A 287,581-nucleotide genomic window follows, 5' to 3' on the forward strand; every position below is an offset into this window, starting at 1 on the left:
GTGACTGAACTCCCCGCTGGGATTAGGATTTCTGCCCAGTTTCAGAGTGAACAGCCCTCAGCTACACCCTCCTCCAAATCCTCTAACCCAACAAGATCTCAGCACAAACCCGCTTCATTAGAGCAGGAGCCCCAGTCACCCACTCCTGTGCCCCGTGAGAGGAGCAGTAAGGCAGGGCCCTCGGCCGCTCCGCCCCACAGCATCTGGTCTATAGCTGCAGCTTGATTTTTACAATTTTTCTCCCGTGTACAAAACGCTGGCGATCGGGGAGCCATCCTAACAAATATAGTCCTTGTTTCTTCTGACCTCTCTCCTAAGAGACCATGACTGGAGGGTGGAAAGTTCATACCCGGGGGGACATTCCTGGTAGAACCCCAAGAAAACACAGAAAACATGATTTTACCATGTATTTCTTTGTGATAAAATTGTCCTCCCAGGTCTGGCAGTTGGAATACAGCTGTGAAGACTTGTGCCATCTTTAGGGAGAACTCAGCTCTTCCCTACTTTACCAGAAACCAGAGCTCCATCCCCATTCAGTCCCACCATACGGGGTGACGGGGTGTAGGGAACAAAACCTGCCACCCCAGATGTCTTTGGCCTGTGGATTATTCTGAGCTGAAAACAGTCCACACCCACGTCAGCTGCCCCATTATCCTTTAGTCACTCTTCTGCCTCATGTAGCTGGGCTGGGTGCCCCTGCTGCTCTGGCCGCCCTGTCCCCCTGGAAACCTACCCAGCAGAGAGGAAAACAACCGGCTTTTGTGAAAGAGGAGCTTGGCCGGGAGGGGCCGGCTCCGCCTGGACCCTGAGATGCTCCGGCTCCTGGGGAAGCAGGATAGGGACCCTCGCCCTCAGGGGCCAAGTTATTCAAAGGTGCTGGCGCTTTCTCTCTGCAGCTCGTGTCAGAGTCGGGGAGGCACAGCTGCCCTGTCAGGGAGCTGGTGCCTCTGTGCCCACAGCGAGGCCACTGTCCCCGCACACATGGATTTTCTCACGGGGACCCACTTTACACGGCAGGACAGCAGGACTCCCACGTCCCCAAACAGCCCTCAGTGTCTTCCCAAGACCACAGTGGGTCCCGGCCCTGCGCTCTGGGCCAACGCTCTCCTCCGCGGCCCCAGAGAAGGTCCTGGAGAGCGGACGTCGTCCACCTGTGTCCTCAGTGCGTGGACTCCACTGAAACACCGGGCCCCGCTCAGGTGGCCCAGGACACCTCGGGGGTACCTGATCACAGGTGGGAGCGGAGGCCAGAGAAGCCCATCCCCCTGGGCCCTGCCCAGCATCTCCTACACCATGGGGTGCACGGGTTTCGGAGCTGCCTTTGGTCTGGTGAGGGGTCCCCTCCCCAGGCCTGGCACAGAAGACAGCCTGCTTCCCCAGCAAGTCCAAGTGCAGCCACGCGGGTGAATATGGGCTGACCAGGCAGGAGGGGCTGTGACCACAGATGTGCTCAGACCAGACGGCGACCCGGGGCCCAGGGGAGAGCAGAGGCCCGGAGTCCTGGGGAGGCCGTCCAGCTCCTGCCCCTCCCCAGGCGGGGCCCCTGCAGGAGGTGGCTGTACTTCTAGGGCCCGGCCGGTCAACATGAGAGCAGAACCGATGGAAGAGACGCTGCCTCTGTCCCGTGGGCACAGCCAAAGGGGTCTCTGCCTCAGGTGACCCCCTTCCCACACCCGTGGCACAGAGCAGCTCCGGGGTGCCGGCCACGCAGCTCACAGCCCCGGGAAGGAAGGGCTCGGGGCTTCACAACCACAGAAAGTTTTACAGGGAGATTCACCCCAATTCCTGTGCCGAGCCGACTGCACTGTGTGCCGAGAATTCTGAGGCCAGCTCCGGGGATGATGCTAAGCCTACCTTTCACTCTCACAAAGGCTTATTGAGAATTTGCCGTGTAAGGGCTAGAGATTCCGGGTGAACAATTTCAACTCTCTCTTATTAGAGGATAAATATCAGACAAAAATATAGACAAAAGCTATTTGTGGCAACTTTTCCTTTTTTCTTACTGATAGAGACTCTAATTTCATAGGTAGCAATGTGCCCATCTGAAAACTGACACTTCTCAGCCCATGCTGCAGATGGGAGTGGCTGTGAGCCACAGTGCTGGCCAGAGAGGTAGAAGTTGAGTCCTTGCGGGAGTTTCCACGGAATGTCTTCAAGAGGGACTCATCCAGCCGGCAGGCTCCCATTTGCTCTTGGCCCTTATGTCTTCCTGCTGCTCTGAACAGGTAAACAACGGCAGCAGCCCCAGTAGCCACTCTGAGAGCATGAGGACAAGGGCCCTACCACAAGGGTGGCGGAGCAGAAAGGTAGGCCCTGCACTGCCCACCGCCAGATGTCCTGATTTATGAGGGAAAACCAAATTCCTGTCTCTTTGAAGTGACTCTTATTTAGGTTTTCTGCTGTCATAATCCACTCTCACTGGGAAGTCAGCAGGTGGACTCAATCACCAAGGCAACCCAAGAAAACAAATGAATCGGGGAGATGTTCAGGTTGACCTAAGTGCTGTGAAGGACACTGACGAGGAGACGAGGCCCAGTGGCAGGAGGAAGATGCTCCGGACCCAGAGGTCGGAGAAGGTCGAGCTGGGATGTTCGGGGCACACAAGACCTGCCGCACAGGCCGGCTTTCCAGGCAGAGGCCGCGGTACGCCCGGCATTTGAGTCGCAGAAGGCAGCCCGTCCGGCTGGAGGAGGCGGGGCAGGAGGCAGCGTGGACGGACGGCACTGGGGCGCCAGGCTTCCAGATCACAGCGGGGAGCTCAGAGTGGGGCGCTCCCCGGGAGGTTGCTGGACAGAGTTTGGGGCAGATCGGGGGATCTGCCCCAGGTCTCTGCCTTCTGCCCAGGACACTGGGGGCTGCTCTGGGCTGAGCAGGGTGGCCAGCAGCACCCTGCCCCCCCCCCCCCGATGCCCCTGTCGTCCCCAGGCATCGCCCGTGTTCCAAGGTTCAGAACCAGTGCTCTACTGAGGGCAGAGTGGAAGGGGGGGACCGGAAAGGAGGGCATGAGGGCCCCCAGGATGCAGTGGGGACAGGCCACATGCCGGGAAAACCGCTGGCGGACACGCTGGTGGTTGAATGGCCCCCGCGGGCACAAGAAGGACTCTGCCGGCCTGACTTGTGCGCGTACCGGGACAATCGAATGTCCTGGACAAACAGGACCCCAGCTCCACCCCATGGAGGGGCCAGGACCACGGGGAGGGCTATCTGTGAGAGCTGCCGGACAAGACTCAGAGGACAGAGGATGGCACGGTTGGGGAGTGAACTCCCCCGGTGACACTGGTCTTTAATCTGCTGCTGCGGGTGCCGGACAAGGGCCCCAAGAGTGCGAAGCGTCACTTGTGGACTCAGGCCTGGGAAGAGGCCACGGACAGTGGTCCTGTCGCTGGGAAGGGGCAGCTGGGGGCACAGCGGGAGGATCAGGTGCTCCCCGTGGATTGCTCTCAGACTTCCTGGTGGAGACCAGGCAGGCGGGCGATCTGAAGCCTGGGGACGGCTCTGACCTCCAGAGACACTTGCAGGAGACTCCGGGGAGGTTAGACGTATCTCCAGGGACCCTCACCTTCAAACAAGGAAACCCTGTCTTGGCCGACACTGTGCAGGACCAAGGCTCTGTCCAGCGTGTCGGTTTTTCTGCTGCAGGTACCTCAGGACGTAGGGACACTGCACACGGGGGCAGAATCCAGCAAACGCTGCCCCTGGCCTGACGGCCACTCTGTCCGAAGCAGAGTCTCTCATGGCTCCCTGGCCTGGCAGCAGAAATTCCTGCTGACTCCTGCTGGATGTAGGCCTCAGGCTAGGAGAGTGTATGGACCAGAACTTTGGGGGGTGAGATGACAAAGCACCTGGAAAGGACCCAGCCCAGACAGCACAAACCAGCGACGCGGGGATTAATTTTAAGCACCAATTGTTCCAGCTTTTGCCAAACACAAGGAACCCTTCCAAGAGCCCTAGTGCACAGCCTCCCAACAGAAACAACACTGCAGGTCCAGCCAACCCTGGTTGGAAGATTCTAGAAGACCTGAGTGGGACCAAAGCCATCCACTTCCAGTTTATGGACAATTCATATTGCTAACGTTTTCCTGAGCATAAGTAATTACAATAATTCCAGGAAACCAGATTTCCACGAAGGCACTTAGGGCAAATCTGGAGGAAACACCTTTAGTTTTGTAAGATTCACTGACAGTTGCCCTAAAAGATGGAAAAATACAAAAGGTGGAGGGCAAGATCATAAAGGGATAAAGTCTGAGTAGTTGTTACTTGTCCTGATTACAGACAACTGTTCACATGGTTACTTTCCTGTAAAGGACCTGTGCTCCCTTGTGGTTAAAGGTGCGACTAGCCCACGAGGGACCCTAACACAACTGTGATGGGGAAACTTGCAGTCCTGGCTCCTCTGAGTGTGACCGGCACGCCCACCACCTTCTTGAAGACCCCGTCTTGCTGTGAGGGGGGCTCACCCTCCAGGAGGTGGTTTGGGCATGAGCGGCCATGTCCTCATAGCCCACGGGAACAGCCCCAGCGGTGGGCACTGCCCCAGACACCCGATCACCACTCTTCCCTGGGCTGTGAATGGGGGTCCTTGTCTTTCTGGGGGTGAAGCAGCTGATGCGACCCTGGATGCCACCAAGATCCACGTCTTCCGCTGAAAGGTTACAGCAGCCTCGAGAGGGAAGTGGAGATAGGAGCTCACACGGGGGTCCTGCTTCCTTGGGGCTCAGGTGCACCCACGTTACCACGTGCCTCGCCAGCAAAGTTCACATTCTCTCTGGGGGTTGAGCTACGTTTTTGTCACTGGCAACAAGAGTTCTGACGGATCTAAGTTGTAATTCTGGGACTCGGCAATTCATCTTTCGAATTTCAGCTAGAGGGTGTCAGCTCAGCCTTTGAAAACGTTTCCTCGGCGACAGCAAAACTGGGTGTCTGTCTCCAGGGGTGGAAGGAGAGAAGAAATCCACACCTAATGTTGTCTTACTTTATGAGGAAGATGTTCTTTTTCCCGTCTTACATGAAGAGAAAGGGAACCCAGATAGGTCAGGAAACTTGTCAAAAGTCAGGCGGGTGGCACGTAGGTGTCAGGGGAACTCAAAGCACTGGTTTTCCACCCCAGCACGCCGACTCGTACAGTGATCAAGAAGGAAATCAAAGAGATCCCTTCGAGCCCAGAGATGGAAGGGTGGCCCTTACCTCACCCTAACTGCAGCTACAGCAGGAAGACGTCCCCAAGAGCCGTTCTACGACCCCAGGAGGCTGCGGCCATGCCAGCGGGCGGGTGAGTCATATGCGGGAGTAGGATGCAGAAGCAGGCAGCACCTGGGCTCGCACGGGCCCCTCGGGGCCCTGGGGCCTCGTCCAGGGCCAGGAGGGGTGAGGGAGCAGGTCGCAGCGTTAGACCAGCTGAGATATGGCCAGCTCAGCTCTCAGTTCTTCCCACTCGCTGACCTGGGTCCAGCTGCTTCCCTAGACTCCACAGCTGTGGCAAGTCTGCACACCTTTGCTGCTCTGGACATCAGCTTAGGGTCTGGACTCTAGGACAGTGAGACCTGTGCCTGGTTGCCCACTGGGTAGATCTGAATTTAGAGTGGACTAACTATTTTATAGGGTATAGAAAAGAAAATTAGGTTTATATGGCTTTTCCTAGGCCTGAGAATGGTATGTTTAAGAGGAAATAAATAATCGGGGGGCTGTTTTGACTCATTTTTATGAAAACCAGAGAACACCCTGCATGACTTTCCTGGCGTTTCTCTCTTCTCCAGGGTTATGTCTCCACCGCCGAGAGAAAGCAGGGGAGGAAGCCCATTTCCATTGGTTCAACAAAGGGCAGCAAGCCCCACCCACTTTGAGGAGGCTGGTGGCCGAATGGGGACAGAGGCGAAAGGTCACCATCACGCCCTCAGGACGGCGGCTGGTGGCCAGCAGCGAGGCTGCCCTGACCGTGCTGTGGTCACGCAGCAACTGGTAGCCCTGCACCTGCTCCCCGCGCCCCTAGACCCACGCCTCAAACACTGTTCCAGCGACTTCGCTCTCTCACCTGTCTCTTCAGATACGCTATCTGCAAAAATAAGATTATTACAATCAGCCTCCAAGTAAAGATCTTCACCTTGAAGAGCGATGGGGCCATTGCCAATGAGACATGAGGACCAGAATCAGCAATGACCTTTTAAAATTTAATTGTTATTTTATATAGGGGTGTAGTTGATTTACAGTAGGGGTATATAGGGGTGTAGTTTCGGGTATACAGCAAAGTGGTTCAGTTATATATATATGTGTGTATATATATATATATACACATCTCTTCTTTTCCCATATAGGTTATTATGGAATACTGAGTACAGTTCCCTGTGCTATACAGTAGGTCCTTGTTGGGTCTCTACTTTATATATATTTTATATACTATATATTTTATACATAGTAGTGTGTATATGTTAATCCAAGACTTCTGGTTTATCCCTCCCCCAACCTTTCCCCCTTTGGTAACCGTAAGTTTATTCTCTATGTCTGTGAGTCTGTTTTTGTTTTGTAAATGAGTTCATTTGTATCACAGTTTCGAGTCCACATATAAGCGATATCGTATGGTATTTGTCTTGCTCTTCCTGACTTACTTCACTCGGTATGACAATCTCTATATCCATCCATGCTGTTGCGAATGGCATTATTTCATTTTTTAATGGCTGAGTAATATTCTATCGTATGTATGTACCAAGTAAGAATTCAAGGAGATAAAGCTAAGAGGGGGTCACTAAGGAGTCTGTAACGTGGCCAGGACGTAAGAGCTTAACTCAGGAACGATAATGGGTGAGTCCGCAGAGCAGCACAGGCAGACGGGCGCCCCGCTCCCACTGGCACGTTTTTGGAGGTCGGTTGCCAGGGGCTCAGGTGGTCAGCAGTGGGCAGGGGGTACATGGGAATAGCTCACGTAAGGAGGATAAGGACAAGGGCAGACACAAAAGCAGGAAAGGGGCACGGGGCAGGGCGGCAGGATTCAGTCACACGGGAAGGAGGCTGGGGGCTGAGGCTGTGTCCGGGTGTATCCCGGCCTCTGCAAGACCTGCGGTGTCAGCCGTTGGCCTCTCGTTTCAAAATATTCCGAGTCCAATGAGGGAGTTTCTCAATAAAACTCTGTTGCCGGGCTTCTCTGGTGGCGCGGTGGTTGAGAGTCCGCCTGCCGATGCAGGGGACACGGGTTCGTGCCCCGGTCTGGGAAGATCCCACGTGCCGCGGAGCGGCTGGGCCTGTGAGCCATGGCTGCTGAGCCTGCGTGTCTGGAGCCTGTGCTCTGCAAGGGGAGAGGCCACAAGAGTGAGAGGCCCGCGTACCACAAAAAAAAAAAAAAAAAAAAAAAAAAAAAAGACAAAACTCGGTTGCCTTTAAATTCAGGCAGCCTGTGAAATATTTCAGCATCCTCTTCCTTCTTCCTGTTGGCATGAAAACACAAGTCACTGCTTATTGTTATTTTGAGAACTAAATGTGGAACCTGGGGGATCAGTCTTTAAGCTGGACATCTCCAGGAGCACAGCTGTGCCCAAGTGACCAGAAAGAGAACTGCACTCCTATGGCACTCGTGTTAGAGCCTGGTTCTACACTAGGCACTTGATATGAACCCCCCAGCTGTCTGTACAGCAGGAACAGGTGGTGTGAATTAAACTATACACACACACACACACACACGCATACATATGTATGGCCCCGAGCGCAGTGTCTTCATAAGCTAATAAAAGCGTACTTAGGATTGTAGTTCAGCACAAATAAGAAATCATATTTCAAGCATTCAGATTCCCAAAGTTACAGCATTTTGTCCCCTCATGTGAGGAACATTCAGTGAATTAGGCACTTCTAGCAGCATCTTGGGTGAAGCACAGCATGAATCAAAGTGTTAATTCAATGTAGGTGTTCATTTTCTCTAAGTTTGGTGAAATAAGAAAAGTACTGGCCTCAGTGTCAGAAGAAGTGGGTTTGAGCCTTGGGTCCACGATTCCCGACTTCTGTGGGTGCTGGGGGCCACGGGCAGCAGAGGCGAGACCCAGCCCAGCTGAGATGTTCCGCGGACACACGGCCAAGGTGGCACCAGCATCCTGTCCCCTCTCACTTTACTCACTCTGAATCACGATTACAAGAAATGGTGACCGTGGCTATCCTCTGAGTTAATTTCTGGTGCCGTAATTTTTAAAGAACACAAACACCAATGTTTTCCAGGGACTTCCTGTGAGAACAGCTGCAAATTAAGTCATCCAGCAGAGGCTCTGTTTGTGTACCCTGATTTGTTTTGCTCAAAGATAAAACAACAGGAGAATTCGTCTGGGTGCCAGGAAGGATGAAGGTAATGGGAAAAGCATGTAACAATGATGTCATGCAGCTCCGAAATTTAGGGCTTTCAATCGAGGGTTAATAACCATTACAGAGAGATTCGATTTTGATAAAACACGTCAAAAATAACATCTTCCATTATACTTAAGATTATGCTCAATGTTGGAAAAGGAAAGAAAGTTATAATGAAAATCAGAAGGTTCCTACCCCTCTCCTTCCCCAAACCTCCCGGACAGAAAAGCCACACCGGACTCACCGTTCTACCCTTGAACAGTCCCTGCAAGTGACAAAGGGACAGTCCCCTCCCTCCCCAGTAACACCAAAGTGCCCATAAAGAAGCTATTTCTGAAAAACGGGGCTTCCTGGCAGAACCGACTAGACCAGCGTTAGGCTGATGTTCAGAGTTATAATGGGAAAAAAACCTGACTTTGAGACCCCTCTGCTAAGTTAGGGAAACGTCTATGGCAGGAGGTAAAAGGCTGCTGTGGGAGAGGCCACGGAGACCTTCTGGCGGGCCTCCTTCCCCTGGAGACCCTGTCTCTGGAGAAAGAAATCCAGACACTGAAAGAGCAAATAAGACTGAGCTATTTTTCACAAATCCCACAAACATTAAAGTAGGCACCACTAGAGCTTCTGGAACCTTCCAAATTCAAACATGCTACTTCATTGTCATCACCTCCAGGTTTGGGGTCTGAGAGTATTTGTTACCATAAGCATAAAAGAAGGCAAATCCACAATTTGAAGATTTCAAGCATAAGCCTTAACACTCAATACCTGAGTAAGCAAGAACGTGGTCTGCTCAGGGTCTTTGTCAAAGTAGCCTCGTTAAAGAAAACAGGATGGCAGCCCAAAGGGATGCACAATGGGAAGGAGCCTTTTCAGAGGAGCCTACGGGACAGGACAGACACCGGCCGCGGGACAAGCTGGCTTGCAGGGGGCCCCAGGGCTGGGTCAGATCTGGATTCAGCCCCAGGGCTGCCCTCTACTTGCGGGTGGCCTGGTGCAGGTCCCCCGCCTCTGGGCCCATTTCCCCTCTTCTGCAATTACAGGACAACCCATTAGCTGTTCAAGCCGAGGCTCCCAACCGTCCATGGTGGGGATTTGGGAGATGCAAGGCTCTGGTGGCTTTGCGGACAGAGGACTCCACACCCCAATCGCTGACGTGCCCTGTCCTGCTCCCCCATCGCCTGCCTCCGAGGTTCTAGGTTCTCATGGCTACAGCTGCGGAGGGTGATGCGGTGGTAAAACCAGAAAAAAAAAAATACTCAGATGACTTCCTGAAACTCTGTCAGAAAATACTTTTTTTAAAAAAATGCTTTTGGGTCATTCTCTAAGCACAAGGAAGAATCTTTTTGTTTTTTTAAACATCTTTATTGGAGTATAATTGCTTTACAATGGTGTGTTAGTTTCTGCTTTATGACAGTGAATCAGCTATACATATACATGTAAGGAAGAATCTTTTGGCATATCATTTGGCAAACAAAACACAACTATGTATGTCACTGAGCACATCATTTTGCCCACAGGAAACAGGTGTGAATATTTTAAGAAGGCACAAGGAATGTTTCCATACATTCTCCTCATTTTTCCTTTAAATAAGACTTTATTTTTTTAAGGGCAGTTTTAGGCTTACAACAAAATTGAGAGGAAGGTACAGAGAGGTCCCATATATCTCCCTGCTCCCCAACTGTTAAAACTGCTTAATTTTTTAATATCTTTCTAATGACTTCAGATTTTTATTATGAAATAAAATACGCAAAAAATTACCTAAAAGTAAATTGACAGCTTAATAAATTATTGTAAAGAAACTCTCATGAAAACCACCAAGATCAAGAAATTAGGTATTACCATAATTATCTCAGAATCCCTTCATGTGTATCTTTCCAGTTACCGCCTGGTCTCTTCTCATAGGTAATCCCTCTCTTGATTTTTTTAATATCGATCTCTCTCGTCATTTTTTTTTTTGAAGTTTTGAATTTTATTATTATTTTTTTTATACAGCAGGTTCTCATTAGTTCTTTATTTTATACATATTAGCGTATACATGTCAATCCCAATCTCCCAGTTCATCCCACCACCACTACCCTCCCCCGCCCCGCTTTCTACCCTTGGTGTCCACGTTTGTTCTCTACATGCGTCTCTATTTCTGCCCTGCAAACCGGTTCATCTGTACCATTTTTCTCCTCTCATTTTCTAAAGCAAGATACAAACGCTTTTTGTCAACTTTACATCATCCATTTAATTTCAATTGAAATGGCACAGGATGCTCGGCCCTGTGTTGACCTGGGTCAACCTCTGACCAGGAAAGCGCCCCATTTAATTTGTCTTTTGTTGACCAAGGGGTGGAGAGCAGGTGAGCTGCAGGTGGGCCAGGTGAGATGAACCTCTGCACCTCGGGCCCCAGCCTTTGGCAGAGGCGGCCTCCAGCCGAGTGGAATGGACTGTGGACCCTGGGTCCCCTGGGGAGGTGGTCAGGGCACCGTGCCGGCTCAGCATCTGGCCGAAGGGGGACTGCTCTCTCCCACCCCCCAGCTCAGACTGACTGATGGTCCTTCCATGGGCCAGAGGGCCGCCATCCATTGCAGTGTGGTCAGCACGCCAGGTGTGGCCAGCACACAGCACAGGTGCTGGTCTTGGGGGAGGGAGGGGAAGTCCAGGCAGGTCCGGCTCTGGGTCCACAGCCTGGCCTCCACATCCACCTCGTCCAGTCTATCAACCTGCGGCCCACACGCCCTTCTGTAGCCACTCTACCTGGGCACCTGCTCCCCGAGCTCCGGCTCACGGGGATCCTCAAGTACCCAACGCTACATGGAGAAGCTTATTCATGTTACACAAAAACATATGTAACACGACATCTGTCACTCAAAGAAAAGACAGCTGCTCGAGTCCTTCCGTGCAATCCCTCGCCTTCCCCTGTGACCTGGGTGAGCTCCCCAGGAGAGCATCAGAGGGTTCAGGCTCGGCATTGCCTGCAATGAGGCAGGATCGTGAAAGTTCAAGTGTCTCATCACAAATTTTGAAATGATTTGGCAAATTCAAAAACTTCAGTACTGAATTTTCCCCTTTCAATTTCCTTCTTGTGATAACTCCATAAAGAGTCATGATTTTTCCAGCTCCTGCAGACACCCTCACATCCCTTCCAGGTCCCTTCAGGACGGCATCCTCTCTCCTGCCTGGACCCAGGGCACCAGGGGCTGGAAAGCTGTCGCACAGTCACACGTTTCTGGCCACAGAGCCAGAAACCTCGGGGGTAGGGTAGGGGCTGGAGGTTTCTCCTGGGAGCTCGCCCCCAACCTGCCCAAAATTCACAACATGGAGGTCAGCTCTGTCCACAGGACAGCATCCCAGCCACAGGGGAAGACAGCCTCCATTTAATGAATCCCCTTGTTTTCTTCCTTTTTCACATTTTTCTATGAATGGTGGTCCGTGCAGAGACCCTGGGCTCCCCCAGGGACCCACCTCTGGGATCGGCTCATGAAAAGAACACCCATTCTCCGTTTGACAATGTGGCCCATTTATTGGAACTGAAAGGCATCGTTACATAGTGCAAACGTCTCTTTGGTGACGGACTGATTACAATGAACAGAAGAAAGGCACTTGCTCCTGGCAAAGGGTTAGAAAAGTCAGGGAATATGTACATGCAGCTCCCCACGGGGCTGGAGGCGTGTCCATGCCCCTCCCACCACCTCATCAAACGGCCGATTCTGCAGACGTTCCAACTGCAACCGCAGAACTTCTCTGTGAATCACAGTCAGCCTCCCGTCGGGCTAGACAACGCCGTGCTAGGCTGCCTGTCTAAACCCACCCTCTGCATGAAACCACAGATAAACCTCCCGGGCACCTTCAGACACCAAAACACTCCAGAAGGCAGGATTTTATACCTGAGCAACTTACAGAGCCATCAACTTTCAGACAAAGTTATCTGTTTTCTGCTTACAGAGATTGGTTCCAAGATTTGGTTATTTATTCAGTGTGAGTTATTATTTCAAAAGAAGTCCCGTGCCCATGAAACACTGGAGTTTTTACTGATCACTTAGTGATGTGTGAGGACAGACTTCAAGCCGACCGTGTTTAAGCTGCTGCCAAGCTCTCGGGCTGGAATGTTAGCAGGGCAGGCACTGGGGTCTCCTGTGGCCGGGAAGGAGGCCTGTGCTGGGCTGAAACCAGGCTTTCAAACTGCCCACTACCTGCTGGATGCTGGCGGGAGCCCTGCCTCCCGCCCCCCCCCCGCCCCCTGTGATGAGCTCCACACGGGCCACAGGCTTTGGCCCCTCGGACCGAGACGGCCGGGGTCCTCGAGGGTCTCCTGTGGGAAGGGCATGTGGGCGCTGTATCCGTGCCCAGCACAGGACCCGGTTCGCTGTGGACACTCAAGTCTGCGGAACTGAGCAGGATATCCAGGGACACGTTTCTCAGAACACAGACCACTTTGTATTTGGAACAAGACAGGAGGTTTTTGGTCAGTTAAAAAGACAGAGACCATGAGGTATGGAAGTTGCTTTTCACTGAATCCTACGAGAACTTTTGCAGAGTGGAAATGATTTTTCTGATGTATCTAAAACTAAAACATGGGCGAAATTTCATAAAACATCACACGCTGTGAAAATAGAAATGAGGTATAGGGATTGGTTGTTTTTCTTCAATGCACTCACACAACCTGAAGTTAGCAAGTTCCCAACATTCGAACTCCTCCCGTTGGATGAAGACTCTAGAGCACTGTGGCCCTCCCGTGGGCTCTGGTGGGACAGAGCGCGCGCTGGCCGTGGCTAACGCTGGCCGTGGCTAACGCTGGCCGCGCACGTCAGTAGGTACCGTGGTGTGGAGCGGAGGGTTTTCACAGCTGGTCCACACCAGCCAGCGTGCGTGCAAGTTACAGGTGAACGCAGACCTGTTCTAAACGCGGCTGAAAAACCATCCAATCCCGGGTGAAGGAGTCGGGAGCCGCAGGACGGGCTGCTGCTCCAGGCGGCGGGGTCATCCGCCCTGTGGGTCCAGGTGATGCCCTGGGAGCTGCCGAGGGCCGGGGCTGGGGGGATGTGCTCACTGCCCAGACCAGTCACCCAACACGCTCCGCAGCCACTGCTCCGTGTGCCAGAGACTGATTTTCTTTCAAATCCCGTGTCCCTCCTCTGGCGGCTCCACTCTGCAAGCTCCTGGTGCCAGAACCAAGCGGGACTAACTTTCAGTTGAGAAGAAACGGTGATATTAGGTGAAATCAATTTAGGAGCCTAAATGATTTAATTGTGCAATTTAATAGTAGCACCAATTTTTCATTTAGAAAAAATTAAATAAAAACCTGAGAAATCTAACATGAAGTTAGGACACGTGTCTGCTCCGTGGTCTGTTGGCGAACACTCCGGCCTGAGCCCCCTGGGCGAGTTCCGACACGGCTCCGTGCCGTGGCCCCGAGACGTCCCAGCCTCGCTGTCCCCTGTCCCCTGCACTGCCCGTTCCGGCCTCGCTCTCCAGGGGACGAGGGGGAAGCTCAGGGCTCAGAGGCACTCAGGGCTTCTTCCCCACGGAGTCTCCCGGGCAGACAGGACAGCAGGCCCCGCCGACCCTCACGGGTGCTGGACAATCGGCCGGCTGGCAAGTCTCCACGAAGCAGGTGACCTGCCCGTCCTGGAGGAGAGACGGCGCCCGAGCCCGTCAGTCCTGGGGACCCGGCCCCTGCATCTCACCCCACCCCCAGCTCTGACCTCCCACTGGGGACCCCAGGATCACGTCCCTGGGTGTCAACCAGGAGGAGGGCCGGCTAGAGAGGAGCTGGGAGGACAGGGCTGTGCCCAAACCTGACAACCACCAGGGACACCGGACGGACCCCTGCTCCTCCAGGGCCAGGGGACGAAGTCCCCTCCCCATCTGCACCGACCCGCCCGCCGTCCTTCTGTCCTGGCTCCCAACCCCGCCCTGAAACTCCCGCCCAGCCTGGGCAGCGGCCAGGCCCCTCTCCCCAGCAGCCACCACTGCCCCCTCGGTCCACTTGCTCCCGGACCGAGAACAGTGTGGACAGCCCCGCGCTGACCAGGGGCAGTGATGTCCGTGTTGACCTTCAGCAACGGCTCTGGGGGAAGAGCCCTGAGTTCTCAAGGGACGTGGGAGGGGACCCCACAGCCGAGCGCCCTGACGGCCCTGCTGCCTGCCCGGGTCCCCCGCGGCATCCACACTCACGCGGCATTCACAGACGGTGCAGGGATCCCGTTTCCACGTGGCACCGTCCGCGCGCGAGCTGCCGTCTGCATCCACGCACTCGGTGCTGAGCCGAGACTCGAGTTTCTTTATCTGCGGCAAAGCAGAAGCGCTGGTCACTGGGACGCGGCGGGCAGCTTGGGGACCGCGCACCTGCTCCCTCACTTGAAACGATGGCTCACGACGAACGGGGACCGAGGTGAATATTCTAAAGCACTTTCCTGGAACCTCAGATTTACTCGTTAAGCAGCTGGTAGCTGTTTATCCAAAAGCTCCATGACAACAGCCTGACCTCCACCGTGTCTGAGGCCAGAAGTGCATGGACTGTAAATACGGTGAGTAGTCGGTAAAGAAGAGAAGAGAAACCTTAGAAAGAAGCAAAGAGAATGCCGACACAGGACCGGTGATGAGAGCATTCTGCACCAGCTTCACAAAGGAGCTCCGGGCTGTGACCAGCTGCTGACCCCGACGCACACCGGCCCCTGCTTGGGACCACCCTCTTGCTGGGAGGGAGGCGCTGACAGGGTGAGGGGGACTGGAAACCCTGGGGCCTGTGCACCGTGGAGGGCCCAGCAGCCCCGGCCCATTTCCCTCTGGGATACGTGAGAGGAGAGTAAATTTCCACCTCGTTTATTTAGCCCATCGTTCGGGTTTTCCGAGTCTCAACTGACTGATAAACGAGGTGTGGGACGGGCACCGCCGGGCGTGGGGTGGCCAGCCTCTCACCACCCCGTCCTGCATCCCCCGTCTCCGGTCAGCCTGACCCGTCTGTGCAGAGCGACCAGGCCTCTCCGCCGCTCCCTGGGGACTCACTGGGGCCGACTCTCAGGGGTCGGGGCCTGGGCACTCATCCGAGGGTGCAGCCCTACCCTGGGCCCTTAGGACACACTGTGCGGTCAGCTTAGGATCTGCTTGTGTTTTCTGTCTCCAGCTCCAGGCAAAGGGCTTCTTGTCCAGGCCTTGAACCCAGCAGGAGGCCGGCTGGGGTAGGCCCGCCCAGGCCCGCCCTCCCCCCGCCCCCCCAACTGTGGCGAGTCTGTTAGCACCTGAGGCTGTCAACTCTGTCCCCAGACCCCGAGGCGGGAGGAGAAGCTACAGGGCAAGCACAGGGCAGATGCAAAGCAGCCGGCGCACTTCCCCCCGGGGCTGAACGGAAGATACAAACGTCTCCCAAGCCCGTGGACTGAGACCCCCAGAAGCAGGACGTGGCCTGCACCACAGATCCCCCACTCGCAGGCCTGTCTCTGGAAGATTCCACAGCATCAGAAGCCCTTCTCACTAACTCACTTCTGAGATCTGCATGCGTCCCGTTAACCTGAGATCTCACTCTTCACTCCCACTTAGGTGACATCACACTGAGACCCCCGTACAGACATGGCAGGGGCGGGGTGCGGAGGGGAGAGCATTCATTGTCTGCAAACCCTGCAGACCCCCAGGGAAGGGCCCTGGAGTACGGACGTGCCCGTGGCCTTCTGGCATCCAAGGGGACCCGATCTCCATCAAAACCTCCTGATCCCCCCTGGGAGCAGAGGTTTAACAGTCATCCCCGAAGAGGAGGCTTTGGGCAGGGCTTGAGGTTTGAATTCTGTGTGGCCCTGAACCAGAGCCCCTCACAGCCAGTGCTCGGGGGGAACCCGCGCTCCTCACCCAACGCGCCAGTGGGCAGCCCATGGCCGAGGGTCCCCCGGTCCCAGGAAGTCCAAGGGCAGCTCAAGGTGGCCCAGCTGGAGCCAAGCCAAAGAGAAGGGCCGAGGGACAGAAGTGACCTCCCTGGAGGCTCCAGGACCGAGGACCAGGGGCGTGTGGGCAGCATCTTCCTGTCACCATCACGGGAGAAACACACACCGGGCCCAAGGGTGGAGGGGGGCCGGGCAGGCCGGGGAGGTGAGGATGGGGAGCGCCCAACCTGCTTCCTGAGGTCCCTGATGGTCTTCTGCATCTCCAGGACAAACTCCCGGAAGTCGCTGGTCCCTGCTACAGGTGGGTGCTCAAAGGTGGTGGCCGAAGCGTTACTGAGCCTCGTCCCAGGCGTCCCGGCTCTGCTTGGGAGAAGCAAGGGAGACTCAGGACACAGCCAAGGGTGTGCGGCTCCCGGGGCCGAGGGCGGGGCGTGTGGAGTGACTGCATGGGTGCCCTCGAGGCACCCCCACCCACCCACCCAAGGGCCAGCTGGCAGGGTGCACGGTCCAGGGTCCTGGCGGGGCCCGGCCGTACCTTGGCATCTTCCCAGGCCCAGCATCCGTGGCTGGCTCGTCCTCCCGGTAGCTGAATTCAAGGGACCGCCTGCCTCGGAAGTGGTAGGAAAACGCGTTGAACTGCCCCCGGGTTCTGCAGTCTGAGGGCAAAGTGCAGACATGTTAGGGTCTCGACTCCCATGAAGGGGACATTAAGAAGAGCTCGGCAAGTCTCACTGTCCTTCCTGCAGGACACACTGGGCGCTCAGGTCGGCAGGGGTGGAGGCAACGTCCCCACTCCCCTTGCCCTCCCTTCCCCAGGTGAGTGGCCTGGAGCCCCCCAACCCCCAGTGTTCCCCCCTGACGACACCCTCCTCTGGGTGGAGCATGCGCCTGCTGTCCTGCCCACACGGGAGTTGTTGGTACTATTTCAGTAACTTCTACAGTGATCTCAAAAGTGTGTGCATGTGTGTGTCTTCCTCTCCGTGACTCATCAGTCCTCACAGAGAAGCTGAAATTCATAACTTTGGTCAAGAGAAAAAGACACGCATCCTCCCAAGAGCAGCTTCTTAGGTTTCTCACGTGTGCAGGTTTCGTACTTGGATTAAACAAATATACGATTAAGAGATGAAGCTTAAGAAAGTTTGGGTTAAGTGAGTCTTTTATAAACACTGAGGTGTTGATAACAGCTACCGACATTTGGTTCTGACAAACCATAACTCTTTTCTTTCTGCCACTTTTTAGATATGGCTTTTGGACTAAAATAAAAACAGATAAAGCTTATAAAACATTCTTTAAGTTTTGTCAGCTGAGGGCGATGCCTGCTATTTTTAAGAGGAAAAGGATCCAGAAGAAAGGATGTCAGAAATTGCATCAAGTGCCTAAATCTCTGGCCGTCCAGCTGAAGCAGGAAAAGGCTCTGGGCTGTGACACAGAGAACAAAGCCTGGATCCAAGGTTCAGGCTCTCAGAGGACTTCGGGGTTTTGGAGCAAAAAACCAGAAAACCTGTCCTGTTCGTTTCTAAGCAGCTACAGGGGATCTATCTGGTAAAGTTATCAGAAAATGAAGTTTCTGTATCTGAAAAGTAGGACTGGCTTTTCCCAATGATTTTCAAAGAGAACAACTGTCTGCAAACACAAGAATCAAATTCTCTGCCATATGTGTGGAAACCTGTTGTGACCTTAATATACTAGTCAGAATATGTTTTTTAAAAAGTGAAAAAAACAAAACAAGTTCCCAACAGCTATAAAAATGAGAAATTAATGCTTTGGAAACTTGTGCATGTAGTGAGCAAAATTTTAATTTTTATGTGAGTTCTCCTACAACGTTGCAAATCGTATTCATTATATCTATACTTAACACATTACGTATTCCATGTATTAGTTACATACACCATACATATGCACAGAGAGAAGCCACAGACACAGAATCACATCAGACACACTCACTCACACACACACACACAACGTGCATCAACCCAGATTTCAATACTTACTAATGAAAATAACAGCTCATTAAAATTAATTACTAGCGAGAACCTGGCCAGGGCTATTCCTGCGGAAATAATGAGGTGGAAAAGAAAACTCTGGTTTCTACACCTGGTGTCCACGGGCATCGCCGGCCGAAGGCTGAGGGCCGGGGGCCGGGCTCTGGGCCCTCCTTGCCCACCTCACCCGCAGGGGCTGTGTGGCCCATGCTGTTGCCCCAGGCTCGGGGCCCCACTTCCTCACCACAAGAGCGGGGTTACCCAGAATGGGTCCTCAATGTTCCCCCCATTGCAATGTTCCCTGGGTCTCTGATCACAGTTTGAATAAAACCAAAATTATGTTCCAATGAGAACGTGCCGTCGAGGTTAGCGACGACCCGGCTCAGGAATGCCGCGTAGGAGCCGCCTGGACGGCGCATCCAGAAGCAGCCGCGGCAGCAGGACTGGCATTGCCACCTTCCCGGGCTCCCAGGTGCCTGGGTGAGGCCACCGCGCAGCCGCCTGTCCCTCTCCACGTCCTCAGAAGGTGTTTTATAGCACATTTCTCTGCTTACACAAGCTCTTCTGGACATTTAGAACACATAGCACACATTTTTAAAAATTAAATTTGATGTCTGGCAAGCTGTTCGATCTGTTTCTTGTTCCTATTTTATCTGCGGGTACAGACAGGCAGGCTATCAAATGCAGACGTGTGGTAGGTTTTAAAGAAAAACTGGGAGCTAATAACCTCATTAAAGTGTTGCCGTCTGTTTCTTTTACTTCGTAGTTCTCATTACTAACTCCTATCTCTTGGCATTACAAATTCTTCAGAATCATGACTTTAATTATTCTTAGGTTCCACAGTACTGCTCAGTAGGGATACTCCAGAATTTAGCAACCCCCTAGACCTGCCTGGTTCGTTTGTGTTCTCACTGCTGTGCTGATTCTAGCCCGTGCGTTAGCGGGGATTAAGCTTCCACCCAAAGGAGGATGGAGCCCGGTGAGCGGCAGGGCCCCGGAACGCCCACCTTCACAGCAGTCTTGCCACACGCGGAGGTCCAGCCGGGGGATCTCGTCACAGCTGCTGTACCCGTGGGGGAACTCGGCCACTCGGAACACGTCCCTCTGCACACGCGTGATGTTGTCTGAATTGTCGCACACGATCCGGGCCAGCGACGTCTGCTTGATCTGCGTGAGCTGGGCGGGGGTGAAGACCCCCGGGTTCTCATACCACAACCTGCGTTCCCCAGAACGAGAGCAAGCTCAGGGAAAACATGAAGCGCAAAAGCCCCAGGGGGCTGGTTAAAATATTCCTCACACTCAGTTGCGCCAGCGATGAGACTTAAGTGGTTCAATTAGGTTATCACTTAAAAATGGACTCAAAGGTTACTGTGAGCCACTCAAAAAACAAAGACCAAGAAACCTGCACTAAAACCAGCAGGGGCCAGCTCCTCTGATGGACCAGCACAGGCCACTTTCCAGAAACACTGCCTGGCACACGGCCACCTACTGAATTACCTGGCGGCAGGTGCATGTGCGTTTACCTGTCCCCGTCCCGTAAGCGCTTGAACTGCGTGCTCAGCAGACACATCAAGGTAGGCCCCAGACGGCTGCCGGGGACCAGGTCCTCCACCATGAGGGCGGGAAACAGGTCGATGTTGAGCGGGGAGCCGTATAACCTATGAGACCAAACGGAGCCTTAAATTCACTGAGCAGAGCTGTACGTGGTGAACAGCCCAGCAACCAGGGGAAAATAAAACCCTCACGTCTTCTTTATCATTATTTGACGTTATTCAGATCTTCACTGAGTAAAATCTACTTATCTCTTTAAAGCATCTATCCATTATGTTTTAAAGATATGTTCCTATTTCCCGTTTATATACGCATGATAAAAAACACACAGATATATTTATTACATAAAGCTTAGAGAAGCCAAGAAAACACAAGGAAGGAAATTAAAACCACACCTTTCCTGACTGTTTAGAGACAACTTGACATCTTAATGTAAACCCTTCCAGTGTTTTTGTCATAGATACATAAAAAGAATAAGCTACATACAGCTAAAGACACATTTTCAAAACAATACTGGGATTCTACCATATTTTGAAAACATACTTGCTATGAATAAACTACTTACTAAGTAGAAATGGCACAAAAGACTAAGACAGCAAGGTTTGAATGTTCAAGAACAAACTTTTTCATCCAATTCTTCCAATTCCTTAGAAATAAATGCTTACAAGCAAAGAGCTGACAACTTCTATAACATCATTCTTATCTAATCTCTCCTGACACCCTCGGAAGATGATAATGGCTTAGTTTCAGCTGCCATACAAAGTTCCACTGGACCTTTTAAGTGCGTCCTGTAATCGAGACGCCTTTTCCACCTGCTTGGATTAGGGGTGCTGACCGCGGACAGGGGCGTGCTGGGCCGTCCTCAGCGCTCCCCACCTCAGGAGCGGGGTGAGCGCAAAGCTGCCGGAAGGGCGTTCAGTCCGAGGACACGTCACCCTCACTCTCCCAAGTTCAAGGACGTTCACACTGAACTTTATCCAAGTTCGAGGACGTTCACACTGAACTTTAGAAACACAGTCAGGAAGAGCCTTGCGAGTTTGGTTCTCCACCTGCAGGGGCTTTTCCCAAAGGAGACACCCCGTTCCTGGGCAGGGCCCCTTCCGTCTGGCCCCCACCCCCGGGTGATTGGCCACACAGGTGGGCCCCACAGACCCCAGACCGAGGCAGGGCACCCTCCTGCTCACAGCCCCCCAGCACAGGCCACACTCCCCCCTCGTTGTGCACCCAGAAATGGACAGATCTGATCGGATGCCACTAACACAGGTGCGAGCACACGCTCCCTTAAGCCCCGTCTAAAAGCCTCTCTTCCCTGACAGTTTCACTGGCCCACAGCTGGGACCCACTGTCCCGTGTCGTCACTCTGCCCGGGCACCTGTCTCATCCCCACTCGGTGAGTCAGGTCTGACGCAGAAGAGGGTAAACGCGTGACTCTCCTGGGGGTGGGTCATGCTGACTGCCTCCCCAGGGCCCCTGAAACTCGAGGTCCAGGGCCCCCAGCCCCCAGCAGCGCTGAGCTGGAGAGCACAGAGGGCTTGACAGACGCTGGGCAAAGGAAAGAAACACTGGGAAAGTGATCTCGTCACTCTGGACAAGAACAGTGGAGGATATTCAAGCATAAAGAATACAGACAGTCCACACACCCTAGCTGAGCAGCCCGTGCCACGAAGGTCTCTGTACCGGGGGAGCGTGCGTTTATGTACCGGGCAACCTGACACTGTTATGTAAACGAACACCGGATCATCTTAAACTGTAGAGCATGACGTGCACTTATTCACAACTTGCGATAAACTACGAGTAAAAGTCATTTTCTCCGGAAGGCACAGGCCAGGCCCTAAAGAGAACATGCCTGAACCGCGGGGTTAAGCGTGTGACTGAAGCATCAGCAGTTTACCTCCTAGTGAGCAGGAGAGTCCAGAAAATGACCCAAGTGAGCCTTTACAGAAAAGTACTTTTCCTTTTTAAAACCATTCTTTCAAATGGGCAAGAACATACTGTAAGTGCACAGTGACCAGTGGGCTACAGGGAACCCTTGTGGGAAAACTCTAGTGAGTGGTTATTTCCACTAAAGACCCCCCCCAGAGAGACTGGAACAATTAGCGAGAAAAACAGGACTTAAGGAGCCAGGGCAGACTGGACACAAGAGGGGCGGGGGCGGGGGCGTCGTGAGGACCCTGTCTAGTCAGCGATCTGGACGCAGAGATTCTGGGGAGGAGGCAGCTGCTACAGGCAGGAAGCCCCGTCCCGCCAGACCCCGGCCCCTCGTGGCTTGACAGGGCCGGCCTTGGCCTCTGTGGGCCCACGGAGGAGGGGCTTCCCTGGGGTCCCCAGGGGCCCTACCCCGCGCACTGGGCGTCCTCCAATTCCATGCCCCCGGCCCAGCGAGCCCTCTCCCAGGAGCGGGGAGGCTGCTGCCTGTGACCGATGGGGGTGCAGGGGACGTGGCGATGGGCCAGGGTCTGGGGGACAGCGGGCTTAGGGAGAGGACTCCGGACAAAGCCCCACAGCTGGGGGCCTGCCCGTCCTGTGGCGCCAAGGGCTGGCGCTCAGGATCCCGAGGCTGTAGCGGGGTCTCTTCCCCGAAGCGCAGGCGGGCTAGTCCCGTCCTGCCCGACGATCTCATCCCTCCACACCCCTCCCATCAGGCCCTCCGGACAGGGCCCTCATCTCTGAAGTCAAGCCTCAACCTGACCCCTCCCCATCTCCGCGTGCCCCCTGTCCCCGAGGCTGCACAGACAGACACTCAAATCCAGGGACCACAAACCCCTTGGGCTGCACCCACCCAACACCCACCGTTGCAGCTTCTCCCGGATCTCGGGGCTCTTGATCTCGTTCTTCAGGTCCTCGAAGGTGTGGGCGGCCGACAGGTTGCAGTAGACGCGGTAGTCATGGTAGGGCGGGATGCCGTGGTCGCGGCCGCGCTGGATGTTGATGGCGGCCAGGTCCAGCGCTACCGTGTGCGCCATGGAGAAGAGCCGCTCGGTGAGCTCCGTGTTGAGCAGCTGGGACGGCACGCGCATCTTGCCCGGCACGCCGAACAGGCCGCGGAGCAGCGGGTCGATGCCGCCCTCATTCACGATGCGGAACGGGGAGAAGAAGGCCTTGTGCAGCGGCACGTGGCCGTGCGCCACGGGCTGGAAGTTCTCATCCAGCCGCTGCAGCAGTGGGTTGACCAGCGTGTGCCCGAACCGGAAGGCGGCCGTGGCGAAGGCGTTGGAGATGCCGGCGTTGGCGCCCGGATCATAGCCACGGTACTCGCCCAGCATCTTCATGCCCGCCTCGCCCAGCACCTTGGGCAGCCAGTGCCGGTAGGTGATGTGCTGCACCTGCGCCCCGACCACCTTGCGGGCCTCATGGTAGACGGTGTCGCCGTCCCAGTGCGGGTTCAGCGTCAGCAGCTCGGCGGCCACGCGGTTGTGCTCGCGGAACCACAGCGTGTGCATGCTGGTCAGGCCGAGCTGCTCGTTGGCGCGGTGGTCGCCCGCCAGGAAGCAGGGGATGGGGCTCTCGTTCTCGTCGCGCATGCACTCGGTGGGCGGCCCGGCCGCGAAAGGCAGCAGCGGCTTGCCCGAGCGCTGCACGATGCCCTGGCGCAGCAGGCCCCGCTGGCTGGCCAGGTCGCGGATGGCGCGGGCCTCGTGCTCGGAGCTGCCGTAGACGTTGGAGGCGTCAATATAAGAGGTGAGCTGGTTGATCTGCTCGCGGGGGTACACGGAGTTCATGAGCAGCGACGTCATGCCGCTGCCGCACACAGGGCTGGAGCGCACGAAGAACATGCAGCGCGCCCCGCTGCGTGCCCGCGGGTCATCCGGGGGGATGGCCACCGAGAAGCAGGGCGGGTCACTGCTGCACGTGGAGCTGCAGTGCTGCCCGTCGGAGAAGCGGGCCTGGCTCAGGGCCACCACCGTGGAGTCCAGGTCGTGGTCCAGGAACTGGCCCCACTGCATGAGCATGTGGGTGAACTGCTCGTCTGGGGTGATGGCCTCGGTGCCGATGAGGGCCGTGGACACCAGGCGGGGCATGGGCAGTGGGTGACCGTGGTAGTGCCGGCCCGGGTCGATACCACGGGGCGTGTTGAAGCCGTTCTCGTACACGGCCTTGAGCAGGCGCTCGAAGGCGGTCAGCGAGGCGCCCCACATTGGGTGCTGCAGGTTGTTGCAGGTGCCGTCGTGCGTCCGGTACTTCTGGTGAAAGCACATGTCTGAGCAGTTGTTGACACGCCTGTGGGCCGTGCAGCCCGACAGGTTGGCGATCAGGCTCAGGTACTGCGGGGACACGAGGTCGTTGTAGTGGTAACCTGGACAGAAGGTGGAGACACGTCTCAGCAGCCCGGGCACCAGGCAGGCATGAGCGCTGTCCTGCGGGCCCTGCCAGCTGGGCCTGCCGGACCGAGCAGCAGTGCCGGGACCCAGGAGAGAACAAGCAGGGAGGTGAGGAAGCTCCAGCAGGAAAGGCTGGGAAGGACCTGGCACACCAACTCCCACTCCAAGCTCTCCCGGACCGGGCGCCTGGGGCTCCACACGCAGGGCCCGCGCTCCCTACGCTCCCCACACGGCTGCGGGGTGGTCACCACGCATCTCGCTTCTCCCTTCGGGACGGACTCCCATGCACGTTTAAAGAAGACAGGTGGCAGCTCCCCTCTGCAGAGGACAGTGTCCTAAGCACCCACATACAGAAGCAGTAAAGAACCGGAGGTGAAATTTCCCAGGCTGGGGAGAAGCAGTCAGACACACAAGCGCTGGAGGCCTGCACAAGAGAGGAGCTTTGCAGGGACAGGGCACTGGGCTGCCGTCGCCATCTGGCGTCGGGCTCAGACCCGAGAGCCTGGCATCTCTCGCTTCCCCAGAGAGACGGGCGAGGCTGGCACGCCTGCTCTGCCGCAGCTGCCCTGAGAAGGTCCTGAACGGCTGAAGAGCCAGCAAGGAAAACGCTTCCTCCTAAACACCCTCTGGGCGCTAATCCCCCTCCGGCCCTGCAGAGGCTCACGGGCGGGCCCCCTGCCCCCCTGCCGCAGTGGGCAGAGGAGGGGGTGACTTCACCCTCACCGTCTGCGCAGCACCTGCTGGGGCTCCATCAGCGTCCTCTAACAGCCCCAACCTGGACCCACGGCCTCCGAGGGGCTCTCCTTTGTCCAGAGACCCCGATGGTCAGAGCCCGGGGGCCAGGACAGCACGACCACCCGTGCTGAGCACATGTCAGGTCACCACCGGGTCTCCCATCAGACCTGGGGAGCCACAGGCCTGTCCCAGCTCAAGGCAACCGCACGTGACCGCGATCATCACAGACCCCGGGCCCGACCGGCTGGACATCGTCACGGGGAAGGGATCTGCGGGGTGTGGACCCCGCCCGGGTACTGACTCGTTCCGTTCAGGTCCACCATCAGGCCGTGCTGCACGTGCTCCTGAATCAGCTGCAGCGCCCGCTCGAATATCTCCCCGGCCCGGGCCTGCTCCACAGTGTAGGGGTCCCGTGGGTACCGGAACAAGGCCAGCAGGTCATTCGGGGAGCGCGGTCGGCTAGCGGGTGTTTGGGAAGAAAAGGGAAGAACGGAACAGATGACTGAGAACAAAGGTCACTCGCGCCCAAAGGAGAATTATTGCTCTTAAATATTTCTGTGGCTACGTTTCTACAGACACAACATATCGTACCTTACTCATCCCAAGTGGAAGGCAACAAAACAAACGAACAAAACCAAAAGACACTAAAAACAAATAATTAATTACGTCAATAGAAAAAAACACCAATATACTATTTCAGTTCAAATGCAGAAAGAACACTTTGGAATTGCCAGGATGAACAAATGCACAAAGGGCTTATGAAATAGTTTGTTTTTGCCAAATCACTGAGTAACAAGCCAAAATAATGAGTCAAAATTGTTTTTAAATGTTCTATTTGTGAATCATAGTTCAGTTTCTACTTGGAAAGGAGTATCTTTCTGTTATCTTAACCCCCAGCAAAGTTAACACCAACACTGTTTATGATTTTCAAATTAAAACTGTTTTATTCCCATCAAACAGGTGAAAACTGCATAGGAGAATCACCCTCTGAAGCCCCGCCCGCCTCTGCAAATACCTGTCAAATAAGTGCGTCCGCGTGGAGTTTATGGCTCTGTCCACCGTCGCGATTGCTTCAACGATGGACGTGGCTACAAATGGGTCCCCGTTCCTGCTGACATCGGGAACTAGGAAATGCGAGGTCACACATCACCGGAAAACGTGCACACAAGTGAGTCAGAGAATAATGTCTAGACTCTATGTCACTTAGACTGAGGCATACTTTTCTCCATTGTTATTTCTACTTTTCACACCAAACCTTAAATTATTTCATCACAAATTCTACGAGAAGCTGTTTTCAAACTGTATGGAAGTTGCAGACGCTTAATTTTTTAAATCATGGGACACCCCACAGAAGGACAAGGTAGTTGTAACTTAAAACACTGTTCTTCTACCAAAGCATCGCCCAGTAGGGGAGGCGTTGACTCAGGCCCACCGGAGCAGCTGCCCTGCTGGGCGGAGAGTGTGGTGCTTTAACTTCCAGTGGATTCTGTGTGTTCCTCCCATCAAAGGCCGACCTGCCTGGGTGCTGGATCTCAGCCTGCTCACCCTCCGGAGACTCTAGTCTCCCTTCATCCTATCCCCTCAAGGAAGGATCAGACATTCTTACACCCAACATGTGTGCATGTGGGCACGCACACACACACGACATGTGCACACACATACGTGACCATATATGCACACACGTAACTATACATACATGCACATATGTTCACACACACTCAGGCACACTGGGATAAACCTGACACCTATGAAGCTATACTCCCTTTCTACTTTCCTCTTTTCATTCCTTTTTCACTTAATAGTGATATTTTTCTAGAGTTTAGAGTTTGCTAAATAAAATAACCTTGTTCCAACCAATCTTTTACCTTTATTTTTCAAAATGTCTCATGCCAGGTCACCAACAACATGCATTTTAATAAATGGTATCCTTTTCCTTCAAAATACTCAACACTTCTAGAAAATCTGACACAGTTGAAAATGTCCTTATTGAAATGTTGCCTTCACTTGATCTGGGATACACATCCCTCCCTCCTGGAATACACCCCCCTCCAGACTGGGACATATGCCCTTCTGACACTGACCTCAAACAGAGCCCCAATTTACTAATCTTTAGAAGCTAATATTTTTATGCCACGTGTTAGACAAATGGACAGAATAATCTTACATAATTTTATTACCCTAATATTTCATTAGTACCAATGATTTAAACTGACTTTGTTTTTCTTCAAGCAATGATCACAGAAAAATAATCCCAAAACACTTATGTATATGCCTTAAAAAAAAAGGTAATGGAAATTCACTAAAATGTTCAGGGTGGTTATTTTTGGGGAGTGGGATTATGGGTGGGAGATTATTTTTAAACTTTACATATAACTAATTCATGTTAAAGTAACATTATTTTTCAAGTATAAAAATAAACATTAATTGAAAAAAAACCACTGTTTTTAAGTCAGGAGATTCACCGATTTAATTTATAATCACTTCATACTCTAATATAATGGGAAAATAAGGTCACTTAACACTCCCCCCCCTCAAAAAAAAAAAAGGTTTCCAGTTTTGCCTTTACTGTTGTCTGCAGGTGCCCACAGGCTCCAGGCACCATGCAGGGAGTGTGGAGTATGGGGTGTGAGGTGTCGGCATATAAATTAACCACACCCAGGCAGGTCTGAGGCTCACCAGCCCTCGGAGAAGGCAGATTAGGTGATTAAAGTGGAGAAGGCAAAAACGCACATGCAGGTGGAGGATGTTTCCTGCGGGAGGAACTGGGGGATCGTCCAGAGGAGGGGCCTGGGTGTGGAGGCTCTGTTACCCGAGAACTCAGGCTTTCTGTGCTGGGGGGCGGGAGGTGAAAGCGGGGCACAGAGAGAGCTGGAGACAAAGTGCAGGTTTGGGTCGAACTGTAAGACTTTATGCAGGGACATCCCTGGTGGCGCGGTGGTTAAAAGACTCCACACTCCCAATGCAGGGGGCCCGGGTTCAATCCCTCGTCAGGGAACTAGATCCCACATGCATGCTGCAACTGAGAGTTCGCGTGCCGCAACTAAGGAGCCCGCGAGCTGCAACTAAGACCCAGTGCAACTAAATAAATAAATAAAATATTAAAAAAAAAAAGATGTTATGGAAAGCTACAGGCTGTGCATTTTACCCTGTTGGCCCAGAACACATGGAATGTTAGGAAGATGGAGGTGACACCTGGATGGATCAGATGGTGGGGCTGGAGGGGATGCCCTGGGTGAGCTCTGCAGGCCAGCACAGAGCCGGGGTCTGCCTGGCTCTAGGACCACCAACCAGATCCAGGGAAGGGAATGGTCCTTGACTATTTGGGGGTTTAAAATGAAGACTTAATACACGCCAGGACTGCACGAGGCCACACATGCCCAGAACAGAGAGAAAACAGAGTGAAGGGGCCGGGATTCTTTCGCAGCAGTAACTACGTAAGTGCTTTGCCAAACGGTGACAGTAAATTACATGCTGTAGAATTTGAGGGGGTTTGGGTGACCACTAAACCAACCACGAAACCCAGAGTGAGCAAAGATCTCCAAGGGCACGACCACACTGCCTGCAGAGCCTAGAGCAGCAGGAGGAAGGACGGCTGTGCCTCTCTGGGCCCCGCCCACCTCCCTGCAAAGTTGGGATGTGCTGTCTTCTGGTAACGCCCGGACCCCCAAACCCCCTGCTTTCCTCGGTCGCCTCCGACCGCGCGTGGAGCGTCAGTGACGCGAGCTCACCGTTCACACTGAGCACCATGCTGACCGCTGCCTGCCCGATCGTGTTCCGGGCCGAGCACTCGTAGCGGCCGGCGTCCACAGGCCCCACGTCGTGGATGGTCAGGAATCCCTCGGGGCTAATGTGAAATTTCCCACTTTCTGTCACCTGAACCCCATCCTGGAGCAAGGTAAATGGAAGGAACAGTGGGGTCAACCTGAGGAGCAGAGGTATTTTCCCTGGAGAGCGGCACCGTGTGTGAAGGCCTCACTAACGGACCCACCACGGTGGCTGTGCTGAGACCCGCCGGCGCTGGGAGGAACTTGCCCGATGCCAATTCAAGGGGATGAACTTCTCCCACCTGCTTGCGAAAGACCCAGAAAAGCTTAAGACCTCACTCTGTAGGACCTCCCTGGATCTCTGGGGTGCACGTGCCGGGGCGTGGGCACAGAAGGCGACCTTCGTGGGACGTGTACTGGGGTGGATGGTGTGGGAGAAGTCAGGATGCCTGAGCCACCCCCGGCGAGGCCGAGGCTGCAGGGCCCCGAGGACCCGCACTTCCCTCCCGGGGAGCCACTGCATGACCTCCAGGGACAAGTTTCATATTAAAACACTTGCTTATAATGAAACACTGATATTCATTTCTTTACTGGGCTTAATAAGAACAACACAGAGAAATGAAACAACAGGAAACCTTCTCTAGTGATTACGGGACCAAGGATCTAACAAAAGGGTTTTCTTTGCTTTTGTCACCAAGAAGGACTCGTAAAGAAGCATGTCCAAAGTTTGTCTCATTTTCTTTACACCGTGGCTGCCTTCCAGCTACGGGGGGTCTGGAGAAGCAGTGGGCAGGGGCAGCTGCCCCCAGCCACATGCCGCAGCCCTTACCTTGTTCCAGGTGATAGCAGGCTCAGGCTCCCCCTGAGAGCTGCATGGCAGCTGCACGCTGCTGCCCACCTCCACCGTCGTGTCACTGGGGATGCTGGTGAACACCGGGGTGACTGCAAGGCAAGGGACACGGGCTGACACAGTGGAGAACCCGGGAGACGCCTGATTTGTTCCAAAAGCTTCAGGCGAGCAGAGGCTCTGCCTTCGGTCCGGGCAGGCCCAGGGCACGGAGCGCTACCGCTGCAGCTGCCGGAGTGAAGCAGCCGGACGGGACCGAGGGACGGTCCAGGGCTGCCACCCTCCACCTACGTGGCAGGATCTGGTCTGTCCGCACGGCTCCGGTCTGCTCGGGGCGGCCTGGGGCTGCCAAGTCCAAGCACCGCCCCCCCCCCCCAAGAGCTGGTGACGGGAGGAAGCAGGGGACGGGCTGATGACCTCACCCACGGGCCGCCCACTGTCCTGCCTGCTCGGCACCGGAGGGCAGACCCAGAGCCCATCAGCCGGAGCCGACCCAGGTTCCGACCCCCAGGGACCCTCTGCAGGCAGTCCCCCTCCGTGCCCACCCCCCAGGTCATCACCTCTCCTGCCTTCCTCTTCCGGCTCTCAACAGGGACCCGGGGCCAGCAGGAGGCAGAACCTGACGTCCAGGAGGACATGGGGGCCTGTTCCCGGGTCAGCCGGTGCTGCTGGGTCCGGGGCCACCTTGCTCACCCCCAGGGAAGGCAGGGGTGACACAGTGACATAACGTGACCTGTGTCCCACAGGCGGCAGTGTCCTCACAGCCGACACGGGAGAGACGGGCTACGACCACGGCCTCGGATGCGAGTCCGGGGGACGGTCCATCGCAGGGAGCGGTGCAGGACCACTGCCTACCTCGGGGCTGGACTGTCAGGTGCGCGGTGACCCTCTGGGAGCCGATGATGTTGACGGCCTGGCACTCGTACTGGCCCTGGTCGTGCAGGGCAATGCCCGAGATCCGAAGGGTCCCAGATGACAGGACCAGGTGCCGTCTGTCCACCGACAGCTGGCTCCCTGCAAGGTGGGGATGCACTCTCAGTGACAGGGATACGTGGACACGAGCCTGGCCTTAGAGGTGGGAGACGGCAGCCTCAGGGTGAGGCAGAACCCTAACTCAGGGACAAAGGGGTCGCAGAGCTTGTCTTCCCCAGATCTGGCCTGGAGTCACCGTCCCGGCCTTTGTCACACACCTGTGCGTGTGCGACAGTTCAGGGACAAATAGCACACAGACCCTGCCCCCCCCCACCCCCAGACTCTCCAGAGAAGGAGCAAGGGGCAGGGACCAGGGGGTCGAGGGCTAAGTAAGAAAGAGCTAGGGTGGTATGCAGAGTCGGAGACAGGGAGAGGCCGGTCCCAGGCTGGGCATAGAGGGATGGGGGACGGAAAGGGGATGAGGGCTGGGAAGGGGTCGTGTGCTGGGAAGGGGATGGGGCTGGTGCTGTTTAAAGACAAGCAGCTCCCCAAGTAGGGATGAGCCTCTCCTCCCGAAAACATGGAGCTCTCCTCTCATCCAGGTTGCTCCCAGGATCCCTGGAAATGGCCCCTCAGGGGCGGAAGGGATGGTGGTGCCCTTTGGTCCAGGGCTTGTCACCCCGTCGATTCCAGGGCAGACCCTGATGGTCCGCCAACGTTGGCACCTGCCTCTCTGCAGCCTTGCCGGCCAGGCTGCTGTCACCCCCCTGGGGTGACGGGCTGGCCTTCCCCACACTGTGTGCCCAGGAGCTTCCCAGCTAGAGAAATCGGCTGGGGTCCCACCCAAGGAATTAACGTGGTCAAGTCACAACACCTGTTGGGGAACAGCAAGAGAACTCTGGGAATTCAAGCGAGAAAGTCATATATACAGTACATATATTCTACCACCAGTTTCTAGAAAGTTCTATCTGCACACTAGTAAATCTGCTCCACAGGCTAATTCAGTGCACACTGAAGGCGGGACCCAGACTACTCGGGAGGAGATGGGCCTGACATCCAGGTCCTTGGTGCGGACAGGTCTCCTGTCCTGTGTGTGAGGGGGTGGCCCGTGACTGGACGTGCCCGCAGCTCTGGGTCACGTCGGGTTCAGCCAGCGCCGGCCTGCCCGGGGGGTCCGAGTCCCAGGAAGGGAAGGACAGAGGGAGTGGGTCGCCGTCCTGCCCGACAGCTCACCTCCTTTCGTCCAGGCGATGACCGGCTGTGGGTAGCCCTTTGCCTCGCAGTGGAACTCAACTGTCTGACCCTCGATGACGGCTCTGTCCTGGGGCGTCACGGTGAACTGAGGAAGCGCTTCCGGAGGGAAAGACGTTGGAAACGCAACATTTAGGAGACAGCTTTGGGTGAAAACGCCGTTTTGAAGGCACACCGCCCACCCTCAAAGAGTCCTACCAGGACCCCGACTGTGGGTGCAGCATCCCGAGCAGAGGAAGATGCCGGAAAGTGAAAAGGAAGAATACCAAACGCTGGGTGCTTCTCAGCATCACACTGACAAGTGTGCAGAAGACTCTTAATTTAACAGCACTGAGGCTACAACACAGAACACAGGTAATGACCTACTTCAGCTCCTGGAAGGGGCCTGACTTGAAGAGATTCATCCCACTCCTCAACCTAAACTAATATTTGCAAATGGTATAAAATGTCATCTAGCGCAACTGTTCATAGTGACAGGAGTTATTTTATTATTACTGGGTGAAAAAAATTACAGAATAATATATGTAATATAATTCCATTTTTATAAAAGCAACAACCACAATCAAAAAAGGTAAAAGCCAGTGACATGACTGCTTGGTCATACGTGCAAAGAAAGGGCCAGAGGACGGATTAAGGACCAACTTTTAGTGACGTGGCTTCCACTGGGGACAGAGGGGAAGGAAAGAACTCATTCTCTGCATTTCCCGCGTCCATGTTGTCCCAGCGCTTCTTAACCAAAGCCCCGCCTGGCAACTGATTTGAAAACTAATAAACTTATTACAGAGTCAATTAAGGAATTTGGAAACACACAGCATTAAGTCTTAAAACTACACATATTCTCAGACCCTATGTCCAAAAATTGACCCTAAGGAAATTCCAAGATGTGTGTAAGACATACTGATTCCGTACACGCAGGCCTTGGTGAACTGGCATGCGTACCCACATTCGTGTGGGGAGCACAGCCGAAAAATAAAGCTCTGACCACCTAAAGCCTGCACTTGGAAAATAAACATATCACCAAGTCCCCCCGAAGGTCAGATGTGATGGGAGACGATGAAGCCTGGACTGGAAGACCAGGCGGAGCCCACAGAGGGGCTGGCTCGAGGGCAAGCCAGGGAGGCTGCGGGGAGCCGGGGCCTCTGCGTGGATGCTCTCACCTTGGACAATGATGAAAGCCGTGGCGTGGATGCTGTCCACGGTGTTGGAGGCGAAGCAGGTGTACTCGCCACTGTCCTCCTGTTCCACGTTCTGGATGTAGAGGCCGCCGGATGGTGTGATGCTCACCCGAGGGTCAGCGGGCACGGGGGTCCGGTCGCCTCTGGTCCAGGTGATCCTCGGTGGGGGGTGGCCCGTGGCGCTGCACTCCAGGGTCACACTTTCCCCCACCAGCACCTCCGTGTTCTGGGGTTGGATTACAAAAGCAGGGCGAGCTGTCACAGGAAACACAGATTCAGAATTAAAATCCTCCAGTTTAGCAAACGTTTTTGCTTGGGGTTTCTATTTTCATGCTATTCATTCTAGCTATTAAAGTCTAAAATAAGTAAAACAGATACAATACAATTGCACATTTTGTCTCCTTTCTTTTTTCAAGAAATGTGCAGACCACAAAGAGGGTCCGTGGCCTCGGGTCAAACCACCATCAGCAGCCCTAATTGACTGATTCCTTCTTCAAACGTGGATCAAATCTGCAGAAGTCTTACTTTTTTTTAATTCTAAATGTATTATGTCAGTCTTTTCAGTAAACCTTGCTAGCAGTTCTTATTGGTTATAAAACATTGTTTTTAAAGGGTATTTAGAACATATAGAAATAACAAATTTCCCTCATAGAAAGAAAAATACAAATTAATACTCTAATGAGATGGTTATAATTATGATTACAATGAGATAATTTTTCAACTCTAAATCCAGAAAAAAAAATCCATACACTTATTATTGAGCTTGTGTGTTGAGCACGTAAAGAAACAGAACTCTCACACGTGGGTAGCACAAGTTGCCATGGTCCACCTGGACAGAAACATGGCCACATACATCAAACCTAAAAATTCCTTCACCCTTTTATCCAGAAATTACTCTGCTAGGAATGTACCCCACAGATATCTTGTTGGCCAAAAAGTTCGTACGGGGTTTTCCATGTTACAGAAAAACCCAAACGAAATTTGGCCAACCCAATTTTTACTGGCTTGTAAAACAATATATGTACAAAAAGGGTTTTTTATTACTGTGTTGTTTCTTCAGGCTGACATCCTGACCCACAATTTTCCAATCCAAAAAGCTCCAAAAATAAAATATTTTTTCATAACTTCTTTCCTTGATCTCTCTAGCATGCGGCTACTCATAATCTTCATTTATTCCACTTACTGTGAACATTCATTCAGTTTGCTATAGGATCTTATATATTGATTGGGTGGGGCATTATCCAAGATTCTGTGACAGTTCAAGTCAGTAAATGGATTATGTACCATGTGGCCCTTCTGAAAAAAAATCCCCCAATGTCCACATTTCAAACCACCTCTGGCCCAAAGGGTTTTGGATAAAGAGATGGAGACCTGTGACAGCAAAAGATTTGGAATAGACTTCATGTACCCCAAAGGGAACGGGTTAAAGAGATGTTTCACCTGGATAATGGGATTCCATGCCACCACCCATAAAAAGGGCAAGAGTAAGGAAGTCCCTCCTATGTTGAAATGAAAGGTCTCTAACATCCAGTAAGTAAGAAGCAGCTCTGGTCTTGCAGGCAGTGGCAGTATTTTCTAGAAGGAGGTTGGATGGAGGTGGGAATTACGTGGACCAGGGAAGGAGACAGGAAAGAGACTTCTCTACATCTTTTCTCGTTTGTTCATTTTTACTTTTTATTTTAATTTTTAAACTGCTTTATTTTTTCTTCCAGTTTTATTAAGATATAATTGACATACAGCACTGTATAAGTTTAAGGTGTACAGCATAATGATTTGACTTACATCAGTGATTTGAATTACAGTAATCACCAAAATAAGTTTAGTGAATATCCATCACCTCATACAGATACAAAATAAAAGAAAAAGGAAAAATATTTCTTCCTTGTGATGAGAACTCTTCGGATACTTTCGTTTATTTTTAACCCCCACTTATCACATATCTAAGTAACAGTGGGTCACAGAAAACACAGAAGTGACATTTAATGTTAGCATTTCCAGAGGATGGCAAACTGGAGATGTGGAGCCACGTACAGGGACAAGAACCAAAGGCAAAGCCCATCTTGAGGCATTGGCACGGCCCTGCAATTGTACATGTGGCTTGTAGGACCCTTAGGAGATAGAAAGATGAGGACACCCCAGGATGAGAGTCAGACAGAAAACTCTAGGACGGGTACCCAAAGTGTTCCACCATCAGTACGAGAAAGAGAAAGTCAGCTCCTACCCCCCAGTCTCCAGCAGGGAACTCTGCTGAGTAGAAGGGAGAAATAAACCTCATGTCAGCCTTTATCAACCCAAAGCCGGTCATCACATAGGTCTGCTGTCTAATTCACACTACGTTAGGCAGAAGGAAAGTGACCCCAGTGGAAGAACTGAGATGCAGGAAGAAATAAAAAGAACTAGAAGTGATAATTACACGGTACAGCTAGACAAACATTAACAGTACAACATAACAACCTTTTATATGTTAAAAAACAGAACTCAGCCTAGAAACTAAGGTGGGTAGTTATATTTGAGACAAATGTAAAGACAGTAACTGTAACGTTGATAATTTAAGAATGCATTTGAAATTTTTCTAGAATACCCACTTATAGAAAAGAAATAAGGTATATAACTTCCAAACTAGAAGTAGGAAATAGAAGATGAAAAATAATTATTTCAAAACAAGGCAAGAAACATAGAAAAGATTGGATAAATTGTCCAAAATAAGAGGTAGAATTTATAAATCTAAATACATTGCTAACCACAATAAATGTATATGGACTCATTTTTAAAGTCAGTGTGAGTTTTTTTTTAAAAAATCTAGCTCTATGCTTTTACAACAAACACCCAAAATATATTAATATAGAAAAAGGTTCAGAAATAGAGTCACAGACATAAAAAACAAACTTGTGGTTACCAGGGGGGAAGGGAGGGGGAGGGATAAATTAGGACATTGGGACTGACATATGCACACTACTATATATAAAATAGATAACTAATAAGAACCTGCTGTACAGCACAGGGAACTCTTTTCAATACTCTGTAATGACCTATATGGGGAAAAAAAATCTAAAAAAGAGTGGATATATGTATAGGTATAACTGATTCACTTTGCTGTACACCTGAAACTAATACATTGTAAGTCGACTATACTCCAGTAAAAAACAAAAAACAAACAAACAAAAAAACGTAAAAAAGAAAGGTTCAGAGCAAAATGTTGGGAAAAGTATAGCTGACAAACACTAATCAAAAGAAAGTGGGTTGCATCTATATAAAATCAAAATAACCTTAAGGCAAAAAGCATTAATAATCAAAAGTTTAATTCATGAGGAAGATTAAAAACTGCAAACTTATACGCCCCTAATAACAGAGCTTCAAAACAGATAAAGTACATTTAGCCCTTTGTGACTCATGGAGACTTACAAATGGGTCCATTATCATTACCTACATCATGGTGTTGGCAAACTTCTGTAAAGGGCCACAGAGCGTATTTTTTGGGCTTTTCAGGCTGTAAATCTTTGTGTGTGATTATGTTCCAATAAAACTTAATTAATAGACATTGAAATTTGAACTTCATATAATTATCATGTATTCTAAAATATTACTCTTGTATTCTAAAATATTACTCTTAAGTTTTTCAATTACATAAAAATGTAAGACACATTTTTACTTCAAAGATCTTGGAAAAACAGGCAGTGGTCCAGGTCCTAGTCTAGGCTGGCAGGCTGCCACTGGCTGACCCCCTCACTCTGCAGTGACATTCCAGTCACGGATTGTAGGAGACCCTCCACGTGCATTTTAGGGAGCAGTGCCAACATGCACAGACTAGTGTACTAAAGAAGGCTCTCGTTCCCGAGAAAGAAACAAAAATTCAGATCAAAAGGGGTTAGATTTGGAACTCTCAGGCCACAGAGAGATTTTAACATTCCCATCTAGGGATCAATTATCCCGCTAACACAGCAACTTTGCTAAGGAAGTGCACTGTTTATGTTCTATTACTCCCTTTTGTCCTCTGACATATACCTACAGAACTGCACCGCTCTGTTCAATATTTTGTGGGTTTCCCTGTGCCTTACAAATAAAGCACAAGCTCCTTCTGTGACCGGGAGCTCTAACTTATCTGTGGTAGATTCATAGCCGTGTGACTTTGCAAAAATGCTGGACGTCTTGTTCCACTCGGGGAACATGGGATTAAAGGGCTTTGCTGTGGCTGTAATATATGCACTGCACTGCACTTTCCCTTGAAGGGAAATTCAACAGCTGGGAACTCTCATTCATCAGTAAATCTTGACTGTGCCTATGCTGGGATGAACCAAGTGATACGAAGGTCTTGTACTACGAATCTAATCAGAGAAACACACAAACCACTTATCTTGGGATTGAGGGTACTGCAATGCCCTGAACGATGAAGCGTGAGGGAAACACAGACCCTGGCCCACCTACACGAAAATGACACAGGCCCATGGAGGAGGCCGAGCCACCTGTGCTCTTCCAGCGGCCACGGGGGACCAGGACCACCCTGGACTCTTCTCCAAGGGCCAGCGCCTCTTCTGACCAAAGCTCTAAAAGTCAACACTTCGACAAGGGCGGGGTCTGTAACCTGGTGGGACCCACAGGCCAATCAAGGCCACAGCTATGCTGCCTTTGGCTCAAACAATCTTTTCAGTTTAGGTGCCAATATTCTAGACCTGCGAATTCTGCATAAAAATTCAGATTTCTGGCTTCTTTTAAAATAACCAAAGCCCTGAGCACAAGAGAGAGCCCACTACCAACTGGTAACAAGTGAGAAAAGCCCCTGGGACCAGCATGAGCGGGAGGTGTCAGGGGACGGGGGATGTGTCTGCCCAGGTGTCCACGGCCCCTCTGGACTGTGCTCCCAGCAGCGCCTGTCTCCACTGTCTACTCTGAGTGACCGTCCTGGATTAGGGGTTGATGGTGGACCAGGGCAATGGTCGGGGGTCACCTATGACCCTGAGCTGACCCTGCTGCAGCAGCTTAAACGGGAGACCTTGGTGTTTGTCTGTTACCACCAGGTGCAAACAAAGAAGGGAGTGGACTGGGACGAAGGCGGGCTCTAAGTGTCTGAGTGAGCACTCAACGTACCTGGAGACCCGAAGTACCTGAGGGTCACCTCCTGCGTCTTTACCTCTCCGGCCACGTTTTTCGCCATGCACTGGTAGATGCCCTGGTCTGTCTCCCGCGTGTTCTGGATCATCAGGGTCCCATCGTCCAACAAGTTCAAGCGGGAATCTGTCTTCATGCTCAGCTCGTTACTGTAAAGACAGACCTGGCAGGCTCAGTCTCTGAAAGCACAAGGAAACACCTAGTCCCCCGGGGGGGGCTTCTGTCCTGGCGCGGGAACCCCAGCCTGGAGGCATGGAGCACCTGGAGATGTGGGGCCTTAACTTGCCTTCCTGGAACCTTTCCTTCCCAGCAGCCTGACTTACCTGCATTTCTGGGAAAAGTGTTTACGTACTGTGCTTATTTGCATCTGTAATTAACTCACATATTCACTTTTATCATTTACATGTTCAACCTACAAATGTTTCAAAGTGGCCCTCATTCCAAAGGGAAAAAATGAACAGAGTGGAAAAAATTCACAGGAAAACTTTCCCTTCGTTTTTGGCAAATCCATTCGAGACAAAGGGGTAGTAACATTTAAGTTATTAAAAGCGGAAGATTACAAATGTCCCCAGCACACCACCGCCACTGTTTGAGGGATTTTCCAGGACCCCTCTCAGAATCCAGGTGCCCACAGGCTACAGACCCGGCGCGGGAGGCGCTGTCCGGTTCCCCGCCCACCTCCCTCCTGCTGTGCTCCTCCTGCACCAACCGAGCCACCGAAACTGGCATCTCCCGTCCTTCACGAGCACTTCCTGACGGAGGCAACAGACCTCTCAGGCCCCATAAGTGAGGCTCTTCCTGATGTGGCCCAGCTTTCTCCCACAGACACCGTGAGCCCCGGGGGAGGCTGGTCTGCTGCAGAGATGGGCCCCAGGGCGCAGCCCTGCACCAGACGCAGGCCCGGGGCCTTGGGTCTCCCTCTGCCGTGACTGGCTCTGCGATGTTAACTCTTAGTATCAATGTGTTGACTTACAAACGTGGGTGTGACCACTCACAAATGTCGGCGTGCTGGCCTTGAGCGAATCTGTGCTTCTCTGCCCTTTGAACGCACGCTCCCCGAAGGAAGCCCTCCCGTGTTCGCTCTGGAATTTACCTCTTGCCACCCTCAGAGCTGTCCCAGATCCCAAGGCACTGGGGACAGGCCAGCATCTCACGCTCCCCACACAGCTCTGGCCCCGAGCCCGGCGTCAGCTGCGCTAGGTCGACGACAAAGTCAGGCCTAGAACCACTCCACGCCTCCACGGCAGGTGCATCTCAGGTGACCCCCCCAGGCTCGCTGCCCTGTTCTCTGCAAACACTGCTGGACTCAAGAGCTGGTGTCGGGGGCCCATCTCCTCTCAGCGTCGTGACTAATCCCGGCCAGGGGCTCTATGGGGCCACACTGAACCCACAGGAGGGCTTTGCTATTGAGCGCGTGCAGGCTGGGGTGCTCGCATTTACGATAAGCACGGGGGCAACGACGACGACGTGGCCTCACGCGGAGGCTTCCTTCCCAGGACTCGGGTCACAGCGATGCATCAGGTGCTGTCCTTCAGTCCAGATGACCCTCGGTGGTCGGACCCCCGGGCCCCGCAGGGATCTGACTACATCCCCGCCCCCCCCCATACCAAGACGCTTGTGGACAGAAGGAGAGGCCTGGGTTTCTGGAGACAAATCACATGCACAGGAGCAAAGTGCATGCGTTCACCTCACAGGGTCTCCCTGAAGATGCCACCCGCAGGGAGGGCCCTCCCTCACCTCCTCGGGACCCAGGGACCAGACCCCACGGCTGCCGCCAGAGCAGGTGGGTGGGTGGGAGACAGCCCGGTTCCCTCCGGTTCCTCCTCCCGGGCGGGGGTAACTGCCCCTTCCGTGATGACCGGCCTCGCTGACCAGGACCAAGCCCGGCAGAGGGTGGCTCGGGCCGTGCGCCTCACAGAGGCCGGGATGTGCCCGGCGGCGACTTCAAAGTAGGAAGGATGCACGGAAAATGTTCTCTCCTCTTTACTCTCCTTCCAGGGAGAAGGAGGAAGGGTCGGGGCGGGCGGATCGGCCGCGGCTCATGGGGCATCTGGATGGAATGGGACCCGGCGCCCCCGGCGGCCCGTCCAGAGCCACTTACTTGTTTCGGAGCCAGATGATCTCGGGCTTGGGGTTGCCCTCAGCCCTGCAGGTGAAGAAGACGGTGTTGCCCAGGGTGACGTCTGCGTCCTGCGGCTCCGACGTGATCCGCGGCCTTTCTGCACCAAAAAGGAAAGCAGACCCTCCTGGTCTTAAACTGTCACGTGACAAGAACCCAGAGCAAATCCCTTCTGTTCAAGACAAAACCACTCCCACGAGAACGGCAGGGGGGCATCTCCACGGAGAAGACGGTGTTAGAGCCGAATTACGCAGCATTGCCAGCATCTGAGGTCCACCCGCTGAGAACCCTGGCAACCGGGTGGCGCTGAGCCTCTGACAGACAGAGCACCGGGTGACGACCTCAGTGGACGCTCCCCGCGAGACAGCCGGACACTCGTGAGTAACAGTTTTAGGGAATGAAAGGACAGACAACGGCACTTTTCAGCTGAAGCCACCACGAAGGCAGAGGCTGTGCAGGTGCGGCCAGGGGCTCCCAACCCCGGGACCATCTCAGTGTGGGGTTCCCACTGCAGTCCCCCGCGGCCACCCAATCACTGAGCACAGAGAGGCATCCCTCCTGCACTCCAGCTGCTGGGTGACTGTCCTCTCTGTGTCCTCACAGCAGGCTGGACTGGTCACCTACTAACTAGGAAACTCGGAGAACTGACCCCTCTAAGCCCAGATGTATTCACTGACCTGCCATGTGCAAAAAGAAAAAAGCATGCTCACGTGCAAATGCGTGTGCTCCTGTGTGTGTGTACATGCGTACATGTGCCTGCAAGTGTGTGCACAGTGCCTTCACAACATCTGGCATCTTAAACAGGCACAAAAGGCCGTCTGCGTGTCTATTACTGCACAGCGTCAACAGGAAACCCCTCGGACTCACCGCCGTCCACGTTAACCCCCCGAGGCCGCACCGCTCCCGTTTCCACTCCCAGCCGCCCTGCTCGCCACGCCAGTCTGGACACTGCGGCTCCCTCTACTGTAGCCGGAGGACCCCCAGCCCCACCGCTCATCCCTGGAGCCACACTCGCCTACTCGCCATCCTCTCTGACGCGCTGAATTTGGGAACTTGGAGAAAGCTCTGCTTCTCCATTCTGTCTCCAGGAAGAGGCAATGGCGGTGAAGGAGCTGGAGGAAGCACCACCCTCCTGAGTGCCCCCCAGTGACCCCGAGTGACCGGCAGTAACTGAGGACCTTCCAGGGCACTAAGGGCAGAGGCGTCGTCCCCAGGCGTCCCGCAAGGCCCTGGGAGCTCAGAAGGCTCAAGGCACCACTGCCTCGGTCACCCCAGCCTGGCCCCTGTCGACAAGATCGGAGCCGGGCTGGGGTGGGGTTGAGGGAGGAGGGTCCGCTCCTGCCCCAGAAGAGAGGTGGGCAGAACCCAGGCCGACTCAGGAGGGCAGCCCCAAGATGGGCACAGGGAAGTTAGCCTGTCGTGACCCCCGAGCAGGTCCAGAGGGCAGAGGGCAGAGGGAGCATCCTCCCCTGCTCCACCCAGGAAGCCGATCCTAAGGAGACAGTCTTGAGAACGGGGTGCACACAGCACAGCCCTGCTGCCCATCCTGAGGGACCCCTGCCAGCAGAGCAGCCCTGACAAAGACGAGGGCAAGACACGTGGAGGCCACAGGGTGGCCCTGGGACTGAAGTCAGTCACCTGCACACACTAAAGGCAAGGAGTCTGACTGCACAGGGATCGCTCATAAAGTGTTACAAACGGCGACAAGTGAAGTTACATAACTGGGGGGGGGGGTTACTATGAAATGGAGTGACCTTCAAAGTAATTAATTTTGTTTTCAGTATTTGAAAATAATAATGATGCTCTGGAGAACCTAATTTTAGCACCCCCCCCCCCGCAGAAGTGCTAAACTTAAAAGAAAAGCTGGATTCCTTGGGTGTTTATTTATTAGGAAGATTTGTCCTGCGAGATTTGATTTCGCTCCTTTTCTTGTGTTTCTTCATGAGGCACTGCGTACGCGCAAGCAGTGCACAGGTGCAACAAGCCGGACAAACTCGGCCTACGGTCACTCTGCGTGGCCACCACCCAGATCCAGACCCAGGAGGCTGCCAGCTCCCAGCCAGAAACCAACCCCGACCCCGACACCCAGCCCACTATGGGGTCCTGCCGGCCAGGCTGCTGCAGCCTCTAAAGGCAGAGGCCTGGAAGGAGCCACAGAGGTAGTGGTGCATTTCAGGTTGCTATTTTTTTTGCAGGGAAACCTGAAAATTAAACCCAAGTTTATTACCAGATAGTTAGTTTCTTACAGGTACTACAGAGACGGGCTTTGTAAAGCAGGGTCCGGTCAGGCCCCACCCAGACTTGATCTGTGAGATCAGCCAGTGGCAGCTGGAGACAGGGCTGCACACGCCATGCCCTCTGGACACCAACGTGGGCTTGGGCCCCAGGACTCACTCACCACAGTCCAGCTCTTCCGGGGTGATGGCGGCCACCGACCGCCCCTGGATGCGCCTGGGATATTCACAGGTGGCCGCTGCCTGCGCGTTCCCCGACCGGGCGTAGCTCTTCAGCAGGTCCGCCAGCCACAGGATCTCACAGTCACAGTGAAGCGCGTTGGAGTCCAGACGCCTACGAGAAGGAAGCCACAGCCGGTGAGACGTGGGATGCGCAAGGGCTGACCCGAGCCGGGCAGACCCGAACTGACCAGCAGTGATGGGGCCCGCGGACAACAGAATCTGACCCGGTCCTGCCTGACCAGGGGACCCAGCAGAGCTCCACACTTGACAGAAAGAAGAGCCCGAGGGCCCGAACAACGCAAATAAAGGTGGTGAAAGGAGCCAATACTGTATATTTTAGGTTCAAGACCAGGGGACAGATACGTGCCGGATGGGTTCGGGAAGTTTCATGAAAAGCACAAGACAGGAGCCTTCGTAAAATCAGTAATGCAGAAACCCCCACCACCCGGAACTATTCCCGAACTCTCATCACCACTGGCACCGCGTCATCATGGACTACCTCATTTAACCCTTAAATACGCCCTAAAAGACAGTCAGCCCACAGGGCACAAATCTCAGCGGCTGAATTATGCTTAAAGTTCCGGGAGAAAGTGCCCCACGAGGCTGGACACATCCGTCCCAACAAGCGGAACAGGCAGGGTGTCACCTCCTCCCTCGGAAATGACGGCCATTTATGCAGCAAAACACAAGGTAAGGAGTGTCACGGGGGGACGTGGACCAAGAGCGAGGAGGTGGCGGCAGGGCTGGCCCCGTTCAGAGGGATCTCTCGGGATCAGAGCCGAGGGGCCGCCCTCGGGCGTCCACTGAGCTCACACCTGCAGGCCACAGCTCCCCAGGGAGGCGGGCGCGTGATGGCACACCTCCTACTTGCATTTCCCCAGGACGCTGGCTCGGAGCGGGCAGCAGGCAGAACTGGCCCTCTGCCTGGACGGCCAGATCTGATGAGCACGTCCCACGGAATCCACAGGGCTCAACGCAGACATGACAGAACCTCCCCCCCGCTGATCCCTCAGGTCAGCAGGCCGTGGGGGACCCAGAACCTTCCCGGCACGCGCTGACCCCAGAGCCCCTCTGAATAAACGGCAGGACCTCTGTGCTCAGGACGGGCCCCAGGGACAGTGGATGAGCAGGTGTGTGACCCCGGCCAGCGGCCCCTGGGCTGAGCGGCCAGAGCAGGAAGCCCCCGACTGCACGCTCCCCTCTGCCGTCTGGCGGGGAGGGGGAGATTCACTGGGGCTGAGAAACCTAGGGTTTCACAGGCCGAGCAGATGGAGAGGGCAGAGCTAGACCACCAAAAGGCCAGAAAGGAGGCAGAGACGGAGAAGAACCGTTCCAGCCTTCTGTAGACTCAGGTAACCCTCACGTGCCCTGAGCTCATCTTGGCAACTTCTGGCAATTTCTTTCCTACCCTCTCTTATCTACCAAACAGGCGGTGTTTCTCTCACCTGCCACCCTAGAACGTAGTTTTTAGTTTGGCTGCGGATTTCCTTATCTTATAAAGAAAAAAATCGTAAATAGTGAGGAAACTCTGTGTCTTACTTAACTCAAGAGAGAAACAAAGGCCACTCTGGGCCCAGGCCTGGTAATTTGACTTTTCTATCTCTTTCTTAAGCCCAGTTCATTGTACATTCTCAGTAATACCTAACTGAAAAACAATGGCCTTCAAGACCTCGGAGAAAAACACAAAAAAGATGTCAGATAGCTTTCTCCAGAAGCTATTATAAGAAATTACTAAGTGTAAAGATAAATTATTTTTAGAGACCTAAAAATGGACAGAATTCAGTTATGTGCAGGCCTAAATAAAAGGAATGCAATACAGTTGAGATTACTTCTAGGCCAATTTTATTTCCACCAGTACAATATGTAACATGGAATTAAAGATTAATTTGAGGAATTTAAAATTGATTTTTAAAAACGTCTTCCTTGCCTATTAAAGGGTTCATCTGTTGCCACATTCCCTCAAGCCAGCTAGGTCTTGCCCAGCTAGGTCTTGGCCAGCTAGGTCTTGGTTCAGCGTTCTGATGGCTTAATCCACCCTCCCTTCCTAATTCATATCCAGACTGTGATGTACTCTTCTTTGAAATACCCAGTAAAAGGGGTCAGGTAAATGCATGACATGGAGAAATTATTAGTCTTTGCTGAAAAGACAGCATAAAGGGTTAGTATACTCACAATCTTTTCATAGATTCCAAGTGATTAAATGTTCCCGGAACCAAATGTGTAATTCGGTTGTTATGTAAAAACCTGTTGAAAGAGGTGATAAACCACAGCAATTCTTTAAAATACATTCCTAGACATGTAGAAAAGAGTATAAGCAGTCAGATAAATCAGCTTTCAAAGCACATCCCAGTGGCTGCCTTTGTTTAATATAAGTGAATTTGAGAACAATGTTATTTAGTACAGAAAATAACTACATTTTTTTTCTATTTTATCACTATTCCCACTTCTGAACTGGTAGAGAAGAGCACAGATTTCCTACTGAGACGTTTCCCGGTTGTTTGAACAGACAGATGTTCTTTCTGTTACAGGAAATAGACAGAGCCACAAGCTCCAGAACCTGCAGGTAAAGAGGGGCAACCAAGAGGGTAACACTACTTACAGCCTCTCCAGCTTCGGCAAATGCTGAAATGACTCTGGGTCCAAAGTCTCTATCTGATTAAAGTGCAGGTATCTAGAGGCGTTTTTAAAAATGGGAAAAAGAAACAAATTTTAAACAATTTTATACTTTTGAAAGATCTATAGGGTTTTGCTGAAGACATTTGTTCTCTAAGTCATTTCAAATACACACATCAATAGATAACTCTCTAGATCTCCTACATTGTATGGAAAACAAACGAAGTCATCAAATAGGAAGATTAAAGACAACGGAAAACTGGGTGTAGACTTTAAATGATTGACTGGACAATACGACTAAGGGTCAAGCACACCGACCGGGCTTCCTCCCCACCCAGCAAGGAAAGCCAGGGACGCTCAGCTCTCCAAATACGTGGACCTTTCTAGAAAAAAAATCAACATGAACTCATTACACCACACACGCAGGTATGTGAATGCCTTAATTCCAATCTTTTAATTTAAAAACGGATTTAGGAGACTTACACTTCAAGGTGACATTGGGTATATTGCTTTTCAGCTACAGAAACAGCAACTACAGAAATAACAGAAGAACCTGACCCTGAGTTTAAGCGAAATAATGTATTTCCTCAAATGTCCTTTAATTACATAGACCATCCAGAGCTTAAACGTCTTTCCCTTTGAGTCCTTACTTGCCATAAGTTACACATTTTTTCATAAAACTAATGTCTTCTCGTTGTCCTGCATAGCGCCTTTCTCACTTTGAAAATTGGTGGGCTTTTGCCTTAGAAATACACGGAAGCCCCCTCTAACCAGTGCTCCTGCAGAAGCCCCTCCTGACACACAGGGACCTGGCCCGACGCGCCAGGCTGTGTCTTCACGAGATGCTGGGACCAGCAGGGTCACAGCACAAACCCACGCAAAGGAGGGCTCTCTCCACACTCCCTCCACCAGGTACAGCCTTTCACTGACTTTCTGAAATGATGGAACCTCAAGGTCCCTCGCCCTGTCCTGTCGGTGTCCGGCCTGCCCTGGGCCAGCTCGCCGGGAGAACCACCGTGGTGAACACACGGCCGCAGAGCTGCCCACCCTTCTCCACGGGCAGGCAGCCTGGTGGGGGCCGGGTCTGTGCCCACCGCCCTCCCGGCGAGAGTGGGGGCCTGAGGGCAGGAAACGCCCCATCCTGACTATGCAGGACGTACACGTCCAGCGGCCACCGTGGAGCAGCCTGGGGCCGCCCCATCAAGCACAGACACGGGGAGCAGACACGCTCAGCCGCACTATTCCAGAGACTGCGGGCCGGCCGGCTGGGTCCCGGGCGAAGCCGAGGGAAGGAGAGAAGGGAAGACGGCCGGTCCCAACCTGATGCTGTTTAAAAATCCACGTGCCGACAGCCAGGGGGAGGCTGACTGGACGCGGGTGCTGCCTTGAGGGGCTCAGGGTTCACAGACCCCCCAGGGCTGTGGCCATCTCTCCCGATGGTGGAGGAAAACGGGCCGAAGGCAGGAAGGGAGCCCCCAGCGCCGTCCACGGTCCCCGCCCCCTGCCTGCGGCCAGCCTCTCAGGGAACCCGGGTGAGCCCGCTGGACGGGGTGGGTCTAACGCGCAGCCTAAGGAGCCTGTCAGAGCCTCCGGGTTAGAGACCAGAGCTAAGGACACACTTTTGTGCAGCCGGCGGCCCGAGGCTGCAGCCCGTCACCAAGTGCCCTGCTCTGCATCTGCGCCTGTTCCACGAGTCTTCCCCCAGCCCTGGGGCGGGGGTGTCCACACACGGCCGGCTGCTGAGGCTCTGTCCCAATCGATTTTGCTCAAATAAACTCTAAACATTTGCATAAGCCTCCGCTTATCTTTTTAGGCCTGCGAGAGCCGAGATGCTGGGCAGACACGGGGCTCGGGACCAGCCTCCCCTCTGCTCGAGCACATGGCCAGCTCTGGGCATGGGGGGCCCCCGCGAGGATGGGGACCCGAAGCGCTCTGCACGCGGCCGGGGCAGATCTGAGCGTGTTCCTAGGGGAACGCTCCCCTCCCCCTCACAGTGTCTCCCCCAGGGGCGGGGACAGGTCCCAATCTCTCTTCATCCCTAAGTCTCAGCAGCAGAGACCCCTCACCCCCAGCGCCTGATCCTGGGTTTGGAGGCAGCCTGACTTAGGATGCTGTCCCGAATCCCTAGGACCTTGGTCACCAACTCCCACTTGGCGCTCCGTGGATGCCATTCCCCTTCCCTCCTCATTTCTCCCAGACTTTGCCTCTGTTTTCCTCAAAAATAACCCCGCTCACCCCCTCCCAAGGCTCGATGGGCCTCACTTAGTTCCACACTTGACAGCACATGTAAATCCCAGTCCCAGATCCATTAAAACTGAGTCAGATGCAGGAACATGTTCCGGGGACCCTCCCTCCACCTGGGAGTTCTCCAGATATTCCCACGTGTTTCTGTCATGATCTGATCCCTGTGTCATTCTCCCTGAAGCCGAGGGTGCACAGCCCCTCATATACAACTTCTTTCTAAATCCAGTCCACGACGAGCACAGCAGGCTCGGGAAAGTGGCTCTCAGCTGGATAAATAAATGGGTATCTAAAAACAAGAGCCCTGCGTGTGCTTCGGAAGCTCCTGGTTCAGGTGAGGCCTCCCCAGCTCTGCCTCAAGGTCTCTGGAGATGTTTCCATGTCCGGTCAACTGACAAAACATGAACCACATCCTCCGCTGCAGCATCCACGTGAATAAAACTGCCTGACACGCGATGACTCCAGCCCATTGATGGACAGGTGACCGGCCAAGCGAACAAGTCAGAAAATGCCTTTGACCAGGAATTCTACTTAAAATGGGCATGCTGACTTCACAGCAAAGTAGGACTTCATATGCAGCCCAAGAAACAACATCCAGCGTACCCTAACTGGAAACATATGGAAACGTTTATTTTCTCCAAAATAATGACATGATGAATGACGCAAGTAAACCGGATGTGCAGATTCACAAACAGGAAATACTGTACGAGGAAAACAACCTCCTGGTCCCCACTTCTCCCCGAAAGACCTCTACTTGCTCAGATCTGTTTACAAGTCTATCTTGTTAAACTGGAAGCACCATGGGGACAGGGGTCAACCGCTGTTACTGGTCCTTGTCCCAGGAATGCAGGGCACAGGGTGTGGGGTGGCTGCCCAGATGGGCGGGGTCAGAAGGAGGGAGGGACCACGGCTTTGTCATCGGCATGCACACAGCCCTAGGCCCCCGGGGCACAGACATGCATCGTGCAAACAGCAGACTTGGCCTATTTTTCCCTGCAAGAGGCAAAGGGCAGGTGAAATCCAAGACACCGCAGAGCAGAGGAGAGGCACTTACAGTTGCTCTAGAGAGGCAAGTCCCTTAAACGCTTGCCTGTCAATTGACTGGATCTCATTCTTGTACAGATAGCTGAAACAAGAAACACGGGAGGGTTAGCACACGCACGCCAGGCTGCAACTCAGGGCGGAAAGAAGAATTCAGTTGGCACGTGGAGACAGTTTTCAAATTCATGATCGTATTAGGATACAAACAGAATGTTTACACAATAAGTACAGTTCCTCCAAGGAGGCTCCCTTTCCCCTTTCTAAGGAAAACCTCCAACCGGAGATGTTCAGACCACCGCCACGTCTTCAGGAAACTCATAGATTCTTGGAGGACAGCTTATGAGCAGCTGACAAAGCATTTGCTTCAAAGCCTGAAGAAAATAAAATCATTTCCCGAAAAACATGTAAAATGCATTGAATAGAAGCTTCTGTAACTGATACTGCTACAGTTTCAAAATGCCCAGAAATAATCTGGGAAATAGAAATTACAAAGACTAAATTACAAAGACTACATAATCTGTTTTCCACTCAGAATCCCATTCTCCTACAAGAGAAGCAACCAAGGCTGATCAGAAGAACCACCCAATGGGCCCGCTGCCTGTTTCTGCATGGCCTGCATGCTAAGAATGGTTCTTACGTTTCTAAATGGTTAAATATTTCGAAACACGTGAAAATCATGTGAAATTCACATTTCAGTGTCCGAAAATACAGTTTTGTTGGCACACGGCCATGCCGACTCATTTACCGTGGTCTACGGCTGATTTTGTGCCCCATGGAAACACAGACGTATGGTCCTCAAAGCCTCAAGCGCGTACTGCCCCGTCCTTTCCAGAAGAAGCTGGCCAACTCCTGAAGGAACCCATCAAGGGTGAAGACTTTCACACCGAAGTATCCAATTCCACCAGAAACACAAAACCATGTGTGTTGGGTCCACCCATCTGTCCTGGACTTCAGAACACATGTCTACCGCGGCCGTCTGTATCAGACGTGGAGACACCTGCACCAGGCATTTCTCCATCACTGATGTGGGCAGAGGGACGCATCAAAATCCACATCTTTCCTATAGTGTAACTCAGGCAGATCCTTCTCTGCACACTGGATGCTCGGTGGCTGGGTTCTCACCTACCTACCCACTTGATAAACGACACCGCTTTGTCTCAATGCTTGTAACGTCGCCTACTTCATTTCCAGGACATGCGTTTTACTTAATAATATTTGGCGCAGGGCCCAGTCTAACAGGACCTGCTGTGCTGCCTTTAATCGCTGCAATCCTTCCAAGCATTTTCCCTTCTCTCTCTGCGCACATCTGCTGAGGCGACTTCAGTAAGAACTACAAGCCTTAACACAAACCAGCCAGAATTCCCCCTGAAGCTGAGGCCCAGTGCCTGAAAGAGGCCTGGCACAGACATTACTTCTCCAGGCTGTGGGGTCTGAACCCTTGAACTGCCACCTACTGGCTGTGTGTCTTGAATAAGAATTAACATTCTCTGCCTCAGTTTCTCCGTATGTAAGATGGAGTGAATAGCAGTACCTCATAGGATCACTGAAATTCAACAAATATATAGAGAGCTTTGGAATAGGGCCTCACACGTGCACCTCCTGTCCAGATGTGAGTTATTTCTCCTACTGCTAATAACCCTATAGGAAGTAAGTCTGAACAAAGGTTTCTGTGCCTGTTTCTTAAACACAAACAAGCAAAACAAAATATCAACATGGACATCACGTTGCATGCACTTCAAGAAGATGAGAGTAAAGGAATCCTGTCAAAGAATACATACAATTGAACCACACTAGTATGTATGAATGCATGCTGGTAAAGACACTGGAGCGTAATCTGTTTTCCTAAGAATAACTCGGTATTGATCATGATCTAACAATAAATCATAAATAATTTTCTACTTCATCACAGAGTTGACCTTTGAATATGAGTTCTAACTACCTCGAGGGTTAATTTTCATCATTCGGAAAGCTTAATGAAGGCGAAGGTGTATTCCTTACCAGAAGTCACTGGAGCTCCAACACGTAAGGAACACTCAACCTCCAAAAATACACTTTGGCACTGATTAGATAAATACCAAGGCTGCAATAATCAATAAATTGTGGAAGCCTTCTTAAACAGTTAAGATGCATACCGCACAGTCTCTAAGTCAGTGCCTGTCAGGATGGATGGACCCTCCCGATGTGGTCTGGGAAGTCGGAGGAGGAGGCTGGGAGCTGCAGCAGCAGCATGGCAGGGTCAAGGGACACCTTCCCGCCACAGCCGCATCCCTGTCCTGGTGTCTGTTCTCACAGCGGTCCATCTCCCACCCCCACCCCCGTTACTGTCGACCACTGTTCAGCCCATCCCCGTGACCCTGGAACCTAGCGCGTGGGCGTCTCGGATGAGTTCAGGTGGGAGGGGGAAATGTTGGCACGTGGATGCCTTGAAAGGAAGCCCGTCAACAGACGAGGTTTAAAAGTATTATTTTTAAAAACTGTCTTAAGTGAAAAATGAAGTATCCCTAACTACTCGGGTAAATGATAATTCGCTCTTAAGTAATTCAGACCAAAAAAATAAAAAATAAAGTCAAAAAAATTGTTTTATAAAAACAGACTAAACATGCACACACGCACTGCAAATACTGGCTATCAGTTACAGGACTCTGCTTCTAAGAAATCTAGGTTTTCTTCTGGAGCTTACACAGCACTTAAAATCAAAACCCAAAACAAAACGTAAGTAAATAAATGAAAACTCAAGAATAAATAGAAGACCTTTCCCTCATTTTAAAAATGAGCAACAAAGCTTAGTGTGAACATTGCTAATGAAAAATTAATATACTGCATCAAAAGTGATGGAGAAAAGTGTGTAGACACGACACTTTCAGATTCTTTGTGGAGGAAGATGTATTTAATAAAGAGTTAATGTTATCTCTTGCTCATAACCACTGTCTCACCTAAACTCAACAGGACTTGGAGACATCCAGGTTCACTTAAGCCACACGTTTTCCCCCAAATCACTGATACCAATCCCTCATTAAAATGGCTCTAGCTGAACAGTCCTAAAATTAAGAGTAATTTCCTCAAAGCACATGATACTTACTTCTAATCTGTTAGAACCAGCAATGTATTCAGTGTTTTGTTAAAGTTTCCAACTTCAAAATAAGTGCCTGTGAAGGTACTGAACCAGGCGAGGTCACTTTCTAACTGCAAAAGTGACTTTAACAAGCAGATGTTTTAAATGCTAATAAACTCATTAATTCAAATCAATTTTTAAAGGTAGAATAAAATTTAACTACATAAAAATAAGAGGTGAAATCACTTGGCGGAAGATGGGGAAAATTAGCAGGAATTAGTGACATTCCAGAGGGATCTGTCCTTCCCATCTCACATCTCGCCCACCCCTGAAAGCTCAGATTCCACAAAATATGTCAGCTGTTCACACTGGCGGCTGAACATAACTTATCACCTTCCATCTCAAGAAGCGTCATTATTACCCGAGAATGATTTTCAGAGGCTATAGTTTCTAATTTTATTCAACCTATTTTACTTAAGGCTTAGCAGATAAACACTAGAAATCACGTAAGGTAGCACTTTATACTGATAACAACTCATTTTAAAAGTCCCAACCAAAATTTCACTCACCTTTCAAAAATAAAACCTCTTTTTCACATGAATGTATTTACAATAATTCATGAACAGTACAATATTTAGCTCAGTGAGTAAACAGTCCGAATACAGGTAACAGACTCTGGTGTAAAGAACTGGTCATGACTTACAGGTATTTTAGATTCTCCAAGTCTTCAAATGACCCACCAGGTATACTCTTGATCTGATTATTGTTGAGAAGCCTGTGAAAGAAAAGTCTCAGTAAGAATTTAAAAAACAACACGCTTCTGAATTGTGTTATGATTAAGCCATAGACCTAATACTGACATTCGCTAAATGCAAATTAACACAAGCAAGAGCACTGTTGGTGCTGGATGCTCCCGGCTGCAAGTTTTCTCAGGGAGCTGGTCCATATCAGCGCACACTGCTGCAGCTCTGCATACAGCGGAGAAGCAATCCCCTCTTTGCTGCACAAAGACGTCTCTCTTTATCCTGCCATCTCTTCCATTTCCCCGCCAGCCAGCTGGGAGGCCCTCGCAGAGGTGCAGGGTGTCCCGGAGATGGGTGTCTCACCATGGAGCTTTCCTTTTCACGGGGAGGGAGCTGGGGGCCGAGCCACCCATGTCCCCCCCACAAGGCTTACAGGGCAGTGGTGAACGTTCCTGACCCCCAGGCCCTGCACAGAACAGTCACCTCCTGGGGCAGAAGGGCCAGAACCCGTCTCCGCCCACAGCATTCAGCACAGCCCATGGCAGCCTGGAGTTGGGGTCTAAACCCTGGGACGCAGCTGAACAACACGCCAACCCCACCAGGACCCATATTAGCTCAGAGGAGGGCCGTCCCCTCGACCCTGCAGTGGGAGACGTGACCAGCACAGACCTGGATCACACCCAGAGGATGGACAGCTTCACAGAGGTCAGATGAGACACACAGGGACAAAGGCCACAACGGCCGCCAAGCCTGGGACCCAGTCCTGGCATCTTAACGTGCAAATCCCTCTGTCAGGTTCCACGGCAACCTCTCAGCCATGCCCACCCATAGTGGGCAATGGGGTAGACGTCCCTCAGCCTTCGGGATCTACCCCCAGGGGAAAGGGGTGATGATTTCTCAGACCCCAGCTTCGGGATGTACCCACAGGGAAAGGTGTGATACTTTTTTTTTTGCGGTACGCGGGCCTCTCACTGTTGCGGCCTCTCCCCTCGCGGAGCATAGGCTCCGGACGCACAGGCCCAGCGGCCATGGCTCACGGACCCAGCCGCTTCGCGGCCTGTGGGATCCTCCCGGACTGGGGCACAAACCCACATCCCCTGCATTGGCAGGTGGACTCTCAACCACTGCGCCACCAGGGAAGCCCCTGGTGTGATAATTTTGATATCTCTTTTCTACCGGCTCCCAGTGCAATGTTTGGACTTACAATGTGTTCAAGTTTCTCAGCCCCCTGAAGGCCCCCGGCTGGATCTCTCTGATTCTGTTAAAGCGAAGATCCCTGTGAAGAGACAAGAAACACATTTACGGAGAGAAATCTGTGATTGTCACTAGTTGTGTGTCATCTTTAAATATTCAGTTTCCAAGCAGCAATAAGGCATTTAAGAAATTAAACCTCCCTGTTCATTCCTTGGATGAATCAACCCTGGGCCAAGGCTAACAAATACATGAATATTTGTCTGAATGACAGGTGGACGCTCTCACCTCACAGAGTTTGTTTAAACAATAATTATGGGGAGATAACAGGTTCCTTGGTCACCCATCCATCCATCTCCGCCAGCCCACGGGAACGCTCAAGTCTCAGAGTTAAGACAACAAACACAGGACGGATTTGCAGGGCCTCACGAAGGGAGTCACCCCTGGAGCAGGCGTGGAAACACTGGGATTCCCCCTCCAGTGACCACTGAGCTGGAACTCACTCCCCCAGTAAGGACATTTAGCCCGAACGCTCGGAGCTACAAAGCTCATTCAGTGTGTGAGCTGGAAAAACAAGGCTATTTCATGTGTGCATCTTAACACGGTAAATAAAATTAAATGCAAAAGCAGAAGAGTAGACGGAGGGAGGGCCTGAGCAGCCCAGGAGAGACCAGAGCCTGAGGCAGAAGCCGGCCCAGCAGCGGGAGACGCGCGGACAGAGCAGGCCTGCGGGGCTCAGGCCGGGGCCAGGAGTGCAGGGACAGGTCTGCTGAGATGCTCGCTCCCACCCTCCCCCAGCTTGACTTAAAATCTGTCACTTGAACAAGTATAAAAGTCACTGACAACTAAACGCAAAGACCCCTTTCTTGACCAAAGAGTCTTAGAAAAATTAAAATGCCTTCCTCACTGGCTGAACCCCTCCCATCACAGCCCAGCAGGGATCATGATGGGCTGAACTGTGTCTCCCCCAATTCACACGTTGAAGCCGGACTCCCACGGCCTCAGAGCGTGATCTGATTTGGGGATAGAGTCCTTCCAGAGGTGACCAAGTTCCAGTCAGGTCACACGGGTGGCCCTGGTCCAAGGCAGCTGGTGTCTTTGTAAAAAGGGGAGATTTGGAGACGGGCACACGGGGGAAGGCCAAGGACTGCGGCAAACCTCCAGAGCCGGGCGGCGGGTGGGCGTGGAGGAACGGCCTGGCTCAGAATCCCCCTCGCAGCCACAGAAGGAACCAGCCCTGCCAGTTGACCTTAGATGTCCGGCCTCTGGGACTCTGGGAGAACAGACTCCTGTCCTGTCGGTGGTGCTTCGATGGGACGGCCACAGGAAACTCCCACGGGTATCCCGGGGCAGCAGTGACCCAGGTCAGGGTGGACGGCTGTCTCGGGATATTTACGGAGCCCGTTCAGTGTGCATGATCTTTTCAGGAATCTGATGACGTTGACCCGATTCAACAGCCGTAACTGATGACAGAACTGGTTTGAGTTTGTGGTGGAGGCTTCTCGGAAAGCGTTTGTCTGAGTGGCTGAAACCACCCGTGGCTGTGTCGGGCAGCGAGGGCCATGCACTGCCTTCGGGCATTTGCTTCCTCGCTCCGGGTCAAGTCCTCGGGACCCAGGAACACGGTCAGCACAGGACCCTCACCCAGGTTCACTCTCTTTGGAGGCCCTGTTGCCCAGCAGCACGCTCCCCCAGGACCCCATCTCCCCTGCACAGACAGGCTCGTTTCCTAATAAAGAGTAATTTACGTTCATATTCAGAGCAGAGCACGCGGCCCCCTCGGGGCGGGGGGAGCTGGGAAGGGGAGGGGTGGGGGGCAGATGGGGCCGCGCCCTGGGGACCCTAACGCTCCCCGCAGTCCCTGCTTTCTTCTCCGCTTCAGAGGGCTAAGGTGGCCCCGTCAGCGTCTGGCTCTGTCCCCCAAGAGCGTCACCCTGGTCCTTCAAGCCCCCCTCAGGCCCGGATCCGAGCGCACCGCCAGGCCCGTCCACTTTCCAGACAAGGTGCAACATCAAGTCCACCTCCTCCTCTTCCTCTGCCACCAATGCTCGGCCAGGCCCGGCCGTGTCTGCAAACCCGACCTCACTCTTGGACTGGATGCCGTCCACGGCTGCCCAGCCCACTGCTCCCATCGCTGTAACAAAACTCCCGACCGGGATCATGGCGGCCTTTCCCGTGGGCCCCGTCCACCCCTCCTAATGCTTCAGGCCCATGGGCAGCCTGCATGGAGGACCCAGGTCCCCCGACCAGGGATGCAGCCTGCAGACCTCTAAGTGGACCGTGTAGAGGGGCACCTGTGCCCAGCCCACTGCCAGCACGGGGTGAGGGGCCTTTCATGGCAGCCACATGCACCTCCACGTGGCCCACACAGTGCATCATAGCCAGGTTGAACTTTCGTTTCCATTTTCTGCAACACATAAACGGTTCCAAAGTGTTATCACTAATAAGTAATTAACTGTTCAACGAGGTGCGTCTGGAGGCCACATCCCTGCCCCCCTCACAGTTTCCCCTCCTCCCTGGTCGCCCTTCGGGGTGACTCTACCTCACCCTTCCACTGTTTCCTTTGGAAAATCGAAGCAGATAGAACGTGTGTCTATTTCCCTCCTTTTCTTGCACAAAAGGCAGCTCACTGTGAACACACTTTTCGTCCCGGGATAAACTGCGGAGCCTCCCGCAGCCTTGTGTGGACACGCCCGCACCTCCTTCCGGGCAGCGACCGCGGCCTGTGCTCGGGCCACCTGGGAGGGCCACTCCGAGTCGTCATGGGCAGTGCCCGGGACTGGCTCTCTGGACCCATCGATTCACACTGTCGCTGAGGTATTCACAGAATCGATTCCTAGAAAGGCGTGGCTGGGCCGAAGGATAAAGAGGCGTCATGACACCTGACATCTCTGAGCTTGCTAGGTGCCCATCACTTCCATAAACACACGTGGTCCCCACACGCCACGCACTGGGGGAGCCCAGCCTCAGAATCTGCCCGGCGTCGCATGGGAGCAGGTGGCCTGTGGGAACCAGGCCCGGGCACTGCCTTTCATCCTCTGCTCCCAGCAGGAGGCTGAGCGGCGAAGGCTCCAGGAGGCTGGAGACGGGGCACAAAGCAGCCCAAGGGCGACTGCACCGTCCAGACAAGGCGGGCAGGAGCCCCCGAGCCCAGGGGCTGGGGCAGCCCGCGAGCAGGAGAAGGTTAAGGGCAGGCTGTGCACAGTGGCAGGGAGAGAGAGAGTCGATGGGGGGGGGAGGCCCAGGCGGAGAGGCGTGGCCACCGCTGAGGGAGGGGCCTGGAGGAGTAAAGTGACAGCAGGCGGTCCGGTGACAGTCCTGAGGGCCCAGCGGCAGGCACACGCATCACGCTTCCCACGCTCACCTCCACCTGCCTAGGCACTTGGAGCCCTCGCCAACCACATCCCTAAGGGCTGACTCGGGTGCGTCCGTCATAAACACGGCGCCCGAGCATGGGGTCTCCCAGGCCGGGTCTGAGCAGCGCAGATGTCAGTGGGACCGGACCTCACCCTGCCTATTCCCGCCAGCTATGCTAGGAAGGCAAGGCCCGACGCCCCTCCTTCCGGGCGACCCCAGAGCAGTGTCTGCAGGGAGCAGGCTTGAAGAATGGGTAATGCCACCTCCGGTCACCCTAATACTCGCCCACCGCTCCCCCTAAAAGGGTGGTCTCCCCAAGGTGAGTGCTTCTCTCCTCCAAGGGACGTGCAGGCTCAGGAACCAATGCCTTTGTCTTTGACCCCGGGGCCCCGGGAAGGAGAGAGAGCCTGAACATCACCCCCTCGATGGGAGCTGTGTCTCCAGGTAGGAAAGTGATGGGTCAGGCGTTTCTGGCATCACCCGCTTCACTGCAGAGTTGGGTTCAACCACGTGCATGACACAGCCACAGGATTCACTTTCAGTCTCCCCCCAAAATCTAGTACTGAAGCTGCTGATTTTTAAAATATAATTTAACTCAGGGCTTCCCTGGTGGCTCAGTGGTTAAGAATCCACCTGCCAATGCAGGGGACACAGGTTCGAGCCCTGGTCCGGGAAGATCCCACGTGCCACAGAGCAACTAAGCCCATGCGCCACAACTACTGAGCCTGCGCTCTAGAGCCCGCGAGCCACAACTACTGAGCCTGCGTGCCGCAACTAGTGAAGTCCATGCTCCACAACAAGAGAAGCCACCACAGTGAGAAGTTCGCGCACCACAACGAAGAGTAGCCCCCGCTCGCCACAACTAGAGAAAGCCCGCGCGCAGCAACGAAGACCCAACTCAGCCAAAATAAATAAATAAATAAAATAAATTTAAAAATATATATGTGTGTGTATATATATAATTTAACTCAATTCAGTATTTACTGAGTAGCTTTGAAAAAACAGGGGTCACGGCTAGAAATCACAGAATGTTGATACACTATGATACATGTATTTTTATTGGTTTTCATCTCTTCCTCCTTTCACAAAAAATTTGAGCAGCATGAAAAAGTACCCATAAAACAATAGAAGAAATAGCTAAAGGAATGAGGGGGCAAGGAAACAGGACAAATGGAGAAGCAGATGCTGGCGTCGGGATACAGGTCTGGCTCAGAGTATCCCAGCCGCCAGTGCAGAGACAGCCTGATCAAGCACAAGATCATCAGCTCCAAAGAGCCCTCGGCACACAGCCCGGGAGAAGTGAAGCTTTACCGATGCTAAGACACAGGCAAAGCTTCTCACAAGGGTCCTCACAAACACTGGGCACGTAGGTGTACCTCCCGAGCACAGGTCTCGTGACTGGCTCTGTGTGGGTGCTCCCCGCTCCCTGTACACAATGGCAGACTTCAGCGTGTGATTCGGGCAAGCAGTTATAGAACTTCATCCTGTCCATCCAAGTGCATCCTTCCGGCCTCCGAGGCCTCCCTGGACCCTGATTTGTATCAAGGACTCACTAATCCTCCCAGGAGTGTGTCACCTACAGGTGTCATAGGCACACACTCTCCATCTTCACTCAAATTACTGAAATTAAAACAGGGACTTCCCTGGTGGTCCAGCAGTTAAAAATCCACCTTCCAATGCAGGGGACGCGGGTTCGATCCATGATCGGGGAACTAAGATCCCACGTGCCGCGGGGCAACTAAGCCCGTGCGCCACAACTACTGAGCCCGTGTGCCACAGCTAGAGAGAAGCCCGCACGCCGCAACTAAGACCCGATGCAGCCAAATAAATATAAAAAATTAATTAATTAAAAAACAAAACAAAAAAACAAGAACAGAAATGCAGGTCAGCAAAGGAAAAAGCAGCGTCTGATGGTGAACAGCACGTGGGTCCTGGTCAGAGGTTGGGGAGAGGCCACACGGGGCCAGGTATTCTGGACGAGGGACAGTGACAGAACCCGCACTTGCACCCATCCCAGAAGGACAGCCCTGCTCCAGCGGGACCCAGGGCCTGGACACTCCGTCTCTGCATGTGCAGGGCGCTCTCGGACACCGGATGGTCCAGCGTCCACTGCAACAATGTGACAGCCCATCCCTTCCGAGGACCCAGGGTGACCACGCGTCCTGGCTGCCTGTGAGGCCCCAGGACACAACCTTCAGCCCCACACCTATTAAAAACCGCTTCACTTTCAGGAGTGGAGCCGTCAGGGACCAGAAAGTACAGGTTCTGCCCCTCGTCCTTCTTGCTGTGGCACGAGGTGACCCACAGGTGACCTGAAGGGACGAGCTCAGAAGAGTCACAGAGGTCAGCGGTTGACCCGCCACTGTGGCAAAAGGCCAGGTTGCCGGGTGTGCTTTTTCCTCCCAGTGTGCTGTGGACTTCGGTAAAACACGGAAAACATTACGCCGTCCGATGTGGCAGCGAAGTCCAGTTGCCAGGAAAGCGCCTGGATTTATCGGTGACAGAGCGGCCCTTGTGCGATCAGCTGTGCAGACGGCACTCCGAGCCTGGCTTCTTCGGATGACGCCCAGGGAACCAGAGAACAGGCGGGCCTTCCCCCACACAGGAGCCTCGGGGCACAGGGAGAGGGGCCCCGGCGGAATCGTGCCCCCCGCCCCCGAGGGCTGGCGCTCCCATCGAGGGGAGCGGGCGTCGGGGTCTCTGCTGACCATCACCTAGAGGACTTCCCTCTGGCGCCCTCCCAGGAGGTGGGTAACGTGCAGGCCCCTGGGCGCCGGGGGTGCCGGGGGAGACCAAGGGGTGAGTCCTTAATTCTCCAGGAGCAGCTCTGAGTTTCCTGCTGCGTCTGCTCTTCCTCCAGAACCTCAGATCCCAGAAAAAGGCCACACGGACAGCGGAGGGATGTGGGTGCTTGCGACACAGTTTGCTAAGTGTTTCATTTTTCTGTCGTCTCCCCTTCCAGGATGTAAGCACGTGGAACCAGGGGCCCATCTCTTGGCTCCAGAGCATGGAACCAGCTTGGAGGGGCTCCCTCAGTGCTGCTGACGGACGGACCTGCGACGGGCCCTGAGCTGCCGCCGTCTCCGGGCCAGCGGGTCCTCCTGCGCGGCCGCCTCCCACTCCTGGGGAGGGGGGACTAAAACACGGCTCGGGGGTCGGCAGCCCTTCACACGGGGCGGGGGACGCCCTCCAAGGGACAGCAGCGTCCAAACTCTGCTGGGCCCTCAACCCGCCGCCCCAGCTCAGCGTCCTGAAGGCAGGGCCTGAGTTAGCTCAACTCTTCCACAACCTTCTGAGCAACTCGGTAAAGTCTGCTTCACTGAGTCATGTGTATGAATAAAGAGAAAACGGGAAGGCAAAAATAAGCCATTGTTTTCTCCTGATAGAGAATTTTTAAAACACTGAATGGTTCAAAGCCCAGGACAGAAAACTACTTCAAAAGAAAATGGACTTTGGGAAATAAACCAAGGTATTGATTCATCCAAAGGCAGCACACATGGAAAAGCGTTTACTCCGGTTTTGGTTTTAGGTTTCGTACAGCTAAAAAGAGAAGCGAGGAAGAGCTTAGAGTGTTTTGGCAACTGGGAGTGAGAAGTGAGCTCCCACCTCGGGGAGGACCCTGGTTTCCACCTGATGGCCCGCACAGACCACAGGACAGCCAACGTGTCCGTCACCCTGAAAACATCACTGCATCACTGCTGCTGACAACTGAGGGCAGGTCAGTGCTGGGGGGGGTGCTCTGGGGACAGCCCTCAGCTAAAAGCGTTCAAGAGCTGCACTGCCCCTGCAACCTCTCCAGCCCACCAGGAGTCAGAAGGGAGGAGGCTGCTCATTTGAGGACCATCCGGTTCATCGCCTTGCCACTGCACTCAGACCGCTGGGTCATTCGTTAAGAATCTCCTTGGTGTCACCGTCGCCGGGCCCCCAGGGAGCACTCGAGCGGCCCAACTCCAGCCCAGAGCCCATCCCTCCCCTCCCAGAACCGGGGAAGGTCCCAGAGGAAGGCGCACCTGGCTGTGCTCCGAGACCAGCCACGTGGGCCCAGGCAGTGCCCCCAGTCCCCTAAAAGGCCGGGCAGAAAGACGGTGGGATTCGGCCCACGCGGTCTCCAAGGCAACCCCTCCACTCCGTTGTCACGGCTACGCAGCCGAAGGCGGTGCCAAAGCCAGGGACCTGCTCTGATCATGCACAGCTGTGACCACGCACTGAGGTTTGAAACTCAGAAGCCATCAGGAAGCACTACTCTTCTGCCTTCAACTCTTTAAAAATGTAAAACGCAGAGTTCAAAGGATAGCAAAAGCAGGCGCTGGCTGCTCCCGGCCTCGGCCCCGCGTCTGGACAAGGGTGCGGTGGCAGGTGTCTGCCCACCGTCCCAGAAGATTGACTGTTCCTGGGCCTCCTCGTCAGGAGCATCGTTCCGGGCCACGTGCAAATGTAAAGCCTTCCCCCCCGCCCCCGCACCACCTCACAAATGAACAAAATGTATCTACTGGTTCACGCACTGCAGGCTGTGTCCTCTGGGAAAAATGCCCAAACTTCTCCCACGGCTGTTTAAAAAATGAAATCAGTGTTTTTCTTGCTTTCCAGACCAAAAAATGGCCATAACTGTGTACAAAAGACCTCTCTCCCAAGGCCCTTTCACTGCATCCCAGGAAGCCCCCGTGCAGGGGGCAAAGCCGAAGACAGCAGTGCAATTAGGGGAAAAAGCCCCCCTCTGTCTCTCAAGCGAACGAGGAGCCGAAAGAGCAGCCTGGACGAGCGTGAAATCCGTTCTGTCCAGCGCGGCGCGTCAGTGAAAACACAGTGGCCTGACGCCCTCCTAGTGAGCAACAGCCCAGGGAGCAGCGCACACACCAGCAGAACCAGCCTCGGTGTGGGGAACGGAGCGCCCGCTTCTGCCGGAGACCAGGAGCAGGTGGGCGCGTCTCCGCGCCGGAGGAACACGGCACAGCGTGGGCGGGGTCTCTGCAACACCGCAGCTCCCCTGTCCCCCACAAGGGGTCTCGGGGTCTCCGCCGAGCCCGGCTTCGCGCTCCAGCCTGTGGAAGCCCGAGGGGGTGCAGGGGTGAAGACACGGGCCTGGGCCCTGGTCTCGCCCTGAGCGGCCACCGTGAGCCTTGCGCCCATCCAAGGGGCCCCGAAAGCCTTCCGTCCAGGTCTCACGTGGGACACGGGAGCAATCTGTGCATGTGTGCCCATGTGTGTCCACAGACACACCTCCTCCAGGCCAGGGCGTCCCGAGAGCTGCTCTGCATAGGTGGATCAGTTTCCTAGTTGGGCACCAGGCAGGTCCAGATTCAAATCCCTGCTCTGCTCTTCCCTGGCTGTGCAATCCTAGACAAATGCCTTGACGTCTCTGATCCTTCCTCGGTTTGCTCATCTGCAGGGTAAGGGGATGATGTCCCTGCCTCTCCTGTGAGGACCACATGAACTGAGACCAGCGAAGCAGGCAATGGGCCGGGGACAGGACCAGAGCAGCGGCAGCGGGCGGGGGGCGGCACAGGTCACAGGTGGGCCGAGTGCGCGGCAGCCCCGGAAAGGGACGGGCCACCTCCCGCTGGCGTGCGTGGTGAGCCTTCATCTCACACTCAGAGGAGAGGTTCAGAGAAGGCAGTTAACTGGCTTGAAACCACACAGCCCACCTGGGCAGCCCACAGGGGGGCCCAGGGCCTCATCCTCTGCTCCAAAGGCGTGTCCTCGAGACCACCCTTCCCCAGGCACAGTCCCACCAGCCCCCATCAGTGTGACCTGAAGACATCAGAGCAGCACCCAGCAAGCCCCAGTTTCCACCTGGTGACGATGCAGGTGCGGCTGGAAAGACCTGTGTGATTTCAGCACAGCATCTATATCTGGGGCGCCAAAGCCATCCCAAGTCCGTGTCTAGAAACCCGGCCGTGTGAGACTTCCCTCCCACTGCCCATCCCCCAGCAGGTCTCTACCCAGCGTGGAGTCCACAGCGCGTTCCCAGGTCCGATGCCCCCGGATCAGCACAAACACTTTGAGCCGTGGCAAGTGGATGCAACCCGTCCCAGTGGCTTTCCTGACGGGTAACCACAGCAGCAAGAAGAAGGGATGCTGTACCCCACGGGGAAGACTCCACGGGCCAGCTCCGGAGACGCGCCTCATTTACCTGACAGTGAAACTGCTGATGTGGGCAAGTCCTGTTTACAGCGGAGTCTCATGCAGAAGGAATCACAGAATTAGAACAGCAGCCCGGCTGGACGGGCAGATCAGGAACCACCAGAAGAGAGGCCAAAGCACCTGCCGAAGGGCCTGGTCTCTCCCTGGCTCCGCACGCGCTCAAGGCACCATCCACGCGCACTGGCCCCGACCCCGCGCCCTGCAGGGCTGGTCAGACTAAAAGGACGGGCACCGGCGGCCCAGCATGTCCACAGATGCCACCTGCCGCCCGGTCCTGGCTCCGCCCCTGACCTGCCACCTGCCGGGCACAGACATCAGCCCACAGCCGTGCTGTGGCCTCACCTGGAAACCAGATGCCCAGTGAGTCAGGACGGAGACCATGTGCCTGGAAGATGGCCACCTCGGGGTGAGCAGGGAGCGGCACACAGGGACCCGCTGACTCCACCCCTGGATCACCCACGTGATCTGGGCACAGAGGAAAGCTCACAGACGGAGAAGCAGATGGGACAGGTGGAGGGAGGGGCAGGGTGCTCAGAGGCACACAGGTGTCCTCCTCGTGGAGGGTCAGGGGATCAGTGATACAGAAGTAGGTCCACAGACGCCCTGGGAAGAGACAAAGTTTCTATGCCCAAGGGTTACGGGATGCAGGATACAAAGTATTTTCCTTACTGTGTTAAAAAATCTTAAATGAACGAAATGAAAATCTAAATCACGCTTATATAATAGCACATAACTAAAAGGTGGGTTTTTTCCTGTCCTTGTTAACTGTAATTTTAAACAAAGTAATCACGTTTTGGGCTCAAGCAATAAAAATTCATTCAACAACTTGCAGCCTCGAACAGGAACAGAGGCGCCACACCCACTGGCCCTTCTCTGAGAGTCTCTCTCCCGGGCCAGAGGTGCCTTCACGGGCGTCCAGGTGTCCAGGTGTCCAGGTGTCCGCGCTCCAGCCTCCCCCCCGGCCCCACCTCTGCCCTCTCGGCTTCCTTGGAGCTCGGAGCCTCAAACGGGCTTTTATGGCTGCCCTGGACCTCCCAGCACAGCCTGCCAGCCTCAGCTCCACTGCTGGCTCTTTATTCCCTTAGTATTTTCTAGTTCCTGTTCCCCAGAGAGACATCTGTCTGAGCTAAGCCTGAGCACAAGTAACCGGCCAGCACGTGGACTGACTGTCTTTGATCTGGTGTCCACCTGATCCAACCAGCTATGGCTGAGAGAACCAGGGTCACGTGACACGCGACATGGACCGGCATCAGTCAGGGTTCCCTGGAGAAACAGAACCAACAGGACGTGTATGTGCGTGTGCGTGTGTGTGTGTGTGTGTGTGTGCGCGTGCGCGTGCATGTACAGAGAGAGACTGAGATTGGTTTCTGTTAAGGAAAGACTTATTGTGGAGGCCGGCAGGTCCACAATGTGCAGGTGAGCCTGCAGGATGGATCCCCAGGGAAGGGCCGCCATCTGACCCCAGGGCCGTCCTGCTCTTCTTGTCCTAAGTCCTTCCCCTGATGGGAGGAGGCCCACCTGCGCTGTGGAGGGCCACCTGCCACCTGCTCACCTACTGACTTCAGTGTTCATCTCCTCTGAAAACACCTCCACAGAAACCTCTGGAATAATGTCTGACCAAATATCTGGGCACTGTGTCCCAGCCAAGTTGACACATAAAACTAACCATCACAGACACCCAGGCGTACTGAGATGTACCCTACTTGTTACAACAAATATTATAATTTACACAATTGAACGGGCTGAGTTTGTTCTTACAGAGACAGACAGAGCTTACTCTTTGAGTTCAGCAAAATAAACGGATAAATCATGTTATCCCACTGGGCGCTCTTCCAAGACTTAGCCAACTGGCAAGCGGACAGTCACAGAACCCAGCAGAAACCAAGTCCAGGAAGTAGATTTCAGGCTCTAGCAAACAGAATGATTTTTGCCTGTTGCTTTTCTAACAGCCTCAAATCAGACTGCGTTGTAGTTACCATCACGGAGGAAATGGATCAAAAACAGAATCAACAAATACTGATACCAAATAGTTACCCTTCACTAAGACGCTCCGGGAGCATCTAACCTAGGAGGCTTCCTACATACACAGATCTTGAGTTTTTAGGAAGATGGGACATGCAAGCCAAGTTAATTACTGAATGAGAACACATTTCTAGGGCGTAAGTCGTATCGTTTCATCAACCAGGACAAAAGAAGTGGGGGGCAAATAATAAACCCCAAGGAACTTAAAATGGATGCGTCAGAGGTGAACCCTCAGGAAAGGTTCTGAGGGGAGGGGACACGAAATGGAACCTTGTGAAGGGAGTAAAGGTAGACCTTAGCCGAGGTGGTCCCTCCTGAAATTTCCTCTTCACTTTCATTAAGGGGATCCCACGTTGCCAGCCTGACCTGCCTCACCGGCCTCTCCTTGGCAGGGATGCTGGCGCAGTCCTCTCCCTGTGCCCTGATGTCCAGACTTCTTATGGTCTCACAGTCCTTCTCCAGTGAGAAATCGAGAAGCCTTAATGCAGCGCCCACCATATGTAATGCACTGGGTTATCTCCAGCACCCAGGTACTAGTCCAGCAGGATCCTTGAAAGAACTGAGAAAATAATCACCCCAATCATTTTCTGTTGGGTTTCCTTCTCTCACAACCCAGCTGAGAAAGGCTGCTAGACACGGAACTCTGAGAAACCACAGAAGAATGAGAAGAAGGCTTCTCTAAGACTAGGGAAAATAACGAGGAAGTTGGATTTTAAAGCCAGTGCGTTCTGAGTTTAGGAGGAAAGAGGCTTGGGTCTAAGAAAGTTCTTCCCAGGCGACCTCCTTTCTATAACCACCCCCCTCCCCCTGCTGGGTTTCCAACCCCACCCCTGAACCACGGGGGTGGGACGGACTGGGGACAGGTCTGTGTCAGGATAGAGGCGCACAGCCTACACCACAGACTCTGCCTCATGGCAGTGCGGTCTACGCATCTCAGCATCAGTGCCTGACACTTACCAAGGACACCAGAATGGGGGTGGGGAGGGGAGGGACACACAGACGGGCAGATGGATGGATGGATGAATGGATGAAGGCATAGGTGGTTATGGAAGGATAGATGCATGAATGGATGAATGGATGGACAGATGGAAAGGCAGATGGATGGATGGACGGATGGATGGACAGACAGATGGACGGATGGATGGACAGATGGAAGGGCAGATGGATGGATGGATGGGTGGAACGGCAGATGGATGGATGGATGGGTGGAGAGATGCGTGGGTGAGTGGATGGAAGGGGTGACACAGGCATTGACCTAAGAAAATCACACATCAAAATAACATGCACAAGAAAACAAATGCTCAGGATTAATATTTGGCCACCCGTTGCCATGCCAATACAAACATCCCACATGTCTGAATAAGTAACAACGATGACTAACTGCATCCACTTTAATTGCTATTTTTAAAAGTTACAGTGCTGCTTAGCTGGTTATGGATTTTTAGAAATATTGTTTCACTCCAGGAAGTGACAAGTTTAATCTAGGCTCTTCCCCTAAAGGAAGCTGTGACCAGGAAAAGAAGCATAAATTTAACCAGCGCTGCAGATGAGTGCAGCCCGCATTCCTCGGGTGAACGGCTCCCTCTCTCGCATTTGTCTGCAATCTCATTTCTTTCTGAGTAAAGAAATCTCCTGCCTGAGGGCTGTGCTGGCCTCACTTTTCCCCACAGAAAGGGAACATATCAATCCAAACATTGCAGGGGCAAAATCTTCCCATCTTTACTCTGAATTTCCATTCACGTCCTTAATTCTTAGCAAATAATTAACATTAGATCTGGCAGGAATGGCATTTTAGAAAAGCTGGGAAAGGCGGGAACTCACAATTACGGAGCGTTTCCTGGGTCCCGTGAAAGGCACCTTCTGGGTGCTGCATCACAAGGGGAGCTTAGATGCTTCTTAAACACTTGGGTTTGGGCTGGGAGAGAGAACGCCTATCTAATATGCGCTGAAAACTAGCCTGGTGGTATTTCCTGTTTGCATCGCAAGTATCTGCTTCAGTTAAAGGAGCCCCAGCGTCCTAGTTCTCTCCCGCTGCCTGTCTTCCCTCCTCTGGACTCCTCTGGTTCACGTCCGCAGGGTCAATAAACCCAGATGTGATGATAGCAATAGCTTCCCCAGCAGAGCCTCGACCAGGCAGGCTGTGTCAGGAGTTACACGTGCATCCCCTTCCTCATGCCCAGGATGCCCCTGCAGGTGGGAAACCGAGGCTTCAAGGGGCAAGAACCCTGCCCAGGGGTGCACATCGGGAAAGCTGGGAACCAGCGCCCTGGCCGGGGCCGACCACACCCAGAGCTGCATGCAGCCTGGCTGGACGAGCTCTCCTTCCCCTTCAGTGGGACGGGCATCGCCCACAAGGTCAGCCTCCGTCATTAACACCGTGGCTCTTACTGGCTCCTTCTCCCTGCCCAGGAGACCACAGCTTGGCCAAACTCAAGGCAGCCTTGTCCATTTCCACACCCGGCACCTGGCCTGCAGTGTCTCCAGGGAGGAGGTTCCTCCTTGTATGTCGCAAATAATAATTAACGACTTTGAACTTGATAGAACCTCAAAGGCAAGATACTTTCTCCCCAGAGAAGATTAGGTGGAGACTGCTAAAGGTTAGAAGTGTCCTGCTACTCTGGAGGGAACTGCCCTGCTCTTAACCAACCACGTAAACCCCGAGACCCCACCCCGAGGAAGGTCTGGGGTGAGCGAGGGGGGGCTTTGCGGGGCAGGCAGCGCGACAAGGCCCCTCCCGAGTCCCCACGCCCTGAGATCACAGCATCTCCACCTGGAAAACAGGAGGACGCTGTCCCGCCCCATCGTTCACGGATTCCAGATTTGAGAATTTTCCCACTTGCTGAAGTCTACCTGTGATCCCAGAGTCGATCCTTGTGGCGTCTCTGTCACCATGGAGGACGGGCACAGAGATGACGATGATGTGGATTAGTGTCCTTCTCAGGGTCTATTTGGTGCCATGTTGTTCGCATTTTTGTGCCTTTGTCGGTGACTCTGCTGTTTAAAGTCGCCCCAAGTGTGGTGGCGACGGGCTGTACGGTCATGGGGAAAACACGTGTGTGTGGGATCAGCTTCCTCCAGGCATGAGTCTGTGCTGCCCTGAGCTCCACGTTGATGAAGCAACAACAGACGTTAAGTAAGGCATCTGTAAACAGAAGCTCACAAAACCGGGCTGCGCATCGATCGATGGACGACAGCAACGCTGTGGCCTGCGCCGGGCTGGACCCTCACCCGGTGTCTCTTGGAAGCAAGGGTCCCGGGTCACTAACTCAGAATTCACAGAGACTGTGTAGAACACAACCCTGCGAATAACGAGAATCAGCCTTAAACTTCGCCTCCGGTGACAGAGATGGTGCTGAGCTGGGGCTCTCCCAGCCCCTCCCGCCTCAGATCTCAGGGCCCAGCGGGGACATCCAACCACAGGGCAGAGACCACACAGGAAACTGGTCACAGACGGGGTGGCCGGAACCCAACATAAGCCAGGCTGCGCTGCAGCCTGGGGAAGGGCCCACACAGGGGCTGGCACAGTCCTCAGGATGTGCTGCCATCAAAGCCTCCAGAGAGAAAACCCGGGACCACCATCAAAGTGCGGCTACCGAGTGAGGGCACACAGGTGCGCGTGCCATGTCTCCACGGTCAGGTGTGAGAGGGGCCCTCGGGGCCGTGCGCCCCGCGTCCCGCAAGCCACCTCCCGCTGTGGGCAGGCACCTCGGCCTGGCGTGGGTGAGTTAGTTCTGCGGCAGGTGGGCAAACAATGCTGAGCGAAGCGGGGACAGCTGTCCTCGGGAAAACACGGACAATGTCCAGGAAGAACACGGAACAGGAAAAGTCCACAAAGCACAGACCCGTCCCTGGTGCAGAGCAAGCCTGCAGATTACAGACACGTAATCAAGGCGAATAATCCCCAGAATGTACACAAAGGCATTCAGAGGTATGGTTTACAGTAGCAGAAAAGTGGAAACAAAGAAATGACCCATGATGAGAATTTGATTCAGCAAAGTTGGCAATCCCCAAAAATAAATACTATGTGGCCATCAACAATGATGGTGCAGACCTCTAATCACTGCAGACACATACATGGCTACTGTGGGCGGACAGGCTTCATAGCATGCAGAGGGCATAGAGAGCAGGACACGTTCCCTCCCAGTGTCTGGAAACAGGTAGACGGGTAGGTAGGGAGGTGGATAGGTAGAGAGAGATAACACATAGACACAGAGATAGAGAGATAGGTCCATAGATGCACAGATGATAGATGATGCACAGAACACAGCAGACGTAGATGGCTGATGGACAGATAGAGCGGTGGACACAGAAAGACATGCAGACACCCCAGTGATTCCACGTCCATGTGCGCTCACATGACTGTTTGTGTACCTGAGGGAAAGCCTGGCAGGCTAACAGTTTCCCCTAATAATAGGAATGTGAGTCATTTATTATGGTGTTTTTATTTGTATTTTCACATTTTTCTACCATGAACATGTACAGCTTGCATAAAAATATTTAAAAATATGTTGTAAAAGAAGAGTAAACAGGACAGGGCACTGGAGTGGGTGAGGGGCAGGTTCCACAACCTCCTGCTTGCAGCTGCTGGGGAGATGCTGCCCCCCCACCGCCCCGCTAACCCCCGGCCCCGGGCGGAAAGGCTGTACCTCCAGCCAAACTCCACCCACGATGACCACCCCTGCAGGGCCTGAGAGAAGGCAGCCTGCAAATTTCCAAAAAAGCAGCGTAAATCCAAATATCCCTCGTCCTGGCAGAAAATCCTGAGTCAAGCGTTTGGCTTCTAAGAAATCCGGCTGTGATCTACGGGTTACCACCACAGGCTGTTCAACACCTGCCATAATTACACGGGGCAGCTCTCTGTTGAGGAGGAATGAACAAAATTCTTGTTAGAAGAAGGAGATTCTAGTTTTTAACCTCTATTTACCCATGATGGCCCCTGTTACAGCCCACAGTGGGACCTAAACTAACGGGGGGCTGGAGCAGGGAGCCACCACACGGCACAGGACACGGGAAGCAGGGCCGACACCTCGCAGCCCTCTCTGTGCTGCACATGAAGGGCCAGAGGTGCCCACATGCCACAGCAGCGCCTGGAAAGGACACAGTGAAGGCAGCACGGCAGCCAGGCACCGCCCGTCCAGCACGTCCGACACTCCCAAAGCAGTTTCCCTTCCTGGGAAGGCCCTAAACAACGTGCCAGAGCCCGCCAGGCACCAGGTGGGGACAGGGGACCGGTGCCCCCCAGGCAATGTGAGCACAAGTGACGTGTCCCCGTGGGGCAGTCGAAGCCCTGGACCCTCCTCTCGCTCACTCCCCCCATCGCTTCCCTGGCAGCCTGGAGGGCCAGGGACCAGGACAGCAGAGCTACAGGGTGGACAGAGCCTGGGTCCCCAGGTCACTGGTAGAGCGCCGTTACCTTAAAGGGCCGGAGAGGAAATGTACTGTCAGGTCACAACTACCCAGCTCTGCCTTTGGCATCAGAAGCAGCCGCAGCCACAGGTGGGTGAAGGGCGCGGCACGTCCCGCACAGATCAGCCCAGCACCCAGGCCACTGCCCTGTTGGCCGGGGTCTGCAGGCCCCGGGCTGAGACCAGAGCCTCCAGGCACAGCTGCCCAGCAAGGACATCTGCCCTGGATTCCGTGTGAGGGAAGTAGGAACTTACACTGTTTTAATCCGCCGAGACCCTGCGACCATTTATTAGGCAGCTGCAGTTGAACTCCCCTGCCCGATACAACAGCCTTCCAAAGGCAAATGGAGAACAGCGGGTTGGACAATTTTTAGTTTTTTTAAATCAGGACTTGGAGCATGTGAAAGCATTATTCTATTTGTTACTTTCTTTATAAGCCACACTGTTACAAAGTTGCAGAAGAATTTAATGAAGGTTTTACAAAGTTACAAAAAAGATGGGATAACAGGGGCCAGACTTCCTCCCCTGTCTGAAACAACCAAAAAGCTGACAAAATACATGAAACAACTGTTTTCAAGATACTGTGCATGGGTCAGCAATGGACAGGATCCCCGAGGGAGTGAAAACGAAGGAAGTGAGCACAGAATGGCCCCAGGTTGCTGCCCAAGGGACAGAGAGAACCCACAGGACGCAGACAGGACGGCTGGAGCTCCAGGGACAGAGAGAGGACACCAGGGACCCTGGAGCGTCAAGCGCTCAGCGGAGCCATGCATGTGAGGCCAATAAAGATCAGAGCAGAGATCAGCAAAACAGAGAAAGGAAAAACCAAAGAGAAAAATCAATGCATCCGAAAGCTGGGTTTCTGCAAAGTTCAGTACAATGGAAAAACCTCTAGGCAGACTGATCAGGAAAAAACGAGAGAGAAGACACGCCTTTCTGACATCAGGAGCAAGAGAACTGACATCCCTACAGATCTTCAGACGTTAGGAGGATAATGGGGAACTTCACGATGGATGGCTGTCCCTGGATCGTGCGACGTGGCCGAGCTCCCAGCTCCCAGGGCTCACTCAGGAAGAAACTGTCCCCAACAGCCCTGTGATTACTGAAGAGTTTGAGATCACAGTTTACAACCCTCCTAGGACGCCCAGCCCAGCCCGGGGGGCTTCCCTGGGAAGCCGGAGCAGACCTCTAAGCAGCACTAAGCCGCATGCCCCCTGCGGTCCCCAAGCACTGGAGAGCAGGCAGCGCCTCACACCCCCTCTGGGAGGCAAGGTCTACCCTGAATACGCAAAGCAGACAAAGACATTCCAGGAAAGAACAAAGCCCAGCGCCCCTGGTGAACACAGACGCAGTCCTGCCCAGTGAGGCAGAACTCGGGAGGAGGGGCTGCCAGGGGCGCGGACCCCGCGGGTGAGGACACTCATTATCCTGATTGTGGCGACGGCTGCACAGACCGGACACAGCATGGTCCCCCAGGCGCGCACCGCGAACACGAACTCCTGCTGTCCTGTCAGCGGAATCCCCACGAGGCTTTTTATTTTCCTTGGTGAAAATTCATCCGGACAGAGGTCGGAAAAGGGAATCATCACTGGTTAAGCTTCCACCGCGGACCTGACTGTAGAACAGAAGGGGACGAGCCTGTGGGCTGCTCGTGGGCCTCTGAGCTCCATGGGCTGGGTGACAGCAGCCTGTACCCGCCCAGCCGCCCGCCCCGAGCTCCCCTGGGGCTGGGCATCCAGACGCCGGCAGGCACCATCCCTCTGCTCAGTGAGCTGGTCGTCCGGTGGGCAGCCAGCTCTGAACAAACCACCCTTCAAAGGAGGCTGAAGGAAACCAGACAAGGCCAAGGAGAGCCCTGGGGACACAGTGTCAGGTCACTGCCCACCGAGGGTCTGCAGGGCAAGTTCTCTACAGTCTGTGTACCCTCGGAGAGAAAGGCAACAGTGTCCAGAAAAAAGAAACTGATCAAATTAGCAGGGATAACTGACCCTGTATCCGAGCCAAGAAAAGGGGAGCTGAGAATTAAGTCCTGAAACAACTAACACATTCTTACTTAAACTTTTTGCCAGTTTTGATTCAGTCACATGAGTCATCGTTGGACTGAGCTATCCCGGGATTTGCCTAAGTTTTCTGTGGACTGGTAGCATCTGAAGAGAAACCAAGGGACCAGGAGAGGAACATGTGTGATTTCTATTTTTCAAAATTAACTTCAAGATAAAGAAAACATGAACCACTGGACTTACCAATTTAGAAAGATCCTAAGTTATCGATGATGTTATTTTAAACACCAAAAAGCATTCCCTCACCCACTGACACACGTGGGCTGAGTTTTGTGCAGGTGCTACATGAGACACGTAGTTACTAGTTCAAGTCCAAGGCCGACCCCAGGGAGCTACCGGCCAGCAGAGACATATAGTAACACACGAAACGTCCACATAAACTACTTAAGCATCAAATTTAGTGATGTTTAACTGCGTTTAAATTGAATTCACCCAAAACTGTATTTGTAAACAAACTGCATTTTCTTGTGTACCCCCAAAAGCACATGAAACTCACAATTCAAATGCTCCTTAAACCCGGATGCTAAGTTGAGAGACCTGACGTCTCGGGCACTGAAGGCCGTCAGCGCCCCGCCAGCGCACACGGTGGAGGGAGACGGGAGGCCGGGCCCAACTCTAGCCCTGGGCGCTGCCCTCAGAGTTCGGCCGGGACCCCGAGGCCCCCATCCCCTCACCACGGCACCTACTCCAGCTTCTTCCTGTTGGCAAGTGCCCAGGAAAGAGGCGGGCATCTCCAGCCAACAAGACAGAACCTCCGACTAAGCCAGCGGGAACCAGCACAGGCGCACGGACCTTCCAGCGCTCACCCACTCGTCAAACGGATGACAGGCCCAGCTCCAGAGACTGGGATTCTGTCGCTGTTCTGTTGACACCTGACCGTGGCACTTGTCATGGGTGCAGTGGACACCTCTGTCCAGCCTGCCCCCCTGCCACCTCTTCTAATAAAATGCCCGCCTTCCCCCAGGCAAGGAGCCCTCCCCCGCTTCCAGGCCACGCGTCCTCCGGCAGGGCAGGTCCTGTCCTTAGCTCCAGGAGCCGCCAGGCCCAGGCCTGGTGGGCGTGACCGCCCGCCGCCCAGGGTGTGCTGGGGACAGACAGTGGGTCTGTTCACACGATTCCCAGAACTCGTGCTTGTGACCGAGACTCATCTCCTGCACTTAGGCCATCGGAAGGGAAGCCGACGACAGCTGCCGGGCGTCACCAGGCAGGGAAGCTGAGTCATAGGACTGAGGAGGCGGCCGGGGACGCACAGAGGGGAGGAGACCGCGTCCAGGCTGCGGTGTCCACACCCTGGACGAAGCCGGAGCTACCCACGGATTCACAGGGCCCGATGTGCTTTCTTTTTACAACGATTTCCTTGACTTGCTAATGTCACAGAGGAGGGGGAGCTTTCTAGCTGCCCGGCTGCAGTTACCAAGGAAGTTTTTCCAGATGCAACTTCCAAAGGCATGTTTTCAAATGTAAAGTTGTGTCCAAACTGAGCACGGACCCAGGACCACTCCCTGATGGCTGACGTCACACACAGCATCCCAGGTGGCCTCTGGAAGCTTCCTCGGGGTCACCGAGGTCTCCTCTCTGCACACAGCACGCTGGGCGTTCTTAAAGCTGTGGGCTCGGGACGCGGCAGAGTAGCCACCACCATTTTGGAAAAATAAATTACCAACATTCAGATACTTGAAAAATGTCCCTCTGAGCTGTGAGAATGAAGACTTTGACTTCATCCCAACAGGGAGTCTAAAAGCAGAAATCTGCTTCAGGTAAGCCACAGGCTTCAGCTTAAAGCCTGTTGTCGTGGCCTGCACGGGTGTCCTGCAGAGACTGACAGCCAGAGGCTGCTTTGCTGACCTTGTGAAGCCTCACCCAGGGGAGGAGAGGTCAGCCCTCCCCGGGGGCTGAACGCGTCCGGGGACGGGTGGCTGGAGAGGGAACTCCCTGAACCCCAGGAAGACAGGGGAGGGGACGTGAACGTGCAGCTGACAGCCTGCCCACCTCCTGGACAGGGAACGCTCCCTCCCTCCGGCCACCTGTAGGCCAGAGACCTCACCTGGGCGCACAGGGAAGCGGTGGGAAGTTGGATCCTCCGGTCGGCCAGCTTCCAGGAGCTCCAGTGGAGGCTGGTAAGGGGAGACGCTGTGCCTTGGGGGGCTAGTCCCCAGGGAGCACCAGGACCTTCTCCGAGTATGGGTATATGACCCCAAAGACGGGCGGTCACTCGCCCAGACCACCAGAGGCGCTGGCGCCCAGGGCTGGCCTCCTGCAGCCCCCCTCAGCCAGGCACACCTGGATGGCCAGTCGCCCTCATCACAGGGCTGCAGGGCCTCCCTCCCCAGCATCCCAGTGGACCCAGGACCCCGAGGGGCGGGAACCGGAAGCTGGCCCAGGCCCAAACACACGCGTCAGCAGACGTCGAGGGATGTGGGGACAGCTGCCTGGCAGGCTGACCACGAGCCCACGGGAGGGGCTCTCACCAGCCCCCAGCCCCAGGCACCCTCCAACGCCAGGGCTTCCTGTCACATGGACGGCGGCTTTGGAGTGGCCTGGACCATGGGGTGGGAGCCAGCTTTAAGGAGGCAACCCCACGACCGCATAGACGAGAAGGACGGTGTCGGGGGTGGGGCGCGGAGGGCTCGCCAGGACTCATGAGGCAGGAGGTGTAGAACGTGTTGTCCCCAGAGGTCCCGGCGGAGGGGAGGACGGGAAGCGGGCCAAGTAAGGCCGGCACACTGCTTAGGTTTAGCGCTAGCTGTTTCATCATCACCGTGACAAACGTCTCCTGTAGTGCTGAGCAGAGTAAAATACTCAAAAACTAAACAAGTATTTCTACAAAAGCTGAGCTGAACTGAGTACCACACCCGCTGGTGAAGGGACCAGCTGCAGCACCAGAGCCTGAGGACTCCAGATCCTAGGGCGGCTAGAACACCACTTTCTACTTTCCAGGGTCAAACCGGAATCACAGGACACTCTCGGACCATCATTTCTGAAGCCCAACCACGAGGCAAACCAGTCCACTCTCGGGACCCACCTGGACACACCCTGAAACACCCTGAGCAGGAGACAAGTCTGATGTGCCCAGTGATTCCCGTTCAGTCTTTCTGGGGGGGCCGAGGGGAGGTGGGAGAGGGGAGGGTCCCGAAAGCAAAGGGGTGAAGTGATGGCTGGACGGCCCAGTTAAGTCTGGGGCCAGGGTCTTCACTTACCCTCACATCTTTTAAGTCCCCAATTGCCACCAAATCATTTTTTAAAAATAGAAAACAGCAGCAGATGCATGAGAGCAGAGACCTGGGAGAAACGCTGGAAGTGAACACTGAACGTTTCTGCACAAGTGGAACTTGTGACCTGACTGCACCCCAACGAGCAGTCCCCCAGGAACGCGCCAGACTGGACCCCAGAGCCCACAGGCGGCAACATGGTGCCCCCGAGCTGGTCTCTCTCTCATCATCACCGCCCCCCTCTGTGTCCCCAGCTCCGGGTGCCCAGCTGGACCCCCTCCCACCAGGACTCAGTTCTGTCCCAGGTCCACACTGGCGGCGATGGGAGCTTCCTCCCCCTGCGCCTGTGTCTACGCGGCTGGCAGCTGGGTGTGTGTCCATGTCGGCGATAATCCGCTTGGTTCTGTGAGGGATCTGGTCAGCTTAGCACACCCTGCCCCCTCACAGAATCAACGAGACCACGCAGGTCATTTCAAAACATCTTTGAAAACTATAAAACCCCACGAAAGCATAAGTCAAAGGGAGGATTTCTGGAAATCTTGCCAGGGTTACCTATTTATTATGTCACTTTCCCTTCCTACCCTCAGCTGTTTTACAAAACCCTATGAGGTTCTGTAGAGAATCTCACCACCCGCAGGAGGCTGGTGGCTCCATTTCTGTTCTACAACAACCACATTTTAAAATATCATTCTTTTTAAAAAGCCATTAAGATGTGAGGGCAACGCACAGTACGAGTATCAGACTTTGGCCAGATGTGAAAAATGGCTTCAGGGTCCAGGTTTTTTCCACTGACTCACTGAAGAACTAAATGAGTGCCTCCAGGACACCCTCACTTGGGCTGTTACGGTCCCCCTCCTCAGAACCTGATGCCCTCCTGCGGGCCCGCCTCGGCTGGCTGGCCGGCCCTCCACACGGGAAGGAAGCCCGTGCCTGTGCTTCTTGGAGGAGCGGTTTCCGGGCTGCGAGGAGCGGCCGAGGACCCCAAGGAAGCTGCCAGTAGAGCCGGCGGCCACGAGGGGAGTGGGCTGTCCGTGTACTTTGTTTTAAAAGTACGAACCCTGACCGCCCACTTCCTGAAGAGTCCACTCAAAATTTTACAACTTTTGCAGGCTCTTCATGGTGCCAAAGTACTCTGGCTCAGCCGAGAGAAGTGGAAACTATTTTTGGCATTCAGAGAGGCAGCTGCAGGACGCGAATACAGTCAGCGCCTGAAACGCAGGCTGCTTTTACAGATTTTGAAAATTTCTAATCAGAGACGCATCCAAACAGGCCTGCAGCGACTCGGCGGCATCCGGGGCCGGGATCCTCTAGGGAGGGCGGGGGTCGGCCGGCGAGGGCGCGATGCGTCCTGCCAACCCGAGCGCCGGGTCTCCGATGGCACCACCTGGGCGCGCCCCGGCTGGAGATGAGGGCGAGGACGTGCCCCGGGAGCAAAACCGCTGGGACCCCGACCGTATCCACCCCCGGGCCGCCCGCGCTGCCCCGCAACTCGGGGACCCGCACCGCGGCGCCTCCCGGAACTCGGCCAGGCAGGCTCACGGCGCAGAGAAAGCCCCAGAGAACCGTGCGCCCCACGGGCCCCGGGACAACCCGGGCAGGAGGCTCTCGGCGCCCCGGCAGATGCGGAGACGTGAGGTCACGGAGGGTGCGCCAGGGAGGGCCGCTCCCCGCCCCCAGAGCCGGGACAGGGGTGCCGCGCTCGGGGAGGAGGGGAAAACGGGGAGCGGGAACCGCCGAGTAGAAGGAGGGGGGAAGAGGGGGAGGGGAAAGGAAGGGGGAGGAGAGGAAGCGGGGGGAGGGGGAGGGGGAGGCCGGGCCCCGGGAGAAGAGGGGCCGGACAGGGGCGGGAGGGGAGGAAGGCGAGCGGAGGAGGGGAGCCAGCAGGACCGGGCCGGGCAGGGCGGGGGGCTCTCCCCGGAGGCTGCCGACAACTTTCCCGTCCCTCGGGGATGCCGAGCTCCGAACAAAGGCGGCTCCGGAGGCGGCGCGCGCTGCGCTCAGGTCCGCCCCCCGCCCGGCCACGGAGGACAAAGGCGCCGCCGCGCGACCCTCCCTCCGGCCCCCGGCCCCCGGCCGCCCCGCGCGCCCAGATCCCCCGCGCCCCGCCGGACTCACAGGATGGAGGTCTGCGGCGCCACGGCGGGCACGGCCTCCAGCAGCAGATGCATGCAGCGCACCGTGGTGCGGAAGCACAGGCAGCGGCTCGGACACCCGTTGCCCGGCTTGGAGGCGACCGCGGCCAGTGCCCCCCAGCACGAGCACAGCACGAGCGCCAGCAAGCAGGGGCGCGCGGGGCGCGCGGCGCGCACGGCCATGGCCCACGGCGCGCGGGACGCTCGGACTCTGCGACCGACCGCGAGGGCCCGGCGTCTCCACCGCCGCCGGCTACGGCCCACGTCCCAGCTGCGCGCGGCGGGCGGGGGGCGCCAGCTGTGCACATGCGCGCGGCTCCTCCCCGCCCGCCCCCTCCTCCCCAAGGACCGGGGCGGGGCGAGGACCTCCTGCCGGGCGTCGGGCCGCGGCGCTGCCCCGGGTGCGGAGCTCAGGTTGGGCCCCCGGGTTCCAGTCCCAGGTCTGCGCCCACGACCGGAGGCCTCGGCCAAGTTGCTCCGCCTCGCCTAGCCGCCGTTTCCACATGTGTGCAGTAGGGGTGGAGGTTGTTTTATAACACACGTTCGCAGTGCTTAGCAAGCTGCAGTCACGATTCCAAGCACTTGCTAGAGTTTTCTCTCTGTCTCTCTCTGTCTCCCTTCCTATCTCTCTCTCTCTCTCTCTCTCTCTCTCTCTCTCTCTCTCTCTCTCTCTCTCTCGGCCTCTCCCCCTCCGCGTATCTCTCTGTCTGTCTGACATGTACAAACACCCGCTGCAGCAGGATCGGAGCCAGGGGTCTGAGCCCGTGAGGCCTGTTAAGCACCCAGGTCCTGGGCACTGCTGACCCCAGGCCACTGTTGGGAGCGCAGAAGACGTTTGCGTAGAGACCTGGGCGCAGGGCTTGGCTAGGTGGACTCTCAGTGTCCTTTAGTCTCCTCCTTTGTGGCCACACCCGGAAGAACCCCACCGGGCCTCCCCCAAGGGGGCCTTGCCTGGAGCCACCAGAAGACACAGGGGGCCGTGGGAAGGAGGTTGAGGCAGTCCCACGTTCTTGTGTCTGTCTGCAGCCCCATTCTAACGCTTCACTCGCCAGGATCCAGGCTCTGCGTGCTACAGTTGAGGAAGTCCAGGCTGTCCTGTGTCCAAAGACACATGATCACCAAGTCCCAGAGTCAGAGAGGAGCCTGGGTCTGTTCTGACCTCCACACTGTCGTGTGACCAGAGGGGCGTTCTACCTCAGGCATGCTTCAGCAGGACTGGGGTGACAGGGCGCTGTCCCGCTGCTGTGTCAGTAAACTCCTGTACCTACACGGTTCCCAGGGTCTGCCTCTGCGGGCAGCTGAGCTGGGGTCTGGCTCAGGCCCCTCCAGACGCTGCACGTTTGTCACGGAAGCTGTCATTCCTGTTACCACAGGGAGAAGCCTTCCCAGTCCTCCAGCGACCCGGACCACGCCAGCCAGGGGTCCCGTGCTAACCAGTCACAAATCCCCCCAGGGCTCCACACTCCTTTACAAGTGCTGCCTGCTTGCCCCACAAGAATTTCAAACTTAAATGCAGAAATCCAAAACCTTACTTTCCCTGAAAGATGTCTGTTTTCTTCTGGATCGCTGATGTGATCCTCCAAACTGCTTTCTCAGACCCTCCAACCCAGAAGTGGCCTGTTTGGTGCTCACCACATGTAGGGAGTTGAGAAACCCTGTGGATTCCAGTTGTTCCTTGTGGCTCAGTCGATTTCTGTTCCTCCATCTTCCGTCCCATAACCGCTGACGGTCCTGGCCCTGCCCATCACCCTGGACCACCGCCAAGACGCTGCCCCCCACCTGTCTACCAGGTCCATCCTCCCTGCAGCAGGCAGAGAAGGCGCCACTGCTTTGACCCTGCCCACCCCCCCATCCGAATGTCTCTGGACCTCTCCAGTGTAAGTGGGTAAAGATCGAATTTCACCCACCACCTCAACCTCTGCCAACCCAGGCGCAGGCGTCCTGAGCAGCGCACAGTCTTAGCCTCTCTTTTCAGTTCAGCACGAGCTGCTGCTAATTTTCTGTGTCCAGTCTGCTGGGCTGTCACACCCCGTGATTTGATCAACCACTAATCCAGGTGTTGTGCTGAAGGTATTTTGTGGATGAGATTGACACTGGTGAACTTCGACAAAGAGGAGTTTCCTCCATAATGTGGGTGAGCCTCATCCACTCAGTTTAAGTTCTTTAGAGTAGAAACTGAGGCTTCCTGGAGAAGAACTTCTATTGCAAGACCTCAGCATCCACTCCTGCCTGGGTTTCTAGTCTCCTGACCTGCCTGTAAAATGTAGGACCTGCCAGTGCCCACAAGTGCATGAGCCACTTCCTTAAAATCTGTCTATCCCTCCCTCCTCCCACCTTTCCTCCTTCCATCCTTCCCACCTTCCCTCCCTCCCTCCCTCCTGTCTCCCTCCCTCCCTCCCTCCCTTCCTTCCATCTTTCCTCCCATCCCTCCATCCCTCCGTCCCTCTATCCACCCAGCCATCCACCCACCACCCTTCCATCCATCCCTCCGGCCATCCGTGTGCTGTCTTCCTGAACATGTCTGCCGGGTACACAGCCATCTCCAGAACTCTGGATGGAGGTGTGGCAGCAGCGGCCAGTGCAATGACTGATGCTCAGGCCCGAAGGAATTCATGTTCTCGTAACGAATCTCTTACATGGAGCTGAGTGCACTTCCCGCACCTTTTGTGCAGCACCTCCTGCATCTGCCCTCTAGAGGCGCACGGAGGCCTCACACCTCCAGGAACTCAACCTTCCTGGGGAATCACGTGCAGACATCAAAGCCCCTCAAGTTTTCTGTTGCCCAAGGCCCTGGTGACTCTTCGCATTTCTCTCTGATGACCACTCTCCAAACCTCATTGTCTGCCCACAATCCTGTTATCTGTCCTACAGCAAACAGCCCTTTCAGGTGTGATTGTGCCGGTTGACAAGCTCTAGTTGTTCAGATGGGCAGACAAAGGAGCCAAGATTACGGCGACCGGTCTGTTTTCTGTCGACAGTATCGCTGAGCTCTCCAGTGGACCAGGCAGCCGTGGGGACAGGAGATCCATCCTCCCGGAGCCTGAAGAGGCAGGGCCTGCTCACACCGTGGTGCACAGACACCTGAGCCTCCAGACATTCCTGAGGAGGTGTTACTATCCTCATTTTGCAAATGAAAAAAAACCATATATACACTACCAAATGTAAAATAGATAGGTAGTGGGAAGCAGCCGCATAGCACAGGGAGATCAGCTCGGTGCTTTGTGACCACCTAGAGGGGTGGGATAGGGAGGGTGGGAGGGAGGGAGACGCAAGAGGGAGGGGATATGGGAACAGATGTATATGTATAACTGATTCACTTTGTTATAAAGCAGAAACTAACACACCATTGTAAAGCAATTATACTCCAATAAAGATAAAAAAAAAAAAGAAAAAAAGAAAGAAAGAAAGAAAAAGAAAGAAAGAAAGAAAGAAAAAACCGAGGCTCAGCAGAGAGGGTAACATGTCCGAGGACCTGTCACTCATCCAGGGAGGGAGGGAGGGGAGGGGACAGGACGCTGACTGACCTGCGAGCCTCACCTACTGCACTGGACGGGGTTGGGGACGCCCCCAGACGTCACTGGGCCCCTGCATGCCCCACCACCCCCCAGTGGCTGCCGACCTTCTCCGGAGACCTGCTAAGGCTGCGAGGGCTACGGGGCCACGCTCCTGGAGGTGCCGGGCACTCTGCCCCCTTGTGATGCCGCCCGCAGCTGCAGACACAAGTCAGCCCTCAGACTGCAGGGCTTCCTGGGCCTCAGGAGATCGATGGCCAGTGTCTCCCCTGCTCGGTCGCTGTCCTCACACCGAGAGCCCCTTGTGCACCAGGCTGTGCTGAGAAGACACCTGCGTCTCCTCCGTAGCGCCACGGGGTCCCCCAAGGACAGGACGGTACGCATTTTCTGCCACTTCTGGAGTGACGTTGCTCCTGTCCACCGGTCTGTCTCCCTATCTGCCTCTCCGAGGATTTATGAGGAAAAGAACGTGAGGTTTGGAACAAGGGAAGCCGGGAGGCAGCCCCCCCAACCCCCGGCTCTGTGACTCCGGGCGACTTTCTCGCCCTCTCTGGGCCTTACTTTCCCGTCTGTAACAGGAGAAGACCAGTCCCTACTCGAAACGCAGGCTCTCTTGAGGACTGAGTGAGGGCTGTCGGAGGGGGCCTGCCTGGGAGCCGTCGGTCACGCCAGGGTGAGTGTTCTCCTTACTGGAGAGGCTTTCCGGCTCTGGGTGGCCCCCAGTCTGGAGGCCTAGGGGCCATTCCCAGACGGTGAGTCACCCCTGAGAACCTGGCTGTGCCTGAGGCAGCTCCCCTCCCCCAAGTCCCAAGGGCCTCTGCCTGCATCTCCCTGCCCTGAGCCCGCCCACTCGCTGGCAACCCAGGGGAGCAGGGCCCCCAGCTGACCTGGGTGTTACTCCAAGAGCCCTTTTCGGGGCTGCTGCCACAAAGCATCACACTTGGTTGCCGCTGACCAGCAGAAACCTGTTCTCCCACAGTTCCGGAGGCCAGAAGTCCAAGGTCAAGGTTCCTTCTGGAGGCTCGGAGGGAGCACCCGTCCCAGCCTCCCTCCGGCTTCTGGTGTTGCCAGGAGGGCTGCCAACTGCCAGCCCGGCCCCGGCCCTGTCGCCACAAGACCTTGCCCCGCACTTGTCCTCACCCGGTGTTTCCCTCTCCTTATGAGGACATGCTGGCTTAGGGCCATTGTAATGCCGTCCTCCTGACTCTGGCTACGTCTGCAGCAGCCACATTTCCAGAGAAGGTCACATCCCGAGCTCCAGGGCAGGACTTGGGTTCAGGGGGACAGAGACAGCAGGCTGGGTGGTGATGAGCCCTGACACTGTGGCCTCGGGTCCTGCTCACCTAGGCTGCTCCTGGCTGGTGGAAGGGAAGGGCCCGGACCTTTATTCAGCCAGATTAACTTGAAACTCTAGAACGTAGCGCTGGTGTGAGGACCACAGGCAGACGCAGTAGCCCGCACACTCGTGCTCTGTGCCCTACCTCCAGATAAGGGCGTCGGGAATGCGGGGTCCCCGTTCCTCCTTTCACGACTGTCTGAAACCTCCATCCCGGGGATGAAAGCACAGCCGTGAGGACATGATTTCATTTTATCGTCATGAACTCGGAGACAACTTCTCAGCCAAATGGGTCTAAGATCAGCCTTTCCCAAGTTAAAGCCATTCCTGTTGACAAACACCCCCGTGTTTAGTTGTAACCCCACACGGCACTCTTTCCTGCACCCCTTTTATCTTGAAGCTTTGATCAGCGAGTTATACTGCTTCCCATTAGGTCATCTAGAGCCTATTTTTTTACATTTAAATTTTGAAAAGAAGGCAGATGACTAAATACACCCACTTAGAGCTGTTTTAGACCGAAATCAGCACAGCCGCGAGTGAGCTCACACCCCTTTGGGAGCTGAAGTGGACGGAGGTACCATCCAGTAGGGCTGGGGCTTGGCCCTGAGCAGGCCGCAGGATGCCTCTGTGGGTCCCTGCGCCCTGCGGCCCACAGCCTCCCGTCCACCACGAGACCCCGCCCACCACAGCCCAGCTGTCACCAGGCCCAGGTGAGCACCCCGCCTGGCGGCACATCCCCACTGCCCAGGGCTGAGGCAGGGGTGCTCAGAAGTGGGCCGAGGTCGGCTGCAGATGAACCTGCTGGGTCCTGGCTGCCTTCAGCCCAAAATAACCCACATGCCAAGGCAGTGCATTTTGGGGTGTCACGGTCTGCCCGCCTTCACCTGCTTAGGCATGTCCTCCAACAGGAGCTACAGTATCTTGGGTCCCCACCCCGAGGGTTTCACCGCCCAGGATGACTCCTGGCACGGGACTGGAGACGGGGCAGCAACCCCACACCCAGACGAATCGTCACAAACCATCACCCCCATCCCAACTCCTAAGATCATCTTTTCTTTTTTAAAAAAAAATTTTTTTGAGGTATGCGGGCCTCTCACTGTTGTGGCCTCTCCCGTTGCGGAGCACAGGCTCCAGACGCACAGGCTCAGCAACCATGGCTCATGGGCCCAGCCGCTCCGTGGCATGTGGGATCTTCCCGGACCGGGGCACGAACCCGCGTCCCCTGCATCGGCAGGCGGACTCTCAGCCACTGCGCCACCAGGGAAGCCCAGATCATCTTTTCTTAAAGCTCTCCCCTCGGAGGCCTGCATCCTCTCCTCTCCTCAGCGAAGACGTGCATAAACTCTCACGTCTCATTCACGCTTATCCTGTGATGCCCCGTTCACGTTATATTAAAAGTTAACCGACGTCTGTGCCTCTCCTCCTGCTATAACCCGCCTGCGGTCCGTTCACTTCACAGACTGGCCATCAAAGCCAGGAGAGCAGAGGGCCTGGTTTTACTCCCACCCCGGCTTTGAGCCAGGATGCAATGGCATAACAGGCAACCTGCTCAGAGGCCACAAAGCCGAGGAAACCTCAGCTCTGTGTGGCTGACTGCGTACAACCCACTGCAGTCTGGAGTCTGGAGACCATAGGGGTCTGGACAGCAGGCCTGGGTCCAGAGGGTCACAGTCAGAGAGATGCTCTCATGTCCTGGGGAAACTGCCAGGAGGGCAGAGGCTTACTTTAGCCATTAGGAAGATGTACACACATTTGAAAAGGCCCGAGAAAGATTTCTGAAAGAAAAGGGAAACGGGAAGTCGTTGTCTTCCACAGGGAGAATCATGCCTCTGGTTCTACCTCGTGTTCCCCTGACCCTGGAGCTGTCACAGCACAGACTCCAGAGGGCTCTGCCCAGCGTCACTGGCACATCCAGGGGGGCAAGTGCAGCCTCCACCCCATCACCTACACTGAGTGGAAGCCCTATCTCTGGGTGGAAAGCATCATACTCCACCCTGCTGGACACCTGAGGAATGTTCCAGAAGGAATGCCAGTGTGGCTGCATGGGGAGGAGTGGACGGAGAGCTCCCGCTGGAGAGCTGGTGCCGAGGGGACCCAGGCCCAGGCACGCGAAGAGCCCTGAGCGGGGCTGGAAGCCAGCCTATCAGTTGGCCTTCAGGTCTTTTTGAGAAAAATCTTAACAGGGCTCAGCAGGGTCATCGTCTGCTGCGAAGAACCAGGGTTGGAGCAGACTTTCTCTGGCTTCGCTTTAGATGTCGCTTTCCTAGGCTCCCCTTCAGACTGCTGCTGCCCCTGATTATTTCAGGGTCCCAGACAGGGCCTGTTCTTAGGACAATTCTCCCTCTGCCCTTCTGTTGCAGGTTCGTGTGCCTGACACACAGTGAGGCCAAATGAACTGAAACGTCGGAGTTTGGAGCAGAGAAAAAGGTTTATTGCAGGACCATGCAAGGGGAATGGGTGGCTTGTGCTCAAAAACCCCAAACTCCCCAATGGTTTTCGGGAAAGCGTTTTTATAGGCAGAATTTGGGGTGAGGACTGCAGGATGTGTGACTTTCTTCTGACTGGCTGGTGGTGAGGTAGCAGGTGGGGCTCCAGGAATCTTGAGCTAAGCCTGAAGTTACCTTCCTCCACCTGGGTGGAGGCCTTAGTTCCTGCAGAAGAACTCAAAGGTACTGTTATGTATCTTCCCTGTGGAGGAGCCAGGACCCTGCCCCAAGGCTGCACTGTTGTTTGCTGACTGCCCTTCGGGTGCCCCTCCCTTCCTGGATTAGTAACTGTTGGAATCTACCCTTCGGAACAAAGGGAAGGTCTGGGAGGCGGAAGCCTTTTTCCTATTGTTACCGAGTCCAAGCTCACTCTGCTGGCCACACAACAGGCCAATAAATCAGGAGATGAGGTGTTGAGGCAAGGAATAGTGACTTTATTCAGAAAGCTGGGCATCCGAGAAGATGGCAGATTAATGTCCTAGAGTACTATCTTATCGGGGACTGGATGCCAGTTTCTTTGATAGAACAGAGATGGGGAGGAGGTGAGAATGTAAAGTCTTGTAAAATATCTCCTGGCTTGGCCAGCATCAGGGAGGGGATGTATTAATTGCTTCTTTTCTGCAGCCATTCACAGGTGGGCAGGGTCAGGGTGTTTCCCTGTGAGCTGAACAAAGGCACTTTAGTTTAACATTCAGGCAGAGGGTCAGGGTTCCCCAAGGGAGGTCATTATGTATGATTATAATAACAAAAGCAAGGAGAAGCAACGGTTAAAGTCAAAGAAACAGATCCAACATGGAGTCAGATTTTGTTCTTCCCTGTTACACTACGAAGAACTGGGGGACTCGGAGAGGCTTTTGTACCTGGCAGGGCCACACAGGGTCCTGCTCGGTTTCACTCCTGTGTTCTTGGCTGGGGGCCTTGTAATAAAAGACTAATGAACAAGAGAAAAAAAAATCAAAAGTTTATCCAAGGGTGTGCCTACTGTACTCAGGGGCAACACCCAGGGAAGTGAGCATCTCAAAGAGGTGGTTTAGAACTCAGGTTTAATTACCATCTTCACCTAAATCTGAGGAAGAAGCATGTGGAGGCCAGTTATGGGAAGGGGACCCAGAACGGCAAACAGATAAGGCTGTCATGCAGATTTAAGTCAGGACTTCCCTGTGGATGAGGGTCTCTGGTGATTTGGGATGATCCTTCTCCCCAGGCTCAGAGAGGAAACCCCCTTACAAATGGAGATTTCCCTTGTCAATGAAAAATATCACTGCCATATTAGTGAACAAAGGATGCTACAGCCATCCAGCCACTAAAGCTACCCCTATGCCCTTATGATGAGCCTTGAGGGAACTCAGGATGGAGACAAACAGGCTAGGAATTATGGTTTATTGGGTGGACTTGCTGAGGACTTAAGCCGAGGACACAGCCTCTCAGATGCTCTGAGGGACTGCTCACAAGAGGTCGGGGGGAGCCAGGATCTACAGGGGTTTTTGCCACAAAGGCCAGGCAGTCGGAACATCGAAAGATTACTGTTAATTAAAGAAACCCAGACATCTCAGGTTAAGGAATTTAGTGCTTTTCTATGTATGGGAAGATGTAAGAGTCCAGGCTCATTGCAACCGTCCCTTTGATCTGCACCTCAGCTACCCGGGGCCAGGGTCCTGTGCTTTCCCATCCTGAGTCCCCGCAGGGGGCACCGCGAGGGTGGCTGCAGCCCGTTTTGCCTCCATCCTGAGTCCTCTCTCAGTCCTCACCTTCGGGGCAGTCTCAGGGGCAGGATGGCTGCAGAGTCCTTGGTTTACTGATACGGCAGCAACGTTTTTCATTCACAACCCCACGAACATAGTTTTGTACCAGGGAGGTGAGATGCTGAGAACAAAGGCTGTGCTTCTGGAGATGCTCCAGACCTTTGCTCAAAGCCTGTCAACCCCCGCCTTTAGATGGGGTGAACGTAAACCTTTAAGTTAAAGGGTCCAGAGACAAGAAAGGAAGCTACAAACAAATGAGAGAGAGGAAAAAAAAAGCAGATGGAACTGCTGCAGAAAAGAGTGGGGTGTGAGAGGATGGTCACGTTCCAGGTCACGTCCTGGGTCTCCTGGGCACGGCCGCCAGGTGAGGGTCCTTGGCTTTGTGCAGGAAAGAATTCAAGAGCGGCCATAGTAAAGTGAAAGCAGGTTTACTTAGAGAGATACACATTCCATGGATAGAATGCAGTCCAGCTCAGAAAGTGAGAGCAGCCCTGGGAGAAACACAGACAGACTGTGGTCCATCTCAGAAAGCAAGAGGCCCCCAAATATGGGGTGGTTAGTTTTTATGGGCTGGGTAATTTCATAGGCTAATGAGTGGGAGGATTATTCCAACTATTTTGAAGAAGGTGCAGAGATTTCCAGGAACTGGGCCACCGCCCACTTTTTGGCCTTTTATGGTCAGTCTCAGACTGTCATGGCACCTATGGGTGTGTCATTTAGCTGATATGTTGCAATGAGCGTATACTGAGGCTCAAGATCCACCTCTTGGACCTAGTTGGCTCTAATCAGTTCATGTCGTGTCCTCAGTGGTTGTCATTCTTTTAAAGGTTGTGCCCTGCCCCCTTCCTGTCTCAGAACAAGGGCCCAGATGGAGAGGAGTCTGACCTCCAACAGAGCCCCGGTCTCCTTATACACTGATTTTACTACATTCGCATATAAATGACACACCTACAGGGTGGGACATGATCAGACAGAAAGGACCAGAAAAGGATAAAAAGGGGATGGCACCCCGCTCCCTTGGTTGGGGGGGGAACCCCACCTCTTCCCCCGGTAGGCTAATGCATACACCTCCCCATCATCAGCCTCACCCCGCTTCCCTTTGTCTTTATTGGTTAAAGTAAATCTCTCTGGCCAGGTGGGCAAGTAGCTTATCTGTGAATTTAGTTCGTCTTCTCCATATAAAGCTTGTGCTGTGTTGATCTCAACTTTGGTTTTGCCTGCTCCATCCTGAAGAGAAAAAGAACCCTCTCCTGCTAAGGCAGGGAGCCTGGCTGGAGCCTGAGCAGGGTCCATACAAATCACTTTGGTAACACATGGAGGACAGCAGCCAGAGGAAGGACCAGAGATTGGAGGAGAGGCAGCTTCAGGTGGGGCTAAGACACCAAACCCTTTCATGTATCAGAGAATGAGACAGATAAGATTCATATCCAGACTTCAAATCCAGAAATCCAGAAAGGCTTTCTCATTCTGGAAAGTGAAAGGGATTCTCCCCTTATTCAGCAGGAATAAAAGAACTTTAAAAATGTGACCATGAGCTAATCTTTGCATCAGATAAACCTAAAGTATTTAGGAATATTTTCGAATCAACACTTCATTGGGCTCCGGGAAATATTTTTGGCAATACAGCAAATGATAAGATGTAATTCACCAAGCAAGTGAACTGCAGAGCCTTCCAGCTCTTCTAACCCTCAGGATGGGAACGAGGAAGCTGGAGGTCTGGCTGCTTCTAGTGTAATCAACCAATCCGGTCACAGCAACGCTGAACCAGATGGAAAGCAAGGTGAGTCAAAAAAGAAGCTTTCAGGGAGGTGCTCTGGGGGTCAGTACTGGCAGATACAGCTCCAAGGGAGCTGTGAATATTAATGTGGAATAAAATTCATATTTTATGGCAAGACAAGAAAAATTTAAACCTAAAAAATGTTCTCTACCTTTTGGCCACCTCTCTTCCCTGACTGTGCATTGTGTATCTGCATTAGGCGTCGACCAGACCTCCCCATCGGGAGCAATACCTGCTCAACCATAAAAAGCAGCATTCTCGCAGCATCACCTAGAGAATTCCTTAAAGATAGCAGTTTTTCTTGATTTTATAAGGGCTCACATGACCCTCCACGAAGATGATGCTTAGATCTGATTATGTCGATTACACCTCAAGAAAACTGGGGAAAAAAGAACCCTATAAAGAAGGAAATGAACAAGGCTCATAATCTGATCACACGGAGAGAATCTGTATGATGGTTTTTGTGAATAAACTTCTAGATCTAAGGCTGTGTAAATGCAAAAGAAAAAAGACAATGAATAAAGTTTGTTTTTCTTGATGTATATTTTAAATTGCTTAAGGCCCAAGGCTCTCCTGCTTTCCTCTGCATTGCTGAGGAGTCCACACGGACTGGAGCTCAGGCTGTGGAGGGAGAGCTCTACTCATGGGAGCCCTGAGCGCACCCAGGTGTCCCGCAGCAGAAATGGCCCCAGATGAATGGTGCAGGGACTTAGGCCTTCGGGGAGCTGAGATGCTCTGGCCGTCAGTAAGGGCTTCTCCTGCTCCTGGAGAGGCTATCTCCCGAGGAAGAGGGGCATCACTTTCCTTCCTGGTGATGGGGCTTCCGGGAGGAGACCGAGGACAGAACTGGACAGACGCCCCTTCCGCAGGCTTGGGGGCGGGCTGGACCACGAGAACTGTGGGTCTCTCAGTCACTAACACAGGTCGACTTGGCCCAGCCTCCTGCCACTCAGCTGCTCCTTAGCGTGTTTTCTGTACTGTTCACTTGCTTTATCACAAGCATCTTATTAACGAGTCTTTATAACCAGCGTTTCTAGGAACACCATAGCGTTCCGTAAGGTGCATTTGTCATCAGCTGCTCAAGCCTTCCTCTGAAATAGGACTTTGGGGTTGTTTTCACTTATTTCAATGCTTTTACAGTTGCTTTGGTGCTTTTAGGGGGACTTCTGGAATTACTGGGTCAAAAATTTGAATTTTATAAGATCTTTGGTATTATTGTTAAACTGCTTTCCAAGATGTTTATATCAACTCTCAGGCAAGGGCAAAACGGCTTTCGACAATCAGGTTGAAAGATTACAGTCACTGCCAGCAGCTCCTTGACGCACCACCATCTGCTTTAACTGCATTTGATCCTGAAGGCGGGGCTTTTCACAGAGGTGCGCCCCAAGGTATGGAGAGACAGAGGTGGCAGGGTCCTAAAAGCATCCCTCCGCCCTCCCCCTCCGTCAGCCCGGATGCAGCTGACCAAGCTGTTAGGTATAAAATACCAGCAACACTCGCTAGGAAGAGGGGCTCCGATGGCCTTGAACCAGCAGAAGACGCCACTGGGACTCTGTTGTGGAGTTAACAGAGTATGGCGGGGCTCTAGGGGACTGTGTCTAGCACAGGTGAGTGTTTCTGGAATTTTAGGGGTTACTTTTACTAACGAAGGTGATGGGCAGCTGGGTAACTCATCGTTTTTGGATCACATTTGCGGGGTAATTCAAGGGCTGTGGGCGATCCTTGCTGATAGCGTGGAAGGAACGGTGGTGATGATGCTCCCAGGGGACCAATCCCAGGGCGAGTGGCCCCAGGAACTCCAGGTGGGAGGTGCTGGGAAAGACGCAGCGTCTTCCTTGGAACTGAACCATCGGACAAAGCTGACCAGCTGGACACCTCTCAAACCTCTGTGTCCTGCAGACCCGGGAAGGCAGGGGAGTGAAGGGACCAGGGGTGGGAACGTGGTAACTGGAAGCAGCCTGTGAGCCCTCGTGACACCAGATCTGTAAAAATCCGTACAGGACGTTCTTGGCTCGAGCGGGAACTTTGGGACGTGGATGCGTGTTACGCAATGACGATGTCATATCTAGGGGGATGACTGTAGCAGTGAGGATGTCCCTGTTCTGGGGAGACGCCTGCGGGTGACGTGACCTTGGGGGAGAGAGCAGGGTGACGGCAGATGTGGCAGAGCGGCTTCCAGACAGGCTCCGTGCAGGCACCCCCTGAACTGCTTGCATCTGCTCTCAGGGGCCTCGGAGTAGAGAACGAGACCTCCAGAAACATTACAAGAAAAGCATCCGGCACTGGGGAGAAACGTTCCCGGGGGCCCCGCTGGGGGCCCCGGACACCCAGCACTTCCAGACTCCAGTGAAGATGCACAGCCGGTTAGAGACCCATCGTGCTACAAATGGGGTAACACCTTTTTTATTTAGAGTAAGATGTGTTAACATCCAGCATGACAAAATTTGTACAAAGTTCACAATTTAAAAATGAATATCACCGCAACTTGTGATTCCACACATTTATAGCAAAATTAAAGTGTCAACAAACCCATGCCGTGTAGTACAAAAATAAATCAAACTTCAGTTCCACAGAGAGCACGATAAATATTTATACAAAATTCTGTCTTAATAAATGATTACTTAAATTAACTTAGAAATGAATATGAACAATAAGTTATAATAAATAAACTCTGATGACTCACAATAATTCCATATGAAAGGTCAGCATTCTAATATGTGACACTTTTGTGATCCTTATATAATAGTCACAGATAACTTTTGATTTGATATTATGTACCAACGTGAGATGAGCAGCAGATTTGTGCTTAAAACCCCTTTCCATTGTACATAGGTGAGAACAATTAGAATCCCAAACTGATACTACCTATTACTCTACCAAAAGCATCACTATATTGGCCAAGAAGCTGCAGACACGACGGGGCGGGGAGATGCATGTGCCGATATGAACAACGGGGGCCCCCCCGCAAGGAGGCCGGGGCCCTGGATGGGACATATGGCCGCAGGTGACGCGGAGCACCTGGCTTCAGTTCTCAAAAAGGCAATTCTGAGCAGGGCAGCTACAACTAATCACACGACAGAAAGCGGGCTCTCCAGAGAGGGGCTGCAGAGCCCAAGTCATGACGTAGTCTTCTCCCAGCTGATTATGAAAGTCCTCCTGGAAAACTGTAAGCGTTTGTACAGTGAGCAGTCTAAAGTGCCGCTGGGATGTACATAGATTTATACATATATATATATACCGAGGTTGAGTATTGTATCAGAGTATTTGCTGTGAGGTCCCTGTAATCTCCCTTAGCATCATCGGGTCAGCCGGGAGGCCTCCTCAGATTCCTCCAGGGTCAGTGTCACGAGGCTACTGACACGGGAATTGCACACCTCCGTACGGATATATAGGACAAGGTAAGTGCAAATAGTCGACTGGCACGTGTGGGGACAATGACCCTGTAAGTCCTGTTCTGCTAAAAATATTTTTTTTTATTTTTACAAAAGCCATCTTTTTTTTTTTTCATAACAAAATTTTAAGTACTTTTGTACTTCCTGCATAACATCAAGACATGGAAGGAAGAATGCTATTACATGTAAATCAAGTCAACGGCAATCGGAAAACACGACACACGTCGTCCCAGGGACGAGCGAGCAGGGGAGAGTGCAGCCGTGGAAAGTGGTCTTATGCATCACGTAGTGCAGTCGTCGGGTAAAACAATCAATCTCCAGGGTGCAAATGAGTCTAAGATGATCTAGTGTAAAGCAAAAAAGTGCTGAAGTATATTTAGTTACTCTCAACATCTGATTGCATTCATTCTTAGAGAAGGTCATGACAGATCAAACAAGGCTACGCAAACGTTCTATGGTCAACTGGTCTCCAGCGGACGGGACGGGACAGTGGAGCACACGCGTCCTGACTCTGAATACGACCCGGGCTTATTCAAAGTAAGCGTGGGGTGAGGGCACTTCTCGGAGCTGCTGGCCCACGCAGGCCAGCAGACAGATCAGCCCAGTCACTCGAGGACTCACAAATCATGTGCCTTCATCCCCCATACGTGAAATCATAACAGCAAACAACAACGGTAAGAATAATTCTTTTAAGGTGGAAGGGGAAATAAATAGTCTTAAATGATCTTTGAGCGTAAATGAAAACACACAGATTCTGTTAGACAGTTCAGAGGGGCACGGAACTCTTGGGGAGGTAAAAGAAGTTTGTTCCAAAGGGTACTGAGAATGGAAGAGGAAGTCTTCGGGTCATCCACCTCTAACAGGCCCCTGTCTTAACTGAAGGTCCCATAGTCACACCATGTAAGTAATGCTCAGGAGTTAGTTTAAAAAGTGCTGTTTAAGCTGCTTTGAATCTTCTGCCAAGTTTCCATGGCTTGATGCTGTCTTACAATAAATTACTTATCTCATTTCTTACAGTTAATCCATATGCCATTTCCTTGGAATGCAAAAAACCTCATTTATTGCCCCACCATACACCATCTTCCTAAAACAAACAAACAAAAAAATCACATAATATTTCCAAGCATTGTTCAAAAATAAAGCATTTGTTTTTTGCAACCAATTCTTGCTATGAAACAATATGCACACGAAATGTTTTTCTTAAATTCTGTAAAATCCTCCAACATGAGGCAAAATGATAACATCTAAAAAGTGGCTGCGGGACCACCAAATGATCATTCAAAGCTGTTTTTGTTTTTTGTCCATTTCAGTCCAAAATACTAAAACATTTAATCACTAAAGCATTAAAAAGAATTTACACTCTATTTATTTTGATCGGCTTACCTCTTCAGAAATATATATACCCTCAAATGTGCATACATTAGCAGCTATAAACATTACATGGCATATCACACTATGTTAGCTTATATGAAAACGTACAAAAATGTGAATGTATTCCAAAACTATTCTGCAGGTACTATCTTTAAAGCAAGACATAAAATCATTATGAAGTCTTGTAAGCATAACACTGTTTCAAACAGAAATAAATATATAACACTTTCTGGTAAATTACAGCAGCAAAAAACAAGAGGCATCCTTTTTTTAAGCAAGATTCCATCACTACAGCAGCTGTTCAGACCTGAATTCCTCTCACAGCCTGCTTTATATTTTCCAGTAGAGCTTTATTTTCTGGGCTCTGATAACGATCTTGATTTGTATACATGTCCGTCAAAGTAGTCACGTATGCATCAAAATTTTGTTCATTGATTGGATCCTACGAGATATTAAATAGTAGTTCATATGCAACTTTTAGTTTCTTAATAGGATATTCACATCAGCATAAAATAGTATCATAGCATAACGCCACTGTCCTTAGTTAAAAGGCCTTTTCAGAGAGACTTAATCTTAGGGGATTTACTGGTTCAGCCCCGCCAGAGTCTCTAGCAATTAACGTTATGGTTTGGGGGAGGTAACTGCAAATATCCAAAGTTCGAAGAACGGTGAAAATAGGAAAGAAAAAGGCATCTACTCTGGGATGCGCACTGCAGGAGGCCTCCGGTGGCCTGCTCTGGGTGGTCAGTCACTTACCATGTGCGGGAGCTGGATGTTGGCGAGGCTGTGGATCAGGGACTGGCTCAGGTTGGCGAGCTCGTGGAGGAGGGACTCGTTCTGCTGCTCAATCACTTTGTTCTCCTCCTCGATGGTCTTCAGGCTGCTCTCCATGGTGGTGATCTGAAACGCACAGACGCGTGGGACATGTAACACAAGCCGGCCTGGGGAGCACGCGCCCGCTCCCACGGGGAGAGGCCCCAGCTCCCGAGGCAGAGGGAGAACCTCTCTGCTTAAATCAAGAGGCTCCCACGTAAATGACAGGTCATTTTCAGGGTCATCGTCTTGTGTGCATTGAGTCATCACACTTGAGCACGTGGCAACTGGACTCTAAGGGCTTGTCTTTCTGAAAAGGGATTCATGCATTAGGGTGGGCTAGGTTCCTGGGCTGTGTCGACGTTCACTCAATTTTTTAGAAAGTTCTGCTTGTCATTGTGCATACAGGATCACATGACGACCATGTCCTTGTCCCACCCTGGCCTTTCCGCTGGAGTGATGGGATTATTTATTTGGATTAGTATCTTATGCAGTGCGGCGGCTCATACGCCTTCTTTTTAGCCTGAACTTAATTCTGCACAGATAAGTCTTGAAATATTGATTTATTTGTGAGGCACGTCACTGCCCTCCCCTTAGGGTCGAGGCAGGTGTCTCTACCGGCAGGTATGACATCTCTGCATCCCTCTGTCGGATAAAGGTCGACCGTGGCTTCCTGGGCAGCTCTTCCTTCCTCTAATACTCCAGAGAGAATTTAACAGTTGCCGTGGCGCCTTCTGGCCTCCACCTGCCACCAGACAACCAGCACTTACTACACGGCCCTGCAGGAGAGCTGCCCCCATCTGCATGGGTTGCAGGGACACAGTCGTGGAAGCGAATAGGCAGCTTGGATGCTGTAGTCAAGGCTGGTTACACGGGTGCAGGGGCTCCTGGCAACCACAGAGTGTGTGCCAGGCTCTGTGGGTCCCCTGCACCTGTGTAGCTTGGCAGTCGCAGACCAGCATCATAGGGGATGCACAGAAACAAGACAGAATTGCCAGACGTGCACCAAGCTCACAGCCTTAGCGCCTTCACACTGTAACCACTGGCTGCCCCGAATCACCTGAATCTCTGCTTCATAAACTCTAAACTCTGATGTCTCAGGTAGGGTTTCCCTGCTCATAGCCAGGGGGAGGGCTGGGCACGCAGCTGGTTCTGTGCCCCGGGCCTTGGCTCATGGCCCTCCGCCCCGGGGATGGGGAGCTTCCCCCCCTCCCTGCCGTTGGCAGCATGTCCTCCGACTAAGTGTTTGAGGGGCATCTCGTTTCCGGCGGTGCAGGGAGGAGGCCGCTAGGATGGCGTGTGCGTGTTTATACGAAATCTAGACCTGGCTCAGGATAAAGATACGATTTATAAGAGACAAACATAGAGCTTAGCAATCACTGATTTGATGATATGAAAAAAATATATAATTCTTCATACTGTTCTGAGCATTTTATTTTATTTTTTATTGTTTTGGCCATGCTGTGCGCCTTGTGGGATCTTAGTTCCCCAGCCAGGGATCGAACCCCTGCCCCCTGCAGTGGAAGTGCAGAGTCCTAACTACTGGGCCACTAGGGAAGTCCCCAGTTCTGAGCATTTTCGATGGAGAGACCGTGAACTCTGTCCAGGCTCTGGACCTGGGACCCTGCGAGGACCCTGGTCTCCCTCAGTTTCTGCAGTTGTAAAATGAGAGAGGTATGGGTCAGACTGACCATTCAGTGCCTTTGAAGCAGCAGAATCAGAATCTATTTTTACACTGAAGGCTCACTGGAGCCCTCAGGTAACACAGGTAAGAGTGGGGCTCTGACCGCTGGGGCCTGGGCTCCAGGGCTCTCAGGCGCGGTGACCGTCGCTCCCTAACTATCCCAGCGGCCGTGCTACAGGGCTTCTGGGGGCCATGCACGTGCCCTGTGTGGCCGGCGTGTGCGGCCTGGAGAGCTCTGTCTTCACCTCCAGTCACTGGACAAAACGCAGCAGCACGGTCCTCTCCCTCCCGGTATCGCTGACCTGGCTGGAGGTGAGGGGTACCAGAAAGCCCAGCGGCAGGGCCTCCACCCCTCCCGCTGTGGTTTTGGATTAAAGGTAAGGAAAACCCTTGCTTGTCTCAGGCACGCCTTGGGCTGCAGCACGGCCGGAGGTGGGGCTGTGGTCAGCAGGTGGGCTGGTGTCCAAACAAGTGGACAGACGGCCAGGCAGAGAACCTCAGCCTCACATTCACCCGAGGGCACGAAAGGGTAGCCCTGGGGTCCCTGTGGTGACCCTGGTGGGGGCATAGCTGGAGGGCTCCCCTACCTGGAGAGGCTGTGCCCGCGGGGATGGGGACCAGCAGGGACCTGTCCCTGCCCCCTAAGCCCATGGGCAAGAATCCCAGTAAGGCTGTGATGTCCCAAGGGGATGGCTGGGGAGGGACAGGTCCAGGCCACAGAGGGCGTGGGTTCGAACAGGACAGGAATCCCTGGCCTCGCCTGTGAGTGGCTGCAGTGCTTCCCCATTCCCAGAGCCTCCGGAGCCGGGGCGGGGAAGGCCTGTGGAGAGCCAAACTGGGTGCGCTGGGCCCACGGCTCTGCGGCCCTGGCTGAGCCGCTCCAGATCTCAGGTGCAGCGGGAGTTGTGGACACTTAACATGTGGACCGCTGTGGGCACCTGGGCTATAGGACCAAAGCCCCTAGGATGGGGCATCTAGTAGGTGCTCAATAAAGGCTCCACCACTCCCCTCCCAGCAGGCTCGTGAGGCCACGGATAGCAGCGGCCCCCGGGAACCCAAGGAACAAGCTCCCTGTTCCTGTTTACCGAGTGATAACCTTAGGGCCTTTGCATCCCGGGGGGAACGAGCTCACCCGCTGCAGGAACAGCACTCCTTGGGACCGTCTACCATAACCATGTGTCATTAAAAATACCAACACAAGAGGGAAAACTAGTCGGCCGGCGGCCCCTCTGTCACAGCAAGTTTTGCCACTGAAATGATCTCAGCAGAAGACTGAGGAAACAGGTGAATAAGTAAAGGGAAAAGTGGGCAAAGAAACAGGCAATGGCGGCGCCCCTCGTCTCCCCGGCATCAGCGCAGGTGACGGCTCGATTGAGGGCCTCAGAAACTGTTACCTGAGTTCTGAGCTTGATCATGTCGGCTTCCATCTGGGAGTTGGATTCGTTCAGCTCCTTGATTTCCTCATCCAGCTGCTTGATCTCCTCATCATTCTCTATGCCTGTAAGGGCGGAGGGGAGAGGGTTAGAGACACGGCGCCTGGAAACACTACAGGTGGAACCTGGAGGTGTCGTTCTTTCTAGATTTGGAGCCGAATTTGCTGGGAGAGTGTACTGTTGAATTAAACAATACAGTCACAGTTTGTGTGTCTTCTATCCCCACTGCCATCCTCCTTACAATTAAGACGCCTAAAAACAGAAAAAATCAACTGGGGGGACACAGCCCCCCCAAACTGAAAGGCTCCATCTCCCTGGGACGATTAACCAGAGCCTCAGGGTGTGACCCCCCGACTCCAGCCGAAACCATCTTTGTCCTGAACGTGGATTTACCCGGTGCAGCCCATGAATTGTCTCCTCTGTTTATTCTCTGTCTCTCTCCCTCGCTCTTTCTCCCCCATCACTTTGGGAAGGAGCCTGCTGACATATCTGAAAATGAGGCCAACAGGGTCCCTGCCCTCCCCAAGCCTAGATTTTGGGTAGGAAAACTGATAACAGACTCGTAACCAAAAACCCGACTCGGTGGGTGCTGAGGTAGCCCTCCCCTGTGGGAGGATGAGGCGGCAGCGACCGACTTCAGGCGGGTGGTCACAGAGGCTCTCTGAATATTGACAGCTAACTAATACACACGCCCCCCATCTGAATGGCCAGGGCGTGAAGCTTGGCTGGGCCACGTCCTGGGGGAGAGGGGCTGTGCAGCTGCCAGCTGGGGCCCTGGCTGGGCTGCAGGGGCGATTGTTAGGGTTTACAAGGGGCGTTTTCGAGGCCAGTTCGCTTGGCTGACTGCTGGCAACCTGGCCTCGCCAGTGTCAGAAAGATCCCGATCCTCCTTGTGTTTGACACCAGTATCCCACGGTTGAGCATCCTGAGGGCAAGAGCAGAGACCCGGCAAGTGCAGGTACCGGACGACCACACCTGTCACTCGCACGGCACCTGGGGGAGCTTGGGGGGCCGCTGTCCAGCTCTGTAGAGAGAGGGGTCCAGTCCGCCTGGGACGGAAGGCCCCAGACAACCTGGAATGCTGCAGACCCTCCAAGGAGGGTTCCTCCCCTCCTCTTTGTCGAGAAGACAAAGCAAAGAGAGACTGGGGGTCTGAGTCTTAGCTGCTGTTTTTAGTGAAATGGAAAAAAAAAAAAAGATTCGCAAGAGTAAAGCATCTTCCTGCAAAGAATCACATTTCTTCCACGGCATTATGTTTCCTCATAAAAGCAGTCAGGAAGAACGTGCCATCGTGTTCGATTTAATTTCCCCTTTAATAATCCTTCCTTCTGAATCGTTTCTCCCCATGGATCTGTCTTAGGCGGGAAGCGAGGCTCACGGACGAGCTGGTCTTGAGCACCTGCCCGAGTCTTCCCTCCTCCCCCTGCTGTGCTCCCACCATCACCCAGGGGGACCGGGGGGGACCTTAACCAGAGTCATGGCTCTCTCGTCCATGACCCCTGATCAGCCTCTTAGGTCCTCAAGGTGCTTCTCTGCCAGAGTCGTACAGGGTCCAGAACATCAACAACAAAGTCTTCCTTTTTATCAAATGCACCCCGAAGCCAGGTCAAGGATATAATAAAAAATACTGCCAGGAGTGAAACGAGGTTCACCCTTTCTCAGGTGTAGGCTGCTATTCCCCCACTTTTTATATGTGACCAGGTCTTCATGGCAATCTCTCACAATCAGGGGATAGGATTGACTGAGTTAGGGTATATAAAATCCCGGCACGCGGGAGGATCTCCATCAAGGCTGTACACGGGAGGCCTCCATCAAGGCTGTGGCCAACGCAATTATTCTTCCGTAGTTGAAGTTCAGGTACAGCTCACGATAAGAACGCATAAAAATAATTAAGATAAGTGCATAAAAACCCTGACTTGTAAGACAACTAAATCATGAGTCAGTTTATCTTTTAACGAGGATTCGCCACACATTCCTCTAAATTGTCAGTCTTCCAACCGCACAGAGAACATCTCTTGTGTTAACTGAATCCTTGGGCTGTGAGGGTCGTCAGGTTTTCCAAGTGAATTTCTGTTAAGATTTCTGGACAAGCTCTTCATGTCATATTTCTTCAGCTTTTTAGATTTGAACAATTTAAAACTTTCTCTTTTTCCGGGTGTGTTTTTCAGTTTCTGTTGAGGACCAGCCTTGTGAAGAGAGGGTTATCACATTTTTCTAAGAAGCACAGAAGTTCTTCCTCTGTTCTCGGGCCCTGAGGTGCAGCTGCCTTTTAAGATTTCCCGATCTTTGTTTGGATTCAGGCTCTTTTTGAAGCCACTGTTACAGGTTTTAATGTTCTGCCGTGCGGGCACTTGCTGAGAGAGGGGGCACGTCTCCACATGGCCCCTTAGGCAATGGCTCTGAGCCTCTCTGTGGTGTAAGAATACATTGTGCAAAGGAAACGCATCGGTTAATATAGGAGCAGTCTTCTCTCACATATTAAATAAAATGTCTAATTCTTACTTGCATATGACACTGAAAGTGTCAAAGAGCAGACCTGACTGCGTGTCACGAAGGTAACTCCTGCCAGAGTCTGTATGTGAGGCTGGGGTAGCTCTTCCTGGGGAACTACCCCCTGTGCATCCCCAGAGCTATTTGATCAAGAGATTTGATTTTGGATAATCATGATAGGAAGGGTGAAAAATGTGCTCCGCAACTGCCTGATTCCAACACCGAGATTTCATGTTTCCCTTGAGAAGTGAGTGGAATTGGAAGCAAAACAATCCATTTCAGGGTTGGCGGTTTGAAGATCACTACCCTATTATAAAACCCAGAGAACGGTGGGAAAGAATAGCACGCCTCGAATTTCCAATTAAATCACCTTAATTTGCTTGTCAGGAGCACTCCATCAGCGGTACCTAATATACAGTGAAGCATATAAAATCCACCGTCATGTCAGCATCTTTGTCTTGAGGCTAGATTCCAGCAAATGGAAACTTAGAAGAATTTTGATAAAATTATGAGACAAGAATGCGGTCTTTCTGGAATATAGGTGAAATCTTGGGAGCCCATTTCACTGGTTTGAATTTTCATGAAAGAGTTTCCAACAATTATTATGTTCTGTTTAACTTTTGTGGAAAACCAACATCTAAGCAGGGGACAGAGATCACGGTACTGGGAGATTTCCTGAAGTCTGGCGGCATTGCTTTTCTTTTCTTTTCTTTTCTTTTTTTTAACATCTTTACTGGATTATAATTGCTTTACAATGTTGTGTTAGTTTCTGCTGTACAACAAAGGGAATCAGCTATATGTACACATATATCCCCACATCTCCTCCCTCTTGCGTCTCCCTCCCGCCCTCCCTACCCCACCCCTCTAGGTGGTCACAGAGCACGGAGCTGGCGGCATTTCTGAACTGCCTTGATGGGAGGTTTTAGAAGTCTGAGGTTTAGCGCTGGGTTTGGAAACATGACAGACCTGGAATCTGAATCCATATCTTGCTACTTAAGAGCCCTGTGATGAGTACTTTCCTTAATTCCTAGAAACCTCAAATACCTCCATCTAAAAAGGTCCCTATCTGTCACAGTGGCTGTAAGAAATAAGCTAACTATATAAGATACCTGACCTATAGCGAGACTCGCCAAACAGGGGCCAAAGAAAAATGTTAAATGCTGTGTTGTCTGAGCAGCCCGACAGCACCGGGGTGTCTGCAGGCTCATCTCTGCTCTGACCGGAAAGTAGCACAAACTAGTTCTGTCCTGCTGACCCAGTCCATGTGAGTCGACAAACAGTTAAAAGAAAAGAAAAAAATACTGTATGTGGTCTAGTGCAGTGGGCTTCGATACTTGTTGAATTAAAAAATTTAAGAAAAGACACACCTCTCCCTCACAAGTCCTGAAGTTGCCATCTGATGGTTTTTACTGTGACTTTAGTTGACAAAAATGTATATATTTCTAGAAAATTGTATGTTGCAGAGTGCTTTCAGTCTATTTTCATCAAAGCCTTGGGCTGAGCGTTTAATTTATGAAAAAAATCTACTGTGTAAACTAAGTGGCTAATCAGGCTTCATTATCAAAACGATCTGCAGATCAGATCAACCTTCCAACAGAGGTCACCATAAATCCAACAAAAGCACTAGCCAGGGCCCCCATGATGACCTTTCCATCTCTAAATTTTATTCTAGGAGATGGACGGGCGGATGGATGGATGAAGATGTGAGTTTTGGCCTGGATGAACTAAGGAGCACAGGCTGCAGCACTATTTCCTCCTGAAGCTCTTGGACCTGCCCTCCTGCCCTCTTGGGAGACCCCTCAGGAGCCCAGCATTTGTGAGTGGTTCCTTGTTAAATGCCTGCACGTGTGTGAGTCCAGGACTCGGGAGCAGCCTTTCTTCCGTGACGGTGGGGAAGCTGGGGAAGAGCTGGCAGATGACAGATGGATTCCCAGACTGTCGGATTCTAGTGAGTCAGGTGGAATTCAAGGGTCTGGAATTAAAGCCATCCCTGTGGACGTGCCCCCAGGTCACCCTTGAGAGCCCCAGGGCACAAGTGCCTGGCTGTGAAGCCCACTTCTGCAGAGGAGAGAGCGGCAGGTATGCTCATTGGTCCCTCTGCGCCACTGGGGTACGGCGGGGCCCTGGCTGCGGGTGTGCCCTCACAGGTCGCCTGGCACTGCTTTCACCTCTTCACCGCTTTGAGTTTCCTCTTCCTTCTTGGTAAAGGGGAGCGTCAGTACCCACTCTTGGGGCTGCTGGGAATGAATATAAATGAATAAGTGCATGAAATTCCCAGACAGAGCTGCAGGCAGGGGAGGGGGCCTTCCCTCAGCTCACCATCCCAGACAGTAGATGAGAAAGGCAGAAAAACATTATTTCTTTTCCTTCTCTCCTGAAGGCTTGGCCAAAAACGAAAAACGAAAAACAAAAAACAAAACCCCAAAGCCGCCTGCAGCCCAACTCCGGGCAGAGACGCTCACAGGCCTGGAGTGACCGTGTGCAGAGGGTCCCAGAGGAGACCCCTGGTAACTGCGCAGAGCTCCGGCTGCTCGGAGAGCCGAGAGCTGACCGACACTGTGGGATCATTCGGGGGAGACACAGAAGAGTGAGCATCTTTGCGGGGAAGAGATGGGAACAGACTCTTCTCCAAAGTTCAGAAAGAAGAAAGAACCTTGGATTTTAGAGCCAGAAGGAAACCTCAGAGACTTTTAGATGCACTCCTTTCTCTTCAGATAGACACTCGGGAGAAAAAGCCGGATCCCAGGACAGGAGCGGCCTGGCCCGAGTCAGCCCTAGGGCTTCAGGTGGTCCCTTGGCCGCGGTGCTCAGTCACCGTTAAGAGGACACATTGCACATGGAGGGTGAGTGACCTCGAGTAAGGTCTGCGCTCAGGATGTTCAAGAGATGAGAGGGTGAGGGATGGTCTCTCCCTCACACAGGGTGAGGGCCACGCCTTTGGCCGTGAAGGTTGGGCACAGCTGCAGGCGGCAGTGACCACTGAGCTCCCGTCCCCCAAAGAGCAGAAGTGAAGTTCCCACAGTCCTGCCCTTTGGTCAGACACACACAGGGATGAGGCCATTTATCCACGGGATGACTTGTGCTCTGGGTTTACTAAGAAGTGCCCTGATCTTGGCAGAAAAGGTGTCCCGACAGGTGAGAAGCGAGGGGACCGCCAGCCCTGGGCTCCAACATGGACTGGGCTTGGGAAGGCCTGGGTTTGACCCTCTTCTGCTGCTTCATCTCCAGGTGACCTGGGCTTCCCAGGGTCCTCGTCTGTGGACAAGCAAGTGACAGAACCTACAGCAGGAAGAAACATTCCGAAGCCTAAAATCAGGAAGCTGAGCTCAGATGCAGAGAGGTGGGTGGATGGCGACTCCACGGGCGACCCCACTGACCAGGGTGGAGCCGGGAGCCGGGTGCCCAGCCTGGATGAAGGCTGGGGTTGCTTCCTCTCCCAGATGCCATGAGTCCTTTCTGGTTAACAGCTGTGACTGGCAGTTACAGAAGGAGGACTCTGAATGTCGGATGCCCCCATGAGAGATGCCAGCCCGGGGGACTCCCCGCTCTCCCCGGGCCTCCCGCCCGCTGGGAAGCCTCCTCCTCTGGGTGTGCAGACCTGCCCTCTCCACTTCTCTCCCTGCTGTGTCTGCACTGCCCTCCGTCTATCCGGAGTCATAAGCTGGCACAGACTCCCATCAGTTTGCAGAAGGAGTTTTGTTTTAGCCCTGGGGATGTTTTGCGGGTGAAATGTCACACTAAATATTTTGGAAAGAGCTCAGTGGATATTGTTTTCTCTCTGGCAACGCGCCCTGCCGCTCGATGGCTGAGTGAGAAGTGACATTGGTGACCCTGGCGTCTCGGGATGGGCTCCTCACGCTGGCGGGTGAGTCTGAGAACTTCCGTCTAACTGGTGCCCGCCCCCCATCTCCAGCCCCTGGGCTGCCTTGAGCGGAGGTGGGGCTCACGGGACTTGAAACTTCAGGTGGAAGCATCGTGGCCCTGACTGTCTTCCTGGTAAATGACGGGGGCCAGGATGACGCATGTTTCCTGCTGAACCCCTCGTGCTGTCCTCAGGACCGAGAATGAGTGTCCGGTGAGCCATGGAGGCTTCGGGACAGCGGCCGGGCCCCAGGCGTCTCCAGGCTAGGAGCGCATCAGGGCTGGGTCCTTGTCTGCGTGGATCCTGGTTGCCGGTCAGCCCAGGAAGTGGAGGAGGAGGGGTTGGCCCCGTCTGCCACCCAGTCTGGGGCCCGAGCTACCTGTGGCGGGTCCAGGCCTCCAGCACGGGGGTGACCCGTGTTTCTCGGCACTTGGTTCCTCGGGGAGCACGGAGTTCGGGAGGCGCCTTGCCAGGCTTCAGCGCTTTCACCGCAGGTCCCGCTCTGACCGAGCCCCGTCCCTCACAAAGTCCCCCGAGGGGCTGGGCGGGGGCGGCTCCCACAGGCCACCCTGCTGAGGGATTACGACTGCACTGGCCTCCGTAAGCGTGAGCTCTGTCCTCCCGATCGCTGCAAACACTGCACTAGTGACCGCCGGACCTCGGCCCCCAGGGACACACGCGGTCACGGCCCTGCGAGCCTCCGGTGGCAACACGGGCACCAGCGCATCAGCGTGTGTGTTTCTGTGAAGGACACGCCCCCACGTAACGTGTGTGCTGATGCATTAACACTGGAGTCTCGGCCAGCAGCCTGTTGGACGCGGGTTTCCTCCCTAAGGCATGTCACGGCCTCCTTACGCCCAGGACACCAGACGGCACCCCTGTCCTGCTCTGGGGGCCTTTTCAACAGTGGCGTCTCCAATGGGAAAACACAAAAATTCAACAAACGCAGCGCCCCACAGACCGTGAAGGGGACCCTTATTTATGGCTGAGCCACGAGGAGAAGGCAGAGAGGCTGGGCATCGCGGGAAAGTGGCTGGAGATTCAGGCTCTCCTCCCCTCCCCGCGGCCCTGAAAGCACCGCGAGCGCTGGTCTGGGGTCACAAACTGACTGTAGCGTGGACCTGGGGCCCTGAGGCCGGGCTGGGACGGGCTCCGAGGCCCAAGCCCCCCGCATGCGCTCCGCCAGCATCTTTGCGCACCTCCTGCGGCGGGCCAGGGAGCGTCTGGAAGGAGGGCTGCGCAGACAGACGGACGCCAGCTCCCGCCCCAGAGTGAGGGCGAGGGAGACAGCCGTGGGCTGCGTGTGGCCCGAGGGCCCCTGACTCAGCGCCCGGCGCGGAGGGCCGTGGGGAGACCGCCTCCCCCCGGGTGGACCGGCTTTGCCCGGGCGGGAGTGACCGCTGCCCCCTCCCGAAGGGACTGGGGCTCCGCTGGGGCCGCGAGGACGGCCGGGCTGTGGCCGCGGCCCCGACGCGCTGGGCGCACGCGGTTACCGTTGCTGGCCCGCTGCCGGATGGTCAGCATCTGCTCTCCCGACAGCTTCGCCTTCTTCATGGCCGACGTGGCCCGCGGACATCCCGACAAGCTGGGGACGAGACGGGAGGTGGAGTTAGTCGCAGGTTCGGGGGGCCCCCGGGCCTGCAGGGAAAACTGCCGTGAGCTGCAGGTCCCCACGTCACCCGACTGGGCTGGTTGCCGGCAAAGGGCCATCTGCACATGGGAACCAGAGCGGAAGGTGGGCAGGGCCGGCTGTGCCCACAGGCAGGTGTCTGTGGATGGCGGACTCCTGGGCGGACACGCAGCACAGGGCTGCAGTGTGGCCTGGGGCAAGGTCTGACCGCTGGGGCTCGGGCGGGAGGGAGATGAGCCCTCTGAGGGCCCCTGGGACTTTTAGGGAGCGCCCATCTCACTTTAACAAACTTCCTTATTGGGACTCCCCTGGCGGTCCAGTGGATAGGGCTCCTCCGTTCCACTGCAGGGGCTCGGATGCGATCCCTGGTCGGGGAACTAAGATCCCACATGCCGTGCTGCGTGGCCAAAAGTAAATAAAAATATAAAAACTTCCTTATTGTGGAAAGTCGCAAACTCACAGAAGGGTTGGATTCAAAACTTAATGTCAAACGTGCAAAAGTAGAAAGGGCAGAGTGATGAGATACCACCCAGTCTCACATCCTGACTCACCAGGGCCCCTCCCCGTAGTTATTTGGGAGAAACCCCCAAACAGAGCCTCAGCCTCAGTGTCTCACCTGAGGGTCTGAAACATGTGCCAACACCCTCACCTGCCGGGGTCCACACGCCCCATCTGCCTCCTAATCTCGTGAATGGTCGTCCGCCCGGGTCCGCGTGTGCTCTGCGTCCTAAGCTGGGACCTGGTCTGAGCAGCGTCTCTGCAGGACGCCTCCCTCCCTCTTTCTTTCTTTCTGGGTCCATGTTGAGGACAGCGATCTGAGCACCTTCCACGGGGGCCAAGCCTGGGCCTCCGCACCCCTCGCCCCTCACCTGGCTACGACCTCAAGTGGCCACACAGGAGGACCCCACTCCACCGTTGTCAGGGTCCCTCTGGTGCTTCATACGCAGGTGAAAGGTAAACCAGTGTATATGTACAGTATTTTACGTGTATTCATACCACGTGTATCATTTTGTATTTCGTCTGCATTTTCAGGGCTAGATGGACCCTGTCCTCAGAGAGTGACACTTACACGGTCACTAGGCAACATCCGTGGGACATCTGTGTTTACACAGGGAGGGCTCTGAACGTCTCTTCAGATACATTTTCTAATACTTTTTCTTTTTTTTTTTTTTTTTCGGTATGCGGGCCTCTCACTGTTGTGGCCTCCCCCGTTGCGGAGCACAGGCTCCGGACGCGCAGGCTCCGGACGCGCAGGCTCAGCGGCCATGGCTCACGGGCCCAGCCGCTCCGCGGCATATGGGATCCTCCCAGACCGGGGCACGAACCCGTATCCCCTGCATCGGCAGGCGGACTCTCAACCACTTGCGCCACCAGGGAGGCCCTAATACTTTTTCTGATGGGGATTTTAGCAGGTGTTTTGGGGGAGGACGCCTTCGTACAACAAATGTGTTCATGAGGAAGTTCTGAGGTGCTGGTTCGAGGAGACGTTTGCATCTGGCAACTGTGCAGGACTCTCCCGAGAGGCCAAGTGACCGCCGTGCCCACTGCTCTTCCCGGAACCTCCCCGGGCCCTGCGCTCGCTCACGGAGCTTCTAGATTTACAGGGGACGGGGCAGTGGGACGTCACCGCAGAGGGTGACATAGCATCCTGTTAGTGCTCACTGGGGCCAGCATCCCTGAGGCCTGTTGCTCGGAGGCCAGCACGTCGCCAGGCGTGCCCGGGGGCTCCCGGATGCTTGTGGATTGGAAGCTGTGCACAGCGGGGGACTGCGCACCCCGATGCTCCTACCTGAACAGAAGTGGGAGGGGGGCTACAGGACACAGTGAGGGTGGAAAGTAACGAGAAGAAGCCCAGTCGCGTGGGAGCCAGCGCGTGAGGGACTCGGCTGGCTCCACGCATCCATCACCAGGCTGGCGGGGCCCAAACCCGGACGTGCAGCAGCAGGATGGCCTGGAAGCAGTTTCAAACACAGACTCCTGGACCCACGTTGAGGGTCAGAACCGGATTTCAGTCTCCAGTTGCTTCTCCTTGATTCCAGTTAACTGAACTGCCAGCCGAGAATGACAAATAACGGTGTCCTTCAGCCAGAGCTGGGAACTAAATTAGGAGACACAGACAGGCCCGCAGAAGGATGTGTTCTGTGCAAACACGGCTGCACCGTGTTCCTCCCATTCCGATCCAGTGACTGCATCCCAGCCTGGGTCAAATTTGGAAGTGTCCGGAGCAGGCCAGGCGCTGGTGCCGGATGGCGGGTGCCCGACGAGGGCACAGTGCCATCTAGTGGCGGCCCGAGCCAACCGCACCGGGTGCCCTGGGTCTGCGCTGGTCCGGGATCTCAGGCCAAAGTCCCCTGCCCGAGTCCTGCCAGGGAGCGACCCCGGGGGGATCTCGGTGTGGTGAGAGGAGAGTCCTGAAGCGGAGACCCAGCGGCCCTTATGGAGATGCTTCTAATTAAAACCAGACTTCAGGCTCCAGGCAGCAAAGAGTTAACCTGTGTCTGCACCAGCACCCACCTCTGGGGCCCCAGACGTCTGGCCCAGGCTCCACCAGGAATTCCTGGGAGGCTCCGGGCAGACACTGCCCAGGGCTTCAGAAAGGGACAGAGGAGACGCAGGCCCAGCGTTTTATGAGGACATCCCCCCGAGGGGCGCTTCCGTCAGGAGAACATCACCCCTGAAAATAGCTCAATAAGCAAAAATTTCTGGGAGGGGGTGGTTAGAAAGACTCTGCAGTCCACTGGGAGGAAAGTAAGAAAGTCGAGAGCGCGTGGGGTGTCTCGCTCTGGTGTTTGTTCACGGCCCAGAGTGGCTCAGGAATCGAGAATACAGGACCCCGATGTGAAAGGCCCCTGTGACTCAGTCTCTCTCCCGAGAAGTGCGGGTGGGCCGTTATGTACCTTGTTTTTTTCACTATTTACGATTTCACCATTGATGTTAAAATCCTCTAGTAAGGACGTGATACCTCCCTGTACAGCATAAATTCCTATGCCAATGCCACCCTCTGCATCGTAGCACTGTGGACATGTCACCAGCTGATTCCTGGTGACGGGCACCGCACTACTGTTACCCTCTGCGTCATAACATTGGGGACTCTCGGGGGCGGGCGCTGCAGGCAGACGCTGAGCGAGGGAACCGGCGTTAACACCGAGGGCACACGTCACGCTCACCGGAGCAGCCAATTTTGAATTTGCTTCCTGAGACCACAGGAGGATGTGTTGGGCGCACAGGGTGTCCTCTGACACCCATGGAATTTCTGCCCCCAGATTATTTGTCTGAACTGCTCCCATCTGAGTGCGAAAGGGTGTCCTTGTGGTTCCTTCTCAGCCCAAGATGTGGATTTGGAGTTTATCCCCCCGCAACGTTCTGAGTTTCTCCAAAAACATATTTGGTGTCGAAAGCATGCCCTGAGCCATGGAGGGAGGGAATCGTTAGGGCAGGAGCCTCTGTGCCCACCTGGACCTCAGGACAGACGGGGGTCTCCCAGTCGCAGGTGTTCATTTGCAGGGGCTGTGGGTCAGACAGGAGAGTAGCAGGCTTTGCAATCGCTTTATTTCTCCTGCTTGATTCCCCTCCATCCATGCATTTTGATAGCATTATGGAGGAATTAGGCTTTAGCGGGCATCTGGGTCCCAGCTGGTGGGTATCACAGGATCGCTGGGGTCTCTCCCCGCCGAGGATGCAGGACTGAGTGGCTCATGCGCTCCTGGCAGGGGCCGCTGTTACTCATACTCTTCTGACCCCCTTTCTTGCTTGGAATTACTGCTGAGCCCGAGGGCGCTCAGTACCACTGCTGGGCAGGTGAAAGCAGGTATGGAGCCAGACAACCTACAGGGATGGCCCTTAGGAGGGTCTTTCCTCAGGTGTTCTTTTCCTGACAGTGTTGTGACCGACACTGCTGAATCGAGGAGGCTCCAAAGTTCATCTCTTGGGCGAGTGTCCCTCTGGTGTGGCTGAGAATGACGTTTGTTCATGACAGCGAGGCTGGTACTTCCGGCAGGGAGGCCTGGGTGCTGGGGAGGGCTGGTCCTGCAGTGCCCAGGAAGCCCCCAGGCTTCTTCTGTGACTGTTCCTCTGGGGGCAGCTTGGCCGATGGGGTACCTTCCCTTCACTGCACTGGTTACTCGCGAGGTCTTTCTCAAAACTCAAAAACTCAAGATCTTCTCAAAACTCAAAACTCTCAAGCTCTCAAAAACTCAAGACTTTTGGTCCTGGAGGTTTTTCTGGTTTCCTTCTTCCATTTTCTCTCGTCTCTCTACTTTTTCAGAAACTCCTAGTTGTTGGTTATTAAATCACATGAATTGTTTCTCTATTTTTAAAGTATTATCTTCTTTTCTCACCTCTTTATAATTTAAGGGAGAGTTCCTCAGCTTTGTATTCTAATTTCTATGTGGATTTTTAAGTCTTACTTACCTTTTTTTTAAAGAGATCTTTCTTGTTTGAATGTTTTTTGAATTATGAATATCATAACTTATAATATTCTTTCTATCCTTTTCTGTCTGATGACAAATCACAGTTTTTTTTTTAAAGTCTTCTCCTTCCAGAAATGTCTGTTTTCTCTGAGCTTTTTTTCCTTTTCTGTCTTCTTCTAAGTGTTCTTTATTTTGCTTTCTGTCCTGTTACCTGGCGCATCCTTTAAATAGCTGGAAATCCTAGGCTGTTCATTCCCATTCTCCAGACATCACACCTTTCTCTGGGACCCACTGGTTTCAGGCGTGGAGCACCCCCCTGTCTGAATGGGCTCGAGTGGCCACAGCGGCTCTGAGACAAGCTGGGGGGTGGCGGGGCCTCCACATTTCACTTAATGCTCCTGAGTCCAGCACAAGGGACACCCCTGTGTCCAGATGCTCCTGGGGTCCCAGGCCAGAGCTTCCCACTCCACTGGGGTGACGGGGGCATGGGCTAGACATCTAGGGTCAGGCTGCTTCTTATGGAGACTTTGAACTAGTCCTCTGTTTTCAAGCCTTCTCTGAACCCCCCCACAGAGGGCGCACTGGTCTGTGTGCAGCCCCCCGAGCTCCCCCTTCACCCATGTCCCCCGCCACCCCTTCCTCTCCCGGAGATGCAGGTCTGAGTCATTTGTCCGTCAGCTTTGGAGCTCCCAGGACTTGGTGGACGAGATGGAATTCACTTCTCTTTTAAAAATTTTTTACCGTTTAAAAAAAACTTTCTGGGTTTATAAACTGAGAGTAGGTCACTTCAGTGGAGCTTTGAGATTGGCGGAGATGACTGTGTTCTCAGCCTGTGGCGTCTGACCAGGACTTTCCGTAGAGATGCCCACTGCGGTCCGGGGTCCATGGGCGCTTCGCTGTGACGTGCGTGCTCTTGCCGCCCCTTTCCTGGGGGCCAGTGTGGCGGTCTCTCTCTCCTGGAGTGACGGTGGCCCTGGTGGCCAGATCCTAGGCACACCTGGTCCAGGGGGCGGAAGCTTGAGTGTTGCCATGACACCCAGGGGAGCATCCTCAAAGACAGACCTGTTCTCCATCCAGCGACAGAAGCAGCCGATGCTCCCAGGGTGAGCGGGGTGGGGGTGGGGGGTCAGAGGGCAGAACCACGGGGGATGGAGCCGGGAGCCGGGTCAGCCCTGCCGGCCTGGGCCTAGTGACGCGGGATCACACCTAGTGACCTAGTGTCCCCACCGCCCTGAGCCCCACTCGTTCTCCTGCCGCATCCTCGCAGATGGCGGGGACCCTGCTTCTCTCTGTGTTTCTCCTTTTGCTTGTCTCTAGGAAGCCCGGGGCTCACATTCCTGTAAATCATTGCTGGGGGCTGATTGTGTCCCCAGAGAAATGCTGACACCTTAACATCCAGAACCTGTGACAGGACCTTATGGGAAATGGGGCCTTTGCAGATGCAGTTGAGTCAAGATAGAGTCGTGCTGGGGTGGAGGGCCTAGTCCCGTGACTGGGTCCTTACGAGAGAGACACAGAGGAGGCCGGTGACGACGGGGCAGAGACTTTGGGTGACACCCAGGATTGCCGTCCCCTCACCCCCCTGCCCATGTTGTGACCTGTCTTCCGACGCCAAGAGGATAAATTCTGTTGTTTTAAGCCACCAGTTTGTGGTGTGTGCCAGGCAGCCTAGGAAACTGATCCCATCATACTTGTTAATTAATTTTAGACTCCTAATCCAGATGTTTCCTCATCTCCTATGATATTTCTATCAGTTTTTCGATATGTGAACATAACTGTTCTGTAAATATATGAGTTTTTGCCATGAGCTCAGGCGGCACTGACGCGTTGGGGGGGTGACAGATGATAACAGAGGAGACCCCCCCGGCGCTAAGAGCTCAGGGTAAAGGCGCCGCAGGAGAGGGGTCCCGGGGCCCGGCCCCCTGGCCAGTGGTGAGAAGTGTGGCCAGGTGTGTCCTCATCCAGCTGGGCCCCTGGCTGCACAGGGGGACTGTTCAGGGTACGTTCCGGGAGGGAGGACCCGGCATGAGGACGGCAGAGGGGGACCCCAAGGGACACGGAGCCACAGAGCTTTGGAAGGGGGACCGGCCGCAGTGGGTCGGGGCCTGCAGGGCGTCCAGGGTGGGAGCCCCCAGCCCGCGTGGGTCACATTTCAGCTTGTATTAACTGAAATCCAACAACGTTAAGTGTCATGGGGACTGAACGTCAGCCGTGGGCCTGGCAGCCTCACACGTCTGGTGATGACAGAGCAGCCAGAGGGACACGGCGGCCGGTCATGCATTCTGTGCCGGGGGGCGGCATCGGCCTTCAGAGGGGCTGGCGGGAGAGCCCCGGAGTGTGTCGTCATCGGTTCTTCAGAGGAAGCGAGCCTTCTCTGGGGGCTCAGGCAGGTTTTTGGAGACAGAGTCTTCTTGCAAAGGGAATTCAAGGAGGAGCGGGCGACCGTGGGCAGACATGTTAAACTCACCTTATGTCTAAGACTCTGTAGCATGTGCAGCAAGGACTGGAGTGGCCCCGCTGACTCTCTCAGGGGTCTGAGGTCACGGGGGCATTTTCTCCCCATTTCTCTAGAGTCACGGAGGCTCATGACCTGCCAGTGACACCACCCGCGGGGCCAGTGCACAGGGCTCTGGCCTCTTGTGCTATTTGGTTCCCAGGACGTTTCTTCCAACTCCACGCTGTTCAGGGGATGAACAGAGGACACGACGTGCCGGGTCCACGCAGGCCTGGACGGGGCGCCCGGGGGGCCGGGGCAGCTCGCAGGGAGGACGTTGCCTTTAGAGGATGAAGACATGATGGGCTCGGGGCCAGCGCTGCCTACCAGCAGACCTCGGCAGGAGCACACCAACGAAGACAGTCTTAGTGTGAGCGTTTCTCAAACCGTCGTGAGGGCCGGAGCACGGGGGTCACAAGTTGTGTCCAGGGGAACGAGGCCAGGAAGGAGGCGGGGGGCTCGGGGGGGTTCTGGCCCAGCTGCCTGGCCCTCCTGCTATCAGGACGTGGAGGGGATGCTCCCTCTGCAGGGTGTGGGCCTGGTGACTCATCCCAGCCTCATCTTTGTGCCCTCATGTCCCTGCGGCCCTAGTGTCTGGACCTCAGGGGTGCGGGGAGGCCTGGCCATGTCGGGGTGCCCCCGAACGCTACCCTGCTGACCGGGTGGGGCTGCACGGCACCCACCAGCTGGGGGCTGGGGTCACTGCGGGAAGCCGTGCGTGGGAACCAGTGTTCCTTAGCTGATGCGTTTTTTCGTTCTTCCTCTTTACTTCACCACCGGCTTTGCTAGAAGGAGAAGCATGTGCTGCCTTAGAGCTGGAAGCAGAGAAAGGGCTTGTGAGTTTCAAAGTCTCAGTGTTTTGGAGATGCCGGATCCCAGAGTCGGAAAGAAGTCAGCGCACAGGCTGTGGTTCTGGAAGAATTCATCCTGGCGAGATAAAGATTCCTAGAGAAGGGGAAGGAGAAGAGATGGAGGAGCGAAGAGAGCTGAGATGATGGTGGTCCGGAGAGGAGACCCGCGCCCGGCAAGAGACGGGGCTGCAGCAGAGACCCGGCTGCCGGGGACAGACTCCCAGGCCCCTCCCCCGAGAGCAGCCTGGCTGGGAGAAGCCCCCAGAGGCCCCACCACCTCTGCCCTTCAGAGGCCTGGGGAGGCGGATGCTGGGGGGAAGCTGGCTGGAGAGGCCTGGCGGTGCCAGGAATACCGAGGGCCAGCCACGTGGGCTGACGGCCAGACGAGATGACCCGGGAGGCCCCAGGCTGCCCGCTGGCCGGCAGGGACACCCTTGGTGGATGCAGGGGCCACAGGTGCTGGAGGCCCCAGGCTAGGCTCTTGTCCCACACTGAGGACAGGATGGAGAAGGTCACAGAAAATGGGCGGACGTGTGGACTTTGGATTTCTTACAACACAGTCACATTTTAGAAACTGCTGAGTTCCTGAAAACCTACTTCAGGTTCGCTTAAGAATTGAGGGCGAAGTTGTCCTGATCGGAAATGATCGGAAGAGTCAAAAGTTCCACGTGAGTCTGTGTGTAACTGAGATTGAATCACACTCTGGACCTGAAAGCTTTGAAGACTTCAGTTTCTCCATCTGTTTGTCGGAGAGAAGAATGACCTTGTGTGTTCATATTGTTAATTTTTTGTTTGTACATTGCTTTTCCCTATAAAACTGTGACAGGCCAAGCTTCTTGGGGCAGGACTGTATTAAGAGATTTATTTCTCCACAGACCCCTGCACTGTGGCCAAAGTAGCAAGCTTGTGGGAGGCCGAGTTCTAAACCAGCCCTTGGGTCCCTGCGAGGTGCCCAGACCAGGTTAGCCCCATCCTGGAGAGAGAGGTGCTGGCGATGGGGTGGCCCCTCCCATGACCAGGTGATGGGGCGGACCCTCCCGTGACCCGGCGATGATGCATAAACAGCCCTGGACGGCTGGAGGGGCCTGTCCCCCTGCCGTACTGTGGGCCGTGTGGCCAGCACCTGAGGGATCCTCCAGCACTGAGAGCCACCCTGGTCAAGAGCCAGCAGGAAGATGGAGCCTCGGTCCTGGAGTCTCGAGGAGCTGAATTCTGCCAAGACCCGGATGAGCTTTGGGGTGGGCCCTGGGCTGTGCGCTGGCTGGGGACGCACCTGCAGACACTTTGGTTCTAGCTGGTGAGGCCCGATTCTCCACCCTGCAGAGTCTGATGGAGCAGCAGCGTGGTGTGACTTTGAGGCCCTGCATTTGTGGTTCTCTAGGGAACTGGTGAGAAAATGTCCAGAAGCCTGTGGGGGAAGCAGCCTGGGCGCGTGTGCCACGGGGAGCCCAGCTCCAGGTGAGGCGGACGCTTAGGTGTGTTCATCCAATCTCTGTCGGCTGCGTCCCAGGCCCGGGAGAGACAGGCGGGTGGACGTGGATGCGCTCCGGGAGGAGGGGTCTGAGAACATCGAACGAGGTGGTGCTTCCCCAGCAAAACCTCTGCTCAGGGCCGCCTGTGGTCTCAGGCCCAGGATGCTGGCAGCCGTGACCCCGGCTCCTAACCTTCATGGGCCCTTTGGGATTCACGGTTTGGAACAGAGGTTGGATCTGAGCTTTCCCCTCCTTAGTGCTTTTCGTCAGATATTGGAATGCGGAGATTAAACAGTCGGGACGCCTGAGCTGCTTTCGGGGACAGTGGTCGGTGCAGGGTGGTGCCCAGGGGACGGGCCGAGCTGTCTGATGTGGGGCCTTTCCCAGGGGGGCACCTGGACCAGGGATCCGGCGGGAAGCTGGGCTTTTAAGGGCAGTGGATTCCAATCCCCCGAAAGCTTTCCCATGCAGTTGTGGGACCAGTAAGGCCAGTGGTCCAAGGAGCAGCTCCAAGGAAGCGGGTGAAACGGGGGCAGTGAGGCGCGTGGCCGTGGTGACCGTGGTTTCTTGGTGCCGGCGGCTCAGCCCTGCGCCCCTCCTCTGGGGGCGCCGGCTCCGTCGGGGCAGGAGGCCTGCAGCCCCGGGGGGAGCCTCTCCACGGAAAGGATTGGTCCCTCCGCGGGGCCTCACTGCACCCCTCCGCTTGGGGGTCCCACCCCCGCGCAGAGCAGAGGGCAGCCCCCTGCGGGGGGCAGGGGGTGCCGCGTGCCCGGCCTCTTCCCGCATCCGAACCAAAGCAGAGCACAGGGCTGCTCAGTGTCCCTCTGTCCTCCTGACGGGCAGCCTGGTCGGACGACTCAGGCTTGCGGAGTGAAATGGGGGCCCAGCTGGCTAAGTCCCGCAAACGCACCAGAGCAGCACGAGGTCTGCTCTGCATGCAAACGTTCTCCACCCCCGACAGCATCTACTCCTCTGGAGGGGCCACCTCGACCCTCCACCCTCCTCACCTACTGCAGCTCACAGAGAAATCCGAAATGGAGACGTTTCCTCTCGTCGCAGAGTGAAGTATGAGGTTTCCAATATGCTTTTGTCAAACAGAAGACCACCCGCGGGTCCGGGGGGCCCTGGCCATGCCTCCTGTCCACCCCCCTCTGGCCAGGAGGCAGCAGGAGCAGGAGGGTGGGGTTCAGAGAGGGCGCGAAGGGGTGCATGACAGCCCCGGGGGCTGGACGAGAGCCCAGGAGGCAGCAGGTGCAGGGCTGGTCTGCAGCCGGATCGCAGCTCCTGGGCTGCGACGCTGTCGAGTCTGGATTTACCATCAGCGGGTCTTGAGTAAGGAACTCTGGGGCTGCTTCAGTGTCCTCCATCCCGACGTGTGGCTTGGACGAGCATGGCCCTGGTCTCAGACTGAGAGGGAACGCAAGGCCCACCTCCATGCTCCTGGGCAGACATGGACCCGTCCTCAGAGGCCAAGGGCAGTGGGCAATCCTCCTGGTGGGATGGCTGGGCGGGACGAAGAGGTCAGCCCTCTTCACTCCCTCTCCCTGGGCTCCAGCCCATGAGACCTGATTTCTTCAGTACCTGCCCTGCAGCAGTCCTGTGTTTGGTCTTGCAGATGCACAGACAGACAGACAGACAGACTGGGATACAGATGGTCCACGGATGAAGCCCCCAGACAGTCCTTGGCTGAATCCAGCTTTCTCCTTACTGGCAGTAGTGTTCTCCTGTCTAAAATGGGAACTATGCAGATCTCAGGGAGCTGTGGTTGCCTGTTTACGTAGGTTTTGGTAAAAGCTATGGCTTCCCCACATTACAGAGAGGCAGGTGCCTAAAGGCTCGCTCTTCTCCTTGGGCTCACAAGGACTACCTTCCCCAGCATCCCACATGAGCAACATTTCCCAGCATCCCAGGTAGACTGCATTTCCCAGCATCCCTTGTACTAGGTGATGCTATGAACCTGCTTCCACCTGTCGGATGTAAAGGAAGTGATCCGTGCTCCCACATCTCCTGGGTGGATCCTGCATGTTCTTTCCCTCTCTGGCTGTGGAATGAAGACCACCCTTGGAGAATGTGCTGAAGGTGGCCGAGCCCTTTTCTCCTGTTGCCTCATCCAGTTCTGTCATGTGAGCAAGAGGTAAACTTCCACTCTTTGGAGCCAGTTTGGGTGTATCTGTTAAGGCAGGTAGCCTATCCAGCTCATATTTACATTAAACAGGATGGTTGATTGCAAAAATACCTCATAGTAAGTACTCAATATGGTGACTCATTTTTACCACAATTCTCTTGGAAAGTATCAAGCACAATAAACATCCTAAAAAAGCCTATCTACTCATTTATAAAGAACTGTAGAGGAACTGAAAATAAATAAACTAGGTCATGTGGTTCAGGTGGAAGAGGTTTAAGGAGGTCTGGGAGGTAATTTTTAAAAAAATTATCTTGGTCAAGCTCAGTGAGAGATGACTTGCTTCTAAGATTATTTATTTATTTGTTAGGGTTAGAATCATGGCTTTAATTTTGGAGAATCTTCCTGATCTACATAAAGTGGTAAGATTGGGGTGATAGCACAGTATGATCAGCACACCCGCACACAGAGAAGCGGTTCCACAGGTAAAGACCCCCTGCCCACGCCCTCCCTCCACCCCACCCCCTCCCTCCTGCCCAGCCCCTCCCTCCAGCCTGCCTCCCTCCTGCATCACTGGCCCCATAGTGCACACAGTCCTGACACCTGCACCCAGGCTTGGGGGCTCTTCCCGGCTAGCTGAGCCATTGCCCCCGAGCCAGTTGAGACCCTGGAAGAGCATCGTCTCTCCTGTCCTTGCTCCTGACACCTCTAACCCTGACCCTGGAATCCCGAGTCCCTGTACCCTTTCGGGCACCTCATCGTGCCTCTGAGGAGACCCCAGTGCCTCGGTCTGCCTCTCAAGATCTGGCCTCATCAAGTCCCCGTGACCACTCTGTGCCTTTAATTCTTTTCACCCCTTGGTTTCATTCCTTCGGGTAAATCTCGTATCCAGATTCACCCCTCCTAGAAAACCCTCCCTTGCTCCCGAGCCCCTACGAGCTACTCCCAGGTGTTGTCTCCCACCCCACCGCCGTTTTTGACACAGCCAATCCTAACCATAGTGTAAGCCAATCCCTAGTCCTTTATAGCAGATCTGCCCGGGAAACAGGGACTGGGAGGAGGTCCTCCCACCCATCCTTACACGGAAGAAATGAGTGGAAATGATTTTGCAGCCAACAGGGACTGTGGGAGCTCAGGGCACTTGTCACCTCTCAATGTCCTTTTCCCAGAATATCCGTGTGGTCACCTCTCAAAGAGGAAAGTGGGGCGAGTGGGCTTCCCGGGACCCGGAAGCCAGGGCGGGTGCTCCCCCTTCATCCACACACCTTAGGAAGTGATCCTTTATCATCTCGCTGGGTGGTCACAACTTGGAGGGAAAAAGGCAATAAAACAGGAATTTCTGTTTCCTTCTACTCTTTTCCTGATTCTAAAAGCTGCTTTGCTTTCATGGCACATGGGTTGTACAAGGAGCCCTGCATCTCAGGGTACCACCCATGTCTTTCTGGGAGGCCCTTCCTCACTGAGGCCTTAAAGGTCTGGGGAACCAGACGTCCGACGGGCCCCGGGCCTCCGGGGGAAGAGGCATTCGGAAACCCTGCCAAGCCCGTGTTTGTGCCCAAGCCACGTTCCTGCCCAGGATTTCGGTTCTTACACCTCCAGGGAACAACGTTTCATCTACACAATAAAATAAATGAAAACTTGTTCAACAGTTGAAAACTGCAGGCTGATGTGCAACAAGACATGATTCAGCCTTAAAAGGCAGGCGATTCTGACACAGGCTACAATGTGGGGGGACCCCAGGACGCTATGCTGTGCGAGATAAGCGATCACGGGTCAGACACCATGTGATTCCACTTAGGTGAGGACCAGAGAGTCAGATCCGCTGGACAGTGGGAGCCAGGGGCTGGGGCGGGAGCTGAGAGTGCGTGTCTAGTGGGGGCAGGGTTTTCCTGGGAAGGTGAAGGGATCCAGAGGCGACAGTAGCAGTGGCTGCACAACAGTGAGACTGTGCTTACTGCCCCTGAACTCACACTTAAAAATGGGTAAGACGGTAAATTTTATGTTATGTGCTTTTTAGCACAATTAAAAAAATGCAGGTCAGCTGTCTCAGGGTCCTGATCGTCTCTCTAACCACTCTACCCCACGCCCGCGCCCTGCCAGACAGATTCACACGCGGAGGGAGGGCACCCGCCCGTCACCCGACACCCCTGGGTTCTCAACCATTTCCACGCAGCATCTACATAATCTTCCTCCTCAGAGGTGACAGGTAGCAGGTCAGACTGTTCTGATTAAGCTTCACAGTGAAATAAAGTATCAAAGTCTCTGCGCGGCTCTGCCCACCACAAGCAGGGCCCCCATGGAGCTGTTTCTGAGATGCTCTGAAGGTCCACCCTCCAGCTCCATCTCACGGTGGAGCTGTGGTGCCCTGGACCAGAGCCCCGCCTCCCAGAACAGGCTGGGCAGACCAGGCTGGTTGGTGGTTCCCTGGACTCGGGGAGCTCCTCCCAGGTCCCTCCTTGGGGCTCTGGGTGAGCTGTCTGCAGACCCAAGGGTGCGTCACGGGGAATTCTAGGTGAGAGAGATTCTGCCCAAGTCACAGGAGTCACCGGCTGTGCCTGTCTTCACTAGACCTGTCCAGAGATTCCCTCCAGCTGCTCAAGGCAAAGGCGCCTTTGAATCAACACCCACCTCCTGACCAGAGGCCCTGGGGAGATGTGTCCCTTGGGGGAAAAGAAACAGAGAAGGCCAGGAACAAGGAAAGCCTGGGTGTCTTTACTAGATCACCTCTGTCCTGGCACCTGGGTGTGAATCTGGAGGGTGATCAGGTGTGTGGGGTGAGCCCAGCAGCACGGGGGGGAGGGGTGAGCCCCGAGGGTCCTGCCTGGTGGTAGCAACTTGAGTCTGGGGCCGTTGAACTGTCCTCCCTGCGAGCCCTGAGGACGGGCTGAATAACCAGCCTGCGAATGCGAGTAGGATCTGCTGGGTGGCTCTGAACAAAGGGTTATTCTTCCCACTCTAAGGCAACAATCCAATCAAAGGCTTGGAAACGAGCAAACGCCACACAGGTGGCAGTTACGCATACGCCCCCCTCTTCTGCTGTAGTTTCTGGAAACTGAGTGCTTACGTTTAATCAGAGAAGTGGAGCTTGTCTTCATTTGTGTCAGATTAGCCAACCAGGTATACCCTCATCCATAGGTCATGTGGGCAGGAGTTTTAAATTTTTAAAAAATTTTATTGATTGCCCAAGACTTAAGGAAGTAGGCAGTTTTTGGAGGACATTTTGGCACTTCCTATCAACATGTAAAAACTAGCATTTTTGCTTCTAAGACGGTACCCTGAAGACACTCTGGCACAGGGACACTCTGGTACAGAGGTCAGCAGAAGGGAGTTCCCTGCCGGGTAACATCCCGTCTAGAGTGGAGACTGGGGGCCACAGGCCGAGCCCTCCCTCTGAGCAGGAGTGAGACGTTTGCCGGCCAAGGACACGCCTGCTACCAGCTGGGCCCAGGGCTGTTCTGGCGAAGGGCCAGCCCTCGTCCCATGCAGACGCCTAGGAAACACTGGGATCTATTTCTATCAGAAAGAAGAAACCGGTGTGCCATGGGGGTCAGGGGTCTCTGTGCCCCTGGGCACGTTAAGCCGGGCTGCGTGCCTCTTTGCTCAAGGGCGCTTTCTGATGGGGGGACGCGGGGACTCCCCGCCTTGGGGAGAGTCAGGGAAAGACACTCACGTCTCTCTTTAGGCCCCTTCGTCCCGTCTGAGTCTCTACCCGGCGCATCGTCATGCATCATTCCGTTTAGCTCATTGTGTATTCCATGCAGTTTTTCAGATGGAGGCAAGGCACACGGGGTTTGTGGTCGGAGAGGCTGAGGGAGCCCCGTGGGTTTACATTGCATGTGTGATGCTGTGTCCCCCCACCTGGATCCTGGGAAGCTGGGGCACGCCTGTGATTTGTCCACGTCAGTCACTCATCCTGACTTCTACAGGGAGCCACGTGCTTCAACAGAGCAAGCCTCTTCTTCTAAGGCAACGTAATCGCATATATAGATATTTTACAATTAAGCAAATAACAATCAATGGCGATGATTGGCCCTTCTGTAGGTTTTCTGATGTATCTGATGAGGCCCCTGTAAGCAAGTGCCACCCACTTTCCTCGAGTGGGACCTGCCTGCAATATTCAGCCAAAACGAATAACTAAATCCACAGGTACTCCTGTGAGTGTGTGTCGTGCACGTGTAAAATGACAGCCTATTTCTGCGGATCCTGATCAAAGACATTCGGAAACCTCTACGTACATACAGACGTGGTAGGACCAGTGTGTGCTTTTCAAAACAAATTTGTGTGTTTCTTCCTTTCCCGAGCCTCAGAATGTCATGAGTTGGTATCATAGTCTCCGGGGTCTCCTCTCTCAACCTGAGGGGTGGGCGTGGCACCATCGTGGGCCAAGCGGCGCCCCCGGCCTCCCCACGCCGCCCCCGGCACAGAGCCTGGGCTGGCGCACTCACCTGCGGTGCGTGAGGAAGCTCCCACTGACGTGCCCGGAGCCGTCACAGCCCGGCGTGGGGCAGGACATGCCCTCCGTCTTGACGGACTTCCAGGAGAACTGGGAGCCGTTGAGGTACCCGTCCTTCTGCCTTTTGGCCGCCAAGGGGCAGCCGGATGCGCTTCGGTGCGAGGCGTACTTCCCGGTGATGTGGCCCTGGCCATCGCACCCGGGCACGGGGCACCTGGGGGACAGACGGGCAAGCTTGGCTGTCTCGCCACCCTACGCCTGGTGGCCCCCCAGCAAGGTCAAGTTAACCTGACAGGAGAGACAAACCAGCATCCTCTACTGCAGCAGAAGGAAAGAAAAAGAAAAGTCACGAAAAGACACCACCTAGTGGAGCTGTGCAGTAGTTCACCCTCCTGGAAACCCTGGTCCAGGCCAGGTGGGAAGGTTTTCGGGAACAGAAAGTCCAGGCTTAGTGAGGGATGCAGATGCCGTGCGTGAAAAGGAAGAACCAGTTTGTTGGAGCAAGTGAGATGCGGGCATCTGTTCGAGAGGCAAGTCACAGCTTTTATGGTGGAGATGTGCAAAGTCAATGGGAAACTGCAGGATTATTTTTAAAAGATTGTCGTATAAACCTGTGTTCTCAGGAGCTAGAGAATATTCATTTGTTTGGCTATGTTTTCTGAGACCACAGGATACCCCTCCAGCTAGATAGGTTTTTGAGCAGCAGAGGTGGTATTTAGTTAAGTTTCCTGGCATAGCTTTGTCATGAGGTACCCCAGGAGCACTTTTTTTTTTTTTTTAATAAATAGGAAAATCATTGCTTGGAGCTAAGGTTCAACAACAGGGTAATTAAATCGTGCTTCTGAAACTTCTCTATTGCAGGTTATGGCAAAGGGCTGAGGACTCACAGCCAAACCGCAAACACATTTTAATTTTAATCAAAACTTTTCTTCAAAGACACTGAATGAATGAGATTAAAATTTCAGGAAGATGGCAACAGGTTTATCTCACAGACTTTTGAGACCCAGGCTCACCGGGCAGCGGTTAGGGGCAAATGCCTGTGGGGAGGGGGAGGGGGCTAGCCTTCTACCCACCGTGCTCTCCACCCCGCCTTAGCGAGAAGCAGAGTATTGACAGCTAAGCGACCTTCCTAAGCTGGAAGTCAGCCAAATGTTCACTTTAGCTGTTGTAGTTAATAATTTCCTATGCTCTTATGGACCTGCCTTTCCCAGTAAATTACACTGCTTTTCCCATCCAAGGTAGAGGGAACTTTCTTATACTTAGGTTACTCAGAGCATCGGATGGATGGATATTTGGTTATCACCTTACCTGTCATTTAGAGGATGGTTTTGGTCAGTTAGCAAGTGTGCATGGTCTGGTTTCAATGCTGTGACCTCACGCTTGACCGACCTCTCCAAGCCTGACCTCCCCGCCAGCCCCCAGCTTCTCCTGACCGCCCCCCCAGGCCCCAGCTTCCCCTGACCCCCCCCGCCCCAGTCCCCGGCTTCCCCTGACCCCGTCCCCCGGCCCACACACCTGATGGGCTCCTGGTCTTCCTTGTCCTCTTTGCTCTGTGCTATCCTGATGCCGCTCTTCTTGGCTCTCGGGCAACCTGAAAGGCTAAGGAAGAAGCGTGATTTCAGGAAGCGCCCACGCTGTGCACCCTGCAAGCCCCTTTCACTGTCGATGGGGCTTTGACGCAGTTTCCTCCAGCAGTTGGTGCTTCTTGGCATGAAAACGATATCCTGGGGGCAGCTCCTCTGTGCTCCCCCTAGGCCTTCAGACACTATCAGGCCCCCGCGAGGGCGCCCAGAGCCTGGGTGGGAGAAACTGGTGTCAGGAGTCGCCAGGAGAAGCTGGGCTGACTTGCCAGAGGGGGATGAGCTTTCTGCACAGAAAGGGCCACGAGGAGGAAGAAACACACACCTCCCCATTCCTTCTTGGTGGCGTTCCTGTGGCCAGATTCCAGAGCCCTTCGTCTTGGGAGGGGGCGTGTCTTGGGCATCCGTCCCCATTTACCTGAATAGGGCTTCCCGTGGCATCTGCAGAAGATGCAGTGCAAGTTGACCAAGCTTATTGTAATTAATTTTGGAATTTTGGAAATAGCGGCTCACGTTGTCTAAAGGAACTCTGCCAGCTGGAATGTCTAGATATGAGTTTTTTTCTGTTCAACAACAGCTAACTGTAGGCTATTAAGCTATTAGATGTGAGATTATATAGAATAAGCGGGAATTTTTGCAGAGAACTGGAGAACCAGGCACTGGACCGTTTCTGGAGCCCCCAGGGAAGTGTGGCGGCAGAGGCCCCAGGGCTGAGCCAGGGTGGGATGTGCCATCCGCTCGACCGTCCTGACCTCAGTACGTGCTTTCCCGCCGGGTCTGGCTTCTCTCTGAGCACGCTGGCCTCAGGCAAGGGCCTGGCTGTCTTGTGGGGCACCCCCATCACCCCGTCACCCCATCACAGCCGTCTCCTTGGTGCTGTTACACGTTTGTGCAGGCTCCTGGCTCCTCTCTGTAAAGTTGCAGCTCCCGGCAGGGGCGGGGCAGGGTCCGGAGCCCCCCGCCCCTCGAATCCCCGTTTTCAAGCGCTCCATCTCCCCTGGCATGCGGCCTCCCTCCTCCGCCACTTCACCTGTCACCCTCTACAGGACAGCAAAAGAGACAGGGTGCGTGCGCCTTGATTCACTCTCTCCCGCTCCCTCCATCTCTCTCCTCCTTTTTTTGAATAAAAATTTAGAAAGTGAGGGCTGTGTTTTCACGCCTCTGGCCTCTCCGGGGTCTTCTGTGAGAACTGCTCTTATCCGGGCGGGTCACGGGGACCCGCGGGAGCCGGGATGCCGCCTTCACACTGCACGATCGGCTGCAGCTCCTGCCACCCTGCTGGGGCCCGCGTCCGGCCTCGGCTCGGCGGCTCCGTGAGCTGGAAACTCCCTGGTCCGCTTGGCTTGCTCTGCTCGTGCCGAGCCGGTCCCCCCGCCAGGCCCTCCTCCGTCCTCATGCTGCCACGGCTCCTTGGGCTCCAGGTGCCAGGCGGCGATGACTCCCAGCTGCCCCTCTGCAAACCGTGCTCCTATGGCCGTTCCCGGGTCTTCTCTCCCACGAGTCCTGTGGCTCTTCTGTCCTGAGTGCCTTCTGAGTCGATGTCACTCCTGCTGGTAGGATGAGGTGTCAGAGCAGCAGGGCTCAGCTGCACGCACGTGCGGTCTGCTCAGTCTCCGCCCGCTTCCGACTCACTTCAGGATGGGCCCACACCCCTGCACGCACCACCCAAGGCTCCTGGTTCGGGTGCCGCCAGCCCTGCTGTCCCTGCCCCACGCGGGACTCATGGAGGCTTCCGGCATGTCCCGGTCCCGGCCAAGCCATCCTCGGGCCTCACATCCCTCCCCGTCTGCTTGGCCTCAGCCTGGACGGTCTTCCTCCAGGAAGTCTTCTCTGCCCACCTGCCATCCTGACAGCAGCCCTGGGGCTCTCACGGCCCCCGGACCCCGTGGCGTTTCTCACTCCATCCTGGTGACTGTCCATTCGCTCGTTCACACGAGTGTCAGTTCCCTGTGTGTTTATTCTCCCTTCTTCCTCTGATTCCCAGGCCAGCGCCTTGCGCAGAGCAGGTCATAGTTAGATGTTTGTCGTGAGTTAATCAGTGAATGACAAGAAGGGGTGGGTGGGACTCGCGGATCCCTCCCGGGAGCCCGTCTTTCCTGCCTGTCCCCAGACGGGGACCTTAGTGGTGAAGGGAAGCCACAGGCCGGGACGCTGGCCAGGGAGCCTGGCCCTGTCCTGCCCCCGCCTCCTTCACCCTGAACTTGGGAGAGAGGTGAGGATCTGCGTCCTCACCGACACGGGACTGGGAGTGAAAATAAACTGGAACAGAACCAAAACCGAACAAATAGTACAGCAGGGAACTTAGTGTGGACCCGACTCTGACTCTGAGGAAACCTTGGCTCTGACATGGGCTGGCCTGGAATCCCGGCATCCTTGTCTAGGTGAGGAGGTCCACAGCCAGCTCTCGCAGGCCAGTCTGGGGTCACCGTCACCTCTGAGCGTGGGTCCCGTGCGCTGGCCCCTCACATGCCCTTAGGAGAAAAGCAATACTCGGAGAGTGAGGTTATACATGCAAATGCTCTTGGTACATAGTGAGTGCTCAGTACAGCTTGTCTTTTGTTGTCAGAGAACATTCTGGAGCCCGAGGGGTGCCACTGCTCTACGAGATGAGGAGGGGTCCCGAGGGAGTCAGATTCGTGCAGCATCACCATTTGTGAAAAACCTGGGCGCCACCTCTGCCTCGGAGCACCCGCTCCAGGCCGTGGGGTCTGCTGTTATTTGCAGGTGGGAGGATGGCATCGGAGGAGGCCTGGGGAGGCCACAGGGAGGACCTGGCCAAGAGGTTGCTGTGCCAGCCTGTCTGGAAACTGCAGAAACAAGCCAGCCTGGAGAAGGGTCAGGAGAAGAGAAAAGAGGCCTGGAAATAGGATCCTTGAGGGAGATAGCTGAAGCAATGGGTTTTTCTATCGTGGTCTGAAGACACGAAGACCAAGACACAGCCTGAACTCCTCTGTGTGCGATGCTGAATGAGGTTTCTCTGCTGAGGACAGAGGGGAGACAAAGCTTCTGAGGATGGGGATTTTTTGATAGAACATCAGAGATGGTCAAAAATATTGATTAACATGGACTTAAAAAAGCTTCAGAGGTGATGTTGAGACAGAAAACCACCTCACCATTACAGCCCAAACAAGAGCAAGGCAGACCAGACCCCCCCTGGGGGCGGTGGGGTGGCCCTCCTTTCCCTGTGTGAACTTCGCAGGCCGTCCCAGGTGCAGAGGTCCGTCCACGACCAGACGTGTGACACTGGCAGTGGCCACTCGGCTGAGTTCTCTCTCTGACACGTAATCGCTCAGAGCCTGTTTCCTCCAGTGCAGAGAGAAATGAAATTACCTGCTGCTCAGGGTGGCTCTGAGGCTGTCAGGGCCAAGTAGACTTTCCTAGCTCCCGGGACAGTGCCTGGGACACACAGTCCCTGGTGGCAGCTACAGCAGGGAGAAGGGACCTCCTGTAATGTAGACAGCATCTGCACGTGTGCATTCGGCCTGGGGGCCGGGGATGGGGGAGTCCCAGCCACAGTTGCTCAGGGGGACCCAAGGGTCCTCGTGCTGTGACTGCTCTTCCCCCTGGAGCCTGAGGATGGGCGTGCAGACCTCTTTCTGTTGCGCTTCGCAGACCTTGCCTTTCTCACCAGCTGAGGGTTGTGGCCACTCCGAGTCAAGCAGGTTCTTTTGGCTCCATTTTTCCAACAGCACTTGCTCACTTTGTGTCTCTGTGTCACATTTCAATAGTTCTCGCACTTTTCAAGCGTTTCTATTATTGTTATATCTGTTATGGTGAGCTGTGATCAATGATCTTTGACGTTACTATTACAAAAAGACTACAGCTTGCTGAAGGCTCAGATGATAGCTAGCATTTTTTTAGCAATACAGCATTTTAAAAACTAAGGTAATTACGTCATTTTAGACATAATGCTATTGCACACTTAATAGACTACAGTATAGTGTAAACATAACTTTTATATGTACTGGGAAACCAAAAACGTGTGTGACCCGCTTTATCGTGGTCTTCGCTGTATTGCAGCGAGTGGTCTGGAACTGAACCTGTGGTATCTCTGAGGTGCCTGTGGCTGCCAGGTATCCTGGCACAATTTAGCAGAAGGCTGAGGAATCGGTCCCTGAGAGGAATTTCCCTGTGGTTTGCATGTAGGTAACATTGCCTCATGTTCCTGGAATGGATCAAGTAAGAGTAACCCCGAAAGGCGTGTTTCTATGTGTACTTACGACCTTCAAGGGTCATCGGGCCTGGGGGGCTGCTTCTGTCTTTCCGCAGCGTCCAGTGTGCAGAGGACTCTTACCCTAGCTCCACTTCTGCTCAGCCAAGAGCTCAGGACCACTCTAACTTCTATGCGTGGAAGGTATTCTCGGATAAATGATACTGCAAAATGTGCTCTGCTTTTAATATGCCACCCCCTGTAGGGCTGTATGTAGCACTGAAATGTGCTGAAAGCCAAATCAAATTTACTTTCCAAATGTACAGAGCAATCCTGGTGCTGTTTAGTCCAGGCACAGAGTATAGCTTAAATCCAAGCTTAAATTACGTTTCATTCACAAGTTTACGCTATACGAATATACCCACCATTCTAAGATGTACGTTAAATGCATGCACATATTTAAATTATGAATAAATTTACATGATGTCAAACCAAAAAAAAGTAGTAAAATAGACATTTTGATATGAAATGACCAGTAAATGTTCACTTTTAGTTTGCAGGCATTATTCAGTGCTGGAAATTCTAAGATAAATTAAAATAAAGAGTAGCATAGAATGTGCTTGACTTAGATACTTAACTAGAGCTTTATTTTATTTTATTTCATTTTCTCTAAACCAGTGATCCTACTCTGGGGATCCCTTTTGGAATGTATTCACCCTTGTTCTATATTCACAATACAGCAGCTGGCTCTGGGCCGCCCAGTAAAACCAGCAAGACAACCTGGCAAGGCTCCTCTCGACCCTGTGGTGCATGGCAGTGGCCCTGGGAACATTCGGACATGTCTGCAGACACCTAGTTGTCACGAATGGGGATGGAGGTGCCACCGGCATCTAGTGGGTGGAGCCAAGGATGCTCCCCACCATCCTTCAACACATGGGACGGCCCCCAGAGCAAATAATGATCGCACCCCGAGTGCCCACATTGCCCAGGTGGACAGCCCTGGTCTAGAGAATGTGGTGTTTTCATCAAGTCAGGGTGAAGCATCCACCCATAAATCGAATAATTCAGTTCTCCTTGTTGGTCATCATAATCCCTACTTTCCCCAGACCTGAGCCACAGAAATGATGCTCCCACTTGGTTGGAAAGTGAACACAGAAGCCTGTGGCCTTAAGGAGGAAACAGCCCACCCTGCCAGCTCCGTCTCTAAGCCACGCTGAGCCAGGCAGCCCGGGGGCGCCCCCTGCTCTGAACGCTGGGATCTGGTCACTTGGGCGGCCACACGGTGTGGACGCCCCGTGACCCACACAATCCGCTCTGCCTGTGGACGGTGCACGGGCTGTGGGGTGACCCACACCACCTGTCCTGACTCCCTCCCTCCCTCTCTCCTCCCCACTCCTTCCTCTCTTCTCTTCATTTTTGTTGCTGTTTGTGCTGGGGAAGCATTTAAAGCTGAAGGGCTCACCCACGTTCCGACTGCCCACTTTATAGTCGGACTTGAGAGGCTGGCGAGGCGATAGCTGTGCTGTAACAGGGCTTGTTTCTTCGTTGGACGCGGCGCCCCTTCCCCACTGGAGACCTCGAGTTACGGGGGTCTCCGTTCAGAAAGGCTCTTGTCCTGACCTCGGCTTGTGGATCCTGACTGAACACGACAAGGAATTCTGGCTCCTGCCCGCGGGGTCTAGACCCAGCTTTGTGCAGATGTTGTACCAAAAGGCTCTTTCAATCCACTTCTAACATAGGGCCTGGTGTGAGACAGACGTTTATAAACTATTCAGCGACCGTGGGCCGCTTGCCGTCTCGTACGACTGACTCTTCACTCTGTCCTTAGCAGCTCCCTGCTCTTTGGGACCGGCGGGGCCTGGGATTTGTAAGGTCAAGCATTTCTGTGTGTTCAGCTCTGCTGATCCATGCTTATAATAACCGAACGGCTTTGGGGCTCAAATCTCAATACTTAAGGGATCCACTCTCAGTGGGATTAGCATGCTTTCTCTCAATGGCTGTTCTCTGGCATCTTATAACATCCTAGCTCTTTTTCTAGTCCCTTTTCAATTTAGAAAGACGTGCTCCTGGGTGACTTGAGAGACGTTTCTGGCAGATGGAGCCGGTGGCACCGTGAGGGGGACGTCAGAGGGGGGCCGTGGTCCCGAGAGCTGGTGTTCTAAGTGAGGCCCCTGGGGACAGCCCCGTTTTGTGGGCGAGGGTCTCTAGACCCTTAAGTCACCAGTGGAGGCAACCCGAGCCCCCGTTAGGGGTCCCGAGCATGGAGGGGGTGCTTGCGGGAGCGAGCCGTGCATACCTCCGATGGGAAGCGTAGTTGCCGGTGATGTGCCCGGAGCCATCGCAGCCAGGAGTGGGGCACCTGCAATTACAAAGGCACATTGAAAGGCATCAAACCCCTGAACAAGTCACTTTCTTATTTATACAGTTCCAAAGTCTCTTTAATGCTGAGCCTCCCTGGGTGAGGAGGTGACATGGAGCTTGAGGGTCCCCACCGGGCTCGTGGGGCATCCCCATCCTCGTCCACCACCAGGTGCGGCTCGGACCCCTTCTCCCCTCCGCGCATAGCGGTGCCGTCCAGGGACCAGTGATCTCGGGGCAGCTGCCCCTCCTCCACAGCCGTGCAGCACCTTGGTCCCCAGGTGTTCACCCCACGTTCCCACCCCTTCCGTTATTACTTTAAGTTCAGTGGAACCAGTCACCGCAGGGCCTCCCCACCATCCGAACACAATGCGAGACTGTTCATGAAAAGGCACACACGGTGGCCCGAGGCTGGTCCCCGTCTAAACTCAAAACAGCAGCGTTGCAACAGGCCCATCACAGTGACCCCTCCCAGCCCTGCTCCTGGTTGGCCCCGGAGGCCGGTGCGGGCAGCCCCCTGTGCCAGCCCTGGGAATTAGACTAGCTGTCTTTCAGACCATCATCGGGCACGCAGGTAGCTTTGATTTACCTTAAAATCCTTGTTACTTTTAACTGACTTGAGTAGGGAGTAGGGCACAGATCTCTCTCGGTCAACAAGCCAAGTCAGCTGACACGCTGAGATTAGTTTGGGCACCTACGCTGCCTGTGTTTAAACCTTTCCAGGAAACTCCGTGCAGCCTCTTAACTACCACATTGCCACTGTGCTAATGGGAGCAGATGTTCTTAAAAAGAGTTTTATGATCATTGCCCTCCGTGGAACTTCTTAAATACGCCATCTCAGGAATAAGCCATCCTACAAAGACACTTTCACTTCAACCTACATCAGCTGCATTTGCACCCACCAGGAATGTAAGAATTAAGGACAAAAATTAAGAAAAAATTTTTTCTTTTCACTAAATTTTAACTCTCAATAAACAAGGATGAGATGATTTAGTGACAATATTACCACCCAGCAGTAACACTCAGATCATGCCCTGTGCTCCTCCCCACCCCACTCAATGAGCATCTGAATTCCTGGCAAGGACAAAAATCACAAATTAAAAATGGTTAATAAATGTGAATGCTTCTAAGATAGTTCAATTTGCTTTCCACTCAGAAAGCCACCCTGGATATTGGATGTTGGGTTAAGGCCAGCAGATTACTTGCTTACAGACAGACTTTCTCAAAATCAGTGAGAGTGTCAGGGAGTATGCTGGGCATTCATGCAGCTGGGCTGAGTTCAAGGGTGTGAGTGTAACAGTTTGACAGTTAGATGTGCAATCAATTGTTGGTATTTAGAAACTGCCAATTTTCATTTAGTCCTGAGAAAAGGAACATGATTACAGATCTAAGGTATAGAGTTGATACTTGGCATAGCCTATGAAGGGTTAAAGTTTATAGACTGTGCTGTGGGAGAATAAAAAAGGCATTGAGGGAAAAGGGGTTGAGAAATTGATGATGTGTGTAAGTGGAATCAGGGTTTAAAAATAGGAGTTTGAGGCAGAAGGAGTTTGACGCTGTCCTTACATCAAAACAATACCCTGAATCAGATTGTTGGCCTGACTGTCAGTAAAGTAACAGCTGTTCATGAACTGAAAGTTTGATCTCAAGACTATTCCCTCAATAATGACTTAAATGACTGAATTTAACTGATTTCCCAAATGGCACCTCATGTGGAGACACCCCTAACCCCAGAGGGAGGAAATTTTGAAAGGAATAAAAATCATTCTAAGAGAAGCCAATCTCCACGCGCATTTCTGTTTCGAAAATGTATCAAGAAGCAGAAATGTTTCCTACCAGCCAATAATATACATGTGGCCTTGCTTTTTGGTCAAAAGAAAAAAATCCTTAAAGTCTTCTTAATTTAAGCGCCTAGTGCAAATTTATTTAAAATTTTTTTATTTAAACATGAGTAGAAATTTTTTAATGTCTTTTTTTTTGATAGAGGCAGGAGGAGGTTGACATATTCTGTTCAAATTTAAGTAGGCATTTTAATCAAAATCATGCAAATGAAAACCAGAATTTACTAATTATAAACAAAAGGAGAAAAGGATTTTGGAGTAATTTATGTGTGTTTAAGCCATTTACAAATGCATCATCTGATAAAAAAGAGGCTTTTAAAATGTCCTTTGTCACCATGAAAACAAAGAAAATGTTATTGGCTCATTTTCAGAGCTTTCACAGTGTCAGGAAAGAATAAACATTCCCAGAAAGAGGCCTGGCTTTCTTGAAAGGTTTGTTATTATTTTCAGGGTTTCAAGTTCGACCGATGGGGTTCAATCCCTGGCCTGCCAATTGCTGGCTGCGAGAATGTGGGGAAATTAAACCGCCAAGGCCACGCCCCTCAGCCGGGGGCAGAGGATGGAGGAGGGGGCTTGTCGGTGCTTGTTCGGACCCTGCCGTCCCCTGGAGCTTCAGGACCACAGGGCTCCGTGCAGGCTGTGAACGCACGCTCACAACACCCACCCCTGAAAAAGCCAGCTCTGGTTTCTCGAGGGTGTTAAGTTGGCGTTTTCATCTTTAGATGGTGCTTCTGGACCACACGAGGTAGCCCTGGATGGGCCCTCAAATATTCTTTCTTCTACCAGCTCTATGGTGTTCATTTTCATGTTCCTGTTCAAGACTTTAAGGCTTTTAGAAACTCTGAGATGTACATACAAATGTCCTCGCTTTAATAAATCTCATCGTTCAAAAATGCACAGTTTTCTGAAGTCGTGGATGTGACAATTCACGCAACAAAAGGGGTCTTTGCTCCAGGACCCTTGGTAAGAGGCTGCTGTAAAATCGATGCACAGAAATCCGATTTGCAACTCCCCATCTAAGAGCACGTCTTTTGCATGAAGGGAGGCCCCTGTGGGATCTTCCATATCCCCCGTGGATAAAATCAGAGAGCAGCATGTGCTGCACAGCTTGGGTTTAGAAATGGCAGCAGAGATTGACTGGGTTTCCATGGAAACTCCCGACAAGGCAGGTGCTGGTGCTCGGCGCTCAGCGCCTGGCACCTCGGGGAGGCCACCCGAGCTGATGGTCCTCCCTGTTCCCTGCCAGTTGTCACCGATACTCGCACCAGGTCTATTTTAAGTTCCTATGGTTAGAGATGCAAAGTTGTGATAAATAAAACACTTGCTTCTTCATTTTTTCCTCTCCACTCCAAGGGTAGTATTGGTAAAAACACTCTGAGACAGGAAATGATGAATACATAATCTTAGAATCTCTGGAAATTCCAGACAAAAATATTGGTGATCCTTTGCCTTGTCTGAGATTTTGCATTTGCCTTGGAATTTAAGCAATATCGAGAGAAAGTAATTTGGGGGTAGTTCATGTTACTATCTGGCTGGAAAAATTGGTCTTGTATAGACATTTAAGAACATCGATAGAAAAATCATAATAAAATGCTTTAAGCCATGTTTACATTTTTGCAGAATCCAGGCAAAAATCTAAAAAAAAAAAAGAAATCAGGACCACTCACAAACTTCTGGATTTCTGATTTCCTGGAACTAGCCCTTCTCAGTAGGAACAGACTAGATTTCTGTGGCTTTTGTAGGTCTAGGACGTCAGAAACATCTCTGAGCCCGAACATCCTGGAAGGCCCTTTGTGCTCATGACTTTCTCTTAACCACCTACCCCCAAGAGAATCATTGCGGCTCACACCTCCACAGGGGTCTGAGACGTATCATCAAAGGGGAACTTACTATGTGTGCATTACAGTACGTACCGTGCAAATCCTCCGATTTGCACAGGCGCACATCACACAATGTGGCCACAGACCAGCTTCTCCCCTGTGCCTCTGACTCATCCTTCTGTAAGACAGATAACCCCTTCCTGTGATTTTTCTCCCGTTTACAAAAGCACGAGCCTGACACAGGGTAGCAGAAATGGAAACAGTTCAATCTACTGACTGAAGTCCTGAGATACCTAATTATCACATTCCGTCATCCTCTCTCTCTTTTGAAATGAAATGAGGATTTGATAAGTAGTTGTATTAAGGCATTTAAAGTACAGCTTTTTTTTTTTTTTTTTTGCAAGAGGAGGGCCTCTCCTTAAACGATGCACACAGTGTGCCCTTGCTGCTGCCTGTCCTGGGCTGAGACAGGTGGGCTGTCACATCGGCCCATCGACAGGGAGGCAGCGGACTCCCCAGGAAGGCGTCCAGGGCAGCCTCAGATGCACGTCCATTTGTTCTCAGCAATCAGGGCTGCCGGACATGATGTGGGCAAGGACCCAGAGCCGGGCAGTCTCTCTCCATCCACCTGGAGGCCAGCCTCGCCGGCCACGCAGCAGGACCCCTGAGGGTGTTCGGGCCTGGGAGTGGTTGTGGTCCGGTGTAGTCCTGTCTGCCCCATTGCCTGCTACACCGGCAGGATGGGGCAAGGGTGGCCGGTCTCCCCCAGAGCCGGTTTGCAGGGAAAAATGTTTTGAGGACACTCATGGTCTTTCATCTTGATAAAGTCAATTGCTTATTTTTAAAAATCTTACAAATAAAGGGTGAAAGCACTGCTGCAGGTTTGAACTGTCCCTGGGGCTCACCTCGCCCGTTTGAACCCACCCTACGAGGTCGACCTGCAAACGTGCCCTGATTCTGAGTGTAGTAGCTGAAACAGACAGACAAATGCTCACTGAACATGTGGGATAATAATTTAAAAGGTCAGACTGAGATTCTGGGAGTTCTTTGAAGAATTTCATGGTGCGCTTCTTTAATAGCCTTTTTTGTCCCTTTCTTTCATGACCACTCTAACAGGAGAACTTGTTAAATAAAACACAAAATACTCTCAATTTTCAATACTCTCAATTTTAAAAGAAACCATGAAAATGTAAAATTAGGCCTCGTCTAGAGTAGGAAAATATATTTGTAATATGATTCAGGTCACCTACGTAAAAGACTTGTCCCGTTTATATAAAAAGTTCAATTCAAAAACATTGTTTTGGCTTAAAGAGATGTGGTCCTAAAAATTTATATCTTTGTTGTGAATTTTTTGTCATATAAATGGGAAACAGTAAAGAAATGCAGAGGAGTGCAAGAAAAGGTATTTTTAACTAGAAAACTGATACACGCTGATTCTTACGCGGCTCCTCTGCAAGTTTCTCTCCAAGCAGAAGGAAACCGGGTCACTTACAAGCAGTATACATCACTTCTGTCCAATTTCCTAGGTATATGACCAGAAACTCTGAGGAAAGCCAAGATCTCGAAAATCACTTTTCAGTTTGTACAACACCCAGTAGGTTTCTCTTTTTTTGGCATTCGGTATTGAGTATGCATAGTTTGACCTTTCTCCCCCTCTGACCCCTGCCAAGCACATCTCACTGGGAGCCTCCTGCTGTCCCCCCCCCCCCCCGCCACCAGGCCCCATGTTTCACCTGGTCCCTTTTCCCGCCTCCCGTTAAAAGTAGCAGGTGACACGGGAGCACCGAAGACACGCACTGAGGGCGTGGGCACAAACCCATGACGCCACTGCGGGTTTCTGGGATGGCAGCTTGGGGGAACAGGGGTCCTGGCCAGTGTTATACCACCTGCACGGCCACCGCTCGCCTGCAGGCGGGTGCCCCTCCCTCCCCGGCCCTTGGGAGAGGTCTGGGGGAGGCTTCTACAGACTGGCCTCCCACCTTCCTCCCCAAGACGCACCCCAGTTTCTCCTGTTCCCAAGAGTCATGTGATGGCCTTTACCCGGGATGCTTGCAACCTCCCAGGATTTTGAATTTCTACACATTTCAAGTTCTGATATTAGTAGACTTTGGGTGAAAGTCTTGATTTCAGATAGGACATGTAAACCCAAACCACCTTTTTCTTTTGGTTCCAAGTACTTTTCTTTTTAAGCAACACTCAAATACAAACAAATAAATGAAAAAGAATTATAAAAGTACCCTCAACATAATTTTTTTAAAAAATTTCATTTTGGTGATTCAGATACCATTTTGGAATGGGTTGGACCTCAGGTTACTAAGAGAGCAGAGCGTCATCCTACAGATAAAGTTCAAAGTTGTGGTTATAGGGGACCCAGGGCTGCTAGAATGCCCACGGAGCCGTGGGGTGGGCATGGGTGGTGGCTTGGTGGGTGCAGGGGTTTCACCAGAGCCACGACACCCGCTGCCTGCACTCACCAGAGCACAGGCTCCGTTCTGCAAAGACCATTTGGGTGATACGCTTACCATCCAACCCGCTGATAAGCGGTGTTCACTAGTAGGTTTAAATTCTGACTTAGAGGCTCACACGCCTGCCATCAGCCTCGGGTCACCTCTAACGAGAGCCGCGAGCACCCTCTCCTGCCCATCCCCCCACTCAGGCCCCAAGGATGCCCTTGGAGTGTGGATGCTGCCCAGGCCCTGGCTGTCAAAGCTGGACCATAAGGGCTCTGGGGTGCTGGCCCCGGCCAGAGCGGGGGCTGGGCCTGGCCCTCTCCTGGGTCCATTTCCGGGGGCCACTCGAGGTGCAGGTCTGGCTGTTCGGGCAGCGGAGCGGGAGCTGCGACGCCAGTTCTGCTGTCCATGCTGCATGCAGTTCTGCACTTTCGATTCATGCACCGGTGTTGCTCATGCCTCCCTGTCGGGGCGGGAGCTAACTTGGACCCCTGGGCACCACACTGAACCACTCGCTGCCCGCTGCCCGGCGTCCCAGGTACATCCAGGGACAGGCTCCTGTCCAGGGCGGCCAACGTACCTAGCAATCCTGACGTCCCTCTCAATAACGGGATGTGTCCATGGGGCACTGCTGCCGGAGCACATGCACGTCCAGCAGCAGGGGAGCGGCTAGACCAGAGCTGGGGCAGCCGCGGTCAGAATTGGAATTGGACGCGGAGGACCCATGCAAAAAAGAACATACAAAAGGTGACTGTTGGAGAAACCGCCGCTCCACCCCGCCAGCCGTCCACGCACCTTGGGGCCGCCGCGCTCGCCGTGACTGTGCCGCGGCTGGGGCTTCACGTCGGGCATGCAGGGGCCTGGGGGGCTGGGTGCGGGCTGGGCCGCCAGGGGTTACTCACCTTCCCCGGTTACACTGAGCGCTAGGGCAGTCACACCATTTACATGGCGTGGAAACCGGGCGTTTAGAGACTCGTGTGCCCTCGGGGCGGGGGCTCCTTCTGGCCCCAGAGCGGGATGGGGATGTGTGAGGGTCCCCTCCGCTGCCCTCACAGCCTCCTCACCCATGTCCCCCACCTCTCGGGCGAGAAAGTCCGTGACCATATCCAACTGGTCTTTAGTGGTAAGAAGTCGACCCTGGACTGGTGAGTGGCCGGTGGTGAAGCCCACCGACCAGGATGGGGTCGGGGGGAGCTGCTGGCTCATCCAGGATAACCTTCTCAACACCACGAACCAATGGGATGGCACCTGAGACGGAGACGGATGGCCACTGCACCCGGGGAGGCTCCAGGCTTCATGCACAGGTCACGCCCCACTGCCCGAGGCCACAGGGACAGGAGGGGCGGCTCAGGACGCCAAGGCCAAGTGTGAGGCCCAGCGTCGCCTGCCAGGTGGACACGGACTTCAGTGGGACCACGCCACGGGGCCACGTGGCTGTTACTTGCGGACGGTCACAGCCACGCTGACTCTGTGGCCTCCATCAGCTCACTTCCCTGTCCACAGACGGTTTAGAACTCCTCTCGAGGTATCAGAGGAAGGAGGCTGATATAATTTAAAAGCAGGCCCGTTTCCTAAGCTGTTGATGGCAGCAAGCATCTGGGAGGCAGGTCGTGCGGGGCAGAAGAGGCGTGGGGACCGGCCACGTGCTCCCTTGAAACTGCAAGCTTGTGCCTACTTTTTGTGTTCTCACTTTTTTATGGTTGTCATGGTTATAGATCTTTTACTTTTTAAAGCCTCTATGTCTTTTCATAGAGAAAGTGTTTTTTTTCTAAGCAGGAGAAATTTTAAAAGATTCCATGCTCCGTCTGCTACCTGAGTAATCCTGGGATTCTCCGTAATTTCTCACGTTTTATGTTTTCTCTCTTCCTGTCCGCGAGCCTCGCCTCCTGCCCTGTCCTCCTGTTTACGGCTATCTGGTTTTAAACCCTTTTCCGTTTATTTTCTCCTCTCTTAGTCTCTCTGGCATGTCCTCCCTTCTTCTGTGGAATCTGCCTTTTCCCCTGTCTCACATCTTATTTTTGGTCAAATTTTAAATGATTTAATAGACACTTAGTTTCGCAAAAGTTTTTAGAAATAGATTCATCAGATATCCTTGCTCTAAAGGTAAGAAGACAAATCCAAACAGGTGAACTATGTGTTTAAGGTCACGCAAAGAGGGACACACCTGAGATTAGAACAGAAATCTCTCCTCTTCTGGTGCTTTTTTACTCAAATAGACTCTTTTTAAATGTCCTCTTTGTATCAATAATTCCTAGCCTACGACTGTATCGTATGGTATAGTGCTTATTTGGGGGGAAGTTCATTTGACTGTAAAGACACAGGAGTTCACTTGTTCCCCTATTTGCAGTTCACTGACCCACAGGGACCACTCAATGTCTCCTAAACGGGGCAGAGTGGAGGGTGGAAACACATTTCTATGATTTCTGTATCCAGGGCACAGTCACAAGTGGTATCTAAGAGTCACCGATTGTCCTAATTTCCCTCCGACTACGAGGAGGGACAAGAGCAGAAGGGGCCTCAGAGCATCGACAACCCATGTGGTCCTGACGTGCTGACCCCGTGTGCAGGTCTGGAATCGGGAAGGTTCGTTCCTCTGAGGAAGAGCCCAGAATAAGTCAGGATGTTCCTGGGCAAGTCAAGAAGGAGAGGCCTGACACGGTGGGGACGGGCAGAGGAAGAGAAGGAGGGCAGAGGTGAGGAGGAGCTGCTGTGCAGGGTGCGAACGACCCAGGATTCCCGGACACGCCTGTGTCCAGCCCAGGGCCACCATGGGTGGTCAGGTAGGGGGCCCTGGGGCTGGGCGGACACTGTCCCCTCTCTGACCTCCGCACGTCTGGGCGGGGCGCACTGTTCGCGGGGGTGGGGGAGCACAGAGGGGAGCCTCTGCTGCCTTAGGGCCACTGAGCCCATGAGCAGGCGTCCGCGCCAGGCGCCTGCTGGAAAAGCAGGGGGTCCCCCACCCGGACGTGTCTGAAAGGCAAGTAGGGAGAAGCAGCCGGAGTGAAGGGAGAGAGAGATGCCGAGAAGGACAGAGGCGAGAAGTGGACTGAGATGAGCCGACGGCGTGAGTGAGACGCGGCCGCCCCGCGACCCGCCACCCTGATAGGCCGCCTCCCCCAGGGCCAGGCTGTGGGCCCAGCCATGGACCCCCTGCGCCCCGAAGACCCTGGCACTGCACAGACTCCTGGAGGGAAGGTCCTCCAAGTGTTCTGAGGGCGACGAGGTCATGAGGCCTCGAGCCAGGTCACCTGGGAAAAAGCACAAGCATTTGGAAACATTTAGCTTGGAGAAGACTCTAGGAAACAGTCCTGCACTAGAAAACCCAAGAGGCTTTCTTGAGGAGGACGGACCTCTGGTTCCGAACTTTCAGGAAGAGTTTTCTCAGGGGGCTGCTGTAAGCACAGGCACTCCTGGGGGCCAGAGTGGCCACGGGGAGCAGGGGGCCCCCCTGGGTGGGCTAGGCTGGGCCTGCCCGTGACCGTCCTGAAGGCCCCAGGGCCGAGGTCCCAGGTTTCCTCCACGGCCTGGGATGGCCCAGAGGGTCCGCGAGTGTCCACCCCTCAGGGAGACCAGGACCCCTCTGCAGGGGTTTCCAGGGGGCCAGCCACTCTCCAGGTGATTGCACACTCAGGGGAGGTCTTCTCCAAGCCCCTGGCAGGAGGACACGGGTCCGGGTCTCCTGGCACCCCTGCCCCGGGCTGCCCGTCCCCACCGGCCCTTCTACACCATCTCCTCTGTCTGCTTGAGCCACAGTCTCACCCACCGTGGGAGCCTGCGCTCCCCAGCACGCCCCCCAGGTCCAGACCCTTCAGTCCTCCCGGGCATCACGGGGCCGAGAGTTCCCGCCACCTCCTCCTGCCAGGGGTCTTCCTGGCCACCCTCCCGAGAGCTGCCCCCTCCTCTGCCCCTGGGTGCCCTCAGCACGCGGAAGCAGGGCGCTGTCCTCCATGTTCCTGTCTCTTGCCGGTCTCAGGGCCCAGCAGCCGGCGCCCCCCGTCTTGGGCTCCGTGTCCGTGGCTCAGGTGGACGTGGCGAGGGGGCGTCTGGCTTCTCCTTCCCAGCCTGGACCTCGGCAGCCGATCCATGCAGCATTGCTGTCCTTCTCAGGTTTCTGATTAGCAGACTAGGTGCTGAGCGTCCCAGCGCTGGTGTGGATGCTTCGGTGTGCGGGCGTGTGGGCTCGAGGGGCCTGTCCCAAATGCCCTTCCTGGTCTCAGCGGGTCTCAGTAGCCAGGGGACCGTTCAGCTGTGGCTCAGGATGCGAGCCCGTCCTCCACGTAAGCGCCGGCTTTCTTTCCAGCCAGAGTTGGTGAGCTGCCTTATCCTCTCCTTGGTCTGTGGGCCCCGGCACTGCCCGCCCAGCTACTCTTGTGGGGGAGGAGGGCTGAGGATGCTTTCTGGGGGGGCGTCAGCCTGCTGACCAGTAAGGCTGTGGCACTGACCAGGTCATAGGTCGGGAGCATCTTTGTGTGCAGTGCTGGGTGGGGGATTCTGCGCAGAGGAGAGGCGAGCCCAGCGCCCTGCCCCTCCCCTGACCCCGGCCCTGAGGTCCAGCTCTGAGGCAGAGGAGGGACAGGATGGACGGTGCCCAGCAGCACTCAGGACCTTCGTCAGGAGTAAAGAACCAAAGTAACACAACTTAGCTGTTTTTTTTTTTTTTTAAAGGTGGGCTGGGTCACAGAAATCCTGCATCTCTGTGAGGCTGCTGACCTTTTGCCACTGGCATGGAGGACAGGCCCGGAGCCCACTTAAGCTTCAGTGCAGTGTGGTTGTTAAGAATGGCCACTCTCACTGACCCCCATAGTCCCAGGCCATTGCAGGGCGAGTGCCAGCGGCCACTAAGGCCTGCACGAAGCAGCGGATGATCTAACTGCTCACCTAGGCTCCCCAGCAGCCCCGGGTGCTGGGTTCCTCTACCTTCACCCAATCTCACAGATGAAGCAGGCACAGAGGTGCCCAGGATCGGCCCCAGGCTGGGCTTGGCTGCGAGCTGCTGGCTCGAGGGCCAGTGGGTTTAACCTGCAGCTGGTCTGATGGGATGCGCTTATGGGACCGTGGCAGCAGGTGCAGCCGGAAAAGTAAGAAAGGACGTATTTGAGGGAGGCTCGGAGTGAGCCTGGGAGGGCAGACTGGGGTCGTGTGGGGATAAGCACCCATGGGGCCCCAGGAAGGGGGAGGGGAGGCAGGGAGGGCTGGGACCTGGTGGGCGACAGGGAGGGACCCCTCACAGCGAGCACAGTCACGTCCCCTGGACCAGTCACTGGGCGAGAGAAAGGGAGGTGCAGGTACAGGTCCCGCCCTCCAGGCGTGGCAGGCTGAGGGGACGTGTGGGCAGCAGCCCTGGAGGGTCCGCACGCACGGCCGCCGGTCGCTCGGTCCGGACGCCCCTCTGCTCGGCTCACAACCATCTCTGTGCCTGTATCCTCCTGTCACAGGGTCTGGTTTGGACGCGCCGGGTCCTCCTGAGCACTCATCACCAGCGGGGACAGGGGTCCTTGTCCTGGGGTGTGGCATTCTGCCTGGGGCAGGTCCCGGGGGGCGCCTGGCTGTCCTGGGAGTGGGCCTCAGCTTGCAGGGGGCTCCGTGGACAGTTCCACTCACACCCAGGACGCCGCGCGGAGCTGTGGGCAGGGAGGTGAGCTCAGAGGCGGAGGTGCTCGTTAGGGAGATAAACAGACCCCAGATCCAGGTCACTGTGGACGCATTGTCACTGCATATTCTCCATTATTACGTGCATGGAAAACTCTTCCAAATGAAACCATGTTGTGGAGTCTGCCGATTGTGGAAAAAGTAAATGTCAACAATATCTCTGTGTGTTTAACGGAAGGCAACCTGGATCTGATTTTTAAGAAAATCATTTAAAAATATGGTTGTTCCAGAGCATATTTTAATGGAAACTTCACTTGCCCAAAACCAAAAATGTGTTTCATAGGAAATGAATCACATTTAAAAATGATTTTTGTTATGTAAGCTGTAAAGGAAGAATCAGAATTATTTTTTGTTAAAAGGAAGGAAGGAAAAAGAGAAAGAAGGAAAAAGAGAAAGAAGGAAAGGAGAGGACCTTTTTAACTGGGAACTTTTAGAAGACCAGAGGAGTGCAGTAATTTTTAATTTTCCCGTTTCATCAGCAATTGCGTGGGGAGATCTCTCGGGGGGGTGAGGGGCATCCTTCAGAGCAGAAGGCAGGGCGAGTGTCACCAAGCTGGGAAGAATGCTGTCTGGAGGACATTCCATCCCCCCTGCAGCATTGCCCTTCCCCACCCTGCGGCACTGCAGGGTTGCCTGACACTGGGAGGGACCGCAGGATGAGGGAGGGAGTTGCTATGGCAACTCCCTCCCTCAGTCATCCCCACGTTGCTACTGGTTCTCTGTGTGCAGGAGAATTGGGAAAACCTAGTTCTGAGCAGGGAGAGCTGAGGGGGAGGGGGAGGCTGCCCCAGTGGCTGGGGAGGGGTGGGGATGCCGGGGAGGCAGGGAAGGCCTTTCACAGGGTAGGGCTCAGCTCAGCCAGCCTCTCGCCCGGATGGCAGCACACGACCAGAGCCAGGAACTGTTGGGACACACACTGGCCTTCAGAGCTTCAGGAACCAGGGCTCTGAGGGCCTGGAGGGCCGGGGGCCTCCCTGCAGCCGGCACCCCTCGGAGCCACCGGGACCGTCTGAGTCACAGTGACTCAGAGCTCGGTTGGCACTTCTGTGTCCCAGGACGTAGATCAGAGTCCTGCGCTGCTACCATCCTTTCCCTTCAGGCTACTAAGGACGACACACTGGGCTGGGTGTGCACGTGTGTGTGCAACACACCCACAGGCTCATGGAGGACAAGCTCGCGTGGGGCTGAGGGGAAGCGTCTTCTCCGCAGGTGGGAGGACCACGGCGTCCTCGGGCTCTGTGGCCTCTGTGCTCCGCAGCGGGGACCTGCACCCACCAGGCTCTGACACGTCCCCCCTCTTGTCAGCCCTTCCCAGACTTACCCCGTGGCTGCTGTCTACCTGGGTCTAGAGATAAAAGATGTCGGGTCAAAAAAAGCCACGTGACTAGTCCAGGCTGCCCGGCTAGTAAGTGGCCAAAGTGGGCTGTGACTCTAATTTGCACGGACCCGGAGCCTGTGTTTGCCTCATTATGTGGCAAGGACACTCACTTCTTATATCAGGAAAAGAGCTCTCGACCTAATAAGCTGTTTAAATTTAAAGGACATTAAAAATAAACGAGCTTCATCCTTTGCTTGTCGAAGTAAAAATAAACGAGCTTCACACTTTGCTTGTGGAAGAGGCCGTGGGGGGCCTGGTACATTCTTGCCTCACATGCTTCCAGGCCGAGGTGTCAAGCATGGGGGTTGTTTCCTCCACCTGTAGGATGCCAGTTCTTACAGAGGCTCCCGGACATACTGAAGCCCAGTCATAAGACTTTGTTCATTGAGGTGATTCACTGAAATTATTTCCTGGCCCAGAGAAGACTGGCTCCCTTGCCAGAAAAGCGCCATGAATTCCAGGAAGTCCTCACGCTCTGTCACCATTTGCCGCCTGGGGACTGGCCTTTCTCTGGCTGTTCTCAGCTCCACTCCCCTCTGTTGGACGAGGGACATGGAGAGGTCACGGCTTTTCCACCTCCTGGGGTTCCCCAGAGAGAAGCAGCCTCCCAGCTCCGCGGGGCCCCTCCCCGGCTGTGCCAGGAGCCTGCTGTCCGCTCTGGGGGGGGCTCTACCTCCGCAGAGGGTTGCCAAAGCATCCCAGCCCTCGCCTCTGCCGCCCGTGGCTCTCCAGCTGTCTTTGGACCAGACTAGCCACAGGTAGAAGACAATGAAAGCAGCTTTCTTCTGGACCTGGGCGCCAGCCTTGCCTCAGATGCAAGTCCACCGTCAACTCTGAATCACCTGCTCTGGTGGGATTCTGACAGGGGCACTTTCCATGACTTTTATCTTTCATTTGTGCAATTTATCAGCGCCTACCACATACCAGAAACGCTGGTCACATCATTTTCTCCTCTGGTTTATGGGCGATTGGACCGAAATCCTGTCTGTGCGAAGAGCGGCTTGGAAGTTTCAGCTGAAGTGTGATACTCCAAGTCGCGCAGCATTGGAACTGTTTCCTGTTGGTGGAATAGTTTCCAGCATGTGGAAATCCATTCCCTCAAGCTACACCTGGGTTTTAGATGGTCGTTTCTTCTCCTCTGGTCTTACCATTTTATTCATCCTGCCCCCTGCTAGAGCTATTTGTTGGTGAAATGGATACATTTGGTATTTTGAGTCTGCACCGAAGGGCAAGAAAAGGGCAGCGAATGGCTATTAGAGGAAACAACAGACGAGGAGCTACCAGGTACGAGACGGTCCCTTATTAATCCTGCAGCCCTGTTCGGTTTCTGGAATCAGTGAACCTGCTTCCCAAAGAGTGTAATTTAGCCTCACCCAAAACTCGTTATTTTGATGAACTGAAAACCACATGCCTTAGAGTCTAAATGGAATCCTCCTCTATTAGGCAACTTCCTTAACCCCGAAGGCCGACCCCTTAAAGCGATTTGGAAATCTGGACGTGCCCCAATGGAGGGTCTGCTGGGGGCTGCTGGAAGGGACACCGGCCTGGCCGACAGGTCCTGGTCCGTTAGCTGAGTCTCTGTGATGCTGGGAAGGTCGCTCAGCCTCCCTGCCCCCTACACCCTGCCCTGTAGGAGGGTCGTGAGCGCCCCTCCTCTGCTGAGCTCAGCACCCCCAGCCTTGCACCAGCACCAGGCGCAGCATGACCTCGGGGGGCCCACACACACATCCTGTAAGGTCGACGGAAGACGTCGCACTCACTTTTTCTAGATAAGAAAACTGAAGGTCAGAAGTCTAATCAACTCACTGAAGACCACGCAGCTAGACAGAATAAAGGATCTGAACCGACGTTCTGTGTCCCCAAGTCCTGTTCCCCCCTCCTCCATCTCACCTGGCCCAGACGCACCGCTGGCCTTGCACCCTGAAAGCAGCTGCCTGCCTTGTCTGCCTTCAGCTTCTCAGGGCCGCCATGGATGCTGAGATCATCGCTTGTGCAGATGAAATGACAGCGGAGCGCTTGGAAAGAACTCAAGTGCCAGAAAGTATAAGATGCTATGAAGTATAAGAGGACTTGAGATTTAAAGCAAGGCTATCAGTTCTGATACCAGGAGCTTAACATCAAAGGCTCCCTGAAGATCACGCCTGAGACAGAAGTTCAGGAAGAATCAAAATGGGTTTGCATGAGATGAGGTATTTGTGGAAAAACTACAGCACGGTCCATGGTACACTGGCTGATAACTAGTCCAGGGGACGTGGGTACAGCCTCACCCAGGTGGAGCCAGAATGTAACCAGGAAAGTTGAAATGCTATCTGTTGTAGACTAGACTGCCTAGGACATCGGGGTCTAGTCTGCTTTAGATCTACGAAACGGGGAGAGAAAAAAGAGAGGGTTTCTCAATATCTCTGGCACTGTTCTGACCCACAACGATGCCCAGGGAATAAAAATGCCTCTGTTTCCACCATGTGCTCATCTTAAAACACATGTCATCCAAAAAAGGCAAGGGAACTGAAGCAAGTATTCAAGGCACATTGAAAAATAAAGAAATGACAGAGAAAAAGATGATCAAAATATGCCAGTTGGGAAAATGTTTTAGAATTCAGAAAGTGGGGAGAAGAGAGTGAAATTAGTAAGGGGGGTGAGATCTGATGTGAGTTTGATGGGCTGATGGACATTTTTATTTGATGATTTTAAACCTGATTTGCAAGTCTGATATGAGCATTTTAAAATAATACCATATTAGACAAGAGAGAGAAAAAGACATATTAGGAAAATGGAATCCTTTTATCTTTGAAATATTTTGATCTTAGTTGTTGGAGTTTCAAACATAAGAGGTTCCATTTCATTCATTTGTTGCTGGAATTGGGTCAGACTTTGGGGGTTGATTATCTTTGTCTTTCTTCCCCTGACCTCCCTTAACCCCAACCCAGCTGGCCTCACGTCTGCGGAGACGCCCTTGGCCTGGCCCACCAGGCCCCCATGGGCCGTTCCTGCTTTCCTGTTTCCTCTCAGACCTCAGTCCTTCATGAAGAAACTCTTCTCTCTCTTTACTCTGGGAGCCGGCGCTGTGCTGAGACCTCAACAGACAGAAGCCCGTCTCGTCCTTACCGTGAACCATCAGGTGGCTGTCCGCATTGCCCGGCTCTGGATGTAGACGGGAGAGGTCACCCCGCGGTGGGCGGCAGGGCTGGGCCCTGGAGCCAGGAGGCCTGCTGGGGGTCCTCGCCGCTAAGCCCTGGCCCTGCCCCTGAGTCCCCGGAAGGGTGCCCGGGACCACCCAGAGGTGGGAGGAGGTCACCTCTCGACACTTACTGCCCTTCTTAGGTCGCACTTGTGAAAACCCGAAGGTGTGAAAATGTCTGCCGGTATCTGAGGGGCCTTTATCAGTGCAACTTGAATGTCCCGCCTGGACTTTTAAAAGGATTTTACAAAGAAAGCAGTTAATCGACAGACCTCAAATACTCACAATGAAGCAATAAACAAGATTTTAAATTATTTCTACTTAAAAACTGGCTCCATTTGATAGCCCCGAGGAACTAAAAGCCAGAGACAGGCATTTTCAAGGGCGAAAAAATCTTGTCATGACGTGACACGGGGAGAAAAGCAGAAGCACCTGAGAGAGAAGGCAAACACCTCAAGTATACGGCAAGAGCGTGACCAAGTCACTGCGGGATGATTCTGACAGGAAGATGTGGCTGAACCGAAAGAGACGTCCCTTTGGAAAGAGGCCAGAAGTAGCAAAAATGACTGGAGTTCACTTCACCAAGGACCTGTCCAGTGCCGAGCGTGACCCAGGCCCCATCCCAGGTGCTGTGCTTGCCCTCAGCCCAGCCCTTCTGAGCCCACCTGCCTGTGGCCCCCCAGGGAGCCCTGACCCCATGCGGTGAGAGAGCTAAACTGAAAACACAGCCCATTCCATTTTAAAACAAACAAACAAAAATGGAAAGTCCAGTGAATAGATACAGATTCCTTGGGAGTCAAAAACTTTGGAGAAGAGAGCATACGCAAGGTTATTTGGCCTAAAAATGTACGAACTGAAAGTCTCGGAAAGGGCAAATCTCTTCAATCTAACACACGTCACAGGTGCTGGAGAGGGTCCGCCAGGGACGGCCAGAGATGGCAGAGGGGGTGGGGTCTATGGGGGGGCTTGGCAGGAAGAGAGAAGCTACAGTCAGGAGGCAGGAGGTGGGGGGGACCACGGGAGGCGCCCCGATTCCCCCGGCGAGAGGATAAGCATCTCACTGCCTTCCACAAACAGCCATGTCTTGCAAACAGGTAAAACTCACTTTCTTTTTCTTAGACAGGTCTTAAACGTGGGGTGGGTAGACGTGAATAACGCAAGCTGTCCCTTCCCGTAAGTCTTAGGTCCTCAGCTGTAAAGGGGTTGTCTGCGCCCCTCCTCGCTGCAGACTAAGTGGTCTGGTGGTCGGGAGAGAGGAGTGCTTCTTCTTCCCCTTTGCAGAGTTGTGCTCAGGCCCTCCAGCTCCACTGACCTGTGGCCAGTGCTGGCCGGGCCTGGCTCTCGTCCTCCGCACCCACCCCTGCTCCCCGCCCCACAAGGACGCTGCGAGTCTGCACAGGGCTCAGGGCACAGCTGACGGGCGGCTTGGCCTCCCGCTGGACAGTGATGCTGCTTCCTCCCCAGCTACCCATCCAGTGGCCAAAAAGGTATGTCTTTCCTCCATTCCTCACTTGGAAATCGCCGTCCTGGTGCAGGAGACGCCATGTGTGTCTGGCAGCAGAACGTGTGCAGAGCCGTGCCATGCATGTGCCACCAGGCTTTCACCTCCACATGGCCCTGCCACTGATGCCGCCCACGTGTGGCTCTGTCCCCTGTACAGAGGTGACCTCATAGGGCTCGCCCGCCACCACTGCCTCCTTTGCACCCAGGGCAACAGTGTTTCCGAATTCACCGGAACCTTCTAGGTCATCTGGCCGAATCCCCTCCCTCCACAGTGGAGGCCTGGGGCTCAGAGGCGTGGCTGCATCTGCCCAAGGTCACCTGGCTGACCTGCCTGCAGACCCCACTGCTTTCCCTTTGCAGTTCTCCCTGCAGAATTCCTGGGCTTTTTACCGGGCTGTGTCGTACAAGTCAACTTGTTCTGATTCGTTGACTGATTTACTCAATGGCTTGGGTTCCCAGCACAGTGCAAAGTGCTGTTGAGCAGGAGCCGGATGCTGAAGGCCCGAGGGGTGTCCTCAGGAACCTCCGCTCTGTGTCTGGTCCACGGGACCACACAGCCACAGCGTAAGATGGAACATGATGTCTGCAGAAAGAAGCCAGGGCGCCGGCGTCCTGGGTGTGGGATCTAAACCCAGGTGAGGGGATTAACCAGCTCAGCGAAGGGCTGACCTGGCTCCATGGCTGGGCTCCTGTAGACAGGGTGGATTTGGATGGAGAGGAGGGTCAAGGAAGGTCACCTCAAGGGGACGTGCCTGCTTTGCAAAGGGCCAAGAGGGGGAGGGCACCAGAAAGTTCTTGTACCATGAAGTATGCATACACTGTAGACAGTTGTTTGAAGAATTCAGAAATATGCATCTCAGGATCTCTCAAGCCATCTTTAAGCCTCAAGGTGAAACAGTCTGCAATCTACGTTCAAGGTGAAACCAAGGCTAGTCTCCCACGCAAGGGCATCCAGCCTCACCGTCCTCCCTCCGTGCCCGGCGCAGAGCTGGGGGTCACCCGCCTGAAGTGTGGATGTGATCCTCACGGCAGGAGTGGAAGCAGCACCATTTGATAATCAGATCATCGCCGGAACCAACTTCTCCGAAAGGCCCTCGTTTTCTCACTTTCCCAACTTTCTCCCAGTGCGTCCGTTCAGCCTCAGCCTGACTCATCCAAGGAGCCCGGCAAGATGCGTGAGCGTCAGGGGAAAGTGGGCAGGTGAGGCCCCTCCCCCGATGGAGGTCCTGTCGCGCTGACAATGTGTTAAGGAAAAATCGCATCATCACAGTCACATTTAAATAGTCCCCAGTGGTTACACTATCTTCACAAGTCAGATATACTGTCTCCGTCTTGAAATGTCGTTCCGTCCAAACACAGCCCATGGTGAGATCTGAGGGCTGGCTGCCACCGTCAGGAAGTGGGGAATCCTTGGTGCTGCTCCATTCTGTTGGGAGGAAAGGGGCCTGCCAGACATCGGAGGGAATGTATTTGTGACGGGACTTGGAAGTTTTGTGATAATTTCCGTTTCCAGGAAGTGACCAGGTTATCCCGGGGCTCCTCCCACTGAGTTAAAACAGGAGACCCGGCGGCTGGGCTGTGGTCCCGGTCCTTGTCGTCTCCGCCGACACTCACTCCTGGTGATTCATTCTGCTAGTTGGGCAGCTTTAATCGCCATGTGTATGTTGACGACCTCCACATCCAGGTTTCCAGCCCCTGTCTCTCCCGAACTCTGCGGGTGCTCACACGACCGTCTCCTGACCGCCGAGGACATTCAACCCTCGACAGCCTGGCCCCCGACTCCCCCGCAGGCTCCTCCTGTTTTCAGAAACTGCAGGTGCTGGGGGCACCTTTGGGTGGCGCTCATGCTCTCACACTCACGCCACATCGCGTTCCTCGGGCAGAGCCCCCAGATTCTGACCGCTCCTGCAGCCGGCTTTGCTCCTGAGCTCGCCTGTGGGATCATCTCCAACCCGGACGGTCGCCAAGGCCTCCCAATGGGCCTTCCTGACCTTCTCTTGGCAGGAACTGGAGCGATGAGTGGAAGATGTCAGGTGGTGTCTCTGCTGTGCCGAAACCCAGCCCCCTCAGAGTGGAGATCAGAGTCCTGCCAGGTCCTGCAGGCCTGATGGGATCTGACCCCTGACGCTCTGCTTCATGTTCTGGAACATTCCCCTGGCTGTCCCTCCTCGGACCCCCGGGTGTCCCTGCCAGCATGCGGGGGCCGTGCTCCCGCTGTCTCCCCACACATGGGGGTTTACACGCAGACACCAGGAAGAGCACACGCCCTTAGCCTGTGGTCCTTCTTTCAGGCTCAGCTACGGGAGCTGTCGGGTCTGTAGAGTGAGCCATATACGCGCAGAGCTCATCACCTCACTTCACAGGGTACCGTCCGGTCCCGTCTGTGATCCACCCGAGATCCTAACTGGGCGGAGACGCCCTTGTCAGCTCACGGGGCCGAGGCCCCGGGGGACCGTGCACGCGCCAGCCGCCCGCGTTCCCGGGGCTTGGGTCTGTGTTTGCTCGTCGTTCCAGGCCAAGAGGGAAGCTACAGAAACATCCCCTCCCGCCCCAGGAACATTATGCAGCTATTAAAGATTCCATAACCTACACAGTACACAAAGAAGCAGGCTTCAAGATCCTTGAGGGATGTGATTAATAATATAATTAATAATAAATAATTAATATTTATCAGAGAGATGAGACTATACATAATTTTTCTTTCCCCACTTTCTCAATTTTGGGAGCTTATGGTAGCTTTGTTTCCAAAAATGTCATTTAAAAATGCCCTGGTCTTGTTAAAATCACACTCTCCCCCTCTTTGCCAGGAGCCCCCTTACATGTGCCAGCGATGGGCGATTGCACATCACAGTGCAATTCATCTCAGCAGAAGGCAGCATGTAGTAAAGCACCACCACTACCTGACCACAGGAGGACAAGAGCAGAGGGCATGCGAAGCCGCCATTCACGTGCCTGTGGCGGGGGCATGAAGCAGGGAGGTGCGTGGCCCTGTCCCGCGGAGGCCAAGATGGAGCTGCCCTCTGCGGCCCTGGGGCTGAAAGCGAGCTAAAAGAAGCCACCAATTTGAGCCCCAGACTGTGCACCGTACTTTGTGGTGGCATCCTCAGGATCCAGTCGCTAATGGTAATTGGGATGGGGAGGGCCTGAAGGTCACTTCCGTGGAGCGGCTTTCCCCACAGGTAGGCTAATTAAGGGCAGAAGCCAGCTTGAAAGAGAAGTATTCCAGCTACTAGTGGCGAGCAGGCTTCTAACAACTTGGATGCCCCACGTATTAAGAATGAGTATGCTAATTATAAGCCAGGCTTACTTAGTCCTTGGGGGACCTAAGGAGCTCTCTTTGGTGACACCTGCTTTACTAGATTTGAATCTCTGTACAAGTTTGGAAGTAATAAAGTCAAACATATTTTTAAAATAACATAACAGAGGCTCTCCCCTACCTTGTATTGAATACTGCCCAAATGGTCCGAATCAATGAGGTTTTGGTGTAACATGCAAATATTCTACTCTGAAAACACACTGTGAAGCTTATATAATATTTAGTTTTAATCTGTCTATAAATGGCATTAAATTAAAAAGAAGACAGCATGTAAATATAAAAGGGCTAACCTCTCTGTCAATGGCTTAATAATATAACAAAAATGTTGAGGACACAGACGCTAAAAAAATCATAAACTTTTCAGTTGTAGGACTAAAATATTCCTGAATGTGTATTAAAATGGAGTAAAACTATATATGATGAACAGTATCCATGAAGTCTAAGATTCTGTGTGGCACTGTCCACTAAGAATGTCCGCTTGACAGTGTGGCTATTTAAATCTGAATTCATAAAACGAAGTGCAATTAGAAATGCGTTCCTCAGCCCCGGTGGCCTCACGCACTCAGGAGCCACGTGTGGCTGAGGCTGCCCTCCTGGACATCCCCATCACCCCACAAAGTTCTGCTGGACAGTCGTGTAAGTGTAGAAACTCATTTTGTAAAGCCAGACCACATTTTCATTTTGATTATTAAGAAAGTATTTGCACTTAATTTTTTTTTCCTTAAAAAGGTCAGGTAAGAGTGGGACTTCTCATCTCTCTCTACTATCACAATATTCTCTAATTCTCTTTGAAGGTAGCAGGATTATTGTGGACAGAGAACAGGATTACGCACTCGGACCACCTGCAGACAGCTAAACAGAATCCACAGGTGTCTGGAACACGTCTCTCTTTGTAAAAATACAAAAAAGAGAGAATAGAATAGCAGGGATGTGATTTCCCTTGAATTGTGGCTCCTGGAAGATCAGGGACCATGTTGAGGGACAAGTACACAGGTACGTTACGTACACAGACAGGTCAAATGTGCAGACAGGTGGGATGGTTCCCTACAAGCATCTCGGCTCCCCAGAGCTCCCCGACCTGTCAAACGCCCCCCTCACACGCTCAGAGCCGGTCTTTCCAATCAAGAAAGAAACCCAGAGAGGATGGTTCTCTTTCCTGAAATTGCTACCAAAAAATGCCCTCCAAGATCCTTGCTGGTAATTTCCCAAAGGGAACATCTACTTTATTTCCAGTTTCGCTCATTTTGCCCCAGGGAACTATAAATTAGTGAAGTGTTTACGGGAATAAAACCTCAAATTTACAATTAAAGGCCGACGTAACCCGCTCCTGGCTGGTCAGACCTTCATTCCCTTCACAGAAGCAGCTTCTCCTGTAGCTCAGGGCTGGGGTGGTGACCAGCCGCTGAGCTTGAAGGAAGGCCATTCGTCAGAACTGCCCCAGAGGAGCCCAGAATGAAATGAAAATGGAACCCGATTCCCAATCATTAGGAAAGGCCAAATTTAACTAGATGTAACGTATGGAGAAGGCTCAGCCAATTCAACGTGTTTTGTGAAGGGCCATGTGTCTGGCTTTGAATCCTGGCCTGAGAACACAGGCAACAAAATACATGTATTCACATAAGTGTGTGTTGACACATTGACGTGCAGCATATTTAAATACATATGTCCATACATTTAAAAGACCTTTAAAATGGCAGTATTTAAAATTGTAAGGAAAATATTTTTTTCCTTCTGTTCACATGCACCAAATATGCTGTATGTTTTATATTCTTAATTGTATAAAGAAAAGTAATTTTGCAGTTAGAAATTAAATTTATTCAAAGAGTCATTTTCAAATAGTTTGTATTAGGTGGATTATTTTAGCTTGGATTAGATGACAAATTCTGTTCTACTTATTTAGAAATAGTATGATTCAGTACTGTCTGGTATCTGTATTAAAATTTCACCATTTCAAAAAGGAGGAATGGAATGCTAAGAAATATTTCGTAAGGAAGGCCTTTTTCATGGCCTTGTTCTGGATTTAAAACCTTCCCCAAGTTTGTCACAATAAAAAAAACATGAAAATCTCAAGGCCAGCTTTAAGTTAGCTATTCAGCGCCATCCCCAGGAGGGCTTCCTCTCAGGTCAGACACAGTGGCCACTGCCAGCTGGTCTTTAAATGGCCAGTGTATGGACTGTTCAGGTGACAGGAGAGATTGGTTTAGCCCAGAAGACAGCAAGTGAGGCAGGTTGAAGGTGAAGTGAAACACGGATGCCAGCTGAATCCACACCTGAGTTAACAAAAAAGGACGCTGCCTCTCCAGGGCCAGGGAGCAGGGGTTGCCGCAGTGAAACCCCTCGACCAGGAGCCCTAAGGAGGATGGTTCGGATCTACAGAGCTTTCACACAAGACTTTAATTAGTTTGTGACCTGGCTGATAGTGGATCGGGGATCTGGTCCACATTCATCATGTTTCATTTAGTTTCAATGAAAATGGATGATGAGGCATCAATGAACAACTTAAAAATTCAGTTTCTACGAGCCGACGAAGCCCAGATTTTAGGGCAGCCTTTCGGCCCACCCAGCAAATCCCTCATTTTGAGGAGAGAAGGGATCCCTAAGAGCGCAGGGGGCCAAGCCAAGGCACCTTCCCGTGGGGCGGTGCTCGGTATGACAGACTGCCTGCAATGAGCCTTGCTTCGGCCTGTACGGCTGGCTCCCCTCTGCTTCCACCCCCATCCTGGCTGAGTGGGGCTCGGGGCTCCAGTCCCCTGCCCGGACCATGCTCCCCGCAGCCAGCTCTGCCCGGCCCCTCGCTTGCCCCTCTGCGGCCCCGACCGCACGGCCTCCTCCTGTCCTCGGTGCGTCCATCTGCTGCCCGCGCCTGGACCAGCTGAGCTCAGGCCCCGGCCCACGACCTCTGCTCCCCAGCCGCCCCCCAACCCCGATGGTCGCCTCCCAGGATGCCCTGCAGGGGACTGGCCATGGTGCCTTGAGAGCAGAAATGGTGTCTTATCTCTGGGTGCGGATTACAAGTTTTTAAAACGAAAGAATGAAACAGCTCTGTTTATGGTTTTCCGGGAGACGCCCTCTCCCGGTTTTTGCTTCTGACTCGAAGCTCAGGGACTTTGCAGAACATCCCTCTTTCCTGAGGGGGTGTGAGCACAGAGGGGCGGAAATGATTCCTGGGGCAGCAGTACGCTGCCCACACGCTGATGGCGACAGCCAGACGTGAGAACACCTGTGCTGGCCCGCAGATGAACACGTGCACACCTGCATACACACACGTGCACACACGCACACACACATACGCACGGGCACTGCAGAAACATGGCAGGGAGAGCCCAGCACACAGGCACCCCTTTCTGCAATCACCGCCCACCCCCGGGGTTCCAACGGATGTAACTGCTGCAGTGTCTTTCTTCTCTTTATTTTTCTTTCTAAATTAAAGGACTTGCTATAAAGTCCTCCAAAGCCAGAGGCTCAGAAGATTCTGGAGTGAATTAAAGTTCTCCTTATTTCAGGGAGGTCACAGAAGTCATTAAGTCAACGTTAAACTAACGCTTACATTTTCCTCCTTTGAATTCTGTTTAGTGTTGGCACAAAACCCAGCAGTTTAACAGGAGCTGTGGGACTTGTGTGTGTTGCCATGGTGACGATCACACTAACTGAACATCTACAGTGAGCTGGGTGCCAGGACTCTCCCATTTCACAGATGAGGACTCGACGCCCCTCTGACGGGAGAGGCCGGCCTCTGTGTTTTGTTTTGCACAAAGAGTTTATTGACACAAAGCGGTGTCTTGATTAGTCAACTTCCCTCCTACACCTGTGCCTTTCTTTGACGACTGAAGTCTGTTTTTTCACTCTGCAAACCTCCTCATAACCTGCACCCAAACCTGGAAGATGGTGGAGAATAAACAAACCAAAGACAAACACACCTAGACTGCATTCAAATACTGCCAGAGAACTCTACAGATGCTTTTGTAAAGCACAGATCCCTTTATAAAATAAATTAAATATCAATGCTTTTCTTTTTTTTTTTGCTTTGTTTTGTTTTTCATTGATTTGCATGTGAATATGGTTAAAGGTGATTAAAACATAACCCCAGACTCAACCCCCTGGAACTCTCCCTTAATAATCTGGGTCTAGGGACTTCCCTGGTGGCGCAGTGGTTAAGACTCCATGCTCCCAATGCAGGGGGTCCGGGTTTGATCCCTGGTCAGGGAACTAGATCCCACATGCCGCAACTAAGAGTTCACATGCCATAACTAAGGAGCCCGCAAGCCGCGCGAAGGAGCCCTGGAGTCGCAACTAAGGAGCACACCTGCAGCAGCTAAGACCCGGCACAACCAAATAAATAAATATTAAAAGAAGGGATTTAAATAATGAGTCTAATGTCGGCTATTAGAAAGAGAAGAAGCAGGAAGGGAGATTCTTGGCGGATCCAGTTACAACAGCAAACAACCCAATGACACTTGGCAGCTGGGCCAGCATCCAGGGAGTTGGGCCCTATGACGCTACGTGGCTAAGTCCGCCTGTTCCAGAAACAGAGAGAAGAACCCAGGCTTTCCCCCCAAACCCTTCCTTAATAAGAAACTCAGCGAACGCAGGCCTGAGCCATGCGGCATTGCTTTATTCACTATATGTTTGTGCATTCATTCATGGGAATGTGAGTGTGTGAGTGTGAGAGCTTGTGCATGTGTGAGTGTGTGCATGAGTGTGAGTGTGCGAGTGTGAGAGCTTGTGCATGTGTGAGTGTGTGCATGAGTGTGAGTGTGCGAGTGTGCACACGTGTGTCAGCATGTGTGTGAGTGGGTGTCAGTGTGTGACTGTGTTGTGTTAGTGCGTGTATTTGTATGTGTGAGTGCATGCACGAGAGTGTGTGTGTGCGTGCAAATCTATGCGTGTGAGTGTTGTGTGAGACTGTGAGAGTGTGTGCGCGTGTGTGTGAGTGTGTGCATCTGAGAGTGTGTGTGTGAGTGGGAGACGTGATTTTGTGTGCGTGTGTCAGTGTGTGACTGTGTGTGTTAGCGTGTGTATTTGTATGTGTGAGTGCGTGCATGAGAGTGTGCATGAGTTTGTGTGAGTGCGTGTGTGCAAATCTATGCGTGTGAGTGTTGTGTGAGACTGTGAGTGTGTGTGCGTGTGTGTGAGTGTGTGCATCTGAGTGTGTGTGTGAGTGGGTGACTGATTGTGCATGTGTCAGTGTGTGACTGGGTGTGTTAGCGTGTGTATTTGTATGTGTGAGTGCGTGCGCGAGAGTGTGTTTGTGTGAGTGTGTGTGCACAAATCTATGCGTGTGGGTGTGAGTGTGAGAGTGTTGTGTGAGACTGATAGTGTGTGCATGTTCGTGAGAGAGTGTGTGTGCGTGCGAGTGTATGTGTGTGAGTGAGTGTATGTGAGTGTGTGTGTGTCCGTGTGAGAGTGTGTCCGTGTGTGAGTGTGTGTGTGTGTGAGTGTGTTTGCGTGAGCGTGTGTGTGAGCATGTGTGTGTCTCTGTGGGTGAGTGTGTGTGTGTGTGTGAGTGTGTGTGTGTGTGTGTGTGTGTGTGTATAACTGGAGTCATCCTCAAACATCTTTATTGTGGAAGTTTTCCTATATTGTGCTCCCCTGAATTTCCTATATGGGACTTATTTTAAATTGACCTTACTTATGGTTAAATGAAAATCTATCTGCCGCAAGCTGTATTTCTTAGGGTATTTTTAGAAAAGTGCTGCAGCGCAGACTTTATCAACATTTTACAGATGTTGAAATAGAAATTGTGGGACGAGGTTCTTCCTGGGGATGACAAAACCCCTGTGAACAGTTTTCCACGACTGCTGGTCATGTCCCACCTGGAAGTTTAGCTTCACAGGACCCAATCCCCTGTTTAGTCCCCCGTGTGGTTTATGAGAAAACACTGCATGAGACCTAAAGCTAAAAGTTTCAGAGAAAGAAACTCAGAATTTGTATTTTTATGTAGTTAAGCATAAACCTTTAATTCTCCATCGAAAACCAACACCCCTAAAGGGATACTAATTTTGAAACGGTAGCATGAAGTGTGGAAAAGGCGCTTGGGCCAAGTGTGGTGACGGCCACTTACTGACTGAGCTGCCCAACTGCCCAGACTCAGTTTCCACATCTGAGAGGTAGGTCCAAGCCCCCCACCTTCTCGAGGGCCAGGCGCGCAGGGAAGGCTCCGAGTCTCGTCTAAATCTCAGGTGTGCGTTGCTCATCGGGTCCCAGCAGGTCGTGTCTATGGTGTGACATGCGCCCCAGATGCCCGAGGCTGGCGCCCTTCTCCCCCACAGACACTCACACGTATGCACCAGGTGTGCTCAGGTGGCTCTGCTGCTGCAGAATAAAATGATTTTCTAACTGAAAGGAGGTCATCCGAAAGGTACTCCTTGAAGTGAAAGATCACGTATCACATGCCTCCCCCAACACGAGGGCCAGAACCTCAGCATAACTTCTGCCGTAAGGAGTTAACTGTACAGAGGGGTCCACACATCCTTCCACGCGGAGACACGTCCTCTGTGAAGGCCATAGCCCTCAGTCCACGGCAGTTGTAATTCACAAAGTCCCCTGGATTTACTACTGTGAACCGGGAAGGCAGAAGATGGTAGAAATGAGGATCAGTTCTCAGAACCTGGTATGCAGTGAAAGTGGGTGAACTTCCTGCACCCGAAAGAGTGGAAGCTGTGGGCGGAGTGTGGTTCTACTAGACCCTGGTAAATAACCCTCCCAACGCCAGAACGACACGCATAGCTGAAGAAATAAGCCCTTGGAAATTCTAGAAATAAGGAGCCCTTAGAGAAAAGTCATATCTTGGCCTAAGTTCAAAATTTTAATTCTTTTATTTAAATAAATGTAACCAGGTTTTAAACAAGTTTTTTTTTTTTTTTTTTTTTTTTTTTTTTTTTTTTTTTTTTTTTTGAGTATGTGGTTAAAATTCCTCTATGTCTAAGGTGAAAATACCTGGGAGACATACCTCGGAAAGACAGAACACACGAGAACTATTTAAATGTCAGAGAACACAAAGGAGGACCCCGCCCACCCTACGAGGATTAAATCAAAGTTCAAAGGTGAAGAAGTAAAGAGAACCAGGGACGGACAATTACTTCTCCTGCAAGGGCCCTCATTAACCAGGGATTCTGGTTCTATAAGACAAAGACAGGAATAACAAGGGAGAATCTAAATGTGGCCAACTGAGTATAAATGGAAGCCAATTTGGGGGCCTGTTTTTAGAGCTAATTGCCTCTGATTTAAGTCAGTTTTTAATCGGTTTAAACCGGTCATGGAGGTGGCTAAAACACCTACATCATGCCCGTGACTGTGCTGATCTTGCATCTGGAAGTAGGAAAAATAATTTCTGGCTGGGAGGATGTGGTTTCTTAAAAAAAAAAAAAAAAAAAAAAAGGCTGAGGATGATGTGATGTGATTTGCAAGTTCTTTCAGGTTGCTACTTTCAGGGGATCTTAGCCAATGAAACTTTTAGAGAAGAAACTTCCCTCATGTTAGGCAGAGTCCTCACCAAAAAAATCACATTCATTTGGACAATTTCATTCTTTTGTTTTTTTCCTGGCCTGGGGTCTCAATGAACCTCACAGTCAGGAGTCCTCTAAGAGGGGCGGCTGTTCCTGGGCACCTGTGTAGCATCATAAACATCAGCCTGAGAGGGTCTGCTAGTCTCGGGGCCCTGGGTCGCGGTCATCTCGGGTTCCCTCGCCTGCCTCTGACCCAGCCACCAACCTGTTTTCTACGCCAGACGGACCAGGGACAAGAAAGCAATAGTTGCAGAGACTGAATGATATTCACGAACACATTACATTTTAATACAGGTTCAGTTTACATATTGTACATAATTCGACAACACGATCGGCTTCTTTTTAAGACTATCCCACATGTGCTGTTCTGGATGAGAATGGAGCAAGGTCTTATCTCAGGAAGTTTAAGAGGATGGAGGACCCAAGACCCAGAGAGTATCTGGCAAAACTCGTCTGTCTGAGATCAAGAATGTCCTGTTAATGGCCAACTAACAAAATTCAACATCAGAAGTGACAAGAGGAACATTCCCAGGAGGTTCTATTTCTTAGCTGATGCAGAAGTGAGAAACATTTTTGAGGCAATTGGGACCCACTTCCTAAGGTGTCTCTATGAAGAAGTGGAGATCACTGCATCACACAAGGACTCTCTCAATCAGGCAAGAGGCTATGCAGTGGAAATTGACCAAAGCTTTTAAAATACATATGTGAAGAATAAGCTATTGAAAAGGGCACATGCATGAATTATTCTAGAGAAAGCAGTTGCAAATCCTAAAGGGATTCATCTCTGCTCCTGTGCACAGGAAAGCCTTTGTGACCCGCATGAAAAAGCCATGGATGGAGGGCTGTCATCAATTAAAAGATTAAAAAAACCCCAATGCATTAAAATATATGGTTCCCTCAGTTGAGAAAGACTTATCATCAAGTAAAAAATGGTCATTTAAATATCAGATTATTTATAGTAGACATGTAAGTGAAATCCCTAGTTTTGAAGATCAATTCTTAAAAACAAATCATTTCAGAAAATTTGTCAAGTTTGGATTTCCCAGAAAAAGGGTCAATTGAAGTGGGATTCTCTTGCTGCAAAGACAAGTTACAGGTGACTGTGGCCTTTAGATCAGCGTAAATCAGGAGAAGCCACCGTCCTCTGGAAGATACTCACCTCCCACCCCGACCCCCAGGAGGAGGGAGGGAGGAGGGAACAGACGGCCTGACACCGCCCAGGAGGATGTGAAGAGCGCTCTGAAGATGCGGATGGTACGGACCAACACACCATCTTCCAAGAACTCACGACAAGAAGAAAGTGCCAACACCGGAGGAGAAGCAGGTGTGCCTGGGACTTCAGATCAACACGACCTTCCAAGACCAAAGTCAGAGGGTGCAAAGCCATGAAAACCAGACCCATCAGAAGCCTACTCTGGTCTCTGGGGTCTGGAGACCACCAAGGAGAAGCCACACCAGATGCAAGTCGTCCACAGGCTGTTTCCCTGTTTACAGCGGGCCTGTTGGAACTGGAGATGGCAAAGCATTCCTCATCAAGAGAGTCAAAGGGAAGTTGCCACGTTCTGATGTTAGCCAAGTTCCAAGTGCAGTTAACCACGTTTTGATCGTGAGGGGAATATGGTTTCAAGCCATGGAAAAAAGAGGTCTTAACACAGCGGCCTGGGTGGCTCTTGCTAATTCTGTCCATCTGAGGTTCTAAAAGCTATTTGTCCGTCAGGCACCGCGAGGACGGCTACAGACTTTACAGCTGTTAAGTAAGAGGACGACCTCCTGGTGTTTACACGCCATGAAGAGGACTCCCAGGGTCTCGTGCCGGAAGGGCTAGTTCAGTAGGTCACTGAACATGAGCAGGTGATCTATGGCGCTAGGGCCCTGGACAGGGATCCTGTAAAAAATGACACGGTGTGAAACAGAACCCGCACTCTGCGGAGGCCCTGGTCTGTCTCGAGGGAGTGGGAGCACGGGGTGGGGTCCTTGGGAAAGGAATCCAACGGGGTCTGAAAACAGAATCTTCTCTGCATTGGAAATAAAGCCATTTCCAAACAAAATGGAAGCCGAGCAATTTGACGTGATGATTTTTATAACAGGCCAGGTAATTAAAAACAATTATTTGGGGATCTTGGTTCTCATTATGTTCTGGAATGTTCAAGTCTTGCTCTTCTTTCCTTACAGACACCTGAATATCCATTCTAACTAGATGACCAGAGGTCTTAATCTGCTGTCTATGGCTTGGACTGACTTCTTCCAAAACCTGTCTAGTAACTGAATATGGATGTATATATGTGCATATGTATGTGTGTGTGTGTGTATATATATATATATATATATATATATATATATATATATATACACGTATATATATGTGTGTGTATACACACACACACACACAAAGAAGAAAACCCTTAGTCTGGTGGTGTAAATGTAGCTGACCAGATTCATGCTGAAAAGATAGAGAAAATTACAGGCTCAGAGGAGAGAGAGGGCCGTGTTGTCTGTGCATTGGTAAAAGTCTTAGTTAACTGTGAGTTATCACTGCCCTAAGGAGTCTCAATAGCTATAACCACGGTATACTGAAGGAATTAGCTACGGTCATGGTGGGTTTTTGTCATTCGTGCTATTTAAATATCCATTTTTAAAGTGATCATATTAACTACTGACTTTTAAGAAATCAATTTTTGACTTTTTACATTACAATCAATCACTGCCTAAAAGTTTGAGTAACTCTGTAAAACTTCCCTTCCACGTGCATGCATATCTAGAGAGAAAATACCTATGCTTTAGAAAATTCAAGATAGAAGAAGGATACGATATGAAAAAGCTGGAGGTAAATGAGAGGGAAAAGGCAGATGGATTGTCCAGAGAAGTGACTAAAATCCTGAAGACCAGTCATGTGTGCTGAACTGAGGCGCTGACGCACACAGGTGGCTTTTTAAAGACATTTTTTCTTTTCAAACGACACGTCCTTTTTGTTACTACCAAGTGAATAGATTTTAGAAAGAGAAGGATTTTCGTTAAATCTTACTTGAGTTCTTGTGAGCTGGTGGCCAGCATACTTCGAATGCTTTTGTCAGCCAGCGGGCAGCCCGACAGACTGTAAGACAGGGCGGGAGAGTCAGGTGAGTAGCCCCGAGGCCCAGCTTACGTTCCCGAACAAACACAACATAAAACTGAAATTAAAAAGTTGAATGCAGAAAAGCGATGGGGCAAGTGCTGTATATTGAATTTTGTTGGTATAATTAACTAATTCATGTTTACATAGAAATTTAAGGAAACATGTCTTTCCAGAAACTTTAAAAAATAAGATTCAAATATTTGTGTTCTTTGGTCTCAATGTTTGTAAGTCATTTTCCAAATTTAGGTAGTTTGTTTCAGAATAAAAGACATTATACAACACGTCAATTAGCATGCTTTTGAAGGTCAACATATAGCACTTAAAGGGGTGACACATAATTCAACGTTTGTACTTGGACAGCATTGTTGAGGTAAGCTGAAAACAATAAATTGAAAAGACAGAATCCACCATGAGAAAAATGAAGGCACACCTTCTATGTGAGGCGTAATTACCAGTCACATGACCACTCCCATCACACCTTGGTGTTGGACATCTGCCACCAAACAAAAACAAAAACAGCCAAAATAGTAAGTATGTTTCAAAAAAAAAACTTGAAAAAAGTTTCATTGTTTCCAGTTTAGCTGCAATGTCTGCACAGGGATTTAAGCGCCCTGAAGAAAAGCTGCAAAATGCACAGGATTACATGGAAATGATGTCTCCATAGCACAGAGCATCGCTCAGAACAAGCGCGTCCACGGCTGGCCTCTCGCTCTACCCGACTGGCAGTTGGGGACATTTGTACGCTGCGCATGTCGCATGCTCAAACGGCAAGGCATATACAGACCCGGTTTAAAGATAAGCCAAAGAAAGGGAAGGTTTAGAAGAGTGATAATTTCACCTCACGTCATGCTTACGTTATCAAGTCCTTCTTGCTCTCCTTGCACTGGGGGTACTTGGGCTTGGGGCTCGGGATGGTCACCTCCCCCGGGTACCTTCTTTCTTCTAGAGCCTCCTGGAAGGGATCCAAGTCTTCCGGCTGCGGGCAGAACACAGCTTCAGGGCCACACCGATGACGGCTGGATACACAGACCAGAGGCTGCGTCCCCCCAGGGGATGGCTGCCCGACATTGTCCACCTCTCCCCACCTTACCCTTAAAGTCACAACGCACCCTCACCCTGAGGATGCAAACCCAACTTCGTTCAAAGAGTATCTCTCTCTTTGGGGGACTTTAATTTCTCATCACTTGCTCTAAATTCCTAAACTTAGGGTAACCTGTCAGTGGGCAAATTCAAATTCCTTATTCAAATTGCTGAAGCTGTACCGACAGGAGGGACAGATAAGCGGGCTGGCAGGCAGAGAGGCTGCTCGGTGGACCTTGCTCACCTGGGTTTAAGACCTACGGCACTTTATCCAACATCACTGGGAGGAGCTTAAGCATTTTTACCCAAAGATATTTTAGACTCAGGGGCTTCTAACAACCTCTGGTAAGTATCCTACACTACAGAAGTATTGTATGTGCTTTAAGTCCCAAGGCAAGGGAAGCCCAGTTTAGACTGACGCTGTGATTTTACAATACTCTTAGGCAACCCTTTTTTTCTTTTCTTTTCTTTTCTTTTTTTTTAATAGAATGTACCTACTTTGGTTAATTGGGGCCCTTGCAGTAACCTAGAAGTTCCTACAGGTGGCGATGTTCAGCAAACGTGTTTCTGGAGTGCAAGGGTTTTCACTTGTGTGACACCTTATGATGGAAATAGTGCTGTCCTTTTATGGGGCTTAATTTTAATTAAAATAAATTCGAAGATTCAACTACCATGCCTTATTTGGTAGTAACGATTTAACACTGTAGGAGAAAAAAATACTTTGGAATTTAGCTTGCTGCTAAGATTCTATTCTCCTTTAAGATGCCTGGATACTTAAATCAGTTTGAAGAATAAGCATAATAAGCTTTTGATGTAATGGCCTTATAAACAGGTGCCTTCCCTGCCAATTCCTACAAATAGCTAATGTTTCCCTTTTCTCCACCTCCCTGTTTCTGTAAGATGCTACTGCTTGTATGGTGGTCTCCCTATTATGTTCAAAAAGAATTTTCATTTTTCAGAGGATAAAGAAGATGTCATAATTTTCAGAGTTGAACACTGGAGGAAAAGTCAGTCTAATAAAGAACATTTTTTTCATTTATTTTCTTAGCCTAAAGGATAACTATTTTAATGATCTGAATTTGAAAATTGTAACTACTTCAAAAATATGTTCTTGACATAGGTGTTTTGGTAATATTATAGTCAACAAAGATTTAGGTAACGGTACTAAAATGATTTTGTTCTAGGCTGGGGTAGGTAGGCTCTTCTGCATATTTTAGGTTTCTTAGAGAACAGACCCTGTCCTTTGCTTCAATGAGCCAGCTAATTAACTGCACAGAATTAATCATTTTAAGTATTTAAGAGTCTCATTATAATTCCTTACCTGCAAGGAAAGCCCTGCATTCTATCAATTTATCACCCAGAAAAAATGAACTAGTAAGCTGTTTACACATTTTCCTACAGAAATCGTTTGCAACAAAACACACTTGTTAGAAAATAAAATTCTTCATTTAAAGGAGGCAACGGTTTGTTTCACTCTGATCAGTGTTAGTGCTAAATCTCTCCTGGGTCAACCAAAAATGTCTTCTAATCCCTAGTCAGCTAAAGGTCATTTTTCAAGAGGAAAGACATTTTCTGTTACGGCGTGTGCCAAGGGCATTTTCCCTCGGTCGTGCCAACTTCACATGCTGAGTGGACAGGGTGGGGGGGCAGTCGGTGAAAAGCACGTACAGTAATCTCTTTGGGCTCATCCTCATCTATCCTCCGGGGCTTCATTTTGGTGTAGTCCACGGGCAAGTCCCAGCAGTCTCCCTCGCTCAGCTGGAAACACCGGCTGTTCATCACCGCCTGCTGCTGGGGGGACATGGGCTCCAGGGGCGTCAGGATGGGGCAGCAGCCCTCTCGCGGCCGCTGCTTGTTCATGCTCAGGTCCAGGGTCCCGTTCTCATCCACCTCCATGTCAGGGTTCTGCGGAACAGAAGGACGCAGGGACCATGAGAATCCATCCCCCAGACCACAGCCCTGCCTTCCGCCAGGACACAGTTCAAACTGGAAACTGCTCACTGCAGCCTCACGTGTATAAGCGCCCAAGGCGAGCGCACGTGGCCCCCCATCTGCCTTGCTCCCCACGCGCAGCTGGGAAATTGGCTGGCAGAGGCAGGCACGCATCCGTCTCTCTGTTATCTACTAATCACCCATCAGTCTCTTGTTCTCTTGTCTCTTATCGACTCTCTGTCATCTCTCTATCACTTACCTATCAGAGATCTATATGTTTTCTTCCTAATACAGTTTTGCTTTTAGAAATAAGCCCGGCCAGAAGAAAAACAAGTGCCTAATTTCAATTCTATTCCAGTTCAAAGACCTCTTAAGAGATCAGAAATGTATGTGTGTGTACAGATTATACATAAATACCTAAAATTGTATACATATTAAAATGCTCCTTTAGTTTCACGGATGCTAATACTCCAAGACTTGGAGTGGAGGAAAACACAAGAATTTAGAAGAATGGAGGAGAGGAACTAGAATTTACTTTCTTTTTTTTTTTTTTTTCCATTTTTTGGACAAATATTTATTGAGTCCTATCAGGCACAGGCTCTGGGTATATAGTAGGAAACCAAACAGAACAAAAATCCCCACATAAAATTTACTTTCTAATACAAGACCTATGATGAAGACAGACTTTTCCATTTTAAGTAGGAAGATGTGCAAGCACAGTCCAACACACCACTGCTGTAGTGATCACGGGCTGACCTGCTCTATGGTTCAGCAAACCTGCAATTTAGTCAACCAGCTTTAGAAAAAACGAAGAGGTACAGGGTGTTTTTTTTTTTTTTTTTTTTTTTTAATGAGGCTTTAAACAGATCAAGAATTCCTCAGAGCCTGCCTCTCAGGAGGAGGGAGAGAAGGAAGGGCAGATGGAGGACAGAGAAGAAAAAACAAAATACCTCCGACAATCCTCCATTTTTTTTTTTCCCAGAGAGTTACACTCTCTTGAGCAATTTGATTTCAGAGCTGGCGTGAAACCTGCTGCCTACTCAGATGTCTAGCAGCTCTTTCCTCTGAATGTAATAGCGGAGGAGAGATGCTTGGAATGAAAACCCCATCCTTTGGGCTGTTACCTTGATAAATTATAGCATATTATTCGCCTGAACTCTTCTTGTCAAAGTGCACTCCTGGTTTCCAGCTTTCATACTAACTTAGCCTTCATCGTGTTGGATTATAATTCTGCCTGTCTTAGTTTAAATTTAACAAAGTGAAAAAAACTGGAAGGGGTTACTGTCTTTTTCCCCCCCCCTTAAACAGAATCTCCTCCATGCCAGCCTCGCATTTTAGCAGCCCTGATCTCCACGGAAACTGCATGCCCCTGACACTCCTCCAAAATCTAGGAATAAAAATACTAATAGAGAAGAAAGCATTTGCAAAACATAAAATTACTGACCTCTCTCCATTCATACAAACTACACTTATTTCTAACAACTACGGTCAGTGCTGTGAGCTCAGGCGCACTCCCAGCAGCACTTGGCGATGGAGGGACCCTTTGTTCTGGAGAGGAGGTGCGGGCCGACGAGCCCGCTCACCGGGCGGGAGCACGAGGCGCCCGCGCCGCCGCCTGCGTCCCCGGCCCCCTAGTGGTCTCGCCGGGCAGCCCTGCGCGCTGCGGCGGCCGCACAGCTTCCTCCCAATGCCAGGAGCCCATCGACGAGGAACCGCCCTAAGTGTCGCTCACCGATTTGGCATCTATGCTGTTTTGAACTAATGGAAGCCGGCGGTAATTGCCTGGCTGGGAACCCGTGGGGAAACGGGATTTCTGCACTGCCTTTGTTCCCCAGGCTGGGCGGGAGGGAGCAGTCCTGCGTTTCTCCTGACTGCGGCGCTGCCCACCCTCCTCTGCTTAAGGTCCAGGGCGCACGGGTCCTCGAGCTTCCTATTCTCTGTGCAGCTCTCGGAACCGCCAGGGGCCAGCGTGCTGTCCTTCTGTTTCCAGAAGTGACTCTGGGTCCTAAAGAGGAGGGTCCCAAATGGACACGTTCATCTAAAAGACCTGACGATTTCTCCTGGTCTGGAAAGTGTGCCCCCAGGACCCCGCGCTGTCAGGCCTCCTCCGAGCAGAGCCCAGCGGGCGCACGGTCTGCACCGGCCTCTGGAGGGGAGGCGCCTGCGGGACCGCCGGGCCGAGACCGCCGGGGGCGGGAGGTGGAGGTGGGGATGCGCCGAGGCCCCGCCCACGCCCGCGGCCCCGCCCCCGGCCCCCGCCAGGGGCGCTGCCGGGCCCGTACCCGCGCGGCGCACAGGTCCTGCGGCTTGGTGGACAGGTTCTGCGGCATCTCGCGGCAGCGCGTGGACAGGTTGAGGATGGCCGTGGCCGCCATGTGCGCCGCCTCCATGTCGTGCGTGTAGTCGAAGCTGCTCTTGCTGCACGTGCTGCTGGCGCTGCTGCCGCCGCCGCAGCTCAGGTTGCTGCTGCTGGGCGCGTAGGTGCTGGCGGCACTGCTGCTAGGGCTGGCGTCCTTGCAGTACCGCTTCGCTGGGGAGACAGGGGACAGGGATGACTCGGGGCCCCCGCCCGGGGCCACGGCAACAGAAGAGCCGCCCGCGCCGCCCGCCCTCCCTGGGCGCCCACGCCAGCGCGCAGGTACCCAGGGGGACGCGGAGCCCGCCGACCCGCTGATTCCCGAACGAAGAAAGTCTGGCTTTCCCCCCTTTTTTCCTCTTTTCACATGGTGTATGTTTGGACGGGCAGAGCTGGGGACCAGCGGAAAGAGCGCATACGGCTCTCAAGCGGGAGGCAGGGGGCCCACTGCGTAACCATTAAGGGCGTGCTCCGGTCAGGGAGCGGCCACCGAGATGTGGGGAGCGACTGGCCGCACCAGCCTGATCACCGCCGGAGGGAGGCTCCCCTTATGACTGCTCATCTGCTCGCCGGGGTGACGGGGACCCTGTAGACCCCTCATCCCGCTAGAGACCGGATGATCCGGCTGGCCACGAGGGGCCACAGTGGCCATTTGGGGCTCACTGTCCTGTGCAGGCGACCCAGCTGAACAGGTAGGGCCTCTGCGGGCCTACGAGCACCTGCGCTTTGGGGAGTGGCATTCCAGTCAGGGTGCAGGCGAGACCACGACAGAAACCCCTTCCCTCTGTGATTCTAATAAAGAGCCACCCGGGGGGAGGCCCAGTGACGGGGAGAGAGCCGCACACACGTGTGGACCCACATAAGCCAAGGCAAATGCTCAGGCGTTCAGGGCTTCAGGGACGGGCAGATGCCCGTGTGCCGCCCGCAGTCCCACCCTTCGTGCGGGAACGACCGTCCTCCACACGCCCCAGCTTCGCTTCCCGGGTCCTTCTGAACAGCCAGCCTCCCCAACAGTCCAACAGGCCCTCAAGAGCAAGTATGGTTGCTAGAGCTGTTCACAACCTCTTTTGACACAAGGACGGGAAGATGATTGCTGGATGATGGATTAAGATGGGCCCTGGTCATTAAAGGCACAGGATGCCCTTTGCTTAGGGATCAGCGGCTCACCTGACCCTGCAGAGGGAGGAATTGCTCTGCAGGGAGAGCCTGCAGGGAGCCAGGAGGCCCTTCTGCAGCACCGGGACCCCTCCGGCAAGCCACCCTTTCGTGCGGCACAGGCGTCTCAGCACCTCCTTCCTGCCCACTCAGGTATGGTCTGGAAGTGACCACAACCTCACAGACATCACGGGTGGTCATCACAGCACCACCAAGAACTGCCCCAAAGCACCCTATTCCTATACAAGTGATAGAAGAGCTAAGCTTTCACTATTGATACCTTTTGACCTTGGACGGAAGACTGAGCTTTCCTGACATCAAGGATGTGGCTTGGCAATGCTCTGAGCGCGCAGTGGCCTCAGGGAAGCTGTCGCCGTGTCGATGCCCCTCGCACGGACCCGGAGGTCACTTCCACACCCTCAAACCCGCCCAACGCGAAGAGTAACTCGTAAGGGAGTTACTTCTGTTCTGCTAATCAGAGTCATTTGAGCCCTGAGGACCAGTCCTCACACTGTCCATGTGTCTGTCCTTCCCTCCTCTCTCCTCCATGAAAGCCTCACGTCAAAGCAGCAGCCAGAGCAGTGGGGAGACAGGGGTCTCACGTCTTAGCAGAGACCGGGGGTCTGGGGGCAGCGTGCAGGGGGACCAGCCCACTGGGCTCTGTAAACTGACCAGGGCAGCAAGGCCACTCCACAGCTCACAAGACTCTCCAAATTGACTAAAGTTTGCGGCTTTACATCGTTTACAATTTTGTTATAAAAATAGGAAGATAAAAACTGTGGGAGAAATGATCTAACACTTATGAGGGAATTTTTCCCCTAGTGAGGGCTAGACCCCGGGTCGGTAAAAGAAATGTGGTCCCCATAAATAAGGGAGAAGTTTTGTTTTGAAATGAAGGAATTTCAGTTCCTAAAGCAAAGTAAACAGGACACGTGTGTCTACGCAGCAAATTGCAGCAAAGTTCTGGAAAGTGCCTTTACTTTACCAAATATTTAAATGAAAAGATTCTACGTCTCCTGGATTACGCTGAGTTGATGGGACCCGTCCAGAATTTTAGCAGGTGGTGGGACTGTGGACAGTTTATTGATGGGCCTGTCAGCTCACGTGACCCAGGAGGAAAGTGAGGACAGCGTTCATTTCACAAGTGTCCTTTCACTAAGGGCCATCAATCATGTACTGCTTTGTTCTAAAAGAAAATGAGTCTCTATACTTCAAATCTCTCGGGTAATGAAGGTCTTTGGTTTTAATAATTATCGCCTGTTGGTAAGACATTTACGAAACCGTTAGTGTCACTGATTTTTATGACCAGTCACAGTTTCTGGGGCTCGTTGCGTGGACACCACGGGGCGCCGCAGAGCGGGGGGCACTGGAAGGCCGCCGCTGCCCTTGCCACCCACTGTCCAGAACTGAGGAAGCCCCCCACCCTTTAACAAAGTCAAAACGCACTTTCTTTTTCTTTCCACACACAGAGCTATTTTCTATCAAAACTTTTTCCAATCAATCCGTGGACAAAATGTGTTGCTGTCCCTCCAGACACCAGCACATCACTGAACTCATGCGATGGAACTGCTTTCCTTTAGAATGACACCCTTGCATTTACAGCATCAGAGGTCCTCCCGACCTTACACCGTACTGAGAGATACCTCTTCAGGTACCCTGTCCTCTTGTGCAGGAAAAAGAAAAACGACATGGGATTTATAGTGATGAAATATGACAAATGAGAAAAACAAAACAACCACCTTCCACCTTATTAATCTACTCGGCCTGTAAGAGTCTTACTAAGTGGGTGCGTCTCAGTTTCTTCTGAAATAACGTTTCCTGTAGGGAATAGATAACTGTGTCCTTCCAATCTGAATTTCTGCGAAAAGCAGACAAAATCAAATATGGCCCAGAGATGTGCCTCCTGAGGATTTGTGCTGCCGGATGGAGCCTGGCCCCGTCAGGTCTGGTTGGACTCAGGGGTCCACGCCGCGTAACTTGTAGCAGCGACTCCTAGTCTTTACGTGGGTCCACAGCTGTGCTTTCCCATAAGTAAAGTGAAATACAGATGCAGAGTCCTAAGCAGAATAAAAGCCACTTCTTCGTGAGAATGTCCTGTTCGGTTACCTCTGAAGGCAGTTTGCTCACGTGGTTTATCGCGTCTAATCAGAGTCCGGATTCTTTGTTGGTCTCGCATGCGCTTGCTGGCTGAGTGTTCTCTGCACTCTCCTGTCTGCCCTGCTGGCACCGGCCTGTGGGGTTCAGGGCTGACCTCAGAAGCATGCGCCTGTGCCCCTCATTCTGCACAAGCAGCTCTAAGGAGGTTGGGAGGAGGCTGCTGAGTGCAGGCGGGCATCTGTCCGAGAGATCTGGCCGTGGGAGAAGCTTCTGGAAGCAGAGGTGAATGTGGGAGAGCATGGAGGCAGGAGAACAGGGGTGGGAGGGCAGGTATTCTCAGGAGAAGCTGGCCTGGTGGCAGGAGGTGGGGGAGATCGGGAGGCCCAGCCCAGAGGATTGGTCCTGGGGCCCCGGAGGGCCAGCCCAGGCCACCTGGTGATGAGGCCTGGACCAGGGGAGGGCAGACAACGGTGGGTGTGGTGGGCATATCAGAGACAAGGCTTTGGAGGAGCAGAGGGGGCTTCAAAGATGATCAAGAAGTGTTGAGCTCAGGAGAATTTAGAAGCTGGGAATAACCAAGAGGGGGCTCATGACAGGGGCCCATTCAGGGCTGGGAGCTTCTAGGTTTTAAACAAAGCCTGAGGGTGGTGATAAATTGCCCAGAGACACAGCGAAGATGGCTTAGACCCGCTCAGAAAATTTTTCTGTGAAGGGCCTGGCAGTGGTCGAGTCTTGGCGGCCACGGGGTCTCTGCTGGGACCGCACATCCGGCTGTTGTCCTGGGAAACAGCCACCGGCCATACGGGTGATGCGGCCCTGCACCCTGAACGCTGAGATTCTAATTCTCCTTCTTTTGTTGTTTTCCATCTGTTTTAAAATGGAAGGGCCATTCTTAGCTCACCATAAAACATAGACATGGGGGGAGAGGCTGGGGAGATGCCAGCTTGGGGCTCCCGGGCGCAGGGTCTCCCGGCTTCCCTTGGGCGTCACCTCCTGCACACGGTGTCTGTGTCTTCCTCCCCGAGGCAGGCAACCCAAAGCTGTCTCCACAGTGCCTCAGGGTCATCCTGTCCCTCCTCTCATGCATCTAAAGTTCAGCCTCACCAGCCTGCTGGCAGCTCCCACTCACCTGTGGGTTTCCTGCCCTCTAGTAATTTCCACTCAAGCTTCATGACCAAGTTTAAAATTTGCCACTTTGGTAAAGCTCATGCTAACTCCTCCAGGCAGAATGGACGCCTTGCTTCACTGTGCCTGAGTACGTGTTTCACTGTCTTCTCTTTACCCACAATCTCTTCCTTGAAACTTGTTATAGAGAAAGAAAGAAGAGAGAGATGATGGATAGATGGATGATAGATAGATAGGTGGGCCCATGGATGGAGGGATGGAGGGATGGATGGTGGATGGAGGGATGGATAGGTGGGCGGGTGGACGGATGGAGGGATAGATCTATAGACATGTGGATAGACAGACAGGTAGATGAGACAGACAGATAGCAACTATTGAGTGTCTGGAAGAATGCAGGTGGATAAATCAATGTTTGCTGAGTGTTTCTGATCACAGTTGGTGGAAGCCGAGGTATGACGTGCAGAGCCTGAGGCAAGGGTCCTGCTTCTCTATCCCACTGTGCACGTCCAGACCCTACTCCTCCCTCCCAGGCATTATGCTCCCCTGCCCCACAGGAGGCTCATTTCACTGTTTTTCTTTGGGAGCAATGGCCCAGTTCACTGTGCACCTGAGGCAAACCTTGGAGACAGCCCTCTGGGGGTGACTGCAGACACTGGTCACTCTGTGGTGTCCACTGCCTGCCGCCTGGGCACAGGGATGGCTCTCCCCAGCTCACACCCTCCAAGAAACCTAAGCCTACCCATCTCATCCTTAATGGGCACCTCCCTTGTTGTTTTGACTGTGGATCTTGTGGAAGAGGAATGGAGTTGTCTGTTTTCTTCTCAGTAGATTGTCGTAAAGGCTGACTTCCCCTTTTTCTTAGTTTCTCGAAGATCTAGCATTGAAGTTTCTGTTCTGTGTTCTTGTTTATTTGTGGGTAACCTGAAGAGCAGGGCTCTGCCCACTTCCAACAACAGGTGTTTTTTCTGGGGGTGAGAATAGATGCCAGTGATACTAACATGCGTGAGTTCCCCTCTTTAGCCTTGTCTGCTGAGCTTCGCGACAGCCGCACGCGGCCAGCAGGCGGGGAACGATCGCTACCTCTGCTCTTGGGGAAACTACCACACAGGAAGATTAATGTATCTAATATCACATGGCTCCTCAATGGAAGACCTGAGGAAGCGCACTGTGACCAGACATGTGCCCTCCTGGTCACGACTTCACCCAGATCCAGCCAGAACAATGGGGTGAAGGAAATCAGGTCTCACAGGACAACAGCAACAAGACGTACGTAGCAATGACCACCTGGCAAAAGTGCCCATCAGATCACTACAAAATGTCAGTGAACTGGGAATCCTACAAGCACAATCCTTAATTATGTGGATTCAGATTCTTTTGGAACCTCATGTGCAATCGAATGAAGTTATAACAAATCCTGAAATTGGCAAATTGTTATTACAAAAACCCAAATTATTTTCTGTTATACCCTAAGCCACTCCCTTTTCCCACTTCCATCTTTGTTCCTATATATTTAGAATTGATACATGCAAGGGTAATCAATCTGAGATACATCAAATAAATATTACATTTCATTCACCATACAAATTAATTGTTATTAAGGCAAAGAATGACTAAAATAATGTAGAATTGTAAAAAGGTTTTGGAACTCCCAAAGCATTCAATTTAAATGTATTTTTTTTGAGTGTTGTGATTTTAATTAAATATCTTTTCCAGAGAGCAGCTCCGAGATCTTTCAAACTCTCTCTCCTCACCTCTGCTGGTGAACACCAAGATGAGACTCCTGAATCACCCAACTCATACAACCCACATCCCCATTGGTAAAATCTGCCAACTAAGTCCATATATCCTAGAATTTAAAGTAGAAGTGTGGTTAGATAAATAAGTAAAATCACAGAAATGCAGTCTTCCCCTCTGTGCTTCAACTACTTACCAAGTTAGCTCTGTGAATGAGAACTAGTCTGTTTAGAGTTTACACCCCAGTAGTGGGTTCACATATGCATGAGTTAAAATAAACGATCTTGTCCTGTGAAACACGCAGTGTTTATCTGTTTCATGGGTTCTATTTTCGTAGTGGCAGCTACAAGCGAGGCCAGTGACAAAGTTACAAAGCTAGGACAGGGGGCTCCCCAAGGCCCACACCTGGGTCTGAGCCCACTGGAAGGAGGCCAGTGGGACCCACAGGAGTTGTGCACCCCTGGCTGCATGTTAGAATCACTGGCTGACTTTTTAAAAATGCTGCACACAGGGAATACCTTCAGGGAGCCTGATTTACTTGGTCTGGGGTGCAGCCCTGGGCATGAGAATTTAAAAAGTCTCCCCAGATGAATGCGACGTGCATCCCAGCTTGAGAACAGGGAGGGAACACAGAGCTTCTCACGAAATCCAAGGGCTCTGGGCAACTACCCCTGGCTCTCCTGGTTTTGTCTGTGTTGGGGCATCTACTAAAGGAAGTTAGTAAAGATAAGGACACCGTCTCAGCAGCACAGCAGCATGAAGCAGACGAGCCCACAGCTGTCTGCCTCTATGTCCTGCCAGCAGCCGGTTGCTCTGCTCTGGGGATAATGGGGGAAGGGTATCGCCCTCCCTCCCCCAGGGCCTGCTCTCCCGCACCTGGGGCTGAAGGAACCAGCCTAGGCTGCCAGCGTGCATCGAGTGACCCCCATGCTCCACCAGTTTGTAGGAAATGGATATACACAATAACAACATTATCAACGGCAAGCGTGACTCTCATGTATAAGAGGGTGCACCTCCTACCATCATATCCTTTGGGGGATATATCCCTGGTTTGCACCTTGGGAGCTATGGCCCGCTTGCCATAAGTATGGCTGTCGTAACTGTTGTATTCAAACGAGGTCTTGGAATATTTCTCCAGCTCTTTGGCCAAGTTGGAGCGAGGCGTGGTGGTGGGGACGCTGTTTCTGTAGCCGTAGTGAGGGATCTCGAGCTGCTTTACGAAGCACATGGGCCTGGAAGCAAAAAGAGACAGTGCACAGCTGGCTTTCTCATGGCTGCGCATGAGACATGGCTGGTCTTAAAATTAAAGCACCTTGTTGCTTAGCTGTGTTAAGGAACCAGACCTCTCACTAAAATCCCAATTCTATTTTCCTGAGAAGAAACCAAGTGTGCTGTAATGATATAACCTCAAATCAGCTATCTGCCTAGATGCCAACTTCGGAAATAAAAAGAACAGAGAATGAAATACTTAACCTTTTGCCCTTTTTTTCTTTTTCTTTTCAGAGTCTGGGGAGGTACGATAAAGATATGAGATGTGAACGTGGGAAAGAATCTCACATCCGTGCGTTTTCTTTTGCAGGGGTTGCAGAGAGTAAGCATTACACACAGTGAAGTGAGCTAATAAGAAACTCCCTTAACGAAATACGAGGAAATGAAAGAAATACTCTTAAGGACGTGGAGATGAAGCTAGATAAAAACATATCCTGCTGGACGATAAAATGGAACACGTAGTGATGTATTTTGACAAATATTAACATGCACTCTCAATATTGTTACCTGGTAGTCATTCATTTTTCTATACTTTGGAATAAAATATTAAAATGGAAGAACTCTCAATTACATATGCATTAATATCCTATCTTGTTTCTTCTGTGTGTCCATCTATCTATCTCATAGGCAGAATTTTTTAAACTTTTTTTTGAAATGATTTTAGATTTACAGAAAGTAGTGTAGATATTCCTTTAGAGTTTTTACCTAAAACTTCCCCTTACGTTAACAACTTTATCAAGTTACCAACACGTTTACTTTGATTTCATTAATTTAGCCTATTTACTTCTTCTCAAATCAACCAAATGATGTAACGATCAGTTAAACGTCTATTATTTGAGGCATTTTGCCAGGCAATGGGCAGGGCGGGGTGTGTGTGGGGGTGCTCATAAATGAATGAAGCTGTAGGCTTTGCCTTCAAAGGTCACCTGGAATGTGATCTTGTTTTAGGAGGCCGAGCTTCTGAGAATCCTGGCGAATGGAGGACACTCCCAGCCGTGAGACTCCATTCAGTTTTAAGGGAGAAGGTGGCGTTTGTCAAGGTTAAGATCCAGGGTGGTGTAGGAAACACGCCAGGAAAGTCGAACAATGGGAAACATCTCTGGGGGAACAGCAGGAGACGGGCTGGGTGGGACCAGGTTGGGACCCTGTCCATTTGTCCAGCAGGCAAGGCCAAAGGACTTGGGTAGGGGAAGGCACGACCCCTGAGCCTTCAGGAGGCTGGGACCAGCTCCAGTGGAGGGTAAGCTGGAGCAGAGACATCAGGAAGGGACACTTGGTGACAAAACGGAGCCGGGATGCTCCCGGTGATGGAGGCCGGGAACTGGGAGGCTGCAGAGCGGGTGCGGCCTTGGGCAGGCCCGTAGCCCTCACCTAAGTCTTGGCGTCCCGTTAGACAATCTGCCTAAAGACTCAAAATCTTAAGTAATTGAACTGTTGGTTGAAATTATTTTTTTCTTCCTTCCTTCCGGTCTTCCTATCTTCTTGCCTTGAATGAGCGTCCCCTGCATGGAGACATCCCGGGGAATGTGAACATGACGGGGATGGACACCAGGTCCCCCAGACCTGGCTCACGGCTGGGACGTCAGTGCCTAAGCTGAGCCCTCGGAGGCCGCAGAGCCCAGCCCCACGCCTCCCCTTTGGTGGGCGGGGTCCTTCTTTCCCTCCGGGCCCGTCCCCATGCTGCTTCCCCACCACTCAGCCGGAGGCTCGGGAAGAAAATTGTTTGCAGCTGCGCAAGTCTTGGCCCACGATCTTCTGTTCTGTTGTCACTCGACAGAAGGTTTCCCACTGCATGACATGAAGAAAGGGTCCCAGGCTGTGAAGTACAGGCTCGGGATCAGAGCGGAGGCTCTGTGTGAACAAGGTGATGTTTGCCATTTCAGATGTATCTTGTCCGCGTCAAGCGGCCAACGGAGCTCCTTCGTGGAAAGTAAGCTTGACACTGATCCCAGGACAGGCGTTAGTCACTTCGTGGCCACCCCACATCAGAAGGATGTGGGCACGGGGATCTTTCCAGCTCTCAGGGGTCTGGCCCCAGTGGGGGCGGGAAATTAACAGAAGTCCTCCGCCTCGACTCTCTCTCCCTTTGCTCAAACTTTCCTTTGGTTACTAACTATTCCTTCTCAAATGCACACAGCCCGGGGGCCTGGCGGGGAGCTTGTCATGCTCCCAGTAACCAAGAGTGCGCTGAGGCGCCCTCGGGGAGGGCCTGTCACGTATTTGGTGTCAGCGCACCTGTAAGATGAGTGAGTTACAGGCACCCTGGGGGCAGGTTAGGTCGGCAACGCCCACGCATAAAAATAGCTAGAGGAACGCACCCCAGACTTTACTGAGGGTTTATCTCTAAATGGTAGGCTCATAGATGGTTTTTATTTTTGTCTAGTGAAACATTTCTCATTTTCTATAAAGATTTTAAATTTTCTGTTGCGAGATAAAAAGGAGTTTAATGACAGTGGTAAATTCCTTTCAGAAAGATGGGAAATAATACAGGAAAAAACCGAAGAAGTGTTCGTATCGTTTGCCTAGTGTTTTTTTCCAAGTGATTTATGCCAAAGAAATAATTTAACAGGAGCAAAGTTGTGTGTGTGTGTGTGTGTGTGTGTGTGTGTACTGCTCTCCTTTTAATAGTAAAGTTGGACTCACACTAAGTGCCTCAGGGCCAGAACCCAGTCCCAGCACAGATGGTGCCTCCCCAGTGGGTACCAGCAGCTACGAGGATGACAGGTACGATCCTTACACAGACGAGGAAGCAGCTGGCGCGACACTGACTAAATGGGCAGCGTACACAGCGGTCGTCACGGTTCTCACGTGGATGAGGGTTTGAAGGGGACACGCGAAATGAGCGCTGAGGGAAGAGAGCGCTCCTCCTCCACCTGCCCTCCTGATAACCATCCTAACTGTCCGGGGGGCGAGCGGGCAGCATCTGCGGCGTCCCTGGCTTCGCCACCTGGGACCGAGAGACTTCCGGGAAGGCCTCTCTCCCCTCTGCGCCCTGGTTTCCTCGCTCGTCAAGGGGGGATAATGGCACCATCCCGCCCGCCTGCCGGGAGCATCTGAGGACGAGGCTTCTCTGCGCGCGGGGGTGGGGATGCTGCTACCCCGACGTCCTCGAGAACACGAGGCCCACCCCGCAGGCTGGAGCGGTGCCCTCGCCTCCAAACCGAGGTGAAACTACTCGGGGCACCTCATGTACTCTCTAAGCCTCCCTTTCAGCCAGCCTTTACAGAATCGTGAAGCATCAGGGCCAGAAAGCAAGCCAGACACAGCTCTGTCTGCTTCTCCTGTGCGAACAGTCACACGGGGTCCTGGAGACCCGCGGGTGACGAGCCCTGACCCCGCACAGCCCCCAGGATGGAGCCACAGGTGCGGGTCGTGACCCCGGCGAGGTCTTCTAGCTGCCCCAGCTCCCCTCCGCGCCCACTGAGGGCGGCCGCCCCTCATGGAGCAGCCGGGTGCCTGGCCCGTGGGAACGGCCGTGGACGGACCCCGAATGTGTGTCTGGTACCTTAGCACTCGGTCCGAGGCCTGGTTGGACTTGGACACGTCACAGCTCTGGTGCTTTTCTTGGGCCTTTGCCAATTTCTCCGCTGCGGCAATAGGGCATCCGGAGAGGCTGCAATGACAGGAGGAATCTGAGTGTGTCCCCCGAGGCACTCCGACAGCGACCCCATCGCCTCCCCGCTCCTCTGCCTTGGGCCGCACCAGGCTCCCAAGCCTGTCAGGGGACATCACGGTGTTTGCCCCCGGCCTCCGGCAGACCACGCCGATGGCCGTGCCGTGTGTGCAGGACACGCGGTCCTTTCCAATGACAGCAACACAAAGGCTGTATCGTTAAGGGGAACATGAGATTTTAGACACCGCTGCCGTTCTGGGACGCTTGCGGTTTCTGGAGCTGAGGAATTAACCGCCTGGGTAGGATGGGTTTCTAAAACGCCTGCAAACAGGGCTCTCTGGCAGCTGCTGACCCCAGCACGGGGGAGGCAGCGTGACCAGCCGGTCTACAGCCTCCCCAGGAAGAGACACAGAAGGGGGAGGAAAGCAGAATAATCTCGAGGCTGCAGGAAAGTGCTTTCTGTCACTAAATATTTACGGGAAGAGACAACAGATGTGCTCTTTGGTGTTTAAGCTGATTCTTCACGAAACCCTGGTGTCTGCTGTTTGTGTATCTGTATGTGTCTCTGCACACAGTGCAGAGGCTTAATCCACATACACACAGCGTCTGGAAACTGTGCGATTCTGCGGAGGTATGATGGACGAGCTGACGCTGTAAACCCCGTGAACAGGGCTCAGGAGGAACATTGCCAACCCATCCGTCATGCCCCTTCTCCAGAGGACGCCCAGGAGCATCTCTGAAGGGCACAGGTTGGCGACCTCATTCATTATAAATTTAACACAAGCAACCAAATTTACCGGAGAAGCAAAAATTACAGTGAAACTTATAACGGTTTAGATATACTCTTATGCGACTTTGTGAAGCTGAAACTATAGGCAGTTAAAGAAAAATCTGACAGAATCACTTTCAGGCCACTGGGGAAAAAAAAAAGGGAACTGATAGGAACTGAGTATTAGAAGTAACTTAGCGAAAGTCAGAATAAGATAGGAAAAGGGAACTGGAATTTGTCCAGAACAAAAGTGTGACTGCGAGCACGTGTAACTGCAGCCATAGCCCAGGAAGGGAGGGTCTGCCTCCTTAGCCCCCTTTCCTGTGGTGTGCTCTCCCACCAGCACCTTTGCACCCCTGCCAGCACTTTGGTGATGCCCACGCTGATGACCAGTGTTTCAGTGGGGATCACGGGGGTGGCCGGCTGGGGTCACACACGACTCAGCCTCATGGTCTCTAGTCGCCAACCTGTCTGAGTCAGACAGGAAGGGCCCCCTCGATCCCTGGAAGGTAACGGAGCTTTTACTGCCTTCCTTGGAGTCGCTGCAGATGGTTATGGTTCCACCTGGGATCTGACCTCAAGGAGGACACCTGCTGGGGGACTCTCACCCCATCACAGCAAGGTCGGGGGAGACAGCTGAGAAATTCCACTCTGCAAATGAGGGATCTAAGCGTTGGGCTTCACTGTGCACCCTGGGCCGGCTCAGCTCGGCTTTCCCCACTCCCTGGCTCCCTGCGAGAAGTCCCCAGGTCTCCTGTCCCCTGGGGCAGGTCGTGTAGGGGCCGCACCCCTCTGGAGGGCGCGGGAACAGGGTTGCCGGGGATCTGCCCCCCTGCAGCCCAGAACGCAGGAGCTCTGCTTACCTTCTGTGCGAGTTCCTGTTGCTATTTACATGCCCTCGCCCTGTGCAGCCCGGAGTAGGACACTTGAGAACATTTTCATGCATGGCAAGAACTTGACAGGGAGAGGCAGAGAAAACAGCCTAGCGTTAAAACACAGAAATGGTCCCAACACAAGAATATGCAATCATCTTAACAAAGGCTGGGTTAGTTCACAACAGACAGTCCTACACACGTCTGTGATGGGCATGGGCAGGGAAACACATGTAGGAAGAAAAAGAAGGTTGTCTCCACCTGACTCTGACTGGCATGCAAAGCGGGGTGCGCTGGGCAGGAGCTGTGGACCCGGGAAGCGGGAGCACGGAACTGCTCCCAATGGGCTAGGAAAGCAAGGGCCTCCCCGTGGAACTCCCAGCCGTAAGCGCGGAACAGTGATTAGCCATGTAACAGCTCTTCGATCGGTGGTTTTAAACACATGCCTCTGCTTTGGAAGCACGCAGTATTAGGAAGGTGTGGTGGTCATGGGCAAACAGAGAGCCCAAACCTGATTTTTAAATGCAGATAGTTAGATGATGACTTTCCATCTAGGGACTGGGTACCTTCTTAGTTATTCTATGAGGGAGGGAGGGAGGACGTGCTCTGTGGGCCCCCATGTAAGACCGGGCGGGAGATGGAAGGCGTGGTCCGTAGGGCAGGGAAGCTACTGCCCACTGTCCGGAGACCGCATTCAAATTTCCCCGCCATGGTCATGGGCCTGGACTGCCTCCTGTCTTTCCCTTTCTGGTCCTCAGTGACCACTCGCTGCTCTGGACTGTGGGGGCGGCTGGGGGGTGAGCAGTGCTGCAGGGTCGAAAGAGCCGATCCCCAACGGGCCCCAGCCCAGTGGTCTCCGAGCTCCACGGCATAAGCTGCAGCGAGGCTGCTGGACCTTCCCTGAGGCGAGGGTCACCTGGCAGCAGGTGACCACGATCTGCCCGAGCTCGTTATGTAATTGTTATTTCCTACAGTTTCTCTCATCTCCAGAACAACCTCCCTCTTTGCCCTGAAACCTCCCTCCTATTTCCTCCCCATGTGGCCCTTACACCTGCTCTCCTCAGCCCTGGCCAGGTCCAGTTTGTTTTCATCTTTTCAGCTGTCACAGCTGCATCGTCTGTGCAGGTGGTCGATGCTCCATCTGTGGAGAGCTGATCCAGGGCTCTCTCTGTGCTGGGACCCGGCTGGAGCGGGCTTTGGGGTCTCTTGTCTGGGGCACCCTCCCTCCCCTCCCCAGTCTGCGCTCTGACCTGCCCGCCCTCCTCCTCGTCCTCAGGGAATGACCCTTCCTTCCCCAGCCTTTCCTGACGCCCTAGCATCTCCTTATCACACCACACAACCCTCCCATCAAATTAACATACATCGCTCCTTTCCTTTTATGCTAAGCTCTTCAACTATTACGGCTCCCCTGGGGATGGCACGCACCTTCCATGCTCGCCTGCGGTGTGGACCGCCCTGTCCTGCCGACTCCCACTCGGTCCTCAACCTGGCCGGCCCTGGGACGGGGTCTGTGCTGCTCTGTGCCTGCACGCGTCCACCTGCCCCTGCGGCTCGTGCCTCTCTCTCTCAGGTGTCAGCTGCCAGCTTCCCCAGCAAACCCACCGCCCCCTGCGCCTTCCTCAATCTGGGCTGCTCTTCAGCCTCCATCGAGGTCTCCTCTCTAGGCAGTTTCATCCCGTTTCTACTAACACTGCGGAGGTCCGACAGGGCCACCTGTGTGCCTGGCCTCCTCCAGGTGTCCAGGATGGCCCTCCAGCACCCTGCGGGAATATCACACACAACTTCCAGCTTCAGTCGGAAAAATCCCAGCGTCCGTTTCCCTCCTAGCTGTGGCCCTGGCTTGAGGACCGGTTTACTACCCTTGCCATGGACCAGGGGTGCTTCTGGACGTCCTCTCAATCTCCCTCCCTTTCTCCTTCTCACGGCCTGTCCTGCCAGCCTGTCTATGGGGCGGTCCTTGAACCTGTCCCTCTGCCACTGCCTCCTTTCTGCCCTGGTCTCCCGTGTGGACCGTTACGACGGCTTTTAGAAAATGCTGTGGGTTTTCTCTCTCACGCAGGACCAGCACAAGTGTGGCCCCCCTGAAGTCTGCGGGAGGCCACAGTCCCTGATGCGCAAAGCAGGGGCTGGAGCTCGGTCAGCGCTGTGGCCATGATGTCTCATGCCCCCTCCTCGGCTGGGTCGGGAGTTCCGGGGGGAGGCCAGAGCTGTGTCTCATCCATGGTGTGTCCTCTGTGTATCTAACACAGTATGTTTCAAACTGGGTGCAGACTACTTTGTGGAATTCAAGTGGACAGAAATGTGAGTAGGGGACACTAGCCCAGAAAAAGCTAAAAAATAAAAAGTAGAAAAAGAGAGACATATCTTCTATGGAGTCCTTTAATTCTTTTACATTTTTATGGTACTATAAAAAATTGCATATGAGTAAATCCTTAGAAACGATTTTCTGTGGATGCTCTGGGAGGTATCTGTAACACTGGTGTCAGAGCTGAGTCCCCACGTCACGTGAGCAAAGGTGAGGCGAGGTGTGATCTGACCGGGGCTGTGTGAGCAGGTTCAGGGTGCAGCTTGTCAGGACACAGGCCTCGTTTGACTGCATTTAGATGTTTCTTGTGAAAATATGGAGTCAGGAGGATTGTTCAGATGAGAAGGAACTGATGTTCTACTTTGATGTCTCAAAGAAAAAGTGCACAAAGAAGCTCTTTCTTCTTCAAACATTAGTGCTTGGTCCTAATGCCTTCTTTGTAGATGAGGACAAGAAGCACAGAGCGTGTCACCTGCCCCGCGACACACAGCTTGTTAAGACTGAACTCGAAACGTCAAACCCAGGTCTCTGTGGAGACAGATGAGCTCAGGGTTGGGACAGAGGCGGGTTTAGGTCTGAGCTCAGTTCTCTGCTCAGACCAGCTCAGAAAGCTCTGAGCATCTTCAGGGCGCTGGGTGCTGTGCTGATTCCCGGGAGAGGCGGTGACCATCTGGCCTTCATGTCCCTCATCTGACAACAGGGCCAATACCCCCTGCAGGGTTTATTGGGATTAGATGGGTGCCAGCCAGCAGGGTGCCCGACCGCAGGGGGTGCTGGGGCAGAAGCTGCTGTGGGTGAAGCGAGCTGCCCCTGCTCATGTAACACACGGGCGCGGCCCCTCTCCAATCCGCTGCGGCTGCAACACTGCGCCTTTGCCCGCAAGACGGTTCTGAGAAACATGGCTTTATTGTTGCCAGGGGCCACTTGCAAACCTGGAGCCACGATAGCTTCTACGAATACGTCGCCTGAAAACACTCTGCTAAACCTGTTTTCTAAGCTACAAGCTTTTCTCTGTACTTCCAAAGCTGACCATTGTGATGGGAAAGCAACATCACCACTCATCTGGTCATTGTCACAAACAAGCCGAGCTATGACATTTCCCCCCGGAAACCGTGTCTCACGGAATGAGGAAAATCCCTACCACCTTAGACTTGAAGTCAGGATCTGACACGGAGCCATTTCTGAAAATGTGCCTTTCTTTTGAGCCATCCATCCTAACTCTACCTAAATAGTCGGCATACTTTATATGCCGAGAGAAAGATAAACAAAAAAAGGGCACATCATTTCATTTTAGTTGTCTCCATAGGTCAAGTGCACATTCTCAGAACTTAACTAATTAAAACGGATGTGTAAGATCCAAACCCACCCAAGTTAAACCCTCTTACTTAAGATTTTATTGTGTAGAAATGTTGGGACAACATGAAATAGATTTTACAAGTAAAATGCAGTAACACGTAAGTACTGGTTCATGGAAATGGAGAAGTCCAGATAACTGGGCAAAAGACGTCTCGAGGCCATTTTCCTTAGGGATTCATAGCCATGTAGTGCTGGATGGATGGCTCAGAGACTATCTAAATTCAGTTCTACAATTTGTGAGGAGAAAAGGAGAGAAGTGACTGGCTTGGGGGTCACAGAGCAAGTGAGAAATGAAGTAAGGACCAGAGCCCTGGCCAGCTGCCTGGGGCCCAAGCTGCAGAAGGCAACACCGGATGGTGGGCCCGGGTCCTGGGGCAGGTCTATGGGGACCACGCCGAGGAAATGCTGGAGGCTGCGGGGCGGGGTAGAGCCCTGGTCCTGGCTGAGCTGCCCTCCCGGACAAGGAGGGGACACCTAAGTCAGGTAGCACTGACCAGAGATGGAAATGACAGAGGCGAGGAGGATGCAGAAACGAGTCACAGGTGTGCGCGCTCCAGGGCGCTGGTGAAACACGGACTTACTTTCTGGAGGGACCCTATCTTTGTGCGGGCATCCGGACAGACTGCGGTGATGCGGATAAAGCCCGGTTACGTGGCCCGTTCCATCGCACCCGGGGGTGGGGCACTTGCTCTCTTTCTTTTCTGCTCTCGAGGGATCTAAAAGCGACAACAGGTGTCAATAGAATGAATTTTTTACCAGCTGAAGACAAATGTGAAAATTTAACAACCGAAGAGACCTTGATCAATAAAGAGACAAAGCAGGTGTCGGGGACAGACTGTGACATCCGTGGGTAGTTCTTTGGTTTGGGGTGATTTTTTAACCTTAAACAGTGTAATCATGAATCATAACATATTTTACTTTCGATACTAAAGAAAAAAAGGCTCTCCCTACCTGAACTCTTGATTAACTGTTTCCCGTGTGTTACATGATAAGCCGTTGCTCAAAGAAATCAACATAAATAATGATGAGACAGTGACCTTCTCAGAGAACAAAATGTTTCCGTGATCCTTCAGCAACTGCTTTGTGACATCCAACCAGGAAACATAATGCCATTTAAGCACTCTTGAGCAGAGCTTCTCTCTTACTGAGCGCTCTGATTGCATGTGCTACTAGTTGCACAGTTTTACTGGTGCTGAGACTTCTTCTCCTGAAACACTGTCCTTAGCACGCCAATTCAGTGCTTTTCTCAAGACCAGCTGAACTCTCAGAAGGCACTGCAAGCAAATGACCGAAATGGTGGAAATCCCACCTGGCAGAGGTGATGGGCAATCAAAAATGTTTCAGAAGCTGCTGGAGCAATAATTTGTTTTGATCTCCTCGTCTGTACTTGGAACCAGAGGCAGGCTCTGACAGCTGTGCGAGCATGCACAAAACTAAGAGGTGATGCTTCTAGGCAGCCCGTGGGCTCTGCAGTACCAGTCGGGGAGGGGCAGAACAGACATTTGGTCAGAACTCGAATGGCAGATGCCAGAAATGCAATGACATTGCTAACAAAATTCTTTCTACATCCAGAACTGACCACAGTTCATAAATGTGCAGAAAATAACTCCAAAAACCCAGACCAAATAGTCACATGAGTGTGTGAAACACTATTTTTGAGCCAGTTTTCAAACCCAGGTGCACAGATGATCGATAGATGGCGGTTACTAGGAGTTTGGCCCAGGGATGCTATAGTTAAAATTTCTTTAAGGCTTTAATATTTTTATAGTGATATCTCATTAATCAGGCCAATCGTGATCACTGTAAAATAGATGTTTTACTTTTGGCAAAGAATTCATTTTATATCGAGAAAAAAGATTGGTTTAAAAATTTTGGAACTTTTATGGGCTTTTTTCTTAAGTCATTCATGTGAACTTGAAACAGACAAAGGACTCACAGGAATATATAAAGACTTTTATGTTTGTATAAAAATCCCTCCTTTTATTTTTAGCTAACATTCTATTCTCTGAAATGTGTCTTTAAGGTCCTGGAATCTCTTAAACCAGTGATGGCATTGAGGGTAGTGTCCTAGATACAACAGTTGGCTGCTTCCTACCATTATTTATAGATAATCATCTCTGAAGACAAATATAAACCTATGCTGTTGTGACTTCATTTCTAAATATCTTATTGGAGCTTCTCTTACATGTGCAACCAAAAAGCTCAGCATTTTATTGCCTTTTGAGTAATTTCATAATAATAGTGGTACAACTGAATGAAGGCAAATATAAAATAGTGCGCAGTAACAGCTTCAAGGAAAATATTATTTAAGATCATAAACTAGAGATATAATTTGAAACCATAGACTAGATATAAAGGACTTTTAAAGGATAAAACATAAGTTATAACTACTAGTAATCATTGTGACTCTTTTTCACGAGTATCTTTACAGTTTCCTAACAAATTATATTATTTCACGATTTCGAAAGTGTTCTGAAGTTAAGTGCAGATTTGTGCAAACACCATGTGGCTTTGTCTACTGCAGTTTTGGAAACACCAAGTGTGTACTCTCCTCTCGATGCCTGTATCCTGGTGGAGGTGGGTCTCCTCTGCCTTCACCAATAGTCCCAACCCCCTTGCTTTCTCCCTTCTTGCAATCCCAGTTCATCTTGAAAGCAAATCTTTGAACAAACGTAAAACAACCAAGCAAGCAAACAGGCCAACGATTCAACCAAAAACCCTGCAACAATGTCTAGAAAAAATTGTGTGCTGTGTTTAGGCTGCACCCTTCCTCCCTTTCCGGGAGCTGCTTGAGGAGAAGAAAGACAAAGGACGTTTTGTGATGAACTTCTTTTTTTTTTTTTTAAATATCTTTTGGCCGCTCCACGCAGCATGTGGGATCTTTGTTCCCCGACCAGGGATTGAACCTGCACCCCCTGCATTGGAAGCTCAGAGTCTTAACCACTGGACCACCAGGGAAGTCGCAGTGATGAACTTCTTTTGTTTCAGCTCAAGCTTTTGGAAAGGTTACTCAGTTATAATTTAAATCATTTTGAGAAGATTGTGTATGAATGAGAATTGGTGTGAGTGTTCTCTCCATGTTTAATAAAATAGCAGAGAAGTTGACAATAGATTGGTAATGTGCTATGTGCCTGTGTTGGTAAGAGAGCACATAGCTTTTTTTTTTTTTTTTTTTTTTTAATAAGGAGGGCATTCATCTCTTTGCCCCATTTTGGTGTCCTTGCCTGGCTTTATTTATTTGGTTTTGAATATAACTACGGACGTCTTCAAAAGAAATTTGGGAGTGATGTGGAGCACACTGATAAGAAACGGTGATTCACTTTGATCAGAGAAGGAAGATCTGGAAAAACTGGGGAGAGGCAGAAGTCAGTGCTTTCCAACTCATTTGGAAAGTCCAAATCCCCAACCCTTCCCCCATTACGGGGGAAAAAAGCACATCCTGGTTTTGGGGTTTTACTGTTTGTTTCCATTCTGTCCCCATTTATTTAGGGGAAGCAAGTGATTTGAATTCCACTTCTTGCCAAAAACAGAATAAAAGAAAATAACAAGAATAACAAAACAAAATGAGTCAAAATCTATAGCAAGCTGCTGGGTTGAAAGGAACCACAGAAACCAAAGAAGGCACGGCAACATCGGGTTCGCATAAGCCCGCGTGTTTCCTCAGTAAGTATAGCACTGCTTTCTTAATGCCCAGACTCAGTCCTGAAATGCACTCTGCAGAATCCCAAACAGAACGCTACCACATTTGTCCACCTGAGCCAGCCCATGAGAAAGGACACTATTTCTTCCTAACAGTGTCTAGTTCCTATGTGAGTCTCAAATATCCAACTAAAGATTTCTAAGAGATTGCGCTCTAGTTATAGACACACAAGCTGCATCTCCTGGTCTTGGCAACACCCAAAGCAAGCTTGATGCCTCACTCCATGGCCTTTAACAGATGACCCTTCCTCAGTCTGGCCTGCACCTGTTTACTGAAACGATGGTCAGCACCCAAACACCGGCCACATCCAGAACCCGATGGGCCTCTGGCTAAGGTTCATCTCCAACTGGGGTTTGGTTAAAGCAAAGCCCAATGTGCCCCTGGAGGTACGTGCACACATGGAGAGGAGAATACACACCTGTGTAACTGCAGAAAAAGGAGGTTCTGATCCTTTGATGTTTCTGTAGCAACGGATTTTCAAACCAAATTCTTGAACCTCATTCTAAGGAAACTCAATACTCATCAGAAATGGGACAGTATACAAAACAGAAAAACATTTTGGTACTAATATGGAAGAATTTAGGGAATCACCAATTTCACCCTTGAAGGTGCTTCTCACTTAGTTCTGAGAGTCTTGTAATTGAAATATTCACAAGGTCCTACACGAGGTCAAATTATCATCTGCCTCATATTGAAAGTGGACGCAACTGTTACTGGAAGCATGAAATCTATCATTCATGGTGGAAATATACATATTAGGTGTAGTGACTCTGTATGGATATGGTTGAATTTACAGATCTATGCAAACACGTGCCCACAAAATTCATAGGTGGAAACCTGGTTAGAACTATCACAGTGGATGGTTTTGAGTGTCTCCCCAAAAAGCAAGCACCATAACTGTTTCCACAATGGAATTGAACAGTGAGGGGGTGAATATACTAAAGGGATGGCTATTGATCTGCACCTGGAACACACCAGGCCATGCGTAGCAAACGGCTCCCATTCCTCACTACCTTAAGATAATGAACGTGCAGTCACTGCCCTTGTCTTACACTATCAGTCATCCTTTTACTGTTCAATTTCTGTCAGGGGTGTTTTCTGTGGGGGAGGTTTCATTGATAACTGCCATTTGATGATCGTTTTATAAATCATGATGCCACCTACTCAATGCAATTTACCAAATACGTGCTTCATCCCTGATGGACTTTTTGTCACATAAACCCCCGCCACTCCACACGGATTGCGGTTCATCTGTAAGAACACAGGCTCACCCTAATATTTTCCCTCACGTGTTGGGCTTGTGCTCTGACCCTATCTTTCCAAGGCATGCATTTTCCATTGAAACGCCATGTTATCCAGCTGCTTTGTGTATTTCTCGGACAGATATTTCATTTGCTCTTCAGAGACGTAATCACAAAATATAACTCTGGAATCAACTCTAAGAAACATGCGTGCATGATGTAATGGAGTGGGATGCACCCCGGCATCGTAGCCTCTAATACCCCTGAGAGCTTTACTCTAGTGCACGCTTTCATGAGGCAACTTACGTTAGGTAGAAATATTACCTTTACCATAGTATGGCTTTTTGACATGGCTGTCACCGGACTTAGGCTTCCTCTCCTCCCCGGGGAGCGGTCGTGGTGACTGGTCCTCGTAGGACCTCAGACTGTCCCTCCTTCCCGCCTCCACCGCCATCTTCTCCCTCATGGCCTTGGCCCGCTCAGTTTCCAGGGCGATGGCTTTCTCCAGGAGGGTCAGGTTGCCCTTGGTCATATCGAACACCTCCTCTGACCTGTCCGAGTTCACGGAGGTGGCGTCGTCCTCCCGCTCATGGTACCCATCCTCCTTGACGCAGCTGGAGAAAGTTCTGGGTCTGGGGCTCAGCTGCTCCTCCAGCCTCATCAGGTTCATCATGTCCGAGTAGCTGCGGTCAGGCGTCCTCCCTGGGAAGTCGTCGTCCTGGCGGCCGTGCGGGCGGGGGCCTGTGCCGGGCTGTGGAGGCCGCTCCTGGGGGCTGCCCTCACTCAGCTTGCGTGCCAGGTCGAAGCACTGGTTGCGCAGGCACTCCAGGCTGCTCAGACACACCTCCTCATCGCTCTCCTCCACCAGCTTCTCTGCCAGCCCGTTGTTGGCGGCCTTGCCCAGTGTCCCATAGTTCAGGCTCCTGCTCTCGGGTGGCACCAGCGCGTCCACATAGCCGCGCTCACCCGTGTGGTCCCCCAGCACTGCGCCGTGGCCTTGGGCCAGCAGCTTCAGCGAGTCCACCGTCTCCCTGACCACGTCGCTGTCCAGGTCCAGGCTGAGCTCGCCCTTCCGGCCGGGGGTCTCGTTCTTGTCGCTGTCGTCCTCCAGGCTGTGGGACGTGTTGCTGTTCATCTCTGACTCCGTCCGCGCCCGGTACGCTGCGTCCTCAGCGATCTTGCCCAGGTTCAGCAGGGACTTGGCCACCAGCTCATCATAGTTGTCGTACTCGTCGTTATTGTTGTCATCCTTCTCCACGTCCTGCATTATGCGAGTGCTGTGACAGTTCAGTTGATGGCCTTCTGCAAAGAAAATGAAAAAAAAAAAAGGACAAAGAAGAAAAGAAGAGGGAAAAGTGGCTAGAACTTGCAGCTGCAATAGTGCAGATGGCGAGCTCAGGGCATGTGTTACGCCCGGCCCGTCACGTCACAGGGCCCGGAGGCCCACCTGCAGGTCCGAGGACAGTGGCGGCAGAAAGAAAACGCGGTGCGCTCACAGCACGGTAGGCCATTAAAACACCTGCTGCAAACGACGAATTTCCTGAATTAATATTCAAAGCAACCACTCTATAGGATAAGTATAATTTTAAAATATTACTTCTCCATTACTTCTAAATTTTCAGCATCACTTCTTTTATTGGCCTTCTTTATTGACAGCCCAACCAGATGCATAATAATTATGCTCATCGTATGACTAGGCTTTCTAAGAGTTCGTGAACTTGTCGCCGACTTGTAAGCCGATGTGCACACCAATCGCTTTTAAATTGTTTTCACAGTGATGCTCGGGCAGCACAGAAGAAAGCCCGAGGTTCTGGAGTGTCCTGCAGGGATGCGCCGACACTGACTCTGGGCGGTCAGTGTCAGGAACACATGCTGGGGCTGGGAGTGGTTTTGAATTTTCTACCTTAGTGACAACTTATCAAGATACACAGTGAAGCAAGAGGAACTCCCCAGCAAAAGCTTAGAAGGGAACTCTGACGCACTGTGATTCTTTATACGTATCTCAGCAGGTTGGAGAGGGTGGGTGGGGAAAGTATGCAGTGACCAGATGCCAACGAAAAGCAGGACTCTGATGACTCGGTGGCACTGTGACACACTACCCAGCATCCACCCCACAGCCTCGGGAAAACTGTGGTGAGCTGGGGGAAATAACCCGTGAATAAGTGTCATATCCAATCTCAAAAAATATTTAGGGAAACTCATTAAAAAAAGGCCAAGTTAAAAATTTCACGAAACCCCTGTGTTTCATCTGAAATGTATTCCGTTCCACACTAAAGGCATAGCTGGGACGATCTCTCTCCCTCATGTTACGTGATCGCTACCACGTATACTGCAAAATATAGATAATACTAAATGGATTCTCAGCTGGACCCCTCCCCTACTTTAGGTTGGATTTGGTTAACTGCCTGCCATTTTCAAATATACTATTTGTTTCTATGATGAAATCAACCAGAGTAAGAAGAACTTTAAAGCTTATTCATGAGGAAACGAGGCGTATTGATTCGTAGAAGATGTAGGCTGACTCAGAGCTGACTCAGGGACCCCGAGTGTTTTCTTTATGGATTTTGTGCTGTCTCCTCGAACAGGCTTTTTTTGGTGAACCGGGTTTGGACATCGGCTCATCAATAACAGAGAACAACATCCTTGCTAGCCCACACACAGAACCAGCACATTTTTGAAATCTAACACATCTCTCCAAACCTCAGCAAATCAAATTTGCCATGTATTAGTCAGAGAGCACCAAACAAATATTGTATCTCTTCTGGATAATTCCTAGGAATCAATCTCCTTAGAATAAGGATAAACATTTTCCCGAAGAGCGTCAAGAGGGAGGAAAATAAAACCAGAGAACGCATCAGAAATACCGTGGAAGTGTTCACCCAACATGCACACCCGACACGGCCCAGGGCTAAGCTCTCAAGACTCAAAGGCACCCCTGCCTTCAGGAACCCTTGAAAGTGTAACATATTCTCCTCTCAATTTATGCACTTTGGTCTTTATATTTGTGGGCTGATCAGAGAAGCGGCCTCTAGATAACCAGGCTGCGTTACCTCTGCACGAAACTAGCATTTTTGGGGAACCAGCACCACTGCACCCACCAAGAACCAACCACCAGATGAACCTACAAGTTGTGGTTTGAAAACAAGGCACCACGTGCAACCGCTAGAAGCGTTTTGAAAGTCGATTCTGAGCAGAAGCCAAGTCAAGTAAGAGGTGGCGTTGTCCTGATTTCCTTGTCACTCTCTCCTGTCACCTGAAGAGCTTGGAGTAGGTGGAAGTCAGTGAAAGGAGAGACCAGGGCAGAGAGGCTACGCCCTCCACCCCCACCCGTCTAACCCACAGTGAAGGCTGCATGGGAGCCTGATGCTGATGAGGCCCACAGTTTATGAAACTCCCCACCTTCCTACCAAACCTGTCATCTGCATGATTTTCATTAATTCTCCAAATTCAGAATCTCAGGATGATCTTCATTTCATTTGCCCCAAAGAGGAAGTGGTTTCCCCTCAGTGTCACACAGAAAAGGGACACGGCTCAGCTTTCCAATCATTATGCACCTGTTCATGTCTCCACTCCTTGCTAGGTGAACTTATCGCTTTACAAGGAGATTAAAGGAAGGTGGACAAGCTTCTTCACACGGTCTCCCAGCCACACAGGTGAGGGAGCCTGCGAACAAGCTGGGGGGTCCTTTCCCTTCTGAAGACCTGGACCCTGCAGGCCGCCCCTTGCTGCGTAGCCACATCAGGGTGACAGTGACAGGGGAACTTATACCTCCTGGTCCAGGCTGGGCCTTTGCTGTTACTGGCTGGGTGACGCTGGCGTCCCGAGCCAGGCCTGAGCCCTTACTGGAACCATGAGAATTCTGTGCCACATAAAGACCCTCACAGTGAACGAGCCCTGCACGCCTGGTGGCAGGTATCAGGGGAGGCCGGGCCCACACAGCAGATGTGGAGGACTTTGCGTACTTGTAGGAGAAATCTGGGCCATCAAGGAACACTGGGTTAGTGTCTGACTGAGCAAGGCCTGGCTCTTCCTCCTGGTCACCAGCCTCTGTGCCCTCCGAGGCTGCCGGACCCCCAGCAGTAAGACTGGGGGTGTCTGGAGAGACTGCATGAGAGGCTGAAAATCCTGGTGGGTTAATGGACGTTTTCAAGTTATTGGTATTTAACTCTTTCAAAACGCATGTGAGATAAAGTCAAGCCTTAATGATGTGGACGGATGGAAGGGATCCATCAGGCAGCCTGTCAACAAGCAGGTTCTAAGCTTCAGCCTCCAGAATTCAAAATCATTCACAGCGAGCTTTTGGAATTCCATCTCTGGTTTTGTGCTTTCAGGCAGTTTACCCTTCTGGTTATGTCTTTGCTGAGGCTCATAATGAAATGGACCACATGTGGAAGTGGGCCGTGGGAAGCAGGCCAGAGTTTTCTGGGCCAGCCAGGCATTAACAACATAGTACCGACAGTCCACAGACTAAATTTCCAACCCAAAGAGATTCAGGAGTCAGTGGAGGAGTTCTTCATGTGATCAGTGATCCAGGAAACAGGGAGAGTGCATTTGGGATGAGAAAAGGCATTTTACCAGAAAGTTATTTTAAAGTTCAGGCCCACATTCTAAATAAAAGAACACAGCTACTCAGACAGAGGTTTAAGGAGAAGGCCAAGGTATCTCAGTGTCCTTTTGATGCTTTTCTATCTCGAGCCTCTGCTCTGGCAAAGCTGTGTGGTAACAGGAGGGAAAGGTACCTGCCAGTGGGGGCCGGCCCAGGGGTTTGCCTTTGGGAGGGGCTCACAGGATGGCCACACCTGGGTGGAACTTGGAGGAGACCCGGCCCGCCCCTCCAAGGGGAGGAACCTGCGCCCAGAAGCACAGGCGGTTCAGTGGCTCAGGGTCTCCCCAGTGTTTCCTCATCAAACAAGACCCTTGTTTTTACTGTAATTACATGCATTTTTGGATTCCTGTGTGAGCTCTGTAAAATGTCGTAGGTCTGAATTTTATCTCCTTTGAATCAGATTGTTATAAACAATTTAGGCTCAGTAGCTACAATTAGAAAACCAAAAACATTTCTTTAAAAAAATGGAGCCATGTATGGTATTTTGTCTCCATCTTCATGACCGGAATTTGCTGTGGTTAGAACTCTGTGGATTATAACTTTATAAATACAAGCACTGGCTTCATTTAGTATTTTGTCTCTAAAAAATATGTCTGATGCACCTTTTAATTCTTTCAGTGTCTAGTCCTAAACCTGATTGTGTTACTACTGTTCTTTCTAGCCATTAAAATAAGCCATAGGCTAGCAAATAGAAAACTGACTAAAATAAAATAAAATAAAATACAAGAACAAACAGAAAGAAGACACACTTCTTCAAAGCAGAAACTGCTCTAGATTTACCAGGTCAGAGAAGACGTGGTCTAAGAGTCCACCCTCGTGGGTTTCAAATCACCAAAGGCCACAGCTTCTTACAGCATTAATAGGAGTTTCCTTTTTGATTATAGAAATAAATATCAACATTCATTTTTGACTTGTAACTACAGAAATGTGATGATATATTGGATCCTAATGAGAAGATGATGGCGTTTTAATAGCCGCAGCAACTACAAGAAAGAAGCAAAAGTGGTGATCGTCGCACAAACCCCATCGAGTGAACACAGAATAACAGCCCCAGGGGTCAGTCTCGTGGCCTGTGGCTGTCAGTCCTCATTTCATGCCCATAGGGGCCCTGTGAGAAGGAGGTGTCACCTACTGTCCTTCCGAAGGTGACAACACGGAGCCCAAGAGAGGCTGGTGTTTTCTCCACATCATCTTGTTGCTAGGTGACAGGGCGGGATGCCATCCCAGGATGCTGGGCCACCACAGCCCATTCTAGACTAGTCCCAGCCGGGCGTCCGGCTCTCCATCCACCACAGTTGCTGCCTGCCAGCCACTTGGAGCTGCTGTTGCTGTTCGGAGCCTTCCTCCTCTACGTTGGTTTGCTGAGGTTTGAGGGCTGGTTATAGCGCCAGGTGTTGAAATGTCTGCCGGAATTACCAGCTCCGTTGACCTGTCACCTACGAGGGTCCTGACTGGCGGAGTTTAAGTCCATTCTGATACGGAGAAAAGATTTGGAAATTAGGAACATCTTGGACTGGGTTCATAGGACCAGCGTCCTGGGCAGCATGAGGGAACCGAGTGGGTAGGAAGGTGGGAGGGTCAGGGACACCCAGGCATGAGGTTGTGCAGAGACGGGGAGGGAAGGACCAGAGGACAGACCGACCCCCTCCGTGATCCACGGACTCGGACCCTCTGATGACTCATAACTCCTGCAGCCCATCCCCAAGACCAGACGGAGCAATGTGAGTTTGGTCCTTCTGCAAATACCCCCGACCCTCTTTGAGATGCTGTGGACCCTTTCCCTCTGTGGTAGGAGAGGCCTTCCTGCTTGCCCAGGCGCTGCTCGCACTACAGCTTCTGCTGTGGAGGCGCCAGCCTCGGCCGCCTGGGAGGGAGAACCCTGGTCACAGCCCTTCTCCAGTGGCCAGCACTGGGGCCCTGGCAGCCCTTCCTCCTCAAGCTCCCTGCCCCCCATCTGAGCAGCGGGGCGCAGAGCTGGAGGACTCCCAGGACCCCTTCACACTCACCCCCCAAGTTCATTGTGAACGAGAGGGGAATCTCGAAGGTGAGAGTGGAACAGACGGGTGACGTGGCTGGAAGATTCAAGGTTTGTCACGTCTCTAGACTTACCTGTCACATTTTCTAGTTCCAACTTACTTAACAGCATTGTTGTTTGTCTTGTTTTCACTTTGGCGGGGAATTTCAGACTACTCCCATCTATTTTCACAGTTTTAACAGTGGTTTCTGGGTGATTAGAGGTAGTTGCTTTGTTCTCACTGGTGCGCGTCGTGGGGGGAGATGATGTGGGTGAAATGTATGCAGTTCCCAGCCCTTTTTTCTGACCTGTGTGTTGTTGCTTCTGGGCGTTTCTGGGCTGTGGTCTCATCCCCACGCCTGCCTGCACTTGGAGCGGCTGGACCTACTTCTCCCCAGAGGAGCTGGCTTACTGGGCTGGGATTTGCTCCCGTCTGTGTAAATCAGCTGATCCTGTGCAGCAGGACACAGGGTCCCCTCCAGCCCCTGCTGTCCCCGGGCCCGGGGAAGGATGCGCCCCGGCACAGGGTCGCTTCAGGAGCCTGCCAGCCTCCCCTCTGAGCCGTGCGCTTCTAACGTGTTCCCGATCTTAGCTCCCGGCCTGGCCTGAAAGCCTTCCTTAGCCCGAGAGGAACCACGTGGGAGAGACCCGTGCATCACGTCCGTCGTCTGAAGCAGAGCAACCCTCGGGGGCAGGCCGGGGCCTGGGAAGGGGCAGCCGATTCACTGCGGCTGCGCGGTACACGGAGGCTGGGGGAGCTCCGTCCGTCGGCATTTACTGGGTCAAATATCGGCATTTCGAGATATCTTCCTCCTACTTCAAGATGCAAAAACTTCGGAGAGGACGACATAGGACACGTTTTTACCAGAACACGGACAGATGTTCTAATGGCCACAGTTTTGCTTAGGCCAGTTCTGACAGGCCTGTGGGACACGAACAAATCCAGCTTATTTATTCACTTCACTGATGTTTGGAGTGGAAAGATGAACCCAGGATGCAGGGACGCCACCGCGTAGGGGACGGAAGAGAAACACACGGAAAATAACTGTTATCAGTGATGTTGGCTGGTGGCCTGTGCTGTGAGGGGTCAGGGGGCCAGGACAGGGGTCACTTCAGGTGCAGCTGGGCCAGGCTCACTGAGAAGGCGGCCTCTGGGCAGTGACCTGAGAGATGAGGGGACCGCACCCCGGGAGGAGGGGCTGCGGTGCAAAGGCTGCTGGGTTTGAGGATGTGGAGTTTCAACACTATGAGATTTCAATTAATTTAAGTTAAATTCAAACTCAACATATTTATATTTAAGCAACCCCGTGTGGCCAGGGGCTACCACGTTGGCCCGTGCAGGGTCAGCACACGGAAGTTCAGTGGGGGCTGAGCTCTGATTTTGACTTTTATAAAAGTATATATATATATATATATATATATATATATATACATATATATATATATGTATATATATGTATATATATATATATATATATATGTATATATATATATAATTTATACGTGGACTTAAGTAACACAGATTTGATATAGACCACCCACCACCAGATCACTGTGCAGTCGAGGAACAGCTCCATGGCATCTGGGGCCCTGCGATGGCACCTGGCTTGGAAGGTGATAGTCTGGTCCCGACCCAACTCCCGAGAGCCGTGTCTGCAGTTCAGGAAGGACGCCCCGAGCACAGAAGGTGGTCCCAGCACATCTGTTGCATCATCTCCAGGGGAAAGCCCGCTGTCTGGGCTTGTGGTGGAGGAGGGTGGCCCGTGTCCGCACGCAGGCCCTGTGCATCTCTAGTCCGACCCTCCCTGTCACCTGCCCCGTCAGCACAGGTGAAGGTCACGGCCATGCATCCCCTTTCACGTCCTGAGTCAGACCTCACGCGTGTACAGTCAGCTTCCCAGGCCCAGAGCAAGGCATGGGGGCCCGGGCAGAATTCTCCCAGCTCAACAGCATCCAAAGCAGAAAGCACAGGCTAACGTCACTACAACAGCTCAGAGGAGGATTGTTGGTTTCTTGATTCTAGAAGTTGTCCATTTCATAAGCTGAAGCATGATGTAAAAATGTCCTTTAAGCTAAATGAGATAAACTGAAGGAAAAAAGAATGGTTTTCACAAGGGATCCAAGTTGCATAATAATTTTTAATGTAGAATGTGTAAGTTATGCTTCTTGAAGTTTTTATTCATTAGTAATCTTAATTAACGGAATGTGAGTGAATAAAGTTTTATTTATTCACTAAGTTTTGAGGTCCTTTCTACTTGATGACATTTTAGGTATGTGGTTTATCTAAGTTTGGAGACTAAGAAATAGAATAGTCATAGCCCCCAATCCAGACAAGAGCTATTTGAAATCAGTAGTTTTCAGACTGAGACGGGCTGAAACACACGAATCAACCTCATCCCTCTCTCTCTCTCTCTCTCTCTCTCTAATCACACACGCACACATGCGCGTGCTGCACACAGCTCGGAAACTTTCCAAATTAACTGGACGACCTTGAACATCCCTGGCCCAGCAGACCAAGGTTGCTTTTGCTACTGCTGATGCTGTAAACCAGGGAGTGGAAAAGAGTCTGTGAAAACTTTGGTCCTCCCGTTTTACATACTGGTGTGATGTGGCCATTCCAATGAGTATGTTTGATTGAGAGGAACTTGGGAGGCGCAGGGCGCCCGTTCTTCTCTTCAACCGTATTCAATCCCCATCAGACAGAAAAGACCTTTCAGAAACACTACCATTCTTTGGTAACCTAATCTAAAGCTCAACAATCTTCAAATATGAAAACTTTTGTTCTTGTTTTCAACTCAAACCTTTAAAGCCTCCATCTCGGCTTATGGCTTCTAATTCTGCCCTTTGTAAAGCACCATTACGTATATATTTTCATGTACACACTCCTCTTTCATGCTATATTATGTGCGTTTCTTTTTGGCAAAGCGTGGTATCTATTTAGTTTTTGTGTCCCCATGGAACCCAGTGCACTTCTGTGTACACAGAAAACACATTCCATTTTTTTTGAAGTGAGCTGTCACCACGCACTGAGTCTTTTAAATTAATGCAGCTTTGATGTACATAATATATTTGCTTGGTATCACCATGGACCTTGGGTTCCATGAATTACAGACAAGCTTGAGTTTGTGCTTGAGAGAGGAGAACCGTGCAAAAGCCACCTGAGTTACGGTTGCTACTTTGCAGCTCTGGATTGCTCGCCTCTCTCCAGCATCTCTCTGGACTACACCTGCTTTAAAGCTTAGCAACCAAGCAGTGAGGTGAGCAAAGGGCAAGTGTTACCATCCTAACCTCTGGAGGCCAAACCGAAGTCCAGGGAGAGCGAGGGAAGCAGGGCAGCCAGAGCTACAAGATGCACCTTTTCCCACCTTTATCCCGCCCTCTGCCAAGCTAGCATTTGGAATAAAAATCAAATTAAGGGGCTTCCCTGGTGGCGCAGTGGTTGGGAGTCCGCCTGCTGATGCAGGGGACACAGGTTCGTGCCCCGGTCCGGGAAGATCCCACATGCGGCGGAGCGGCTGTGTGCATGAGCCATGGCCGCTGAGCCTGCGCGTCCGGAGCCTGTGCTCCACAACGGGAGAGACCACAACAGTGAGAGGCCCGCGTACCGAAAAAAAAAATCAAATTAAGACAAAGAAATAAGCTGGCCATCCCTTTAAATTGACCTTAAAAACAAAAGGAATAAAAAGCATTTACTGGACGAAGTCATGTTACCCTAGTGGTTACTTGCTTGTGTGTTGCCACACTGTGTTATAATTTGCTTCATTACCTTGCTATTTGATACATAGTGTGCATTTCTCTGTCACTGTAATGGTTGTAATGATGATTTTCATCTTACTGCACAATCAAAATGGCATTGATAGGCATGAACTCCAGAGGCTGGGCCTGAGCATGGAGGTGGTCACTCAGGCCTGGTGCTCAGTCATGTGACCTGTGCCTCTCGACTTGTGCCCTATCTGTTAAATATATGTGATGTCATTAAAAGCTTTTAAATAAAAAAAATTGAATAAAAATGTGTTAGATCTACTCTCTTACATCTATTATTTCTTATTATTATGTAAAAAATAAAAAAACCCATACTTTATGCATGTTGCTTGCGTCTCAAATGTACATGACTTCACCTTGTTAGCAAGTTTTCTGGTTTGTATTGAAGAGTCTGAAAATTCGTGAAACATAACATATATTTTCTAATTACGCAAAATTAGTTTGCAAGAAGAAAGTTTAATTTTTATCATAAGATGACACCAAGAAATGCCTAATTCTGCCTTTACTCGTTTCTGATGGGTGGAGCCATCTACTCAGTGTATTCACATACTAAACTGCCTACAATAACGCTTTCATGGATGGAGGGAGAGATCAATTTTTAGGAGGATAAAAAGTCATCATATTCTTTCTCCCGACTGTGCACAGTTGAGACCTTGCCTACTAAACACACCTTGGTTTCTCCGCTGGTCACAGAACTCACTGCGTTTTCTGCTGACTGCAGGAGAAAGCTGGGGGGCGAATTTTGATGCACAGTCCGTATCTCAATTTGCTTCCTGCATCAGGGCCGTTTCCTGAGAATGAGGTAAGAGGTAACTGGCTGATCAGTGTGAGTGCCTCATCGAAAGGGAGTTTGGGGAGCTCAGGGGCCACAGTGAGGGACCCTCACCCTCCTCATTCTGTCCTGTCTTATGGAAATTCAAGCCCATTGGCTGCAAGTTGTCATGATGCTTTAGTAACATGGCACCTAGGGCATCATCCCGTGTGGAATAAAAAACACCCTGGACACTTGGTAATTAAAACAAAAGTTGTGTCTGTGAGGGTCGGTTTTGTCTTGAGTTCCCTTCAAAGACAGTTGAGTTTCTGCAGAGAAGCTGGATTACGTATGGATTTGCTTGCTGGGGAGGGTGGTGCAAACAGAGCCCAGAGTCAGAATGTGACAGGCCCTGACCACACCATTGTGAAGGTGTCCACGGATGGGAGGAGAGGCGAGCTGCAGTGACCTGACCAAAGCATGCTGGGCTCCACACCTCACAGGCCGCTCAGCCTCTGGTCAGCTCACTAAACCCTGTCCAGAGAAGCTTTGCTGTACACTGTACATTCTCAACGTAATTATTAGCATTGCCCTTCAAACCCCCCAGTTCCTTCTTAGAGGTGACCTTCCAAGGAGGCCACCACACATGTGTGGCTAATTCACACATAGAACAGAATGAAGCCAGAAAACCTCTAGAAAAGGAAGGTGTTTGCATTTTTACCTAATTTAACCCAATGGCCAAGTCAATTGTCTTCAAAGTTGAATTGTCCAGAAAGTCCCAAGATTCAATAAAGAGTAAGCAAAGAAAGGACCTTACATATTTACAAATGTATTTCAGAAACAGAATATATTAATAAACAGTTATGCAAACTTATGGTTACTGGGGTTAAGGGGGGGATAAACTGGGAGATTGGGATGGATATATACACACTACTTTATATAAAATAGACAGCTAATAAGGACCTACTGCATAGCATGGGGAACTCTACTCAACACTCCGCAATGGCCTATATGGAAAAAGAATTTTAAAAAGAGTGGATATGTGTATATATGTAACTGACTCACTTTGCTGTACACCAGAAACTAGCACAACATTGTAAATCGACTATACTCCAATGAACATTAAAAAAAATAAAGTTATAACCAGAGCAAATCACACAAAAAAGAAACAGTTATGTGTTAAAAATGGCAGTGGACATGAACATTTTCTGTCATCTGGACGACAAATTGCTATGTTCTTCCTCACGGAATTTTCTTTCCTGTCAGTGGGCAGATACAATATATACTCATAAGGAGATTTAAATACATACACTTATTTTATACACACATATGTGAGTCTATCTATTATTTAAAGATGTATTCTTTTTAGTGGGCTGTAGTGTGAAAATAAGTGTAACTTACTAGGCATTAAATAACCATTGAATCTATATTTCTCAAATTATAAGACTCTGAAAAGGTACTTACTATATACCATGTAAAAAATCTGCTATTAGAAAAAGCTATGACCCCTGAATAATAACTTTCTCAACTTTAGGATAACGAGGGAACTTTAAGCTCATAATTACACCTTAGACCATTACATGCATTTTGAAAATAAAATTCTCCATGCAAAGGTCAACTGGACAAAATATAATTCTGATTAATTAGTGATGCATTTAATGTAATCTGAAATGAGTTACTCAGATAGCATTTCCTGTTCTTCAAATGAGCAGAGAGTGATAAAAAGAACATGAGCTCTGAAGTAAGAAAAGCCACCAACAGAGTGTGACCATGTATCTGTCACCTGCTGAAAATAATCTTATCTTTCTGAGCCTCAGTTTCTAATTAGCACAATGAGAGTGAAATAATTTCTACCCTGCCCTGTCTTACACAATCACTGTGAAGATCAAACATAGTGTGTACATTACTATACTGACTGGACTGGAAATGTACATTATTAGTAATATTTTGGTTCACGTGTAACTACAACGCCAGAGGATCCTTGGAATTAGAATAAACACCTAATTTGCAAGTTATAAATAATAGTCCTTCTATAATCGGTGGGTTCCTATGTAATAATTTGGTGGTTTATAAGCATTTGTTTTCTCTGTAACAAAACCTCTCAATCAACTTCACATTTCAGTTTATAACCGAGGTGGAGAATGGTAGAAATTGTCTGAGACTTTATAGCTACTAGGGAGGCTGAGGGCAGCTTAAGCTTTGTCCGTGCAACTCCATCTGGCTGCCCTGGTTTCCTTGGGAGACCATCAGTTGCCGTGACGGACCCTATGATCAGCCCCTCGGCACCCGAGATGCCTCCGCGCACCCAGTCCTGCCTGCCTTGCTTCTCACTCTGTTAACAGTCAGTCACCGTCTGTGCTTCAGTTTACTAAGAAAGAGGCACAGTCCCCCTTGGAAAGGATCAGCTGCTGGCTCAGCCATGCAACAGCCACCAAGAGTGTCAACAAGGGACACGCAAGACCGACTTTGAGATGCTGACCCAGAACTCTGGTCACCAGACACAGAAAGTACCTTCCCCAGTTTTTCAGAAACAGTTTCTGCCAATACAAGGAGGGGACAAAGACATGCAATGTGGGGTGAGTTTCTCATGTTACAGACACGGCTATGGGGGCAGATACTCACACAGACTGAAAGTGATTTTGGCACTAAACAGCCATCAGGTAAAATAAAATGCATTTGGGAGGACATGAAAATGGGAGATGGATGGACACATGCCTTTCAAAACCTGATTGTTGTAAGTCACACACAGCTAGGAGTTTGATCATGTAAAATAAGCATTTCATCAGCAGAGCTGTGTCTCCTTGATCTAGAACCTTCCTGAAGATTCCTGACCCTGGGGGTATGAAATAACCCACTGGATAATCCACCTGGCATATCTTTGTGTGATATTGGCTACATGGGGTCTTGGAACACCTGTCCATGTGCTCCTCCAGGGGAGATTTCTCCCTGTAACAGAAAAACTTGGTGAAACCGTCTCCAGGAATCAGGCCTTGGAAGTGGTTTCTTCTTAGGAGGGATGCTTTCGTTTGACTTGGAAATCAAGCAAGGCTTTGGGCCTTCCTGCACAGAACTTAGAGCAATCAGAGCCACAGTTCAGGGTCCATCACATGGGCTACCTTTGATCCAACGACTCCTTGGGACTTAGGACTTGATGAGAGGCTGTCTAAGAGGGAGTAGCTTATTACACTTTGCTGCCAAAGTATTTGGTAAAATGGACCTATTTGTCTTACAGCAGAAGAGGTAGCCTGATGATCCATAAATGGCCACCACGGCTGAACCTCTCTTTAGTAGTTTTAGTTGATTCCTTTAAAGTTCACAGAAGAGATGATTCTAGAAGGTGCTTAGCTGGAGAATCCAGAGCTGAATATGAATTCTGCCACCAGAGACCAACAGTTGATCATTCATCCTCCTACTGGGCATTTTCTTTCTGGAACCAACTTCCTTACATGCCTCCGACTTGGGCTTCATGTTTGCAGAACACTGAGTGCTGGTCACCAGGCAAGGTGGGTCACATAATTAGGCATTCTGGGGCCGAAGTTTTAATTATGCAATTGTTTCATGGCTGTATCATGCCCCCTTGATTATGCCCACTTACATGAATTTTCCTAGAAAAATGTCTTTATCTTTGGTTTACTTTCTCACTTTTTAAAACAACTCTGAGCGTTCAAGTCAGAGTGAATGAAGCCAGTGCAGTCACATGCTAAAGCTGTTTCAATAAGCCTGTGAGCGCTTTTTCAAAATATGTCATTTTGCACTTTTAAAAGTAGATTATTTAAAATATGGCCCTAAGTAAATTAAAATTGAAAGTTTAATTCTAGCAAATGGAGAGCAGACCCTAGACTCTGGTTAAGGCACTTGGTTAAATGATGCATATGTGCAAATATCTCCCACCCTAATTCACCACACGCACAAACCTCTATAACTTCAAATATTAATGTCTACGGCTTTCTAAACATAGAAGGAGAATATGAAAGAGCAGTATTTTATACTATCTTCATAAGAAGCCATGGTTAAGCTACAAATCATGAGTCAGCCTCAACAATGAATGATTTCACCCAGAACTACACACATGTAATACAGGGTCCAGAAATAATTTGCCAAATTGGTCGATTCTCCAACTTTCCACATATTTTATTACCCAGAGCTGCTGTTTTTAATACTCAGCATGAAAGTCCCGTCATCTCATTAATGACACCACAGTCTGCTTAGCAGAGCGAACGGTGTGTGTCTGTGGGTGTGTGCTGATGCTACTCCTTAGGCTGTCTCCACACCACGATCTATAATAACAAGACAAGAAAAGTAACCTGGGGAGACCAGATTTTAATGCATGAAGTTTATGCATGTGTGTGTGTGCCTGTGTATGTGTGTATGCACTTATATACAGATACGTTTGTATTATCCATGTAAGTTAAGCAGTCAGTTGTTTTCATAAGGACCCTAAACTACAGTAACAATCGAGGATTCTTTCATAAAATCCAGGTTTCCTGGAACAAACTAGTGTAACCCGTGAAGGAGGAAAGTTGATCCATGCTCTCTCCACGGGATTAGCAACAACCAGTTCCCACCTGCCTGATCTACAAACTCTCCATCGGCTGAAACCACTGTCTTTTGTGTTGAGGAATTAGCCTTTCTCAGAATTCAGATTCTTGAAGAGGTTTGAGCCCAAGGAAGAAGTGTAAGGAAAATATATTCCCTTCACTTTTTAAACCTGCTTTGCCATTTCTCTAAGGCAAACTCTGAGCCAGTAAAGCCTAGAACTAGACTCTTCAGTGACCTCCCACGTCCTTCTAGGAAAGAAAGGACTTCTGTGAAGGGACTGGCTTTGAAGTCCTACTTCTGAGTCTGACACCAACAGTAAGCTGGATGTAAAAGCAAAACCATCTGAAAATTTTGCCCCAAAGGTGCCACTACCCTGCACAGCATGCCCTTCATGTGTCTGTCTCCCTGGATCTGAAAACACAGCTCTTGAGCATGGAAGCAGATGACGGGTTGATTCATTGCTTCCTCACAGCCTGGTTCCTCCTCGAACCCATACCTGATGGCCACTAAAGGAAAGCCTTGGCCACTGACGGACAGACCTACTTCAGCAGCTCATGCAGCGGGGCTCACACAGGCTTCCAGCTCCCGGGAGGCACGTGGGCTGCCCGTGCCAATGCCACAGCCGCCGTAGCGGGTCATGACGGGATCTCTCGGGTGGAGCCTCCGAGAAAAGGCAAGCTGGACTCTCTCGATAAAAGTTGCCAAGCTAAACAGACGTGCACACCGCAGATATTTCAGCAAACTTTGAGGATGACCAGTCTGAGTAACAACGTGACCGAAGCAACATCTAATGTCTGATGGATGATTGAAAGAACTTCTCTAAAAGGAAAGGGAAAGACACACGGACACCCACGCCTCCCAGCGTTGCCCCGGCCGCCTAATCCCGTGGGCATCAACCACGCATGCGCCACGACCACTGGCACCAGAAGGCCCTCCTCCCGGAAGCGGCCCCGCCCACCGCTCGGTCCTCGGCTACCGCGTTGAGGATTACCGTTCTCCTCCTCATCGTCCTCGTCGTCCTCCTCGTCCTCCTCGTCCTCGTCGTCCTCCTCGTCCTCCACGTCCTCGCCGTCCTCGTCCTCGTCCTCATCCTCGTCCTCCATGTCCTCCTCCCGTCCCCCCTCCTCGTCGTCGTCCTCGTCCTCCCGCTGCTCGTCGTCGTCGTCTGAGTCGTCCTCCTCCGCGTCCTCCTCCTTCTCGTCCCCATCCTCCGTGCCGTCGCTGTCGTAACACTCATCCACCGACGAGCTGTCCGCTTTCACCGCAAACGGTTTTCGCTTGGGAGCAGGTTCTTGGGGCTGTTTATCTTGTGTTTTTCTTTTTTTAGCCAAGGGGCAGCCGTACACGCTGTTAGAAAAGAGAGAGAAGATCTGAGTTACTATCTGAGGATCAGGGCAACGGGAGTCCTGGATGAAGAGGCTGAGGCTCGGCACGAATGCAGAAAGGATGTGAGCACGTGGACTCCCACGAGTGTGCCGGCACCTGTGCACAGAGCGATATTCCACAGAGACACAGCTGGCTTGTGTCTGAGGCTGCTAACCTTTTCTCTCCGCTCCTCGTCCCTTATCACTACCATCCACATGATCGCACAGGGATCCTCACAGCACCCCCGGGGATGGTTTACGAAGCACGTGCACAGCAACATCATGTAATTGACAACACAAGTTCACTAAACATCTTACCAAACGCACACGGTGTGCAATGCACATTTAAAAAAAAGAATTAGTTCATGCGTACTATATTAACATATATACATTTTTGTGAAATACGGAAATATAGAAGTTGCAAAAAAGCTTTGGATATATTTGGATTTGTACATTCTCAAGATAAAGTTATATCTGTAGACAGAATGACCACTCAAAGAAGATGGACCGTACATGCCTTTGATGGGAGCAAGATTCAAACTCTGTAGAAGGTGTCAGTCCTGCCCTGGCGTCACAGAAAGCAGACTTGGTGTATTTGGCAGTCAGCACTAATCATGCTAAAATTGGCCCAAACTTGGGTAAGACCCTTACAGCAAGAGCTCATAACCTTTCCTTAAAAAAGGGCAATTTTCCAAAGCATTGTTGCTAATTGGAGTCTTTTTCTTCCTGGAAACTCTATATGTGTATATATATACTGCAAGGAATGGGGAGAAAAGACATACGGGAAAATGCTGTTGGCAATTATTCTGTGTGTCTAAAATGAGATGTGTGATCATCATCACTAAGTGAACACTTTGATAGGGGATTCCTGCAGACTATGATTAGCTTTACTTTTGGACCTAGGAATGGTAAAATATTCATTCAGTCATGAACCCACCCAGTGTGTATTTATCTTGGGAGCCTCCTCTTTGCTGGACCCTGTGCTGTGCAGGAGACTCAGAGGTGAAAGGTGCAGATCCACCCTTCAAGTCACTTATGGTCCAAAGGGGACTCAGACATGGCAGTAATTCTGCTTTAGAACCTCTGGCCACTGTTTACCACCGTGCACCAAATGCCCGGGGAGTCATGGGCACTCATCCAATAGTTGTTGAGTGAATAGAGAGTGTGACAGACACTATGATAAAAGTATAGAGAGGGCACTACATCATAAAATAGAGGGGCAGCCAGCCAAGGGAGCTGGGGCGTCCCCAGGAAGAGGCTACGCTGGAGACAGGCCTCAAAGGAGATGCCCAGATGTCTGGGAGGGAGTGTGAGGATGGCGCGAAGACCTGAGAGCCCTTCGGGGTCAGACCATCCTTGCAGGCTAATGACGGCAGTTATTTGAGTTCCTTCACGCAGTCGATGATGCGATCACAGTTGCATGTTGGGAAGCTGACAGCAGCTGCGGTGAGGACAGATTGAGGGCGTGAGAGACGAGATAGGGTCGGGGTGGGGGGAAGCAGGCAGAGCTGCCACCCGTGAAACACAGAGTGATGAGGCTTCTGCCTTTTGACTGTTCTCATATTGTAAAAATACAATAATCAAAACAGATAATGTTTATTATAATCAGAAAAAACTGAAGGAAACAAACTTTGGTCTAGAGAGTGTTTCTCATAGGAAATAAACAGGTATCTGAGATTTCTTTTATGTGAACATTTACATGGATTTGGGGAGAGTCTGAGTCAATAATCTCAGCCAAACATTCCATAGCACTGAAGGACTGAGTCCTCCCTGCCTCCATCCCTGACAATTGGTCAAGTCCAACTTCCATTCCAGCGAATCTTCTCAAGACGTGGTCCTGGATCTGAGTGGACTTGTTAGTGTATTCACTCTGTGTTTATCTGAATAAATTAGTAAGTGTAACAATAAGTATTCTTTTTCTTCGGGCTTTGTCTGTGAACTGGCAGCTCATGAGGACTATTGTTACCTTCCCAAAACTCTTCTCTCTTCTCTTAATTCATCAACAAATTGTTGGATGTGTCTGCTCTGCATCAATGCTACCTGCACACCAGGTGTTCACTGAGACAGACAACTGGCCTGCTTTCACTATCGGACTCATTCAGATGCTGGGAAATGATGGGAAAACAGTTGATCTTGTGCTATTCACTCATGTTACTCAAAACGGCCCCACCTCCACTTGGCAATGGGAATGTCTGTAGATGGTGTAAACCCAGCACTACGGTGGGCTTCTTGCTGATTCTCTCCCCTCTCAGCAGCCCCAAATCGCAAGATGCTAACGGGAGCTCAGACCTTAGACAGTAGGGTTGCAAAATTCAGAGTAGGAGAATGGAGACTGCCCTTCTGTTGTTACCTGAATTGGTTTTACTTCCTTATCCTATATTTTGTAAACCATTTGGATTCATTTTTTCCAACTTTCAGGAATTAGCTGGCCTCAAGCTTCCAGTGTCTTCTGCCAGTTCACATGGTTTGATGCTCAAGCTTTTTTCTACAGCTACTAACGTAAACTGGAAATGAAATTGCGCTCTTCTTACAAACAGATTCATTTTGTCCCTTCTCTATTTGACCCATTCACACTGACTGTGAGTTCCTGGTATCTACTTTAAACACGACCACCAAATTCAAGCCCACAGGACAGATTTCACTTTACTTGTTCCAAACAGCTCCTGGATGAAGAACCCACTCCCATAGACAGACACTTCCTGGTCTATGAAACCCAGTGGTTTGGAATGTTTCAAAGTGAAGCCTTGGGAAGTGACTCTGGGACATGCATTGGGGAGCGTGGAGCCTCCCAAACCCATATGTGGACCTCACATCTGCTGATGGGGGGGCCAGCAGGACAGAATTTGCACAGCTGAGGAAGAGCCAGTGTTGCTTCTCTTCCACCTAGCAGGTGCTGCTGGTCCAAGTGCTGGAAAAGCCAGGCTGCTTTCCAGCTACAACCTCCTCCAGATTCATCCAGGCTTATGTCTATCAACACACACGAGTCTTTCTAAAAAGCCAGCAACCCCCCACAGTTCTGGAATGTCCCTAGCATGAAACAAATGGCAGAGTCTTAGGAAAAATTGGGAATCTGGTGCCAACATGAAACCCCAGGTAGAGAACTTGGCAGGCGCCATGGCTGGCCCTTCACCTGCGCAGGAGGGTCCAAGTTTCACTTAGGGTTTGGAATTCATGGTCGGTATTGCACTCCTCCATTCTGCTTCTCTGCACTGTCGTCAGGCCTCCACCATGGGAACAGCTGCCTATTTCCCATAGCAGCGAATGGAACCTTGTGTTTGATGGCTACTCTATGAAATTGTTGAATGAACAAACCATAGTTTTCTCCACTTATTACTAATGAAAGCACTTACCACATCCTAGTGTGATTATCGGTTGACATACTGTCTTTCTCCTTCATGAGACAAAGAAAATGGCCCGTGTTTAAGGGATTGTTCTATTTTTAGAGCTGCAGTATCCAATACAGTAGTCACTAGTAATATGTAGCCAATTAATAAAATTAAAGGAGATTTTTAAATGAATTCCTCAGATGCACTAGTCACGTTTCAAGAGTCCAATAACCACATGTGGCTAGTGGCTACCATACTGGACATAGTAGGTTCTCAGTAAATATCTACTGAGTGAGAAACCGATGGGAAGGCTTCTCACTGGACACTGAGGGAAGCTGAGTAGGGGACAGGGAGGGAGGGGCTGAGCTTTGGGAGGCAGCTCACAAAACTGTGACTGCAAGAAAGCCCAGTCTTCTGGCCCAGCCACTCAAGGGAATACATGCTGTATACTTACAGCAGACTCAGACTCAGCCACCTCTGAAGGACAAGGGTGCTGCTGGGGTGAATGTCTCTGCTGATCCCTGTAGCTGAGCCACTTCCGGTGTAAGTAGCTGTTGGACCTGCCGGGTCTGCCCGCCTCCGAGCTGAGAGGTGAGCCGGGAGGCCAGGTCGGCGTCTGCAACGTACTGACAACTACCTCTCCTGCATCCTTATCACTCTATATAATGCGCAACATTCGAAGATGACAATAAATACATTTATATGTTTCTCACACAGTGGAAACTTCAAAGTGTCAGTATGATGACTTATAAGATCACGGCAGCTCATGCTTTAACCTCCTTGAGTCACTTAAAGTTGCAAATCAGCTTCCAGGCTTTGCTATTCTGCAGCTCCTCTACTGGTTTGGGTGTCTTGGTAGGTCATTTAGTTGCTGTAGCTTTTACAGTCCTTTTGATGTTAACTTGATTTAAACAACGTTTCGTCTTTTGTGTCAGGTTATTCTAGAAAATTGGTTACCTGCCATGGAGTTTCCGGAGTTTCTGAAGTGAACACATATATAAAATATTGTGTATTACATGCTCTCGAGGCCAATTTCTATGTTATTTTTAATGGTCTTTTGCTTGACATTTTCACGTCTCCAATTTTAATACAAACAGGGGACAGGGTCTCAGAAACTGAAAAACACGTTTGGCCAAGTGTGCCCTGCTCACAGCCCTCTTGTTACAGCTGCTGACAGGAGACAAGGATGTAGGATGAGATGATCTTGGCTCTGGCCTCTCCCAACTAAGGGCGATGCTCGTGGAGCCTAGAAAGGCCACGGTCACTTCCGAGGCTCACGAGGGGTTCTTTGTGGTCTCTGCTCTTATGGGTGATATTTTCCTTGTGTTGCTTGAAGAGCCTCAATGTGTCAAGGATAAATAATTATTTTGGAATAATAGAAATTCTATTTGAACATGATTCTGGAGTCCTGGGTTCTACTGTCAGCTCGGCTAATGCCAACACCACTCACAGATCACTTATTATGTGCCTGGTGTTTCCTAAAATCTTTACATATATGGATCCATTAAACTCTATGATGACCCTGTGAGACAGGTGCTATTATAATTCCCATTTTGAGGGGCAGATCCTGAGCTCCTTGCTGAAAATCTCAAGGCTGAGTAACACTAAACAGGTGTTGACACCCACCCCACTCCCCCCCGTTTTGGCTTCTGATCTCTAAAGAGGGAGAGACGCTGTGCTCCTTCCTCACTGGGCTCTAGTGAGGATCCATTGACACATTTGATTCTCTGACATCTATCATATGGTAGGTAGGCTCGCCATAATTGCTGCTGAATGAATAGATTGATTCTTTTGTTCAGGAAACGTTCCCTTGAGCAGTGCAGACACAGCCCTCACCTCACAGGACAGGAGCAGAGAGAGTCACCCTCGTGGACAGGACGGAGGGTCAGGAAAGCTTCAAAGAGGAACCGATATGGATGGGGCAGGAGAGAAAGACACAGAGAGAGACAGAGACAGAGAGTGGTGTGACTGCATCCGTGGGATTTTGAGGGACAGCCCTGAAGATGGAGGTGCCCATCACAAGGTGGTCAGTGGGAAGAGTCCTACAGGGCGTCGTTTTCGCACTGTAAACACCCTTCCTGTGGCTGCAGTGCAGTGAAGAGGCTGGAGGAGCCTGGCTCACGCCCACTGATGTGGAGGGTGTGGAAGACTCTGGGTCTTGTTGGGCTTTTTGGTGGGAGAGGGGAAGGAAGATCAGGCTGACACGGGTGAGCTAAACGTGCGGGGTCCCAGTTCCCATAGCAGCAAGAGGGGTGGACTCAGGAGAGAGGTCTGGCTGGCAACACTGGTTTGGGGTGGTCAGTGCACAGTGGGATGGAGCTGGCTTCCTGGGGAAGAGTAGAGAGAGAGGACTGACAGACCCGTAGGAAGACGGGCATTTGAGGAAAGGGAGGGGGGCTGACGGAAGGAGATGCAGAGGACAGAGGACTGTCCAAGTGCCCTGAGGGCTCCAAGGAGGCCTGAGCTGCTCCCCCGGGGCTCCCTGGCTGGCTGGAGGGGGTGGGATCAGAGAAACCTGCAACCCTGGGACAGCACTCGGAGCCCCCGGGAGGCCACAGGAGTGGGAGAAGAGTGACCTGGGCCAGGATGGATGTCGCAGCAGGAGGTGGGTTTTGAACCTGGCCTGGAAGCCTGGGCCGTATCTACCCAGATGGCAGAGGGTCCAGGTCATCACACATGCGGAGAGTCTGTGAACAGCATCGGAGCTACATAAACACAAAAGCGACTCTGTTGAGAACATATACTTAAGTAGCTTGCTCAAGATTACACAGCTGTTCAACTTTGGGCAGCTTATTTAATCCCTACCAGCCTCAACTTCTCCATCTGTAAGATGGGCACAGTAATACCTAATTCAGACTCTTGGCAGCAAATGAAAAACATAAAAATGTATATAAAACACCTTCTGACTACGTGGAAGGTGCTCCGGAAACCTGAGCTCTCTTTTTGTTATTTTCTCCCTCCTCTTCTTTTGTGAACAGTTGACATCCCTCTTTATCACTGAACTTTTAAAGGGCTGTTCCTACATGTCTTTAGAATATATAAAAGTATTTTAAAATACTGCAGAAGTAACTTAATTCACTGAATTATTCAATTAAATGGCTGGCTTTCCAGACATCTTCCTGATAGCTTTTCAACAACATATATATTAAAACCAATTCAGTTTTGACTACATATTGACATATTTCCTTAATTTTGTCCTTTTATTCTCTGTAGAGTATTGTAAACAAGAGTCAGACTGATTTGAAAAGTACATATTTTTAACTTAAATGTGACATAAATGTTCTAGGCATTGTAAGACATTCAATGAATAAATTTTCAAAATATTTACTTGACGTTATGGCTTTAGAGAATTAAAAAAATTCTGTTTCTGGAAGGCAGAGACTTGCTTTATGGGTTTTTCTTTTATCATTTTAAATGATGTAGCCTGTTATGAAATACTTATTGCCTTGAATGGCAGTTTAAAGATTCAAATAAAACATAAAATAATCACTGTGTAATTTATTTTGACTCAAGAAGAACAGTTCCCCAGGGGAAGGCAGCAGCCTGGTGGGTCAGTGGTCCACAGGGCTGACGTCCACCAGGGAGGATGGGTGGAGACACAGAGAAACTAGCACCCTTTTCCCAAACCCGCTTTCCAGGAGATTTGGTTAACTGGCTGCTGAGACCGTTTCTTGTATTTTAAAAGAAATCTTGAAATCCTTACAGTATCCCCCTCCCATTTTTCTTTTCACCTGAAATAACCTGGGTTTCTCTGTTCTTCCAAAGTCAAAAGAATTCAACTAAAGCAGCCCTGGTATGAGCGTAGCGCCTGCAGCACCTGCTTTCCCCTCCTCTCTCCCCCCCTTCCTCCCCTCCTTCCTTCCAGCCCTACTTCTCTATTTCCTCTCACGCTGACCCTCCCAGACCATGTCAAGTTCTGCTTTTTCCATAAAGTCACTCCTGGTCAGTCTGGAATTCAGGATCCTCTGTCTTTAAAAACTCTGCACCATCAGATAGTTAGCACACTTTTTGTAACTATATTGTTACTGACTTTTTCATGTGTGTTCATTTTATCATCTCAATTTAACTGTTTCCTCCTTGACATTAGGGTGTGCCATAGAATTAATTATTCTAAATTGCCACTGTGCCAGTGAAGGAGTGGGTGTTCAATACATTGCTTTCTATTGACTGATATTACTGATGATTTGGCTATGAGCCTCCTGGTCTTCAGGTTGGTTCCACCAGCACCCGGCTTTCAATGAAATGCTTGCCCTCGCCTTTCCATCTGCAAAACAGCATTTACTACACCTGCCACTTATAAGACTGGAAGGGGGAGAATGTTGAGAATGTCAGATAAAATCACCCCAACAGCCCGTGTACTCCTTGGCAGTGAGATCGACGAATTAAACTGCTCTATAAATTCACTTTGACTCCTCCTATTTGAGCTAAAAGTCTCGGATGGTTAAAAGGGTTCCTGAAGTGGCCAGTTCATGACAGCCTGGGGAACCACGTGCTGGGATACTCCTAAGGCAACACTCTCAGAACAGCAGAGTCTGGAGGAGAGAGGACCCCAGCAATCACACCCCTTCACCTAGAAAAGGAAGAAGCTAAGGCCAGAGAGAGTCAGTGACAGGCACTAGGTCAGAATATGAATGGACTTTCCACCTGCTATGTGAGCACAACTCTGCCAGGTCAGGAGAGAAGCCTCTTAAGCATCTTACTTACATCAGCTTAGAGAACACCTCCAGAGAGGAAACTGCTGGAAATGAACACCGTGTGTGCTTAGGCTGTCAACAGCGTACTGGTTTCAACTTTATCGGTCTTGATATTTACAAGTTGACAAGAGTGCTCTGAATCACATTTAACAACAACACAACAACGCGGACGTTTTGGTCTGCATTTAGTCCAGACGAATTGAACACTGGAGGCAGCAACTGTGACATCATTAGCAAGTGACTGTGCCACTTTGTGCTAGCACAGGTACTAGACACTGCGGCAGTACTTAATACCGTAGCAACAGCTGGTGCTGCAGGTATACTTAGTACTGCAGTCATGCTTAATACTACTGTGATACATGCTTAATAATACTTAATACTACATGCTTACTACTTCTCAATACCACTGTGATACTCAATATTGCTGTGATACTCAATGCTGCTGGGATACTCAGTACTGAAGGGACACTGCGGAGCTCCTGAAGTTGCACCAGTGCTGCTACCTTGAATTACAGGAGTTAAGATTGATGGGAAGAACTGAAAAGACAAACCACAGAATGGGAGAAAATATTTGCAGATGATGCAACTGACAAGGGATTAATCTGCAAAAGATACAAACAGCTCACAGAACTCAATATCAAAAAAACAAACAACCCAATCAAAAAATGGGCAGAAGACCTAAATAGACATTTCTCCAAAGAAGACATCCAGATGGCCAAGAGGCACATGAAAAGATGCTCAACATTGCTAATCATTAGAGAAATGCAAATCAAAACTACAACGAGGTATCACCTCACACCAGTCAGAATGGCCATCATCAAAAACTCTACAAATAATAAATGCTGAAGAGGTGTAGAGAAAAGGGAGCCCTTCTACACTGTTGGTGGGAATGTAAATTGGTGTGTAGCCATTATGGAAAACAGTATGGACATTCCTTAAAAAACTAAAAATAGAGTTGTCATATGATCCAGCAATCCCACTCCTGGGCAAATGTCCTGAAAAAACTATAACTCAAAAAGATACATGCACCCCTTCGGGGCTTCCCTGGTGGCACAGTGGTTGAGAGTCTGCCTGCTGGTGCAGGGGACATGGGTTCGAGCCCTGGTCTGGGAGGATCCCGCATACTGTGGAGCAACTGGACCCATGAGCCACAACTACTGAGCCTGCGCATCTGGAGCCTGTGCTCCGCAACAAGAGAGGCCACAATAGTGAGAGGCCTGCACACCATGATGAAGAGTGGCCCCCGCTTGCCGCAACTAGAGAAATCCCTCGTGCAGAAACGGGGAGCCAACACAGCCATAAATAAATAAATAAATAAATAAATAAATTTAAATTAAAGATACATGCACCCCAATATTCAGCACTATTTACAATAGCCAAGACATGGAAGCAACCTACATGTCCATTGACAGATGAATGGATAAAGAAGATGTGGTACATATATACAATGGAATATTACTCAGCCATAAAATAGAATGAAATAATGCCAGTTGCAACAACATGGATGGACCTAGAGGTTATCATACTCTTTCTGTTTCTCATAAGTGAAGTAAGCCAAAGTCAAATATCATATGATATCGTTTATATGTGGAATCTAAAAAAAAAGAGACACAAATGAACTTATTTCCAAAACAGAAAGAGATTCACAGACATAGAAAACAAATTCCTGGTTACCAAAGGGGAAAGACAGGGGAGAGGGATAAATTGGGAGTATGGGATTAACATATACACACTACTGTATACAAAATGGGTAAACAACAAGGACCTACTGTATAGCACAGGGAACCACATTCAATATCTTGTAATAACCTATAATGGAAAAGAATATGAAAAAGAATATATATGTATAACTGAATCACTTTGCTGTTCAGCAGAAATTTACACAACATTGTAAGAAAGCTATACTTCAATAAAAAAAAAGATTGATAGGAAGAACTGAGAATCAAACTACATAAGAATTTATGATTTTGCCATTTACATCTTTGCCCCAGGGACCAATATATAAGAAAATACATGCAAATGAAAAATTAAAGATTTCTTACTCTTCCTCAAATACATACTAGAGTCCTCTTTTTCGGATGCTCTAGCACAGAGTACTTTGTCTTTCTATGGCTGGTAAGAAATTATTCAACTGTGGAATATTTAAAATTTAGGTAGTTGAAGCAGTGAGATGTTTATATGTTCAGCTCGGTTCAGGTCGTGCAGGAGGTCCACGAGGGGCCTGGGAAGAAGAGCCAGATGTGCTCGTCCAGCCTCGGTGGGTGAGGGCTTCCCAGCTTAGGAGTTAAACCACTGCCTTCAGCTCAGCCATTGGTCGGATGTAAATGATGTTGCTATGTTTCATTTGTCTCCATATTTAACAACACTAAATAGATGAGAATTTTTCTTCTTTTCTCTCAGTTTTCTCAGGCAGTGCCCACCTCCCCTCCCTGTGAGTAGACAGATAATTCTCAGTCCTGCAGGTGCAAAGGTTCTCAGACGTCCTGGTTGGGAACTGAATACTGGTCTGGACCAGAAGAGCTGGATTTGACGCCTCCTATTAATTGTGTGACCTTGAGGGGGTCGCTCCATCCCTGTGCGTCACAGGTCCTCGTCTGTAGGAGGAAGGGGTTGGTCAGATCCCCAGGGGTCTTTAAGGGCGTTTTCTGGAACCTGGGCTAGAGACCAGGTGTCTCGGAGCCCTTGTTCCCTGGGGCCTCCCTGTCCGTGGAAGGCTTCTGTGGGCAGGGGCCTGGGGGGCTCAGCTGCTTGCCTGATTGCTAAGGGCTCTCATTCCAGGATTCCGCGCTGTTTCTGTTCATGGTTCCTACTGAAATTGGGTTCCTCACATCTTTTTTTTTGCGGTACACGGGCCTCTCACTGTTGTGGCCTCTCCCGTTGTGGAGCACAGGCTCCGGACGTGCAGGCTCAGCGGCCATGGCTCACGGGCCCAGCCGCTCTGCGGCATGTGGGATCTTCCCGGACCGGGGCACAAACCTGTGTCCCCTGCATCGGCAGGCGGATTCCCAACCACTGCGCCACCAGGGAAGCCCCCTCACATCTTTTTTTTAATAGGTCATTCTCATTAATTAAAAGCTCTCAGGTACTACAAAGACATGAGTGAGGATCCGTGTACAGAACGTGGACCCGTTTGAGAGCATTAGCTTCTCAGAGTTTGAAGGATGCTCACATGACAATTGATGACAAGAAAAGTCAGAGGTGTCAAATGGCCCCATTGCTGGAAAAACAACAACAACAACAGAACCTGAAACAAAAGGCTGCATATAGGTCCCTTCAAATGAATGCGCGGTGCTTCCCAGGGCCCCATGCCTTGCGATGCACCTGGAACTAACCTCAGCTCCCTTTGGCCACGACCACCTTGCTCAGACCACCCCGTTCCTGCCCCGTCTCTGTCTGCATCTGGGTTGCGTGTCCCTCACTGAAGTGAACTCCAGCACAGAGGGCTTATCTCAGCCTGTGATGCGGTCCAAAGGCCGGCGGCCTCGTGGAAAGTGGGCAGGGCTGGGGATGGGAGGCCTGGCCTGCTGGCCAGTGACCAGCCCATCACCTGGACCCCAGCAGGGCACTCGGCCTCTGGGGTCCAGTTCTCACCACACAGCACGGGGCAGACAGAATGTTCTCGCACACAGTAAGGTACATGCAAGCTGCTCACGCGTGGAGTAGCCTCGGACCACAGAGGACTGGAGATGAGTGTGAAATTGTCGGCCGTGCAACATAAACCACATCGAGTGCAACTTAACGTGTTGTCTGCCTCCCGGCTCCTTCTGTTTGTACTGAACCTTGGGCCCGAGGACGCAGGACCTGAGTCTCCCGGACCCTCTTCCTCCTGGTTCAGCTCCCCCGGCGGCTCTGAGTCCTGCTGTGTCCACACCCTGAATGTCTCCAGTGTGTCCTCCTCTCCCTCCAGTCTTACCCCGCCTCCGGCCAGGCTGGCTTCTGGCCCCCTGGTCACCAAGAGCTTTCACTCCTATCTCCGCCTCCAATGCACAGACTCCTGCCTTCCCCCCTCCATCCCTCCCTCCCACCCTGTCTCTCTCTCTCTCTCTCCCTCCTGAGAGGACAAAACCTGACCCTGCCTGTGCACATACACGGTCCTCTGTGACCCACTGGGCCACATCCTGAGGCCGCGGCTTCCACATCCCCTTATCCCCATGGGGCACCTTCCATGACTGGGATCTTCTTATAACCACAGCCTCCTTCCTAGCTGTGCTTTTCTCCCCCCGCCCCCGCTGGGTGTGACCACAGTCCCACTGAGGACCCTGCCTCCTCTTCTGGCCTCCCTGGACCCCCTCCACCACCCAGCCTCATCAGGCTGGCTCCCCTAGGCCTGAGCTTCCATGGGCTGGCGCTCCGTGTCTGGGTCTGGTGCTTTTCTGCTCGGGCTCTGAGTCCATCCAACGCCGGGGACCCGGTCTATTCCTACGGATACCCGGTCTGTTCCTATGTGGATCTGGGCACTTGGCACAGTGCTGCTTAACAAAGAGCTCAGACTCACCAAGTGAAAGGGTGACTGATCACGCGAGCCCTCCCGCTGTGCCCTCCCCTGAGGGCCCCCTTCCCCCCACTGGCCAGGTGGAGAGTCTCCCCCTTGGGAAGGCTGGCCAGCCCAGGGGGATGGAGCCCCTTCCTTCTCTGTTCCCTGGTCCCCAAACAGGGCTCCAAGGGCCCTTGGGACATTCTGTCATATATGTGTATCCGCGGGACAGCTGGCCTCCTCAGGGGAGGAATCACTTCCTTCCCGTGATGCCTCTGTGTCCGACCATGGTCCTGACTCATGGTGTGGAGGTGATAGATGTCAGATGATAGTCAAGAAGACTTCCTCCAAGGAGAAGACAGTAAGATCCTACTGGTTATAAATTTAGGTAGAACTGAACCTAAGCCAATCTTTTTGCTTGTAGAAATTGTTCTTCTATCTTTCCAATCATTTTCCCTCTTCAGCATCCTTTCATTACGTCAGTAGCAACATCTTCCAGCAGGTACTAAATGAACGGCCATTGTGAGCCGAGGAAAGGATGCCTTGGGGAGAGAAAGAGAGAAGTTTCCTCTGTCTTCTGAGGAGCTGATGACAATCCATTTAGGAAGAAAATTTTATATCTGGGCAGAAACTGTGCGGTGGTGACAAGTGTCTAAGAAAGTTTGTGCGGATCGAAGATCCTGCTTCAGATGTTGTGTTTCGACTGTGGGAAAGAGATCTACTCTTTAAAGGAAAGTTGTGATGAATCCTTGTGTAAATAACACAGGATGTAGACGAAACATGGGTGAAATCTGAGGTCCTGCCCGGCTGGAGCCAAAGCTGGGACTCAACAAAACTCTTCCAACTTCCATTTTCCAAGATGTTGCAAATTGGGAATGTTTGTGTCCATGCCGTTCCTTGGATAAAGGTGGGCATGCATAGTGCCCAGGAAGGAAGTGAGATGATTTGTCCCTCTGGCCTTGTCTCCTGCTCGGTGTTTGGGGGCACACGGCAGAGGGCTCAGAGGAGGAAGACTCTCACGGGCCTCGTGTATCCAGTGCTCCTCCCAGGACCCTTCCTTCTGTCTCCCTGGTCATACCCTCCCCTGCATCCTGTATGTCTGGACTCATCGCTGGCGTGGGCCACACGTCTTAAGTCAAAGGGCAGGGTGTCCCTTTGTCCCCAGATATTCCTTCTGCTCAACGGCTGTGTGTGCAGTGAACACTCAGTAATTAGCCAAACAGAGCATCTTTGAAGCAGTCTATAGAGTCCTGTTCTACCTGGCCACAGAGGTGACCACTTCTCACTTGCCTCTGCACATTTCCCTAAAGAGCACTGTACTTTCTGAAATAAGGCAACTGGGCGAGTTTCCCCAGTGGGGTGAAATCCAGCCCCTCCACCTGCTTGCTCCTTCCTGGTCTCAGGGCCCCGTCTACACGCCCACATCCCCTATGTGTTTGGTCAGTGGTAACCATCCGACTGTCTGTTTGCCTTTTGTGCCGTTGGCGTGTGTGTCTAGGGATGGTTGCTAAGGGCAAGGCTGTGCAGAACGCCACCCTCGGTTGGACCCCAGGGCCTCTGCACGGCAGCAGCCCCAGAAATGTGTGCTTGGCCACTCCCAGCTCACCCACTTGCTGCGCCCACACTTTCAAGTGGAGCTCTCGACAGCCACAGCCAAGGCTCCTGGCTGGGCTGGAGGAGCACAGGGCAGTGAAGACCCTCAGGTCCTGATGCAGAACCTCTGCTGCTCTTTGCTGGCCTGAATTTTTATCATTCTAACATCTAAAGCCACTTTTATATAAAGTTCAGGCACAGTTTCCTCCCTCAGGGGCTCTGACCCTGCCCTGACGCACTTGGCTGTGGCTCTGGTGAGCGGACACTGGCTTCTCCTCTGCTCCTGGTCTTGCAATGCTGAGGCTGGTGGGTGGCGAGAGGGGGAACCAGGTGACTGAGACAGAGAAAGATAGCCTTTCACCTTGCGCCCGGCACGAAGCATCGCCCCTCTGCCTGGAAGCCTCTTCCTTACTCAGCTCTGGAGGGCCTCACCCCAGGATCAGTCTTGGGGGGTGGCAGCTGGGGTCCAGCTCACCTGAACACTGACAAGTGAGACCATTTAAGAGGAAAAAAAGTGTGGCTTAAATTTCAAACCATGTCTTTTTCTAGAATTTTCTGGCATTAGCATTGTTTGAAAAATGACCAATCCTTTAAAAGTTTATCCTTTCACAAACACATTTTTTTTTTAGTAAGAAGGAAGTGTTTTAAAAACAATTATTCCATATGACTTGCAGAAGGAAACAGGGACACCTTCCCTTCTGCTGCTGGGAATGCAAACAGGGCCCATCTTGCTGGAAAGAAACTCTTAGAATCATTTCTGTCCTCACGTCCTTCAAGCCAAGGCTCCTCCTTGTGAAAACTACCCCAAAGAAGGAGCCAGAAGCCACAAAAGCTGTCTGCAAAGACACATAGCACACATGATCTATAACATGGGAAAGTTAAAAAAAAACCTAAATAAATAATTTCCAATAATAAGAGTTGCATAAGTTACAATATCACCACAGGATGGAAGTTAGTCATGAAAATTAAAATATTTAGTGACACCAGAAATGGCTCATGTTATAAAGTTAAATAAAAATTTAAAAAATACAAATTTACACTTATAACATGAGACTAAGTAAAATGCATTAAAAATCCAAGGAAAAAGTCTGATGTTCTGGGCAAATGTCACATTCCCCGAACGGAGCACAGTGACAAGAACGAGACAGATGTTCATGAAAATCTGCCACCACTTCCACTGTTCTTTCTTTTGTAATCCCATTTTTAGTCCTTATTTAAGGAAATGAGCATTTCCCACCTTTAATCCTAAATCACCTTTGTGCGCATGCAGTATTTCTTTTGGTTTCTGTTGTCAATAAAAATTCCCTGGGAGGATCAGTTAAGACAATTTGAAAAGCTAACTCCTTTTTATCTTTTCAAGTCCTGAAGTTTCAAAGCTGCAAGTCCCAGGCCTTCTTGCCCCATTTCAGGGAGAGGCCGCGGCCGGGCTGTGCGTGGGCTCCAGGGGCAGCATCCACGGGCAGCCCAGCCCAGGGTTATGTGGGCTGTGCATGGGCTCCAGGGGCAGCATCCATGGGCGGCCAACCCCAGGCGTATGCAGGCTGGGTGGTGCTGTTGCCTGGCAGACAGGGCTCCAGTGAGAGCCTCGGCCCCCGAACCCCCTCCCCTCTGCCTACACCATCACTTATTAGAAATCGCTTTGGGTTAATTTAAGAAGCATCTCTGGCAAAACCATGCTGCCTCAGGGAAAGTTCAGTCCATTAGTCACTCAAGGTGGTGGCTTTGTCGTAAGCATCTGATCAGTGTCTCCTGAGATGGGGGGCAGGCGAGGGGCTGTGGTCCAGAGAGTCTGTTACTACAGTAGCGGTAGGGGGGCTCTCTGCCCCCTCCTGAGGGTGGGGTCTACTCCTACATGCAGCATCGAGAAGCCGCCCCATAATTAGCTCCCTGACACGTGCGTGAACCATGGTGAAGCCGCTCGGTCGCACTGCGTGCGGCGCAGCCTGCACCAGAGACCCTGTGGCTCCAGGATCGGGGTCTGCCCGATCCCCCCGGTGGCCACTGCTTCCTCCCTGCCCTCCTAGCTCTCAGTCTCGCCCTGGTGCGGGGATCCAGAGGACTCTCAGGGGGGCCAAGACAGTTCATTCAGAAGCACAACTCGCCATGGGATGGGCTGGGGGCTGGCGGAGCGAGTTGGGAGCATCACTGCATCCTAATGCATCATTGAGGAATCAAATTTCTTCCAAGCTGCTCACTCCCTACTCTCCTCCCTAGAGTTTTAGGAGATGCATCCAATCCTGTGGGAAGCGTATCACTGGCCATGTCAGATACAGCATTAGGTAGTATTCACGGCCCGCACAGCGGCTACTAAATTACAATGAGTGGATCTTTTAAAATCTGCTGAATTATACAGGGCGAGCTCAGAGCTTTCCCTTACCAGGAAAGGGAAGGTGCATTTATCTTCCTGCTCCCAGGTCCACGGGGCCTCGCGGAGGCTCACAGGGCCCAGGTAGCCCAGTCGGAACGAGGGAAGCAAACTCTCCACGGGTTGTGCACAGTCTCCAGGGCACGTCCAGATTTTCTTCCAGCCGAGGCACTCTGGATTTTTACTGCCTATGTGCTCCCGGCCACCAGGCTCTGCTCAGGCCAAGCATGCAGGGCAGAACTGGCCGGTGACCACAGAGCCTCGCTGGCCCAAGGGACAGGCACAGGGCAGGGCTGGCTGGGGGCTCTGAGCAGCCGGGAACCTCTGCATCCCCCCTGCACACGTGACCTGAAACTCGTGTTGGATCTGGGAGGGGGTCCCCTCACGGGACAAGGCTGAGCCTCCGCAGCCCTGACCTGTCCACACCAGGCCATCCAGTCCTTCTCCAGACAGATGGCCACTGAATATTTCCTTGACTGCCAGCTTCACACATAATTTGGCTTTGTTTGCTGGTTGCTCGCCCAGGACACAGCCTCTCTTTACATTACCTGAAAACCCCACTAGAGCAGGTGACTGCCTTTGACACACACAGGCCTCTGCCCTTGGGAGCCATGACCTCACACTTGGGGGACATCTGAATCCCCTGGAGGGGAGGGAAACAGACAGTGGGGACCCTGACACACCTTCTGAGTTGGCAGGTTTGGGGTGGGGCATGTAACCAGGATGCTTCCTTTCCAGGAAGTTCTCGGTGATACTGATGTTCCAGGCATTGGGGAGGACGCCCGGCCTGAGTGGAGCTGATTCAGCCTTCAGCCCAGGGATGGCTTGGCAGTCAGAGGGCTCAGGCCCGGCTGTGGACCCACTGGAGCACCAGAACTATGAGGATGGTGTAGGTGGCTTATCCGGAGCTCCTCTTCACTGGACCTGACCCCTCCGGCCTCCTCTGGACTTTGGGGCCCTGGCAGGCAGCCCTGGGATGAGGTGAGAACCAGGCGTGGGGGTGATTGCTGGGGAGATGCTGGACAATGGGGCAGAAGTGAATTGACCTCAATTCCCAGTTTACGTGACGATTCATTCTGTACCGTTTAAGCCAGTCTTCAGTGGGGTTTCCATTTTTTTTGTAGTTGGAAATGGTCTAAGTCACACAGAAACTTTTTCAGACTAAAACACTGCAATCTCATCAAACTAACATTACAGCTAAGAGGGCAGAGCTTCTCTCCTCTAACTCTGTCATGAGTTTTAGCAGGAAGAAGGTTCTGGAGTTTGGGGGTTCAGTCATTTCTTGGGGTCTCATCTTGGAAGCCCTGTTTTCTCTTCAGGACCTAAGATCCGAGAAGGAGGAGAAGCAATCACTTTGCAGAAGGACAAAGGTCATCCTCGTGACTCCTTGGGCTTCTCAAAGTGTGGGTGTAAGTAATAATACTAACGACGTGATTGCTCTCAAATGTGGATTTGAAGATCTGGTCGCAAGGCTGACTTCTCCGGAATCACTGGTTCTGACTGCAGATTCCAGGTACCTGGAGTTGCTGCCTGGACTTGTCACCTGGACACGCTGGACTCAGCATGAGGGGCTCACACGTCCATCCCGTCCACCCTCCCCCATCACTCACACCTCTCTGAGGACCATCCAGCAGCCACTGACTCTGGGTGTCGCCTCTCCTGTCCCTGGTGGTGTGGACGTGCAGGGAGCCCGCACACAGGTTGGGGAAGACCAGCTCGGGGCTGCACAGCCAGCCGTCGGCAGGTGTGAGGGGCTTCTGGTTCACAATCGCCCAGCGGGCCAGCCCCCCACCTCACCCTCACATCAGGACCCCCTCTCCGCCCACCAGTTCTGAAACGTGGCGGCTGCATACCTGCTAGAATCCCAGCGCAGACTGTGGTCATCGGAACCGGTAAACCCTGAAGGTAGCCATACCACACACTGATTTCTGCTGTGTATTTTGGAGATATTTCAAAGCCATGTTTACATATCTTTAATCACTAGTCAATAAATCAGACCGAGATTATAATTCTTGTGTTTAGTTCTTAACCAATACAGATTGTAAATATTAGAGACTCTTTAAGTATACCTATGTTTTAGTTCCTACCTGAAAACACCTATATTCCTCCTCTATGAATGTGGAATTATTTTAAAAGTATACTGAATTTTATAAAATGTCAAAAATCCACCCTGAAATGCATTACCTATTTTATTTGCAGTTTTGAATACACTGAATCAGTCACACTGTCTTCTGAAATATGTTAACAGATTTGGCCAGGGCCAGAGATCTGTCCATTTGGGCAGACGTGCTGTAGACGAGCAGCAGGCACATTGTTTTCTTGGGATAATGGCCAGGAAGCTTTTTTTTTTTTTTTTTTTTTTTTTTTTTTTTTTTTTAAATAGAGGATTTACTGTGACAATGAAGGTTAACTGCCACCCCAGTCTGGAAAGACCATGTCTGAATTTTGTGTTTGCACACATACAATTCACAATAAGGCATCAAGCAATGGTGAGTCTGGGAAACCCACTTGCTTTGAATCTCCACTTCAGACAGATAAGTCCCGAGATCACAACATTTTTGCTCTCTCTGCAACCGGGCAAGCTATCAAATTAATGTTAAAATCGGTGTGCCCTAACTTCTGATTCATAATATTAGTGACAAATAGTAAAAAGGACAGGCATGCTGTAAAGTTTATGCAGGGGGTGATGCACAGCGATGCCTCATAAAGAATGAAGGGGGAGGTGTTGGTTCTCGAGGCTCCTGGCTGGGTGGCTGCGTGCTCAGAATTCTTCATAAACGCCCCAGAGTGTGCCCTGCTGCACAGCAGCCATACATTAATTAGAGCATAAAGCCGACACTGCAGTGTTTCCACGCACCCAAGTGGATCTTCATTTTTCACATGCGGGACCCTACTAATTAAAATCAGCTTTGCAATTAAATGTGGAAAATTGTGTTAAACTTTCAAGCGTGGTTAGGAAAAAATGCAATTATTTTTAGGGTTTTTTATTTTAATGCAAATGGAAATTCTACCCATGTGAAACCAGTAAAAGGGAGGTATAGGGATCTCTATTTCTCTTTCTTCTTCTCTGTCTCTTTCTTTCTTTCCTTTTTGATTATCGATTCTCCTCTCAGTTGCACGTTGAAATGCTCCACTATTTCTCCCAGTGCCTGGCTCTCTTCCAAGGCTTTTAGTGAGAGCTCTTTGTCAAGGCATGAATAAAACAGCCCCCAGGCTGCTGGAAGCATCCAAATGAGGCATGCATACATCAGGAAGCCAGCCCTCAGCTCCAGGTCCAGAACAAGCTCCCGTGAAGACAGGCAATTATTCACCCGCGGCTGCCGCCATGGCAATCACACTGGTAGGTGCAAAGGTATATGAGATGGAAAAAAATCTGAAGAAGGAACGTACACCATAAGCCAGAGAGAATTTAATAATTTTCTAATAAAAAATAAATCTACCATTTGGAGCTTTTAATTTTAAAGTTTCAAGATAAATTGATTTGACTCTGAATTTTCTAAATGGGGAAGGATTTAAATATAATACCAAAGCCATCCCCTGGCTTTTGGGGGATTGTTGATTGTGCAAGTCTCTCAAGCTAGATTTCGGATCAAATATCTCACCAGAACCTTATGCTCAACAAACAGTAACTTAAAAAACAGCTGTGAAGGGTAAATGTAAATAAAATCCATTAAATTTCAGAAGTAAATTCAGAGGGTTCACAAAACCAATGATGTGAAGAATGAATCCACAGTAAAAGTTCTCTTTCCCTCTCCCCCTCTCTCTCCCCCTCTCTCATTGGAGGCTTATACAAAAATCACCATTCAGAAAACAATAAGTAAATCCAATTAATTCTAAATGGTCCAGTATGTATATAACTATTATAAGGAAGGCTAAAATTCAAATTCCTCTACATTGTTTAATATTTATTAATCTGAAATAGATACTAATATTTTTATTATTCCTATTTTTAAGTTTTATTGGGACTTCGATGATGAATTTAGTGTCTATATATTCATCCCTTTGTAACATCAAGTTGCACTGTATCTTTAACACAAATAGTATTTTATATCAATATAAAGGTGTTTTAGGGTTTTAAATGCTTACAGGTCATGAGTCTGCCTGAACACTGGGAAGGAGGTGGTCCAGGGAGGAGAGTGGGGCATCCAGGACTCTCCCTTCCCTGAATTTGGGCGTCTAAGAACCAAACTCTGGAAAACTCACTTAGGATGGCGGAGGGGTAGTTTTGCACCTGCAAAGAAAGCCTGGGATCGGCCCCTGCATTTGAGATGCAAACTTCAGCTACCCATAAATACCAGTTTAGAAAAGACGTGTGCACTCAGAGCACTGGACTGTGTGCAGTCAGGTGTGCAGAAGAGGTGAGTGGGAAAGAAGAGGTCGGGTTTGCTGTGTACAGAAAAGACTGAGTTGGTGTTTTGTTTCACGACAGGAGACTTACTTCTGGCCCTGACTGCAAACCCGTGATGTTCTGTCGTACTCATGTGCTAATAATATAAAACCTAAAAAGTCAGAGTCATGTGTCTAGACACTAATGATGTTTCTGAAGATAACGGCTGGTGATATTGTTCTCTGCCTGGAGGCCTGGCCCTGTTCACATGCATCAGGGCAAAAACTATTGACTGAGCTCGGATCCCTGCTGGTCAGTGTGCAGGGATTCAAAGAAATGGACCTTCAGTGCCAGGAGGGTAACCCCTCTGAGGAACTGGTGTGCTGCCTGCATCAGATAATGAGGCCCTGTCATTCTTCTTCCTCTTTTTTTACCTTGACTGCCCAGAGACTCAGCACTGAATGGAATACTGTATCAGAACTCCTGATACATCCTGGGTTTCTGGTAAAATTATGTTTTCATTTCCCTTATGTTTTTCCTAATTTGTCTTTTTGATTCAACCTTTAACTGTGCAGTTGTACATGTGTTTATCAGGCACCTCAAATTGATGATGAACTATTAACACAAATAAATACCCATAAATAGATTATCTTTAGTTCAAGGACATAATTTTTGAATAAGGCAGACCAACCAATAAAGTAAGTATTATAACTTTAATTCCTACCTCTCAATTTTTAACCAGGATCTTAAATTGTGAATGCCTTGTGAATTCAGATTATTGTTTAAATTCACAGGTCTTATCTGATGATTGATCCTCCTCTATCACCTATTCCCCATTTCTTACAAATCCACGACCCTACCTCTATCACACAGGAAAAAAGCCATCAGCCTTAGAAGCTATCATGAAAAGCCAAATCCCCGTTGAAGCAGCAAGGCCACCCACCAATGTGCGTGCCCTCCAAAGCAATAAGAAGGTACACTGAAACTGTGATCAATATTTGACTTCCTTAGAAATTTTCTTGTGTTCAAAATAAAGATTAACTGAGAGGCATCATTTTACCACTTGATATCAAATTTCCTAAAAATTTTATTTTTTATTTTTTACATTGTTGATTCCCCTCACCTGCCTCCAATTAATTTTTGCATGTTCAAAAAAATAGATACTTCAATATACTAAAAGAATGCCTTTTTATTTGGCTATGAACTGGTATGATATGTGAGTAAAATGAAATTGTAGCCTTAACGGGAATATATTCATTGGAAAATGTATCTTTAAAAGACCGAAGTAACGGGCAGTTTCATCAAGACCTGAAATGAGGCTGCTGCTCTTGTCCTATTTGAAGGGGCCTCATGTGCTCCGAGTATCAGCAGGGACAGGGCAGCGGGCAAGGTGACACCTGTGTTGGTGTGGGTGGGTAGTGCAGGTATTTATGTGCATGAGCAGCTGTCAGAGGGGAGAAACTTTCATTTAGGAAATCTTTTAAAAAATAGAAAAAAACAAAGCCAGATATAATTGAAGCCTCACAAATATGAAATAGCACTAGTCAAAAGATGTTGATGTATACACGAATCTTATCTATTACAAAGAGCCCCTTTTCAGTCTGAGCAATTCAAATGTCACCTCTTAGTTAAAAATTGCTGATAGTATACAGACATGAAAAAATAAAATTTAGAAAGCCTCACTTGATACCTCAGTGAGATTCCTTGGAGAGAAGTCTTATCTGTGACATAAGTTTTGAATGGTAATTAGTTTTACATAACAAAGTCTGCAACTTTCTCATTATAAAACCGAGGAAATTTGAAGTCAATACATGTTAAATAATCCACCCAAAGCCCCTTGGGTAATTAGTGGCAAAGGGGAAACGAGGCCCAGTGTCTGTGTACTGGGTTCCCACAGTATGCCTCCCCATTCACTATTTCTATTAAAACAGTGGGAATTCCAATAATTGCAAACACTATGACTCACGGTAAAAAGTAACATTTTAAATTTTAAAAATTGAAATTATTTTTGCTGTAAAAATTTCCAATTTGGCTGTTTCTGTGACTCCTCTCTAAAATTCCGCCTACTTCACTCCTGAAAAATTCAGGGTGTTCTGTGCTCTCAGCAGCATCAGGTCTCAGAGGAGGGTGGAGCCCAGCTGTCTTCGCATTGTTCCCAGCCTAAGGCTGAGCATCATTTTCTGAGCAGTGGGGGAGATCCCAGGGAGAGCTGTGCACACACACTGCATCCCACAGGGCCCATCAGTCCACAGCTGTAGGGGATGCACCTTGGGTAGGAATAGAAACGCTTGAAACAATTCTTTGGGAACTTCATGATTTTTCCAGCAAAAGCGTGGTTATGACACCCAATTAAAACTAGCTGACACCTAATTAAAACTTTTTAGTCAAATTTAATTGTTCTTTCTAGTAGCAAAATAATCAAATTTAACTATTGTCTAGTGAAGCGATGATTAGGGGAAAAAGTCCACTGATGGTTGGCTAACTTGTTTTCCATTGTAAACATAAGCAATCCAGTTTTTAAAAACTGGATTTTTAAAAAAGAATTTACATATATACTCCTTCATAAAATAACAAATAGTTTAAAAAACCCACATATTTAAATTACATACTTCAATAATTTTTCATAATCAAATAATAATATAATAAATTAAATATAATAATTTAAGCCACAAAATTCTCTTAACCATGGCCTGTCATCCCTTTGGTATGAAACCATTTCATCATGGATGCCCACTGAACATCCCCTGCCTCTTTAAATACTAGTGTGGGTATTTTGGAGGACTTTGTAATTTTCCCCTTGATGTTGATAAAGGACTATCATAGTCATTGCTTGATTTCATCCGTAAATGAGTGTCCAGCTGTAAAGGAAATAAAGTGGAAAGCAGCGAGGGACGGTCACCCTGGGGTGCTCAGGGCACCTGCTCTAGCTCCCGAGCTTTGGGTACCTGGGCCTGGCCCCTGATGGCTGCTTGGGCTGAATGGCCTCAGTCCTCGCACCCTTGTTTGTGGGAATTAGCCAAAAATGTGTCACGGCCTGTAAACATTTCTAACTCATCATAACCCAAACCTTCCACTGAAAGGTGAAGCTGCCTTAATACCACAGGGAAAGGGATCTTGGGGAAAGTGAATCTCAAGCCTGAGCTAGCTGCACGTGACTCGCAGTCTTGGTGTGAAGGATGCGATTCCGTTGCGGCACATTCTAGCAGCAATTACCTGCCTATCCTGTGCTCCAGGTGTTGCCACCTCTGTCACGGACATGAAATGCCGGTATTTACGAGCATCATCTCTAAGCCCCAAAGCCTCACGAGCGTGATCTGTCTGGACTTTCCCCTCCTGCTCTGACTTTCCCCTGCAGCTGCCCGGTGCCAGCCGGGACCTCCTTTCCCAGGATGAGCTGAGTGCCCACAGGAAGATCAGGAAGTTCACGCTTTACTTTACCACCGGATGTTTACCATCCTGAGCTACGGAAGGAGAAAACGGGGAGGAGGAATATGGCTCCCAGTGACCTAGGGGAGGATCCCAGGGAGCAAGTGGGGAGAGGTGCAAGGCTGGTCCTCAGTCGTCACCCCTGGCGTGGGGTGAACGCTACCCCAGAAGGAGCTCAGAACGTCTTACAAGAGCCCCACGTCCGAGGAGGACAGGAAAACTTCCCCAAGATGGTCCCCATTCACTGTGCCCGTGAATCACTCAGCATGGCGTGAAAAACCGGGGCCTTACCTTCTGTGTCTCGCATATTTTCCGCTGACGTGGCCACTGCCGTCACAGCCAGGGGTGGGACAGCTGCAAGAGGAAAGGATGGGTCACTCAGGTGCCACCTGGACGGGAGGGAAGCGGGGGACGCAGACAGACAGGGAGGACTGGAAACTGGGAGGAGGGGGCTGGGGTGCAGGCCCTGGGTCCCCCGGGAGCGCGAAAGCCCTGTCTCTGCTACGACGCACAGTCTTTGACCGCTGCTGGGGATGCATCCTGCCCGCTCTCCGAACAGGCTAACTGCCCGTCCTGTTCACTGACCTGAACAGCTCCTGTATGGCCGGCTCCACAGGAACTGCAGAGAGAGGAAAAGAGACAAATTGATGATCGATCCCAAGAGCCCCTCTTCCACAGACAGCTACCGAGAGGGTGGTGTCCAGGCCGGGTCTGAGGGTTTCTGCAGGACAAAGGGGACCCCAGCAGGGGCCCCAGGGACCTGGAAGCAGGGACGTACCTCGAACCCCTTTGGACCGCGTGCGATGCCGCTTCTCCTCGGTGTCCACCTCCATCTGGGGAGAGAGGAAGGTGGTCAGTGTGCTTTCCTGCTGGCAGTTCAGCGACGGGTTCCCTCTGTGAAGGGGTGCTGCTGGGGAAGGACCAGGCAATCTAAACGTGTTGTTTAAAAATAACAAAGCAGACCTCGTCTTGCAGGGCCCCCACAGTAGAAGACTTTGATTAGGACACACCTGGGTCGGTCAGTCTGAGTTGTACTTTGTACCAAGAATATAATGGATAGGGCTGAAGTTTGCAGGAAGGAAAAAATGCATATATTAATGTCTAGATTCTCCTTGTAGCTGAAGTGTTTAACCTGATCAAGGAGTCACGGCGGGGAGGAGGGGGGTGTCACAGAAGGACACGTTTTAGCGTGCGGGCTACTCTCGCCATGGTCTAGTCCTGGGGGACAATTGCATCTACCTTGATCTAAATCATCAGGACACTTTCCAGGTCACAGCAAGGCTCACACTTGGAGATGACAGAGTGTTTCCATCTATTACCTTGCAGGGTCCTCACACGATTCTGTAAGGGAGGTGTCTTTATTACACTTCCTTTACAGCTGTGACTTGCCCAAGATCATTCAAGGGGCAGCTTTGGTGCAGGATCCTGAAACCAGCCACTGTCTACACTTCCTCTTTAAGCCACGGGAACGTACTGCCAGGTGGGTGAATGTGAGTAATTTATACACAGCAAAACCGCATCATGGGAGAATTCCACTCAAGGCATCAGAGGGGCTGACAAGAGATGAGTAGTAAAGACGACAGCTCCTCTGACCAGATTCCAACCTGGACTGTGTCATTTTTCACCCTGCCCATTGTGGCCCGAGCTGCATTCTGGGCAGAAGATGGGGACATCGTAAAATGTCATGTATTGGGGTGTGTGTGTGGGAGAGATGGATTGGGGGTTTGAGATTAGCAGATGTAAACTAGTATATATAGGATGGATAGACAACAAGGCCCTACTGTAGAGCACAGGGAACTATATTCAATATCCTGGGATAAACCGTAATGGAAAACAATATGAAAAAGAATATATATATCTATAACTGAGGACAGCAGAAATGAACACAACATTGTAAATCAACTAACTATACTCTAAAAACAACAACAAAAAAGTCACGTATGCACAGTTCACTTCTTTCACAGTTTATGACAAGAAACGTCAGAATTTGGGAAAGAAGACTCTAGTTGGACAATTGTGGTTCTGCTAGGTGACATTATAGAAAAGATCTGGGTGGATCTGCTATTGAAATAAACCATAAGCAAGGTGAGATCCTGCACAGAATCTGATTTAATGTTCATACCAACTGACCAACAAATATTTATTTATTACTCTTGTGTGTGGAATAATAAAAATACCTATAATAAAAAATGTAAGTTCATTTAATGAGCTTAATATCTTAATGGGTGAGGAATCTGCACAGACATAAGATTTGGCAGATTTAATAAAATAAGAAGAATTTCAGGAAAGGACGAGCCCACGCGAGGTGAATCACGGAGGGGGAATTTCTCAGGGAAATTGAGATACTTCAGGACGACTAGTTTAGGTGTAGAAGGAAGAAAGGACTTACACACCCATCGTGTGTATAGATACATGCAGAGGCTCAGCTGACACGCAGATGCTAGAAACGTGTACTTGGATGGACGCGCCAGTGAACGAGTTGGCGAGTCCGTTTGCTGGGGAGATGGTGGGTCAAGGAGACGGCGGGAACAAGGTGGAATCTCGGGGTGATGGTCTTGGCGGAGCAGGGAGAGCTCGGCCACAGGGAGAGTGGGAAGGGCACCCCGGGGGCCTGGACAGACTTGGAGGGTCACTAGTGACCCAGCGGATAGACAGCTGTTGTTGGTTCTTGAGCGCGGGAGGGATCCCTCACCAGCATATTTATAAAGAAATGAATTCAGCAGCAGTTCGAGAGAGCGCAGAGGGGAGCAGAGTGGGCCAAGAGGAGACGACCTGCCCGGGGGGGGGGGGGGAGGGTCTCCACCAAATCGGCCTGCGTCCTGGGACGCAGTTGACCCTGCAGGGAGGACGGACGCAGGGAGACGCGGAGGAGCTGGGAAACGTTTCTGGGAGGGTCGACGTGGCGCGCGGTGCCGGGCCTCCTTGGGTGGCCGCCCTTCCTCTGCTGCATCAGCCCCGCTCAGGGTGTGGAAGCCCGGAAGGCAGACGCAGTGTGAGTCAGCAGTACCCCGGGTGGCACGTCACAGCTCTGAGGCGGCTACTGCACCTGGAAATCCTCTCCAACGCTAACAGTTTAGCAAAGCGCGCAAACAGGGCCCACACGCCCCGGGACGACGGGTGACGGAGGAAATGCTGGGTCCTGTTCTGTGCAAGTGGAGCATCTCCTGACACTGCACACCTGTCGTAGGACCAGGGATGCAGAGACGACGGGATGGAAGCCTGTTCTTTAAGGAACTCAAAACCGAGTGGAGACGTTGTGTCAGGGCCCTGAGAACATAACAGAACACAGACGAGCTGAAGGTAACCCTTCGGGAGGTGGACAGAGGCTCTCAGGGAGAATCAAAATATGCGCCGTTTTCAAGGAAAATTACAGGTTTCAGGTTAAAAAAGGGTGGGGACAGATGTTCCAGGCAGAGGGAACAGGACACGCAAAGGCCCTGGGGCACAGGCACGTGGGGAGTTCCGGGGGCGTCTGGGGGTGCTTGGGGTTCACTGGGGGGCCTCCTTCAGCTGGCGTGGGCTCCTTGGAGCTTCAGAGAGGGACACGGCCAGTCACGCTCGGGAAGCCCATACCCTTGTCACGGATGCTTGTGCAGCATCTGAAATAAACTCCGGCTGTCGCCCAGGAGAGGGCTTGTCACCAAAAGGGCATTGAGGTCATTGCTCTGTGGGTATAAAGTCGAAAACCTTGGCTTACTAGCTAATTGCTCTTATGGTTGCCTAAGAATTGTTTTATTTTTTACATTTAAGTTTTAATCCATATTTTTTACATATGGGGACAACCTTATTTTCTTCTAGATGGACAGTTAATTCTGCCACTAATCGTTCAATTAATAAATACTAGCTCCACCCCTGCCCCAACTAAAATACACCCTCTTGCTGTGCTAATTTCCCACCCCAGCTGGGTCCCGTTGTGGACTGTTCTGTGCCACTGCTCTGTTTATTCCAGGGCCAATCCTGTTTGAATTCCAGGCTCTGTAGTGGGTTTTGCTTTCTTGTAAATAAGCCTTTAAGGGTGGGATTAACATACGCACACTACTGTATATAAAATAGAAAACCAACAAGGACCTACTGTACAGCACAGGGAACTATACTCAATATTCTGTAATAACCCATAAGGGAAAAGAATCTGAAAAGGCAAAGTAGCAAAACAGACTCAAACTTCCTTTTCACACTCACGTATCAATGTCCAGAAACTGCCGGCGAGGTTCAGATTAGGCAGAAAGCGTACAATTCACAGTGGGAAATACGTAAGGAGGTTTTTCCATTTTCCAAGCCTACACCTGCGAGTGTGGGCAATGCCCCCGACTCCTGCAGGCCCCCCTGCCTGCGTCCCCACTCCTGCCTGTTTTCACCCACCCTTTCCCCACTGACGGCGTCTTCCTCGGAAGCATCAGGGGAGCTGTGTGTTTGAATTTGCTCTTCCAAGGGGTCTGAGACTTGAGCTGCAGAAGCTTCACTGGTGATGCCTGAGCCGTTCATCAGCAGCGCTTTCTAACCTACGGGCTCTGGTCTTGCCTGGGCCTGGACAGTAGCAACCTGGTTACCTCTGTCTGGGTTTCTGATTCCCACTCTAGTGATTCACATTGAGAAAAGTCATCCTTAAGGAGCTACTACAGCATTCATTCTTTTATTTGTAATCCCACTGTTTATTTTAAAAATCAAGAGAGGTTTTCTTAGGAGCTTAAAATGGTTTTATACTTAAAGTCTAGAATTTTAAAAGTTTACTTTTGAACCAACAGAAGCCATCAGAATGACTCACTGAAGAGAGGGCAGTGAATTATGTTGTAATATGTAAACTCGAATCTGGAAGCAGGATTTATTTTACTATTGGATTTCCCCCCATCCTCCCCACCAGTAAAATGCACACTCTGGTCAGGTTGAGCCTTAGTGAAGATAACAGAGTATTAACTATACCCCAAATCGCACATTGGTAGATTCCTTCAAGCCTTTGGAGGCTGAACAGGCTCCAGGCCACAGCAATGCCCCTGGGAGGGGCTGGATGTGGGGTCCTGGGACCACGAGGGCCCATCGGTGTTCTAACCCATGTCTCCATTCACCGTCACTGGCTCTCCCTCTGCAGGGACAGGGCAGGGGGACCCTCGGGCCGCAGTCTGCACGGTGGGCAGCTGGGACTCGACACAGAGCCTGAGCTCCCTCCTCCTCCCCAGCCACTCCCCAATCACTGGGGAAGTAGGGGTCACTTTGTCATCAGCCAGGCCCTACCTATCACCTGCTGCCACCCAACCTGTGGTCACTGACTGTTCATTAGCATCACCGAGGAGGGAGGGTTGCAGGCAGGCGGCAGCCCGAGTTGTGTGACAGTGAGAAAGTCGGGGAAGGTATAATGAAGGGAAACTAGAAGCTCTGGCAAAACCAAGGGTGCAGATCAAACTGCGTGCAGCTGTTTCCCCGAGAGCTTTCATGCCCGGGGTCACCGTCTCCTAGGTAACCGAGGTCTCCTAGGTAAAGAGACCGGCTCCACGCAGCTCCACGTGATGGAAACTGCTTCCTCGTCTCAGTTCAGACGCAGGGAAGTTTTGCTTCATAAAAAAAATCCACCGGGAAAGATCAGCGAGAATCGGAGATTATGTATCGTAGGCATCCTTGAGTAGAGTTTAAAAACATACTGTAACAATTTGAAGTGTTTTCCAAAATATGACATTTTCTGCTTTTTAGTGAATTTAACGTAGTGCAAATATGTTGAGATTGAGGATTCCTATCCAATATTTATATTAAGACAAAGGATAGCGTTATTGTCCAAAGGTTACAAAATTAGAAGAAATAAAGGGGTTTATGGTCCACGGTTTATAATTTTTCAGTTTAGTTATCCCACCTCTTAGGATGGAAATAAGGAAAAATTAGACAAATAAAACACAGACGAAGGCTTGGGTTTTCCGCTCCTAACTTTTCCTTTGCTTCCTCCTCTCCTTTACCCGGTCACGGAGGAGAGTACCCAGTCAACGCCCCTCAAAGGAAGGAGACCACGGCTCCCACCGCTTCACCCCAGACGCGCATGTTTGCAGAGGGACGGTTGGTGCTGACAGAGGCAAGAGAGACTGAGACGAGAAACCAGGAATTCTCTGGGCAAACTCGAGAAGGAAGCCGCTGGCCGCTGCCCGCCTCCTGGTACTGACTGCGGTGTGGGCGGGGCCTTGCCCACCTGACCCCCATGTGAGCCGCTGCCTCCGTGCTCGGGGACCAGAGGGAAAGCCACATACACTCCTCACTCCTGGACGATTCGTTGAGTAGCAGTTTTGGGGGAAATCTAGCATAACAGAGGAAGTAGCATATTTGCAGTTCATTGGAGTGAGGAGGTTTGGAGGCTGATTAGTTTATGAACAGGTCAATAAGTACTTAGTAAACGTCAAGCAATTCTTTGTAGCCTACAAAGAATTCCTAAAGTCATTGTAAAACACGGCATTAGACACATAACCATGACCTGCACTGGAGCAGGAAGCAACACCCCTTCCTTGAGGCTCTTAATACATAACACATCGGACCCACACCTAAAACTCAGGAGATTTCATATCCAAATCTGAATTCCTGACTTTTTTCTGGAAAAATCAGGGGATCTGGAAACATTACTCTCTTGGCAAGAGTTGGCTGGTGTGGCTGCGTTCCACGTGGGAGCCCCATGTCCATCCCATACCTTGTGTGCGACCCCTGCCCAGCCCTGGGGTGTTTGACTGTGTTGCTCTTGATCTGGTTCCAGTTGTCTCAGAAGAGGGCCTCCGATGATGCTGACAGCTGTGTCCAGGCTGCCTGGGGCCGGGCCTCCCTGGGGGGTCCCTGCTCCCGCCCAGGGCTCTCTGCCCTGGAGGATAACTGCGCTGGAGGACAGCAGAGCAGAACATCTAAGTTCCAGGGCCTCTCAAGAGTCAAGGAGAAGCCAGACCTAAAATACATGAACGTTGTGGGATTTTATGTAATTTTATAGGAACAGTACCCCATCCTAGCTCCAGACCCCGTATCTGTCATCAGGACTTCCGTGGGCAGTGGGGGCCTGAGGTGTGGGTCTCAGAGGGCTGGATGGATTTGCTGAAGGTTCAGAACATGGCAGCCTCTCCAAAAGCCACCTGAGTCTCTGGCCAGGAGCTTCGGCTCAGTGTTTAATGACGTATTTAACTTCCTCTCCATCCCTCTTCTTGGAGTATTTGTTCTTTAGTTTCCCAGAAAGTTCCTGCAGATAAGTTTGCAGAGACTTTGTACTTGTCTTCAAAGGAATTACACTCTTGTCTTAAGGTGCTTATTTAGGCTTCCATCTTCCCCAGAGACACCTGCACCTCCTGCCCCTCCCAGGGAGCCAGCACTCAGCAGGGACCCACCAGGAGGGTGGATGGGGGCTGGGCGCAAGGTCCTGTGCGGCTCCTGAACGTCTCTGGGCCCTGCAGACAGTGGGGTAATCTTCTGACTGTCGGCTCTCCTGATGGAGGGGCTGGCATCCTGGGACTCCTCTGTGTCAGCAGTGATCCTCCCCCATCTCTGTGGATGCCCATCTACCTGTGCATGTGGCGAGGCAGGTGCATCTCAGAAGCAGGTGGCCCAGGTGTGACTGTGGCTCCACGTTTACTAACAAAGTGAATCTCAGTTCTGTCATGTGCAAAATCCCTACTTATCCCACTGGGTGGTCAAGAGACTTGGATGGAATGATTTTATGGGAGAACCCGGCCTGGTGCCTGGTACTCGAGAGATGCTTAAAGATGTCTGTGCATCCTTCCCAGCTTGGTTTTCTAGGTGTCATGTTTTCGCAAAGGCACGGAAACAGAAATGCTCATAATACCCAAGTTAAGGACATACACAACTCTTGTGATGTAGGGTAAGATGATGTCATCTGTGCATTTCTAACTATCTTTTCCTAATACCAAATATTTTACTGGCCTTTGAGTATCTGAACCAGCACCACGGTGCGTAGCTTCAGAGTACAGTCTCCATAATGACTTCTAGAGCCCCAAATTTGGCTATATTTACAAAACTTAAAATGTGTGTGGGTGTGTGTGAAGAGGTGGGGAACACAACTTTCTTTTCTAGTTACAAGTATTGCTCTTGCACTTTTGACAATCTTCCTTAATCCAAGTATTTTAATAGTTTCTAGATTCCTAAGTTCCCTGGACCAGGCTGGAGAACTGCTATAGTCCTGGCACCTGGGGACATGGGGGCATCTCAGACCCACCTGTGCACGGGTGGACCTGGCCCCAGTGAGCGGTGCCAGGCAGTCTGGGAGAGGACAGGCGTGTCGGTCTCTGGTTCTTTAGCTCCTGGCACGGTGCCTGGCACAGAGCAGTTGCTCGGTGATAAATATTTCCTGAGTTGTACTAAATAAAAATACATAAGCTCCCTTAAAGATTCTGTGGACATTGGGCAAACTTTCTTGGCAACGTGGGGAAGGAGGGAAGTTATTTGAGGGGCTTTGATGTTCTACACAGTAAAGGAAAGGAGGGAAAAAAAGTGCATCATTTCCCAGAACTCAATATCCCTCCACAGGAAGGGGAGTCTTCAAAAAAGTATAGAATGAATATTCAAAAGAGACAGGCTGAAGATGGTTTCGGGGACGCCTCACAGGGTCCTCACGGTGACTCTGGCTTCTGCCTGGAAGCAGCATCACGTGGTGGGTCAAGATTACAAAGTACAGGACTTTCAGAGGGTCAGTCAGTGACTTGGGCCAAGGTCAGGCAACTAGAAAAGACAGCGGAGCTGGAGGTCACGGCCGAGTCCCATGCTCAAGCGCTTGACCACCGCCATCTGCCCCCAACTTCAGGGCTGTGAGGCCACTTCCTGGGGGTCCTGGGCTTCTCCATGCCCACCCCTGCCCCAGCGAGTTTACTCTGTTCCTCTGACGGGCCCTCCTGCTCCCCTTCGGCTCAGGACCCCCACCCGGCCTGCTGACTTTGGTGACGGTCCCCTCTCTCCTTCACTGTGAAACTTCTCTAGCGGTGGCCTTTCTCCCAGCCACCGGAGGACGTCACTTCTGGAACCGGCTTCTGAGGTCACTGGGGCCTGTTCCCTGACTCCCCAAAGCTGATCTGACTCATCCCTCAGCAGACACTCACACTACTGCCCCCTTTCCCTGGATCACTGGCTCCTGGTCCCCGGCTCTGTCTGGTCCCTCAGGTCCACACACGCCCAGAGCAGAGGTGTCCACTGCCCTGCTGCCACGGCTCAAGCCAGCATCTCTAGTCCTGACCTCTCGTTTCAACCTCGAGTCCACGCTCTGGCTGCTTCCAAGGTATGGTCATCTCATAGCAAATTCATCTGAAAACCAGCCTCATACACTTCTGTTCAGTGCAGGGCCCTCCCCTAAGCATGCGGTTTCTGCCTGTTTTGCTGCTATTATTGCTCTGACTTCTGTCCTCCTCAGCATCGTGTGCATTTCTTCATTAGAGGTTTGTTTCTCTGCACCATGGTCAGAAGGGGTTCCTGCCTTGTTTTGTAAGGTCTTGGGAGGAGGGAGCCTGTGAAAGCCTAGAATCGGTCCACTATTTCTCAATGGTTGTTTACGGATCAAAGGAAGGGGTCATTCTTTCAGTCTGAAACCTTAAGATCATACTTGGACTTTTCCTAGTCTTCATTTCTCCATCAGGTCATTTATCACGTTCCACTCTTTGCCATTGTAATTTTTCCCCACTTTTTTCCATCTCCCTGGATACCACACCTGTTTAAGTCCTTACCTTTTAAGACCGACTCACTGCCATCCTCTCCTAGAGGCCTGACCCCGTGTCAACCTTTTACATGCACAGCCGTGATGCTACCCTATTTCCATCATGGAATTCTCTGGCTTAGGAGCCCAGAACCGTTCCCGTTGACTTCCTTAAGTCTGAGCAACAATGCCTGCCTTCCTTTTCTTTACTTCTTCTACATTACTGGGTTGAAAAAAATCAAAAGAAGTACAGCGACACATCAGCTCTGTGGTGGGGATACAGCAACAGCTATAGTCTCTTCATCCAACTTCCTCATCCCAAGATTACTAACCTCCTCTCTACTCTGAAAACATAATGAATAAATAGAGCAGGTTTCCCTTCGTATGAGTATTGTTTATAAAAGCCGGCTCCATTATGCACAAACTTTTCTGTATGTTGCTATTTTTCACTTATTAAAAATCACAGCTATCTCACCAGGTCAATGCCTATGGCTTACACTCAATATTTTTTAACTGAAATATAGTTGATTTACAATGTTGTGTTAATTTCTGCTGTATAGCAAAGTGATTCAGTTATGCATATATATATTTACAGTCTTTTCTTTTTTTAATAGTCTTTTCCTTTATGGTTTATCATAGGATACTGAATATAGTTCCCTGTGCTATGCAGTAGGACCTTGGTGTTTATCCATCGTACATATAATAACTTACCTCTGCTCACCCCAACCTCCCACTCCATCCCTCCCCCAACTCCCCACACTACCCTTGGCAACCACAAGTCTGTTCTCTATGTCCGTGATTTTGTTTCTGTTTTATAGATAGGTTCATTTGTGTTGTATTTTAGATTTCACATGTAAGCGATAGCATGCGATATTTGTGTTTCTCTGTCTGGCTTAGTTCACTTAGTATGATAGTCTCTAGGTCCATCCATGTTGCTGTAAATGGCATTATTTCATTCTTTTTTATGGCTGAGTAATATTCCATTGTATATATGTACCTCATCTTTTTTATCCATTCCTCTGTTGATGGACATTTAGACATTTGTTTCCATGTCTTGGCTATTGTAAATAGTGCTGCTATGAACATAGGGGTGAATGTATCTTTTTTAATTATAGGAGCCCAGGAGTGGGATTGTGGGATCATGTGGTGACTTTATATTTAATTTTCTGAGGAAACTCCATACCGTTTTCCACAGTGGCTACACCAACTTACGTTCCCACCAACAGTGTAGGAGGGCTCCCTTTTCTCCACACCCTGTCCAGCATCTGTTATTTGTAGACTATTTAATCATGGCCATTCTGACTGGTGTGAGGTGATACCTCATTGTAGTTTTGATCTGCATCTCTCTAGTAATTAGCAATGTCGAGCGTCTTCTCATGTGCCTATTGACTTCTTTGTAGAAATGTCTGTTTAGGTCTTCTGCCTATTTTTGGATTGGGTTGTTTGTTTTTTGGTTGTTGAGTTGTATGAGATGTTCTGTTTGTATATTTTGGAAATTAAGCCCTTGTCAGTTACATTTTTTGCAAGTATTTTCTCCCATTCTGTAGGTTGTCTTTTCCTTATTTATTTATTTATTTATTTATTTATTTTATGGTTTCCTTTGCTGTGCAAAAGCTTGTAAGTTTGATTAGGTCCCATTTGTTTATTTTTGTTTTTATCTCTATTGCTTTGGGAAACTGACCTAAGAAAACATCGGTACAATTTATGTCACAGAATGTTTTGCCTATGCTCTCTTCTAGGAATTTTATGGTGTCATGTCTTACGTTTAAGTCTTTAAGCCATTCTGAGTTTATTTTTGTTACACTCGTTTTTTGAATGGCTACATAATATTCTGCAGCCAAAAATTTATCCAACCATCTCTGTAAATTCCCCTACTAATGGATAGTTAGGTTGTTGTATTTCATTTATTTGTTTTATTTCACTATAAAAAGGTGCAATAAATATCACACACATCTTTGTACACATTTCCATAATATGGTTTTCTTAAAAGATATTGTCAGTACTGTTAGAAAATGTAAAAATCCATGCACTCATTAGTAAAGTATGATTATGCCCATTATCTAAGTGCTTATCTCCAATGGATCCCACCAGTCTGTTATTTTTACTGACTGAAGTTACCTGTCACATGGTTGCTTACATTTTTCCTTCTCCAACCAAGAATGAGGGTCAGTATTTTCCAGATTCAGCCTCCTAAGTTTCCCCTGCTAGGAAGTTCTTATTCTCACTTTTTGTCTATTTTTCTTCTTTAAAAATTTTCACATCAATTCATAATAGGTCTTTGTATGTTTAAGGTGTTAACCCCTTTGCCCATCTTATCTGTTGCAAGTCTTTTCTTTTTTTTCCTTGCTAGTGGTGTTTTTCCCAAATAGAAGCACACAATGCAGGCCATCCCACGGTCATCTGGACAGAGTCCCAGCGCTCTATGGCCGGCGTGCCTTCCCCACTCAGCCCTGTCTCCTGGAGGTCCTCAGCCTGCCCACCAGTGGACCCCGGTCCCCTGGGCCTTCTCTGGGCTCAGTCCCTCATGACGTCAATGGGCACAGTCTCCTCCCGCCTGGCATGTCTGGCTCACTTCTGGGGTCTGTTCTATATCCTGGGCTGTGTGTTTGTGACCCAGCCAAGAAGGATGCTCCCTTGTCTAATTAACACCTGCCTCAGTCAGACAGGCCCCTTGGGTGGGAGCAAAAAAGAAGAGAGAGACAACACATCCCTTTCTGACAGTGGTAAAACCACAAATGTGATGAGAAAACTGCTTTGAACAAATAGTCAATAATGTTCTATATTCAAGCAGATATATAAGTCTGCTTCTGAGACTATATATCTGGTCTATATTCAGCATTTTCCAACTTTCTTCCCAATTTAAATTTTGATGAAGTGGCACAAAAAATAAAATTCAAAGATTCAAATATGTTATGACATTATAACCATTAATAAAAATGTTCATTTATATAAAGATTTGAAACTATCCGAGTGATTTTCTAGTTTATAAAAATTTTTTAAATCCAGTTTTTATAAAATTATTTTACTCTTTTTTGTGGGGGGAACACTACTTAATGAATAAAGAACAGAAAAATTAGAGAAGCTTATGTCTACAAGTGAGAGAAAGTGTAATCTGTGAACTAAGTTTGTGTTCAGGGGAGATGAAATACACAATTCACTGAAAATTTCCAGAAATTAAAATATCTTGGAAATTATTGAATAGGCAACATATATGAATTTTGGCATTTAGCTTCTCCCACTTACTGCACATTTTCACCCTTCAAGACTCAGTTTGATCATCTGCACAAACTGCGCAGTGAGAGGAGTGTCTTCCTGCGAGCTCAGTGCAGGGTCGGAGGGGTGTGAAAACTCAGGATCGCCTTGGGGCTCTTTAAACTGTGGAGTGCCGTGCCCACGTAAGGAGGGACGTTGTGTCCTGACTAGTCCTGTGACTTCATGTGTCCATCTCAGCAGGAGGAAAACACCAGGCGAGACGCACCCCTGACCTCAAGGAGCTTTCAGAGATCGAAGTAAATGTACCCGCAAAAGAAAAGTCACCCAAATTGTAGGAAGAGAAGCTAAAGAAACAGCACATAACAGAAAGTGAGAGAAAGTTCTAGAAGGATGTAGGGAGGAAGGAGTATTGAGTTGGGACCCCAGGATGTGAGGGGGCACTGTATGCAGTCCGATGTTCTGACACTGACCACACTGGGAAGTAATCAGGAGGCCGCGGGTCAGTGTGGGGAAGTTTCATCCCTGGGATGGTGGAATGCGGGGCTGGATGACCCCTCTGACCCCTGATGTGGCCTGGGCTTGGTCTCGGGAGACCAGTGGTGGATTTCTGAGACAAGTCCCAGGAGAAGGGTGGGACCACAGGCTGGAGGCCCACAGACCTGCCGTGGACAAGCCACAAAGGTGGCCCCTCCCAGCCTGGCCTCACAGGCCCAGGGGTGAGACAAGAGCTCAGGGAGGGTTGAAGGGAGCTTCTCTCTCTTTTCTAAACCCCTGGGATAGGGTTGGTCAGCCCATGGCGGGCGGGGTGGTAGATACGTAAAGAGGAGAAGACGAGGATGAAACAAAGGTCTTGAAGAAGAGGCTGTGGACGGGGTGGGGCCGTGGAGGTCGGGGGCCGGCCGGCCGGCGTGATCATGGAAGGACGCAGTTTGCCGACAACGGCCTAGAACAGACATCTGAGCTGTCAGCGGTCCACGCACGCGCAGTGCACGGCCTCCTCATGGACCACTCGCGGCCGGTGGGGCGGGGTCGGGGGGTTACCTTGCAGGAAGTCTTCTCTCCTAGGAACGGAGGCAGCGTGACTCCGTGGGCAGGACACAGGCCCAGAGTCAAGTTCTCTCTAAGTTTTAATCCGGGTCCTTCCCAGCCTGTGACTGCGGCGAAGTCACTTGATTTCTCTGTGCCTCGATTTCTCCATCTGCAAAACAGGGACCACAGGGTAAACCACCTAATGATTTCATGACGACACCAGGAAGCAGCGTGAATAGAGAACATGCCCTTGGCAGTGACCATGGACCCTCCTGCTTCTCCCAGGGACCACGTCTTCTGTCCTACCCACATACAACGGTGCCCTTGAGAATTACTCTCCTGGACTTGGGGCTGCTGCTTTGTCTCCGAGAAAGGGTCTTCCCTGGGTTCCATCTGGGAAGACTTGTTCCCTGCCAGCCAAGTCAGCTGTGCAGACTGTGGAACATTCTGCCCTACCTGAGGAGGTTCTAGAACTCTTGGTACAGGGGGACCAGCATCCCTCCAGGCTGGTCTCCATAGTGTTTGTGGAGCTAGATGACTTTACAGCACCTTATCCAGTATGTTATTTATCCATCAACCAAACTCTGGTGCCTTTCTGAATGAAGAAACTGACAGAGAGGTTGAGATATTTGCTCAAAGCTACCCAGCTAGTCAGCGGGAGAGTCATACAGGAAACTGCACCCTCTTGATCCCAAATCTAGGACTCTTCCCAATGCAGCTGGGCTGTTCACACCCCACCACCAGGAGAACCAGAGGGGCTGAGACCCAGGACCAGGAATCTGAGTCCCAGAGTCCTGCATGAGCTTTTGAGTGGTGACTTTGGGTGCTATTCCCCCAGCAGTTGCTGTGGTATTCATTCACACGGGTTCATTCATTCCAAAGGGTCCAGTGCCTCTTGCTCATGTGGTTTGCTGGAGTGAAAACCTCTGGGCACTGACATTTCAGATAACCAGCTTATCACAGACAACCAGCAAAATGCTCAGGTATGACACCAACTTTCGTTGTAATTCCTCATTTGAACTACAGGAAACTAGATAGTTGAGTCAAATAAGAAAGAGCGGGAGTCACTTGGGTCCTTGTCCTTGGAACTCAGCCGTCCCTCCTGTTACCTGGGAGCCAGCTGCCCTGTCTACTCCCATCCACACTTAGGGTTGAGCTGTAAATCCTTTCCTTGAACACTTAATCTTCCCAAGGCCTGTTTTGATCCACACAGACAAGGACTAAGAGTTTGCTCATATGTGTCTTGCTAGAAACACAAGGACATAAACCACAGGAGATTTAAACTCATAAATTCCCAGAGAGAGAAAGGAATTAGACCAGATTTGTCTTTCTGCTTTTCAAGTTTGCCATTTAGAACAAAGAATGTCTCCCCACTTCCTCCTTGGGGTTTAATAACTTCCCCTAAATTTTCCCAGTTCATCTGTCTCAGGGCTCAGCCCTTGGGTCCTCGTGACTCTGGAGCAGCCAAACCCCTGCCTTGTCTTAGGTGCTGCAGCCAGGGGCTGGTTAATACAGCTTTGTTGATAGGAAGACAAAGAAAAGAAAAAAGAAAAAGAAAGGAAGGGAGAGACAGAGAGAAAAAAGAAGACAGCGCTCCTGTGGACCCACACAGGAGGAATTTTTGATCTAATTGAGTGGATTGTTACACAGGTGACCCAACCAGCCAGTAAAATGTTTAATGGTTAAAAGATTTGGAATCAGATGGACTTGGGTCACAAAAGCACTACCACTTACTACTTCATAACCTGAGCTGGTTGTTTATAAGCATTCATTTCCTAGAATTTTTTAATATCTAAAGTAGTTAATATACAAGAAGGATCTAGCTAACCATAAATGCTCAGTAAATGGTAGTATGTTTGTATATTATTATCACTGTATATCTATTTATTAATATACCTCCATACTATCTCTGAGTTTCAGTTTCTCACTTATAACCATGATGATGTAGACAGCTCCCTAAAGAGGGAGGCCTTTAATTAACTCAACCACTGTTTACTGAGGGCTCGCCTGCCTGCACTCAGCTAGACTTGGGTGACTCGGTATGAAACAAGATAGGTAAGACATTACTACATAAGTTCAAAGGAAGAATAAAAGAAAGAATAGCACAGAGTTAGGATCAACACAGTTGCAACCTTAAATATGCAAAAAAATAATTTTGGGGGGTGTAAAGAAAAAGAGAAAGGATGAAAGAGCAGAAAAAAAAAACAAAAAGCAGTGCATTTGGGTAAAATAGAAATTCCATACCCATCACTAAATTTATGAAAGAAACCCCAATAATTGAGACAATACAACATAATCTACTAAAACACAAATTAAAACAGGTTAATACATTGACAACACTCTCAGTTTTGATACTGTGACATATGTAGATGCTGGCCTTTTAAAATAAATTATTTTATAAAACTATAGCTATAAAAAGCACTTTTTAAACAGCAAATATTCAACTCAGTGTGAATAATATTATCCAGAAATATACATATAAATAGCTCATAATATTTAAAAATTAAACAATTAAATTATATATGAATGAATGACAAGCAAACTGTTAATTATGGTTCAACTCCTGATCTCAGCATAAATTAAATTAGATTTGAGATTCCTATTTACTACAGTTGTCACATAAACATGCAGCACACTCGTCTGTGGGTTTTGTGTTTTGGTGACAACAAAGTTGTGTTAGACCACGTCCCTTACAGAACCCGTGGGAGAGCAGGGGATGATGATGCCACAGAGTGAAGTGTCCCCTGAAAGCCTCACATCGACATTATTTAATCCGAGGATGGCTTCCGGTGGCTCGGAGCAGAGTACTTATTGCACAAAGACAGAGGTTCCCTCCCTGGGCAGCACAGGGATGAGCCAAGTCCCACCCACAGCCCAGCAGCCGAGGGGGTCAGGAACCCTGCCAGGTGGTTCCAGGGTTCAGAACTGATCTGAACCCCTCTTCTTTGGGACCCAGTCCGTTTCTTTTCCAGTGGCAGAAATTCCCTCTGGGAAATTTATTTTAGGAAATCAAGGTCTCAGACCTATTATTATTATTTTTATTTGCTTTTGAAAAACGTGCATTACAAGTGTCTGTATTGAGAGCCTGAAGGCAGGAGAGACTGCTGGGTGTTGAAGGAGCCCAGCGGGCCTCACACAGCTGTGTCTGCCATTCCTCCCTCTAGATGCAAGGCACAGCAGCTGTTTATTTCCCAGACCCCAAAACAGTCTCCTCTCTGGACTTCTCCTCTACCTTGTTGACACTCAGCCCAGGCATCTTTCCCAGAATGAGAACCTACAGGAAAGTTTCCCTCTGAGATCTTGCATGTCAGGAAATGTCTTTATTTCGCTCTCAGGCAGGACTTCCTAAGTGTAAATTGTTTCCCCAAGACTAGAAGGCCAGGCTTCCAGCGTGGGCTCTGCCTCTGAGGTCACTCTGATGCCACTTCTCATCAGAAGCAGTTCTCCCTCACCCTCACCCTCTCCCTGGGCTTGTGTGTCGCTGTGGGAATCTGTTCTCCACTCTTACTGCTCAGCACTCAGTGCACACACGACCTGAAGCCTCCTGGTCGCTGAGAAGTTGCTTCTCCCTTCTTTGATAACTTCTCCTGTTTTATTTTCTTTATTGTGTGTTTTTTTTGTAAAAAAATGTCTACCAAATGGATTTGTGTTGTCTAAATGTATCCTACTGATAAGTTGATCCTATTGAGCTTGGCTTTTTTTTTTTTTTTTTTCATTCTTTTTCTTTCCTCTCTATCTTTTGGAAGGTTTTTTCAAATTTATCTTTGAGTTCTTCAATTGTATTTTAAAGTGTCAAGAATCCTATTTTATATGCCCAAGTTGGTTTTTATCACAGTTATACATTTGCATTTATTTTGGTAATTATTTGTCTTTACAAGAGGTTTAAGACCAGGCCTCTGGTGGACCATTTCTCTCCCTTTGACTCAGTCCCTGTCATCCTCTGGGAGAAGCTGAGGGGCACCCCAACACCCAGGCTGGCTCAGGTGCCCTCCTTATGCTCCTATGGCATCTTGTGTTTCTTTTTATCACAAAATTTATTTATTCACCCGTCCCATTCATGTCTTCTCTTTTGTACCTTTCCTTCTTTCAGACAGAAAGCACATTGTTACATGGTACTGTAACAATTTGCTTTCTCTTCTATTTGAAGTGGTGCAAAACCCCTCCTTTCATATTTTGAGTATTTACAGCATAAAACAGAGAATGTGCCATGGTCAGGCCCATTCCTGCAGGTGTCCGGACTGGATTCTCCCATTCCTCCCACTACTGTGGCTGCTTCTCTGTATGGAAGGTGCCAGCAGGGAAGACGTACAGGCAGCGGGAAATCAAGAAACCCCATTTCCCTGTCCTGCTCTTCGGATCTAGGTGAAGACATTCAGAATGGAATGGGGGGCTCAAGGTGACCCAAGAAGTTATGAGTCAGGTAAGCTGGAGGCTGGCTTTCTCTTGGGAGGTTCTGACCAGCTGTGTGGAAGCTGTGTTGGGTGGGTTAGAGGTGTTAGGTGTTGTCTGCTAGACCAGGGCCTGATGCTGCTCAGGGTGAAAGGCATGATAGTGTCACAGGCATGTCTTGCCTCTCTACTTGCAGATTCATTAGCCTGGGTCAAGTCCTGGTACCTCTTGGAGTCTTCAGGAAGGTCAAGATGGAGTTGGTTCAATGAGGTAATGATGCTCCTGCAGTAAAACTTCCCCATCACTGGAAATACCCAATAATGGCTCAGATGTCCCTTCTAGGAATGAGGTACCATAGAAAGAACAAGGATTGAATCCCAGCTCTGATATCTATGAGCTTTGTAACCTTTAAGACTCAGAAGATATACCCACAGCTAACATCACACAAAACAAAGCAGAACTCACACTTTCCAATTTCAAAATGTACTACAAAAAATAGTAATCAACATAGTGTGGTACTAGCATAAGGATAGACATTTAGACAAATAGAATAGAATAGAATTGTGAGTCCAGAAATAAGCTCATACATCTTTGTCAACTGATTTTCACAAGGGTGCCAAGACCATTTAAAGGGGAAAGGATAGCCTTTCCAACAAATGGTGCTGAGACAACTGGACATCCCCACACAAAAAAAATGAATTTGAATCCCTGTCTCACACCATGTAACAGAATGAACTCAAATTGTATCAAAGACCCAAATGTAAGAGATAAAACTATAAAGAACTTAGAAGAAAACCTAAGAGTAAATCTTCATGACCTTGGATTTGGCAAATGATTCTCAGTTATAACACCAAAAATACAAGCAACTACAGCGACAACAAAATAAATAAATTGGACTTCATCAAAATTAAAAAAAAAATCTTTTGTGTTAAAAATACACCATTAAGAAAGTGAAAAAGACAACCCACAGAATGGGAAAACATATTTGCAAATCATATATCTGATAAGGGACTTGTATCCAGAATATATAAAGAACTCTTATAACTCTGTAATAAAAAAAGACAATTCAATTAAAAATGGGCAAAGAATCTGAATAAACATTTCTCCAGAGAAGATATACAAATAGCAATAAGCACACGACAAGACACTCTTTGACATAGTTAATCATCAGAGAATTGCAAATCAATACCACAATGAGATACCACTTGATACCCATGAGGATGGATAGCATCAGAAAATCAGGTAATAACAAGTGTTGGGGAAAACGCGGAGAAATTAGAACTCTCACACACAAGTGGTGGAAATGCAAATGGTGCAGCCATGTCAGAAAACAATCAGGCAGATCCTCAGATGATTAGTCAAAAAGTTACTCTATGACCCAATAATCCCACTCTTAGGTAAGAAATGAACAAGTACACACAAAAACTTGTACAAGTATGTACACAGCAACATTATTCATGATATTCAAAAATATGGAATCAATTTAAATTTCCATCAGCTGATGAGTGGATAAATAAAATGTGGCCTCTTCATATATGGAATATTCATCAGTCATAAACAGGAACAACACACGCTACAACATCGATGGGCCTCAAGCACATTATGCTGAGTGTAAGAATCAGGTCGATAAAGATCACATATTACATGATTCCATTTGTATGCTGTGTCCCGAATCGGGAAGTTTATGGAGACAGAACGTAGATTAGTAGTTTCCTAGGACAAGAGGGTAGGGAGGGAAGTGGGGCAGGAAAGCTGAAGTCTATGGGGTCACTTTTCAAAGTGATGGAAATGTGCTAAAATTGACTGTGGTGACAATTGCACTTATCTGTGAATACACGAAAACCTGCTGAATTGTGCACTTTAAACGGGTGAAATGTGTGGTAGGTGAATTATATCTTAATAAAGCTGTTAAAAATATTCATAAGACACCCCGGACAACACTCAGGAGTTATCAGTGAACCAGCCGGATCTTCTGAGCCACCAGGGAGCAGACCCCATGCCTGCCTCCATGCCTGGGGCCAGATGCTCTCGGGCCCAGGGGCGTTTTCTCCCTGGGTTTAAGGTGTGAGACTTCCCTTGTATGATTCTGGGGTCTCCCATTACCAGCCCTGTCCTCCCAGTTCACTGCTTCTCAGATGGCACCTGATAGTATACCTGACTGTTGCCGGCCAACAAGTTGGATTCTGACTGTGCCGGACATGCTAGGGAGTAAGCAAATCGGACTCCCCCTGAGGCCCGGGGAAGGGCTGTGTTGGGCCCAGCTCACAGCTGGTTGTGGCAAAGCCAGCCGGGACCTTGGTCTCAGAGCCACCAACCCGCACACATGCCGAGCGGGGAGGTGCTCAAGTGACGCTGCCTTCCGAGACCTGGCGAGCCGTGGTTTGGGCTGATCAGCTGGCCACCTGCAGGGGGCCCACTGCCAGTGCCTGGGAGTGCCCTGCAGCACTTTGGAAGCAGGCTGCCCTCCCACTCCAGCTTGATTGTTCTCACAAAGGAGAGAGTACAGGACGCTCTCGAGAAAGGTGAGATCTTAGTTCCCAGAGTGGCTCCGGGCGGGTGACCGAATTGTGTCAACACAAAATGCCCCTGCAGTGTTTGCAGTGTCCTCATGGCCCCTCCCTGGTGTGCGGTGGTATAGGGCCCCCCACGTAGACCGTCTGGTTGACCAGTATTAGCTGAAGGCATCACCATGGCAGCATCTGACCAAGATACTGGACGCTGCATCTCTTCTCTATGCACCAAATTTACCTGGTAAATAACTAACTGTTGAAGAAGGCCCAGATCCCTACCAGACGGTCGCCCTGTTCTTTGACAGCAAGTACAGTGCATCCTAACTGATGCTATTTCATTCTTCACCAGGGGGCGGGATGTGCAGGAATCCTGTTTTCCTCCCGAGCAGTTGGGAGAGTTGAGTTGCTTTCTATCTAGTGGCAACGTGGGCATTTAATACTTTAATAATCAGCCCATGTCCTCCTGAGCCACCTTTCGTGGGAGACCTCCAGGTTCATTCCTTACCCACAGTCACTTAATTAATCCCCACACAGCTCTTCACAGCTGAAGGGGCCCCGGGAAGGTGAATCGTCCTGGAGGATGTGCAGCTCTGCAGGGCCCAGGGGAGCCTGGCTGGGGCGGAGGAGGGGGGAGGCTGTCGCTGGCCCTGTGGAGGTTCCATCCCTCCTGCACTGGGGGAGCAGGGCCTTGTGTCCCTCCTGTACTGGGGGAGCAGGGCCTCGTGTCCCTCCTGTACTGGGGGAGCAGGGCCTCGTGTCCCTCCTGCACTGGGGGAGCAGGGTCTCTAATTGCGGGCCCGTCACAGAAGGGACATCTGTGCCCGGTCTTCTTCCCATTTGTGACGTAGGTGCTGACAGCCTGGAGCTCAACCAGGTGAAGGACGGATACAGATGGGGTGCATGTAGGTGGAAGGGAAGCCAGCGGGTGGGCGGACAGGAAATGCTTGGTGTGGAGAGAGGGCTGGGGCCGGAAGGGTCAGGGAGGGAGATACTGCCCACGCGGACCCAGGGGAAGGAGATTCGCCTGGAACTTCGTGCCGGAGGAGATGGAGGGCACGGGGCAGAGTCTGTGCTGCAGGGGAGCTGGGCAGGGCAGGTGCAAGAGCCCCCAACACCAAAGGAGGGGATTTGGGCCAATTCCTCTCACGCATGCTGGCCTGCTTGCCCTGGAGCAGCGCAGACCACGACCCCAAACTATGTTGTGGGTGATATTGCTGATCCTAACGTAAGATGCAAGTTATCGAGTTGTGCTGGGTCTTGCATTTTGAGGAATCAAGAAAGGACGTGGCCTCCTGGGTACGCGGATCACAAATGTGCCCACGTGGATTTACCAAGGGCGCCAGGGTCCTCAAACACTGTGATTCTACAGGGCTGTATGTGAAGGCCTTAACAAGAGACTTAATTCGGGGTTCAGTCATAATGATGCAAAACTAAACGGTGTGCAGCACTTGGGAGGTTCACGAGAGCTTTCACAGTCATCTCTTTGGCCCCTGCAAGAAACCCAGGCATTGGAGGTGGCTGCTGTCCCATCACCTTCGGGGATCCAGAGCCGGGAGAAGCCGGGCCACTGCCCCGGCAGCAGCGGGTGACCTGGGAAGGCCCCGTCCTCTCCGCACCTGCACCTTCTCAAGGGCAAAGCAGGAGCCTCTCGGACCAGCTGTTACAGTGTCTGGTGCTCAGAGCGTCGTGTGGCTACTGGGCTTCCTGCATGCTCAGGAGGCTTCAACATTATTCTAGAGAAAGGAAAACCACACTGAGGAGGAAAGAACAGGGAGGGAGTGGCCGGGAAGAAACTTCCAGCGAACTGGTGTGGCCTCTACTGTGCGCTGTGCCCCGGGCCCCTCCTTCCTGACATTTAATCGCCCCTTCCTCTCAACAGTCCTGTGAAGTAGCCTCCTTAGTCTCTCCTGCAGATGACACTTCACCCAGACGAGGGTTGAGCAGCCCCACTAGGGTCCCAGCATCCATGTGGTCACTGCAATCAGATGATGCCAGAATGAAAGAAAGAATTACAGCAACGGACGAAAGGCTGGTAACGTGGAGAGACATGCACCACATCCTTCGATGAAAGGCCAACTTAGAAAGCAGCATTTACACTGATTATGGTTCAGATGGAGCCTGGTAAGGATTAAGTGACTTGCTCCTTCAGCAATTAGGGGCAGAGACCGCGTCTGAGTCAGGTGTCTGTCGGGTGCTGGGGACACAGCAGGGACATTGCTCAGGGGACCCAGAACCAAGGCAGGAGAGATAGTCCAATCCTGGGTGTGTGAGATGTCAGGGGGAGGGCAGGGGCGGCCCCTGGGGTAGGCTGGCCAGGAAGGCTCTCCGGGAGCTTGGACAGACAAGCAGGGACCTTCTTCCTCCTGCCTCTTAAGCCCTGACACAAGCCTGTTGGGAATTTAGGATGAGGACACGCAGGACACCCACTCCAGGGCTCTGCAGCTGCAGGGGCTGTCTGCATCCTACAGGGCACCCAACGGGGCAATTCCTTGGGGGCACAGGATAGAAATAAGGGGAATCCAGCACCTCCCCTAGTGTGGCTACTTCAGCTGCTGATGGGCAAGGCAGCTTCCAGGGGAGGTGGGGGACATGCATGAAGGCAGAGTTTAAAAGACAATAAAAGAAAGTAATACTTAGAATCAAGAGAGAGAAGCTGGCCTGCTGGATGAGAAGAGCAAAATAATAATGTAGAATGCACACATATATACATACATACACACACCCATATTTATTTACGTGATATGAGACCATGAAGCCACATAGGACCAAACATTATACGTGGCCAAAGTGTCTGATTCCCTGACCTGTCATTCTCAGCTCTGTTGTTCTGACGCTTACCAGCGAGGCTACATCCAATTAAAGCAGACCCTGATTGTCTTGGTATGGATTTCACTACACAGATGGCAATTTAAAAACATCTACCTGCTTAAATTACGATTTAAAGGAGGTGGTGATAATTGAGTCCACAGGCCCCCAGCAGCTGTGCCGCCTTCCATTTTGAGCAGCCGGAGCAGTGAGGGGGGGGTCACCTGGGGCTTCGAGCTGAGCCGGTGTCTCAGGAGGGAGACCAGCGGGTTACTGTTTAGTTCTGAGGCCTCCAGGACTCAGCTCTGAGTCACCTTGGAGAGCAGGCCTCAGCCTTCACATCAACCAGATGAGACCCGGCTCCCCGAGCACACCTGGCACCGCACACGTCATGCAGGAGAGTGGAAAATGGAAAGCAGCCTCATTCCCAGCAACACGGACGGTGACGGGGTTCCTCATTCATCCGCTTCCCAGAGTGAGGGGGGAGACTGTCGATTTTTGTCAAACAGCCTTGGGCTCTGCCTTGATCCAACTGCCAGCTTCGGTCTGTTGACCCAACTGCTCTGAGTCCCAGGTTCCCTTCCTGATGTGGGCTAATTCCTGCCCATTAGGTGGTGGGAAACTTAAGTGAGGTAATGGCTAAGATGCCCAGCACAGAACCAGTGCCCAATCCCTGCAAGCCTTTCTCCCCACGGAAAAGAATTGTAGCACCGTTTGAAGTGCTTACGATGCAATTTTGAAATAAATATTAGGTTGCCAAAGTACAGGTATAATATGCTCCTAACCAAAAACACCATGGAAATGAACAAATACTGGCAAGAAATAAGTACAGATGTTGATAATACCTGTGATGGGGTTGGGGGTGGATTTTGGAACACGTCCTTTTTAGCCACCAGATTTTCCCTCCCGTCTCAGACCCTTCCAGGGAGACAAACATGTTTATTAGCTTTGCTTGTATCTGCTGTAACATGCTCATCTAAACACAGACACACAAAAACACACTTCACCTAGACATGGTCAGCCCTACCAAATATGTAAATGCATAGAACTACTCATTTTTAAACATAAATTCGATCACATCTTACACATTCTTCTACAAAGTTTTTTTTTTTTTTTTTTTTTTTTTTTTTTTTGTTACCGTTGGAAACATTTCCATGTGGGTGTAATAAGCTTTACTTCAAATTTCATGATGGGTGGTCATTATTCCATAATATGGCTACACACAATTCATGAAACTATCAAATGTCTTGATATAAGTTCAGATTGCTCCCCGTTTTTCACTAAAAGATGCTGATGCTCTAATAAACCTTTTTGTCTGGTCTCCTCCTCAAGCACATGGACTGATATTTCTCAACGTTTAAAATTTAACAGATACCAGCAAGTTGCCCTTCGAAGTGGCCAAATCCATCCACAACCAGTAAACGTATGGATGCGACATTTCCAGCCCGTTTGCAGTAGCTTGTGTTACCAAACTTCGCTGTTTCACAAGTGACTTGAGTCCGAGCTGACTGCCATTTCTCTCTCCTCTTCTGTGATTTAGTTGATTGTTTCCTTTACCTTTTGGATTATGTTTTTATATGTATTCCGAGTATTTATGTTTTTTGTGTTACACACGCAGCAAATACTTCTCCCCAGGTTATCACTGGCCTTTTGCTCGGTTTGTGCCTGTTTTAGACGTTGACAGGGTTACACTCAGTCTTTCCTCGTGTAACTTATACTTTTCATGCTGCATTATGACGGCTCTTCCGACTCTGAGTGAAAGAATTACCCCAGGATGTTTTCCTAAATCCTCCCCAACCACAAACAGCTCAAGTCTGTTTGAGGATGTGCCTGGTTCCAGGGACCACTGTGGCCAGGAGCAGCCGCCCTGGGACCGTGAACCCCCTGCTTGGGAGCCCGTGAGCTGTCTGCCCGGTGCGGCAGTAACACTGCGAGTTCTGTGCGGAGGTGGGAAATGGGCAAAGGGGTGACGCTCGGGAGGGAAGTGGCCGGGGTCTCAGGCAGCAAGAGGGCTCTTTGCAGGTCGGGAACCCTGCTTCTCTAGCGGGTGTGTGAGGTCAAACCCGAGGGAAGAGGTAGCTGGTTGAGGATGGAGGGGGAGGGGGCACAGGCCCAGGGAGAGAAAGAGGTTGGGGTTAAAGGGACGAAACAGGCGGGGCTCCTCACGGCTCCTGATGACACAGAACGGGTGTCGTTTCTGTGATGACCGTGGCAGGAGGTCGGAATTCAAGGAGGGGGCACGTGATCCAGTTAAGTTCTGAACAGGCCCCTCGTGCCTGGTCCTCAGTGGGAATCTGATGGTTCTGATGGTCCTCATCTGGGAATCAGAGTGCAGCCCAGAGCAGCCCGGGTCCCTCCTCTTGGGAAACAGGCCGTTCCCCACAGGTCTGACACCTGCTGATGCTTAGGCCATGGAGGGACCGGTGATATGGCTTGTACTTGTGTCTTTGATGGTGTCCATATCCTGAGACCCTGCCGTGAACAAGCTCCGCCTTCGTGCAGTAGAGTGCCAGCTACCAAACTGTACTTCCAGAAACTTCTGAGAGTCAGCAGATGTGGGCTGAGTTCCCCACCTCAGGGCTTAGGGTTCCAGGGCAGACAGCCCCGCAGGTGTCCCAACTTCACTCACGTGCTTTGCACAGTGCTTTGGTCATAAACGGAGCAACCTCTGAATATTGTCTTAACAGGGCTTGCCTTTGCCACGAAACCCCACAGCGCAGCTCTACTGAGAACACACAGGGCCCCTCCAAGTCAGGGGAGGCCTTTGCAGGGTATGAGCTGTGATTCTTCTATCTCCAAACAGGTAAGAGCCCCTGTCCCACCCCACAAGCTCTGACACCCACCTCCAGGTGGTCTGAAACTACAGTGTAAGCTCTAGGTTGGTTAATATCCTCTTTATTTGATGCAAAAGTAGTTTTCCTTTGTCACACTCAGAGTTCCATAGCATTAATTTAAAATAATTTTTTATAAGAAGAAACGCAAATTCAACCAGGTGAAAGGTGACAGAACTTGTAGTAGAAGATATGTCAATCTTTCTTTTACCCTCTTGAGAATCTCTGGGGAATCAGAGCTTCTGTGGGGTCAGAACCAGATGCAATGTGTTGATGAATAAGGTCAACCTTCATCCTTACTTATTCATCCAAAAATACCATTATTCAGCCTGCAAGCTGACATGGCCACATCGGTCAGATATGATAAAAGACGGATCATCCACCCATGTGTGACCAAATCATGCCAGGGATGTTTCATCTTAAAGTACGACTGCTGCTGAGAACTGGCAGCATGTCTGAGGGGCTGGAGCAGCCAGTGTGGTCCACGGCCAGGGCTCACTGCCGTGACCAAGGGTTGGGCAGACTTCCTCACCGTCTAGAAGAGAAAACAGCCTCCATGGCCATTGTAGGACCAGCTTTCTGTGCTGTGAAAGCAGTGCCACCATCATTCTGTAAATGTCGTTTCACTCAACCTAATTGTTAGGGTTGAGTTGTGTCTCGAAAAGTCATAGGTTGAAGTCCTAACACCCGGACCTCAGAAAGTGACCTTATTTGTAACCTGAGCCATTGCAGATTATATAAAGGAGGATGAGGTCATACGGAATAGGGTGGGCCCTCATCCAGTATCACTGGTGTTCTTATAAAATGGGGAACTTGGGTTGCAGCAACACAGGCAGGGAGAGTGCCTTGTGACCGTTATTCAGGGGTCGGGTGAGGCTTCTACAAGCCAAGGATGTTGAAGATCGCCAGCAAACCCCCAGGAGCTGGGGGAGGGGCCCAGGACATGAACTCCCCATGGCTCGAAAGGAGCCAGCCCTGCCCACACCGGGGTCTCGGTGTGAGTCCATCCTCCAGGCTCTGAGACAGTGATCTTGTTCTTTAAGCCCAGCACTGTCAAAGCAGCTGAGCAAATGCACAGATATCATTGCTCTGCCCTCTCAGAGGCTCTGCCCCTGGCCAGCCTGGTGGGTAAAGTGTTTACAACATTGGGATCCAGGGAAGAAGGCTCTGACCCTCCTCACTCCATTCCTGGCTCTTACTTCAAAGCCACTGCTGACAATCCCTTGGGGGCTGTTTATTTGGAAGAAGCTGAAGGTCAAGGGCCATAGCCACATCCAACCATGAGGCCCGTCACCCTGGCTCCACCTTCCAGGGTGAGGGGCATTTGGGGAAAATTTCAAATTGCCCTTTTCCCTTCAGATCAGGGCCCAGAAACTGTCCAGTTGTCTCTGTGGAAAAGTGGGATGTGTCAAGTGAATAGTAAACCTTGGAATATCATTTTTTATCTTTGTTTTCCACATTTCCCTGTATGTCAGTCTGAGCCTTCCCCATGACTGGAAGGGGGATTAAGGTCACTGCAGCTGGAACCCCAAATTGCAATAAATGCTCAGGTATTGTGACCTCTGCAGTACATCCTTGAGCGTCAGAAGGAAGGACGGAGGAAGAAGGGGTCACGGCGTGGAGAGAGAAGCCGGGCACAGGTGCAGGTCACTGGAGGTTGGGGGGAGGAGGGTAGCAGGGGGACCCTGCAGGGAAGCACAGGGCAGGGGCCAAGGCACTTCTGTGGCCCCGGCCGTGCTCTGCGGAGCTGCCCAACCTGGGACCCCAGCTGCTTCCGCGAGAGGGGCTGAACCACACCTGAGCATCCTGGGCGGCCCTTCAGGTTCTCAGCTGTGCACAGGCTGCCAATAAAAAGACGGGCGTTTCACCAAGGGCTGCCGGGGACTGCCTAAGGGTTTTCCATGCCCTGAGGTCTGTTTGTGCTCTGGGGCCTGGCTGACTTCCATGCAAAACTATGGGACAATTTCGTTTCTTTTTAGGACTGAGTAATATTCCATTGTATATATGTGCCACATCTTCTTTATCCATTCATCTGATGATGGACACTTAGTTTGTTTCCATCTCTGGGCTATTGTAAATAGAGCTGCAATGAACATTTTGGTACATGACTCTTTCTGAATTATGGTTTTCTCAGGGTATATGCCCAGTAGTGGGATTGCTGGGTCATATGGTAGTTCTATTTGTAGTTTTTTAAGGAACCTCCATACTGTTCTTTATAGTGGCTGTACCAATTCACATGGGATAGGGAGGGTGGGAGGGAGGGAGATGCAAGAGGGAAGGGATATGGGAACAGATATATATGTATGACTGATTCACTTTGTTATGAAGCAGAAACTAATACACCATTGTGAAGCAATTATACTCCAATAAAGTTGTAAAAACAAACAAACAAAAACTATGGGACAATTGACCTGTTTTTCACCAGTTCTGACACTTGTATAAAGCCCTCTCCAGTAGAAGGTGGTACTTAACACCCTCAAGGTGTGGGAGGGAGTTCCCAGTACCTGCTCAGGGGACCTGGTGGAGGCGAGACACTTACACCTTCACCATCTGGTAAAGGGCCGGGCAGATTGGGGTCTCCGGCCCCGAAGACACAGGTTTTCTTTTGTTCTTTTTCTGGACAGCAGAGCAGTGAGTAGTTGGGTGGCGTGGAAGCTCAGAAAGCTCCTAGTGAGTCTTCCCTCCTTCTCGGAGGTTCTAGGACCGTCTGGTCTCTGACACAGAGGAGCGTCCAGACTCACGCTAACTGACACTTTCAACCACAAACATCAGAATCACATGGAATGTATTTCCTGAGGTGAGACCTTCCTTTGAAGAGAATTGTAAAGCCTGATAAGATTAAACATGATTTGCTGCCTTAGGTGCCAGGGCAAACGTCTTATCGCCAGCTTGCTGTTCTTATGTCTGGAAAACTTGGACTCTCTTCTGAGAAGATATTTTACATTGATTTAAAAATATTTGCCTCAACACAAAAGCCAATTTCAAATAATTGTGAAATTTTTTACCTTGACCGTAATCTCAGCATTAACATATTGTATCTCCTGTCTGCTCTTCCTGAGATGATCTTCTTAAACCCACCAAATCCAGGGGTCTTTCTCAGGCAGCACTGGACATGATGGGTCTCTTACTGGTCTAGAAACCCCTTCTTTCTGTGGCTGATGCAATTCACTTCTTAATGTTCAAGCTGCTCTTCCTACCCCCAAATTAAGACCTTCCCAAGATTCTGTTCCTGAGCCTCTAGTCTCATTCTTGGCAGTTTCGTTCACGGCAGGAGTTTAACCTTTACCTCTAATTAAACAACTCAGGAAGTTTTACCTCCGAGCCTGTTTTTCTACCACATTTCGCCCGAATTTCAAGCGTCTGCCCCATTCCCCCACCCCGACATCCAGGGGCTCCTCAGACTTAGTTTCTTTCTCTGCCAACCAGCCACTCTGACTCCCAGGTCCTTCTACACCATCCGGACCTTCTCAGTCCCCTTTCCTTGAGCAGAAAACCACCGTCTACTCACTCCTTGCCCCCATGTGAATTTTCAATCAGTTTCAAGGCTTTGAGGTCTCTCTGTCTTAGCTCTGAGATGACTCTGACGTTCCCCCTTTGGCTTCTACCTGTTCCCACTGCAGCTCCCTGAGCCTGGTCTGCACCATCTCGGCGTTGGACTACCTCATCAGCTTCTAGAGTCTAAAGCATCCTGTGTGCCTTGTTGGTTTTCACATAGGAACATTTTTGTTTTTTAAATCTTATGCAAAAACCCCACGTATAAGATGCATGGAAGGTCCGACCCTCTGGATGACGTGGAGTGAGGGGCACAGGGTTTTACTGGCTCTCTAAGTGAGGCTTAGCAGAGCACAGCTGAGCAGCCCCTTCTGCTGAGAACCCTGGGGTGTTCCCCGCAGCCCAGCGTTTACGTGGAACGTTCCCCCTCTGGAGGTCGGAGCTCCAGCGCCATTGTGGTGCTGCCTCCTGGGCTGCGAGGTCCTGGAACTTGACGGCTGTACTGCATTCACCCAGCACGGTGTTTCACGGCGAAAAGCGCCCAGTGGTATTTACTGAGTTGAAACCAACGTAAAAACCAGCAAATGTAAGAAACATGTAGGCTGATTTCTATATGAAAGAAAGCACAGATAACTTGGAAGATCACCAGTGTGATTTTTCTCATCAACAGGAATAGTCGGGGGAATTGTGAGATCTTTTGAGAAAAGCTATTGGATTGTTTTCAACGGGGACATAAATATGCTGCAGTCGTCCTGAGCTGGCAGTGCTCGGGGCTCCCTGGCGAACTAACCTGTGAGGATGTGACAGCCACGTCACTCACCTACGGGCTGCAATGGGGCATTAGCATACATTTACATAAATTTACATATAACATTCATGTCACCCCCAGCTCCCAAACCTACATACTGGATAATTTTTTTAAAAAGGTAGTGTGACCTATGGCAATTATATTCAAACCCGATATTCAGAACAAGATACACGAAGCAAAACAAAAATCTAGACCAATCAATGACATGCCTGATTAGGACAAAGACAGGCAGAGCTTTAGGGAGAAATAGAGGAGCTGGCAGCTGGGGGCGGTATCTTCTCACACCCTGGGTGTTAAAGCAGGGAGGCAGCACACAGGCCCTCGTGCTCAGACACCTCCTGGGCACCACGGCGAGCTAGGCTGTGCATTAGGCTTTAATGCTTGAGTTCCAGTTTCACGGATAGAACAAAACCAGCAGGGGTCTCGTCCCTACCGTCCCTACCACGAACACCCTCGGTCACTCGGAGCCCGCGTTTCTCCAGGCTCCCTGCAGGGGACAGTTAGATCACCTCTGTTCCCTCTGTTGTTCTCTTGACCAGGTCTGAGGAGGGTTGGGTGGGTTTCTGGGGGCCTGCTAATCAGGAACTCCCCCTACCTGCGCCACGGAAGGGGGTGTCAGGAGGGGCTGGACAAGGGCCTGAACGGAAGCATCGGGAGGGCTGGGGTGAGAGCAGGTATGTGTGAGCCTGTGCAGGGGGATCCCAACAGTCGAGTTCTCTCAGGCTCAGGGCCTTAGTGAAAAGCAGCTTCTCCCTGACCTCCTGGGTCTGCTTCTGGTGGTCTACCTTCCGTCCCTGGGTCAAGTGCCATGGCTGGGGCACTGCTAATCATCAATGACAGCCTTTCCTGACCCGAGGCCGGTAGGTGTGGGGGCCTCTGTGTCCCCCTGGTGGCCTCTGTACCGTCCCTGCTGTTGGGGCAGGTGTGGTGTTGGCTGTCCCCTGGTCACCCACGCACCCAGTGCCCTCATCCCCCCCGAGCTCTGCTGCTGGATGAGCCCTGTGGGTGGGCGTTGAGGAAGCCCACTCCCCTGCGCCCTTAGGAAGGGCGGAATCAGACTTTGTGAGTTTACGCTGGGATGGTGAGTGCTTTTCACTGAGCAGGTATGGTCAAGCCATGACCAGCTGAGCAAAGAGGACAAAGACCCCGGAGGGAGGGACGGGGTGAAGCACACCCACACGCCCTTGTCATCACCGGAAGAAGGTCAAAAATTTGGTTGGTAGAAAGTACAGAAGTTATTGTACATGACAGCTAGCAGAACATTTTTATATTTATATGGAAGATGTACTAAGTAGACTTCTGTGAACTGAGTCAACTTGTAAAATAGTATCGTTAAGATTAGATAACAAAAAGTAGCTGTCACATATGAGTTGACTATGTTAGTATATTAGGAATACAAGTCAAGAAAGAATGCGATGTACAGGAGAGGTTTGAAATAATCACCAGCGACACTGTTTAGAAGCTTAATGTGGCAAAACCAGCAAAGTGTCCAAACTCGCCAACCCAGTGTTCCTGTTAGCTGTGACGACGGCAAAGTAGGTGACATTGCTGACTGTCACTGCGGAGCTGACACGGTCAGGCTGAGAAGTGGTGTCCGTGCCCAGAAAGCTCCTGAAGGAGGCTCGCATGCATGGCAGCTAAGTTGATGGTTAGTCTAGAGCTTAGGAACCACAGCAAATGTGAAACTGAAGATGGTAATGGTGGCATGATGGCTTTTGCTTGCTTCCTCGCATCCAGTCTCATCATCTGATAGAACTGAGTTTCCAACATATTTGGGGTCATAACACTGGGTTAGTTAAGGAAACCCTTTCCTAATAATCTATTGTGATGCTCGGCCCATAACAAAGCATCCTCTCGGAGAATAAGAAGAATGAGACTGTTGGTCTGGCAGGGAGGTGAGCCCAGTGTGTGAGCCCATCCAGGCCCGAGACCCTGTGGGGGGCCGGGGTCTAGAGGGGCAGATGCCCCATAAGGAGCGTAGGCTTCATACCTGGGTGACCGCTGGCAGCTGAAAATTTGTGGGGCAGAATTGAAGGGACTGAGTGACAGGGCCAATAGCTCCAATCACTGTGAAGGTCAGAAAGTGATGAACAGAAAGGGAGTCTGTAAATCTGTGAGGAAAGGGAGACCATGTGAAGAGTAGGAAGAGAAACGGAAGGTCAGGCAGGACCACGGAAATGGCAGATTTTATCCAACGTCTACACTTCAGAGAACTTTTTTAACGGAAGGAATATTTTGTGTGTAGTTTAAAAAGGCTAGCATCATGGCTCCAAAATATGCTCTTGGAAGGCATGTGGTGTAACACAAAGACAAGACTTTGTGTGGAGACACGGCTGCTAACGTTGAGTTTGATAAGAAACCTTCTTTCTTTCCTTCCTCAGCTCTTACTGGAGCCCAGGCCAGCTACCAGGGACACAGGGCAAAGCACCTAAGCCTTCAAGGATCCTGCAGTCTAACGGGAGGTAAAACCCAAACTGCTAATTAACCCAGAAGAGGAGCACCTGAGCCAGAATAATGGGGCGTGTATGTAAGGACACCCCTAAGAGGAGGGTGATTAAATGGGTTCTTTTTGAGTAAGTCCCTCTGGGCCTCAGTTTCCTTATCTGTAAAATGGAATCCTAGAACTGATGATTTTTTAAAGTCTTTTTCAACACTAATATTCTAGAATTTTTGAAAAAGCTTCTAGGTGTTCAATAACTCAGAGCGAAGGACCCTGTTCTAAACGTACCAAAAAGAGAAAGGTGATTTTTTACAGACCTGTAATTACCCAAGTCAGCCGTTTCCACTTTAGACTAAAGTGACAGTAAATTACATGAATGCCTAGCTGACACATGTGTGTCCACACCCATGTCACATGCATGTGCACGGATGCACAGATTTGCTCGTGGGTACACACACGCAAATGTGTTACAGATTTGCTTAACTGGTTCTCCATGCTTCGTATGATTTGGAGTTGGAATTACCTTCATGTGCATAAAATAATCTAGGTTCTATTTCATTAAAAAGAAATCTAATAAATTATCTTCAAAACTGACAACTGAAGAAACTGCATCTAATTTAGAAAATTATTGGCCTCTGACAATTGTTCGTGTGTCAATATATATTGGCCAAACACATATTTCTGGGTGTAAGACTAGAGAAAAGTAAATACACACAATCTCACCGTGACTTACCAATTGCTTATCTAACATTTAACCATGCTTATTTGCATATTTCATAAGGTTTTTGAATTACTCACTTCTTCCCTTCTAAGGCAAAGGTACCAAGAATAACTTATCTTCTGGTGGAGTGCCAGTTACAGCAACAATTAGCTCACATACAATTTAGCATGTCTTAAAGTATCCAGATTCATATTTTGTTTCTAACACCTTTGATCCTTACCTATCATGTGTTCACTTGCTCATCCGTGTGTTTTTTACTCTCTAAATACAAAAAGAATGCCTGCTATTTGCCAGGCTTTGTTCTCGATGCTAAAGATTTATGAAAATGAATAAGAGGAAGCAATTGGCTTAACTATAATTTAAACGCATATGCCAATTTAAGATATTTTCTTCTCAACTTTATTAGAAAGTTATTTGTAAGCTGAATGTATATCCTTAGATATTATTCAGGAGTTACAAATGTAGGTTTCCTCCAAAGTATATTGAGGTAAAAGTTCATGAACTTGTAATAATGTCCCTGAAAGTACACTGTAAGTTAATGGGAAACCATGGCACAGTCTGAACCAGTATGATTTATATATCATTTTAGTTATATATTTGGCCGGCCTTAAGCTATGTCTCTGTTTCAACTTCTAACCAGAGGGACTATACAGTTTGGTGCTTATGGCCCCAATGTTTTCACTTTTCGAACCTGAATCAGATTTATAGCATCTTTATTGAATTCTGACAAAAGCATTAGTTTCTAGTGTCTCACGTTGTGAGGATGTAGCTATTTCTCAGATACTTTGCTTTTATATTAAGTGTTTGTAGGACTGACTTTTCGAAATAATGGACCTTTCATCACCAGCCACAATAAACAGTGTGGCTACTAATTTCCAACAAACAAGCCTCTAGCTTTACAAGTTAACTTTATGTTTCCATGGTTTTTAGAGGCGTGGCCTGTCAGCATCACTGAGCTCCAGGGCACCTCAGGCCTGGGGGGTTACCCTCATGATGCCTCCTCAGCTGTGATGCTGATGTTGAAGAGAAGCAGCAGCAGACGCCGGGGGGAGACCCGGGGGCGGGGGACACTCAAGACTGAGTCCAATCGGATCCGATTAATCACCTTTTTACAAACTGCTAGGGAAAGGCGGGGGACTCAGATTCGGTGAATCTTCCCGGGCGCAGCGGCTGGTACAGAAAGAAAGGCCGTGCATCCCTCATTCCCTCTGTCCCAGGGCAGCGAGACAGGACTCCGCCCTGGACGCTGAGGCTTCAAGGCCAATCTCTGCGCAGGGCTGCTGAGTGAAAAGCACTTTGATATCAAGAGAAAAACAGCCTCGTTTTTCAATACGTGAAGGAGACACCAGGAATTAGCATTTTAAAAATATTCTAGGTTTCACCTGGCTACAGAAATGTGGTTTTAAGTCACTAAATTCTAACAGAGATGACAGGTTTTGGGGGGATCTATGGGATGAAGATGATTCACTGTCCTGGCTGTTTTGTCCCCCATTCGGAATGTCTGGAAAGATGCAGTGACTTGACCAGCTTGGCGGCCCATGGTGGGTGGTGCGCTGTGTGCCCTGCACTCAGCGTCCCATTTGCAGTTCCATTCACAGTCACATCGTGGAAATGAGGAGGGTTACGCAGAGTGTGGGTTTAATCCCCACAGATGGATGCACCTGTGTTTTCAGTGCCTGAGCGGGGAGTACACAGGGTAGGAGACACGAGCCTGGGCTGGTCCCGGTTCTCCCTAAGTACCTGAATAACCGCAGATAAGTTGCTCAATTCCTCTCATTTTAAAAGTGTGATAGAAGGATTAAAGCTTATTAAGTCCTCTATGATTTCTAAAAGCCCTACAAACACTGAGGGGAATTTAGCTCAGAAAAGAACGTTAGCATCAACACAATACCAACATTCAGACACTTAGATATATACTCTGAACGTGATGTCTGATCCCAAACTTCTTGGGCCCGGAATGGAGCTCCTGATTCCTATCCCAGCTTCTCTCCCTGACACCATCTGTATCCAGATAACAGAATCTGTCCACATGCCTGTTCACATCAGAAACAGGGTCACTATTCATTCCTCCCTTCCTCTCAAATATCTACAAGTTTTTACAATTCTATCTCCAAAACACATCTTAAATCCTTTTTTCTTCATCAACACACTTAGTCCAAGTTACATAATCTCTCACCTGACCAATGAGATAATCTAATTGTCTTCTCCTCACCCTCCCTGCTCTTTGACAATCAAACCTCCAGTCTGTTTCAGTACCAAATTTGAGATATAAATACATTCTGGGCTTTGCCTTGTTTGAAACCCACCAGTGGGTTTCCATTGCCTTAAGACTTCAGACCCCTTCTGACTGTGACAAGGCAGCATGGAAAGGCTCCTCTGCAGCCTCTGACCTGCTTTACCCCACGCTGCCCCGCATCCCCCGGGCTCCAGCATCTTCTCTGGGTTCCCCAAATGAGCTGGTACAGTCCTGACCCGTCTCTGAGGTACTCTCTGCCTGAAAGTCTCCCCACTCTTCTCAGTCTCTCCTCTACTATCTGCCCAGCCTCACCGCCGCCTTCCCAGCAGAGGAGTTCCCAAACCACCCTGTGAGAATGGATGGGGCAGGGCTTCATCTTCTCCACCCACTACCTGTCCCCTGCTCAGCAGACTTACTGCAACTTGCAGTCGCTTTCTGCGTGTTTGCTTGTTTCCTGTGGGCCCTGTCCCTCGACTGCACGCTCCACGGGAACTGGAGCTGCCCCCTCCTGTCCCCAGTGGCTCTCCCCGTCCTGGCACAAAGCGTGGTCGGCAGGCCTGCGGAACCATCACTGCAGCTATGAGACTCGAAAGTACCTCTTTCTCCAACTACAAGGAGGTGGTCACCTGTCCAGGACAAGTAATAGTGGGGTTCAGGTGATGAAAAATGCTGGTGTGGTCGAGTCCCTGAATCACTGTGCACCTCCCCACCCCAGCACTGGTTCTACACAGCCCTGAAAAGCGAGTATTTTGCCCATTTGCCTTGTTTTCCTTATGAGATGTTAGGGTCCTTGGGAGTTGGGTTAGGCCTTAGTGACCTCGGCACTCCACGTGGGTTTAGTGAAATCACTCAAACACTGAACATCTGCTGAGCAACAGAACTAGGGGTTCAACGTGTTTGCGGAATTAAACGGCATTATTTCATGACATGCGCGTCTCTTAGGGGAATGTTAGAAGGGCCGGCGCTGTTTAAGACTCATTTGATTAGAGAATGTGCCCCCTTTTATCATTTTATTATTTTATTGCACTTGAACTCCGTGTATAAAATTTTGAGATGCCTTTTTAACATAAGGTTAAACTATGTAACCTTGAAGTGTGACCTTGGCTGAGGGGGGTCTTCCTGCTCAGGAGTGACCAGCCAGACTTCCTCCCAGCCCCGTGAGTGGCTCCCCTACCTGAGCTGTGGTCCCAGCCTGGGACTTTGACCCCTGCCTTCTTCCCCTCTTCCATGCCACCCTCTGTCCCTGATTCCCCAGTGGCCTGTCCAGGCTGGCTTGGCTCCCTGCATCTCTCCGGCCGCCCATTCTGTCCCTCCCGCCTGCTCTCTTGGTCGGGGGCTGTATTTATCTGCCTGTGTTCCTGTGTGTAGCCTAGTGCTTGGTCTTGCCGCCAGACACATCTCCTACTTGCTGATTTACCTGCCGTGGCATCAATCACAAGGATGACATGTGTATGGTCCTGCAGCCTTCAGAACAAAGTCCAACCCCCGACATGTCCTGCAGGTTCATTTGTGATGAGGCCAACCTCCTCCTCGGACAAACCTCCTCTGCAGGAAACGCCAGGTTTCCAATGGCCACACACTTTCCCCCACCCTCTCTTCCCCAATTCCTTCTTATTCAGGGGCTGATGCTTAAGCATCACTGTCTCCACCTTTATGCTGGGTCCATTCTCCTCCACTAGACGCACCTTTTGTGACGCCCCGACCCACAGTGCTGTGTACCGAGTCATCCACCCCGCACCCCACCTGGTGACCTGCACTCAGTATGTGAGCTTCTGCTTTGTGAGACCCTTTCATTCTCATAGCCCCGGTACCTGATCGCAGCCGGTGGTCAGTGAATACTTGTTGAAAGAACAATATTTCACTGAGTTCATTTTTCCTAATGTTAATAAGTAATCATTGGGGAGCATTCTGTGGTTCACGACTCTCTCTCTCTCTCAAATATTGTAGCATTTTATCCTCACAGTACCACAGTGATATTTGATGAAATTCTATATATGATCTTTACATGTTTATCCACAAACTCTTGGTTCCATACACATCAATTAGTTGGAATCTCCATTTCTTACTGTTACAAAATGGGAAGTTTACCTCCTGGAGGAAGGTTCAAAGTTGGATTTACAAATGGAGAGAAATAGGAATTGTTAAGGATGAGCATGCTTATCACTGAGGAATAGATAGGACTTTGGACCCACAGGAGCTCCAAAGACAGAAAACCCCCAACAGGAAGCTAATGGGCTTTGATGAAAAGTAAGATGCCTTTGGGCTCAGAGTGGAGCATCTGCAGGGCCAGGGTGACCTGCTTATTCTCCAGAAGCATAGCACCTACTCAGTGGATTACGGGCTGAGCCTGGAGACGCGAGAAGGAACCAGGAGGTCTGTTCTGAGGGAGGTCGTAGGGGAGGGAGCACGGAGACGACTAAACCTGGCTGTTGTTACTACTGTGAGTCTGAAAGCATGTGAGTGATTATGTGTGTGAAATGCAGCCTTGGGTGAACTTTATTGGGTGCCCTGTCTGCAGTATGAGCTGATCACAACCTGGTGACCTGTACAGGTGTTGCCATTTCAGTCTCACTGCATTTGCCCTGGTTTCTGGGTTGATCCGGCCTCAGCGGGCTGTGGGACCAGGGGTCCATCGGCAGTGTAATCATCGCCCTTAGCACTTCATCTACGTCCACTGGATGCGTGGGGAGTGAATGAATATCCATGTGCGCCCAGCACATACACCTACACACACCTTGTCCATCCAACAAGTCCTTGTGAACAAATGTTCCCTGGATGTGCAGGGTGACATCCCCATGGCATCCTGGTGAGCTCTCTGGGAGGAGGGGAGGGGCTCCGGATACCTGCATCTCGCAGCCGAAGCAGACGGTTTCAAGTGCGTCATCGGCAGCTGTGTCCAGCCAAGATCCTTCTTAACAACCAGCTTCGCACTTGAACCATCATATGCGGTAACTGAGAACCTGAAGATTCTCCGGCTGAAGGAAAGTTTTTCCTTTCTGGTGAGATTGCATGGTACATGGATTTTATTTTTTTAAGTCCTTGCAAGGAAACGTTTCATGCAGCCCCTCTCCATCCCTCTAGCTCTGTTACCAAATAAACTTTCCTTATGTCAACCTTATTTGTGGACTTTGTTTTCAAGGCGGTTGTAATGTATCTGTGTTGACTGTGAAGGATACTTAAAGGGCAAACAATGTAAAGAACATGTGTGATACACATGATGTTTCCCTGAGCCATTAAATGATTTCTGTGCCCAGAGTCACAATGTTACACATCATGGGCTTAGTCACACTGATCCCTTAATTTTCTTAGGAGCCCCGCTCTAACATATTAGCTATGATTCGTGCTAAATCACAAAGGACATCCCATGAACATCCCTCCGGCCTCACGTGCCAGCCTCACCCGCCGGCGGCCCTGAGGTCGGCACCTCCTGTCAGGCTCCCAGGTGACCCTTACTCAGTTTCTAAGCCTCATGTGCTGGGCATTGTCCCCTTCCTGACACCACCTCTCATGCCTCAGTCTTGAAATCATCCCAAGGCAGCCTCTGGAGCTCAAGGTGGGCAGCAGAGCATCCTGCGTATTGCCCCGCCCCAGGCCTCTGCACCCCGGGAGGCCCCCACCTGGCAGCCCGCTCCTATCCTCCCTAAATCCCTCCAGCCTTGAGTCTCAGGTCACCCTAGACTCAGAGAGACTCCCTGACGTCACCAAAACACGGGGACCTCACCCCACTCCTTGAGGATCACAGGATGATCTCCAACCAGCCCGCAAGGGCCTTGATAATTTCTCCACCCACATCACCCATCCTTCCATAATCCTGGCCTCTTGACTCCTGGACCGTTTTTTCCTGCTTCAGCCTCTGCTCCATGGCCTCCCCTCTGTTTTCTCACTCAGACGCCCCCCTCTCTGGCTGCCACCTGGTGCCTTTCCAGCTCCCTCCCTCCAGCTCCCAGTCTCCAACCGGCCTTTGGACAACTGCACAAGGACCAGCAAATCGCCCACTGACCCCACCATCTCCTCCTCGACCCCCCGTCCTCCGTCCTCCCCTCCTGCGCACTCACACTGGATGGACCACGATTCGCTGCTCTTCCTGCGCTCCTTAATCTGCCCGCCTGTCTCTCATCTAAATTTCCTCCCGTGGGAAGGTTGGCTTCGCGTCTGCTTTGTGCCAGCCCTCCTCCAGAGAGTGGATGGAAGGAAAGACGCAGCCCTGGCCGTCTGGTCTCACCTCAAAGCATGACGTGGCCTCAAGTGGGTCTTCAGTTCCTGCTGGCAATTCAAGGTCCCTGTCCCCTCCTTCCTTCCCTCCATCACATCTCCTCCTCCATACCTGGTCCCTTCCTCCCCTCAAGCCCGTGGAGGACCTGGCTTCCCACCTCATCCAGAAGCCAGAAACAGTTCAAGACAGTGACCCCAGCTCCCCAACATCTACACCCTGTCTTTGCCTCCTTGGAGCTGTGACTGGACCACGTCTGCTTCTTTGAGGTCACCCTCTCTCTGGAACAGAGCCTTGCTCCCTCCCCAGAAAGGCTCCTTTCCTGCCCCGTGTCACCTGCATCCATCTTCCTGAAAGACAAGCTCAGTGAGGGCAGGGGCTCTGCTCTCTGAAGCATCCCCAGCATCTAGAACAATGCCCGGCATTTCATGGGTGCTCAGTCTTATATGTTGAATAAGCGAATGCGTGAATGTGGACACACAAAAAACTATCCAGTTATCCACACTGTGATCAAAATGAACATCAATTTACAAATAATCTCTAATAAAGATGAGGCCAAAATTTTACTGAAGGAGAATTTGATTAGAGAGGAAGACATAATTTTTATCATTTTGGTTAACAGAGAATGATTCCATCAAACGGATATTTTTTTCTAGAAAATGGATTGATGAAGAAAAAGCTCAGAAAGTTACTGTGCTTCTGTTGTTAACTTAACCAACTGAAGTATTGGTTTCCTGGAAAATTTTAAAGTTATTATTTTTTATCTCTTTTTCCTATTAATACACTAAAATCTTCTATTAATCTGTCTGTCTCACTCACACACATGTTGCTTTTATGCATTAGCATGTTATCCATTTACATATACATGGACATATACTATAGACAATATCTGCTGTTAATGTCTATCTGTAAATCATACACAATTTAAGTTACAAAGAAAAGGTTTTTCTATCACAAGCCACCACACTCGTGACTTGCCCTCTGAACTAGATGTACCTGAAGTCATCGTGGTTACCTTTTGTCAGCAGCTACATATGCAAATGTTTAAATACAAATAAAGTGAACCTATATAATGTCAAAGTCCTCCACAACCATCTCCCACCTCCCAACAGGCAACACTCCACAGCTCTGAGTGTGAACATGATGGGAAGTTGGCATACGTTCAAAATAATAACGGAAAGTATTCAACGAGCTTTGAAAAATGCCAGTCTCCCACTCAGACGCAGGGTGAAATTAAGCCTGTGTTTGTTAGTTCAGATGTCCTCTTGGAAACAGCTCTAACTCTACATGTTTGCCTTGATATTATAAATGGACCCACAACTTAACAGACATAAGGGAAAGGATGGCAATTGAGCGACAGGGGCCAGTCTAGCCTTCCCTCCAAACCCAATCCTAGCTTCAGAGATAGGCTGGCACTTTAAAAAGGACAGGGATCTGTAGTCACTTTAAAAATAATGCAGTTCACAACAAGGACTCAGTGTTGCTTTCCCTCTCCCCTCACCTCTATTTTGGGATGCAGGCCCCGTTATCACCAAACAGAATGACATTCACAGCAGGTACAACTGACACATGGAAATTTGTTGGATCAGTGGCACTAATTGGGTATCTGGACTTGCAAAGATGACGGCGCAAGTAGGAGGCGTTTAAACATGTGAGTTCAGAACCCTGTTTAGGGTCCATTTCCATGTAAATGAAGACCACCAGCGGCTTCCATGCAAGGCACGTGGTAAGACACCCAAGCCAGCCCCCAGACCGCAGGAACGAAGCCTTAAGCAAGAAAACCGAGAAAGAAGAAAAGAAAACCGGCTTTTTCCTTACCTTCCCGCAAGTAAGATTTATGCAAGAAACTCCCATTAGCACTAATGAGACTTATGCATGTAAATCTCCCATGAAACGATGGGAGATTAACCTCATCCATCACCCTGCAGACAAGGTTTCTGGGGCAGGCTTCTAACAGACAGACTGCCTGGCTGCTATGGGTTCTGCCTGCCTTTCCTTAAAGTGCTGAAGTAGCAGGCCCTGGAGAGGCCTTGGGAGGATGGGGCTCCTGCAGAGCCACACGGGGGTGGAGGGGGCAAAGCAGCAGATCTACAAGAGTGTGAAGAACTCAGAGATCACGGGCAGTACCACCCACCTGCTCACGATATACAGTATTAGCAAAATGAAACCAATAACCCGTATCAGGTGGATGGAATACTCTGCCCCGCATAGTTCGGCATTTTTTCTTAGGAGAGCAGGTAATGTGTTTAAAAGATGTTCCCAGAACCAGCTTTCCCCGTTTTCCTGTCCTCTGCTCATGCAGTTGAGCTCTGTACACACCAGAAATTAAACTCATTGCCTCTTTTCCAGGAGGAACCTGGGATTCCTGCTGCGGTGCCTTTGCTGGTGCTGGCGGAGGATCCCATCTCCACCAGCCTCTCAGGTCTGAAGAGCTGTCTGATCTCCAGGACGCCTCTCTTCTCCCCTGAGTTTGGCACTGGTATTGCCCTGTCCACTCCTTTCCCACGACTCTGCCCCAGGTCCATTCTGCCAACTTCTCCGGGAACATCTGACTGGGAGTGTCAGCTCCCCCAGGGTCACAGCCTCTGCCGGCTCCACTCAAGTCTCTCCACGAATGTTCGGTGAATATAGACATCGATCACGAATTTCAAAGGGGAATAGACGTATAGAGGGGGCAGCACGATTAAGGTGTCCACAGGCGTACAACGAGGAGAAGAAACTCCTCCCCTGCCCAGTCAGCTAACTCCTAAACCTGAGGCAACCTTGACTGTCCTTCCTCTGATGTTCCGGCCCTGCAAGCATCTGTGTGCAAACACACTTTCAAAGGATACAAATGGTAACACTCACGTGGTTTTGCACCCTGCGAGTTTTCATCTCATGACATATGCTGGGCTAGGTTCATACAAGCTCCCGCCTTCAAAAAATAATTCATAGTGTTCTATCGCATGGACACAACATAATTCATTTAACGAGTCTTTTATGGATGAATAGTTGTTTCCAAATTCCTGCTCTTACAAACAAGTCTATAATGTGTAACAAAAATAGCCAACTCTTCTAAAATGCTCACTATGTGACAAATGCCATTTAATTCATCCAGTCCTTCTCACAGCACTCTAAGGTAAATATGCTGTGATCATTCCTGACACACATAGAAGGAAACAGACTGGCAGAGATTGTAGATTGTCCAACGTCATGTTTGGATATGGTCCCTTCAGAGGCCGTGCTCCCTGGGCACTGCCTTGCTGCAGCTTCATAAATGCAACATATATTCAGGTCCTGAGTGTGAGTATCTGTGCACTAAGTACGTGGACGTGGAAGTGCTAATATGAAGGCAATATCCTCTCTAAGCTTCACTGATGTTACCAATAACTCTGTCTGTAAGCCACACTCCTCAATACAGTTTGAACATGGTTGGTAGGTAAACGATGCTATGACATTGTCAGTCTGTGGGTCACACGGATGATGCTGATGAGGTTGAACGCTTTTTCTAACATAAAATCCACTTGCATCTTCTCTGAAATATCTTTCCATATTCTTTGTCCATGTTTAGTTAATGTTTGTTGTCAAATTTAATATGCTAGTAAGTCACTATCTACCTTTTTCCTGCTCTGTTCTAATGGGGTTATTCCTTGTTTGTTTGTTTGTTTGTTTATTAATGCAACCCTAAAACAAGGCAGGCACTAAAATTTCCATATTTTGAAAGTGGTTTTGATTAGGGAAGATTTATTCATTTAACTGCTATATTATCTGTGTTTAAATTTAACACCACTTTCAAAACTGTAATACGTTATTCATTATGCTTTGGCAAGTGTATATTAATTCCCACCCATGAATTTTACATTGGATTTAAATTGTGCATGAAAGCTACCCGTGAGATAAGGGCTAACATGATTTTTATTCTGGTCAAATGAGAACACATCCACAAGGCAGATGAAAATGATACATCTGAGGATAGTTGTATTTCCTCCCCCAAAGAAAAGATACATATACCTCCAATGGCCGTTCTAGAACATATATCTCCAATGGCCATTCTAGAACCTCCTATGGAATGTGGGCTACTTGAAAATTCTCTTCTAGGAGTGAGGAGAAAGCTGATACATCACTAAACATCACTACTTTGGTACATATTACACAAGGCTCAGGCTGTCGAATCAAGTGGCAAGTTTCCATTGTTTGGAAGGAAATTTAAAAGCTCAACATACTACTTTTCCATGATAACAAAAATTCCACTAACTCCATCTAGAAGGAACTTTTGACACTAGCAGACTAAGAGGTTTAATTATAAAAGCTTCAGTGGAAGTTGCTACCAGTTATTTAAGTAGAATGTTCTTCTCTAAACATATTAGTAACGGTAGATCTTTATAAATAAAATGGTGCACAATCTTTTTGTCAAACAAACGTTAAGACCCAAGGAAAGGACGTAAACTATGATTAAAGAGGAAATATAATTAAAGAGGAAATATGAAAATGGTAAATAATGTCAGCATTAGGCTTCGACCAACTCCACAAAATCTCCCAGCAAGACCTCAGGGCACAAATTTCTCACGCATCACAGACTTTTAGGCGATAATTGCATTGTTAGTCTCCCCAGGGATTTGTGCAGGTCCCTGCCGTGAGTGTCGGGCTGTCCAGAGAACATCGTGGAGTGTGGGGGACCTCAGACTGTGAGTGCATGGAAGGCACAAACACGCCAGACACACAGCACCTGCCCTATAGGTGTTTCTGCCTTTTTTTTTTTTTTTTTTTTTTTTTGCGGTATGCGGGCCTCTCACTGTTGTGGCCTCCCCCGTTGCGGAGCACAGGCTCCGGATGCGCAGGCTCCGGACGCGCAGGCTCAGCGGCCATGGCTCACGGGCCCAGCCGCTCCGCGGCATATGGGATCCTCCCAGACCGGGGCACGAACCCGTATCCCCTGCATCGGCAGGCGGACTCTCAACCACTTGCGCCACCAGGGAGGCCCTGTTTCTGCCTTTTGGGTTTTTTGAGAAATTTATGATATACTGTCTGATGTTCAAATCTCCTGGTGCCAGTGACCTCAGGGGTCACTTTAGCACCCTGCACTACTCTATTCTCCCTGAGAACTAACTTAGAAAGCGATCCTGCTGAGGTCGGGGCTGAACGAGCTGCCTGAGATTCACTGAACTGAATGTGCAGCTTCAGCAAAGCCCTGGGCTCTCTTGGCACCTTTGGCTTTTCACGTCTTCCTAGTTCTGCTCCAGGGGAACAGGAGGGAAGGGCACTCCGACTCTGAAACTCATGTGTGGAAAACACACGTCGCTCGGAAGCTTTCATAAACCCGCGGGGCGTCCAGGAAGCAACCAGTCTCAAGTCACCCAGGATGCCGGAGGAGCCTGAGGTCACAGAGAAGGGGTCCCAGGCTGACCTCGATCGCAGCGGCGGCACCTCCACTGAGCCAAGAGGAGCTCCTCTCTGGTGAGCTCCCCGCCCGCAGGTGGACTCTGCCTGGCAGAAGCCCCTGGATCGGATGCCCCTTGTCATCCACACCCACACACGACCCGCCTATTCCCCAACTCGGCTTCAATCAAAACGCCCACGGATGGAGGCAATCGTTCTCAGCTGGGGAGAGAGCAGTGTCATCGTCTGCCGTCCCCGTCACACTCCAGGGAAGGGGAGAGGGATTAGTCATCTGCATCCTACTTTCCAAGAGTGGTGGTCCAAGACTTTGAGACAAGTCATGTAAAATGCAAATTTCCACTATCTCCTAAAGTCCAGAAAAATCAAAGCTCAAACCCTTTTATTTATTTTTCACTATCTGTGCTATTTTATAACATTACATTTTATAAACATTGTTATAATGTCAGGTAACAAAGGTCATAAAGAAGATTTAAGCAATACTGATGAATCACTATGAAAACGATTGAAAAGCATTAGGTCATGAATTAGGGATGATCTTGAGAAAACATGACTCGAAATTATTGGGTTGTTTTCTGAGCAAGGGGGCACGAGAGTGAACTCAGAATCATATTAACAGCATTGTTCCTTTTAGGCAAAACAGTGTGATTTAGTGGCAACCTAGCAGTTTTACAAATTCTTGGTGTGTAAGCATATATATACACACAATACTTTACATGCACACACCAATAATATATATTGTAAATATATGTGGAATAGACACAAGGATAGCAATATGTGATATTTGCATAGGGCTTTGGGAACATGGCAGGGGCAGGTCCCAGCAGTTAAGAACATTGGCCAGGAGCTGAAACGCCCACGTAAGTTGAATTCCATCCGTGCCATTTACTGTGTAATGTTGGGCATTTTATTTAGCTTCTCTATACATTAGTTTCCTCTGATATAAGTTATGGATAAAAATCTGGACAAGAAGAGTAACACAGGGTGTTTCGAGGACTACACTATATAGTGAGTGGTACTTTGAGAATGGAGCTTGGTACATTGTGGATACTTCATGAATACTTAGCTACAATCACCATCATTAGTAGTTTACAGTATTTTCATGTAATCCATCACACTTGATCTAGCCCTTTATCCTTATTTTACAGAAAAAGAAAGACTTTGAAGGGATTTGCCCAAAGGTATACAAATGGTAACTGGCAGTGCTAGGACGAAACTAATAGTATTTGTCAGCTGTTTTAAATAAATCCGTTTCATAGGGTCAAAGACCACAGATTTATAAAGTTAGAGCTATTTCAGCAGATTCCTCCTTCTGGACACACGGTACACTTTTCTTTAAAATAGTCGCCATTCAGAACACAATTCATGAAGTTTTTTGGGAAACAGATATTGATTTTATTTTAAGTAAAGTCTTTAGCATAGAAATTGGATGGGAGTGTGATTTTCTCTTTGGGCTCTGGTTCAGAGGAAATTGGATTTCCTAGAGCACCAGCTGTGGGGAAGCCACAGGTGCTCAACTCGGCAATCATGGTGGCTAATTGGGACACATGGACAGAAAATGCCCTAAATCTAAATCTTTTACCACGGCACTTTCATTTCTCCCATAAGAGGAAGCCCCAAAGTCCTTCTTGACTGGGGTTGCTAAGGGAAGCAAGGGCTGAGGACAGGAAATATGGCCCACAGGGAGCCGGTGGTGGCCACAGGGTGGGGAGGGGCTGGGAGTGCGAGGGCTGCAGGACCCGGGCCGTCTGTATTCAACTGCTGCCGGCTTAGCAATGGCAACGGGACCATGGGCCCTTCCACCTGCGTCCGTCTGACTCTGAGTTGCAATCTAAGGAGTAGAACCAGCAAAAGAACAATCCTGGGAATCCATAGTTCAAACAACCACACGGCAGCTGGTAACAAGAATCTGGATGGTTGAATATGATAACGCTGGACATTGGAAGTAGAAAGGGTGGTGGGCAAATGAGTGAGAGCAACTAGTAATCAGTTTCTGGGATTGAGAGCCCTGGAGTGGACCATTCTATACCCTCCATCTGAAAAGACAGGGAGATGGAGCCATATCAAGTTCTCTCTCCTGTGGACCACAGAAATCACAACTGTTTTGCCAACACCAAACCCAAGCTGGGAGGAATTAAGTCCTTTGTCCTAACAAGTAGCTGTGCGTGCCAAGTTACTGGTATCTATGTCTATGCCCTGAGTTCATCTCTGGGTTTTGTATTTTTCTTCTACATGGGAAATCACTCCCAATTCATCCATCTAATGAACTAATCTTTCGAGACCCAGTTCTGGGGTCACTTCCTCTGCAAAGACATCTTTGGCCCCTCTAATCAGAGCTAAGACCTCTTCTCCATCCTCCTAAGTCATCTTAGCCAGACCTCTGTTGATACCATGAGAAGTGACCGAACTCCTTACAGGGCCGGGAAACATGCTCGGCTTTGGAACGCAGAGGGACCAAGCAGGTGTTCTGCCCTGAAGGAAGGGCCTTCAGGCCTGTTAACTCCTGGTCCTTAACACGTCCTTGTGATGCTTTGAGGATGGTGCCCGTGCCTCATCCACTTTATACCTCCAGAGTCTAGAAGGGCTCATGGAAAAAAATAGGTACTCAACAGTGTAGAGAAAATGGGAAACAGATGAACATAATGATTAATACACAATTATCCCTTTGTATCTGGGACAGAAAGGGTAGTTGTGAACAAAACCTTTCCTTTGAGTCCTTATTTTGCTGTATCTATTCTACTGCTAACTTCTGAACATTTTCATTTGGTTTAGAAATAGACTTGGATTGAAGATTGAAATTTGAAGTCTTCTTGGAATTAGTGATTTGTGTCAAATGTAGATCTCTAAACAAAATTCCTTTCTATTCCATTGTCAGCCACCTGAGTCTGGTGCAGTTACTGTCTTGGCTACTTATTAATTATGTCATCTTAGCATAGTCACTTACATTCTCTAATCTTCCCTTTACTGAGCTCTGAAGTGGGAAGGATAATCTCTCAGTCTAGCAGAATTTGGGAGGAATTTAGTGCTTGCCTGGTGTTGGCGTGTGTGCTAGAGCTTGATCATTGGTAGGTTTTGTTATTTCAAAAATGACGCAGGAGTGTGATTAATCACTCATTCAAATATACTGTGCCTCTCCACATTGTTAATATTGACCATGGTCTTGAGTGATGCTCCATCATACCTAAGTTTTGTATTAGGCTCTTATTATAAATAAAGAATTTCTGAATGCCAGATAAGCTTACCTTTGATGGCAAAGACTATGTGAAACATTCCATGACATTGGTGGTTTTCTACTAAGGAATTACTGATTTCAAAATTCTGAGTTTTAAGAAATTCAACAGAAACTGTCTCTTCATTCTCAGTGCAGATTTGTGTAAAACTTTATAGTTAACATTCCCTACAATCACTTATTGTTCTTCAGACCAGGATCAGAAAAAATAAAATAAAATCTTAATATTTTTCACCCTGAAAAAAAATTTATTTAAGGTAATGGTACATGCTCAAATTGGGTAGGAAAATTCACTACCATAAAACATTGAAACCTCTATTTCTGTCTGATTAAGAAACTTAGCCATGCAATTTATAGCTTTAAAGCAATCCCCATCAAAATCCCAATGTTGCTGTTTTGCAGAAATAGAAAGATCTATCCTAAAATTCATATAGACCATAAAGGAACCCCCAAATAGCCAAAACAATCTTGAAAAAGAAGAACAAATTTGAAAGTTTCATACTTCCTGATTTCAAAACTTACACAAAGCTACAGTGAACAAAACAGTGTGGTACTGGCATAAAGACAGACACACAGACCAAAGGAATAGAATAGAAAGCCTACAAACAAACCCTGTGCATATGGTCAAATGATTCTTGCCAAGGGTGTCAAGACCATTCAATGGAGCGAGGGCAGTCTTTGCAACAAATGGTGTTGGGAAAACTGTACACTTACATGCAAAAGAATGATACTGGACCCTTAACTTACACTATATACAAAAAGTAACTTGAAATGGATCAAAACCCAAAAATAAACATAAGAGTTAAAACTATACAACTCTTAAAAGAAAATATATAGGAAAATCTTCATGATGTTAGATTTGGCAATGGTTTCTTGGATCTGATACCAAAAACACAGGCAACAAAATAAAATAGATAAATTGGACTATGTCAAAAGTAAAATCTTTTGTGCATCAAAGAACACAACCAACCAAATGAAAAGGCAAACCACAGAATGTGGGAAAACATTTGCAAAACATTTATCTAATAAGGGCTTAATATCCAGAATACATAAACAGCTCCTACACTCAACAACAAAACAGCAACAACAAAACTACTTGATTAAGGCAAAAAACTTGAATAAACATTTACCCAAAGAAGATATATAAATGGTCAATAAATACATGAAAAGACCCTCAACATTACTATCATTAGGGAAATCAAGTCAAAACCACAATAAATACCACTTCACATCCATTTGAATGGCTATTATTAAAAACAAAACAGAACAAAACAACACAAAAAACAAGAAGCATTGGTGAGAATGTAGAGAAATTGGAACTCTTGTGTACCGTTGGTGGGAATGCAAAATGGTGCAGCTGTGATTGAAAACAGTATGGAAGTTCCTTACTGTTAAAAATTAACATAAGATCAAACAATTTCACATCTGGGTATATACACAGCAGAACTGAAAGCAGGGATTCAAACAAATATTTGCACACTCATGTTCATAGCAGCATTATTCACAATAGCCAAAAGGTAGAAGCAACCCAAGTGTCCATTGACAGAGAGGGAATAAACTAAATGTGGTCTCTACATACAATAGAATCTTCTTGAGTCTTAAAGAGGTAAGGAATTCTGACACCTGCCACAACATAATGCTGGTAAAATCAGCCAGTCACTAAAGGACAGATACTGTATGATTCCACTCATATGAAGTCCCCACAGCAGTCAAATTCATAGAGACAGAAAGTAGATGGTGGTTTCCAGAAACTGGGAGGAGGTGGAAATGGAGAGTGAGTGCCTAATGCGGACAGAGTTTTAATTTTGGAAGATTGAAAAAAGTTCTGGAGATGGGTGGTGATAGTAGTCGCACAGCTACATAATGTAAATATACTTCATGCTACTGAACTGTACACTTGAAAAATGTAAGGAGGTAAATTTTGTGTTCTATATATTTTACCACAATTTTAAAAATTCTTAAAAAAGGACATTAACCATATATAACTGGAAGTTTGCAAGGAGTGTGGTTCTGGAGGTTCACAGCAGCACTGAGAGAGGCTTATCAACAGTAATTGACAGCAACCTATGAGGACCTTGGGCTATGGAAATGGACCCTAATTAAAGAAGAGCTTAATTTCCTTAAAGATAAAGGGTACCTAAATAGACGAATAGTGGAAAGAGAGATCTGATTTTAAAGGGACTCTGTACGAAGCAGCCTCTGTACAACTGCCAGAGGGTGAGCAGACCTATTAATATGGCTATGAAATTACTTTTTGGGTAATGTTGTAATTGGATAAAAGAGGACTACTTGAGTCTATGTTTAGTAATAGATGATAAATTCTGACTTTGTACTGAGTTTGTTTATTAAGATTAGGAACGTTGAACTCTTGATCAAATTCAAAATCCTCCATTCACAAACCTGTCTTTATGCTTTTTTGAATTCTTGTTAAGGTAATATACAAACATCTGTTTGCACATAGAGCCTAAAGTAGGACACGGGATCATTACCTTTATGTGGCTGCTTGGATCGCCATACGTCTGTGGACCAACAGAACCTTTCCTGACGGGGTGTTGCTGATAATTTCAGAGACACAAACACTGGATTGGATCCAATAACTACATTTTTCCTCTTCCACGAGATGCAGTCACTCTAGAGAAGAATAAAAGGGCAGAGGAATGCAGTTGATTATTATAATGCGACAAGGATCCTACCTGCGAGATCTAATCACCAGGGAGGTTTGTGCTTGAGGACAGCAGGGTGATGACAGCCAGGCTGTTTGCACAAACACACGGAGACACTACGGGGGGACCTGGAGATCATACCACAATGCACTGATTTGTGATAAATGATTCCTTATAAAAATATCTTTAGAAAATTAAATTGCTGTTTTTGATGTAAAGATTACACAGACTGTTAACACGGAGATCATATCACAATGCACTGATTTGTGATAAATGTTTCCTTATAGAAAAATCTCTTTAGAAAACTAAATTGCTGTTTTTGATATAAAGATGACACAAACTGTTAACATGTTCTCAATAAAACTAAGTGTAAGTTATCTTTGATTGAGTCTGAAAAGTATTAAGACAGTATGAAATATTTAGAAGTGAATTAGGGAAGCATAGTGATGTAACTGCATGTCGATACAGAGCTTTTATCATCATAGTGTGTCAGATGTGTTTTTATTTATTTATTTATTTATTTATTTATTTAATTTTTTTTTTTTCTTTTTGCAGTATGTGGGCCTCTCACTGTTGTGGCCTCTCCCGTTGCGGAGCACAGGCTCCGGATGCGCAGGCCCAGCGGCCATGGCTCACGGGCCCAGCCGCTCCGTGGCATATGGGATCCTCCCAGACCGGGGCACGAACCCGTATCCCCTGCATCGGCAGGCGGACTCTTAACCACTGCGCCACCAGGGAGGCCCTGTGTTTTTATTTTTATCCTTGTCCATTCAAACGACAGTAAATAAGCTACAGTCCTTTCCATATAAAAGGTTTTCTAAGGACATCTTATTTGCTAATGAAAAAGGAAAACAAAATACAACCTCTTAAGTATTAATTTAAAATTTTCATTTGTTATAACTATAAAGCAACAACAAAATGCAGTGTTTAAAATGGCCTTTGTGCATAATCTTCTATGGTGAATATGTACTTAGTGGGCACAGTTATTTTGAAGATGTTCTGAGATGTTACTAAATTGGCTAAGAATGGTTTGAATGGTATTCAGTGCAGTGGTTTTATGAAAATGCATCTTAATTCTCATGATATGAAGAACATCAAGTAGACAAATTTAAATAAATCTTATAAACAAACCAACACAAAGCAAAGCAATTAAGTGATTGGAAAATATACGAAAAGGATTGGATATCAATGATCAAAGCCACTCTATCTGATATAGTGCCAACACTTTGTTAAAAAATCACATTTTAGTGAAATATTGTTATATTAATTTACATGTTTTACTTTTCTGGTAATCCTAGAAATTCACCTCTATCGCTTTAAGCATTTCATAATGTACTGTGGATTCATCACATGGATCCCCATCATTCTGGGGACTCCGTGGGGTTCTGGGAAGACAGCAAGGACAAAGACCACCGGGCTCACCTGTGAGGGGCAGAGGCAGTCAGAAAAATGACAGGCTTTTCATTAAAGTGATTAAGGTCTATAAGATCGAATTTTGTGGACAAAGTTGTATTTGACACATCCTCTGTTCTCCATGCCCCCGTTCACAGATAAGTCAGGGAGTTGAAAATGCCTTTTTCGTTCCCCACATGGACAATGCCCTCCTCTCAGCATTCATGGAGCTTCCTCCAAATATTGCTGTGTCTTGATCCTTGTGACAGTGACCTTGATCCTTTCCTTGTTCCCTTGAGCTCACGGGGAGCTGGGGCTCACCCACAAATACAAGACACTCTGCCCCCCTTTTGGAAGAAGGGAACTTATGGTGACTGTCAGAAGGAGACACCACCTCTTGTCCAAGAGGTATTTTCACCCCGGAGTCATTTATCAGATGTAGATTAAAAACGGATGTATTACAGGTTAAATGCCCTTGGAGAGCAGTTGATGCTTCTTATTAAATGTATATATATTTTGATTTAAAACAACGGAGGTATAAAATAGAAATTTCTTCTTTAAGGCAGAATTTTTAAAAAATGAATGAAAAACTGAGCTTATGATTCTTTGAAAAAAACACCTCTCATTATGTAAGAACCCACAGAACCATCTACTAATGACGGAGTCCCTTAGTGACGTGATTTTATAAGACATCACCTTTTCCCAATTACTCAGGTACAAGATGAAGGATTATGCTCCTATGGTTCTGGCAGTTTACAGTTCTCTGTCACATATGCTGCTTGTGATCATTTGTAATGGAATTTCCAGGATGAGCTCTTAAATGAAGTGTTTAGTGGGTAGCTTAGTTGCAAAACACAAATGACGCAAATAACACTAGCAGGTGGTGGTGCCTTCGGATGTTCAGCCCCACTGTGTCCTCAGGTACAGCTTTACTGGCACCTTCCTCTCATCCACCATCACTCAGATGAGGATCAATGGGGCTTTCTTTATAGCATTGGCCTTTATGTGAAATTATCATACATGTTTTACTTTGTTTTAAACTATTTGTTTTGAGATAATTGCAGATCACCTGCAGCTGGAAGAAATGATACAGAGATCCCAAGTGCCCTTGACCCACTGCCCCCGGTAATATCATCTCCCCAGACTCTAAGATATCATCACAACTGGGATATCAACACCCATTCACTCCACTGATCTTGCTTTACTTGTGTTCCCGTGCATGTCTGTGTTTAACTGTATGTGACTTGATCACTTGTGTATGTCCACGGTACACCCGCACAGCCAAGGCACAGAACGCCGTCACCACAAGCGTGGCCACCCTCTTATAAGCTCACCCACTTCCCTTCCCTCAACCTCGAATCTGCCTTCCATTTCTATAGTTTTGAGAATGTTCTATAACGCAGAGAACAGACTGGTCTTTTCCAGAGGCGGGGGAGAGGGGTGTGGGTGGGGCTAGGTCAGACGATGAATGGGGTCAAAAGCACAAATGTCTATTTGTAAAATCAATAAGTCCTGGGAATGTAACGTACAGCATTACATCTGTGTACATTTGTGTAGTATATGTGAAAGTCACTAAGCGAGTAGATCTTAAAAGTTTTCATCACACACACAAAACTTTGTAGCTATGTGTGTTGATTATGTTGACTTTTTTTGTGTGACTGAACTGGGTCTTTGTTGCTGCACATGGGCTTTCTCTAGTTGCAGCGAGGGGGCTACTCTTCGTTGTGGTGCGTGGGCTTCTCATTGTGGTGTCTTCTCTTGTTGTGGAACACAGGCTCTAGGCGCACAGGCTTCAGTAGTTGTGGCACACGGGTTCAGTAGCTGTGACTCACAGGCTCAGTAGCTGTGGCTCGTGGGCTCAGGAGTTGTGGCTTGCGGGCTCTAGAGCGCAGGCTCAGTAGCTGTGGCTCATAGCCCACAATGCAACAATGGAGACACGGAACGGTTGCTGAGCAGATTCTGCCAGACTGAACAACTGAGCCAACGATGAGCTAAACCATCAAACACACCTCTGCCCGGCATCTTGTGGTGTCGACCAGCGCTCGGCACATGGTGGGTCGGGGTTGAGGGACTGGTTGGGGAATGTCCACACAGGGTTTCAGTTTGGGGCTGTTGGAGTCCCTTCTCAGGAACCCAAATCATTTCTTCATTTTAACATAGTATGTAGTAGCATGTAGTAAAGAAGTGGTTTTAAGTAAAACTCAGTTTTAGATCAGTACATTATAAATGGTTGCATTATAAAATTCATTTTAACTTTACCTTTATTAATATTCATGATATAAGACCAATTTTGAATTTCCCCATTTAACAAGAGTGTGTATTGCTTAATTTTTAGATTAGTTATGTAGTGAATAAAAAGCATTGTTTGTCCCCGATTCAAGAACGATTGATTACATCATATTTGGTTTTTAGACTGATTATGTATTAAGAGATAGATTGAAATTTAGTAATTTATCTTGTCATGAAAAATAGACATAAATGACCTCCTGTTTGAAATGTTTGCATTTTGGGCGAAGGGAAACCAGATTTCTTTGTTTCTTCCCTCCCTTCCTTCCATCTTTCTTTTGTTCTTTTTAAAATTTGTTTCCAAATAGTGAGGTAGAAGAGAATATTCTAGGCTGATATTTGTAAGTACTTCTCTAAATATAACATATTATAAACGGGTTATCTTTATGTTTTTCCATTTACCATTTTCAAACGAGTATCAGAGAAATTGTGACTGGCAATACGAGAAATATGATCTATGAACTTCTTAACTTTCGGAGCTGGTGTAGACCATTTTGAGGCAGGTTTGCTCCTTGCTAATTTGTATGTTATTATTAGTACTCCTTCTGCTTTTTGTTTTTACTAATGGCTCGTTGTGGATCTATGGCTTACATAGGACGCGACTGCACATTAAAGAAACATCAGCAGTGCACCCAGGCCCCACAAGCCATGTGGCTGAGGAGGGACTGCTGAGAGGTGGCCCTGAGCACACCCGGGGGCATCCAGGGACAACCAGAACCCTCAGCAACCCAAGGCCCGTTTGGAGCCCCACAGAACACTTCTGCTGGGAGCCAAGAGTATCTTTATTTGACTGGTTTTAAATATAGACAATGAAACAGCTGTGTTTAGTGTCTTTGTTAACACGGACCCTGCTAGCTCAACAACATTGAACCCCTTGGGAATCCAGCAGCTATTGTGGGAACACACTGTTATCAAGGGGTGAGTGTTTGTCAGTCACCAAATGTGCTGTCACCAGAGAAGCATGGGGAGGAGTGGCTGGAGAGCTGACCTGTGCCCTCCTCCTGGGAGAAACAGGCCACTCTCTTGCCCAGCGCAGCTGAGACATGGGTTCCGAGAAGTGCTCCTCCAATTCCAGGAGCTGAGAGCCTTCAGCTTCCACTCCAGACCGTCTGTGCTCTGAGGACTGCAATTACCAGCCATCATGATGAACAACAGGATGTAATATGACATATCAAAAAATGTATTATGTGTTCTCACCAAAGTTATACACACACATAGTTTAGGGGTCAGGTAGCTGTACATGGCTTGTTATGGAAAACTGTTCCCCAAATACCACCCTCATTCTACTCCCAGCTCCCCAGAGGGCAGGGTTTTCAACTCTTTCACCCTTTCTTTTGACATTGACCTCCATCCACATCCCTAACAAAAGCTCTCCCTCCTCTAGGGGCATTATTTCCCACCCAGAAGCATTCATCTGTCAACTTCCCAGCTTGGAGAAGAAGACGCTTTCCAACACGCACACCTGCCGTCCTGTCTCAGACAAGCTTCTGTCCCAATGCAATCACACGGGACATTACGTTAGACCATTAACAACGTTGCGTTGTCATGACTATGAAAACACTGTGGACGGTGGATCGTAGGTTTTACCACATCCCTCATCCGCAGTCAGCAGCTGTGCTCGTGCACTTGTATCCTTCCTGTGTGCTTCCCAAGAGTTTATCCTCAAAGTCTCCCAATTAAGTAGCCTCCTCTCACTGCAAGCAAACACTGGGTGTCCATTTGGGGCCCTGGGTGACATCTCAGGGAGCTGTCCGTGAGCTCCCATCCGGCTGTTTTACGTCAGGCCACCTGAAGGGCTGGATGGTCCCTTCTCCTCCAGTCCAGCCAGTCCACTCCTCCATCTCCTATTTACTGCATCCCCTGCCTTCCTCTTTCTTGGATGGATCATCATCCATTGCTTCCCAAAGAAAGGTTCTTGGGAGATCTTTTTTTTTACACTATTTCCATAATATTTGTCTGAGTACAAGAACCTAAATTGGAATAATTCTTCCTCAGATGTTGGAAGGTTTCATTCCATTATCTTCTACCTCTTGAAGATTCTTTGTAGAATCCTTTCCACTAGATGTGCATGCCCAGAATTATTAGGACTGTCTCTTGTTCCATGTGTGTTGTGATGTTCCCGTAATGGGTGGGTGTGTGGATCTGTTTCCCTGATCATTGTGGGTGCCCTGAAGAGCACCCAGGGATCTTCTCTCCCCTTCTTCTCTTTCTGGAACTGCTACAGCTCATACAGGACAACCTCTGAGTCTCTCTCTCTTGGTTTCCATCTCTTTGTGCTTTTTAAAAAAATTTAATTTTATTTATTTTTTTATACAGCAGGTTCTTATTAGTTATCCATTTTATACATATTAGTGTATACATGTCAATCCCAGTCTCCCAATTCATCCCACCACCACACCCCCACCACTTCCCCCCACCTTGGTGTCTATATGTTTTTTCCCTACATCTGTGCCTCTATTTCTGCCTTGCAAACCAGTACATCTGTACCATTTTTCTAGGTTCCACATATATGCATTAATATACGATATTTGTTTTTCTCTTTCTGACTTACTTCACTCTATATGACGTCTCTAGATCCACCCACGTCTCTACAAATGATTTCATTCCTTTTTATGGCTGAGTAATATTCCATCATATATATGTACCACATCCTCTTTACCCATTCATCTGAGTCCTTTTGTTCTAATCACGTTTCCTCTATTTTACCTTCTCACACTTCTAGTGAGACTTCTTAAAATGTAAATTTCAACACTCATATTTTTACTTTCAAAGTGAGCGCTCTTGGTTATTTGAATCATCTTCTCCCTCTTCCACTTAAGAAATATTTTGTTCTCCTTTAGTAAATGCAATAGTTTTCTCCCATAATCTGAGAAAGTTAATGGAAGTTTCTTTTTTCTTCTTGTATACTTTCTATTTCCTCCAATTTGCTTCGATCCCTTTTCTGTTCTGTTTGTTGGCTTGTTCTGGTCTCTTTCATATTACGGGATTTTCTCAGGCATCTGGGGTCCTTGGCTGTTGCTCAGACTTCCAGGGGCAGCATCAGAAATTCTCCTAGAGGCCCTGCTCACATGGATGATGCATCTGGATCTTGGGCTTCTGTGTAGGATGTTTGACAAGCTCTTCCCAGGGCCCATCAGTTGCGTGTAGTGGGTGAGAGTCAGACTCTGCATCCAGATGGCATGTGCTTCGATTCTAACCCTTCCATTTATTACCTGTGTGCTCTTGGTGAGTTACTGACTCTTTTCTCTGTATCAGTTTCCTCATTTGTAAAGTGGTTACCACTGAGGAGTTTATAAAGCTATTTTTTAAAAGTGTAATGTCATCGGGATTGTGTCTGATACACGGTAAGTGCTGTAGAGGTTAGGGGAGGGATCTTGAGGGGCTCAGTACTCAATATCTGAATTTCCTTTAGATCCAGTTTTCTGCATAGTATCCAGCCCTCAGATGTTTCTATCATCTCCCCAAAGAGACCCTCTGCTTTATTCCATCAAAGAGTAAACCTGGAGTTTTCTGCTGAAAAGAAATTATCCCTGCTGTCTACTTGGCTTTTAACCTTTCAACCAATCTGCCAGTTTCTAGTCCAGCTTCACCTTGCCTCCCATGCAGCCTGAGTCTGCCAATCCTGGAGGGACCGAGGGTCATGAGAGGGGTTCTAAGCCCATCTGCCTCCTTGGGCTCTGCTACATCACTTCTTCCTGTCTCTGCTCTCCAGC

The 287,581-nt window shown here is 50.6% G+C and overlaps 2 protein-coding genes across 5 annotated transcripts; both read right to left on the minus strand.

Annotated features, from left to right (window-relative positions):
- Positions 1-13,534: 13,534 nt before the first annotated feature.
- On the minus strand, positions 13,535-77,864 carry PXDN (peroxidasin). Of its 2 annotated transcripts, XM_060117285.1 has the most exons (23): positions 77,574-77,864; positions 53,278-53,349; positions 52,034-52,105; positions 48,292-48,363; positions 44,983-45,054; positions 44,556-44,627; positions 42,326-42,495; positions 39,910-40,027; positions 37,788-37,957; positions 32,688-32,960; positions 31,513-31,629; positions 30,223-30,381; positions 29,350-29,462; positions 28,485-28,641; positions 25,772-25,880; positions 25,058-25,215; positions 22,493-23,996; positions 19,675-19,809; positions 19,159-19,367; positions 16,705-16,825; positions 16,397-16,529; positions 14,473-14,583; positions 13,535-13,923 (listed from the first exon to the last, which is right to left on the minus strand). In XM_060117285.1, the coding sequence occupies exons 1-23, from the start codon at positions 77,771-77,773 to the stop codon at positions 13,804-13,806; spliced, it is 4,437 nt and encodes a 1,478-aa protein (XP_059973268.1). In that variant the 5' UTR covers positions 77,774-77,864; the 3' UTR covers positions 13,535-13,803. The 2 variants fall into 2 exon arrangements, with proteins under 2 accessions (XP_059973268.1, XP_059973267.1); XM_060117284.1 differs by lacking the exon at positions 48,292-48,363 and having other exon boundaries at positions 77,574-77,852.
- A 15,643-nt stretch (positions 77,865-93,507) lies between these two features.
- MYT1L (myelin transcription factor 1 like) lies at positions 93,508-229,437 on the minus strand. Of its 3 annotated transcripts, none has more exons than XM_060117030.1 (21): positions 229,383-229,437; positions 229,190-229,223; positions 228,896-228,958; positions 204,027-204,382; positions 187,694-188,665; positions 183,004-183,138; positions 178,753-178,843; positions 177,013-177,120; positions 173,259-173,470; positions 172,975-172,977; positions 166,054-166,301; positions 163,508-163,744; positions 161,614-161,735; positions 160,670-160,738; positions 128,946-129,008; positions 122,435-122,518; positions 120,912-121,133; positions 104,982-105,073; positions 97,098-97,201; positions 93,963-94,106; positions 93,508-93,648 (listed from the first exon to the last, which is right to left on the minus strand). In XM_060117030.1, exons 1-21 carry the CDS (start codon positions 229,435-229,437, stop codon positions 93,508-93,510), a joined length of 3,555 nt encoding a protein of 1,184 aa, XP_059973013.1. The 3 variants fall into 3 exon arrangements, with proteins under 3 accessions (XP_059973013.1, XP_059973012.1, XP_059973014.1); XM_060117029.1 differs by having other exon boundaries at positions 187,688-188,665; XM_060117031.1 differs by lacking the exon at positions 93,508-93,648 and having other exon boundaries at positions 93,951-94,106; positions 97,092-97,201.
- Positions 229,438-287,581: the final 58,144 nt, after the last annotated feature.

Source organism: Mesoplodon densirostris, chromosome 14, assembly GCF_025265405.1.
Source record: "Mesoplodon densirostris isolate mMesDen1 chromosome 14, mMesDen1 primary haplotype, whole genome shotgun sequence".
NCBI classification, from domain to species: domain Eukaryota; kingdom Metazoa; phylum Chordata; class Mammalia; order Artiodactyla; family Ziphiidae; genus Mesoplodon; species Mesoplodon densirostris.

Bases quoted from the DNA above. Each gene is read 5' to 3' on its own strand.
- PXDN (XM_060117285.1), bottom strand. From the start codon at position 77,773: ATGGCCGTGCGCGCCGCGCGCCCCGCGCGCCCCTGCTTGCTGGCGCTC. The intron at 31,630-32,687 runs GTGAGAGCATCC...TCCCTCCGGAAG, and splicing joins GGCTTTCATCATTGTCCAAG to CGCTTCCTCAGTTCACCGTG. The intron at 25,216-25,771 runs GTATTTGCAGAG...AACACCCGCTAG, and splicing joins CGGACGCACTTATTTGACAG to CCGACCGCGCTCCCCGAATG.
- MYT1L (XM_060117029.1), bottom strand. From the start codon at position 229,437: ATGGAGGTGGACACCGAGGAGAAGCGGCATCGCACGCGGTCCAAAGGG. The intron at 228,959-229,189 runs GTCAGTGAACAG...TTCCTCTTGCAG, and splicing joins GCCATACAGGAGCTGTTCAG to CTGTCCCACCCCTGGCTGTG. The intron at 163,745-166,053 runs GTACGGGCCCGG...TCTGTTCCGCAG, and splicing joins AGGACCTGTGCGCCGCGCGG to AACCCTGACATGGAGGTGGA.